The sequence below is a fragment of the Vidua macroura genome, chromosome 21, assembly GCF_024509145.1.
Source record: "Vidua macroura isolate BioBank_ID:100142 chromosome 21, ASM2450914v1, whole genome shotgun sequence".
Classification (NCBI taxonomy): Eukaryota; Metazoa; Chordata; class Aves; order Passeriformes; family Viduidae; genus Vidua; species Vidua macroura.
This window is the reverse complement of record NC_071591.1, coordinates 3,541,049-3,775,050: the sequence shown is the minus strand read 5'-3', so window position 1 is coordinate 3,775,050 and position 234,002 is coordinate 3,541,049. Positions and strand designations below refer to the sequence as shown.

At 50.0% G+C, this 234,002-nt stretch overlaps 6 protein-coding genes, 1 long non-coding RNA gene and 1 other non-coding gene across 14 annotated transcripts in view; 3 read left to right on the top strand and 5 right to left on the bottom strand.

The window, feature by feature from the left end:
* Positions 1-929: 929 nt before the first annotated feature.
* On the bottom strand, positions 930-24,692 carry SARDH (sarcosine dehydrogenase). Its single transcript, XM_053996308.1, has 22 exons — positions 24,423-24,692; positions 24,227-24,351; positions 22,809-23,124; positions 22,114-22,292; positions 21,486-21,665; positions 21,029-21,152; positions 20,759-20,859; positions 19,544-19,648; positions 19,034-19,163; positions 16,868-16,954; positions 16,661-16,751; positions 14,762-14,903; positions 13,190-13,273; positions 11,941-12,054; positions 11,289-11,427; positions 10,642-10,755; positions 8,849-8,996; positions 8,293-8,386; positions 4,054-4,216; positions 3,632-3,800; positions 2,397-2,532; positions 930-1,447 (listed from the first exon to the last, which is right to left on the bottom strand). The coding sequence occupies exons 3-22, from the start codon at positions 23,116-23,118 to the stop codon at positions 1,322-1,324; spliced, it is 2,736 nt and encodes a 911-aa protein (XP_053852283.1). The 5' UTR covers positions 23,119-23,124; positions 24,227-24,351; positions 24,423-24,692; the 3' UTR covers positions 930-1,321.
* Positions 24,693-27,541: 2,849 nt separating this feature from the next.
* On the bottom strand, positions 27,542-154,675 carry VAV2 (vav guanine nucleotide exchange factor 2). Of its 5 annotated transcripts, XM_053996293.1 has the most exons (29): positions 154,099-154,675; positions 125,268-125,384; positions 74,268-74,326; positions 62,522-62,590; positions 53,554-53,656; positions 51,363-51,461; positions 49,918-49,986; positions 49,237-49,337; positions 46,024-46,123; positions 44,716-44,811; positions 44,107-44,175; positions 41,850-41,936; positions 40,903-40,988; positions 40,512-40,644; positions 39,859-39,873; positions 39,345-39,454; positions 38,514-38,615; positions 38,296-38,384; positions 37,512-37,528; positions 37,149-37,170; positions 35,816-35,943; positions 35,555-35,629; positions 34,933-34,985; positions 34,148-34,264; positions 33,942-34,029; positions 33,727-33,850; positions 32,755-32,841; positions 30,628-30,782; positions 27,542-29,991 (listed from the first exon to the last, which is right to left on the bottom strand). In XM_053996293.1, exons 1-29 carry the CDS (start codon positions 154,300-154,302, stop codon positions 29,944-29,946), a joined length of 2,622 nt encoding a protein of 873 aa, XP_053852268.1. In that variant the 5' UTR covers positions 154,303-154,675; the 3' UTR covers positions 27,542-29,943. The 5 variants fall into 5 exon arrangements, with proteins under 5 accessions (XP_053852268.1, XP_053852270.1, XP_053852269.1 ...); XM_053996295.1 differs by lacking the exon at positions 32,755-32,841; XM_053996294.1 differs by lacking the exon at positions 39,859-39,873.
* Positions 154,676-161,214: 6,539 nt separating this feature from the next.
* BRD3OS (BRD3 opposite strand) lies at positions 161,215-164,799 on the top strand. The gene is made up of 2 exons (XM_053996307.1): positions 161,215-161,282; positions 161,516-164,799. The coding sequence occupies exon 2, from the start codon at positions 162,087-162,089 to the stop codon at positions 162,354-162,356; it is 270 nt and encodes an 89-aa protein (XP_053852282.1). The 5' UTR covers positions 161,215-161,282; positions 161,516-162,086; the 3' UTR covers positions 162,357-164,799.
* Positions 164,800-166,349: 1,550 nt separating this feature from the next.
* Positions 166,350-211,348, bottom strand: BRD3 (bromodomain containing 3). Of its 2 annotated transcripts, XM_053996298.1 has the most exons (13): positions 211,270-211,348; positions 208,714-208,863; positions 186,461-186,787; positions 185,718-185,855; positions 184,602-184,749; positions 182,947-183,161; positions 180,610-180,981; positions 176,175-176,303; positions 175,611-175,802; positions 175,036-175,271; positions 174,239-174,531; positions 172,335-172,463; positions 166,350-171,200 (listed from the first exon to the last, which is right to left on the bottom strand). In XM_053996298.1, the coding sequence occupies exons 3-13, from the start codon at positions 186,659-186,661 to the stop codon at positions 171,085-171,087; spliced, it is 2,169 nt and encodes a 722-aa protein (XP_053852273.1). In that variant the 5' UTR covers positions 186,662-186,787; positions 208,714-208,863; positions 211,270-211,348; the 3' UTR covers positions 166,350-171,084. The 2 variants fall into 2 exon arrangements, with proteins under 2 accessions (XP_053852273.1, XP_053852274.1); XM_053996299.1 differs by lacking the exons at positions 208,714-208,863; positions 211,270-211,348 and adding an exon at positions 202,702-202,802.
* WDR5 (WD repeat domain 5) lies at positions 210,715-222,640 on the top strand. Of its 2 annotated transcripts, none has more exons than XM_053996302.1 (14): positions 210,715-210,802; positions 212,819-213,009; positions 213,828-213,936; positions 215,197-215,270; positions 216,195-216,284; positions 216,850-216,939; positions 217,605-217,688; positions 218,487-218,542; positions 218,702-218,748; positions 218,905-218,980; positions 219,325-219,358; positions 220,038-220,112; positions 220,373-220,460; positions 221,513-222,640. In XM_053996302.1, exons 2-14 carry the CDS (start codon positions 212,929-212,931, stop codon positions 221,611-221,613), a joined length of 1,005 nt encoding a protein of 334 aa, XP_053852277.1. In that variant the 5' UTR covers positions 210,715-210,802; positions 212,819-212,928; the 3' UTR covers positions 221,614-222,640. The 2 variants fall into 2 exon arrangements, with proteins under 2 accessions (XP_053852277.1, XP_053852279.1); XM_053996304.1 differs by lacking the exon at positions 210,715-210,802 and adding an exon at positions 211,174-211,260.
* Positions 222,641-223,939: 1,299 nt separating this feature from the next.
* Positions 223,940-224,067, bottom strand: LOC128817897 (U6atac minor spliceosomal RNA). Its single transcript, XR_008440328.1, has one exon. It is a non-coding gene; the product is annotated as a U6atac minor spliceosomal RNA (small nuclear RNA).
* A 3,003-nt stretch (positions 224,068-227,070) lies between these two features.
* LOC128817844 (ly6/PLAUR domain-containing protein 1-like) lies at positions 227,071-228,918 on the top strand. The gene is made up of 3 exons (XM_053996722.1): positions 227,071-227,146; positions 228,309-228,449; positions 228,600-228,918. The coding sequence occupies exons 1-3, from the start codon at positions 227,071-227,073 to the stop codon at positions 228,782-228,784; spliced, it is 402 nt and encodes a 133-aa protein (XP_053852697.1). The 3' UTR covers positions 228,785-228,918.
* A 3,890-nt stretch (positions 228,919-232,808) lies between these two features.
* The window catches only part of LOC128817509 (uncharacterized), a 5,517-nt gene continuing 4,323 nt past the window's right edge, over positions 232,809-234,002 (bottom strand). The window contains exon 3 of the long non-coding RNA XR_008440221.1: positions 232,809-232,909. This is a non-coding gene — a long non-coding RNA (uncharacterized LOC128817509). The remainder of the gene's footprint in view (positions 232,910-234,002) is intronic.

The following is a 234,002-nucleotide window of genomic DNA, read 5'->3' as shown; positions in this document are numbered from 1 at the left end:
GTCCTGTGCCTGCCAGAGGCAGGGCAGCCACCTCCTATTCACGAGAAAAAAATCATCTCAATCTTGTTTTTCAATGTTTTCAGTAAAACAAAAGCATTTCAGAGTTCACACTCTTGCCCGTGGCGCTCGTGGCATAAGGGCAAAGAATTGAAATCAGCTCTGAAGAGGGTATGACCCAAGCAAACCTAGTCAAGGGAGAAAAAGGGAAGAGCAGGGAGTGAGATTATTTCTTCAGGCGGGTGAAAGCTTCAGCAGAGAGCCCGGGAGGGGACCAGAGCAAGGGATGGTGATGGGGAGTTGCTGATCCTTCCCTTCAGTACAGGCTGCCTGCATGTGAGGGCAAACCCTCCCTGCTGCCCTCCCCGCTGCCCCCAAGGCTGGCTCTGAGCTGCCAGAGGCTGCAGGGGTTGGAGCTCACGGCTCAGCCTCTGCCAGCACCCCCCTCTCTCTGCTGGGAGCTAAAAGGAGCCACCTCCAAGGTGACCTTTGGGAAGATGCCACAAGGGACCAGGGAGCTGCCAGCAGATGGGGCTGAGGGCAGCTGTGGGGCCATGCCCCCGCTGGCCACCTTACACCACAGCCAGGAGCAGCCCAGGAAAATGGTGGCTGCCCCTGGATCCCTGGAAGTGTCCAAGGCCAGACTGGATGGGGTTTGGAGCAAATGGGACAGGGGAAGGTGTCCCTGCCCATGGAACCCATGGAATGAGATGGGCTTTGAGGTCCCTTCCAAGCCAAGCTGCTCCATGATTCCGACACACAAAAAGCCCTGGCAGAGGGGAACCCACGGCGTGAGCCTGGGCAATGTCCCTGCACTCCTGCCCCTTCCCTCCACGGCCCCCACCCCAGCAGAGTCCCCAGGACACAGCCAGGATGAGGTGACACCCATGGGAGTGGGGACAGACACAGCAAGGGACCAGAGGGACGGCAGGTTTGGAGGCTCCAGCTGTATTAACAGCAGAGCTAGTTTAAAAAAAAAAATAATAATAATAATTTCCAGGCAGCGTGAAACTACATTTGGGGGGGAAAGAGTTTCCAGCAAAGTCAAAAATTGAAACCACTTCATACGCAGTGAGACCAAACACCGTTTGCAGACCAATTAACCCATGGAAAAGAATTATTGCTGCAGTGGCACCGCTTCACTTGGGAAACAGAGCAGCAGAGTCTTTGCACTTCTTGGAATCTCCTCCTCCCTCGCCTCTAACTCGACCCACATTGACTTGGGGAGTTGCAGGAGGTTGCCCGGCTCTTGCAGCTGAGCCCGGAGCCAGCAGGGGCAGTGGCGCCGGCAGTTCAGCCGGCAGCTCCTCTGTCCTCTCAGCGCTCAGTAAAAGCCCTTCACACGTTTGTTGTCGGGGTCGAACGGGGATTTGGTGTGAGCTCGGGCCGGGAAGGTCACTCCCATCCGCTCCAGCTCGTAGCTGCCACTCTTCACAAAATCCAGGGAAACCTGTGAGGCAGAGCCATGGAAAATCCCCTGTAGGGTGCCAGCATCCCAGCCCCATCCCTGGGCAAGCTCCCAGCCGCCCCACACATCTGCTCTCTGCAGAAAACCCGGCTCTGCCACCCCGAGAGGATGTGGGGAAAGGAGGAAGAGAATTGTTAAAAGCACCCTGCTTAAGAAAAAAAAAAAAAATGCAGTGTTTGAAAATTTTGAGTTTCTTTTTTTTCCCTGTGGAGGTATATGATGGAAAGAAAAAAGGGAAAAGGAGAGGGGAGAAGAACGGAGAGGAAAAAGGGAAAAAGGAGAAGAAAAGGAAAAGGGAGAGGAAAAAGGAAAAGGGAGAGGGAAAGGAAAAGGGAGAGGGAAATGAAGAGGAAGAGGGAGAGGAAGAGGGAGAGGGAGAGGAAGAAAAGGATAGGAAAAGGAGGAACATTTATCACTGGGAGAAAAGGGTGTTCCCAGGGGCAACTGGCCCCCAGAGCCACTTGCCCTGGGACTCTTGCAGGATTGCAGGATGAAAAGCCAAGGCAAGCAAGAGCAGGAATCACAGCACACACACAGCTCTTGGTTGGCACAGAAAAGGTCCCTGGGGATGTCACCCCAACCTCTGTCCCCACAGCACACTGCTTAATGAGGGCACCTGACTGATCATCCAGGAGTCTCCCAGGGTTAATTAAAATCTTGCCCTGCTCCTATTGGCCACTGCTCCCTACAACATAAGTGAATTTGCTACTGCAATTAAATATTTGGTTGCAATTACCACCCGAGGCAGCACTCGAGCCCTGCGTGCTCCTCACACAGTGACAGTGACAGTGACACCACCTTTGGCACCAATCCCTCACCCTCCAGCCTGCACAGGGAAGCACGAGGGAGCTGCTGTCCCATCTCCCAGCCCAGGTGACAGCAGTGGGTTTGTGCCACTGCAGGGAAGGAGGCACAGGCACCCTGCACTCACCGGGCCCCCTGCAGGGTCTCGGATGTAGCCGTAGGCGATGGTTTTGTCGATGGCAAATCCAAAATCTGCCCGGCGGATGTGGCCGACCACCTTCCCGTCCCTCCAGACCGCCTCCAGGCCGAACATGGGCACCTTCCTGCAAGGCAAGGGCAGAGCTGCCACAGCACAGCCCCTCCACGGGGCAGAGGGCTCTGGCTTTGCCCCAGGCCAGCCCACCTGCCAGGGCTCCCACTGCCCACGGGCTCATTCACCTCTCCGTGCTGAACCTAAAGTCATTCCAGCCCAATTTGCAAAACCTCCGGGTGAAACAACATCAACCCTCACACCACCTGCAGCTCCCACTGAACATCCAACAGGGAATTTGAGGAGGGACTTAAATTAGAGATGGAATTAGAGCACGGAAAACAGCTGAGCTGGTTGAGCCTTGCACACATCCAGGTGTGGCACCTGTGCAAAGGGCTGGGTGGGTGTGAGAAATTGATTTCTAAAGAATTGTAAGGATAACATTGCTGAGAGAGACACTGAACTGGAAACAAGGTTCAACAAGTTTCAAAATGCAGCCTTGCAAAAAGACCAGATATTTTAGAGAACTGTGAAAGATGCATGGTAGCAGGACCACGTGGGGTAAAAATATAGGTGTTTGGTGTTAGGAGTAATAACAGCGTTGTTAGGCTGAAAAACATTTATAAAGTACTGTAACCAAGAAACAGGTTAGCTTCTGATGAAATGGCACTGAGTTTTACATCTTTTATATCTCACCCATCATTGAAACTGATAATAGAATAAAATCCTTTAAAACACCTCTCAGTCACCCCATTTCTGTAATAGCCAGGAAAACCAACAGGTGGGCTCGGTGGAGGTGCTGCTCCAGGGGTGCAGCTCCTGGGCTGGGAGCTGCAGCAGGGAGCAGAGCCAGCAGTGGTACTCACTCCTCTGTGCTACTCACTCACTCCTCTGTGCTACTCACTCACTCCTGTGTGGTACTCACTCCTGTGTGGTACTCACTCCTCTGTGCTACTCACTCACTCCTCTGTGGTACTCACTCACTCCTCTGAGGTACTCACTCACTCCTGTGGTATTCACTCACTCCTCTGTGCTACTCACTCCTGTGTGGTACTCACTCACTCCTGTTTGGTACTCACTCCTCTGTGGTACTCACTCCTGTTTGGTACTCACTCCTCTGTGGTACTCACTCACTCCTGTTTGGTACTCACTCACTCTTCTGAGGTACTCACTCCTCTGTGGTAAAGCACACGAGGCGGCGGAAGATGCCCTTGGCTTTCTGAGCCTCCACAGCCTCCCGGCCCAGGAAGGGGATGCTGGACTTGAGCTTGCAGGTGAAGGCCAACCCTGCTTCTAGCGGGGTGTCATCGGGGCGCAGGTCTGCGTGCCAGTGCCTGTACCCTGCAGGGAGCAAGCACGGGTCACCCACTGACCCCATCACAGCAGCAGGACAAAACACCACCCCTGCCCCTGGACACCCGCTGGCTCGTTCACTTGGATAAAACACCCTGCAGAGGAGCCCACACAGGGGAATTCTCAGCACTCTGAGACACCTCCGGTCACACTGACCCACCCTGAAGCTGAGGAAAAGCTCCTTGCCCTGGTTCCCCCCCGGAGGAAAAGCAGGGAGTGCAGCTGAGAGGAGAACGAGGACCTTTCTCGATGCTGAGGCTGTCGATGGCTCTGTAGCCGGCGTTGGCGATGCCGTGCCGGGCTCCTGCCTGCATCACCGCCCGATAAACCTTCACACAGTCAGCCCTGGGCACGTGCAGCTCCCAGCCCATCTCGCCCACGAACGACAACCTCATGGCCCGCACCTGCAAAGGCAAGAGGGCAAACATCCCCGTGGTGGAGCTGGGCTGTGCGGGCTGGGAGAGGCCACACGCTCCCACGTCAGGGGAAAAGCCAGCTTTGCCTGGGAGCCTTGTGGTGGAAGGCAGTTCTGTGCTCTCCTTTCTTGCACAAAGACAGGCTCAGAGTGAATTTCTAAGCCTGGCACCTCAAACCTGGCTACCATCAGTGCCAGTGGGCAGAGGTGGCTGCTGCAGCATCCTCTGGCTATGGACTCCAGGGCTGGGGTGAGATGTGATGCTCCAGCCGAGCTTTTGTCTCCCTCTGCTGATCCACTGAGACAGGGAAGCTGGTCCCCAGCAGGACTGTCCTGCTTTTGGGGCACTTCATCACTGCTGACCCTTCTCCAGGGATGTTTCCTTCTTGGAGCCCAAGGCTCCTGGGCAGGGGCTGAGCCCGGTGCCCTGACCCATGTCCCAGTCCCACCAGGAAATGCTCAGGGTTCCCCATGGAGGTTGTGTCCCAAAGCTGTGCTGTCACATTAGCTCCACACCAAATGCAAGAAGCTCCGAGGAGGAATGAGCAGATCAGCACAGGGGACTGGGTGCTTCTCCAGAGAAGCCTCATTCCCGGGGATGGAGCCTGGCTGCAGTCCCAGGGAACAGCCTGCCCTGCCTGTGTTCCACCAGCTTCTCACCCAGGCACCCTCCTGCTGTCCCTCTGGAACAGTCTCCATTCCCAGAGCTTTCCAGGCCAGCTGGGACTGGCCCAACTCAGGCACCTTCCCTGGAGACAGCCCTTGAGTCTGAGCTGCCTTTCCCTCTGATTCATCCCATTGCGTTTCTCCACTTCCTCCCCCACAAAACCCCTCTGGTTCATCCCTCTGGGTACACATCCACTGCAGACACAGAGCTGGCTTTGGGAGAGAGATTAACTCCAGAGTTCTGCTCTGGGTTGTGATCTGTCCTGTTAACAAAGCTGTTCCCACTCAGAACACACTTCCAGGCTGGTTCTGGTGGCCTCGGGCTGGCCTGGCCATGCTGGCTCTGGCTGTGCTTGGGGCAGAAGCTGCATTTTGCCATTTGCTGGGCTCTTGCTCCAAGCAGAGCGGTGCCAGCTGTGCTCTCTAATCCCGGGGACAAATGCAAACAGACACCAGCAGCTGCTGCCCAAAGCAGGCAGAAGTGCCCAAGGGCTGCCTGGGCTCTGTGCTGCCAGCATGGCCAGAGGGCACAGCTGAGAGCCCAAATCCATTCCTGCTTCCCCTAGCACCAAAATCACATCCTCGAGCAGAGTTTAAAGCAGCTTGTAAGAAGCCTTAACCTCTGCCACAGGAGTGGGGAGGAGGAAGGAACAGTGTGGATGGGGAATTTATTTTGAGGCTCCCCCTGAGGAGCCGTGCCAGGAGCCAGCCCTGCCCTGGTCCCTGGCCAGGCACAAAGGCTGGCACTCCCTTCCCCAGGAGCACGGGCACCAGGGGCTCAGAGAGGCCTTTTCCTCTACACAAAGGTGTCATCTAATTAGGAAACAGCCTGAGAAGAGCCTGCTGCAAGCCAGCTTTCATCTTCATTGCAGCAGGAGATGCTCCGGGGATTGACAGGCAACTTCCCGGCTCATTAACCCCGTCTGTGACTGCAGTTAAAGTGCTTTTTACAATCAAGAGCAAGTTACTCCTGGGAGAAACTTCCTCTCAAAGCACCAGTGCTCCAGGGGAATGAGCATCCCAGCGAGAGCAGTGCCCCACAGAAAACAGGTAACCCTGGAAAACTGGGGTGCCAGTGATCAGCTCAGCACAGGGAGGGACTGGGGTCGCCCCCATGTGTGTGAACCCCAGGCAGGAGTCACATCCCACCACGGAAGGGAATGCTAAGGGCTGGACTCAGCAGCTCTGCTGGATTCCTATAGGAACAGCTCTTCCAGCTGGAGCTGTGAAATAACATCCATTCCTGGGTTTTTGTGCAGCAATTCAAAAGCATTCTAGGTACCGTAGAAAATGAAAACCTGAATTTTCCCCTGTCTCCAGCAGTGAGATTCAAAGGAGGACCTTTCTCTGCTGTTCCATACAATGAGAGACTCTATATATAAACTCACAAACCAATCCATAATTTCCAGAGTCATTAACTCTGCTGGAACTCTCCTTTGACTCCAGCTAATTTTGTTCAACTGCTGAGTTAATGCAGGAAAATCTCGGTGATAACTTTTTTAAGATGCTGGGTTCAGTTTAATCCCCCTGCAAGGTGATAATATCAGCAAAGGCTTCAGCCTGCTGCCCTGAGAAATCTTCCCACTCTAATTCCAGCGTGGGATGGGGTCCCTGGTGTTCATTGTCCAGTGGGACAATGGAGACCTCCTGAAGGGTGGCCCTGGCAGCAGGGCCCACACCCCTCAGGCAGGAGAGCTTTCCTCTGTCCATCAGGGAATTTACACTCCAAAGAATCCACAAAACTCCTGCCAGCTCAATCTTCCTTGAAGGACCAGATTATTTATAACAAACTTGAAGTGAAATGCAAATAAACTCATCACACCCGTGGAGACAGGAACATTTCTACACCTTTCTTAGGGCATAAGCAGATTATTACAAGATGATATCAGTCTGCTACAGGCTGACAAGGGAGGGTGTGGGGAGGATTAATGGAGACTAAAATCCAGCACTTTGGACAACCTGCACCAGTGGATTGGCTTTGAAATCCCCCAGGCCTTCCAAGGGACACTGAACTCGCTGTGGGTTGAGCTGTTGGGCACCCAAAGCCCAGGGTGCATTGGTGGCAATGGTTTGGAGATTAATCTGACTTGGGCAAGATCTGTACCTTGGTTAAACCACTTTGAGGCCTGGCCAGGCTGTTGCTCACAAATCAAGAGGCTCTAATTTGATTTAGCAGCAATCTCTTCAGCAGGCAGCTGCAGTCGAATTAAAGCCATTTTAATTCTGAATGAAAAGTGGCCGCACGTGGCTTAACCCAATTTCCTTAACATCCAGCCTGCTGCAGCTCCTGGCTCTCCTGCTGCCTTTTATGAGATTTACTGCTTCACCTTCACCTCCTTCATCCCCCACCAGGCTCCAGCCCGAGAGCCAGAGCGAGTCCTGGGCACGGTCCCTCCTCCCAGCAGCTCATCCAGCAGGAGAGGGGTGCTCTGGGATCATGGCCTGCCCAGCCTTCCCATGGAAAGGAGCAGGTACAAATTCCACCCTCTCTTCAAAGTGTTTTTGCAACCACAGGAATATTTCACACGGGATAGACATCACTGAGAAACCAGAGTTTCTCCAAGAATCCTTGCTAAAGCTTTTCCCTGGTACCCAAAGCTGCCAGCAGCAGGTTTTCTCCTTTGAGAAAAATGACACTCCATGGTCACCAAGCCTTCTATTTGGGGTGTTAAAGCTCAGTCAACAGCTTCAGGGCATGAGCCCTGAAGCCTGGGCAGAAGCAGGATGATCTGTGCCTGCACAGGAAGCTTAGGGCTGCCAGGCTTCTGCTGTGATCAAACAGCAGCTCCCAGGCTGCCCAGTCCCTACTGCCAGCACTTGACAAGCTTTGCATTAAGTTGTCCCCGTTTTTTTTATGAGGAGGGGAAATGGAAAGTGTCTGGAGTGTCAGGTAGATCTCATCACCGGCGCTCGCCCTAATCCATGGAGATGTCTCTTGTTCCTCTGGCATCACTGCAAAGCCATGAGTCACCCTGTCCCTTCCCCAGGCTCAGTGGTGTGACACCACTGGGAGGGCTGGGAGAGCAGGATGGCACCTGCCAGGCAGTCAGGGAGGATAACACCCTTTTCTCACTCTGGGTTTTGGCCTTTTCCTACGAAAACCACAACAAAACCTCTCTGCAACAAAGAGGCAGACACATTCCTAACAGAGAGAGAGGGAATAGGGTGGCCAGAGCAGCTGTGGCTGCCCCTGGATCCCTGGAAGTGCTCCAGGCCAGGCTGGATGAGGCTTGGAGCAACCTGGGACAGTGGAAGGTGTCCCTGCCCATGGCAGAGGGGTGGAACAAGATGATCTTTCAGGTCCCTTCCAACCCAAACCAGTCTGGGATTCTGTGCTTGGCTGGTGGGTGCACAGAGCCCAGAGCTCCCTGGGCAGCTCGAGGAGTGGCCCCTTCCTACCTGGCATCCTGCAGCCGTGGTGATTTTGTGTGTGGAGAAGGGGAAGGCCTCGTTGCTGAGGTCGGTGTCGAGCACTTCCTGGAGGACAGCACGGCTGTGGGGAAACAGCAAAGTGGGCACAGTGAGGGCACTCGGCTGCCAGCCTGCCCTGAGGGTTATCCCCAAAACTTGCTCCCCCATCTTGCTGGCAAGACAGACTGCTCACTCCAAAGAGGAGCTGAGGTGGCTGATGTGCAATGCTGTGAGAGCCTCAAAAGAAATTTCAGTTCCATGGGAAGTGGAGTGATACCTCAGCCACATCAGCACTCGGTGTCGTGGGGCTCACACCTACCCCTGCCCAGCATGGAGACCTGCACCTGAGAAAAACCTCCCTGCATCCCCCCCTTCCACTCCTGCATCCCTCCCTCCATCCCTGCATTTCTCCATCCCTCCTTCCAACCCTGCATCCCTCCCTCCATCCCTGCATTTCTCCATCCCTCCCTCCATCCCTGCATTTCTCCATCCCTCCCTCCACCCCTCCGTGGTCAGGTTGCAGGGAGGGCCCCACACCGCTCACCTCAGAGGGCCCTGGATGCTCATCATGCCCAGCTCCTCGGAGCAGTCGAGGAGTTTGCACTGGAATTTCATGTCCTGCAGCACGGTGGTGATGTGGGACCAGTTGTGCTGAGCCACAGCCCCGCCGATAGCCAGGTAGTAGCCATCCCCTGGAACACAGCCCCGGGCAGCCTTTCAGGGCTCAGAGGGCTGGGTTGGGCTGGTTCTGCTCTGCAGAGCCTGAAGTGCAGCCCTGAGCCTCTCCAGCTTGCACAGCCCTGGCTGGGGACTGCCAATAAAAAGGGGGGTTAAAGAGTTGTGGGATTAGGGAAGGCTTTGGGGCTCTGCTTTTTGAAAGTGTGTGTGAGCATCACAGGAAAAAGAACTCCTTGAGAACAACGGCAAAAGCATCTGCACTTTTGTCCCAGTACAGAACAGACCCTCAAGTGTGGAGGGAGCTGTGAGCTACAGGTGGGAGCAGGGAATGCTACAGTGACCAGCCCATAACCACTACAGCACCATTCCTACACGGAATTGTACCGTATGCAAGGAAGAATTTCACCTCCTCAGTAATCCTGGGTGGAAAAATCCCTAGGGATGGTGTTTGAGAGCTGATTAATATGTAATCAATCTTCCCTCTGTCTTTCCTGCCACTACGAAATTGCTCTCTGGTATTCTGTCATAATGATAATAAGTGCAGCCACCTACTGTAATTGGAAAAATAGACTTTGCTGTGATTAAACACCTCCAGTGCCCGACAAAGCCTGCAGCTCTGCCAGCCACTTCCCACCCTGCTTCCTGTGCCAGTGTCCCAGACAGGAGGGAAAAAGGATTCTCCCACACAGAGGGAAAAATCACAGGCACCTCATGCTGCTGGGACAAACACAGTGAGACTGCCCCGTGGCACACCTGACAGTGACACAGCCTGGTGAGATTGCCCTGTGGCACACCTGAGAGTGACACAGTGTGGTGAGATTGCCCCGTGGCACACCTGAGGGTGACACAGCCTGGTGAGATTGCCCCATGGCACACCTGGAGGTGACACAGAGTGGTGAGATTGCCCCGTGGCACACCTGGAGGTGACACAGCCTGGTGAGATTGCCCCGTGGCACACCTGGAGGTGACACAGCCTGGTGAGATTGCCCCATGGCACACCTGGAGGTGACACAGCCTGGTGAGATTGCCCTGTGGCACACCTGGAGGTGACACAGCATGGTGAGATTGCCCCGTGGCACACCTGAGGGTGACACAGCCTGGTGAGATTGCCCCGTGGCACACCTGAGGGTGACACAGCCTGGTGAGATTGCCCCGTGGCACACCTGAGGGTGACACAGCGTGGGGACAGGGCTCTGTGACCACTCAGAGCACACCCTGTGCCCGGCCGGAGCCGAGCTCAGCATCCTCCTCACCGCTCCTAATGCCATTTCTGCCCCCAGGGCTGCTCTGCCGCCTTTCAGTCCCCCTTAATTGCAGCTGATAAGGGCTCGGACAGAGGTCAGAGCCGCCAGCCAGGCTGGACAAACCCAATAACAGCGATGAGCCCGGGGACAGGGGCCATAATCGGGTTACAGGCACCGAAGGATAGAGGTGGAAAAAGCCAGGTGGTGCCATTAGGAAAATGCAATCAGCCCTGTGCCTGCAGCCCCTCCAGCGTGGCAGGGAGGGAGGAGGTGCTGGAACAAACCTGCCCAGGACTGGAAAAGTCTCTGTGTGCATTGACACGGCTGAAAAGACAGCGGGAAAACCTGGGAATTTAACTATGGGGGGGGGGTGAACACAGTCAGAGCTCCCCCCTGCAGCATCCCCGGGTTTTACCTTCAAAAGCGGGGGCCAGGGGGGAGCCCGGGGCCCCGGGGCTGATCCTGCTGACCGTCAGGTCGCTCTCCACGCCGCCCTGCTGGTTCAGCATGCACGTGTACACGGTGGAGCCTGCGGGGGGACACGGGCACCGCTGCCCATCAGCCAGCCTGGCACGGAGCCGCGGGGCACGGGGAGCTGGCCAGCAGGAAAAGGCCTCCTCATCATTAAATCACCGATCCTGGCTTTGCCCTGACCGACCCGGGGTGTCCCAGCACCAGCAGGGGGAAAGGAATGATGCATTTTTCCTTTTCCTCTGTGAGGAGCTGAGGTTGCATCCTTGAAAATGCCCAAAGCTGCTTCCCAGCCTCGGAAAAGGGGACAACAAACCACAGCTGGCGAGGGCTGTGCTTGATTTACTCCAGAACCCATCGCACCTCCAGATGTGAGCCACAGCTGGAGCCAGAGGGAAACCTCCCTTCTTTATCCTGAGCTCAGAGCAGTGTGAACGAGGCAGAACCCAGACTGTGGTGAGGACAGGGAGAGCAGCCTCTTCCCAAACCCTCTGCAAAGGCAGCACCGAGAGGAAAAGCCAATCTGGGCTCCTATGGGTTGTTTTGGGGCGAGATTTCCCCAGCAAAACAAGCAGCTGAGGCTTTGCTCACCTGGAGCTTTGCTCACATCAGCACTGAACAGCCAGTCGGCTGCTTTCGTAGCTTCAGGTCCAACCAGGTAGAATTTCCCAAAATAAGACATGTCAAAGAGAGCCAGGGCATTCCTGCACGTTAAACATTCCTTCTTGATCTGCAATTAAAGCAAACACGGCGCTGAGGCTGAGCCGTGCTCTCAGCCCACAAAGGGAAACACAAATTAAACCATTTATGCAACGGGAAATGATATCAGACACTTGCCTGGTGCCTTTAAGGGCTTCAAAATGCTCCTGAGAGAATCAGGTATTTGCTGGAGCCAGCCTGACAGGCCATCCCCAGTGCTTGATCCCATTCCTCACCTCGCTAACTCAGTGACAGTTATCATTAATAACACCCAAATTTGATCAAATTGGATTTTTTTTCCCCAAGCTGCTCCCAACACTTTCGGAAAGCAGCAGTATAATTCTCCCCTGAGGTTTCTGAGCACGAGCTACACATTTCTCCTCATATTTTTTTGGGACACTTTTCGCTGTTTCAGAGCTTCCCCTCCCTCCGAGCATCACCAACTCGCCCCAAAGCAGCGTTGGGGCGCAGGTTCTGCCGCCTCCAAGTCCCCCAGGTCCCCGGGAGTTTTGGCAGGGCAGGAGGGGCTGTCAGCCCCACTCACGATGTCGTGGTGAGGGGGGAAGTCGAAGGTGTACTCGTCACCCAGCAGGCGGTTGTAGGTGTAGTCCCTGTGGCGCTCGCGGCCGTAGGCACCGTAGTAATCGTAATCCAGGACCTGGGGGAGAGGTGGCACAGGGAGGAAGAGGATGTGAGGCCGAAGCTAAAAGACTCCTTGGCATATTCACCCCGCTCCTGGAGAGATGGCTTTGGTGGTGGGTCCCCACCCTGGCATCCCTGATCACCACAGGGATGGGCTCTCACCCCAAAATCCCTGTCCATGGGGATGGAGCCTCCCTCCAACATCCCAGCCCATGGGTTGGGTCCTACCAGAGTATCCTTTGTCACAGTGATGGATCCCCATCCCAACATCCCAGCCCATGGGTTGGGTCCTATCAGAGTATCCCTGCCCATGGGGATGAGTCCATAGCATCCCTGCCCTCAGTGATGGATCCGCATCCCAAAATCCCTACCCATGGTGATGGATCCCCATCCCAACATCCCTTGTCACAGTGATGGATCCCCATCTCAACATCCCCACCCTCAGTGATGGATCCCCATCCCAGCATCCCTGACCACAATGATGGATCCCCACCCCAACATCCCTGCCCCCAGTGATGGATCCCCACCCCAACATCCCTGCCCCCAGTGATGGATCCCCATCCCAACATCGCTGACCACAATGATGGATCCCCATCCCAGTATCCCTGACCACAATGATGGATCCCCACCCCAACATCCCTGACCACAGTGATGGATCCCCACCCCAACATCCCTGCCCTCAGTGATGGATCCCCATCCCAACACCCCTTGTCACAATGATGGATCCCCATCCCAACATCCCTGACCACAGTGATGGATCCCCACCCCAACATCCCTGCCCTCAGTGATGGATCCCCACCCCAACATCCCTGCCCCCAGTGATGGATCCCCATCCCAACATCCCTGACCACAGTGATGGATCCCCATCCCAACATCCCTTGTCACAATGATGGATCCCCATCCCAACATCCCTGACCACAGTGATGGATCCCCATCCCAACATCCCTGCCCTCAGTGATGGATCCCCATCCCAACACCCCTGCCCATGGTGATGGATTCGCCCCTCAGCATCCCCGTCATGGTGAGGGGTCTCCATCCCAAAATCCCTGCCCTCAGTGATGGATCCCCACCCATCCCTGCTCACGGTGATGGGTCCTACCACAGCTGGTCTCTCCAGGCTGAAGACCCCCCAAAACCCCAGGTGTTCTTACCGGGGCTGCTCCCCCAGGGCTGAACCAGCCGGGTCTCTCCCAGCCGTGCCTCTCCTGGAAAACACAGCCCTGCCGCAGCAGCTCCTACACAGAAGAAATTGGAACAGCTTTTTTTTTAAAAAAAGCCCTTTCACAGCTTTTTGAGCAGCACTCAGGCTTGCCATCCTCGGGTGCACACATGGGCTCAAGACCAGACTTGTGACCCCTTGGTTTGGCTATCAAAAGCCAAAATCAGCCCTGAAGTTTGTCTTGTAAAACAGTGTCAAACCTAAGAATTGCCTGATTTTTGTCCCCCTCAGGCAGGATATTTTCCTCAAGGGTGGTCAAGGGGCAGAGAGCCACAGCCCAGCTGTGCACCCCACCAAAGCCTGCCCTAGGGTGCCCGAATTACTGACCAAAAGATGCTACATGCAGAGAGCAAGATTCCCCACCATGTTTATGAAGTAATTATGTAACAACATCTAATATTTATACAGCAACCTTCTCATTCCTCCTCTGTGCTCTCAGGAAAACCTCTCTGCACGCAATTAATTAGGGATCCATTAAGACATTTTTGTTTGGAGCCTCAGTTTGGAAAAGAATAGACTTTGTTGAACATCTCAGAAATCATTCAGTGCCTATTTATAAAACACAGCACATGTTCTGGAGCTGCATGGATAAATAGCAGGCTGTCAGTCAAGTGGGCATCGCTTATTAGACGTGCTATTAAAAAATAAATTGCATCCTCAGTGACAGAAAACAACTGAGCTGTCAACCAAACACCGGGGGCCGGCAGGCAGGGGTGTCTGTTTTACTGCTTGAGCCTCTGCCCTCCAGTTGGAAGAGGAATGGTGTGATGTCAATCAGAGAGAAGCAGGAACGGGCTTGGAAATGTGGCTTTGCCAGGGCTGGGGCTGGGCTGGCAGCGGGATGAGGCTCTGGTGCTGAGTCCAGCTGAGTGTCTCAAGGGATCTGGGGGGTTCTGAGCTGCTGGCACAGCAAAATGCTGGGAATTGGGTTTTTCTCTCAAGTGCTGCATCTTGAGAGCGTTCACCTATGGATGTTTGTGTGAAGAAGGGGCTGGAGCAGGAGGGAGCCCTGGCTGGTGGCTCCAGGGAGCAAAACCACTTAGGGAGTGCTGGCAAAACCACCTCCACAGAGGCACATCCCTCTTCCCACACCCTCCTTGTGCCCCACTCCACATTGAGAAATCTTGTTTTGGGGAGAAACTCCTGCTAAATTGTGAGCAGGGGAAGGAGATTCCTGTGAGCATTCAGCACCCTCAGCCCTCTCAGCTGCCCCTGGGATAGACTCAGCCTCGGAGCTCTCCTCTCCCCTTTTCCCTTGCCCAGTGATCATCACCAGGTCCTCAATCCACATCTGCTGAGTTAAATATCATGGGAATGCTCAGGCTCTCTACCATTAAACCCCCCATGGCCCCAGAAATCCACGCAGTGAGCTTTGGGATCGGGCAGGGATCTCCCCAGGATGGACGGATGGCAGCTCAGAGGCTTTGGGGAACGACCCAGCTGCAGGCACTCCTTGTGAGCTCCTGTTTGCTGCTGTGGGGGCCAGCCCAGGCCGTGTCCCCACCTCGTGCAGGGGGTCCTTCCTCACGTTGCGCCCTGCCAGGGGCTCGTCGTGGGGGAAGACGACGGAATAGTTCTTGGCGTAGGACTCGTGGCTGCGCTCCCGGATCCAGCGGTTGTTGTCGGTCAGGGAGTGGTGGAACCTCCTGGAAGGCAAGGAGATGGCAACAGCTGGATGAGCCCAACAGCTCATGGCCTTCTTGACCAGACGCAGGTGTGGATGCAGCTGCTGGTGTAAAATTGCAATTCCTGCTCCAGTTTCGTGGGTAGGAGCGGAGGAGCCAAGCAGGGCTCGGTGCTGGCCATGCCACGGTGCTGACCATGGGAGCTGCAGCCTCCACTGAGCTCCCAGCCCCACCCCAGAGCAGAAGACAGCCTTGCTGAGGAAGGGAAATAGGAAAAAAATGAAACTTGAGGTTAATCCTGCCCCACTTCAACATGGGACCAGCCTCAGGGCACACCAGGGTTTAAACACAGCCCTGATGAGGGAATGAGCCCTGGACATTCCTTATATTTCTCACCCAATTCTCCCCAGGCTGTAATATAAATAAACCCCAAAATATCTTCAATTCATTTGAATTATTTTCATCTTCCAAACAGAAAATCTCCTTGAAGGAATGTGCCAGCTCAGCCCACGGTCAGGTTGTTAATCCCAGAGATCTGTAACTCACGGGGAGCAGCCTTGGGTACAAGTGGCACCTTTCCCAGGGCTGCAGAAAGGGAGCCAGGCAGGGGATGAAAGACAAAATGCCATTTCTAGGGACTTTTAAAATGATACTTTCAGCTCCCCTCCTGGCTGACTGGGTGCAGAGGAGAGGCAGGGCATGGGGCTGAGCCCTGCAGGGAATACAAGTGATGCTCCCCAAGAGCTGTGAGAGCAGCTGCCTCTTCTGCTGGCAGAAGGTGACACATGGCATGTCACCAGCACCCCTGGTTGCCCCATCAGCCTCAGCCCCTTCACCAACGAGCTGAATTTTTGACAGCAGCAAGCGGGCAACAGCTGCCAGATGAAATATTTACAAGCAAATGTTCTGAGAGGATAAATATTGAAATGTGTGGAAAAGGGAGTTATTTAAAGAGGAGCTTGGTAATTGTCACCAAAAGGAAGGAATGGGACTGACAGCTTGATGACAGGGCACATGGGACATGGGAGATGTTTGGGTGGAAAGCCCCTGGCTGCTCTGAGCAGGGCTGGGGTCCCTGGGGGTCAGGGGGGCTGTGCTGGTGCCAACCCAGAGCCCAGCCTGGGATGTCTCCATCTCTCCATCCCCATCCCGAGCCCAGCTGGTGGAAGGGGGCAGCTGGAGGCATCTCCCCCATCTCTGCAGGCCCCTCACTCCCACAGCCCAAGCCAACGTGGCATTTACCAGCTTGGCCACTAAAGCAACGTGAGATTTTCAAAGCTTTGTCCCTGACAAGGTGGTTGCTGTCACTGCAGCCCTGTAAGAAAGCCCAAACCCAATCAAAGACAATCAAGCAAGTCAAAAGCAATTACTGAGCCAACATCTGCACGGTCACAACTCCCAGCCCGGGTGGTGCTGCAGAGGGGGGCCGAGCTAATCTTTGTGCTGTTGAAATCATCCCCCTGATTATTAACTTAGAGGATTAGGCACGGTACTAATTGAACAACAGAACCCAAACATAATTACCCCGTCCTTCCCCACCACCACGATCTCCTTGTGCCTGATGGAAGCTGTTTGTGTGGGAGTGGAATGAGGCAAATGAGAGAAACCCCACGTGTGCATTCAGTTTAATGCTTGTAATTGATTCCAGCTCCTTGGAGGGACACACACGCTGCCTGGACACCCACTCCTGATGCCAGCCCTGCCTTGGAAGCATCCCCAAGGACCAGCAGGGATGAGGGATGCCCGTGGAGGCAGCTGGGGCAGTCGGGGTGACTTGCCTGATGTCGTAGCCGTACATGTCCTTCTCCGGCCGGCCGTGGATGATCCAGTGAGCCAATTCCCTGCCGCAGCCACCTCCCAGCATCATCCCTGGGGAACAGGGCAGGATGCAGACGGGGCCAGGAGGCCAAGCAGGGCTGTGGAATGCCAGGATCCCCCCTGGGATCCCATGCCAGCAGGGTATGACCCTCTCAGGTCTCTCTTACCGGCGCTGTTGAAGCCACAGCCGAGGAAGAACCCTCGGACTTCGGGAGCTTCTCCCATGAGTGGTTTGTGGTCAGCTGTGAATGACTCTGGAAAACAGAGAGGGGATGTGCCAGCGAGGCCAGGACAGGGGGGATCACACACTTTGGGGACACGTCACACACTTTACAAACGGGTTTCCTGCAGCCTCCCGTGCTGACCTCGTCCTGCTCCCACAGAGGTCAGTGGGGCCAGACCTGGACCAACACCAGGCACTGCCCAGCACAGGTTTATGGACTTAGACTGAAAATTTGGGAGGCAAAATGAATTCCCCAAGAGAAAGTGCATGAGGCACTGTCAGGGCTCTTTTTTCCTTCCCAAACCCCCAGTCAAGGAGGCTGCACTGATCTGTTTGTTGCCATTTTAACATCTGGGCCCTATTTCCTTACGGTGTATTCCACCTTCGTCAATTCCTGCTGGGAAATTCCATGACTTTGAGCCACTTGGCTCAGCTGAGGGAGGGCTGGGGATGTCTCTCCTGTGCTCATGATGTCTCCAGCTGCCAGTGCTATTCCACTGGGCCATCAGCCATGGAAATCCCTCTACAAATCCTCACCAGGGAGGACAGCAAAGCCCCTGACAGAGGTGTGCAATCCTCCTCCCTGTTTGATGGTGCTCCATCCATCCATCCATGTAAAAGGAGAGAGGGAAAACCGAGTTCAGTGGGGTCTTTCCCCACTTAGCAACGTCCAGTTTGTTTCCCCTGATCCCACTGCTCCAGAGAAGGCAGGAGCAGAGCCAGAATAATTCCACTGTCACCAGAGCAGCTCCTCATGTGCCAATATCCCTGTACAGATATTCCAGGCTACAAACTCAGGGATTTAATGGAGCAACAGCCAAAGCACCTCCCCTGCCAGCACTTTGCCCTGGGATGGGTGGTGGGGGCTCCAGGGACCTTGGCACAGCGACCACAGCAGAGGGGACAAAGCCTTTGCCATTTGCTTCAGCCCGGCATGACTCAGCTGCCACAGGCTGCTGGTTTCAATCAAGAAGGAGAAAAGGAGGAGAGCTGAGCCTTGGAAAATGACATTGTTGTACGAGAAAGAGGAGACATCCATCTGCCAGCAGCCAGTTCTGCTCTGCTCACAGCGCAGTGCAATCAAACCGCTGGACCCAGGGCCAAGGTCTCACCTTGTACAAGTCATGTTTGATCTGCTGCAGGGCACGAGACCTGCCCTACTTTCCCCTCATACAACCCCAAAGAGTTTCCCTTTAAGTGCCTCAGCAAAAAGGGCTTTTATTATAGTTGATTTCTTAGTGTATAGTGGATTTTAAGGCCAAACCAAGTGTGCAAGGCTTGGGCTCAATGCCTGGCACCTCCTCCAGCTGCCACTGCAGGGATGGCTTTAACTCCACACCAGGGATGTAAATATGGGTAAATCTAATGTCACTAGACCAGGAGAAAGTCGTAAAATTAATTCTAGAAGATAACACTTGGTAAAATAATAGCCATTGCTTAAAAACATCTGCCTCTTAATTTTCCAGTCCAGTGGCCACAACATCAGCTGGAGATCCATTCACTACCAGACTAAACCAAGGCAGTCAGGTCCCCAGGGAAATGGCTTTAAACTGAAAGAGGGACAATTGAGATGATGAGAAATCAATAAGAATTCTAAGATAGAAGTTATTTACAACAAGGGTGGGGAGGCCCTGGCACAGGCTGCCCAGAGAAGCTGTGGCTGCCCCATGCCTGGAGGTGTTCAAGGCAAGGTTGGACAGGGCTTGGAGCACCTGGTGAAAGGTGCCCCTGCCCACGGCAGTGGAGCTGGAATGAGATAATATCCGAAGATCCCTTCCAAGCCAAACCATTCTGTGAGTCTCTGAATGTGTCATTCTATTCCTCTACCCAGGCTAGGCCTGGAATGCCACCCCTTGGAAGATGCCACCACTGCAGCCAGACCAGCAGCACTTTCTGTGCATTCAGAGAGTTTTTCTTCTCCCCAGGTTATAAAGCTTCCCTTTTCCTCCAGCAAGATCTTCAGAAAAACCCAGCCACCACGGTGCCACCACAGTGGTCACCACAGCCACCACGGTGCCACCACAGTGGTCACCACAGCCACCACGGTGCCACCACAGTGGTCACCACAGCCACCACGGTGCCACCACAGTGGTCACCACAGCCACGTTACCTGGCCCACAGACAGTGGATTTAATTCCTGTTTTCTCCAGAACTGGCACTCTGTTGACAGCACCTTCAATGTGTTGCATGAAAACATCCCAGTCCAGGTCAAAGAGGCCAAAAGCAAATTTTTCAGATACCTAAAGAGGAGAAACAAGAATGAGGACACGGAACAGAGGATGGCTGATTGTGTGAGACCACCTCATCTCTGGCAGCCTCGGAGAAGAAAAATCGAGGCTGCATTGAATCTCTGGGATTTTGGGGTTTTCTTGAACAACCCAGACAAACCTGAAGTCTGAATTAAAGATAGAGGGATGGGCACAGCAGCCTCTGGCTCTCCTGTTGCCTCTGCACTGCATATCTGTGCCACAGACTGCCCCAAAGGGGAGATGCTCCCCCTGCTTTCCCCACCTGCCACCAGAGGTTGGTGCCTGCAGAATGCGGGGGCTGTGCACTCCTCCGAGGTGGCTTCCCTGGAAACCTGCCTCGTTCCCCCGGAAAACCTCCCGGCTCCACTCACCTCCTCCCAGAAGATGGGGTTTGACTCATATCCACCCACGGAAAGGGCATCGCCTTGGAGACGGAGATAGACCGAGGCGTCGTGATCACGAACGTTTGGCATGTTCTGAAACACGGGGAGGGGGAGTGCAGGGGTCAGAGGAGGCCATGGGGACACCCCTATGGCACCCAGCAAGGTACCAGGGCACAAGGTGGGCACCTGCAGCAGTGACCTGTCAAGGATGGGACACAGAGTGGCTCCATGGGTGCTCCCTCAGCACCGAAATTTGGGCACCCCAAGAAGAAAGCGCCCAGCTCAGCTCCAGCTAACCTTGCCAAGCAGTGGGCAGAGCAGCGTACACAGACACCTGAGCAGCACCCAGGGGTGCCCTGGGGATGGGGAGCAGCCCCTGTGGTTGATCCTAGCTCAGGAATCATCACTCCTCTGCCACCCGCCTCTGCAGGAGGATGCAGCAGCTCGACGCGCAGGCAGCGGTGCACGAAGAATGAGGGATTTGTTCTTGTGAATAATGGATGGGGAAACATTTAGATAACACTGAAGAACCGGTGTAGGGCCTGCTGCAACCCGTGTTGACAAGTGGAATGAAGTGGATGGGACGGGAGGCACCGAGGTCTGCGAGCTGCAGCCTCTCCTCTGGAGTCTTTCTTGCTGCGTACGGCACGGTGGAGTCGCTGAGACAGAAATGTAATCATGGACCATGGTACAACGAGGCACCTCGTGCTGAAAGGTCAGGCACAGACTGTGTCAGCAGGATGGAAACTAATTAATGTGTCACCCTCAGTGCACTGGGGCCTGAGAGGATGAAGGCTCCTTCAACTCCCAAGCAATTCTCCGCAGCCAGATGGCAGGAACAGACTTATAGGGGCAGTCTAGGAATGCTTGGAGAGCTACACCTCTGCCTGCCAGGTCTGGGGCTTGCTCAGAAAGATCTGGGATCTTTATGAATGCTGCTATCACACACCAAACACAGAGATCTTGAGGAAAAAAAACAATATCTTGCCAGTTGTAACCTCGTTAAATATTAAATTTGACACTGTTCAAGGTGGTCTGACAGCCCTGCTGAGGGTGTGCACTCCCCTGAGAGCAGAGCCTGACCTGGCAGGAATGAGGAGGCCCCACAGGTCTGGGGGTCCCTGGAAGGGGCAGGGGTCTTTTCTGCCTCTCCAGCCCTGTCCCCCAGAGCAGAGGAGCCGAGCTGCAGCGTGCAGGACTGACCTGGATGCCCTCGATGCGCTCGGTCACCACGTAGGCGTGGTGCATCGCCACCAGCGGCACGTGCACGCCCGCCAGCCGGCCCAGGGCCCGTGCCCACACTCCTGCAGGGACAACAACCCTGTGCTGAGCTCCTCTCCATCCCCCACAGCCCCAGACAGCTGCAGGGGACAAGGGCTGATGCAGACTTTCCTCCTCACAGGAGCGAAGCCACCCGTGAGTTGTGGCCGCTGCTCCTGTCCCACCCCTTCCCCTGTGCCCTGCCCCCCGTACCTGCACAGTTCACCACGCAGGGAGTCTGGATGGTCCCGTGGACTGTCTCCACTGCGTGCACCCTCTTCACCCCAAAGTCATCAGTTCTCACCTGGATGCCCGTGACCGGGCAGTTCTCGATGATCTGGTGGCACAGGAAGAGGGGCAGAGTCACAGCAGGGTCACCAGGGCAGGGGACAACCTGTCTCACCCGACATGCAGCCCCCAAATCTGCAAAAAGTGAACCTAAGCAGCGTCCTGAGTGCCTTGTGTTGCTCCTAAAGGTCTTTTTTCCACCCTCTATTTTCCCTGGTTCCTGCCAGCTTTGTCACTGTCACCCAACCAAGAGGACAATGCCTTTCCTGGGAACAACCCAAATCTGCAGGAGCAGCTCTGCCCTGGTGGGAAAGCAGAAGGTGAGGAAGGCAGAGGATGAAACCAAGAGGCATTAGTGAGTAAATTCCTAATTAAGAACTACCGTAGCGCCTCTGGCAGTTGCTGCTCTGGCCAGAGTTGAGCAGGTGCCAGCGGGGTCCATGGTGCCATCCTTGGGGACGTACAGGGTGCCATACAGGTCATCAGTGTTCATCAGAGGGTACAGGTCCTTGGTCTGGGACGGGCTCAGCACGTGGGACTCCACACCGTACACCTTCCCCAGCTGCCAAGGGACAGCAAAACCCGGAGCTCAGCTAAGGAACAAAAGCTTTGTTCACCACTTGCTGCTGAAGGAGGAGGAGGAGGAGAATCCCAGGACATGTTTATCTCCCAAACCCTAAATCCAGCATGGGGTGATGCTCAGATTTCAGGGACTATGACCCTGGTTTTGAATTCAAGCTGCCCGTGCAGCTGGAAAAATGATGCTGCACAATGGGGGAAACGATGCTCCCACTATTTAAACGGTCAAAAATCCGAGGCTGGATTTAATTTTGCCAACTTTGGAGGAGCTTGACGGATTTTGGCTGCCTTATGCAAGTCAGGAGGCTGCCCTGGAAGGGACCTGCTGTCCAGGTGGGAAGGCAGTGAGGGATGGGACATTCAGAGACCTGGGGGCTCCACAAAAAAAAAAAACCCTCCTGCAGCCCACCCTGCCAGGAGTGCATCCCTACCGACATGAGCCTTTTGTACTCATCCAGGCGCTGCTTGTTGGAGGCGATGAAGAGCCCCCCGTTCTCCACCCAGCCCGTGTGCAGCCCCGTCTCGGCCGGCAGATCCCGGCTGACCACATCCCTCGTGTGCGCCAGCAGCTCCACTTCCACATCGCTGGGACGCAGCTGCCACAGGAGACCTGCGGGGGACACGCACAGGGCGCGACAGATGCGCTGTCACCTCCCCATCACCCCGAGCGGGATTCAGGGGGGGGACCCTCGTGTGTCCCCCTGCGGAGCTCGTGCTCCATCTCGTGGATTTGTGGGAATGCTACAAAACCATCGGGTTTTGTTCTCTCTGGGCGTTAAATGAATGGGGGAAAGGGGTTGTGGAGTGGATGGACCCCAAAAGTGTGGAAAAAAACCCCCCAACTTATACAGCTCTGCCGCCCTGCCATAGAAAAGTGGCTTTAAAAAGGGGGTGGAAATTGTGCAAATAAAGTAGTTTTTTTCCTGCCTCCACATAAATCTTGGGGCGGGGAAAAAAAGGAAATTTAGGGGACGTTTAAAAAATATCCTGGCGGAAGTAAAAGCAGAAACTCTCAGCATTTACAACCAAAACTCTCCAGCACACGCGGACACAGCACATCCCAAACCGCGAGCATCCCCGCGCCCACCTCGGGCAGCAGCCGAGCCGAGCCGTGCCCGCCACTCACCCGCCGTGTGCCAGGTGGTGCCCGAGGTCAGGCGGTCCCTCTCGAGCAGCAGCACGCCGCTGAGCCCCATTTTGACCAGGTGATAGGTGGTCTGGCAGCCCAGGCTGCCCCCGCCCACCACCACCACCTGTGCCGAGGCCGGCGGGGGCCGGCTGGGCTCGCCGCTCCCGGGACCCTCCTCCCGCAGCGTCTTCTGGTACGGGACGCTCTTCTTGGCCGTGGGGCCCGAGGCGCTGCTGAAGGGCCGGGGGCTTCTCCAGGGGGCTGGCAGGCGGCGGGGGACCCGCCAGGCGCGGCTCATGCAGGACATCGCCACCTGCACATCCCAAAACACCTCGCTGGGTCCCTGGCCGCCCCTCTGCTCACCTCACCGCGACAGGTACTAAAATCAGTTATTGCCAAATGAGAACGTGAAAGCTTGAAATTGTGCCTCTGTCTTTTTTAAAAATGTCCATCTGAAGTGGTATTATGAAACACCACACACCAACGGTGGTCCCTAAGTGAAAATTAGCAGAATTAACAAAGTCAAACATCCCAGTGAGCTGTACCCAGGTGTTGGTGTTCTGTCTTTCAGCTTTTCTGTGTATAGAAACACAAGGGACAAAAACACTCATTCTGACCCAACAGTGCTTTCAGTGTTGTATCGTACACACCCCCCCCCCCCCGGCTGCCCAAAACACGTGGTTTTAACCAGAAATTAGGGGTCTCTGGGTGTTGTGCAGAGGTTGGGCAAGCCCTGGGTCACATCCTGGGATCCCTTTCCAGCAGCTGGGGTTCCTTTCCAGCAGGGCAATGGGATCCCAGTTGCACGTGTGTGTGCAGCTCCCAAACACCCTCCCTTAAAAAGGGGGCTTGGGAATTCCCAGGGCACGGCACCCTGTGCTCACTCATGCTCCAAAAACCACTTTTTTTTTTTCCCCCAACTGGAACTCAGGAGCTGTTTGGCCACAGAGAAGGTGCCAGGTTTGCTCTGGATCAGAGGGTGGGGCAATGGCTGCTGGGGGAGAAACGGGGTCAGGTCCTGGCTGTGGACACTGTGCCCCTGTGCAGGTCCTGGCTGTGGACACTGTGCCCCTGTGCAGGTCCTGGCTGAGGACACTGAGCCCCTGTGCAGGTCCTGGCTGAGGACACTGAGCTCCTGTGCAGGTCCTGGCTGAGGACACAGCTCAGGATTTGCTCCTGGAACAAGATTTAGGGTGCACGTGAGGGGTGTAGTGGGGCCAACACAGACCCCCCTACACAAGGCACAGGCCATGACCAGGGGATCATGCCCTGGGGATCAGCCCCCTGAGACCCCCTGCTTGCTGCCACGCGGCCACCAGAGCACCCACTGTCCCCCCATTGTCCCCCCAAGCTTCAGACTCCCCCTTGGAATCCCTGTGACAGCCCACAGCACATTCCCACCAGGCACCACTCACCAGCAAGGCTCTCTCCGGGCTGCCTCTCCCTGCCGGGATGTGGTGGGGCCCCTGCCTTCCTCTGATGCTCTCCTCCTCCTCCTCCTCCTCCTCCTCCTCCTCCTCTTCCGTCCCCTTGGCCCCTGCTGCAAAAAATATTAACCAGCACTTGGAGGCGAGCGGAGCCAGCCTGAGCGAACAGAAGAGAGAGACTTACCTCCTTGTCCCCCTTCTCGTGGCTCTGCTGCTTCCCAGGCACGACAAAAAGTCTGGCAGAGCGGAGAAATTCAAAACAAGGAGGAAAACGCTGCTTTTTTCCCCGGCTCGGTGCCCAGCAGAGAACAAACAGCCCAGCTGGGGCCAGAGGGACTCGCAGCCTCCCGGGCTGGCTGGAGCTGTCAGCTGGATGCCAGAGAGCAAACACGGCGAGGAAAGGCACCATCTGACCCCCCTGCTGCAGTTCCCAGTGGCTCCAGTCAGAGAACAGAGATAAAATTAATTTACACCTCTCCTAAGCCAGAGCCAAGAGCTCAAAGTGAAGGTGGCAACACCAAAAAAAAAAAAAAAAAAAAAAAAAAAAAAAAATTTAAATTGGAGTTGGGTAGAAAAAATGAGGGTTTGATTTCGATCTCTAAGCATGAAGATTTTGTTGTTCCTTCAGCTCAGGGCTCAGCCCTGGAATTAGGGCCTGTTGGGGCAGGATACGGAAGTTCTGCTGAAGGGCCTCATGCTGGTATCTCAGAGAAGCAGAAGTCAGGGTGGAGTCAGGGTTTGGCTGGTGGTTGGGAGGGATTGGGGTCCCAGCAGCATCGTGGTCCCCCAGGCAGCATCCCCCACCCCTGTAGAGCTCTGAGCAGCCATGGGATGGTTTTTTGGGGGGGTTTAAGCATCCAGCTTAAGTGGAAGAGCCCCTTTTCTGCTCCTCAGTACCCAATCTGTCTGCTCTTGCCTGCTGGACACCCTGTGGTACCCAGCATCCAAACTGCCCCAGTTTGGGAAGGGTTTGAGCCGAGGGGTTCCCTTATTCCAGCTTTATCCCCTGTCTCCAGCAGCATTTCCCCTCCTTCTCCCAAAGACAAAACTGGTTTCTCAGTTTTACAGAGAGCCCCAGCTCCTGCAGGCTTCTCCACGGACTAAATTGCTCAGAACAACCACAGAGCTGCAAACAAGTCTAAACTCCTGTTTGCAGTGGGGTGTTTCTGTTTGACAGGCCAGAACCATTTCATCAGCGTGTCCAAATTATAAATATGACCTTTGGGTTAGACCAGACGTAGAACAATACAAGCCCAAGTCCACTTCAGCAGCCTGAGCCCTTCACCAAGCTCAGGCTGGACCGTGGGGAACGTGGCAGCTCCTCCAGCCCCTCTGAGCCTTGATGTGACTCCAGAGCAGGAATGAGGGGGGTTATTTTTTGGGGTGATCAGTGCAGCGCAGAGGGAGCCTACACAGTTCAATCTCCCCCTTATAATTTTTAGGTTAATTCTAAAATAAAGCAGCGCAGTGGCTCAGGCGCCAGCTGGAGTTTTCTAGGTCACAGAAAACGTGGTTAATGCAGGGCTGAGCCAGCCAGGCGTGCTGCAGACTGTCAACATTGCTTCTGCCACCCCAATCCTCATCCTCATCCGAGCTGTGGGCTCAGCTCTGCCCCACAACCTCAGTCAGGGCTTGGGAAGCACCACCAGCACCTGACCCTGAACCAAAAGCACCCAGATCACACAGAGTCCTGCTGGGCAGAGCTGTTCTGAGCTCTCCTCTTGGCCCTGCCTCAGTTTCCCCACCCTGGTGGCACAGCAGCTTGGACCCTGGTTTTGGGATGCCCCAGGCTGGGTGAGCTCAGCCCCAGAGTGGCAGAGGGAGGTGGCCACGCTCTGGCTGGTGGCCACGGGGCTCGAGGGGCAGTCCCAGGGCCAGGGCAGGTGGCTGTCACACTGTGACAGGAGCAGGAGCTGCTGCTGGCACAGGGCAGCCAGCAAACACAGCCACCCCCACGCCGTGTTTGCTCAGAGCCCAGCTCACGGGGGCGTTTCGTCAGCAGCTGCTCTTGCTGGGGGAAAAACCAGAATAATAAAGAAATCCCTGTGCCTGGTGTGTCCCCCCCTCCTGGGACAGGCAGGGGCTGTGCAGGGCTGGAACCAGCTGTGCTGGCTGGAATTGATCCTGCTGTTAATGCCCCTGGAACGCTGCTCCTGCTCTGGTTACTGCACCTGGCCCTGGCTGGGCACGCTGGATCAATGCCCCATTTATTCCTGAGCTGCCAGACCCTGCTCTGGAGCACCCCCAGGAGAAGATTTTGGCACGAAGCTGAGCAAAGCCGCTGTGGAGGCACCCACCTGCCAGCTCCAGCCACTCCCCAAGGGCTCGGTGTCCCCAGGGATGTCCCCGGAGGCAGGACAGAATGGGAACAGGTTTTTGCACTGCCCAGCTCTTGGTTGCAGGCTCCAGTGCTGCATTTGGCAGCCCAGCTGTGCCATTCCACCCTCCCAGGGCCAGGCTGAGGCTCAGCACCAGCAGGGGAGAGCCCAGGCACCTAAACCTGGTATTTCATCCGTGGTGAAAGTTGGAGTGGTGCCTTTAAGACCAAACAGCCACGAGGAAAGAGCTTATCCCAGGCAGGCTCAGCACCTGGACCAAGGCTTAATACCTGGCTGGGCAGCACCTTCCCAAGCCTGCATCCAAAATGTAGTGCCCAGCTCACGTCCTGATTCTCTGAGTAAAACCCCTCTGCTCACTGCTACAACCCCTTCCAGCTGACCCTGGGGAAAGTGAAGCACTGGGGACTCCAAGGGTGGAAAAAATTAATGTTCTTAATTAAATGACATGGCAGCTCACATGGGTATCACATCCCTGCTCAAGGTGAGGCCTCTTGAACACCTCAGGTTTTTATAAACAACTGTGCAGCTTATTTATTGCTCTGGAGCATGCTGCTGCCTGCAGGGCCAGGTGGGATTCTGGAATATGATATCCAGGAGTGACTAAAAGCCATGGAAAATCAGCCTCTTTCCTTCACCCTGCAGGGGTTCAGCTCAGCAAAAGAGAGGAGTCACAGGAAAGCTCCTGCATGGGACAACTGCACGAGTGGCAGCTGCTCCAGGAATGAGGAGGAGCCTGACAGGCACCACAGGAGGGATCTACTCCAAATTCTGGAAGGGGTAAAAGCACTTAGTGTTCATGCCAGGAATCGGGAAGGATCCATCCCTGGGAGCACCCATCCTCCCTGGATGGGCCAAGCCAACCCTGAGCCCCAGTGCAGCCAAGGGGGTTTTAGTGACAACAACCCTGACATGATCCTGACACCCCTGGCACATTAAAAACCATGGCTGAAAAAAAAAAAAAAACTATCAGCAAAATTACACTTTATTTTGGGGTTTTTTTTTTTTTTTTTCCGTTGGGGAATTTACTTTGATGAATTGTAACTTAAAAAGGCCTGGAAAAACCACATGCAAAAGGGTTTCTAAGTAGCAGCTAAAGTTTCTATTCCAGCATTACAAGCTATTCCAAATGATTTCCAAATTCCCAGCTATAAACTATTCCAATAAACAAACAGTTTGATCTTTAAACCCCCTCCACCCTAGCCCAGTTAGTGCAGTGCAAAGGAAAAACCCAAGGAATTTACATATTATTTTCCAACGTATCCCATTGCAATTCCAAATGATCTGCGACGACCTAAAATAATACATACAATTTTCTCGCCATCATAAAAAAAACATTTCCCTTTCTTATTCACAGATATATTTGTGGCAAGTGGCTGAATAATTACTTACAAACAGAACAATCTCTTTTTAACAAGTTTCTTACACCAGTAAACACAAGAGGGAGAGCTCTCTGGGGGAGGGGGTTTGGCAGGGCAGGCAGAGGGTGGGGGTCCCTTTGGGGTGTAAGGGACAGCAGCTGTGCTCTCCCAAGGTGATGCCCTTGCCACCTTACAAAATTGGCCACGTTAAACAGGAGGGGCTGTAAGGCTTTAGGATGCCAGGCAGAGCAGGAGCCATCAGGAGTTTGTGTGTCCCATCCGCCCAAAACGCCCCCCCAGCTCCAGCACAGCCTCTGCAATGGGAATGGCACCCTCTGCTCTGCACGGGAGCAGGGAATTGTCAGCTCCCTGCTGGCTGCTCCCCTCAAACTGAGCACGGAGGGGCTGGCTGGGAGGGGTTAGCACCAAACAGTACCTTGGGAATGCCCTGAGCCCCCCACGTCCCTGTCACCTCCTGTCTGCCCTGGCCAGACCCTGCTGCACCCACCTCACAGCCCCACGAGCGGGGGCACTCCCAGAGCTCCAGGAGGAGCCGGGAGCAAAGCAGGCTGGCTCTGGGCTTGTCACTGAGCAGCAGCGTGTGATTCCCAAGTCAGCATCATTTCCTCATCCTTGGGAGATCCAAACTCTTCCGTTCTTATCCCAAGCACGGTTCTGCTGCTCTGTTTGCAGACCCCCATGCCAGGGACTGAGGGCAGCAGCACTGCTCACCCAACACTGCCAACACTGGCAGCTCCCAGACTTGCAGCAGGATCCCACACCAGAACACAGCAGGACCACCCCAAATCCCAGGGGAACAACATCAGGGCATGGAAGCACCAGCTCAGAGTGCCACTTATTCAGAGAGGCAGCTCCTGGGGCTCAGATGCAGGGAAGCTGTTCCCTGTCACGCTCCCACACGTGTATTTTGTTTGTATTTGCACTTTGGGAAGGACAGAGGGTGCTCAGGACACAGGGGGAATGTCACAACACACGGACCTTTACTTGACAGCAGCAGCAGGAACAGCCTGTGGGAGGAAGAGAGGGGGGCAACGCTGCCAGCCCCCAAAAGTGCACACAGCTGGCAAGAGGAGATGCTTTCACAGCTCAGGGACAGCATTCAGGACTTGATACCATAGCCCTTATTCAGGTGGGTTCACCCTGAGCTCATGAGGTGGGATTTGTCACAGCTGCAAGGAAAATCAGCCTGGCCTGGGGAGGACAGATCCAGGGACGCATCCTCTGCATGTACCTGGTGCCTTGGTGGCCCCTGAAACCCTTGTGTGGAGCACATCTCCAGTCCTGCAATGCACTGAGACCTCCTGCTCACCAGTGGGACCAGTCTGCTCCCTGGGCACCCCCCTGCCCGCAGCAAGGCTGGTGGGACTGAGGTGACTGTAAAGAAAATGGGCTTGGGGGGTGCCAAAATGGCTCTTTCCCCCTCCTGCCTTGCCCAAAGGTCCACTTCCAGCCTACACCTGAGGGTCAAAATGGTCACAGCCCTCTCCTCCTCCCGGGCCAGGCGTCCCCACCCTGCCCCTCACGCTGGCCACAGCACAGTGCTGCCCATGGCTGCCAGGGCCAGTGCCAAAATCCTGACCCGAGCGCTGTGGCAGGGGCTCTGCATTGTCTCCTTGGGACTCCCTCCCCTGGAAGCCCCCGAATTCTCACCCAGGCACAAAACCTTCAGCCTCACCCTCTTCTCCACCATCCCCACGGTGGCTTTGAAAACCCCCTGACACAAGAGGGGTGCAGTGCCCACGCCCTGCTGGGCACCCCAGAGTCTCTGAGCTCTGTCCATCAGGGAGAGCCGCTCCAGCAGCGCCATCCCACAGCCCATCAATCTTCTGTACACGGAACGGGGGCGAGGCCGGGGCAGCCTGCACGGGGCGGGGGTCGTGAGGGGCTGCAGGGGCAGTCCTGGGAGGTGTCCAGCACGGGGACAGTGTGCTCGGGCTGCAGCTGCTGGCTCCGGGCGCTCGACGACTTCCACCGGCCACGGCCGCGGTCACTGCACCCCCTCCTCCTCCACGTACGTCGAGGGAAACCAGCCCACCTGTGGGGGGACAGGACAGGTGAGCTGGGGGCTGGGAAGCTCAAGGGGAACAGCTCAAAGCCTGCTGGAGTTCAAGGATTTGGAGCACTCAGGGACAGGGTGGGGTTGTTGGGGTGTCCTGTGCAGGGCTGGGACACCACAATCCTTGCGGGGCCCTTCCAACTCTGTGATTTTATGAGGGAGCTTTGTCCTGTCGCTGGGGTTATTGCCCTGCTATTAAGTGCTGTTCCCAGTCCTGGACGTGCCAGATCCTGATGGTGTGAGCCATCACCCTCATTTGGGATGGAGTACATCACCTTGGACACGCTGCCTGCAAGGCATCAGGCAGGAAGAATCCGTCCCCAGTGCTACAAAATCCGTGGGATACCAGGTCAAGCCAGCAGGCTGCCGGTTTTCCCAGGATGCTGAGCCTTCCCCCTGCAGGGCCCGCAGACATCCCCCACGGGCAGGTTTAGGGAAGATCAGACCCTCCCAGCACATGCTCCCATCCACCTGTGTGCCCTGGGTATCACCGCCACTGTCACAAAGCACACAGAGGTGACAGCCCACCCAAAACCCAGGAACAAGCGGGAGGACATGGGACACACCCTCTTCCCTTTGCCATCCCGCTGCAGGAATTCCTCTGGAGGCACTCACCCTTCCGTTGGTCTCCCCCTTCCACCATCCCTGGTCCCCTCCAATCCTGCTGTAGATCTTCACCACGTCCCCCTCCCGCAGCGACAGCTCCCGCATGTCCCGCGCCGCAAAGTTGTACCGTGCCACGGCCGTGCCTATGACCCGGGGGGTGAACACTGCCAGGGGACAAAGCACAGCAGCTCAGGAGCAGCCCCACGCTGGCTGAAGCCTGGGGAAAGCTTGGAGAGGTTCAACCTGGGTTCTCCACCATGGCACCGAGAGCTGGAGCCGCTCGGATGGAGGGGTGGCATCACCTGAGCTGCTCAGCCCCGCATGGGTGGGGTGGTTGGGGTTAAACTGGGTTCCTGCTGGCTTTGAAGGGCCCTGTGGGCTTGGGAAGACCATCTCTGCTGGTCAGAGGCTTGGTGAGGGTCGCTGGGGTGAAGGGCACTTTTGTGAGGTGGTAAAAGGAAGGATTTCATAGGAACACACAACCATTAACAAAGAAATCATGGGAAAATCCTGTTCAGCTCTCAGTGTCAGGTCTGGGAGATTGCCTTGTGGAGCTGCCACCCAGCACCTGATGGAACCACTTTGTAAATCAACTTGGATTTAAGCTACTTCAAAACCAGAGTTACTGGGAATGGGTTCTCCTAGAGGTGTTGAGTGAATCCCGTGTGCTTTGCCACGAGGAGGAACCGGATCCTGACCTGGAACCTCCCTGCTCCTGTCCCTGCCAGGGGGAAACCTTGGGAACTTGGTCCCATTAGAGACCAAATGGTGCCAAACCCTAACACTGACCAGCAGCTTGGGATGAGGAGATGACCCCAGGAGCCATCGTGGGAGCTGACCTCCACCAGCACAGCCCCAGCCCCAGGGATCTCCATCACTTCAGGCAGGGGATGCTCAGGGGAAGCACAAGGAGGGGGAAGGCAGGGGCAGCACTCAGCATTCCTGCCCCAAGGTCTGGGCACGGGGAAAAAGGCTGGAGAACCACAGTGGAGGGATGGGATGGGCAGAGGAGGAGAAAAATGCATGTCCTCTGAAGCTCACAAAAAAGAAATGAACACCCTGAGGGGATGCTGTGTTTCAGTCCCCTCTTTCTCCCAGGATTTCCAAGGGCTAATTTCAACTATAAAAGTGTGCAAACCAAGGTTGAACAAAGTTTGAGGGAAAGCTTTGCCCAGGTTTTCAGCTCTTGGGGTGGATGGAGATGAGGATGGCGATGGTGTTGGACACACAATGTGCAATCACTGGAGGGTTTGTCCATCCTGGCCAGGCAGCCAGGCTGGAGGATGGACAGAAATCACAGCAGCTTTGAGCTCTTGCATCAGGAGCTTGCTCAGAGCCCCTTGCTACACAGATCCCTTCCTGCAATACTTTCTGTGCAGTTACAGAATCTCAAAATCCCAGATTTGTGCTTGAAAAGTTCAGTGTTCTTCCCAACCACAGCACCAAGGAAGGCACGTGTGGCTTTGCTGGTGATTTCCTCCCTCCAGCCTAAAGGAGAGACTGAAAGATAAAAGCTTCAATGGGAAGAAAATCTGGCAGGACTTTGCTCTGATCCCATCAAGAGGGAGGGTGACACCAGCCTGGAAAGGCTGGGGCACCACTGCACTCTCTGCAGGGACACTGAGCCCCAAAACACACCTGACAGCACAGGTGTGTCCCTGTCCCCTCAGCAAGGGGCTCCTGAGCAGCCTCAGATACCAGAGCTCAAACCCTGCAGGACACTGGGATGTCCTCCTGGAGGACAAGGAGGGTCACACTGGGACAGGGTGGGATGCTGATGCTCGTTGGGTGAGACACATGGGATAAGCAGGTCGAGCTTGAAGTACATCATGAGATCCCAAAGTGCTACATCCACTTTTTTTTTTTTTTTTTTGTTAATTTTAGCCCCTTTTCTCAAACAGCAACAAGTCCATCTCCTCCCTGCCTTGATTTTGGGGAGAGGGGGGGGAGTGCATTTTGCTGCCAACCAAGCCACGGTTAATTAACCTAATTAACTGATTTCCCAGGGCAGCACTGGGGACCCCCTGAACTGCCTGTGGGGATGGAGGGACAGGGGGGACCGCACAGGTCCCACTGGTGATGGCTTTCAAGCTGGGGATGGTGGCAGGTCTCTCCAGCAGGGAGAGGCACTGGTACCTGACCAGAAGGGACTGGAGGAGCTCTGAGAAGAAAAGTTGAGGCCCTGAGGACTGAGAAAAGAAAAGTTGTAGGAAGCGCAGGAGGCTGCAAAGAGGTTAGAGAGAAACAGAAAGAGGCAGAACACGCATTAAAAAGGAAATTAAAATAAAATATTATAAGGCACAATGCTTTAAAAGCTGATGGAGGGATACAGGGCAAAGCATGCAAAGGGTCTTGTGCAAGGGCTCCGAGCTGGGACAGCTGAAAAAAGGTGTGGCCACAGCCCCACAGCCACCAGGGGCTCAAAATTCATCCTAAAGTTGTATTTAATGCAAAAAGGTATTTAACCAACTTTTAAAACCTATCTTCCTTTGGTATTCTTTTCTAAATAGACCATGGAGAAAAATATTTAAAAGTTATTTTTCCCCATAAAGCAGTTAGCTGTGCATTCAGGGTTTTGGACAAAACAACATCCTGCATTATTACACTTTTTTCTTCCCATTTATTTTGATGTTTCCTTTCTTTTTCTTTTAGACACAGACTTACCCTTTCACCCATCACCTCCATTAAAGGAGTCCCACTGGGATTCAAACCACCACAAATCACACTGGAACCGGATCCATCAAAACACAAAAATCTCACGTGGGTGGGAAAGGCAGGATAAATCCCACAAAGTGACCATCACATCCCTGCTCCCAGCCAGAGGGTGGGCAGACCACAGGGTGAAAAACCACAGGAGGGGAACCAGCCTGTCCCAGCAAAAATTGTCCCTTCAGAGAGCAGCAGTGCAGAGAGCCCCAGCTTGGCCAGACCCTCTCTGATCCCACCACCTCCAGCGAGACCCATCCTGAAAATGCCACCAGCCCAGAAGGACTCATCTGCAAGCTGAGCAACTCAAACCCTACAGTGAAGCTGTAAATTCCTTCATCCACTGCTCCTACAGCTGGCTGGAAGGGGCAGGTTTTCCACGAGACCCAAGCTGGGTTTTACCTGGGGAGCGGGTGAAGGTCCTGGAGGTAGAGCGCTCCCGGGATTTGTAGGGATATTTCAGAGTTGTGTCCAGCTGCTTGAAGCTCTCCTTCAGCGAGTGGCTCTGGTAGTACTCAACCAGCTCCTGGGAAGGAAGGAAGGAGAGGCACCTGGCTGTCTCTGCCACCCCTGCATGACTTGCAGAGACAGTGCTACAAGGGGGAACAAAAACCCACCAGCAAGCTTTCGAACTTCTTGGCTTCTGTGATGTGAATCCAGTTGTCCTTCTCCACCACCTTAATGTGCTTCACCTCCTCATTGAACCTGCCAAGGACAGCAAAGGCACTCAAAAAAAAAGCACAGCCACGTGCTCCAGCCCTGGCTCGTCCTCTGTGAGTGAGAAATACTGAATTATTCAGTTCCTAAATGGGGAATTACTCACTTAATACTGATGGCAAAGCGCTCGGCCTCAGCCGGCCGCTCCCGGATCAGGTAGGTGCCGCTGACGTGAGACTTGAGCAGGTTGTCTGTCTGATGCCTCTCCATGTTCCCTGCAAACCTGAGCCCAGAGGTTAATTAGTTGATTCAATTCATTAAAATGAACTCATATCTTTGAACAGGCACATTCTGGATAAAAAGAGACATCTTTTTTAAAGGCATGAAGGATGGAAGGCAGGTGGAGAAACATCTGAAATATCCTGAGCAGGAAGGGAAGTGCCCTGAGATACACAAGAAGCTGCTGAGCCACTGAAGCACACAGAGAGTGGCCTCTTCCCTTTGAAGCACCTGGCACCTGGAAAAACCCACTAATTGGGAATCAGTCTCCAGGTTAATGAGGCCTCAGCAAGAGCTGGAGAGCAGGGATAATTTATATCCATGAATTCATAAACCTGGCTGGAGCTGGAGAGAAGGAGCAGCAGGCAAGCCAAGCACAGCCTCTCCTGCCAAGGCAGGAGTTCCCTCCTTCCTCCCACAATCATTTCCTGGGCACAGAAAATGGGAAGAGAAACCAGCATCTCTCTTTTTGCCTCTGACCCTCTCTATCAGTGAAGAAATCCCCACAGCTGCTGCCAGGGCTTTCAACACCACTGTGGCAGCTGCTCCATGGCCACAGAGAAAGCAGGATGCAGAGCACTGCTGGTCTGCATTTGGAATTCCTTCCTGGAGTGGATTCCTGAGCAAGCAGCACCCAAAAGGCAAGGCTGGTTTGTGTTTCTGCCCACTCACCACGGGTACGCTGTGTAGTCGATCTCCCGCGAGGGTGGCCGGCTGTTGGGGGGCTGCAAATTGAGAATTGCTCATTAGTGAAGAGCCAGCAGCTCCTCAGGCTGTGGATCACGTGTGGGATGCTCCTCTCCACGGGAGGATTCCCTCTGCCAAGCCATCCCCGGATTCTGGGCTTGGGCAGAGGAGGGCAGTGTTGTAGCTGAGCATTTCCCTCTCAGCTCCCAGCTGGGATGAGCAGGCTGTGTTTGTTCATTTACCTGAGTGGTTTTTAATTGGGAAGCAGCTGACAACATTACAGCAAGCAGCTAAAAGCAATTAAAATAAACCAAATGCAGTTTTCCTGTGCTGGGCCCGATCTCCAGCACTCTGCTCCCGAGTCAGAGAAGGAGCAGAGCTGGATCTGATGATGCCAACCCCAGCCCTGGGAACGGGGCTGGGACTGCCCTGCCCTGCCACCTGCACCATGGCATGAGGGATCCACCTCCCCTGTGAGGCAGAGGCCTCGCTGGAGGTCCAGGGAAGGACTGAGGTCTCCAGGAGAAGGCTGAGAAGAGTGACAGGGACAGCCCCAGCAGCTGCACCCCCCTGGCAGTCCCAGCTCCATCTCCTCTCTGGCACTTACCCTGGCATCCACGGGGCAGGGTTTCACTGAGGAGCTGGGGAAATAACCCGACTTCTTCGTCTGCAGCAGCCTCCCCTGCAAAGCCAAGCTGGGCATCAGACTGGGGTGAGCACTGGTGGCACTGTGCAGGGCTGGGGACAGGCCCCAAACTGCCCCCCAGCACACCCCTGCACAAGGAAATCCCACAAATCAAAGGGATAATGCAGAAGTCTGCACTGGTTTAGGAGTTTCCAGGAGTTTCCCAAGAGGAATCTCCCTCACCTCCCACCATGGTGAGTCGGGGTCCCCCCTCAGCAGCTCCATCACATCCCCAATTTGAAAGGTCAGCACTGGCTTCCCAGGAGGGGCTGGGTTTCCATGGTAATTCTGAACAGCCACCATTTTAGGACCTGGCAGAGAAGCAAAACAGTTTCACAACCTTGTCCCAGCTGAAAAAAAACCCCAAACAAAACCACCCCTCCTGAAGCCTGTTCTCCTCATCCCCTGACAGGGCACAGCAGGCAGGATTTAGGGGCAGGAAACATGAAAGCACAAAGGAATGGTGTCCACAGTGAATGTTCCTGGCTCCTGCAGTTACATGCATGATTGAGTTCCCTGAGCAAAAATAAACCCAGGAAGGACCCAGCCAAGCTGAAGCTCCAGCTCCCAGCCCTGCACCTGGATCTGAGCCTCACCAAGGAGCTCAAATCCAGGAGAGGAGAGGGAAATCAAGGAGAGCAGCTCTGGCCAGGCAATGCCTGGCCAGCAGCAAGCCCTGCCAGGCTCAGCAGTGACCCCAGAATTGCAAAAGGGACCAGTGAACACTCAGCTACCACTGAGTATCAGCTGGACCTGGGACTCAAAACGCCCCTGAAGCTCCCAGTCAAAGTCCACTTGTCTCACCAACAACTGCACATTAAATAAACTTCCCCCACTGCACCAAAGCCACAGTGTTTATCCTCAAAATGCCTCCCCACCTCTGCCTCTCCCCTCCCAGCAAGAGCACTCTGTGCTTGTTTTGTTGTTTCTTTTTTTTTTTTTTTCTAACCACAAATTTGATTCAGGTTTCTTTTTGCCAGGCTTGGCTTTCCTTCCATCAGAAATAGCACAAAAACAAATTGTTCTTCTCCTTTGAGCCACAGCAGGGGCAGGTCAGGCCCAGAGCTCTGTCCAGGCAAGTTTTAAACACAGGAAGATAAAAGTTATTGCAGTAAGCTTTGTGACTGATGGCCCATCAGAGCCCTGAGCACACTGGACATGCCAGCAGGAAGATGCTGCTCCCCACCAGCAACACATTTGCCTGCCAGAACAAGCCTGCTCTGCCCTGAAGATTGATTTGGCACGAGGATGTCGTGCCAGGCTCTCCTGGGTCACTGGTGTGGTGGGCAGAAGCTTTACTGGCCCAGCAGGGCTGGCCAGGGGCACGAGGGCACCCAAAGAAATGATGGGGCAGTAGGACAGGAGAGACCCCAGTGCCCCATGAGGGTGCACAGGACCCTTCTGCAGGCACTAAAGCTCTTTCCTGGCTTTGGGAGGAGCCTCCCCCTCCCACACACCCAGTGCTGGGGATTCCTGCAGCCTGTCCCTGCCCTCTGTCCCACAGCAATGCCCTTACCAGGTCCTGCACCCAGTGAATCCTGCAAAGGAAGAGGAAAAAAGGCTCAGTGAGGACACATCAGCCTCAGTTCTCCCCACGAGCACCCACCTGATGCCACTGGGATGAGAAAACCTCTCCCCACATCTCCCTGGTACCCCCCAGCCCACGGTGCTCACCCCAGCTGGGTGCTGGCACCTCCTGAGGGCTCTGGTGCTGCTTAAACTGGGCCAGTTCTAGGCTGGAGAGGAGGCCACTGGTCCCCAGTCCTGTCCCACAGGTTGCTGGGACCCCTCTGAGGCCAGTGCTGGCTCTTGCCATGAGCTGCCCACACCCAGACTGGACAAGGGCACAGGGGGGTGAGGAAAAGGCCAAACCACATACCTGCTCTGCTGAAGAACCTGCAAGAGAAATGGTGGGGTAAGGGGTTAATTTAACAGGCAACAAAACCCCATTTTCCTGGTTCTCTTGATGCTCTGAGTGTCACCAGACCAGCATCAGGGTGTGAAGTTGAAGCAGGAAGCCCAGAGCAGAGGTGGGGTCACTGAGTCACTGCTCTGCTCTGGGAGGGCAAGAACTGGGCAGGGACTGCAGCCACACAGGGCCATTCCCTCACTGCCACAAAGCTCTGCCATTTCATTCCTCCCTCCCTCCTCTCCTCACCCAAAATCTTTCCAAAGCCACCCTGTGACCCCTCCCTGGAGCATCACCAGGGTTGTGCCTTGGGTGAGCACAGGTGAGTCCCAGCTTTGCCCAGTTTGGACCAAGGACACAAATTTTTTGCTGTACTTTGGGATATTTGGGGTCCAGAGAGGAGCTCTCTCCTCATCAGAAGTGTTCTCCCTGCTGCAGACCCTCCTGCTTTCACTGTTCAGTGAAGAAGAATTGATCATCTCTCTTCACTGCCCACCCACAAGAGCTGGAGATCCCACCCCCTGCACAGAGCTGCTGTGATTCCCTGCCATCCAGGGGATGCAGCTCTTTGTTTTGGAGAATTTTGGCTGCTTTCTTTGTGTTTTAAACCACCAGCCAATGTGAATTGCAGCCCTGGCAGGCGGGGTGGGAGCATACTTGTATTTTTTTATGCATTAATGGACATCAGTGCTTTATAAAGTGAATTTCTCAGATCATCCACGTGCAGCAATGAGCTGCTCATGAAATTACTCACCCATCTTGCAGGGAGGAATAATCTCCAAGCACTCCTTGTGAGCACCTGCTCCACATTTGGGGCAAAGATAGCCCTGGTAAAAAGTTCCTCTGTGCCACAAAAAAAGAAAAAATAAGGAAAAAAAAAAGAAGAAAAGTCAGAAAACCCAACCTCAGCTTTGAGATTTTTCTTTCTGTGTTTTACTGCAGAACAGCAGGAAGGTTGAGGTTGCTGCTCACCTCAGGAACATCCTGCAGGCTTTGCAGTTGGTTGTCTTTTCAAATGTGTACATCTGGAAGTTGTGGTGATTTGCATTGGCCTTCTCTGGCTTGATGTTGGACCTGAGGGAAAGCACCTGGGGGTTACCAGCCTGTCCCCACGGGGCTGCTGGCATTTCAGTCAGAGCTTGGACACCTCACAGACACCAAATCCACTGTGAGAGGAGGTCAGGGCTTGGTTGTGGAGAGAGGATTTTGCCCATTACCTTCCCCTGGGACAAGAGTCATGGATTTGGCCTGAGTCAATCATCAGCTCAAGCCCTGCTCAGGGCCAGGTCCTGCAGCACCACCCTCCTCACCAGCCTGCTGCTTCCCCATGGCCCAGCACCAGGGTGAGGTGTCCTTCCAGAGAATCACAGAAAGCTTTGGGCCAGACATTTAAAATCATCCCATCCCACCCCCTGCCATGGCAGGGACACCTTCCACTGTCCCAGGGTGCTCAGACCCTGTCCAGCCTGGCCTTGGGCACTGCCAGGGATCCAGGGGCAGCCACAGCTGCTCTGGGCACCCTGTGCCAGGGCCTGCCCGCCCTCCCAGGGAACAACTCCTAATTCCCAATATCCCAATTATCTCAGTTTCAGAGATAAAATCCAGTTTCAGAGGTGCTTTGGTGGGGATGCTCAGAGAACAGTTCCAAGCTCCCTCTGCACAGGACTCGTCCAGCATCCACGTGAGCTTCCCCACTGGAGGTTTTGCTATCAGAGCTGCTCTGCAGTGACCTGATGGCCCAAGACACTTCCCCCCCCACGCCTGGCAACTGCAGCCAGGGCTAGAGCAGCCACTCATGCTCACATGGCCATTTCAAACTGCTCCATCCACTTCCTCTTCATCTCCTCTGTCTTGCAGAAGAACTGGAAGCCCTGTTTTCCCTGGAGGTGGATCAGGTAGAAGCCGTAGGACCACTGCAAGAGCAAAGAGAGCTGATCTCCCAGCAGAACACTCCACACTTCCACTCACACGCCTCAGGCACTGCTCTGAGTGCCTGTCCCTGCCCCCTCTGCTGAGCCATGGCCAGGGACAGCAGGGGAGGAGGAAGGAGAGCTCCCTGTTTCTCTAACACATCCCGGTTAACGATGCCTGAACCGCCTCGGCGCTGTGCACTTGGGCCAGACAGGATTTCGTGGTGGCAGATGAGAGAACCCAGATTCTTCTGCTCCACTGGATCCTGCCCAGCCATTCTGTCTGTGGCTGACAGCAAGTGACAGCCCAGGAGGAACATCTGACCTGCCCACTGCACATATGCTCAGCCTGTCTCGTCAGCACACCGCACACAAACACACGACAGCCAAAGGCGTGCTCTGCTTACCATTTTTCCATGGGACTAGAAAGCATAGGAGAGCAAAGTGGAAAGAGATTTTATTAAAACACAAAGCCAGCAGCATTCCCTCAGCAGTTCTTGGCTGCTCTCACCCCAGTGTCCCTTATCCCATCTGCACCACAGCTCTTCCCATGGCATGGAAGTGGATTAAGCTAAAGCAAGAGCTGGGGGGGTTTTTCCTCCGTGGCTGCAGAGTGAGCATCAAACCACAGGAAAATGATGTTGCTTCAGTGCTTTGAGTGCCAATTTTGGCAGCCTGGTGTGCAAAGCTGCCTTTCCAGGCTCCTCCACCCTGCAGCTTGTGGGAGAAAAGAACATCCTGCACCTTCCCTCCCTCCTCCCTGCCCTCCTCTCCTGCCCATCTGATGTTTGCTCCCTGACACTGGGCCAGAAAGCAGAGAGCAGCTTCCTCCCTCCTAACTCTAACCATCCCAGCCTCCTCAGGGCTGTTCTGCCAGGACACAGGTCAAGGACCCAGCCCAGCCCCACATTAATAAACATTTCCCAATGCTATTTAAGGCTGTCTTGAAAGTTGAGCGTTTATTTTCCAGCTTTTTTTCCTATTTTAAAAGGCTAATGGGAACATACTACCCTGAAACAGCTCCAAAGTGCTCTCCAGAGCTAATCCTTGGTTCACCTACCTTTTTAATGTCCTTGTTATTCATGGGGTCATCAGTCATCTTGTGGAAGAGCAGCTCAATAATTTCCTTCAGCTCATAATTGTATCCTTTCCTCTTGCAGACGATCACCACTTTATCAAATAAAAATAAATACCTGCCCAAAGCAAGCAAATAAACAAGCAACCCAGTCAAACACATCATTAAAAAAATCCAATGGGAAAGATTTGGAAAGCTCTGAGGAGCTCCCCAGCTCCATGTTCAGTGCTCGTGCCCTGCTGTGATTTCACACTGATGCTGGGTTACGGCAGTGAAATTCCAGGCAGCAATTAAAGAAATTAAAGTAATTAAAGAGCTCAATGGGAATAGTTAGATGAGGGCACGTTGAGTTTGGGGACACTGTGCTGCCACTCACCTGTCCTGCTTGGTGTGGTTCACTATGGAGCGCACCTTGAGCTCCCCGTCGATCTTCGGCCGCCCAAACTCCTCCAGCTTCACTTGCTGCAGGAAGCAAAGCAGAGCTCAGACCCACAGCCAGGCCTGGAACGGTGCTTTGGGCAGGTGGAAACCCAGAGCTGTCTGGATTTCACCCCCCAGCCCTGCCTGAGGCTGCCAAAGCTCCCGAGAGCAGCACCACCCTCAGCAAGGGGAGGGAGGATGCTCCAAGGGCAGCCTGGCCATGAACACAGGTACAGGACCCCAGGAAACCCCCAGAGCTCCAGCCCTGGCACCCCAGGGCAAGGCCCAGCAGTCAAAGCATTTTTGCAAACCCCTCCCCAGCTGCAATAAGCTATTTCTCAGAGGTTTTCACAGTAATTGAGGGTTTTGTCTCTGTTAAATAGCCATCCATTAGAAGTTCATCGTTTCCAAATGAAGCCAAGGCTTAAAGCCCTGCACCTCTCCAGGTCTGCTGATGCACAGTGTTTGACACCTCTGGGGTTTGAAGGATGAGTTCTCCTTAAAACACCTGGTTGAAATTTTGGGGATTTGGTGCCTTTTTACATGAGCCCTTCTCCCCCTTTCAGTTAACCTCTGTCCTTTTAAAATCAAAAGAAAACCTCTTTTTAAGTAGAAGCCAGATAGGCACCTTGAGGAACTTCTGTGTCCTCCCTACACTAATAATGTGAGAAAAAGCTGAAGAAACATTTTTAGTCTAACACCAGCAAGAGAAGCCACCCTCCATCCCAGCCAAAGCAGTTTTGTGATGGAGCATCCACCTCTGGACCATCAGCAAATCATGAGAGACTCTGGACACATGGGGATCTTTCAGCACATCAGAATAAGTAGTAATTGCCCCAAAAAACCCAAATACATCAATAATAATCAAATTAAACTCGGTTCAAGAGGATTTTTCCAACTTACCAGGTTTTCTATAGAGCTCTGAAATTCACTTATTTTCTTCAAAGTCTCTTTGTCCCTCTTGACTTCATTGATGTACATGGCCAAGTCCTTAAAAAAAAAAGAAGGTGAATTGTGATTTTTACTTCACCAGTACCTTACCCAGGAGAACAAACATGAGCCTGGCTCCCTCAGGAGCTCCTTCAGAAGTCCAAGCAGGACTCCACTGCAGCCTGGGACAGGTGAGGCTGCTGGTGCTCCCAGAGCCAGGCAGGTGCTGCAATGTTTTCCATCTCCCAGAAGATGGCAATGCACGAATCCATGGCAGCACAGCGATCCCAAACCCCAAATTTTCATCCACCAAAGAGAAGGAGCCATCCCTTCCACTGGAACAACTTCCTGCACCTTTCAGAGCGGATTTGCTGTGCCTGTTTGCTTCTTATCTGCTCCCTCCTTGACCTCAACAACAGCTCTTGTCAACTTGGATTAAATCTGAACAGGGGATTTTTTAAAACATCCCCCCCGGGTCAGACCTTGCTCAGCTCCCCAACACAAGGAGGGTTAATCACATCCCATAATCACAGATCTACGTGACAATACTTGTAACATCACCAAGCCAGGGGTGGCAGGGATGGTGATGAGAAATGACATAAGCAAAAGCCTTCTGAAGCAGGGAAACACAATCCCAGGGAAACACACTCCCAGGGAAACACAGTCCCAGGGAAACACAGTCCCAGGATCAACCAGGACTCAAAAGAACAACGTGCAAATGTTGGCTGTGGAATTTCACTGGGATCTGCCTTCCCCCCACCACCACTGGGAACTCAAATCTGCCTTCTCAGGCAGAGGGTTGGTACCTGCACCAAAGAAACCCCACCACAAATGATTTTTTTTTTGGTGCAAATCCTGCCCTTGCCTTGTGAAACCAACTATTCAAGCAAAAGAAAAGGGAGCTGAATCCCTTTGGGAATGTCACTCCATCCACCCCCTGCACAGCTCCCGCCCCAGACAGCAGCAATGTCTGCTGCCTGCCAGCACAGCAGACAGAAAGGCTGGACTTGTGATGAAAGACATCACTTGGAAGTTAAGCCTTGGTTTACAGATCAATTAAAACCACACTGAATGGCTCCCAAAGCCCCCCGAGAGCCCAGCGTGGTCGGAACTGCTCCCACACTCTCCTGGTGATGGGGAGGAGAAGAGAGAAACCTCCCTGATGGTTATCAACATCTTCCTGCAACAAATGCTGAGTCTGCAGCAGAGCCAGAGCAAACACACATTTATTTTTCAGCAGTGGTGCTGGGTGATGAGGCCAGGAGTGGGGTTGGCTGCTGTCACCAGGCCCAGCGTTCATCTGAGGCCACAGCAGCAGGCTGGGAATGCAACGTCCTTCAAACCACCTCCACTCCACAGAGAGCCACAGAGCAGCTCTGGATCCCTGGGCTGGCAGGGTGATGGCTGGAAAGGTCACCCAGCTTATGTAAGGGCCAGGAAATGCAGCCACGTTACAAAAGCTGCAGCCCAGAGGTGGAAAACAAAGTGACCACGAGCACGGGGATGAATCCTGAGGTGCTCTCCAGAGGAAAAACCTGGAGTTAATGAGCATCCTCCAGTCAGCTTCTGCTGACAATTGATCTGGTGTGAATGTGTGTGTGGGGAGACATAACCGAGTCAGAGAACATTTGGATGATTCCACAATTTGATTTTTTGTTGCTGATGGTTTTTTCCGAGATTTTGGGGGCTCCAGCTAAAAGCTGAAAAAAAGAGACTTTAAGCAAAGCAAACAGCTGATGCCAAAAGTCATCAATTACTGAAAACACATCTTCCCTTTAACAAAATAAAATTTAAAAAAAAAGGTGGATTCAAGGATTCCCACCCAGCACCTGGCTAACAGCACACAGGGAACGCTCCACACACGCAGGCTCCCGTGGCTGCCATACTCCCTGGCTTGCTGATACCTCTGGAGCTCCTCCAAATCCCTCCCAGCAGAAACAAAAGCCGGATCTGGCACAGCCTCTGCACACACAACAGCAATCAGGGAAAAGTCCTAACTTGTCAACAAATCCCCTCTGCCTCAGAGGGGGGCAGCGGTGACGTGAGGCCACCACACCAAGTGACAATCAATACACACAGGTGTGGCCAGAAGGAGCAGACCTTGCCTTCCCTCGAGCTGTTCCTGGATGGATTTTGCATCCAAATTTTCGTTCCACAGAGCAGAGGGGTCCTGAGCTCTGCTGCACCCCAAAGCCAGCCCAGCCCTCTCCCCACTCTCCCCCTCCTGTACCTGCATTGCCTCCAGAGCCTCCTTCAGCTGCTGCTTCTCTGGCCGGTCTGAGGAATGGCTGAGCAGCTCCTGAGAAAGTAGGAATGAATAAAAACAAAGAGTTTAGATGTGCTAGGAAAGATGCCCAGACCCTGCTTGCACCAGACATGGTCTGCCTGAGTGTGTGGCAGGGTGGTGACAGGGATGCCAGGGTGGCTGCAGGCATTCCAAGGGTGACTGGAGGGATGCCAGGGAGATGGCAGGGACGCAGGGATGCCCAAGCAGGCAGCTGTGGCTGCAGGACAGGGAACACACCAAGGGCTGGTGCTTGAGAGATCTGTTACCCAGAGCTGACTGGAGGAATTTCACACATAATCAGATTATATGCAAGCTTATTTTATATTCATTAAGTGCCTCTCGTGGCTACCAAGTGCAGAATTACCCCGGGTCACCACACTTTAGGAGACAGCACAAATATTATGTCATGCTAAGTAGTCTAGTAATTATTTTATTTGAAGGGGAACAAAAATCCCAACCCTTGCTCTGCATTTGGCAATGATTCACCCTCCACTGACAGAGGTGAAAGATGCTACAGAGCAGACAGAGAAGTGCCAGTGCTGAAAAACTCACTTTTAACAGGAGATGATACTTCAAAACTCTTTGCATTGGAACCACCAGCAGATCTTGCAATTTGAATTTCCCATCCTGGACCTTTAGCGTGCATTCCTAGGAAGATCAATAAATCAGCAGTGAGAAAACAACAGCTCCCCACCTAAAAGAAGTCTCTGAAGTCTCGAGAATGTTTGTTTGGCTCCTGTAAACTCAGTTTGGATGCCCACAGACCTGTGGTCCTTGCAGCCACAGCCGGGCTCCCACCACAGAGGTTATCAAGGGATTAATCCCAGGGGCTGGACCCTAAATTCCAGCCACTGCCATGCAAATGAGCCACTCCAGCCTAATGAGATGCTGCTCATTAGGGCACTCAGACCTGGGGAAATGTCAGATGAAACCCATTTGCCTCAGCCACCTCCTCGCTGGGCCAAGCTAATGCAGCTGATTTGTGAGGGGCTGGCACTGAGCAAGCAGCCTGTGGCTCTGGAGTCGCTGATGAGCATTAAGTTATTAAGATGAGCTAATTGTGGCTGCAGGAAGTTTTGGCACCTTTACCTTTGCCCAGACCCATTTTCAGCCCCTCTGTGTGACCTGACAGAGCTGTCACAGAGGGAGGGAGGGACAGCAAAAGCAGGGAGCAGCTGCATGCTCCAGCCTTGATGTGAGACACAGAGAGCACATTTTGAACAATTCCTAACTGCAGTTTTAGCCCTGAACAGGGAATCAAAGTGCATTTGTGGAAGGTGAGGTAACGTGTACGGACAGCCCGGCAAATTCCGATTAGCATCAAGAGCAAAGCAGGAATTAGAGCTGGGTAAAAACAGCAGCTCAAACAATGCATCCCTTCTGGGGCTCCTTTGATTCCCTTAATATCTGGATCAGCCCCTGCTCACACTAAGGAGGCCAGGGCAGGAATTCTGGCGTTTCCCTGGGGATTTGGGTTTGCCTCTGATGGTCCCCAACGCTGCTGGTGGCTTTGGAAAACCACGTGGCTCCTGGTTTGGGGATGCTCAGAGCCTGGACAACTCAAAGACCTTGTCCCACAGCCAGTCCCACTCAAATAAAGTGACTGGTTTGTTTTAACTTGGATAAACTCGGGGAGGAAGGACAGAGCGTGGGGCTGGTGAGCAGATAAGGCAAAAACGGGGGATCAGGACAGGGTAAGCCCCAGCTTTGCTCCCTCTGTGGCAGCACAGACACACTCTGACACCCTTCTTTTCTTCTGGTAAATCAGACTTTCCCCAGACACCACCCTGAGCTCCAGCAAGTCCTTCCCAAAGCTGGGACAAGGGGTGGGGGGCAGCACTCAGCCCCCTGCCCGCTCACCTCCACCTTCTGCCGGACGTCCTCCCGGTTGGCAAGGAGGTGGTTCAGGGTGTTCTGGGCATATTCCATGTGGCTGCAGTACTTGCCATAAATCAGCAGCCTGGAGAGAGGAAAATCACAGGTTTAACTGGAAATGCTGGCAGCTATAAGCTGTTATAGAAGATACATAAATGTGTGTGCAGTGAAAGGACGAGGCAGACAGCTGTTCCCCCATTTCACTGCTTTGCAAAGTATAAACACTCTTCTATTGTCTGGCTTTTTGACATTTAGATTTTCAACATTTGGACATTTAGAAGCTTCCAGAGGCCATGGAGGTGATTCAGCTCATGATGAACAGAAGGGGCTAGGTGGTCAGAGCAGAGGAGCCTGGTTTTAGATGAGATAGTGGGATGAAATTCTTCCTTGTGAGGGTGGTGAGGAACTGCCAGAAGTTGCCCAGAGAATTTGTGGCTGACCCTGGAATTATCCAAGGCCAGGTTCAATGGGGCTGGGAGCAACCTGGGATGGTGGAAGGTGTCCCTGCCCGTGGCAGGGGGTGAAATGGGATGAATTTTAAGGTCCTTTCCAACCCAAACCATTCAGTGATTCTACGATGGCTCTGTGTCACATTTTAGAATCACATCTTCTTGAAAGAGCCACAGGGACCTAGGGATCAAGAGCCTGGGTAATTGGGAAAAGAATGTTGTCACAGCCTTTGGAAACACAGTGAAGCTCTGCACGGACACCCTGGGCTATAAATTTAACCACTGAGAAAAAAAGAGCAGTTTTGTCATGGATTCCCCCTTTTCCCTCATTAATCCTGCCTGACAGGTTTGGGTTTTCTCCCCATTCCTGGCTGTTAACTGTTCTGCTGCAGCTAAGACACATCTTCCATCACAAACTGCAACTCATCCATTACTTGGGGGCCTCATCTCTCGATGGAGATGACCTGGGAACCACTGACCCAGTTGCTCCATAAACATGGGACATTCACACCCAGCAGGGAAGTGAATAAAGAGATTTATGGAGCCACAGCCCCGGCAGAGCCACAGCCAGCAAAGATTATTCTTCTACCTTTCTCCCTGACAACTTCTGCACAATAATATCCACCTTGCCAGCATGGGGAGAGCTTCAAAAAGGCTTCAGGAGCATAAATTCAAACCTCTGGCTTCCAGAGGAAGAGATTTACAAACCATTTCCTTAAAAAAGGCCCCTGCAAAGCCAAGGAGCAATGCATCATTTTGCCAGAATGCCTCCAAGGATGTGGAGGGAAGCAGGAGTTATTTGTCATGGATAGATTTGATGGAGGAAGGTCCCATATTCAGGGACCCAGTGAGGATTCTGGAGGTTCATGTTCCTTTCTTGGTGGGGCAACACTGTCTCCCTGGAGAGTTCACCTTCTGCTCCTCCTGCACTGAAATTCCCTCACTGTAAAATGTGGCATTCCTGACTTTCCTGATGTAGGAAAGGACTCTGCCTATTTACATCAGCTTGCTCCAAACTCTTCATCCCCAACAATCTGCTTTTAGGGACTTCTACAAGGCACAACCCCCCTCGAGCAGCAGTTTCCCACAGCACTGATGTCCCCAAAATGCCTGTGGACTGAAGAGAGCTTCAGAACCACCATCACCACCTCACAGCTGCTTTGGCTCCTTCCCTCACATCTCTCCAAGGCTTTCAGGTCCTTCAGGAAGTTCTTTGCAAGCTCCCTTAGGAAGGGGCTCAGTTGGTTCACCCATCTGCATGGAACTCACCAGCTCCAAGCATTCTGCCAGCTCCCACCAGCACGTTAACAGAAGAAAACATTGATTTAATGGCTCAAAACCCAGCCTCGTGCTCCTGCACAGCCACAGCACCTCCCTGGGCAGCAGTGTCACCTCCACAACTCCTCCTGTGTCCCCTGCCTGCTCCCTGTGTCCCCAGGGATGGCACTGGCATGCACGGGGCTGAGCCAGGAATGAGGAGATCAAAGTCACCTAAGTGAGTCTTATGAGTATTTTGAAATTATTTGCATTCTTCTTTGGAATATTTTTGTAATTTAACCCTGAAAAAAAAATGCCCTTTATAAGCAAAGGCCCCATGGATGCTGGAAGATGTGACCTCACGGTGTGTTATTAATGCAGATGGTATTTCTGGAGTTATTGACTTCTGAATGGCATTTCTGTGTCTAGACACTGGTTTAATCACAGTGAAATAACAGCCTGGCACCATTCCACAATGAATCACCCTTTGATTAGTATTAAGGATATTAAAGGCTTTTATCAACCTTATCCCTGTGTGCTGGGGTGCTCCTGCTTGCAGCTGCCAAAACTCAGGATTGATTCTGTTTGTGAAAGAAACTTTTACATTTATTCTTGGTGCAGGAGGTGCAGGACGAGCTCTGTGCCAAATATGAGATTCTTGGAGAGTGAGGAATCACTTTGATCAAAGCAGGGCCGAGTCTCCCCTGCACAGGAGTCACCCCACCACATCACAGCCCTCTGCTGCTTGCAGAGACCACACAAAACCCCTGAAGGCCACTGAGGTTTTACTCCATTCCAGCTCATCTCTATCCCCCTCAGATGTGTCCCCACAAACACATTGGATATTCATTCTCCTACAGGATGCTGAACTCAAGAAAAATCCAGCTGCAACCAGGGGCTTGCAGGAACAGGGATCCAAGGGAGCCTGGTGGGTCACAGGGGACACGTCCCAGCCTCTGCCCTGGCTGACCTGACAGCTGTGGCTGGATTTGGCTGCTTAATGTCAGCACTCAGTGATGTTTCAGCTGCCTCAGAGCATTTTGCTGTGGAGGATGCAAACCTGGGCTGTTGTGAAAGGCATCTCTGGAATCACAGAATTATTAAGGTGGAAAAAGACCTCTGAGTCCAACCATTAACCCAGCACTGCCGCTAAACCATGGCCCTAAGCACCACAGCCACACAATTTTTGGACACTTCCAGGGATTGTGACCCCACCACTTCCCTGGGCAGCCTGTTCCAGTGCTTCATGACCTTTCTAGTGAAGAAATTTTCACTAATATCTATTCAAAACCTCCCCTGGTGGAACCTGAGGCCATTTCCTCTTGTCCTGTTGTTACCTGAGAAAAAAGACAATTCCCCACCAGGCTCCAACCTGCTTTCAGGCAGTAGTAGAGAGTGAGAAGGCAGAGAGTAACAAGAACTCTGTTTAAATCTCCAAAAATAACCCATATCTGTTAAAACTGGAGCTGCCTGAAGCCCAGAATTCCTTTACCTCTCTTTGAACTCCAGGAACACTTTTGCCAGGCTGCTTCCTCCAGACATCATCGAGACATCGATGGCTCTCAGGAAACTGAAGTGCACTTTAATTAGGTCCTGAAACCAAGCAACAGTGAACACTTTAAACACAGCCAGAGCAGGTGGGCAAGGAGAGCCTAAAGAAATGCACATTCACTCCTTCACCAGGCAGGGTTTTCCCTCTTTTAGGTGTTTGTAAAGGAAGTTGTTCTAGTGGGATGCAGCCCTGCCTGGCCTGGAGCACAGGGGTGTAATTCCAGCAGTGAGAAATGCCCCAGGGTGGGGAGGGAGGAGGAGATGGGATGGAAGGAGTGGAGGAGAAGCCAGGTTTTGACCTAGACCCTGTGCAAACCAGAGGAGAAATAAAACCCTTCATCACCCTCTACACAAATCAGCTAAAATCCAGACCCCCAGCCCTGAAACACCCACCAGACAGAATTGTTTTCTTTCCTAGAGTTCATATATTCCCCACCTCTAAAACTGAGTGTTAAAGAATGTCTCCTAAACCACTTTAAGCTCCACAGCACACTAAAGGCTGGAGCTCTCCAAGTGAATGCACAAATCTATCAGGAAATCAGAAAACCTCCTCCTAAGCAGGGAGAGGGCTGAGCTGCTGTGAAAAGAACAAAGATTTAAGGCACAATGCCCACAGTGTTACCTCCAAATTGATAAAAATAGCTTCCATGTCTTGGGGAGTCAGCACCAGCCTCAGGGGGTTCATATAGTTCTGCAAGAGGGAAATGGAAAAGGGATTGAGGTACTGCAGAGGAGGGAACGAGGTTGTGCAAGGGGTTTTTAATTTCTGCTTCACCAGCCAAGTTCACCTGGGCAGGTTTTAATGAGCTTAAGCACTTGCAGAGGCAGAGGATGGCAGGGATGGAAGTGGGAGGCAGGAATTCCCACGAGTGCATCATCCCTGAGCTCCCATGGCACTTCCAGGGGTGGGAAGGTGCCAGACCCCCACCCATGGGTGCCCACAGCCCCCTCCCCTGCTAAAGCTGCAGCAGAGGGGGGAAATGCACTCAGCTCCTGCAGTCCTTGGCTGCACTGAAGCACCTTCCCAGCTCTTTTATCTCCCTGGAATTCTGCCCTTGAGAAGGCAGCGATGATGTGATTACATGGGCAATGCCTTTCTGAACAAATACATATTAATAGGAACATCTCCGTGACTTGGGACTGCAAAAAACCCCAAATACAACACACCCCAAAGGGGACCTTCCACCCTTAACACCACCAGGACCTGCAAAGCCCTTGCAAGCTTTAATTGATATGAAAGCAATAATTTAACTCTTCCTTTCTCCTGAACCAGAGGGCTGTGGCTGTTTCCAAGGAACAAGGGTTCCTTGGAAACATAAATGACAAATCTGTTGGGACATTTTCCTGGAAAATGGGAAACATTCTTCCATTTTTCCAGTTCTGCTCACAGCTTCTTCGGGGGAACTTTCAGCAGACAGAGGGAAAGAATGGCAAAAGGGGAGGAAACAAAAGCATCAGGGTGATTAGAAATGGCAGCTTGATTTTCATTCTTGTTCTTCCTTCCTGCTGCTTTCCTGGGAGCAGGAACCTCCTCCAGGCTCCATCCACGACTCCGCTGCCTCGCTGAGGTCCTCCCTTTTATTTGTTTTTAAAAGAAAGGAGCCACAATAATTCATCAAAACCAATTAAAACCCCCGCGAATTTCGGCAGCAGAACGTTCCTTTTAATCCAATTAGCTTCAATGGCAAGTCAGCACAGCTTCAGCACTCGGAATAAAGGAATTACTCCGTGGCAATCAGAGTGATAAGAGATATCTGCAAACAGGGCTCTTATCAGCAAACCCGGCCTGGCTGAGCCAGGAGTGGGAGATTCTCACCCCAGGAGAGGGGGGACACAGCAGGAGGATTTTCAGCCTGGTTCACAAAACAAGATGCTGGTTTTGGCTCCTGCAGGCTGCACACTGGTGCTTGTCAGGGTTTTTGTGGATTCCCCTCCTCTCCCATTTTTCCTCCATCCTGCCCCTCTCATCTTCCAGCTCTGGGAGCAAGAACCAACCCAGCACAATTCATGTGGGATCCAGGGCTGCTGGGGAAGGGGATGCTGTGGAAAACAGGGCTCAGTTCTCACCTTTTCTATATCTTCAAGTGTCTTGTAGTATTTGGCCTCAGTTTCTTGGATTTCTAGCAAACAGCAATTCCTTTTGTCATCTTCTGTCATTCCCATTTTCTAGGGAAAGGAAAAATTAGGCATGGTCAGATGGTCCTAAGGGAGGTCCAGAAACCTGGTGGGGCTCCAGTTACAGCAACCAAGAACAAGTTTGGAAAGTCAGGAGAGAACCACTACTGGTTTATGCTAAAGGGAACTATTTTTATCCAAAAAATATATGGAGGAACCTTGGCTGTGTTATTAAATATGTTTCAACATGAAAAACACTGCATTTTTTGCATTTATTACAGCCACACCACCAAAGACTATCAGCTAAAGAAGAATAATAAGAGATAAAGGCTGATTTTTTTTCCCTTTTTAAATTTTATTTTTATTGCTTAAGATGAAACTCACAACAGATACTAAGTGGGTCACAAATAATACATCAGACTTATACAAATCCCTGGCCAGGGTTGCCAATTCTCCTGATTTTAGGTCAAATCTGATAAAATGTGCTTTTCCCAAAGCCCCAACTCCTGGAGTCGCTTCTGCTCTGTAAAGCTGGGACCACGTGTTGGGAGCTGCTGCACTTGGCAGGGATGAATCTGAATTTGGGAAGGAGCTCAGTGATGGGGTTTTATGGATCATGCACAGGAACAGAGCCCCTCTATCCACCCCTCAGAACTCACAGCTGGGACCTTTCAGCTGGATAAAACCCCAGATTTTAATCAGTTCATCTTACCTGCATGTATCTAATCTGAAGCATGCAGAAATACAAGAAGCCATTAGCATCACACACTTGCTGTTGCAACATATGTTACCCAAAAAGTTCAGTTTTGGGGCAGATATATTAAAAATAGACTCTTTTCCTCAGGGAAGGGAAAGGGAGTCACAGCTCTCAACTCCAACACTGCTCAGCAGAAAATATAAAATAATGTGGAGGGGACAGTGAAAAATTGCCAGTCCCACTGACCTTAATCCTTATTACCTGGCTGCTGGAGCTTTCTCCCATTTTTCCCATTTATGCAAGAAATTCCTACCAAAACCTTCCCTGGGGCAGCTCTTGGGCCAAGTGGCTTTTGCAACTGGTGGAGGCCAACGAGCTGTGCTGCCTTCAGATCCAAACACTTTGGTAGGATCAGTGGGAATATTTTGGGCACAACTCCTTGATCCAGAGGGGGTTTTGGTGTGCAGGGATCTCCTCCAGCTGCAGCCAAGGGGTGAAGGGATGGAATGAGGGGTTTATCTTTGAGGAAGCAGAGCACAGGCATCCATGGATGCACATTCCCAGGCTCCAGCCCCTCGTGTCCGGCTCAGCCACGTCCTGCTCCAGGGATTGAATTGATCACTGAATTGTCCATTGATCCTGCTTCGTTCCAGGGAGGTGGGTACTGTGTGAACTAGGGGAGAGTAATTAGTGGCTGAACAAAGCCTGGGGGAGGCACATACTGGAGGGGGGGGAGAAAATTTGGAAGGTCACACTCTGGAGAAGGTCCCTTCCAGCCCTGCTGGGGACACAGGTAGGGAGGTGACTTTGGGCACCAACACCTCCTTGGCTCATCCACGGAGTGTGATATTTGCTCCAGAGCCCTTGGAGGTATCACAAGTCCCTCCATGATGCTGTCCATGCCTCACACTCAGGCCTCTCCATCCATCAGCAAAAGCTTGTTAGAGGTGACAAACGGGGACAGCCACTTGTCCCTAATGCCACACGGGTCCCTGCTGCCCCAGAAAGCTCCACTGCAAACATCTTCCTGCACTGAGCCATCCAGGTAGGAGCAGCAAGCACAGCCAGCTGCTGGATCCCTGGCACACAGATCTGTCACCCTGAACTAAAAATACCAGTGGCACCTCTGGCTGATGGAGCAGGAGGAGCCTCCCCAGAAAGGCTGGAGTGACACAGCCTCAGCAGCAAAATCCTATTTTTAGCTTATTGTTTAGGGCTTATTAGGTCTCCCTTCCCCTTCCTCCTCCCCAGACTCGTGCAGATGACAGGCTGGGCTGGGAAACTCCTCGGAGAATCCCTGTGGGCTGGTGCCACCCCAGCTGCTGCTCAGAGCAATTCCCTTCCCTGCAGCATCACCTGCCAGTGGCACGGAGTTATCTCCTTCCTGAACCCCCTCCCTGCCCCTCCCACCGAGGTGTAGCTGTGAAAACACAGCTGAGTTGTTACCATGGGCTGCTGAACTTCCACTCTGATGATATCCTCGTAGATATCATCGCCCTCATCCTCGCAGGGGACGCAGTCGTAGATGTCCTCCCCCAGGTCGTGCTCGCTGCAAGGAGAAGGAGAAGGAGTCAGGGGTAATAACCAGGGGATGTTCACTGTCACTTCATCGGGCACCGAGGGGGGAGGAGAATCCCAATAAGAAAATCCTGTGAAAATTCAGCCCATGCTCTCTGTTTTTCCCGGATCAGTGCCTGCTGCACATTTCTTTCAGCTGGCTGGAGGCTGGAAAAGGCAGAACGCAGCTTGACACAGGCAGGGATCTCAGCCAAGAACTGCTCTGTGCCCTGTGCCAGGCATGCCCACGATGCCCACGCCACCACGGGCTGCCAGCTCTGCCCCTGCAGAGCTTTTGCTCGGCACTAATGGGCCCAGCTGAGATGGATCTGCCAGCCAAGCGCCCAGCGGGACCATCTGAGCCACCAGAGCCACCAGCTCCAGCTCCACCTGCTCCACAGGTGGCCACAACCTCCCCTTCAGCTCCTCTTCAGGACCAGGAGCAGCTCTTGCATCAGTGACTTTGTATCATGCCCAGAGAATTCACTCTGAGGGTTGGATTTGGTCTGCTTAAGGCTCTGTGTTCACTCTTGATCTGATTTTGCCTTTCCTCATTGAAAGGTTTCCTTTGTGCCACAAAACCATCCCCTTCCCCCAGCCAGGGGAGCAAACTGCTGTAGGAGCCCAGATCCACTCCAAGCAGGAGCAGATACTGAACACTCATCCAATGTCTCTGAGCAGTAGGAGAAGCATCCCAGTCCTGAGGAACCAAGCCTGGGCTGTGCAGGACCCACAGCAATGCCTGGACCCAGCCCTGGGCATCTCATCCAGGTTTAAATGCTCTGCATCCATTTATCTGAGTGATGCACCAACTCTCACAAAGGCCAATCCCTGCCCTGAGGGGCAGCTGGGTGGTTTTTGATGCAGCATTTCCCAGAGGAGTAGGAGGTGATCACCATAAGGTGATCTCATCAGACAGCTCGGTGGGCAGAGGCCAATAACAACATTTACAGCAGGGAGAAATTAAACAGCAAAATGTCACATTTTGAGGACCAGCCCCATCACTTTGGAGCTGCCCCTACACTCCCAGGCTTCAAAGGCATCCCAGAGCTGTAGAGCCCAGTTTGTGCTAAAGGTGATGGTGTTCAGTAATTAATTCTCCACACCCCTCCCAGGGGCTCCTCAGCCTTGGAATACTTTTGAAAATTCAGCCCATATTAAATACCAATTAACAATAATAATTCCAGTGCTTAGATCTACAGGTGCTGGCTGCTAACAGCTCCCACTGAAGTCAATCCCACAGGACCAGGACAGTGTGAAATGCTGGAATATCAAACAGCGTTCGCATATTTTACGAGCTGAGTCTCTCAACAGGGGTATTAATTACACACAAATAAATTTAGGTGTAAAGCCGTGCTCCAAGTGTGACACTCAACATCTCTCCATTATATATCACGGAGCAGCAGAGCACATCTGCCTGCAAAACCAGGCTTTACTCCTCTGCTTAAATACAGCCCTTTCTATTTATACAAACAGATTTATTCAATAAAAGTTTGGGGATTTTAAATAAATACACTGGCACGATGTATCCATCCCATTTTTCCCGGGTGATGCATTGCAGCTGCTGCAATAATGCCCACTAATAGCTGGTGATCCATCTTCCCCCTCCCAGGCGTCGCCATTATTATCTGCACCAATATTTATATTCTCAGCTCTGCTCCTCATCCAGAGCCAGTCACTCCCAGCTCCTGATGAATCTCCCTGCCCACACCTCTCGGGTTGCTGGCTGTCTCTCCATACATCATTTCCCTGGCTGGAGGGTTTTTGGGAATGTGTGGTTGGGTTAATGTCACGGGCAGGAGCCCAGCTGGGTGTGGAACTGATGCCTTGGGAAGGCTGAGCTAGAACAGAGGCTAGATGGAGTTAAAGAATAAAGGGGATTTATTAAAAGGCCTCAATGGATCCACCTTGGGCAGCACAAGAGCTCAGTCAGGGCTGGGCTCATTTTGGGTTCATCACCCAAGATGAACCAAAATGGTCACAAAATGCATGACCGGTCACGGGGTCTCTCACTTTTAGAAGTTCTGCTCCATTTGCATATTGGAGTTAATTGTTCAATTACAGCTTTAGGTTATCAAGTCCCATCCTGCTTGTTTTTCTCTCTCCAGCCCACGCTGTTTGTGCTCCTGGGCCTGAGATTTGGATCATTTGTCCTTGGTGCCCAGCTGGAGCAGGAATTGTTTTGTCTCCCTGCTCTGTGCAGAGAGCTCACCATCCCCTAACATGAAGCTCAGAACTGCACACTAAAGCAGCACAGAATGTGAAAAACAGAAAAGCCAAACCCTGAGGCATCATTTCCTCCTAAGGCATGAACACAACCAGGAGAGGGCTGGGGCGATGCTGCTGCTGGAGCAGAGCCTGCTTGGAGTGAGGGATGAACATCCCCATCCCTGGAGAGCTTGGGAACTGCTCTGGGACACGTGGAGAGGAGAAGATGGCATCCTGAGGATCACCTGGAACTCCTCTCCCACACAAGGAGGTGCCACCTCCAAGCCTCAGAGCCTGGCTCTGCCCGTCCCCAGCCTGGTGCTGCTGCTCCCAGCCTGGACAAACTCTCCTCTTCTCCCTCTCCAAGAAGCCATGAGCTCTAGAGCATGGTGGGCACACTCTGGGAGAAACCCAGCCAGCAGCACGTGATGCTGAAGGGGCTTTCACAGAATCAGGGTTGGGAGAACCCTTCAAGAACATCTAGTTCAACCAGAACCCAGCACCACCACCCCTAAGCCATGTCCCCAAGTGCCAGGTGGGTTTTGCTCAATCACAGGCTGAGAGTGGAGAAGGGTGGATGCCCCAAGACCTTTCCCACCAGGAAAAAAACGCCTCCCAAGGGACAGTCCAGCAGATTTGCCCACAGAAGTGCCAACAGCCCTTGGACACAAACCCTGCACCCACCACGTGGGGCCACATCCTGACAGCACCTCACAGCTCCATTCCTCTAATGAAGGGGCTGAGCCTTGCTGCTCCAGCCCTTCCCGGTGCTCCACAGCAGAACAAACCCTTCTCTACTCCAATTTCTGGTTTTGGGGAAAAAATAGGAACTATTCCCACATCCTGGGGACACCTAGAAAGACACCTCCACTCCAGAGCTCTGGGGAGATGCAGCAGAGTTCCTCAAAGCCGACGGCCGTGGCAGTATTACAACATCACCATGGTCCAGCAGTCTGTTATTTATTAAAACACATTCTCAGTGCATCTCTGAGAAACACCAGAGGCTGGCAGTTTTTATGGAGAGCAGTAAAGCACGAGGATCAGCCTCTCCTGGAACAGCCCAGGAGAAGCCAAGCTCCTGCAGGACTGTATGGATGCTGACATCTCTGCTTTGCACATATTGATCCTCACCTGTCCCCACACTGTGCCTGTCAGAGCTGAAAATACACACCCTCCCTGTCCTTAAAATAGGGATTGGGATGATTTTAGCCAGTGGAAACCTCAGGACACACTGAATTCGGGCAATAAATTCAGCATCCCAAGCGTGTCACGGGCAGACGGAACAACTTGAGCAAGGAAAGCCAGATCACCTCATTCCTCACAAAGAAAAGCAATTTACTCCTTCAATAAAAGCAGCAGAGTCTGCGAGTTACCCATGGGTATCAGAGCCTATGATCTACTGCCTGGATTAGGAGATTCATTGACAGCTCTGGGGTTAGGAAAGGGATTTTAGCCACCCTTCAGAGGGAACGCCAGCATTTGCAATTCCTGTTATTAGGATGGATGCAACCAGCTTTGGGCTGGCAGCGTCTTGTCGAGCCAGAAAAGCTGATAATGAATAAAGCTTTTCATATCTAAGGCAATTTCAGGCAAAAACAATGCTTTTGGCTGAGCACTGGCAGTGCACTAACACCCACCCGGCCAGGCAGCAGCTCCCAGAACAGAGGGACTGGTGCCAGGATGCTGCCTTGGAGAGAGGGAAAGGGAAGGACAAATCCATAGGATCACAGAATGGTTGGGGCTGGAAGGGACCATGGGTGCAGACAGAGCATGATGCCCTGATAAATGACCCTGCACTCATCTCTGCAGTGACACTGGGGGGAACTGGGGAAGCTCTGAGGGATTTCAGGGCTGCTGAAGAGCCTCTCCACCCATAAAAGCTGCTGTGGGAAGTTGATGAGTTTGTACCAGCCTCAGGAATTCAAGGACAAACCCACCACACCAAAACTCCGTCCAAACCATGCTGAAGAAAGAGCCAGAACCACCAGGAACAGCAAAAAAAAAAAAAAAAAAAAAAAAAAAAAAAAAAAAAAAAAAAGGAGCAGGAGGGAACAGACAGAACTAAAATAAGACAACCCCAAATTTCCAGCCTTATGACCAGGGTTAAGAGCCAGAAGACCTCAGAGCCACCACAGGTCCAGGCTGGGAGATTTGCAGGGTCTCTGAGGCAGCTGCCCAGCAGCTGTGAGGCTCCAGTCTGTCCCAGTAATCCCCAGCTTCTCATCCTCACTCTGCACTCACAGCTATAAATACACAGTTCCTCCAACCAACCCCCTCATTCAGGGGTTCCTCCAGCCAACCCCCTCGTTCTGTCAGAGAGGTCAAGCAGAACCCGAAATTTGCAGCACATCTGGCAGGTTTAGGTTCCAGGGTGAGGGAGTGCAGGATGTGCAGCTGGAGGACTCAAGATCTTGCAGGGTTTTAATTACTCAGATTGGACTTGGATGGAAACACTCACGTGGAAATAGCAGAAGCCTTTTCCCCTCTATTCTGCTTGGGTCTTACATTCCCCATTTCTAGTGGAACGTTCTGATCCTAAGAGAAGTGACCAATATGATCCCAGAAATGGCACAAGCAGGACATGTAAAAATCATTAAAAATCAATACAAGTGACACAGAAGGGACAGACACGTTCACAGACACTCTGGCTCAAGTGCCCTGCACCACAGAGCCATTTATTTGAGGGGCTGTTGTGCCTGGTTTGTCCAACATGAAAATAATGAGAAAAGTGGCAGCTCACTCATCATCTCACCTTGGCTCCTGAGCTCGTTACTTTTTTTAAATGCATTTGAGAAATTCTGCTGATCACAGCACTATTTTGGAAGATGTGAGGGGGGCAATGCTGGTGACAGTAGTGAGAGAAGCAGGAGAAACTTCAGCAAGAAGCTGAGCCCAGAAGTGGCATGACTTGAGAAACTGTGGCCTAGCAGATGTCCTACCCCCCTTCTCTAGGATGGAAAGCTTGGGAATACACAATTATCCCAATAAACTTGTTGGGGATAAATTCCCAGTGAGCTGCAGCTCAAAACAAGAGCAGGGGACATTGATCTGTGGGACAAAGTTCTCCAGGGGCAGGGTTTGGTGGGGACCTGCTTTGCCTAAAACACTTACTTGGTCCTTTATTCAACACTACAACGCCTCTCCTCAAAACAAATTATCTTCAGAAGAGAAAACAAAGGTAAAAGTTATGCAAATTAAATGTTTCACATCAAACCATTCACAGAACTTCTGCCTGACTCTGAATTCTTCAAGCAGCCAAAAAATAACCCAAATTCTGCCCTGTGTATTCTACCTAATTGTGCCGCTGCAGAGGGACAGTGCCATGAAGTGGAGAAGGCTCATCATAAAGAAGGCTCTGGGGCTGTAAAGAGGGCCAGGATTAATCACTGTCATAAATTTAATGAGACAAAATAACTGGAGAGAGCTCAAGTGGCAGCGGAAAAAAAAATTAGGTGAAATGTTAAGTATAACTGTGAGGTACCAGGATGGCTTGGAGCAGCTGAAAGAGCCATAAAGGGGGAGGGAAAAGCAGTTGGCAGGGCAGCAAGGTGGATAATTGCCTCCTGAGATCAGCTCCCAGCAGCCACAGCCATGTGGGAAGCAGCAGCTCCCCTCCCTAGGGACCTGCAGGAGCATCCTCGGGACAAGGGTCACTGATAATCCCTGACACGGGGGCTCCAGAGGATGAACCCACACACTGCTGCTGCTGCTGCAAAACCCAGCTCATTTCAGGGACAAACTCCCCCCAAATGGCTGCTCCAGGGTCTGGCATGGGGCGGGCTGGAATAAATCAGGCAGCAGAGGCCAATTGTCCCTTTACAGCTCCTCACAGCATCCATCAGGCAGCACTTGCAATGCAAGCAGCCCTTGCCATCTGCCCACGCTGGCTGCAAGCTGCCATCTGGCCCAGGGCACAGCAAACCAAGGGGCCAGAGGGCTGGAAACAGGGAATTTGAGAAGTTCACAGCTCCCATGATAGCCTTTTAGCTTCCCTTCCCCTTTCCATCACCAATTGTTCCTTTTTTTTTTTTTTTTTTTTTAACTAAATAGCTGTTTCCAGGCAATTATGTGCCTTGATCTGCTGGCTGGGGATGTGTCTGGAGCTGGGATTAATCCCTGCAACACCCCAAAGGTGAAAGCACAATGGGGTCATCAAGGTTTAAAAATCCTTTAAACACAGCAGAACCCCGTGGCTGGCCCAGGACTGCACACACAGCTTGTTCCTGCAGCCCCTGTCCAGCCCTGGTTTTTATCCCACAGCTCCTCCGTGCTGGGAGAGTTCTCAGGATAAAGGTTCTCACTCTTTAGAGCATCATGGGGACAACAGGGACAAAGGCTGCTTCCTCCTGCTCCCCAAATCTCAAATATGTTCCTCTTTTAAAGGCTCTGCAGCACAGGAATTCAAAATCTCAACCTGGGGACACCAAACTGCTCCACTCAAGTTGAAATGAAGCATTCTGACATTCTCCAAAAAAAAAAAAAAACTCATTTACCAGCCCCCAAAATGCCTTGTTAGAACCAACTCAGTGTTTATCCTGAGCTTTTATCCACAGCTTTTTCTCCCCTTTGGGGGATTCCTCTCTCCCAGGGTGAGCTGGTGGCACAGAGCCCACCAGGGTTGTCCCTCCTCACCTGCCCTTGTCCCTCTGAGGCCTGTGGGGACAGCAGAGTGGCACCTCGAGGTGACAAATCCCTGCTGGTTTTACAGGCAGGGCTGCAGCAGCTCCCTCCACACCTTGGGTCATTTCCCCGCCTGCTGTGGAAATCACTTCCTCGCCTCCAAAAAAAGCATTTTGGCTGCAGCCACATCTTCCCAAGGCTGCTGGATCATCAGCAGCATTCAGGGCAGGGATGCTGGAGGGACTGAATCATTGCCAGCAGTGAATGCTGCCCTTGTGGAGCTCTTTGGAGAGGGCAGGAGCTGAGAAAGGGATTTCTCATCGGTGCCACGGGCCCTGGGCACACCACTGGCACATTTCCAGTCGGAGTTCCCCGCTCCAGGGGAGAAAGGGCACTCTGCTGCAGGCAGCAGGAGGAGCAGGATCCTGCTGAGGGGTTCTCCAGGGAGTTTTTGGGCTTTTTCCAGCTGTGGGTGAATTCTGACACCGTTTCGTAGGCCGTGTTTCTGTGCGCTTGGAGGGCAGGCCTGGGTGAAGGGATTTGTGCAATCCCTGCTGATTTCAACATGCCTTTCCCCCACGAGTCCTAAATAAGATGTAAAAAAAGAGGATTTTGCAGAGAATGGGAAGACAAGGAAAGTTACAAGTTGGAGATCTGGGACAGAACAGGGAAATCAGTTGAAATAAACCTCCAAGTTATCTGCTGGGCTTCACAGCCCCTCTGTCCAAGGGACAAGGAACAATTTGGGAAGCTCCCACCTGGACACCTTGTCCCCAGCAGACTTGAAGCTGGGGACCCATTCCCAGCACCAAATAACCAAGTGCAGCACCCCAAACCCACCCTTTCTAGGCCAGCACTGCCATCCCCAGCAGCACTCGTGTCAGAGTCCCCACACAAATCTCTCTCCAATTAAAAGCACATCTGTGTGTGGGAAACAGGAATTTTAAACCCCAATATTAAAGGGATTTTGAGAACTTTTGGAGAGAGGGCACAAAAAATGCTATTCTTGAAAGAATCCCTTTCTTAGTTAAAATTTTATTAAACTGCAGCTGCTGGGAGCCAACAGCAAGCAGGGAATTCCAGGGTACTCCATTCCTTCTGCTGGTAATTTATGATTTACTTCTGTAATAACTGAAGCCATAAGGAACTCATTGGATTAAGGAGTCTTATTATTTATGTTGTGGAACAATAATATTTAACTGCATAAAGCCACATATCCACCCATGCAGTCCATCCCTCCATATGCAGCAGCCTGCATGTCATGAGCAAAACCCTGGCTTGATGGGAATGCTGCCATTGAATTCCAATAGTGCCTGCACTTCACTGTGTGTGCTGCAGTTCAAGGTTGATTTTAAAAGCCTGTTACATCACCACCACAGGCAGAAAAAAACAGATAAACACAGACAAGAGACAGCAGCAGCATCACCCCACATCCCACCAAGGGCAAGCAGGACAGGATGTGGCTGCCACAGCCCTGGAAGTGTCCAAAGCCAGCTTGGATGGGGCTTGGAGCCACCTGGGATAGTGAGAAGTGTCCCTGCCCATTGCAAAGGGGTGGAATGAAATGGTCTTCAAAGTCCTTTTCAACCCAAAGTATTCTCTGATTGCCCCCAGGGCCAGCTGGTGTGGTCCAAAATCACACATGGGGGATGCAGCTCCATGTGCCAGCACCCAAAAAATGCCATGGGGGAGGGAAATGAGTACCTCGCTCCCAGAGCGGGCTTGGATCACCTCAGAGGATGAATTATGTCCCAGGGTTTTGGGATTTAGGAGGAGTTGGGGATCCCCTGGGCTCGGCCCCTTTCACCCCCCAACAAGCCACTCATCAACTCAACCTGATGAAAAGTGACATCTCCCAGGGCTTTACACCAGAAAAAGATGGACTTTTGTCAGAGCACAAAAATCTCCTGGCCAAAGGATCAAAGCAGCCGTCCTGGCTCTCCCAGCCCTGCTGTCAAACTTTATCTGCCTTTGCTGGAAACCCACAGCAACCTTTCCCTCCCTCCCAGGAGAAGGTGAGGCCACTCACTCTGCCAGCTCCTCCAGGCTCCGGTACACGTCATCGTCATTTTCCGTGGTCTCCTCCGAAGGGAAGGGCCTGGGAAGGGAAGGAATGACAGGGTTATATTGGTGCCTCACCCCTCACAGCAGAGCCCCTGAACACAGCCCAGCCCTGAGCATCCTGCTGAGCAGCACAGAATATTCACTGCAAAGCCATTTTTGTCCCAGAGTGACACCAGCTCTGCTGCTCCCCGAGGGCAGAGCTGGCAGGGCAGGGCGAGAACGCAGGTGGGGAGGCTGGCTGAGCACACAGGGCAGCACCAAAATGAGCAGCAGACAGCACAGCACCTCAGAGCCCCTGTGGCTGAGCCCTTCCTGCTGAGCTGGTGCTGCCCAAACAACTCAGGAATCTTAATTCCAGCCTGGTGTTGGATTTGCTGGGATGGAGAAACACCTTCTCCTCCAGCCTTTCTACCTGTGAGCTCCTTCCCTGCTCGGCCAGGCAGGGCTGGGCACTCTGTGCTGCTTCCCACTGGCACCTCCCAGCAATCCCAGGGGCATGAATGAGTCCTTATGAACCCCAGGCTTCCTCATCTTAACAAATTTGTGACAGATGAAGAAAGTTAAACCCCTGGAGATGAGGGAAAGGACACCAAAGGGCAGAAAGAAAGGAGGGGAGAAAGCAGATTAAAGGAGCGAGGGAGGGAGTGGGGGGAATACAAGAATTCCTTGGCTCATTCTGAAGCAATAACCAAATAATGCATGAGGGAGATGAAAAATACTGTTTTAATTAAACCCCACATATTATTGCTGGCACAGAGCCAGGCTGGGCTGTGGCTCTGCTGGGGCTGGAGCATCCCCATGGGCACAGCCAGCCTTGCACAGGGACAGCACAGGGACACGGAGGGGTGGCAGCAGGGCAGCTCTGCCCATCCCTCCTGGGCATCCTGGAAAGGCAGGTGGGGCTCCCCAGGCTGTGAACCACAGGGATGGGACACTGATGCTGTGGAGGAGCAAAGCTGGCCACATGTGAACCTCTAACTGCCCTCAAGAGCAATTTCCTCCTCTTCCCTCCCTGCCCATGATATATTGCCTCTCCTGAAAGATTTAATACATGGCCTGGTTAGCCCCCGAATTTGCTATTTTTGGATCCTTTCACTGGCATTAATTTGCTTTCTCCCCCCTGCTCCACCCCAGCCTTCCTTAGGTGAGCAGCTCCAGACCAAGCAGTTTGAAATAGTGCTGAGACCTGCAGCACATTCAATTAAAACTCTGACCAGGTGGCAAGTCCAGGAGGGGAAAGAGCTGTGCTGACCCCAGCCACAGAGCAGAACAATCCCAGCCATCACAGCTGCCCTGCTCTGCAACCAGGAGCACCCAAGGTGTGTCCAACCATGGCAGCATGGGAGGGAGGAAGGCAAGGGATGCAAAGCTCTGGCAAGGAGGCAGAACTCAGAGGTAACTTCTGTTTAAATATCATTTGTTACAACAACAATAAGAAGAAATCCACCACAAGGCATGACCTCTTTTCTTTTAGGTGCATCTTCTGGTCTTAATCTCTGAGTATTTCCTTCCCCAGTGCTTGCCATGCCAAAGAGAAAGGAGTAAAAGAGCCATAAAGAATATTAAAATCACATGGTCACATCCCCAGCCATAAATCTGGGCTTGAGGTGTAATTGGCTCCTGTGATACAACCCCCCCATGTAAGACAAGGAGGCAGAAAAGGGAGAAAAGTATTTTCTAATCAGAGTTTCATGGGGATGCAGCTCCCCTGGCCCTCCCAGCTTCACCTTGACCACTGGTGAACACCCAGAGTGAAAGTCAGGGCAGGGGAGGAATTAATAACCTGTGTCCCTGCAGTGGCAGCTAATGGCTAAGTAAGGACTCCCAGAACGCAATTAGAGGGAGAAGTCACACCAGGGTGAGGATTACTAAATGGACCATCCAAAATCTGGAGCTGAAGGGCAGCTTTTTGGACAAAGCCTTGGGTTTTTCCTTTGTTCATCCCTTGTTCTTCCCCAGGAGTTCTAAATGCAGCAACACAATTTAATTTAGCTCTACCAACAGCCACTATTTGAAATATCTCCCTAATTTTGACTTAAGCTTCCTTATACATCCATTTAGGTTCTTTTTTTTTGTCACTTAACACACCTGAGCTGGCTGAAAAAACAGGTTTGATGTGGTAGGGACAGACTGGGGGAGGAGAGCTCTGCTCTCACTCCCACCCCACCAGATCCCCATCAAGGCAACACAAAGAAAAGCCAACTAGGAGAACTTTAAAGGCTGTATTTCTCACCAGCACAGGGTTTTCACTGAGAACCTTCCCACATATTCTGCCCTTGGCCCCAGCCATGCAGGGAGCAGCATCTCCAACCAGGTGGGTGAAGGTGCTGCACCTTCCCCAGCCATGAGCTCTCCAACAGCAAACACCTGCTTTGGGACCAATCTCTGTGTCGTCTTTTTTGGTAAAATGAGTAAAAATGTTGTCAGTCAAAAGATCTAAAAGCTCTGGATTCCCTGGGAAATTGTCAAAGACCTCCAGGCACATTGCAACTTCTTATGTAGGAGCACAGTAGAGCTGGGAATGCTTTGAGTCCACTGAAACCCAGCAGGTCTGCAGAGATCCCAGTTTATTAAAATTAATTTGAAAACGTCTCTTATTTCATATCTTGAGCTAAGCACCAGCTTTTTTCACTCCACCACCATGCAAAACCACCTGCTGAGCCATTCATCCTCCCAGCCTGTGCCAGGGCTGCTGTGAGCCTCACCCCACTCAGATGAAAAGCAAAAGCCCCCAGTGCCATCAAACGGTGCTGGAACAGGCTCTTAAGAGATAATAAAGCTCCCAAAGTAGACTCCTGCACAGACAAACCCCAGAGCACTGCACAGCATCACTTCCAGACATCAAAGGAGGGAAGGGAAGTGGGATCGATCTGATGTGTTTGTTTAGAGCTGAAAAGGGAAGAAAAGACCAAGCAATTTGTTCTGGAGTTTGCAGTGAGCTGCTCCTCTGGAGGGCAGGACTTGCAGCAGATGTTGATGCAAAGCACCCCCTTGATCTTACAAAACATTTTGGTCACTTTGTGGCTCTCACAGAGCTCCCTACAGATGGGACACAGGCAGAGCCAGCCACAGCCACAGCACATCACCCACGGGGACAATCAATTAATATTTCACGAGGCACCTCATGCAAGAAAAGCCTCCCTTGCTCTCAGGTTGCCCCATGATCCCTCCCACACCACATTCTCACCATCCATCCCTGCACAGGGAATCTCTCAGCACTGCCTGGCTGCTCTTTCCTCTGAATTATTTAACGGGAAGAGCCAGGTAGGCTGCAATTCTAACAGCAATAAACAGGAGGGGTTATTTATTTATGAGCATATTTCAGCATCTGGCTGCCTTGTCCTAGCAATTGAAGGCAGCTCTTCACCTCTGCAGAGAGCAGAGGGTCAGGGATGAGGCAGCTTCAGTCTGCTCATTTTGTACAGCAGCACCTTGGCCTCAAATCCGTGTGGGACGCAGCAAGGAGGACCCAGCATGGTTTATTTACCATTTTTCCACACTCCACTCTGATTTCTTGGGGTCAAACACCAGCCCTGGGAACAGCAAGCTTGGTAAGAAGAAGAGAGGGAGGAAATCTCCCACTCAGGGCACTCCATCCCAAGGAGCTGTTCCCACTTGAGGTTTGTCACACAGATCTGCAAGGAAGTTTTCCTGACTGTGCAAACACCCCGAGGAGTGTAAAGGAGGTGATTTATCCTTTCTGGAGGGGGTTTCCACCCTCCCAGCCCCAGCAGGATAATCTCCCCCTGTTTTCCTAAGTCCAGGGATAACACTTGAGTGTTTTAAAGAGCAGGTGGAGTGTGTGGCACCCGGGAAACCTGAGCTGCTCCCATCTGCTGTCCCTTCTGCGAGGGATTTCTTCCCTAATGGGAAGGACCAGAGCCCCAAGCTGGTGCAAAGGAGCTTCTGCAGCTCTGCTGGGATGGATGGGGCTGTGCTGAATCCACCTGGCAGAAAAATATTTCCATGGTGTGGAGCCTACAGTCTGAAATTACACCCTGCAGGATTTCCAGCTCCTCTGGTGGGGTGTACAGCCCCCCTGACACCCCTGTTTTGAAGGAAGCAATCATGGCAATGCACAGAAATCCCACAGGACACTGATTTCAGCAACATTTTAGGCTTCGGGCTGTGTTTCCATGGGAGTTTGGGAGTGGGGTTCTCAGTCCCACAAGCTCCCATGCTTCCAGGAAAGTCCTTCTGTCCCACTGCTGAGGTTTAATCCCAAAATTTCAGACTTTGGTTGTTCCCAGCACATCATTTTGGCAGCTCCAACCTTCCCCTTTTCTTTTTTTCCTCCTCTTTTTCTCCAGGAGGACGAGTCACTGGGGATCACCCCATTCCTGTCAGCTCTGGAACCCTGGGCCCGCCACCCTGAGCACTCCTGGAGCTGCCCAAAGAAAAGCAGGTATTTTTCCAAGACTTTTACACACCACTGAAAATGCTTCCCTGATTGGCTTCCTGGAATTAGGCAGATTAAAGCAGCATTAATTCACCAAGAGGTGGCTGTGAGCTGACCAGGCACCAGCCAAGGGTGACCTGGAGCTGCCTCTGCAGCCCTGCCCTCCACCCAGGCAGCACCTCCAAGATTCCCATCTGTGAGACAGCATCAGGCAATGATCTTGGTCAAGTGCTGCGAGGTAAAACCACCCTATTAATGCCCCCAAAATCCATTTATATCAAGCAGAATAGAATCAATTCTCCCAGTGCAGAACAAGACCCATCAGAGCATACCGAAAGCTGCTGAATTTAATTAAAATCACACTTTTCTGTTACATTACTCATCTCTGGAAAGAAGCACCTCACGGGGCGCCAAATTTTTGACACGTCCTCTGAAAAATTACAGTTTGCTTTTATTTGTGATCTGGAACTCGCAGAAATTCTTGAAAGATTAATTCTGATGGAAATTCAGCAGGGAAAGGGCGAGTTGCATCACCAGCTAACACAAAGATGATGATGAAGATGATTTTGCAGGAGAGCACTCGGCGCAGTGTCAGCACCCAAGGGTGAGCTGCAGGCCCTGCTTTATCCTCAGCTCCAGTCTGAACTGAGCATTGCTGGAGATGAGAAGACAAGAAAATAACAGCTCGTATCATTTTATGTTTCAACACATTATCGCATTTTTAAAAACCCCTCGTGTACCAATGCCTCGCTCAAGAGAGATGATTTTTCTCCTCACTTCAGCTCCACACGATGAGAACAGATGGATAAAATCAAAAGGGGAATCTAGAAATGTCTTTCTTGAAAAGAAATGGAAAAAAGCAAAAGACCCAAACCCTGTAGGGTAACAGCACAACCAACCACTCAGGAATGACTGACCCAGTAAAGACCTGGGATGCATCCCATCCAACAACATCCACTGCCTCACACTGGAAAACACCTGGTGAAAACACAAATCCCAAAATCCCCATTTTTCACTTGCAGCAAAGCAGTACAAGGAGATCTTTCAGCACTCTGGGTTTTTCTGCTGTACCTGAGCAGCTGCCATCCTATGAAACGTGTGCCAATAAAAATAAATAATTACCAAAATGGACCTTTCTGCCTGATTCCAGCACCAGCACATCCCAGCCAAGAGGGGCCCAACTGTGCAGCAAAACCAGCTCCAAACAGCCCATCCTGAGGGCCACCAGGAATCCCTTCCCCAGTGAGGTGCAGAGAGACCTGGGCTGTCCCAGAGCATCCACGTGCCCCTCTCCAGGCACAGCCCATGGCAGTGTCCCCATCCCCCAGTGCTGGGAACCTCCCAGGTCCCCTATTTTAGACCAGCTCAGCCTGGAGCCCTTCTCCATCCTTGGAGCATCCTTGGAGCACCAGCTGCATTTTGGGAAGACAATCAGAGGTGCTGGAAAGGTCCCACAGGGTGGGCAGTGACACAGGAGGAGCCTGAGGGAAGCACCAGTGACACAGCAGGTGACCCCAAAGCCCAGCAAGCCCCAGCTGAGCCCAGGCAGCAGAGCTGAGCTCATCAGAGCTGTGTTCATTCAGCAAAGCTGCTGCTGGGGAGGGGGGCAGAGAAGCTGCCTTTGCTTTGTGAGCAGATGCTTGTGGGGTGACCTCAGCATCCCCCCAGCCTACAAAGCAGCCGTGCAGGAAAACATGTCAAGGATATTTTTTTTCAGGCCCTCTGTGAGGATACAAACTTGCAAAAAAAAAAAAAAATCTGTTAAGAATGTTTTTTTTTAATAGTGGGAAAGGAGCTGCTTTTCAGCCAAGGATTCTGCTTATCAACAAATGGAGGAGCTTTATGGTGACTCCTAAAAGTTTGGTGAAACAAGAAACAATCTCCACCTGAGCTCCTGCTTGTGGGGTTTGTGCTGAGCTTCTCTGAGTTTGTGCTGGTGACCAGTTCCAAGACTGGTCCCAGTTCCAGGAGAGCTCTGCAAAAACAGCAGCTGCACCTATTTCCAGACACAGATCCTCCCACAGCCTTCTCCATCCATTTTACAGCAACACTTAAAGTGTGTACAAGGAAAACACAACGGCAGTAAAGGAATAATGGGCAGAGTGCAATTCCAGAGAGCCGTTGGCAGGGAATAAAACACGCCTTGTAAAACCAACCTCCAGGAGAAGAGGTGCCCTAACAACCTCCTCATCAGAAGACACTCGAGGACTTAATTGCTAGTGGCTTTAATTGCTTGCCATTTTCACACCCAGCTGGATCTGCCTCCCATCCCCAGGGGCAGGGGGAGCAGAGACCAAATCTGATCTGCAGGAAGCCTCCAGCAGCTGGAGAATCCTTGCAAATGCCATGAAAGATCTTCCCCTATCTCCCTTCTCTCCTTCAGGACAGCGAGGGGAACATCCTGATCAGCTCCAGCTTGTGCCACCACATCTGCAAGAAGTGGGGCTTGCTGGTGGGATTGATGCCATAAGTTTTTGCTTTTCTATTTTTCAGATTCTGTGTTGCTTTAGTGTTTAATTCTGAGCTTCATATGAGGGGACGGTGAGCTCTCTGCCCAGAGCAGGGAGACAAAACAATTCCTCCTCCAGCTGGGCACCAAGGACAAATGATCCAAATCTCAGGCCCAAGAGCACAAACAACATGGAATGAAGAGAGAAGACAAGAAGGATGGGACTTCATGGGCTAAAACTGTAATTGGATAATTAACTCCAGTATGCAAATGGAGCAGAACTTATCAAAGTGAGAGCCCCCGTGAGCGGTTGAGCATTTTGTGACCATTTTGGTTCATCTGGGGTGTAGCCCTGGCTGGGCTCTTGTGCTGCCCAAGGTGGATCCATTGAGGCCTCCTAATAAATCCCTACTTTATTCTTTAGCTCTGCTCAGCCTCTGTTCTAGCTCAGCCTTCTCAAGACATCAGGGTCACAAAGCCCTTTTTACAGGGTCAGCCCCACTGCAAGCAGCAGGGTCACCCCACACCACAGTGGAGCTCAGTCAGATGGGGAAAGGGATTCAAGTCATGAAACCTGGACAAAACTCCAGGTTTCATTTCAAACTGGAGGCTGAATCACCGAGGAAGTTCCTGATCACCCAGTGGCACACGCTGGGATCACAGACAGCCAAGCTGTGCAGGGCAGGGGCTGCAGGTCCAGCTCCCTGTGCCCCCTGCTCCTCCCCTGCCTGGGCACCTCCTGCCAGGAATGCTGCTCTGCCTCTCCCTTCCCATCCCTCCTCCCTTTCCCCCCACACACATCCTGATATTATTGGCAAGCTGTTAAGTGCAGAAACTCCAGGGCTGACAATGCTGAATCCTCATTTCAGCCCGTTTGATGCTTTACCTGGGCAAGGGGGGGCAGGGATGAGGCTGGCAGCAGGCAGGGGACCCTCCTCTGGGTCAATCCTCACTGCAGGCAGGATGCTGGTACTCACCTGGCTGCCTGGAGGTGGCTCTGGCCTGGGCTAATCCCAGTGCTGAGCTTTTCTCCTCTCCCCTCTCTGTCTGCACTGTGGAGATGGGAAAAGTCAAACACTCCTGGAATGGTTTGGAAGGGACCATAAGGATCTTCTCATTCCAATCTCCCTAATCCAGCTTCCACTCTCCCAGGTTGCTCAGAGCCCCATCCAGCCTGGCCTGGAACACTTCCAGGGATGGAGCATTCACTTCTGGGCAACCTGTTCCAAAAAACCAGAGACAGGATGGCCAAGATGGCCACTCCACAGGGTGCCCATGGGCAACCCAGCCCTGACAGCCCCTCCCACTGGATCTGGACTGGTCACTGTCTTCCAACTCACACAAAGGGGTCCTGCCTTGGCCCCAAGAGGGGGAAAATTCATCCCTGTGTCCTTCCCTCCACGGCCCAGCCAAAGCATCACCACTGCTCCTGTGAGAGAAAACCTCCTCTGACAACCAGGATTCACCCTCCTGCCCATCTGCAAATGTTTCTAACTGTCTTTTATTAAGTGTGGTGCCTTCTGAGGACAGTCACTGAGAGGTTCAGCTCATACAGAAAGGATTCACTCAGATTTAGGGCCTCCATAAAGGCCTCTGAAGATGCAAACCCCTTCCCGTTCTCGGCTGGGCTTTGCTGTGCACACATTAAAAATGCATGCAGGCAGCACGAGCCAATATTCCTGAACCTCCTGCTTTGCTTGCAGAACTCTGCTTCCAGGAAAAACACAGATCTCAGGGAGATGAATAAACACATGCCCCCTCCTCTGCTCAGAGCTCACTTTCAGCCCCCAGAGCACGAGGTGGATGACGGAGCCCAAGGACGCCAGGATATGCCACAGGCAGCAGGGAACAGTCATGGCTCTGGCAGGAAAGTCTTAAGGGAAAACAGGGAAAAAAAAGCTTTAAGAAAATAATTATAATCCTGCTTTATTGGGACCTGCAACAAGAAGCCTTGTTGTCCTCCAGAGAGCTGAGTTTGCTCAAGAAAACTTGGAATGAAAACTCGGGAAGGGAATGAAAACTCGGGAAGGGAATGAAAAGTCTTGCTCCAAAGCCCAGGAGAAGCTTTGCATGACATCCCTGTGCAAAAAGCACACTGCTACAGAATCCTCCAGGCTGGCTGGGAAGTGCCAGTCAGCGTGGGAATGGGGTAATGGAATTAGGGCTGCAGTGGAAAATCCTAGCTGGATAATAAAGGCTCCTTGTTCAGGGATGGAGCACAGTGGAACTTCTCCCTGGAAGTGCTGACAGTCCTCCAGAGATGGAGGGAAGGATGAGAACCAATAACAAATAAATCTCCTCTCCTGAGCCAGGAGGGTCTGCTCTTTATCCCTGTGTACAACCCTTTGGGACAACAGAGGGATCAAAACCTCAGCAAAAAGTTCCCATCCCATCAGCACAGAGCCTGCTTCCTGCAGGATTTGTGGAAGCAGCCCTGGGATGGGGACAAGGCAGGCAGAGGATGGTCACAGCAGGGCTGTAGCTACAGCTGCTGCACATTAGGCACATTGCAAATAAAACACTGCATTCAGGATCGAGTTTTTGCCCTGTTTTTGCTGCTTGTTTCTTGGAAGAAACACTCTGTCATCTCCACAGAGCTGCCCTGATAGCTATCTGCAGTACTCTGGGAAACAGGGTTCCTCTGCCAAGGCTCCTCTAGCCAGAAATTATTAAGACAGAAAGAGTGATTTCTTTTTTTTCACTGAACAGCACACAAGATTGATTTTTATTTTTCTCCACGCCATGAAACTTATTCAAGGACAAGTAACAGGCTTTGGGATTTATTTCACTCTTAATTTGCGTGATCCTGGTTCTCAGACCCTAAAATAGGGATTGGAGCAGAGCCACGTTCATGCTGTGGGGCTGAAGACCATTCAATCCACCCAGCATCCTAATTTCACTGTATTTACCATGGTTTTAAGCACTGTGCCTAAGCCAACAAGATTTTTCTCACTGCCAAGGGAAGCATCTTCACTGGGAGAGGGAGGAGGATGGACCCAACGAGCTGAGGGGCAGTGGTGGCTGATGTGAGCAGTCCCTTCAGGGAGCCAGAGCTGCTGCTGGTTCCCACAGGATTAGATTAATTCAGATTCATTCATTTGAGATTAGTTTCTGTCATTGAGGGGTTTGTGATGGTGCAGCAAGAAATCACCTAATTTAAAGGGAAGAAGATGCAGCAGTGGACAAAGCCATGGCTCTGTGGCTGCAGGGGACAGTGAGATGGGAGGGAACACTCCCAGGAGGGTATTTTCCTGGAATTATAGAATTCATTTCTAGTCTGTTCTGTTTTCCAGCTAAAGGAGTGACAGCATTTTCCATTCCTGCAGAGCTGGAGGAGAAACAGGGTTAATACACAGGAAAACAGGGTTAGAAGCAAAGCTCACTAAGCTCTGTGCTATTCTTGTGTAATTATGGTGCCAAAGGCTTCCAAGATAAAGGATTTTAGTGGGAACTGTAAATGCCAGTTGTAAAATGAACGAGAAAAAGCCACATACCCACCAGAATAGCAAAGCCTCCCTTGTCTCTGCATCCCAGCTATGCCCAGCCCTCAGCACAACCATCAGGGGCTCAGCCACAGCCTTCCCAGGGGATGGCAGCTCCTTCATCCTCTGAGCTGCATCCAGCACCTCCCTCCCTGCCTTGGGAAGGGCTTTGCCAGGGGTGACACCTGGAACCCTCCCAGTGATGCCCCAAGACCCAAACCCAGCCCTTGCCAAGGCACTGCAGTTTGTGAATCCCCCACTGCTCCCGGCCTCCAAAGCCCTTGGATGTTCTTTTCCCTCCAAACAAAAATCACTGCAGGCTCCTCCCGGACTCAGGGCTATCATCACAACAAACAGTCCTGAACTCACAGCACTTCTTTCTCCCTCAAACCCTCGGTCCTGCCTCTCCCCCCAGCCCTGCTGGGATCTGTGTTTAACAGATGGGGAGGCTCTGAGCTGGTTTTACACGTGAAAAGCTGTTCCCCTCCAGCAATCTCAGCGCAGACAAGGCAGGGAAAATATGTTCCAACAGTGGGAATCGTGGCAGGGGGTGCTGGGGGTGGGTGGCAGGGCTGGGAGTGGGGCAGGGATCCCGTCCATCCCTTCATCCTGGCTGTGTATCCTTGGGATGCACAACAGATCCCCACCCAGAAGAGCAGCAGGACACAAGCTGTGGAGAAAATCAAATGTGTTCTGTAGCTGGGGGGTGAAAACACACACACTCCCTCCCCCCCAAAAAAAAAAAAAACGAGGAAAGGTAATTTAGGCTGCAAACTCATCCCTGTTATAGCCATGGTCCTAATGAGATGTTCCCAGATTAATAATACAAATGCACTCTAACAAGGAAAGCAATTGCAGAGCAATTTTGCAGGGAGCTGAACAAAGAGCAGGATAACAGCTCTGCTTAATAGGGGCTGTCTGCTGCTTTTAATTCCTTCTCCACTGCTCCCTCAGAGGAGGAGCAGGCAGCACAGCCCGGGTGCCAGGGCACTCCTGCAGCCTCACCAGGGGGACATTTCCCAGTCGTTAAGGGCAGAAAGGTCCCTGGGCTGTCCTGCACAAGGACAGGGGACAGTGGGGACAGTGGGGTGATGACAGCTCCTGGGCTTTGCTGGCTTTCCTGGGATCCCTCGTGGAGTTGAGCAGAACCTCCAGCTAGAGACACCAAAGCTCACCCTGCTGCGCTCCCCAGCACAAAGAGTGCACGCAATTCCTCATATTTTCACTTATTTCATCTGAAACTATTCCTACCTACCCACCCTTGGTGTCTGTTTAACCCCATTATGTGCAGCTTCTAAAGGGTCTCATGATTAAATACAAGGAATATGGAGAGGGAGAGAGAGAGACGTTATTTTAAAGCATCATATGGAAAGGATCTTACCTAATTCCTTTGGTTTGAGCAATACTGTGGAAGGAGAGCCTGGATACTGCAGAGATCACCTGGAAATGAGAGAAAAAGAGGCTGGTGTGCTTACTGAGGACACAGGAAGGTTTGGTGGGAGCCCAGGGACCCCCAGCCTGGTGCTTGGAGCTGGACCCCACTGGAATGGATGAGCTCCAGTCCCCCCCTCAGTGTCACAGTGTCACCATCAGGGCTGGGAGGACACTGCCAGTGCAAACCCTGCCTTAGGTTGCACCACTGAGCACAAAAGACATTTAACCCTCAAGATATTCTTGAACAGCTTCATCCGAGGAAATTCCATCCCCACACTCATTTAATGAGCCCAGACCTGCCCTGACAGGTTTTATGCAACACTAAGAAGCATTGAGAAAACCCTCGTGATTTGTGTTTTATTACAAAAGGATTACAACTCCTTTCGTGTCTCTCCTCACACAAAATGATCTTATTGAGGCGAACCTGCCAAGACTGAACAGCTCTGACTTCTTGCAATTCAATAAAGATGCATCATCAGTTTGTCAGAGGTGAGTGCAGACCATCGCCCTTTTCTGGCAGAAAACAGCCAGGAGTGATTCAACACCAAAATATTCTCATCAGCATTGCAATCAGAAGCAATAAAACCACCATTTTTTTCAGAAGAACTCCCATTTTTGATGGAAGTTTTAATTGCTATGGGGAATTTTCAATGAAGAGGAACAAAGCATGGGTTTGAGGTAGATTTAAGCTGTGTTTTACCCTTGCTCACATTCACCGTTTCAAAGCTGGAGTGATAAAAACAAATCTGTTATTGTTGGACTGGTTTCCCATCCCTCCTGGGATGGGACATGGATAAAGGGCTTCTTGAGTGGGCTCCAGGTGTACAAACCCAACCCCTGGGGGCTGCTGCTGCCTGGAGCTGCCCTGCACCCAACCCAGCCACAGGGACCCCTCAGGCCCCTTTATTCAGGAATTTTACTTTGGGATGCTCCCCTGGGACTACATCCCTGGATTTCCTCCTGGGATGAGCCTCTGTGCCTTCCACATTTTTATCCCAGGACACCAATGAGAGCCTCAGCTCAGACCATCCTTTTCCTCCACACTTTTGCAACCCTCATCCCTCCCATTTTTCACGTGCCATGAATTCCAGCCTGGCTGTCAGCTGCTGGTGACCCACATGTGGAGCCAAAGCCAGGGCAGCAACCAAAAAAACTGCCACAGTTTGGTGTTTAGTGGGTGATTTCCACGTGGAAAACAGGGAACAGCACACCCCTGAAAGGCTCCAGGGCTCATCAGGGCACAAAACACCACGAGTGGTACCTGGAACACCCAGCCCAGACAGAGCACTGAGACTGGAAATTCCACTGGCACCCCCAGCCCTGCTCCAGGGAGCTTAAAATAGTACCAGGGAAGTCCCAGACTGACTGAATGAGTCTTCCATGCTCTATTTTTAGCCTTCTGAAGTAAAAATCCAGTTTATGAATCAGACAGTGCCACCGCGGGGTTTGACTTCCAGGGAAATTTAAGAGAAAAACTCCCTGTTCTCCTCACCAAGGTTCCCTTTGTTCTTTGCTGAACAGCCCCAAGCTCTGCTCATCCTGACACATCAAAGCCTGGGCACGGGTTCCAGTGAGAAGCCAGCACAGCCCAGTGAGGATCCCAAATCCACTGATCCCAAATCCACACTCAGGTGAGAAAGTGAGGAGCCAGCACAGCCGAGTGAGGATCCCAAATCCACTGATCCCAAATCCACACTCAGGTGAGAAAGTGAGGAGCCAGCACAGCCAAATGAGGATCCCAAATCCACAGATCCCAAATCCACACTCAGGTGAGAAAGCCAAGCCACCCAGTGTGAGGGTTCAGACACAAAAAACCTCCTTGAAGCATCTCTGGAGGGACTGTCCCAATATCAGGAAGATTTTTCCCAACTACATCTCCTAAGAGCAAGACAAGCCAAGTGCAAGGCCAGCTCCTCACAGATCCCATCCCCCAGCCAGGGAAGAGTTTAAGGATAAGGAATCCTCTCAATTTCAACAGGATTAAACAACATTCTTAAAAGTAACTCAGCCCTTCAGTGCTTGCTAAACCGTGTGTTATTTTCCCCTGTAAAACAGCTTCTTATTTGCAGGCAAAGCCAGGCCTGACTTCTGCCTCTGCTGTTAGGTCAGGATCTGTTCCACACCCACACGGCAGCAGGAGGGTCCCTGATCCCAGCTGAGGCTTTTCCCTGCTTCTGGAATACCAGGACAGACCAAAACACCTAAAACAGATATTCCAACCTGCCCCTGAACACTTCAGGGATGGGGCAGCCACAGCTTCTCTAAGCAACTTTGCCAAGGCCTCACCACCCTCACAGCCAAGAATTCCTTCCCAATATCCATCTAACCCAAATCTCTGTCAGTTTAAAGCCATCTCCCCTTGTCCTGCCACTCCAGCCCTTGCCAAAAGTCACCCTCCAAGTCATTTGAAGATGATGTTTGGAAAACTGTTCTCTTATCTGTGCATTTTTCTTCCAGGAGATGTAGGGCTGTGGGTTTTAACAACAGGGGCTTATGCAGATTATTGCTATTATTATTACTTCTTCACCCATTTCTCAATGCAATTTCCTCCCTGGAAACTGCATTCAGCACACAAAATTACCATAAAAGCTATATATAACATCCCAGTGACAATAAGATGGCAGGAATATAAATAGGAATATAAAGGTACCAAACACAGGTGATGCACAGACACTTTTCTCTACCAGTGACCTGCAAAGGGGAAATTTCTGGTGGTTTTGCCATGACAAGTGAGGGATGCCCTTCACATTCCTGAAAAATTCCAGTGTGCCTTGTATTTATGGGCATGAGTTCAATCCTACCACCCAGCTGAGCATTTGCTGACCAGAGAGATCATTGCTGCAAAACAACTGCACCACAAAGTGAGGCATGAGGGCCCTGCATGTGACTTCAGGCTTAAAAAGGCACCGAGTTCTGCACTTTGTGGGATCAGTCATTTGTGTTCTTGCCTGGGCCATAAACCTGCAAGACCTGATGCCTTGGGAAGGCTGACCCAGAATAGAGGCAAGGTGGAGTTCAAGAATAAAGCAGGGATTTATTAAAAGGCCTCAATGGATCCACCTTGGGCAGCACAAGAGCCCAGCCAGGGCTACACCCAAGATGAACCAAAATGGTCACAAAATGCACAACTGCTCACGGGGCTCTCACTGTGATCAGTTCTGCTCCATTTGCATATTGGAGTTCATTGTCCAGTTCCAGCTTTAGCCCATGAAGTTTTTCTTGGGCTTTTTTTCTTGTTTTTCTCTCTTCATTCCACGTTGTTTGTGCTCTTGGGCCTGAGATTTGGATCATTTGTCCTTGGTCCCCAGCTGGAGCAGGAATTGTTTTGTCTCCCTGCTCTGTGCAGAGAGCTCACCATCTCCTCATATGAAGCTCAGAATTACACACTAAAGCAACACAGAATCTGAAAATATAAAAGCTAAACCTGAGGCATTAACCCCAAGCCAGCCCTTTTCCCTGGACACAGAGCAGCCAGGACTGCTGCTGCTGCATCCCAGGAATTTACTGGGGAATTCCTTAATTCACCATCTCCTGATGCAAGCTGAGAAGAGCATCAGCCCTGAGGAAATCAGCCACGGTGTGATGTTTTCCTGGGATGCCAAGGGTGGGCACAGCCCCATGAAAGGATCCAGTCAGATGGATTTTCCTACACCCATCCCCTCAAAGCAGACCACATCCACCCAGCTGCCTGCTGAGGATGAGGCTGCTCAGTAATAACTGATTTGGACAATGGGTTTGAGCCTTTCCAGTGCCTGCCTGGGTGATTTCCCCAGTGGCTCCACTTCGCCTGCCCAGGGGTGCCACAGCTTCTCCTCCCATTCCCACTCATGCCAGGCGTGGTGTTTGCTGGCATCCAGCTTCTGGAGAGGAGCCAGCTGAGCGGATTTGGGCTGATACATGCTCGATAAGGATTTCAAATCAAAGCCAGGGAAGTTTTCCTGTGATGGTACGTCCAGGCTTCTGTCCCTGTATTCACTGCAAGGACCACGCAAGAGATGGGGAAGTCTGGGCATGGCAAAGCCACTTCCCTCCTCCAACAAACACCAAGTATCCTTCACTGCCACTTCCATTTGCTTTATTGCTGGTCCCAGAGCTCTGGCAGCTCCTCCTTTTCCCCAGCCCCACAGGGTGGTGAAGCCCATTAGCTGGAAAGTGCTGCTTTAAACCACACCATGTGTTTGAATGGGTTTTTAGAAACAACGTTATTAAACCATCCCTATTTTGCATTAAACCCGTGATTTGGCCACATTATGTGCTGGGGATGCAAATATTAAATCACTGGGCAAAGCCACTGCTGCTTTCCAGTGGGAACAGGACTCATGTAGGATTTTAACAGGATTATTTTGGGCTCTTTGGGGCTGGCATCATGTCTAAAATCATGAAGCCTTTCAAGAGTGAGCAGTCACTGCGAAACCATCACTGTTCCCTTACAAGGAGGAGAAAAGAACAATTCGGGTGGATTTATGGCTACTGCTAGAAAATCTCTGCACTCTGTCACACCATCATAAGTTACCCAGATGCACACTCCCCATCTCCCATATTTAAGACACCAATTTGTCTTTTGCTGTCACAGACCAGCTGAGGAAGGAAGGGAACACTGTCACACATCTTTGGCTTTGTCCCTAAACCCCGATTCCGCGTGTCAGAGGTGTCTGTGCTCCTCTGTCCCCTCCCCACAGCAAACACCCCTGGCAGGGCAGGTCCCTCACTCTCCCAGGACACAGAGAAGATCCAAAGGCAAGAAGAGAAGAGGCAAAGGAGAAAGAGCCACAAACCACTCCCCACACAGCTCCAAACGCAGGAATTAATGCCCTGAAACTCCAGTGCCTGCTTTGTGCTGCCGAGTTCCTCTAACAACAGCAATAAAGAGTTATTCTGCTCCTTAATGGGCTCTCTCCTCCACCACGGCTGCTGAGCCACTGCCTCGTTCAGGACTTTTATTATCTCTATGTGATAGCAGCGACTGGAGCGAGGAGCTGCCTTTGATGGGACTTTAAAAGCCTCAGGGGGGGAAACCCAGCGGTTTCTAAAGAGAGCCAACACCAAAGCCAAGAGAGATGAGCTGGGAAAGAGCCTCCAGCTGAACAGAGCACAGAGATTGATTTGATGGCTCTGGAATAGTGGGAGCTCAGCCCTTGGGGAGAGCTCAGCAGCACCCACGGGTGCTGGGTGTGCTCCCTCCGGATTAAAGATATTACAAAATTGCCCCTTAAGAAAAAAAATCCGGCGTGTGACTGGAGAGGGCTCGTTTGCATGGCTTTGTGATGGTTACAAAAGGAGCTTGTCCTTTGGGAAAGGAAGGTAATGAGGCAGGGGAACTGGGCTTTTCCCTGCAAAATAGAAGAGGGAAATCCACAAACAAACTGGCTTGGCTTGCAGCTTGGCTCAGGTGCCTGGAGCAGACGCTCAGGTGAGCGCCAGGCAGAGCTTCTCACTCCACACCCCAACACAGCCCCTCTGCTCTGTCCAGCTCCTTCCTCTGCCCCTAATTAGCGGTTCCCTAATGAACCTGGAAGGATGCCTAGTGCTGAGCAGCAGAGGAGGGAGCTGGAGCGTGGGAAGGTGTGAAACACGTGGCAGGACGTGGGCGCTGACAGCTCCGACCTCGCCGAGTCCCTGCTGAAAGCCACCAAGCTGTGCTGGGCACTTGGCCCGGAAAGAGGGGCAGGAAGGGGGGAAAAAGGCAAAAAAAAAAAAAAAATCCTTAAAACCACCAAACAGCTTCAAATGCTGGTAAATGGGTTTACACAGGCGGTGTGCAAACCCTGAGCTGCCACAAGGACACCTCGTGCCCAGGTGTGGGAGCACGGGGGAGGGAACACCAGCAGCATCATTCCAGCTACTCAGAGCAGAATTCATCGTGCCTCCGTGCTTCCAGGTGGTCCAAACCCTGGCCATGATGCTCTGGATGGATCTCTGCAGGCTTTGGAGAGCCTAGAAAAGGCTCAGAGCTCACCCCATGCTAAGCAGGGTGGTTATAATGATCATATCCATAATTATCCTATCTGTGCTTTCCATGGATGTAACAACCAGGAATATTGAGGGGAAAGGGTCCTGCAGACAACTCCTGACCCCACAGCACTGATGCAAAAGGATAGGATGAACAGACAACCCCAAAAATGGCCCCAAGATTTGTGTTATGCCACAGGGCTAAGGCTAAACCTTGTCCAGAAATCAGCTGCTCCTGCTAAACGTTTGAATTAAGCCAGATTTAATTCAGTTTCCTCCCCAAATTGTGGGTCAGCTGCTCCACAACTACAACCTCATCCCCTCCTCGTGCTAAAGGGCTCCAGGACCTTCTCTGACCCCAGCCCAGAACTCAGGGTGCCCAAAGTCAGGCACTCAAGCAAAACCCTTATCCTGTGACTCAAAAAGAGCCATTCTAACAAACTTCTCCAGGGAAAAGCCCCTGTCAAGAGGCACCCAAAGTAAAAAACTGCTGAGGCAGAGCACAAAAAGGAGCAGCTCACATCAATTCCTGGTGGTAGAAGGTGAGGCAGGAGCGTGGCTCTGCTCACAGCTGTCACCTGGGCTGTCCTCACTCCTGAAATTGTGCCCTGGACTGGCACAGGTCACCCAGAAAAGCTGTGGCTGCCCCATCCCTGGAATTGCTGAAGGAGGCTTGGGGCAACCTGGACTAGTGGAAGGTGACCCTGCTCATGGCAGGGGGTGGGACAAGATGGGCTTTCATGTCCAAATTTTGTGGGTTTATCACTCCATGACCAGACTCTAAATTGAAAGTTGCCAGCCCAGCCCTTTCATCAGCTCCACCTTGAGGTATTCCAAGTGAATTCCAGACCAGGGGACTTCCAAGGGCTCCCAGCACGCTGCAAGGAAAGGCTCTCCTGAAAAAACATCTCCCCCCCCTTTCCCCCAGTATTGATTGGATTTGTTGAAACAGATGGAAAAAAACAGCTAGTCAGATGCAAAACACGGATATCCAAACCTGCTTCCAAGAAGCTGGCTTTAATCTGCATTAAATTTAATCCCTTTTGATCAAGGCCTGGGATGTAAGCAGAAAATATTACAGATTTTCACATACCTTTGGGCTCCCATTTCCTCTTGGCTCCAAAAGGGAGCTGGGAGGTCAGAGCAAAACATGTGGAGCACCAAAAAAGAAAAAGAGGTTTAGGAACATTTTGCATGTGCAGGAGAAATTGGAAGCATCCATATGAAACCAATCTACTTGCACAAAGAGTAATTTACCTATTGGAGAGAGAGAGAGCTCAAAATTCTCCTTGCCTGATTTGCTTCATCATTATCCCAGGTGCTAAAGGAAAAAATACAGCCATGTATAAAAACAACACGAAGGAAAGTATTTTAAAGCCTTTTTTTTTCCCTGCATTTTGCAGAACCCCCAATTCCTGGAAGGGCCACAGCCTCCAGCACAGGTTTCTCCAGAGAAGTTTAAATCCTTTCCAGTCCCAGAGCAGCAGAGCTGTGGGAGATGCCCAGCCCATCTGCATTTGGACAGACCAAGGACAGGTTTGTCCCTCCCTGCCACACCCAGGGGTTTGGTTTTGGAGTCACCATCCCCCACTGGATGGAAAAATCCCACTTCAAGGGAGGCACCTGCAGCTTAACACCTCAGAGCTGCTGTGGGCCAAGCCCTGAAGCTTTTCCATTGATCCCTCAGGCTCTGAGCCCTTGGATTCATCCTGCAGCTCTACTTAACTGCCCCCATCCTACCTGCAAAGCATCAGCTCTGCCCCAGAGAGCCTCAGGGAAGCCAAGTCCCTCCTAAAGCCCTCCTGCAGCAGCAGCTTAACCATCACAAGCCGTTGGAGACCAGCTGTGTTTTACAAATCAGGAGAAAAACTCGTTTAAGCTCAAAGAAATTCCTGTAATTCCAACGTACACGAAAGAGGCAGGAAGCAAACAGGAGGTTTCTAAGTGCACTGTAAAAGGCAGCTTTTAGAATTTGCCTGGGATTTGCTGCTTTGATTTGCTCAAAACCTGGACCTGCTGTGTTTGCAGGGATGGGAGACCTTTCCCACTGAAGTTTCCTTCCCTGCAGCTACGCGGAGTCAGGGCTCGTAGCAGGAATTCCTCTTGGCTCCACAGATGGAGGGGCTGCTCCAACTTCCTGCACAAGCACAGACCTACCTGGATGAAACATCTTCACTTTCACAGCTTTAAGTTAAAAAAAAAAAAAAGGAGGGAAAAAGGCCCAGAAGAGAAGGAAGGTGCAAAAGAACTCGACGTGCCCACGAGCTGTGGGAACACACAACCAGGAGAGGGCTGGAGCTCCCCTCTGCCTGCACCCCCTTCCCAAGCACCTCAAAACACAGAGGGCCGTTGAGCAGAAACACTCAGGAAGGAGGACAGTAGGAGGAGAAGCACAGGAAAGCAGGATGAAGCTCATTTCCTCAGCCCTCATCCTCTCCCAGACTCCAGGGAGGAGAAGCACCTTGTAAACTTGTGGGGTTTATTATCATTACAAACAGAATTCCCCCAAAGCCAGCCAGGTCTGAGCTGCCTCCTTGCCCATTTTCCATGCACTGGGGACACTTGAACACAGCACCAAGGCCCATCACATCACCAGGGGCTGCTCCAGGACCCTCAGAGCTGCTCCTCAAGCTGAGACATCTCTTGGTGCTACTGAGCTCCAGCTTCACCCCGGATTGTTTGCAAGTGCAAGGTCCTGGCGTCATGAGTAACTAAAAACCCTTGATAAGATCACCTCAAGGAAGGCAGAGACACCATTTCTGAGCTGGATAACGGCATCCCACAATCCAAACACTGATGGGAACAGTCCCAGGGACAGGAGTGCTCAAAGAAAAGCAGTCCTCAGAGCAAGGAGGATTTGATCCAGCTGCCTCCTGCCTGAGGTGCTGCAGAATCCTGGATTTGCTCCCACTGGAGCACCTGGAGCTCCTGTTTGCTCTTCTCCCTGCACACCTGGGCACTTCCCAGCACCTTCCAGCCACCTGCACACCCCCCCTGGGCTGGCACCACCTGGGATTTGCACACCAAGGTCTCACCAGCAGCTTCCAGCCTCCCATCTCTCTGCTGGCAGATCCCTGTCCCATGGTTTGGACCTTGGCTGGACCAGCCCTGGAAATCCAGAACAGCCCAGAGTGTGAGGGGAACACAGAGCAGAACCTGCTCGCTCTGGATCAGTCACTCCTGTTCTTGCCATAAACCCACAAGACCTGATGCCTTGGGAAGGCTGACCCAGAACAGAGGCTAGATGGAGACCCACAACAGTCCAAGTGTGGGGCACAAGGAAGCAAATTTCTCCTTTCTAAACCCAAGAAACTTCAGTTCAGATGATGACTTAAGCTCTCACTCCTTCCTCCCGAGCTGGAAGAGGCTCCCAAACCCCACAAAGCCACGTTCAGACATGTAATCAATCAGGGAATCATTTACCCATCTCCTGCACCACTCTGAGAATGTCTGCAAGCATCCAGCAAGTCTGGAAAATAACTGACATGAGCTTCAGCCCTCCAATATTGCCAATTTAGCTGCTGTTATTGTCCCTTCCAAAGTTTCTCTAAGGAAAGAAGGAGTGATGCAGGCTGCTACTCATGGAGGCAGGCAGGAGAATATTCCCCCTGCTCCCTCCTCCTGTCCACAGGGTCTGGAAGATTTCACATCAGAAAAAATGCCCAATTTATCCAGGTTATTGAAAGCCATCACAGAGATTCACTGCTCTTGACACAGAAAAAAAAAAAAAAAAAAACAAAAAAACCATCCAAAGCTGTAGAATGCTCTGGTTGAACCTTTAGCTGTAGTAAGGAGAAATTCCTCATCTATTTTCACCAGACTGCTTCTATCCAATAATTTTCTGTCCTGAGCACCTAAAGGAGAGGGATGTGCCAAGATTCTGCTGCTGGCCTGACCCTTCCATCAGCGTTACCCAGCTGGACACCTCAGTCCCTTCCTGTCAGTCTCAAAAGTGTCACCTCTGGGTTTCCTGGAAAACAACTCTGTTAAATTCCCAATTCCTAGAAAAACAGGCAGCCAGCAGGGGCTAAACCAGGCTGTTCAGAAGACTGAGGGTAGGGAGGAGCAGCTCAGAGCAGAGAGGAGAAATTCCCAACTCCTGAGGCAAGGTCAGATCACCTTTTTCTGTGAGTTTGCATCATTTTTTTGGGAAAAAAAAAAAACCTACAAATGTTTAAATTCTTATTCTCTAAGAAGAGCCATAATCAGAGGCCAGTGTTGAATATCAGAGCTCCTGATTTGTGTGTTTTATTCTTCCTCACTGCACAATTCCTGCTCACTGTTTCAAAAGGAAGAGAACCTGGGAAAGGACAGCTCTACCAGGCAAAAAAACCACTACCACGAGCTTTTCTCTTTACAATTATTCCATGTTTGACACAAATGAAGCCTCTAAAACTGAGCAGTGCAGCAGCAGAGCCAAGACATCCGTGTGCTCTGGATGCTGCTCCTCCTCTTCCCTGCCCTCCCCGAAGGAGATAAAAGGATTGGGTTTTATTTTATTACAGATTCTGCTTCGCTGGTGAAGTACCTTCCAGAAATAAATGTTATTTCAGAAATAAAAAAAGGGTTTTCCATCAATCATATCCCGAGCACAAAACAACCCTCACTTCCTCTCTGATTCAGTTCTCAAAATAGCAAGCCCTGAATTTCCCAAATCCATGATTAACTGGAAGCATCAAGGGGTTTCCAGACAAAACTCTCTGTCTGGAGCAGTCTCCTACCCCTGGGCAGGCAAATTCCTGGTCTGGGCTTTCCAAAGAGAATGGCACATCAGACAGAGACCTCTGACACTGCCACATTTATTCCCTTTATTAATCCCATGGCATCAATTAATGCATTTCCACCTGCAGGAAGGCAGGAGGGAGCAGCAACCCACGAGGCATTTTCCAGAGATGCCCAGAAACCACCTCCCTCCCTCTCATCCTGTAACAGAGGATAAATACACCCACAAAGTGCTTCAATTTGACTGAGGATTTTAAATTTAGTTGCTGCTCTGCCTCTGCAGACAGCACATTTACTGCTCTGGGGGTGACTGAAACATGCATCTCCCAGCAAAAAAGGGGCCCAGAAAAGAACTGCCCTGAAAAAACATCCAAAACTTTGGCTCCCCTGGCAGGGTGTCACAGCTCACAAATGACAGGGTGGTGTCACAGCTCACAGGGTGGAAGGGGAAGCTGGATGGATTTCCATGGTCACTACTGCACAGAGGGTGAGAGCAGATGATCTAAGGGTCCCTTCAGGCCTAACAAATCCACACAGCTGTAAAAAAAAAAAAAAAAAAAGAAAAAAACATCATGTATTAGATCTTGTCTGTCTCCAAGAAAAGGAGGAGTCAGGCATGATGTTTTCAGCCAGTGATGTAAGGAATGCAAATAGCTTTGTCAAGGATGCTCAGGCAGATTCCTCAGCTGGATCCTCCAGTGAGAGCTCGGCTCTGCTCAGGACCTGCAGCGAGCCAGGATGGTTGGAGACAGCAGGGAGAGCAAAGTGGCAGCTGGGGAGCCCCATCCTCACCGGGGAGGAGAGGGGAGCAGCACACAGAGGGTGCTGGCATCCCAAGGGAACACCATGCCTATTGTAAATGCAGGTGAACCTGGTGGGAAGGAATGCTGATGTCTGACTCCAGCTCAGAAAGCTGAATGATTTCTTTATTATAACTATGCTATAATACATTAATTTACTATTTAAAGGAGATACTAAAGCTACAAACCTACTTTTGTAACTCCCAAATCTAACTAACCCACAACTCGTGACCCTGAGAGTCCAGCCACAGGTGGGTTGGATTGGCCACCAGGCTCAAACAATCCTCACCAGAATCCAACCAAGCAATCACCCCAGGTAAACAATTCTCCAAACACGTTCCACATGGGAAAAGCAAGGAGCAGAAATAGAAATTGTTTTCTCCTTCTTTCTCTCTGTGCACCTCTATGAAAAATCCTGAGAGAGAGAGAGAAATGTGCTGCCACACCATCCCCGTGCCCCGGCGCTGTGCCCGCATCCCCCAGCTCTCTGTGCAGCCTCACAGCAGCTCCCAGAGTGTCACCAGCTGTTTATCAGCTGCTAAAAACGCCTTTAAAAATTCATAGGAACAGATTGAGCGAGTGTGGAACACACAGGGAGCTGAAGCTTTGAGGGATTTCAACACGCGACGTTCAAACCGAATGGGCTGGGAAGAGCCAGACTTGGTACAGGAGAGCAAATGCCAAAAATACACCCTCACATCATCACACAGAGAAAGGGAAATGTGGCTTGAACCGCCTTCTCCCAGCCCTTTAATCAGACTTTAGAGACAAAGAGCAGCTGGGCCGTGCACTGTGGTCAGCCTGGGGTTGTAGGGGAGGGAAAAAAATGGGATTTATCCATGTGTTGGTACAGACTCCCATCACCACGGCCTCCTGATGGTTCCAAGGGCTCAGGTTTGAACACACAACGTTGATAAAGGTCATCAAGATGGATGAGAGTCCTTGACAACACCCTGTGCAGGAGGGAATGAGGGTCCCAGCAGCCACCAAGGGAAAAAGAGTAAAAAAAGGAACAGGAATTGCTGGTGGCAGCAGGGCAGAGTTATCAATTAATGTCAAAACCCAAAACTGCACCCCAAAGGCCCCTGATGCAAATGTGAGGATGAGATCAGAGAGGTGACTGCTGTCACCTCAGGTCTGAGCAGGTCAGCCCCAGAAGGTCAGGGAAAACTCCTCCCTGGAGCTCCTGTCCAGAACAAAGAGATTTTCGTCATCAAACAGGTAAAACTGGTTTCTGTCCTATGGAGCTCCTGGAAATGCCTGACAAGTACTTACTTGTGGGAAGGGAACAGGAAGCTGGGATTTGTTCTTAGCTGGCTCTCTTGGCATTTTCTAACTGCCAGGAAGAGCACATTAAAATCTTACTGACTTCACAACCAGCACCACTGAGTTACCACTGCACAGGGCATTTTACAAAGCACAAAATCTCAAAAAAATCCCAGTTCAGGTGAGCCCCTGCTTGGGTGCCTCATGTGGGGCATGCAAATCCACACTGCAAATAACTGCATCTGCTTAAAATGGCAGCAATGTCTGGAATTCCCAGAGGAAAAGCTCAGCCTGGTGTAAAACTCAAAACTGAGGAGTGGGACAGAGAAAAGTGATCTGATCTGTTCTGTTCTGACCAATACTGAGCAGCATTTTGGTTTTGTCCACTGAAAAAAGGCAATGTTTCCTATATGTCCACAAACAAACAAAATATTTTCCAATTTTAGATTAAAAAAAAGCCAAAAAAATCCCTGAAAATTGAGTCTTAATGACTTTTCCCCCATCTGCTATTAAGGCTGTTTTTTTTGTTCAAAACATCTTTTTTTTCATGCCATATTTTGGCCAGATGTAGACGATGTGCTTGGACTGCAGAAAAGAGCATTTGATAGCATTACCAAGAGATAACCAGCTCAGCCCGAGCCTTGCAAAGAGAAAAAACCTTTTATTTCACATCAGGCCCTCAGCTCCTCACCAGTATCACCTCATCAGCCCGCGGAGCAAACCAGTCCGCAGGGAGGGATCTGAAAGGTTTGAATAATTCCCCATCAAAATCAACTCTACTCCGTTGATGAGACTTCCACCAAAGCATCAAGACAGTACGAGACAGGCTGTGAAAAGAGGGAAAATACATTCTTGTCAAAATGACATCCCCCTCAGGAGTACAATCCCCACAAAAGCGTTTGCCCGCGCGCATTGTGTCGGGTTTCAGGTCCCGCGCTTCTGAGGCGCATCACGGCGGGTACTTGAATAATTATGTTTGGCTTATTTAGCAATTTAACGTTCGCACGCCCGGCTTTACAGCTGGAGAAATAAAAATCACATGTTTGAGGGGCTAAAAGAGGGGGAAAAAATAAAAAGAAAAAAGAGATGGTTTGACGATGTATGGATATTTATGCGGGAATCACACCCGCGAAGAGAACGTTCAGCTGAGCAAACTCCCTCCCCCCCCTTGCTGGCTGGAAATGGGATTTGGAGTGCTGGGACTGGTCAGTGAGGAGCTGCAGTCGTGGGTTTGGGGAATTGGGTGGAAAGAGGAGGAGCAGCTGCTCCAGCTCGGAATTCCGTGTTGCCACCACTCACCCAAAGGAAAAAACACCCCAGGAGTGATGTGTGCTGACCTATAAAGTGAACAGGGACCTGGGCTCTCCTTGGGGTGCTCACAGGCACCCTGAAATCACACCAGAGCCAAGTTTCCTCTCCCAGCAGCAGCATCCTGGTGGTGCCTCTGGACAGGGGAACAAATGGTCTCCATTGGGGAAAAAAAATACCCTCCAAAATGTCCAGTCAGCACAGCAGCTGTGAATTTGCCCCCCCAGAACTTGCTAGGACCCTCTCCCACGTTTTGCTCCTTTCCCACCATATACCCAGTGCACGGAGCCTTTTCCTGCCCAGTCTGTGCCCCCAGATCCCACTGGGATCCAGCAGCAGCCCAGGGAGCCCAGGCTATGAGAGGGGTCAGGAGAGAGACAGCCAGAACTGTCACCACTGCAGCATCCAGGGAAAACCCAGGGGAATGTCCCTGCTGGTTATCACAGCAGGAACACGAGGCAGCCCTCTGCTAACAAAGGTCCCACTGATGTATTTTTCATAAAGTGCTTTATTCTGCTGCAGACGTGGACTTTTATCAGCAATAAATGCTTGCAGGGTAGGAGGTGGTGGTGCTGGTATCTTTAAAGCTCTGGGGAAGAGCTGACGAGCCCCATCCCAAAATAATTCAGTGTTTATTAAGACCTCCATTAATCCAAGCTATTTATATTGGAATGCCTCCACTAAAAAACACAATCAGCTTGCTGCCTCTCACCCTCGTTCTTCACACCTAAACACCAGTGGGAGTGGGTTTGAGCCAGAGTTATCCCAGTCTGCCCCCAGGATGGGCAGCTTCTCATCCAGCCCTGGCAGCAGCACGTGCTGTGCACTGCATTCTGTAAAATACAGGATATCCTCTCTCCTCCTCATCCCAGCCCCAGCCAGGGGTCACAGCTCCCACAGAAAATGCTTCCAGGGTGGGTGAGCGGAGCATGGAACACGTCTGGGGCAATCAGACACACACAGAGCTGGAGATGTTCCTGTGATCTGCTGAGTGCACTCCCTCCTGGCCCTGCACATCCCTGGGAATGCTCTGATGGGAATTTCCCTCAGGGACTGTGTGCTGCCTGCTGGGGGAGATGGCACTGTCACCTCCCCTCCAGTGACTCCAGTAGAGCCACTGGGAGCAATCTCCCTGCTCCTTTGTCAGGCCAATCACTTCATGATATAAATGATGTAAATTAATTAAACATCCAGCCCCTCTCTTGCTCCTGACAGCGCCTCCAGCAGCTTTTGCACTGCTAAAGGCTCCCAGGTGGGCTCCAGGGCATGGGCAAGTCCCAGCTCTCCTCTGGACCCTTGTGAAAAGGGCTCTCAAGTGCCCTTGGCCCCTTCCCTGCCTTTGGTTTGCCCCATTCCACACAAGAACCTTCTCCTGCCCTTCCTAAGAAACCAGAGCACCTTTTCTGGGGGAGAGGTGAAGGTGCCAAAGCACAAACCCAGGAGCTCTCACATCACCCCACACCCTGGCAAAGGGTCCCAGCTCTGTCACCTGAAGCAGCACAAGCTCTGCTGGGTTTCACCCTGAACACAAATGCACATCCCACAGCTCAGGAGAGAATTTTAAATGGAATTTTACGAGAGGAAGCCCAGCCAGGCCCATCCACGAATCCCACAGAGCAAGCTGACATCCTATTGTGTCTTCCCAACAGCATGTCCCAAATGATCCTGGAGAGCCCAGCACTGTTCCCAGCTCTGATGCAGGATTCAGACCTGTGGAAATGCCCATCCCTCCTCTCTGGCTGCTGGCCCTACCAGCACATCTGTGTTCCTGCCTTTGTTTGCCTGGGGCCACATCTGTCCCTGGAGCTGCTCCTGCGCTGCACGGTGCCATTAGGCTGTAACTGATCCCTCCCTGCAGGAAAAAACTTCAAATAAATACAATTACAAATGAAGAAATATCGCAGTGCAACCTGTTAAGAGAACAGCTGGGCTGCTCCATGCCTGTTGTCACCAGGATTTTAACTTCAGAGCATCTCCCCACCCGGACACAGATGAGTCACTGGTGAATCTGCATTTTGGGATGTAAAATATGGAGCTCTCCACTGCTCCATGTGCCATTCCCCTTCCCAAACCCCCTCTAAAGCTGCGTGACAGTCAGACAACAGAGTGGAAACGATAAGCTTTGATGGGGGAAAAAACTATGCAGAAAAAGGGCCAGAACTGTATTAAACTATATTAAAAAGCCAGCACGGAGAGCAGTTCAAACAGCTCCCTGTAAAGCAGCTCAGCTCTCTGGGGCTCTGTTTAACAGACATCCTTTTATTAGAAAAAGTCACTGAAGATGGTTGTTTAGCACTTCCAATAAAGGATAGGTGGATGGGGATGGAGGGTTGTTTTTTTCATTAAGATTACAGAAGGATTTGAGGCTGGAAGAAAGGGAAAACCTCCAGATCCAGGATTTTGTTTCTGCCCCGTTCATGAATGCAGCAAAATCTGAAGTGGTCACAGGTTGGGGGGGTTCTCTGACTTGGAGGGTCCACCAATCATCCAGGTGGTTTTAGCTGAGGAATAGGCACTTGGATGATGGAAATAAAAACGAAAATGCCAAAAAAAAAAAAAAAGAAAAAAAAAGAAAAAAAAAAAAAAAAAAAGGGTGGTGAAAAGAGAGGCTCTGCAGCCAGCCCAGCATCTCCCCTGCCCCACACACCCCTCTGGCACAGCTGGACACAGCTGGCTGGCACATGGCGTGAAGAACACAACATCTTTCATCCCAAAAACCCTCAAATTGGAATCCATGAGTTTGGCAGAAGCCTCCAGCTACACCATCTTGCAGAAAAGTCTATTTTGTGAGCTCCACAGCCATTGCAGCAAACAAGGAAGGAACATCTTCCCTGGCAGAGCCAGGCAGAGCAAGGGGGGGTTCCTGAGCTCTCACACCACGTGGTGCCTGATGCTCCTCATCACACAAGAGCTGCCACTAAAAATCCTCCCCTGCCCCTTCCTGCTAAACCTTGGGTCTGCTCCCATTTTCTCACCGTGGCACGTTATTAATGCTCATTATCATCAAGATTTCAGAGCGCAAGCGAGGTTGGGTTTTCTCTTCCACCCAGTTGTGCTTCCCTCACACCTCAAATCCCAGCACAGCAAAGAGAGGGGGCAAACGCCAGGAAAGCAGTGAGAAAAATATCTAAAGGGTTATGGGAGAATCTGGGAAAGACCACGGGATTGTCCAGGCCCTGAGTAAGGCAACACCAACATCCAGCCCAGTTTTTCATCAGAACATTAAAAAATGATGCAAAATTGCCTTTGATATCAGAGAGAGATGACCAGGGAGGCCATCTGGCTTTAACCAGCTGATGTTTTCTCCACACACCCCTGTCTCCAGGGCAAACCTCAGATTTGTTGCATTGTCTAAGCTCAGGCTGGAGGTTTTAACACCAACCCCACTGCCTGGCTTTTCCCTCTTTGAGTATGAAGAGAATGGGAATTGAGACACTTGTAAAAAATAGCACTGTTAAAAATAACATTAAAAATGCTCCTATTTGGGCCCTCAGGCCTGCAGAGGAAGATGCTTCATTATCCAAGTCTAAGAAATTAATTGTGCTTAAATCACTAAAAAAGGCAAGTCTTTTTGGCTTGCTTTGCTCTTGAAGGGGAGCCCTGAGCCAAGCTCCATTCCTCCTTGTTCACCTCATCCAGGATCCAGCCCAGGGCTCACTGGAGCTTCTGGGATCATCCCCTGGACCAGCCCCCCAAGCTCTGCTCCCCTCCATGTCCCACACATGATGCCAATTAATAAATAACCCCACTGATAAACACAGCATCAGGACTCCCTGTGTGCAGACAGCAGCTCAAAGCATCTCCTCTCCCCCTCCAAAACAGGTGAGATCCTCGTTCCAGGCACAAAAAAAATCAACTTATTGTCACTTCTAAGGGGATCAGGCAAGTTTGGCATCACATGAACGAGTTCAGCAGCACAGCAAGAAGCTGCACCCCCTTCCTTTGGCTTCTCCAGGTGTCAGTGGGAGCCCCCAGGCCCTGGGGTGGATTTTCAGAGCCGCCCTCGCTCCGGCCGGTGCCGGATCCGCTCCCTGGCATTCCAATCTGGTTTCCATAGAAACACGTGGATAGCACACAGGAGCTAAATCTTATTTACTGAGTTAAAGAAAAGGGCTGCACAAGCTGTAATTTAGTCCTGGGGTAAATATGACATTAGGAGAAATACAAAGATTTCCACCATGGCAAGGAACGTGGCTTTTCACTGCTGGTTTTTCCTTTAACATCAATTCTTATAATGAGATTAAGATAAATCAATGCAGACCTCCTTAAAAAAGTTCCACTACCCGAATTTCCTTATAGATACTTACATATATATTTTTTTAAATTAAATGCTAAGATTATTTCCTCTTCCCCAACCAGAAATAATCCCACTAACAAATGAGGAAACCTACATTTAGTAACAGGCTCTACCTTGGCCATAACCATCATTTAAAGCAAGCATCATGACCTCAAGTCCAACAGGATGCTCCCAAACTTCAATCTCTCACTTTTTTCCCAACAGAAACATTTAGACCAGACCAAAATTTCTGTAACAAACCACTTATGGACACCTGAGGGAAACGCTGCTTGTAAACATTTAATTTTGGGTGCATCCCCTGCTCTTTGCTAAGAAGGAGGATTCTTTGTGTGCCCCCCAAAAACACCCACACGAAATCTGTCAGTGCTTTGAATATTAAGATTTATAGGTTGGAGATATCCCTCAAATCACTCTGCCTTGCCGTGCACATTGACAGGGTTGGAATATGTATTATTTGGGATGAATAATACATGATGGGACTGTAAATCCAGTCCCAGCTGAGCACGTGCCCCAGCAAGGAGCCAGGGAGGTTTCTGGGACCACACTGAGCTGGCTGCAGGGAGCATTTATCTCTTTGCTAATGAAGGGAGTTGCTGCTCCAGCCTGGAAAAGGGGCTGGAAAGCCCTAATTAATGAATGGTATTCAAACCCCACGCACGTCACTCTCTGTGACAGCCCCAGTCTCATCCCATCAGAGACCCTGGGGCTCACCCCAGCCCTGGCTGCTGGCAACAGGCTCAGTTTAAAATAAATGAAGCACTGGCAAACATTTCCTTACTGGGGGGGGAGAGAAGGGTGAAGTGCATGACGTAAGGAGAGGACATGGAATAAAGGGGACCTGCAAAATTTGGGGAAAGGGTTGTGTTTAATCCCCTTTAGCTGAGCTCAGCCATCCTGCAAAAAGCACCAGTTCTGCAGGACAGTGGAGGCTGCCCCCAGCCCAGCCCTGTCCCAGGGATCTGCCACATTTTCCACGTCACATCATCCATCTCATCAGGACCAGGCCAGGCATCAGAGCAGCCCCTGCCCAGCCCAACATTTCCCTGTGCTGGACCAACCTCCCAGCCCAGGCTGGACATTCCCAATTGTCCTTTTTAAAATGGCCATGGAGGTGGCTTTTCAAGGCAGCCTGACAGCAGCATCTGATGTTTTCTCATTAGCTGAGCTGGGATGACATTGCTCATGGCTCTGCCAGGGTAATAAAGGAACCAGCCAGCAAACAAAGCAAAAATCAATATGGATGAGTGTAATATTTTTCATAATGTCTTTATTGTGCACAGCCTTCCTCATGCAGCTATTCATAGACACAATTTCTCCTCTTTCTTTCCCAGGGAATGAAGTGATGGGAAATGTTCTTATTCCACACCAGAAAACCCAACACTGCTTCATCACCCCCGAAGAGTTTATAAATTAAACCCAAATATGAGCAGATTAAATCCAATACCCAGCCTAAGTGGTGGAGCTGATTTTTCAGCCACATCCTGAAGCCCCAGGCCCTGCTGGTGACACTGGTGACACCCACGTGGCACCGTGTCCCCCCCGGGGCAGGGAGCAGGAAACTGAGCCCCTGGCTGCTGGTGGGACCAGCAGAGGAAGAGAAACCACACTCAAACAGGAAACCTTGCAAGCAAACACAGCAGAACCACATCCTTCCCAAAGGCATCCTCTCCATGGCAGCCCTGACCCCAAACGACCTGTGCTGAAGGGATTTGGGAGCTCTGGGGGTGAAACACAGGCTGGGGGATTTGGGAGCTCTGGGGGTAAAAGGCTGGGGGGATTTGGGAGCTCTGAGGGTGAAAGGCTGGGGGATTTGGGAGCTCTGGGGGTGAAAGGCTGGGGGATTTGGGAGTGCTGGGGGAAAAACACAGGCTGGGGGGATTTGGGAGCTCTGGGAGTGAAACACAGGCTGGGGGATTTGGGAGCTCTGGGGGTGAAACACAGGCTGGGGGATTTGGGAGCTCTGGGGGTGAAACACAGGCTGGGGGATTTGGGAGCTCTGGGGGTGAAAGGCTGGGGGATTTGGGAGCTCTGGGGGTGAAACACAGGCTGGGGGATTTGGGAGCTCTGGGAGTGAAAGGCTGGGGGATTTGGGAGTGCTGGGGGTGAAAGGCTGGGGGATTTGGGAGTGCTGGGGGAAAAACACAGGCTGGGGGGATTTGGGAGCTCTGGGAGTGAAACACAGGCTGGGGGATTTGGGAGCTCTGGGGGTGAAACACAGGCTGGGGGATTTGGGAGCTCTGGGGGTGAAACACAGGCTGGGGGATTTGGGAGCTCTGGGGGTGAAAGGCTGGGGGGATTTGGGAGCTCTGCGGATAAAACTGGAGCATCTGGGATCATCCCCTGGACCAGCCCCCCAAGCTCTGCTCCCCTCCATGTCCCACACATGGTGCCAATTAATAAATAACCCCACTGATAAACACAGCATCAGGACTCCCTGTGTGCAGACAGCAGCTCAAAGCATCTCCTCTCCCCCTCCAAAACAGGCGAGATCCTCGTTCCAGGCACAAAAAAAATCAACTTATTGTCACTTCTAAGGGGATCAGGCAAGTTTGGCATTACATGAACGAGTTCAGCAGCACAGCAAGAAGCTGCACCCCCTTCCTTTGGCTTCTCCAGGTGTCAGTGGGAGCCCCCAGGCCCTGGGGTGGATTTTCAGCTTTGTTTCAATTTTTTTTTTTTTTTTTTATTTGGCTTTTCAACCAAACACAGGCTGGAAACACGAGGGAACTGCAGCACAAACTGGCACCTCCAACAAGGATCAGCCTACCCCAAAAGAGCTGATCCCACACAGGGAAAAACTTCCAGCTCCCACCAGAGGCTCTGATGCATCAGCCAGCACCTCCTGGTAGCCTGGCTTTGCTGCCTGTGATGGGTTTGCATTAATTTTTGGTGAAATTAACGATTTAAAAAATTAACTAATTTTTGGTGAAAGTGATTTTTTGATTTGATAAAATCAGCAGCGTTTCCCTCAGGTGTCCATAAGTGGTTTGTTACAGAAATTCTGGTCTGGTCTAAATGTTTCTGTTGGGAAAAAAGTGAGAGCTTGAAGTTTGAGAGCATCCTGTTGGACTTGAGGTCATGATGCTTGCTTTAAATGATGGTTATGGCCCAGGTAGATTTTTTGATTTGATAAAATTGATTTTTGGTGAGGGTTGACTGAGGTTTTGTCTCTTTTCACTCTTTTGTCAGTGAAAAAAAAAAACAGAGGGTGTGGGGGGAGGAGAAGTGTTCTGAAGGTTTATTCTGATTTCTTTTTCTTTTAATTCTGTTAATAAAGTTTGCTTTATACCCTTTAAAGTTGGAGCCTACTTTACTCTCCTCCTGCTCCTGGTCCATAACTCACAACAGGAGATGAGTAAATAATTTCTAATAAGTGCAAAGACATTTAGCCAGCATTAGACTGCCCCAGAGGGAGCCCTGGATTTGGGGCTGTGCACCTTCCCTGCAGCTCTGCCCTGCCCTGCTTGCCACCAGCAGTGAGACCACTCCAATTTTCATTTATTTATTGACAAGCAGGTGTTGCAGGATAAGCAAAAAAACACCAAAAAAACCACCAAATTTCCCTCCCCAAAAAAAGCACTGGGCAGTGAATCCACTGCCAGAGCAATGTGCCCATTCCTGCCAGGGACTGCCACCACGCCAAGCAGGATCAAAGTCTCCTGACATCAATTAGCAACAGCAAAAATGACCTTAATTACCCACCCTGAGCAAACACCTCTGGAGCCAGCTGTGCTTCCAGCCTTGGTGTGTGGAAAAGCTCCTGGACACAAAGGTGAGGCCACAGTCAGACAGCAAAAGCTTTGATGCAAAGCTTTTTTTCTGATGCCAAGTTACCTGCCAGGCTCAGAAAGTCACTGCCACCCTCTTCTGTCCCCTGTGTCACCTCCTGACAGCCCCACTCCAGCTGCTTTGATATCAAAGAGCCAATCTTCCCCAAAGTCCTTCAACCCACGAGCCAAATCCCACCATCAAAAGGCACCTGGGCACTTCAGAGCACCTGGCTGGATGCAGGAAAGGCTCCTTTTATTTTAAAACATCCACTTCTGCTGCTGCAAGGCTGAGCTTGCCTGCACAGTAACCCAGAGGCTGCAGTCCCCAGCCCTGCTCACAGCCAGGGACACACTTGGCTGCTGAAATTTGATTTGAATTGGTCCCAATCATGGCACAGCTGATTGTCTCCAAAGCATCCATGCAGGAAAATCATGGCTTTTTTTCCAAGCAACTGGATGGTTTTTGGTACCTCCACCAAGGGTTTTGAGTTTAATAAAGGAGAAAAGGAAAAGAAATGATTCCTCTGGGGCTTTGCTGGTGGTGAGTAAGCAAAAACCATTGATTAAAAATGAGCAATGAGAAGAGGAAGCACCTCTGTGCTCCATAAACACTCGGGACACAATGGTTTATACTGCACATAAGTGTAACTCAGGGAAATAAATGAGCTCTTCTTGGACACTGGCCTGAGCCAAGGGATGGCAGGATGGAAGCTGCACTGCAGGAAGGGACCCTCTGACCTAAACAGGAACGATGGAGAACAACGAGAAGGATGGAAAAGAAGATTTTACCTGGCTCAGAACGAGTCAGGCTCTGCTGGAGGTTCCCAGCCTGGCTCCCAGAGCTGCTGCCTCTGCTCTGGCTCCAGCTGGGACACCCCAGCCAGGCACCAGGCAGCTGTGAGAAATTCCAGCCTGGCACAGGTTCCCAAAGAAGCTGTGGCTGCCCCTGGAGCCCTGGAAACGTCCAAGGCCAGGCTGGACAGGGCTTGGAGCCACCTGGGACAGCGGAAGGCGTGCAGGAGGGGTTGGGACTGGGTGAGCTTTAAGATCCCCTCCAACCCAAACTGTTCTGTGACCCTGTTCCCCACACACCTCCAGCACTGATATTCCCACCAATCCTTGCAGCCATTAACCAAACCCCACAAAAGCCCTGCCAACAACACCATCTTCCAAATGGAAAACCCAAAATCCAGCAACACCTGAGCGACGTGACCAAGACAAAAAGCAGCAGCAGTGGCCGCTCCAGTTTTTAATTTTATTTATTGCCAAGCAGGTGCTGCAGGATAAGCATGGAAACACCACAATTCCCCCTCCTCAAAAAAAGCACTGGGCAATGAATCCACTGCCAGAGCAATGTCCCCATTCCTGCCAGGACTGCCACCATGCCAAGCAGCCCCTGGTGCCTGGGCTGAGCTCTGCACGTGCTGCAAGCCCCAGAGCAGGGAGGGAGCCAAGAAAAACTGAGCTGTATTTACACCCAAAGCACTGAGCAGCAGGTAGAAAAGCAGAGATCCAATACAGCTCTGTGCAAAGTGGAAATGGGGGTTATCCATATTTTTAAGGAATATTTGGTATATTCAGTGCTGTGGGCTTTGCAGTGAGTGATGCATGGCTTGAGAGCAGGCAGCTCTGTGCAGCCATGCTGGAAATAAGGGAAAAGGGTGAATAAAAAGGGAAATAAATGCTGAAAATCACACACAGCCTGTTAAAGACATTTTCTCCTGCTGCCTCATCCAGATTCCCTCTGGGAAAACAGGAGTGTGTTCATTTATTGCATCATCAGGTCTCTGGGGGAAGGAAGTCACCGAGGTTGGGGAGAATTTGCTTTGGGCAACTGAACCTTCACCATCACCCCGAGCCCAGCAGCACAGCCAGGATTGTTATTGGTATTGCTGGGGAAGGCAGGATAAATCTCCAGGGGAAAGGGGGGATGGAAAGAGTTTTAATTCCTTGGAGAGGGAAGAAGAAATGTAAGAAAGAAAGAAAAAGAAATGGAGTTTTAACCCCTTGGAGAGGGAAAAAGAAATGTAAGAAAGAAAGAAAAAGAAATGGAGTTTTATCTCCTTGGAGGGGGAGAAAGAAATGTAAGAAAGAAAAAGAAATGGAGTTCTAGATGCTAAAAACTTTAGATTTTCTATACTAACAAACTCTAACTCCCAAAAAACCGCTACATTTAACCTAAAGCAAAAAAAAAAAAAAAACAACCCTTCCAAAATTTATTAATATACTAAAATCACAAGTATACAATTAAAAGTGTATAATATCACAGGGTGGAAGACTTAACATTTAAAGTTTTAAAATATAGTCATATATATAAAACAAAATAGAAGTTTTAAAACAAAAGTAATTCTTCTTCACCTTCTTCTTCACAAGTTTAAGTAGTATTTTGTAATTAAACAAAAAAGTATGCATTGTAGATTTCAAGTGATTAGATATTAAATTAAAAATAATTTAAGTATGATTTCTTAATTAAATAGTTTAACCTTAAAAGACCTTATAACAAAAGACTGTTAACCATTTTGTACCTTATTAGTAAAGAACTACAAACCTCACCAGCTGTGAGACTACGACCATAAATAAGAAACAATAAACCAAAAACCACCAGAAATGCAGGGGGAAAAAAAAAAAAAAACAGAGTTGAGGATGCAGAGCACAGCCCAGCTCCCTGCCCTGGCCCTCCCCAGCACGAACATCCTGTGGCCAGGGATTTCATCTGGTGCCAGGGAGATGGAGGGAATTGCTGCCAGCTGGGGCAGGAGCAGCGCCTGGTGCAGGCAGCGCTGGTGAAGCGACACGGGAATAAATAAATAAACTCACAGCCTGGGGGAGTTATGAAGTGGGTGTGTGTGTCAGCACCCGGCACAAGTGAGAGATAGCTCTCCAAAAACTTGTGCCCCGAGCCTAAGTCTGACCCACCCCTTTATTCCCAAAGTTAATTATATGATAATTAAAAAATGATATGCAGTGCATCGCACAACTTCTCCGTGCGTATTCAACCCCTGGCCCCGCCTGTCCTCGCCTCTCATGCTAAATCAGTCCACGCCCTTCTGGGCACGCCTGGTTTGCTGTGGTGGTCACACGGGGGTCTCTCGGGGGTCTTCTGAGGCTGAAGATTTTGGTCTTCCTCATGGCTGAACTTCTGAACTTTTCCTCTCTGCGCTTTTGGTCCTTTGGTGCTTATCTGAGTATGTCTGTCAGTCCTGATAGGCTTGGAGACAGAGGAACTTCTTTATCTGGGTTCTTTGCATCCCTGGGTATTGTTCTTTTATGCAAGAAGCTTCAGAAATTTGCATTTTCCTATGCCCTTTGAACCATGGCAGAGGTTTCTTAAGCAAAAGGTTAAAATTCAACACATAACCCTACAAGCTAAAATATAAATGCTTAATTCATTCTGTTAATTTAAGTGAACTCCAAAAATCTCTTATTTCACTGGCAGCAGGACAGCAGGAACAGGAGCCACTCTGCTGCCACCAGCCCTGGGGACACGGCTCTGGGGACAACCTCAAACCTCCTTGAGATGGGAAAAAGCCACGGAGATCTGAGCCCTGCCTGGATTCCTGTGTGAGTGATGGAAGGAAAATACAGAGCAGAGGCAGGGCTGGAGGCAGGGGCTCCACGCCAGGGACACAGCAGGGACAGCAAGGACAGCACGAGCTGTTGGCTCCTTGGTGTGGATGCTCCAGCTTTTCTGGCGTGGATCCGTGGCCAAACCCCCGTGTGAAACACAGAAATCACCAAACTGCCCATGCATGGAGGGTGGGGGAGGTTTGGCAAGGCCTCGTCGAGATCTGCTGGCTCAGAACTGCTCGAGCACCAATGTTCTCCAAAAAAACTCATTGCCTTAAATCACAAACAGCCCCAGGCCCTTAGCTTCCTAAAAATTTAGACCTGTACAATGTTTAAATTGATTTATTATGGAATACACCTGTATTTCAGCAGCTGGCAGCGCTCAGGCTCTGCTCCTGCACCAGCACCAACCCCTGGGGGCTCATCCCAGGGGAAGCAGCACCCCACAGAGCTCCCTGCACAAGGAACAGCTGGAAGATTATGGGATTTGTGTCTGCAAACAGCATCTGATGGAGGCAGGCCTGGTGGGGGGTGAAGGGGGCACAGAGAGAGGACAAAGCAGACAGACAGGGATGGGAAAAGGCTGGAGAGGCTGGGGGTGTTTAAGCCTAGGAAGGTTCTCTCCAGGATTTACCCCAAAGTAGCCAATCTGCACTAAGAGGAGTAAAACAAAGAGTGATGTCACCAGCTCCATCTGCTTCAAATTTGCTCTGAGCTTTCAATCTCCCTAATTAAAATACAAAAAAAAAAAAAGAAAAAAAAAAAAAAAAGGAGATAAAAAAAACCCACCAGCATTTGCTAAATGAACCCAAAGCGAAGCAAACATCCCCACACATGCCCAAAATGCTCAAAACATTGGCACTGGGAAGCTGAAAGGAGTTGTAAAAGGTTATAAAACCCAGCAGGGTGGGATGGCACAGGAAGGGGCACGGTGACAACCTGCTGGTTTGGGAGGTGACCACCCAGCAGAGATCAGGCTCAGCACAGCCCCAGCTGCACTGGGGGCTGATGCTCTCTGCTGCTGGTGGCCTTTTTATGGCTGTGCCAATGGAAAATCCGATGGGGCTGACATCACATCACGTTGTCACCTCCTGTGAGGGTCAGAAATATTTTTTCCCAGTGACAGGGTCCTGCTGTCGGGTCAGAAATGTTTTTTTCCCAGTGAACTCCTGAGCAGAAAGGAGACTCGCTGGCAGTCACAGCACTGCAGCCAGGGCTGGCAGCTCATCCAGGAAAAGCTTTGGGGAACTTGGGATTCTCCCAGGAACAGCCCTGGAAGGAGAATCAGCCCAGCAGAGGCCCAGGGAGCCCCTGGTGAGGAGCCACCACGGCGTTTGCTCCAATTTCACAGCAGGTCAAACCAAGCCTGGCAAACAGCAGCTCCAAGGTGGATTTCCCAATCTCCACACCTCCCTGCAGCCCCTCACCTGCAGCCCGAGAGTGCTCCCCTGCATTACCTGCTCACACACTGTGAACCCTCCCAGTGCTGAGGCTGCAAATCCAAACAAGCCCAAATTTGCCAAACCATCAGTGTTTTCACAGCCTGAGGCACCTCGAGATCTGCTGGCTCAGAACTGCTCAAGCATCAATATTCTCCAAAAAACTCAGCGTGGGGCTTGTTTCCTTAAATCACAAACAACTCCAGGCCCTTAGCTTCCTAAAAATTGAGACCTATACAATTTTTAAATTGATTTATTATGGATACACTTGTATTTCAGCAGCTGGTTCTTCTCCCCTTTCCCAAGTTTATCCCACAAAACCTCTGGGCATCAGCAATATTGGGATACAGGGCTGCTGCTTCACTGCTTTAATATCCCAGCTCACACAGCTCCTTGGGATCTGATTTATAACTATAGCAGAAAACCTTAGTGGAATCAAAACTAATTTATAGACTCAGGAGGGAGGGAAAAAAAAAAAAAATTGACGTCTTCTAGATCACACACCGTCGCTGTAAATCAATTTCCATTTTGTGCCCCTGGTGCAAGCTGCTTGCAGCCTGGGTGAATAAATGCCAGGAGTAATGAGTTTGGAAACAACCAGTAACAAAGAAATGACAGTCACTGAAAAATCCTTCTGCCAGGAAACCCCAAGTGCAGATTAAAGCAATTACCAAAACCCAAGTGATGAGGCAGAGGAGATGGGGAATTCGAGCAAGGAACTGATTTTCTGTCTTTTTTTTTTTTTATCTATTTTACCTTCCTCCCCCAAACAAAGCCACGGCAGATGCTCAGTCCTCTCCTCCTCAGCAAATGCTCCACAGGAGCTCATCATTGTTGGAGGGGGATGAGCTGAGCAGCAATTTTGGATGTGGGTAATGAGTGTCCCAGAGATTTGAGGCAGGGAAAGCTCCTGGAAGGCAGGAGGGGGTTGAGCAGGGAAGGGTTGGACACAGAAAGGAAGAGCAGCTGCAAAGAGCCACCCCTAAGGCAGCCAGCACTCCCAAACACATCATGGGGTCAGGCAGCAAACTGCAATTCCCTGCAGGATATCTCTTCCCTCTGGTTGTTTCTGCCCTGTGTTGCTGCAGTTTGAGGATCCTCCTCACCAAGGGCGCCTCATCCCCCTGAAGGTTTGGGCTTTGGGGGGGGCAAATGTCATTTCACAGCCAAATCCAGCTGGAGGAACACCACAGCAGGGCACTGAAAGCACCACAGCCATCTCCTCACACGGCAGCACTGGAAATGTCACCAAAAAAAAAATCTCATTTTTCAATACAGAAAACGTGGACAAACAGTGGACAAGAAGTTTTGTGGTGCTCTGTACCAACAGGAGCACGGCCAGCTGAGAAACACAACTTGCAAACCTTGCCCAAAAACCTGAAAATCACCCAAGTGTGACCTGCTGGGTGCAAGCAGCCCTGCAGAAGGCCTGGCTGTCACCAAGAAGATGCTTTCAATGCCATCTGCTCTTCTTTGGAAGCCTCAGCTCCATGGGCATGAGACAAAAGCCTTTGTGTATCAAACCTGTGTTCCTCACGGCGTCTCCCGGTGCTTGGGCTGCTCCTGGTTGTGCCAAGCCCTGGCACTGCCTCCTTCACAGAGATTTCCACTCACAAAGAGGTTTGGGATACTCGAGGGTGAGGAAGAGAGAGGGATGTAAAATCATCCACTTTTACGATTTCCACAGATTAAAAAGCAAACACAAAGTCTGGCTGGCAGCACTCAGCTCAGGAACAGCCAGCCATTGCTCCACTCCAAGATAATAACTGAATAAACTCACAAGAAGGTGCAACCATGGATGAAAGCAGTGCCCAGGTGAGACTTCACACACGTGGGGATCAAAGCCCTCTGTGGCTGAGGACACAGCCACTTCCAGAGGCACACATCCCACGTGGGGATTATTTGGGGGGATTTCTGTCAAGTTTCCAAAGAATTTGGCAGCTGCAGCCAAGGATCCCAACAGCCCCTGATAAGGAGTGATGCTCTGACCACTGGAATCGCTTGATGTATGGGACTAATTTGAATTTCTGTATCAGAAATGCAAATTCAGCCCTGGGGCCATTCTCCTGGATGTGGCTGCTGGCACAGAGGTGAGTTAGATTGAAAATAACAGCAAAACTAATTACTGGTCCCAGCAGCACCGAAGCTTTTGTTGCAGTTCAGAAGGGAAAGAAACAAAAGACTGGTATGAAAAACCACCAGGGTGACTGGTATTTGTCTTCCATTAAGAAAAGCCTGGCTAAGACAGATCTCCTGCATTCAGGGGAGTGAAAGGCAGTGCCAGGTCCCATCTGTCCTTGTCTGGCACGGGCACGTGTGTCCAGGGAGGGGGGGGTTCTGGGTGGGAGGAGGTGGGTGCCAGGGCAGGACTCTCCAAACCACCCAGTGACTCCTCACACTGCAGCTCTCTCCAGGGCTGGGTGCCCTGGGGTTCATGGAACACTGATGTGTAAAGAATTTGGGGGATTTCTGGGAATGAGCCAGGTTTTTTAAACAGAGGTGGTAAGTCATCAGCAGCACTGGTCCCTGCTCTCTGCTCCAGCACACCCAGGAGCCACCCCTGATTACTCCATGCTCTGAAAATCAACACTTTTAGCAACAGAAGGAGGGAAAAACACTCAGAGCTGATGTAAGATCCCAGAGAGGCTCCCAGCAGAGAAACCCAGTGGAGCAGAGCGTCGGCGTGACCCCGGGCTGCAGAGCATGCTGTGTTTTCCCAGAGGATGAACTGCATCCCTGGCTCTGGATCCATCAGCTCCATCACCTCCCACTGCCAGCGATGGGGATGGAGCACCCTGAGCTCTCCCCACTGAGCCACTCCTGGAAAAGCACCACCAGCAGCTCCAGCAGCCGAAGTCGGAGCTGTGGGAACCAAGCTGAGCTGCAAAAAGAAGCAAGTTTGCAGGCAAAAGCTCAAGAGGGGTGGTTCAGCTCCCCTGCTACAGAGAGGTGGCCCAATTTACCAAGAATTTCAGCTTGGCTTCTGAAGGAGCATCTCCAAAGGCTCCACAGCCACGTCACCTCCCCATCAGAGCCCTGGCACGGCCTGACAGCAATTCTGGGTGTCCTGCTCACAGAGGGGAGCACGAGAATGGAAACCCCACGTGGCTGCTCTACAAACCCAGCACTTCACACCTCCAGCTGGCTGCAAGGGGAAGCTGGAGAACAATGCCACCAGCTCCTGACACCAAAGCCTTTGGCAGCCCAGGAGGAAGGGAGCAGGTGGCACCCACACAGCCCCAGCTTTGGCACAGCCCCACTGGGCTTTAGTGCTTTAGAGCTCCTGAAACCTCGACACGAGTGGGGAGACCTATTGTGAATGCAGGTGAACTTGGTGGGAAGAAATGCTGATGTCTGACTCCAGCTCAGGAGGCTGAATGATTTCTTTATTATAACTATGCTATAATACATTAATATACTATTTAAAGGAGATATTAAAACTATGTACTTACTTGTTCTAACTACTACATCTAACTCTCACAACTCGTGCCCCTCTCTGAGAGTCCAGCCACAGGTGGGTTGGATTGGATTGGGTTGGGTTGGGTTGGGTTGGATTGGATTGGATTGGATTGGATTGGATTGGATTGGGTTGGATTGGATTGGATTGGGTTGGATTGGCCACCAGGCTCAAACAATCCTCACCAGGTAAACAATTCTCCAAACACATCCCACATGGGAAAAACAAGGAGCAGAAATAGAAATTGTTTTCTCTTTCTCCTCTCCGTGTTCTTCTATGAAAAAATCTTGAGAGAGAGAGAAATGTGCTGCCACAGAGACCTTCAGCACAGCCCCAGGGCAGGCAGGAATCAGGGATCCTGCGCTGCTCCAGAGCTTTCCCATCCTGGGTGACTCTGAGAGTGCCTGGGAGCTCCAGCACGATGTGACCTGACCTCCTGGAGCTCAGCTGGGTCTCCAGCTTGAGCAGGAACACTCCTGAGGCAGGAGAAGAGGCAGCAGCATGGCAGCATCTCTGTGAACCCCAAAACAGGGATGAGAGGTGGTTGGTACCCGGCTCCCATGGTGCTGTGCAATGATGGATGGACAGACAGGCTCCTGGAAGTGCATTTATTCCCAGGAAAACCCATCCAGGGGCTCCTGGAAGTGCATTTATTCCCAGAAAAACCCACCCATTTTTATGTAATTTTTATATTTTAATGTAATTTTTATATATTTTAATGTAGTTTTTAATATATTTTAATGTATTTTTATATATTTTAATGTCATTATATCTTTTTAATGTCATTTTTATATCTTTTTAATGTAATTTTTATATATTTTAATGCAATTGTTATATATTTTTAATGTCATTTTTATATATTTTTTTTTTTAATTAAAAGCTACTGTGCCCAACACTGCCTTGTGTGACTGAAGGAGAAACCCACTCTGTGCAAAGCCTGGCAGAAGTGCAAGGGAAGCATTTTCCCCGTGATTGACAAGATAAAGCCTCCCCGTGATTGACAGGACAAAAGACTTTTGTTTTCAGTTGATAGGCAATGCAGTCATTTTCTTTAAACGGCATCTTTTCCCCCCCAAGTCCTTCTGGAAAAAGCACAAACCACAGGCTGAACCCCAGATTGAGCTGTATTGATCCCCTGCCCTAGGGAGGAGGCTGAAGGCAATGACTACCACTTTTTTCCATGGTCCAGAGCCTGAAGAACCCAAGAAAATTGATTATTTGAGAGCCAGCCCCGCTCCTGTAACACACACACCCAATCCCTGTGCAAACAGGAACATCTCACCCCATCACCCTCGGCGTGAGGAGAGCCTTCCCTGAAAGCAAATCCCACCCATCCCTGCCCCTTCTCCTCTTTTTCCTACCCTCACCAGCAAAAAAAAAAACCACCAAAAAACCAAAAATCAATTAAAAAAAAAAATCCAAAATCAAAGCGTGGGCGTTGCGGTGACAAATTCGTGTTGGTGGCTGAGCTGCACATCCCAAACTCCACCAACTCCAGAAGCCCCGACCCTGCAAACGCTTGCATGGAGAAGAAATTCCATGCAAGAAATTCGGTTGAATTCTTCCCCCCTCAGGAATAACCTTTACAGCTGTGGCTGCAAAGGATTGTTAAAAGTCACCCCCTCCATGTGACCTTCAGGGCTGATAAAAAGTGGGTGTCACCTCATTTATGTGACCTTCTCAGACATCCCAGTGGCTGAATTATTCATTTTGGGGGATGCTACGGCAGCCCAGTGGGAAGGAAGGAGAGTGGGACACGAGCAAGGTTTGCTCCTGCTGTGTCTCTGTACAGCTCCCAGCTCTCAGAATAAAACACTCACCAGATTAAATATCATTTGAATGATATTTAAATTTAATTATTTATAAAATATATATTATTTTTATATAATATTATATATAATATATATTATTTATAAAATACAATTTTCAATTCAATTTTCAATATAACGACCTTGAAATATAATTTTCAATCAATATAATTTTCAATCAATATAATTTTCAATCAATATAATTTTCAATGAAATAGTCAATTTTTCAATAATCTTCAACAAAGCACACTGTGTAAAAATAAAAAAAAAATAATCTCAAATAATCTGCTTTTTAAACAAAACTATTTCAGCCAAAATTAGGAGGTTTTTTTTTTTTAATTAAGAGTTTGTCTGGGGAATTAAATAAGGTGGGAAATCCCCTCGCCCTGCTGTAACCATTGCTGTGTTGTGAGTGCATGAGGAACAGATCCTGGCTATCCACAGATCCATGGGTTATATCAGTATTTAGGAATAACACAGAGAAATCCCACCACGTTCACCTGGAGGGATAAATCTCAGTGAGAACGTGGGACAGACAAACCCAACTCTCAGAAAGCCAACCCGCCCAGCACAACAAATAAAAACCTGCAGGTTTATTTATCACCAAAATCACAGGATTAAAACTCATTTTCCTGAGTCCCCACCCAGCAGAAAACAGCCAGAGGTGGGAACTGCACCAGCAGCTCTCTGTGAGCTGCAGCCTCCTCCTGAAAAATAGCAATAATCCATAACCAAAGGAACAGAAACATTATGGTTTGCCTGTGAATAATGACTCGGGACAGGGGGAAAAGAGACACCCACGCCTGGTTAATGGCACAGCTCACATCTGCCTCCAGCACTCTGCATTTCCCCGAGAAGTTCATACATATTTAAATAGGCCAGGAGCTCCATTACTCCTCACTTCTTGTAATATCCCAGGATTAGAGTCCAGCAGGGAGAGAGAGGCAAAGAGAGCGTCACGGGGGTGGGGAAATGTCACTCTGGTTTAATCCTGCCCCTCTGAAGGGGTTTTGGGGTGGGGTGAGGTGGGATGGGATGGGATGGGATGGGATGGGATGGGATGGGATGGGATGGGGTGGGATGGGATGGGATGGGATGAAGACTGGATGATGTGAGATGGGATGGGATGCAATGGGACACAGTGGGATGGGATGGGGACAGATGGGAAGAAAGGGGATGGAAGAGGATGGAATGTGACAGAATGGAAAGGGATGGGATGACACAGGATGGGACAGGATGGGATGAGATGGGATGGGATAAGATTGGGATGGGACAGGATGGGATGAGATGAGGAGGTTTGGGATGAGATGAGGAAGTCTGGATGAGATGGGATGAGAAGGTTGGGATGGGATGGGATGGGATGGGATGGGATGGGATGGGATGGGATGGGATGGGGAGGTTTGGATGGGACGGGGAGGTCTGGGATGGGATGAGGAGGTTTGGATGGAAATGGGACAAGAAGGTTTGGCTGAGATGGGATGGGACAGGATGGGATGAGATGAGGAGGTTTGGGATGATATGAGGAAATTGGGATGGGATGGGATGGGATGGGATGGGATGGGATGGGATGGGATGGGATGGGATGGGATGTGTGAGGAGAAGGGATTGGGAGCAGGCACGGGGCTCAGGCTCTCTGGGAGGCCAGCGGGGATCTGCTCTCAATGTCCTCATTGTTGTCCCTGCAGAATCAGCCTGGAAAACTATTAATTATGAACCAGAGCTCCCTCCAACAGTGAGGAAAAGCCACCCCAGCTCGTTCTGCCCTGGCAGTAGAGATGGTGGGTGGCACTTTGGGGCTTTTTTTCCTTTTTGATTTTGCTGACAACCAAATTCTTTGAGCAGTTTTGCTCTTTTTTTTTTTTTTTAAAGAGCAAAAGGGAAAAAAAAATGGAATTTTCAGTTAATTTGTGACTCAGAAGGACAGGCACTGAGCTTCAGTAAGTTCCCCCATGAGGGCAGAGCTGTAATGGCTTTGTGCTCACAGTTACCCTCCAGGAGGGCTCAACCTCCCCCTGTAACCCTGAGCCCAGAGCCAGCCAAGGCCAGCACAAATCCCACACTCAGGCTTTGATCCCACCAGGAGCATTTTTATCACTGTCCCAAAGCTCTCCACGTCAGCTCCTGGGGCATGGAGCAGCCTCCTGGAGGTGTCACAGAGCAGGCTGGGCCTCGAGGACTCCTCTGGAGTGGAGTCCAGCCCTTGGAAGTGGCTGTGGGGCAGGAGGGACCCGCTGGGCACTGGGAATGCAAAAGCAGCAGTGCCAAAAATCCTTCCTGAGCAGCAGCAGAGACTCTGCCCACCTCAGCTCCTGACACTATTTCATGCAGAATTCATTTTATCACTTCCTTCCTGCTCACACTCTCACCATCCACTCGTGTAAAAATCTAGGTGTTCATTCATGTTTGCACAATTAAAAATATCGGGGGGAGGGAGATATGAAATTACACAAAATCCTTCCTGAGCAGCAGCAGCACAGACTCCACCTCAGCTCCTGGCACTATTTTATAAAGAATTCATTTTATTACTTTCTTCCTGCCCACACTGTCACCATCCACTCGTGTAAAAATCTAGGTGTTCATTTATGTTTGCACAATTAAAAATATCAGGGGGGAGATATGAAATTACACAAAATCCTTCCTGAGCAGCAGCAGCAGCAGCAGAGACTCTGCCCACCTCAGCTCCTGGCACTATTTCATGCAGAATTCATTTTATCACTTTCTTCCTGCTCACACTGTCACCATCCACTCATGTAAAAATCTAGGTGTTCATTTATGTTTGCACAATTAAAAATATCGGGGGGGGGGAAATATGAAATGACCCAAAATCCTTCCTCAGCAGCAGCAGCACAGACTGCCCACCTCAGCTCTATTTTACAGAGAATTCACTGTATTACTTTCTCCCTGCCCACACTGCCACCATCCACTCGTGTAAAAACCTGATGTTTATTCTGTTTGAACAATTAAAAATACTGGGGGGGGGGAAGGGAAATATGGAATTACTGAAATGCCCCAGAGGTTACCAAGGTGGGAGCACAGAACCCCAAAGCCTCCTGATTTGCATCTAATGAGAAATTTGTGAAGGAAAAGCTCTGATCCTGCTGCCCTGGCTCCAGCCTCCCCTCTGCAAACCACCAGCTCTTCCCAAAGTTCTCACCCCTCATCTCTCCCCACCCCTCAGCTCCATATCCTTGATTACCAAATCATTTATGCAGGAACCAAAAAAAACTTCCCAGCACCGAGACTAAAACACTAAAGCAATAAATATCTGGGTGTTTATATAAATCATCACATAAATATTTTGGCCACAAATTGAATTGATTTTTTCCCCCCTGCTTAGGCAATATTGATGGGGTGATGTTTTTGTGCATTACAGGAATATTTTTTTTTCCCCTCTCACAAGGAAATGGATGAAGAAAGTCAGCCCCAGCCACACCATGAATACAGAGTTCTTCCAAGGGTTGAAAGAGGGCAATATCACCATAGACTCATGGAATGGTTTGGGCTGGAAGGGATCCTAAAGCCCAACTTTTGGGCAGGGACAGTTTCTGGTACTCCAGGTTGCCCCAAGGCCACTTCTCAGGGCTCAGGTGATGCAAAGGACTCCCAGATAACCAGTACCAAAGTCCTCAGCTGCAGTTTGTGCTGGAAATCTCGTGTATAAGCCTTGTTTTGGGGGATTTCTGCTAGAGGGGTGGACAAAAAAGGGCAAGGCTTGAGGACACTTTGAGGCTTGTGATGCTGAGCACCAGGAAAATGAATGGCACTGTCCTGCAGGCTGGGGAGAGCCTCCATGGAGCTTCATCCTTCCAGGTGGACAAAGGCAGCACTGCCAAGGAGTTCACCACACCCCAATTCTGACCAAAAAATCTGAATCAAGGCAAAGCATAACCCCAGCTCCAGAGGGACAAGCCCAGCCCCTGTGCTTCCACCCCCACAGGGAGGCCCAGACATTGAATTTCTCAGTGTCAGCTCTTTTTTAACCAGGGAAAAGCCAGCTGGGGCAGGAGGGGACAAAAAAATAAAAAAAACCCCACTGGTTCTCCATTAATTTTAAAGCTGTTCAAAAACTTATTGCTCCACACTGGTGCATCCACACGCAGCATGTGCAGCTCTTTTCTCTCTGCCACGCTCCAGCAGCTCCTGTGTCTTTAGGGGCTGGGTCCCACCGCTGCTAACAGGGATTTAATTCACCCTCACTAATATTTTATCCATGCTATTAGGTCATGTTTCCCTTTCCACTTGAAAGGCATCTCCAGCTTATTGGCAGCAGTGAAATTAATAGAGAAATCATTAGAAAAGCGTAAGGCTGAGGCCGTGCAAATCGCACGGCGCACGAGATTATTTCCAAACAATAAAATTAATTGGTGTCATCAGCCACGAGCAGCGACGCCCAGAGAGCTGGCATTAAAAAACATGGAAGATTATTGACAGCCCCGTGCCTCCTCATACATAAAACATTCGATGGCATCGTTTTATTTGATTATTTCCCATGCATGAAGGCTCTGCCCTGCACGGGGGGTCGGAGCAGACACAGCTGGGATGGGGATCCCGCAGCCAGGGATGGTCTGGAGTATCAGGAATTGGTCCTGAGGCTTGAGGCAGAATTAAGCAGGCTGATTCTCAGTGAAAGTGGCTTCTTTTGGGCACCTGGGATGCAGGGATTTGCGTGTTGCAGGCATTCCTAGGGAGCAAATCCTACTCAGGACTGGCACAACTCATGCTCAGCTGAACCCTGAACCAAAAACCCTCCCAATCCTCCAAATTTCAGGTTTCCATCTCCCTGGCCTCTCCCATCCCACCTTGGTGACCCATGGAAACCACACAAACAGGAGCAGAGGATTTTGAGCCTAAAAGTGGAAGATTTTGGCCCTGGCTACACTATTTTCCCCTCAACATTCAAAAGTTGCTGAAATTTTTGTAAACCCCGCTCACCTGAGAGAGGCAGATGAGGTGGGATCATCTGAGCAAAGCAGAGTGAATAGACAGTGGTTTAAAAAAAAATAAAAAAAAATTAATCCCAAGTCTTGAGAAGGCATGTGTGAATGTGTTTTGTTTTGGAAGAAAAAGAATAAATAGTAGCCTCAAGTCAGGATAATATTTATCCACATGCTTCTCTTTGAAGTTGAGCCCTTGTTGACTTCACGTGGTGTGTGCACACACTGAGTCTCCTCCAGAAGAGGCTCTTCTGAAAGCGCAGCCTTGAGCAAGGGGAAGAAAAGAAACTCTTCAAAACCAGGTACTAATGGAGAAAAATAAACCTCATCACCAGGGGAATTACCACTGTCCCTCCCAAATCCAAAAGGGGATTTGAACAGCTTTATCACTTCGCCTTCTGCAGATCTGTGGAGCAGCCTCTGAGCTCACAGGACTGAATTCCGTGGCAGGAAAAGCAAACTGAGACGAGCAGCCCAGTTAATCTCCAAGATAAACCCCCATTCTCTTGGTTGCTGCCATAAAGAGGAATTTCTCTGTCCTGCCTGTCCTTTTCTCCCTGCCATCACCTGGCAGGAACACCTGGGCAGCTCCAGGCAGGAGCAGGGACAGGCAGCAAAGCCCTGGAAAACACCACCACATCCAAGAGCCCTGCAAAAACTTCTCAGCCCCACAGAGCAGGGAGTTTGTCTCTTGTCTCCAGCTTATTTCTGTTTCCTGAAGCTGCTCCGTGCATTTCCCTTCAGTGTTCCTCAAGCAGAAGCCACCAGTGATGGGTGGCAGTTTCTGCCCCAACCTTGGCACCCCAAATCCAAATTTCAGGATCCAAACTGCACCTTCATGCACTTTTCACATACCAAGGGGCAGAAAATCAAACTTCCCCCAAACAGAAGCACCACGAGGGCCAGAGCCATCGTTCAGCTCCTTCCTTCCCCCCCTCAAATGTGATATTTTTCCCCCCAAAATTCCAAGACAATCACACATCACAGAAAATCATCGGTCTCAAAAACCCTCTTTCACTTCACCCTCTGCAAGCAACTGGAAGGAAAATGTTTCCCTCTCCATTTCTTGCAGCTCTTAACTGTCTCCATGAGTCCCCCAACTAATTTCTTAAATCCTAAAGCAGGATTCTAAATTCCAGCCTGGCACCCTTAATGAACACAACTGGGTAATGTCTCTTACCTGACCTTCCTTTCAGCTGGGTCACTCGGATTTATGGTCATGCTTCATTCTTCCCTAAGTGTGCCCTTGTTACCTCATTTACTCATTTATGTTTCAGAGGAGAACAGGGTAAAAAATGGATTTAATGGACCTAGAAATAGAAGGGAGGGAAACCACAAAAGAGACACAAAAGAATCTAAAGATCTGCTTGTTCTTCAGACAGTTCCCACCACCAGGAAATTCATTTTCATTGATTCTTCCCTCTTTACAAGCCTTTCTGTGGCAAGGCAGAGCTGGAAAAGCATCTGGGAAGAGTGAAGTGCCTGAAGTCAAAGGGGTTTTGGGCCATTTTACACACTTTTAGACCTGTTAGAAGTGTCTGCTGCAGCTCATGCTGAGACTTCACAGAATGAACAGAACTCTGCTTCCAAAGAGCTTTCTCCAGCATCACCTGCCAGCCCAAGTGGCTCCATCCCGTTTCGGCTTCTTCCAGGTTTTCCAGCACTGCCCCTTTCCCTGCATTTTGAAGGTCCCTGGCACTGTGAAAACACAAATCCCTACGTGGCAGGAGAGAGAGGCACAAATCCTCTCTCTCAGGATTTTTTCATAGAGGAGCACAGAGGGAAGAAAGAGAAAACAATTTCTATTTCTGCTCCTTGTTTGTCCCATGTGGGATGTGTTTGGAGAATTGTTTACCTGGGGTGATTGCTTGGTTGGATTCTGGTGAGGATTGTTTGAGCCTGGTGGCCAATCCAACCCAACCCAATCCAATCCAACCCACCTGTGGCTGCACTCTCAGAGAGGGTCACGAGCTGTGAGTTAGTTAGATTTGGGAGTTAGAACAAGTAGGTTTGTAGTTTTAGCATCTCTTTTAAATAGTATATTAATGTATTATAGCATAGTTCTAATAAAGAAATCATTCAGCCTCCTGAGCTGGAGTCAGACATCAGCATTTCTTCCCACTGGGTTCACCTGCATTTACAATATCCCAAAGCTGAGCATCCCTGGCCACATCCCTGCCCTTCCCTTGCTTTTTAAACTCTCCCCCTCAGCAAGGTGCAAAGGGATGAGCTGCCAGAGCAGGGGGGTGAGCTGGGGAAGGGTCAGGCTCTGCTGCTCCTCTGAAGGATAACTGCTCTTCTGTGAGCCATTGAGCAAGGAGAGGAACATTAAAATCACAGACCCGTGGAATCCCCAAGCTTGGAAAAGACCTCCAAGATCATCCACTCCAAGCTTTCACTCAGCACTGCCAAGAATAAGTCAGGGGGTGTGCCCAGCACTCCTCCAAGGGACACTGAGACCCCTTGATGCCCCCAAACCTGCTGGGGAGGTGGGAGAGGTGCCCCCAGCACACCCCCAGTGGGAGATGGAGGCTGGGGCACCCCTCTGCCCGCCCCCCCAGTGAGGGGCACAGAGGATGTGGATGTCACCACACCACAGCTGTCCCCTCCCCTGGCCACCAGCCCCTGTGCCACACACAGCAGAGTCATGGGGATGGGTTTGGGCTCCCTGTCAGAGCAACTGATCCAGCCAAATCAGCTGGGATCCAGCCAAATGCCTCTGCAGCCCACAGCCCACCCTCCCAGGAGGATTCCTGCAGGGGCTCACCCTAAAGGAGGAGATTTCAGGGCAGCCAAAGCCACTCTGCTTCCCCTTGTGCTCACAGAGGGAAAACCCCTTCTCCATCCCACCCCTGCTCCCCTCTGCAGCTCCCAGGCTGCAAACTCAGGGCTGAGGGGAGCCCAGGCAGGAGCAATCTGTCATTTTCCTGCACAAATCTGCTTAGTGGATCCACCACAAGTGCCCTGGAATCAGGACCCGGTCCAAAGCTGCCCAGTCTCCAACATTATGAACAAAACCTCCTCCCTGGCATTTTTCTTGAAGCCTCAGCCCTGCAAACCTTGCAATTACTCATTAACTTAGTTTTCAGCTTCGCTTTTCAAGTTTTTATGCCCTTGGAAATGCAGAAAAAGCCTGAAGCACTGCACAAGTGCTCCTTTCTCACTTGAAAAAAAAAAAAAAACCCTCCAGGAACAGCTTTGCAGTAGTGCTGGTTTTAAAATAATTCACTTTGAAAGTACCTAAACCACAGCCCCTGAATCCTCTGCAAGTCCATGCTCCAGCCAGGGAGCAGAAGGTCCAGAAGAGCCAGGAAGTCTCTTCCTTAAGGGATAGCCATGGTGAGAAGGCAAAGGCCGTGGCCACAAAGAACCACCACAGAAATCCCTGCTCCCTGCAGGGTTCAGGGCTGGACATCCCCAAAATCCTCGGCCCCACAACTTTCCTGCAAACCTCTTTCCTGAGCTTCTCCCCAGAGCTCTGACCCACAGCTGTCCCAGCCTGTCCCTGTTTAGCCCCCCCAAAAAAATCACATCTGGCAGCTCCCCAGGAGAAACAGCCCTGTGAAAACACAGCCCAGCAGCATGCCAGCAAACAAGTGTTAACCCTTTTCCCTCCCCCAGATCCCTCCTTTTCTTTTCCCTTTTCCATCTCCTGTTGGCTTTTAGGACCAGAGGAACAACCCCCATGTGCTAGTTTGGCCAGGATGGGGAAGTCTGGTCCCAGGACGGGCTCGACATTCCATCAGTGCACAAATGGAATTTGCCAAGAGGCATTTTAAGAGTCAATTCTTCACACTCCAGTAATTAGAACAATATTATGGGGGAAAAAAAAAAAAAAAAGGGTGAGGGGGAGGGCAGGCAGCAGAGCTCCCACGGGGACTTGGCTGGATGAGGAAAAGGGCTGAGCAAACACCCAGAGTCAAGTGAGGCCCCAGGGCAAGAGTCCTCCACAGGATCCCTGCAGGTTGGACTTCAACCAAAACCATCTCCACTTCCCAGCTCTCCGTTTTTCTATGCAGGAGTGTTTTTAAATGAAACTTCTAATTTGGAGATCAAATATGGGGCTGATGAGTCAGACCCGGCTCCTTCAGTCCCTCATCAAGGTCAGTGGGGTTTTTCTGTTTCCAGGCAAAGCACATTCAGTTCAAGACACTGCTTCAGACACTCCCAGTGAGTAATAAATCACTGTTCTATTATGAAGAATAAATCTCTATTCTTTTAATGAAGAAACAGACATTGAAGCCTAATCCCATTGGGCACTCAGTCCCAAAAAATCAGATTCTCATGGAAGAGCTGTCATCCACACCTACAAAAATCAGAACACCCCAAACTGTTGCATCATCTGAATACACATAAAATCACCTCTGTTATAACAGGATGGAACGTCCCAGCTGAAAAAGGAAACAAAACCAGACAAACCGAGATGCTGGTGGATCCATCTCTAACACCCCCCTGGCCACTGGAGCATCCTCTCCAGGGAACTCCAGCACTCCACACTGGAGCTCCCAGTGCAGAGCCCACACAGCCAGCTTCACTGGGGCATTTCCAGGGCCCAGAAAATTCATTTTTTTAAATAAAAACTCATTTGCTGAGCAAATCTGGCTTGTGTGAGGCCAGCCCGGGAGCAGGGCTGGTGTGGGGGGTTCGGGACACTGCACAATGGTTACTCAGAGCTGCTGAAAGTGGGACTCAGTCAGCTCAACTCACATCTGCAGCGAGCTGTGATCTCAGCCCTGCTGCTGGAGCACAGAGGTCCCTTTGATAAATCTCTCTGTACAGGGACTGCAGCACTATTTCCGCATGAAAGAAATAGATTCAATTTTTTTCAATAATCTTTGCAGTCCACTGGCTCGGAAGAGCGAGTTTCTCTCTGCTGTGCTCCATCAGGCTCAGGTACAGGCAGGGGAGCTCTCTGGCTCTCCAAGCATTTATTTCTACAAGTTCCCCAGCACAATCTCCAGTTGTTTTGTCTTTGATGTGTGCCCTGAGCAGAGTTTGTCACAGGAGATCACACCCAGAGCCTGCACTCAAAATCCTCCCACTTTGACTCTCAGTGCACTCTGGAAGGTCTGTGTAAAGTCAGTATAAGGGGAACAATCTTTCCTTTTTATTTTATTTTTTTTTTCCTCCTTGAGAAAACTCCACAAAGCTCCGCTTCTGCGTCCCTCCTCTGCAGAGATGTGCATGTTTGAAATCAGATGCACAAAACCGAGGGAGTTCACCTGCAGGGGAAGCTCTGTGGGGTGACATCCACCACGTCTCCAAGGCCTGCACAGCGCCAGCAGCTCTGGAGCTGTGTCCCTGCTCCCACGAGATGTGGGACAGCACAGCACTGCCAGGCCTGGCACTGCTTCTCACCACTGCCTGGCACCAAAACCATGCCCAAAAAATGAATTCTTGCCCCAGGATTAGGATGGGAAACTCCACGTGGCACCACATTACTTCCAGCCTGTTTGCGCATCGCTGCTTCCCGAGGTATTTTTAACCACTTTTCCCCCCCCCAAAATTGTAATTCCAGGCTGTGAAATCCCCACCATCTGTCAGGCAGGGAGGTGAAATCCCCAGCACAGCTCCCTCAGCCTCTCCCACACAAGCCTCACTCATTCCAAGGAGTGACTGCAAACATCAGTCAAGCCCACGCTGGCTCAGAAATTCCTAAAAATCACAACCAAGAGAGGCCTGGAAGAAGAAAATAAGAATCCCTGACAAACACCACAAAGTGCAGTGCCCATCATTAGCTTCACCTATGGCTGCTGTCCTGCTACCATGATTAGGCTCTAACCCCTAATTAGCAGGAAAAGAATGATGTGGAAGAAGGGGACCCTGCCTCACATTAACACTGAGGGTGCAAATGAATTTTTTGCAGCACCACCATCTCATTAACTCATCTCATCTCCAACCACCACCTCCCTGGTTTGGAACCAGGCAAGGAAAAGCTGGAAAACAAGGGGAAATTGATATTTAAGATCCCCTTGCAGGTGTCTTGCTCATTCCAGCTTCCCTTGGGATGTTTAGAGAGAAGCTTTTCAAAACCTGCTCCCAGCAAATTGTTCCTGAGGTGCTGTGTTATCACCTGGGTGTGCTGCACCCAGCACAGAAAGACCACCCCGACACCCTGCAGCTCCAGGATATTCCTGGAATTTTCCACCCTTTCTACTCTCCCCATCCTCCCCACCCCTCCTGTGAGTGCACCCCAATGCCCACACCCACCCTGCAGTGGGCAGGTGGGAGGAATCCCAAAACCTACAGGGAGTTCTTGAAGAAAGATTTCATTTCTGAAGGCAAAAGAGGGAGAAAAAAAAAAAATAACCCAATAATCCCATATCTGGAAGCCCTCCAAGAACAAACAAGCAGCCCATTCTGACAGCCAGTGGAACAAAACAGTCCAAGATGGTTTTTTCTTTCCCCCATGAAGAAGTGTGGGAGGGAGCTGAGGAGCCTCCCCACCATCCCTGGTTTCTAAAGCTGTCCCTGCCTGGCACAATCTCAACACCCTCGAGTCTCTCCAAGCACAGGAGACTCAGAGGAGAACTCAACAACAACAACAAACCGCACCAAACCCCCACTCTGCTGACACAGGTTTCAACGCATTTGTGTCTGCACCGCTTGTTTACTGCAAAACGTGGATGTTTCCCTTCCAGGGAGTGACTTTCCAATGTAAGACATGGATCTGGCAGGAGCACCAAGCACAGCACGTCTCCCCCAGAGCCCCCAAAGCCTGGGACATGCTGGGGACAGGGCATGGGACAGCCAGGCTCCTCCTGGCATCAGGGTGTTCGTGTTCAGGTGTGATATTGCAATGTATTAACTTGTACCCACTCATCTCTGCCCCAGGAACATTCAGAGTTTCCTGCAGAAGCTTCTTCCAGTTCTTTTTTTTTTTTTTTTGTTTGTGTTTGTTTTTGTTTTGTTTCTTTGTGGTTTTTTTTTTTTTTTGTGGGTTTTTTGGGTTTTTTTTTGTTTTTTTGGAGGGGAGGGGTTGTGGTTTTTGTTTTTTTCATAGGGAAGATGCTGTGCTCTGAGCACAGGGGATTGTGCAGTTCAGCCATGCCAGAACTGTTCAGCCTGGAAGTTTCACTTTTTACTAAACCCCATTTACACCCACGTGTTAATCTGTTGCTAGAAATGTTAATTCTTATTTGTATTATTTGGCCTTGGGACAGTCTCATCATCAGATGCTGAGGGTTTTAATGAAGAAACAGAAGAGCTCGTTACAGAATAAAAAATTCCTTTTATTCCAAGAGTCCCTGAAGTGATATTAGCCAGGATGGATTTCCTTCCTTTCCCAGAGCACATGATGCTGAACAGTGAAGCTCAAGTGATGAGAGAGACACTCACAGCACCAAGGCACACAAAGCCTGGCTTTGCCTGTTGGCATCTTGCAGCCACAATGATGTTCACTGCATCAAGCCTCAAAAATCCCATGACATCACCAAGGAGGCTCAAATGAAACCACACAATGGCCAGAAATTGTTGGATCACCCCAAAAAAAAAAAAAAAAAAAAAAAAGCCTGGCATCTCCTCTCCCCACTTTTTGGAGACACACTTGTAGGTGTTTTAACACTCACAGTTTGTTTTTTTTTTTCCAAAGTATAAAAAGATCATTCTCTCGTTGATCTTGTCTCAAATTAACAAAAGGAGAACTCAGACAAATCGAGAAGGCACAAGGAAATCAATTTCATGCACATTAAGGATATGCATTTACCCACGTCCTGATCAATACGTTGGATTCCAAAGCACTTCCATCACTGCTCGAGGCCTGACTGCAGAATTCTCCCATCAGGACTGTGAGAATTACAAAAGATCCTGCCCACACTTGTCTGATCTGAAACACAACACCCCTTAGTGTGACCCCTTGGAAAAATACTGGGGAAAGCAGCCAAGAAAGGGGAAAAAAAAAAAAAAGGCAAAACTTCCCAGAATGAACATTTCTGATTCTTTCAGTTGCACTGAGAAGCTGCACATCTATGAACAGTCTGGAGTTTTGAGTAGGGGACAAAGGAAGGGGGAAAGCAGAGAATTTGCCACAACTAAAAGCTGCCCCTGCAGGGAATACCAGAGGGCCACCAGCTGCTGGATTGTGGCATTTCCTTGGGCCCTGGAGGTGACAGCAGGGCCACAGACTGGTGGCATGTCCCAGAGGTTCTGTCCTCAGGGTGCAGTGAAAGATTAACTGGTTTTTTATCAGCAATTTGTTGCCTAAGCTCCATTTGAGGCTGTGGTGCTGTTTCTGAAGCCCTGAATACCCCAAAATATCCCAGAACAGCCTTTCAGCACCAACTGCCCCAAGCAACTGGGAAGATCCAGGCTACCAGGGCAACACCCAGAGCAGGGAGAAATGATCAGGATTTGGAGCCTAAAAATGTCCATTACTGGAGGAGTGGCTGCACCACCACAGCCCTCAGGGGAAACACCACCCCGGAATGGTCCTGGCACAGCCAAAGGCACTGTCTGGTTCAGGCCTGACTGGCCCAAAAACTCTGTAATGCTTGTGTTTTGGGGAAAACTCGAAGCCTCAGGGTCTCTGGACACACTGCACCTGCCAGCACAGTCCCACCAATGTCCTCAGGGTGACCAGGAGTGTCCCTGCTGCACCCCAATTCCAAACCACTCCCAAGCCCAAATGAACCCTCAAGCTGGCAAAGGGAGGGAAGAACAAACCCAACCCGTGCTGCTCCAGTCTGCTTTTGCCACTTGGAGCATTCATCCCAATGCCCAAATCTCCAGAACAACTCCAGCGAGGTCATTGAAACAGCACAGCCGGTGCCCAAACATCACCCACAGCTCCTGCAGTGGGAGTTAATCATCAACTGTGTGCAGTCACAGCCCTGCACAGGCATCCAGGGCTGCCTTCCCCATGCTCTCTGACACTTCCCAGAGCTGGGCATTCTCCCTCAGGCAGGAACTGCAGTCCCAAAGGCTCTGGGGAAAACCCTGGTGTGGGCACAGGGTGAACACGTGGCTCCTTCTTCAGTGGGGATGAAGTCACAAGCCACTGGGCAGGCAAGGGGTTAAGTGGGTTTCTTCCATGCAATGACACAAAAATCTCGTGGCAGGCCAGTTACTCTACTGCTCCCTTGGGAATTTAAAATAAAAATAAAAAATACATAAAACATACACACCCTTCTTTTGGAGAATTCTTACTTCCCACCCGCTGTGGTGACACAGGATGCTCCCAGCTGCCAGAGGATCCCCCTGGGCACACAGCCAATGCCACAGAGCCATCTGAGGAGCTGGCACAGCCACCACAACATGGGAAGCCCCATCCAGGCTGCCTGGGCCTCTGGGGATTTGTAAAAATAAGGAGCAGGGCTGGGATGGGACACCCAGCCTGGCTGGCAAGCGCTGCTCTGCTCCCAGACACTATTGCTTCATGCACTCCATGGTGCAGAGAGAAAACACACTGCTTTTAATATGTTCTTGGCTGCAGGAGGTCAGGAAAAGTCAAAATGAGAGAAGAGGAGCTGCTCCCAGCAGCAGCAGGTCACAGCTGGCACGGGGTTTACAGCAGCCGTACATCCAGAACCTCTGCACTTTCTGCCTTTCTTTATTAATTCATATAAATCCCTCTCTTTCTCTGCCCAAACTGTGTTAAAAAGGCACCCTTAAAAATACTGCTGTGCAGGGCTAGAGTGGTGTTAGAGATGCTGGAGGGAGGGGAATTCCCAGCAGAGAAACAGAAAGGCCAACCACCAACTCTCGGTTATGAGTCCCTTAAATAATTCTGACAACACTCCCCACCCTCCTGTCTGAAAGCGAGCAGAAAACGGAGTTTTCTGACTCTCTGGCAGCAGGGTGGGCTGTGGCAGAAAGGGGCTGTGGCAGCTGAGCCCCTCAGAGCTGTCCCAACCCATCCAAGGGTTGCAAGGGGGAACCCCTCACTTGGGAGGTTCTCCAGCCACGGTGCTGGGGACAAACAGCGTCCACTGAGGACAGCCTGGATCCCCCCAGGGTTTTCCAGGAGGGATCCACACCAGCCCATCAGCAGGAGGAAGGAGACACCTTCACACTAAAAAATACCCTGAATATCTGGAGCAATTACTCCACATTCCTTTCTGCTTTAACTCTGATTTCACTCCCCCTCCAAGGCAGCTCTTGGCACGGCCACTGGAGCGTGCCAGGCTCGGGGCCACCTCCCCAGCAGCCACATCCTCTCCCTGGCACTTCAGGGCCTCCTTTGAGCCCTGCCCCAGCCACACACCAGCAAAAATCTCGGTGGGTTCAGCTGAGAGGAAGAATCGATGCAGAGCCTGCTCCACACCCTGCTCCAGCTGTGAGGTGGGTGCAGCTCTCTCTCCCCAGCCTCTGGACCAGAACCTGAGTGGAAAACACGACTTTAATCTCAGTCCCAGCATCTCCTCCTCTTTCAGCTGACCTGTGAATCGCTTCCCTTTTTCATTTTTAGAACAACAGCGTTTCATATCTGTGGGGCAGGGGAGGGAAGACCCTTATCTTGCCAAAAAAAGCCGTTTTCAAAGAGAGCAAGAACTTCAAAAGGAATTCAGGACGATTAAATCCACGTCAGGAGGGCAGAGAGGAGCGGGAGGCTAATAAATGGCACGCTCCACAGGTTTATGAATATTTGAACTATATTTCTTTTTAAAAAAATTGTACATTACTGCAAGTTATTTAAAATGAGTAACTCCTTTTAATGAACCTGGCTACCATCACGCTGACTAATAGAGTAATAAAGAGTTTAATCCATATTTATGTACATTTTATGTCATTGCAGTTGGTGCCAGTAAATTAGGCAGTCCAATAAGAGTTTGATTTTATACCATCACTGCTATTAAATGTGTAACAACACACACTACATGAGCACCAGCTTTTTATTTTATTTCTTTTTCAAGAGCCAGGCTGTACTAACAGGGACTGGGCACAGCAAGGCTGCAGAATCAGACCCTAGTTAAGGATGAGGCAATATTAACTGGGGTTTTACTCCTGCATCCTGCAGCCACGGAGAAAACACTTTCTGCAGATGCCACTGGTGATTTATGGAGAGCTCTGAACCAATTGAAAGGGATCAAATATTCAAAAGCAATTAATATAACTACACCTTTTGAAGGGGCATGGGTAGAAATACAGGCACCAGCATCTCAGGTCACTTCTGCAAACCCCTGCCATGAAACACAGCACAGCCCCCACCACAGTTATTATTGCTCAATAACTGGGCATGGGGGAAAAGAGCTGGCTGTCAGCAATTTCAGCTGGCCATGAGCAATTGGAAGTGGCCTTTGGGCTCCCCTGGGGAGCTGGGAGACACTGCAGATCACAGGGAGTGGGATGCATCCATCTGGCAGGAGCCTGAGCGCGCCCATTCCCCGACATCCCACAGAGCCAAGACGGAGTTTCCAGCTCCACTGGGAATTTGGCTGGAGGATCCCACACAGTTCACGATCCCACTTCACCAGCTGTCACCCTGCTGACAGCAAGAAGTACCTCCCCAAGCTTAAAAGTCAAGGAAGAAGCAAAACCAGGAGCAGACCTGGACGTGAGGAGCCCCCAGGCAGAGCTGGAAGGGGCTGCACTGCTCCCATGGCAGCTCCTCCTTGCAGAAGCCCCGGCTCAGGAGCCAAAAGGAGTGATGGAAACATGGAAACCTCTCTCAGAACAACAGCTGGGCAAGGCAGGACTGAGGGATCTGGTTTTTCATCCTCTCCCGAAGCACCAGTGGTTTTCTAACGCTAAAAAACGACGAAGATTCAAAGCCCTTTAGGCAGAGGTTGGCACCAAGTCCCTGCCTTTCTCCTCAGTAATTACACTCCAGCAATCCCAAAAACTGCTGGTAATTGCTGTCCCAGTGGCCTTTTTGGTTTGGAGGAGAGGAATAACTCTCCCAGTGGCATCCAGAAAGGAAACACCCAACGCCACTGCACCAAAGCCCCTCTGCAATTAAACTCTCTGTTACTGTGTTCCATCAGAAACGCCTCCTACGTGGTGTAAGCACCCTGTAACCAAAAAAATACCATTGACCTGAGGAGTGAGCAGCTCCAGGAAGAATTTTTTGTGTGTGAAGTCTGTGTTTGGCCAGTGGGGACGTGGATTAGAGACTCCTTTTGCTCTCGCTGTGACTCAAAACGGAAAGGGAGCTCTGGTCAACAGCAGATTTTTCCCTGTTTATTTGCTTTGCCACTGTTGAACACAGATCTGAGGATAATGTGGGAATGAAAGGTGGTGAAGACAATGGGAATGTTTTGACAGGCTTCCAGAGGGATTTAGGGTGGTGCAGAGCTTGGACAGCTGATACCTCCACCAAGCTGATAAAAAAGAAAAAAAATTAGGTTTTTGTATAGAGAGTCTGTGCTTCCCACATTTTCTACGGTTGGTTGAGGATGACGACAACGTGAAAACAAGCACGATGCAGGCAATAAAGCACATTTGGATCTCTTGGAAGTTTATGATACATTTCTTTCCCAAGTCTCCTAAAAAACCAGATTGCCCTGAGGAAAGAGGGAGTGGCAAATCACCTCCCCAAGTCACAAAGCCGAATGCACCCCCAAAAAGTGACCAGGGGGAGGGAAGACCAGAAAAAGGAAAGCAAACTGTGCTCATCAGCTGATGTGTTCCAGCAGGGTTTAACACCAGGCATCAGAGGCAATTTGAAACTGCACAAAGCAAGAGACAATGTGACGATAAAGCAGCATTTTAATTAGCAGCAGTTCCTTCCCCAGCCCAAAAGGTTCCTTCTGTGCATTCATATTCCCAGAACAACAACTGCCTTCTTGTATTCCATAAATCAAAAAAAAAAAAAAAAAAAAAAAAAAAACCTCATAAAACAAGGCGCTGCAATTGCACATTCCACATAATGGTCCAGAAATAAATTAGGCAATAAATATCAAATAATATATCCCCATCAGCAGTGAAAATCTACTTCTTGGATAATCAGAAGGGAAGATGCCTTCCAGCAGCTTATGTCTGGCAGCTCGAAACAGGTAAAACAATACAGAGCTTTAATAAATCTTTTATCACCTTTTCTGCTGAAGAATATAGCAATTGTCCCGGGTAATGGCTTCCCTGAGCCCTGTATCCATCAGCCCTGATGCAGTTGGTGTCAAAGGCAGGGGATCAGAACAAGAGCCACTTGTCAAAACCAGGCAGAGTTTTCCTTGTTTGATATTTGGTGCCAACCATCACTTACAGCAACACATTTCTGAGAAGCTCGGGGCGCTCATTTCACCCTGCCATGAAACTCCCTGACCCCACAGACACTCACTGGCCCCGTGACAAAAATCAGCGGTGATTGTAGTGAAGTTATTTTGCTCTGCACAGGTGGCAGCGGATGGGGAAGGGCTGAGTGAGGTGTGGATCCTTTGCAAGGTTTGGTTCTTCTCAAAAACACATGGGTCACACCCTTCAAAGACTGATCCCTGAGAGTTTTTCATCTAAAGCAGAGAACTCGAAGGCTTGGTCACCCTTCACTGAGGACACAGCAGAATCGACCTAAAACAATCCCTAAATACACTGAGGACACAGCAGAATCCTAAATGCAGCACAAGCACAGGGGAACTGGTGCCCAATCCCAGAGGCTGCTCAGAAAAGCACAAAACCTTTGTATTTTCATCCCAAACCTGGAGTACAAGCCCAGGGTGCCAGACTCATCCCTTCCCAGGAGCTCAGCAGCAACTCTTACCTTCCCAAAATCCCGCACATCGAAGAGGTCAAAGGGATCAAAGAGGTCGCTGTTCCTTAACCCAAATTTGTCGTGACACACTTTTAGGAAGGTCCGGATGTTCTTCAAGCACAGAAACTGGGGGAGAAAAAGGAGAAAAGGAGGGGAGAAGTGAGCAAGACAGGCACAAATTATAACCGAGATTTCCTGAGTTAAACACAAGCCAAGCGAGCAGGGACTGAGAGGCTCGCCCTGCGAGGGCAGGCAGGAGTTTCTTTGCTGTTTCTTTGCTGTTTCTTTGCTGTTTCTTTGCTGTTTCTTTGCTGTTTCTTTGCTGTTTCTGAGGATGTCAGACTCCCCGTGCCCTGCGAGGGCTCCTGTGCTCTCAGCTGCACACCAGGAACACAACGCCCCTTTGGAAAACAACTTTCTCCCAAGGTAACGCTGCAAAACTCAAGCCAGGATGTTTCCCTTTCAAGGTCGAAGGGAAATATAAATTACAGCTGATGTTGCACAGAAGCCCAGTGTTGAACATTTAACTATTTCCAGCACGATCCCATTTGACTCCCTACAGAAGGGAAACAGCAACAGGACAAGGGGAAATGGCTTTAAAGTGGCAGAGGGCAGGATTAGATGGGATACTGGGAAGGAATTCTTCCCTGTGAGGGCGGGGAGGCTCTGGCACAGAGAAGCTGTGGCTGGTCCATCCCTGGAAGTGTCCAAGGCCAGGTTGGATGGGGCTTGGAACAACCTGAGATAGGGGAAGGTGTCCCTGCCCAGGGGTCAGACTGGATGATTTACAGTATCCCTTCCAACCCAAACCTTTGGTGATCCAGCAAGGTTGACTGGCAGAGCAACATCAAGTTTCTCTTTTAAAAAATTCCTGTCTTTGGCTCTAGCAATAAAAGATTTCTTTATCCAAAATCACCAGGGATTCTGAAGCCTGAGGACTCCAGAGGGTCTTGCTCCTGGCAGCACAGGGGCTAAAGAAGAGAAAACCAAAAATCTGCTTCATTTTTTGCAGCTGCATTGCCTACATCCTTCATCTGCTGAGCGAGCCAGTTAAAACTTCCCTTCTTTTTGCATCCTCACTGCAAAATACCTTCCATTTATTGCTGTATCTTCAGGCAACTCTTCACTTTTTCAGCAAACTCCTTACAAATTCCTAACAAACACGTTAGAATCCTAAGGAAATCAATCCATTAAGGGGGTGAATCACCCCCATGTGATCCACAGGCAGAGGAGCCAAGCTGCCTTTGGGTGGATTCCCTCAGCCTGCTTTTGCCACACGGCACAACTCGGCTCCCCGAGCTGTCATCAAACACACACCACTTGCAAACTTCACCCAGGGTTCAAAGCAAAAGAAAATAGCTTAATTTTCTTTTAATTAAAAGAATCAAAGCACGGTCTTTGGGGCCGTGGTATCTCCACAGCGGCAGCCGCGGCGCAGCTCGTTAGCGCTGCTTTGGGGATTAGACACGAGGGTTTCCAGCCATGGATTAGCAAAACCACCTCATTAACAGCAGGCTGGCTCACCTGCACAAAGCAAGAAATAACCTTTTACCCTTCTGCCCCACGCCACGGGGCCAGCAGAGCTCCCCCAGCACGGGAGGTGGCACAGGACAGTCCCATCACATCAGAGCCTTCTCATTAGACACGCACGTGCCAGAGGCAGAAATTGAAAACAAATCTGGTTTTCTAGGGCATTCCTCTATCTCACATAAACACTGCAGTAAATAGAAGTGTCTAGACTGGGAGGTTTTTGGTTGTTTTTTCTTTTTTTTTTTTTTTTTTTGGAATTGTTTTGCAGGCTCTCTTGCTGACACCGGTTATTTCACAACTTTATCTCCTGGGTCTCTGCAAGAATTTGCACCCCAGGCTGCGTGTGCTGCTGCACTGCAGTCCCATTGAGTCCAAAGTTCCAGCGTGTGCTTATTTTAAATCCTTTTAAGCCTCCAATTTTGAAAGTTAATGGCACAGGGTACAGCCACAATTACACACAGCAAGATGCAAACTTCCTCTGCAGAGCCGCCCTGCCCTTGTGCAGCATTCCCTCCCCTGCTCCTGCTTGTCCCAGGCTGGGCAGCACCAAATCAGAATTACAGAATGGTTTGGGATATTCAGGATTATCCATTTCCAGCCCCCTGCCACAGGCAGGGACACCTTCCACTATCCCAGGTTGCTCCAAGCCCTGTCCAGCCTGGCCTTGGGCACTGCCATGGATGGGAAACCTGTGCCAGTGAAGGAACCAAAGGCCAAAAGTGATGTTCCTCATCCCAATTCAGACGTGGAAACCCCCTCACCACAGCTGGTAAATGAGGAGGAGGCACCTGCCACAGTGCCAGTGCCCTCCTGCAGCTCCAGGTGACATCAGCAAAGAGCCACCACTGCCACCAGCCAGGCCCTGAGTGCCAGCAGGTGACAAACATCGAGGAAAAAGCCCATCATCTATTTAAAGAGCTGCTGAGAAAGGCCTGGTGTAAACCACAACAAACTCAATTAACCAGGGCCCTGCTCCACCAGCGAGGAGCTGGCAGCACAGCGAGGCCACCACGCTGCCCACAGGAACAGCCACCACTCGGGATGACAACTGCAGCTGGGTTTCACCCTCGCTCTTCCAGCACCAGAAGTCCAGGTGGGGACACCCAGCGTGGGTGTTGGTGGCACAATTCACTCCTGGCCCTTTTTCCGTGGCCAATCTGCAAAGTGTCATCTTGTGCTTTTTATTCTTCTGGCATTTCGAGGTCGCTGCTGATGGAAGATGATGAATTTTTGGCTCAAGACTGTTACTCAACAGCCACATGTTAAAATCAGCTCCAATTTAACATGGGCTGTGCTGAGGCCATTTTATTCACCAGTCAATCACACCTTTGGACAGGCAAACATTTAGTAGGAGAAAAAAGAGAGAGAGAGAAATCAATGTTCTCCATGGGGCTCATTCAGCACCTGTCAGGCCCAAAATCAGTGGTGTCATTTATTTGCTTCGAGCAAGGCCAGAGCTGAGCAGGGTCCTGAGATCTCCCCTGCTGCAAGGGAGCACCAACCACACAAATTCCCAGTCCTGCCACCACCCTCCTGTGCATCCAAAACAACCTTGGGAGCCACCAGCCGTGGCTCCTGGGCACAGACACCACGCTCAGCTCTGGAAACAGACCTGAGAGCACACAGAATTCCATGGCTGCCAGCATTTCCACGGCTCTGGAACACCCACAGAACAAATCCTTGGGTGGGGAGAACACCCTGGGCACTGCAAAGCCCATCAGAGAGGGAAGTTAAAGACAGGGGGACTGGAGCAGGGATGGGATTGTGACAAACAGAGCAAGAAACTCGTCTGGTAAAACAAAACACCTTGAAGCTTGATAATAGATGAGAAAAGTGTGGTCAGCTCTGCCCCAGGCCTTGAGGGCTGTAAGAACCAGCACTAGAGAGAGGCAGCAGAAAGGCCCCATCACCTGCACTCGCCCAGTTTCAGAAGAGCTCTGCTTATTTTTAACCCCTCTGCAGAGTCATAAAGTGAATAAACTGCCCTGAACTCCCACTGGGAGCCCTCCTGCACACGGGGTGGCCAACAGCCCCAACGCCTGGGACACACTGGGAGCTCCTCAGCAGCTTCTGGGATGCTCTGTTTAAAAGAAGGGTTTCATGATTTTTACTGGATTCAGTGAGTTTAGAGGTGCCTCAGATGATCACAGGGCATACAAAGGGTTGTACTGCCGAGTTTTTGTGCCACTCAAACTCAGAAATGCACTGGAGGTGCCTTCAGGGGAGGTCAAAAATGGGGTAATTTGGCACTTGGGATAACTCCACTTTGCACTGGGATTTCAGCAGGGGCATGCCCAGCCACCCCAGGGCAGGACAGATGTTTCTGCAGCTGGAAACTCCAGCCCTGGGGGTGGGAGAGGACTCTTTGGGAGGGTGTGGGTGACTCCTCCTCACACCCCACTTCAGGCCCTTCCCTGCAGTCCCCAAATGACTGGGCACCCGTGGCACCTGGGCTGACAAGACAGGAGCCATTTCCAATTCAAATTCACCAGAAAAAAGCCAACGGGGTGGGCTGGAAACACATCCCAGCCCTAAAGGCTTGAAGGCCACACATGCTTCTGGCACCCACCAAAACTGCTTTGTTAATGGAAAAACACAACCATTTTTTGTTAGAAAAGACCTCTAAGATCGAGTCCAACCATCAACTCAGCACTGCCAAGCCCTCCACTAAGGGGATGGCTTGTCCTAAATGCCACGTCCCCAAATGCCACATCCCCAAATGCCACGTCCATACCCCGTTAAATCCCACCAGGGATGGGGACTCTGTTGCTTTCTCGAGCAGCCTGGTGATGGCAGAGACAGACAAAGCTGGGGAATGCAGCAGCAGCTGCTCAACAACCAAAGAGGGATCCCAGGTGGGGTCTGGAGGGGCACCAAAGCAGCCCCTGCTCCTTACACTGGGGATGGACACGCAAAGCTTGGGAATCGCCAAGAGACTTGTGAAAAATGCCATAAAACGCAAGGAAAGGAAAGAAATGAGGAGGATGGTTTTGCCTGGAAGGGCAGGAACATCCAGCAGCTCACAGCACTTTGGAAAGGGCCTTCAGGAGAGGGGCTGGGGCTGTGGGGGGAGCACACAATGGCACACAGGGTGTCCGGGCACGCGGCCACGTGCCGAGCGTGGCCAAAGCCGTGGGCTTGAAATGTGTCCTGCAGCATGCAAGGAATGCTGGAGCTCTGCTGGGGGAGATAACCCCTCTGATGAATGATGCAAGGGACTTTCTTTAGCACTTCCTGGCCCTGATGTCAGATTTCCTCTTATCTCACTGCCGGCACCGCTGGAAAGCGCCGGGTGAGAAGTGAGTCCTCAACAGGGAGCTGGGAGCATCTGCTCACCACAGGCTCTGCAAACGGGCAAGGGAGGCTGTCTCCTTGAGAAAACACATCATTTAGGAGGGGAAAGCAGGTGTCCCGTGGCACAAACCTCAGCAGAGAGCCAAAGCATGCATCCCTGAGCCACGGCAAGTCGCCCCGTGCTACTCTGATACTGCAAAGGGGCATCAAAACTCCCTTGGCTTCCTCCAGCATCAGGAATGGAGAGAAAGTCCAAGGGCATCCCGTGGGAGCTGCAGGGCTGCAGCCATCACGTGGCAGGGGTTGGGATTAGGTGTTCTTTAAGGTCTCTTCAGACCCAAACCATTCTCTAAAACTGAAAATCACGACCTGTATCTGACCTCTCCAAATGGCTCTGCCCCATCCAGCTCCCCTCCACATCAAGGCCTCCCCAGGACAGTTTTGGGACCAGCAATGACTCAAAAGCACCAGTGGAGCTCGGATTCCCCCCTGCCAGCAGCACCAAATCTCCCATGGCTTTGTTCCCCCTGGCTTTGTTCCTCCCCAGCTTCGCCCCATTGTCTCTGGTGCAGAGGCAGCACAAAACCTCTCTGCAGAGAATTCCCCTCCGCATTTGGATTCAAGTCGCAGCTCATCAATTACTCCAGATGGACAGATTAAATTTCAGGTTGTTGGACAGCAGATTTATCTATTGAGAAGTGGAGAATGAAATTATTTCTCAAACAGTTTAGCACTATTATTTCCACCCCCCCTGCTTTTCAAAGCCATTGCTGAGTGCTCCAGGGCTGGGCAAATTCCACTTAGGGAGGCTGATTAATGAGCCTGAAACACTGATGAGGGCTGACCTCTCCACAGCTTCTCCTTCTCACATCCCCTCAGAAGCACCATTTATCCCTAGGAAAGCACCTGAAGGAAAGCAACCGTAGATTTTAGCAGACACCCATAGCAGGGCACTGGGAGGACTGGGGGGAAAGCAAACCTACAGCAAGAAAAGGGAGGAAAATCAGCCAGAGCTCAGGGGGGATGGAAAATTCCTGCACAAACCCACCAGGAGCTTCCACCTTGCCCAAGAGAAGCACAGCAAGGGTCCAGCAGCAGGGCAGGACAGGCTGCCAGGCCCTGCTCTGGTCCTGCTGATCCTCAAACCTTCACTCATCATCACCCTGGCATGGCTCGAAGGGACCAAGATCCCCCAGTTACCCCACAGGAACTTCCCATCATGGTGTCTCAAAGGGAAGAGGTCTCAGTTAACAATATAAAACCCATGAACTGTAAACCAGAGTACAGATGGAATTGTGAAAAAATAATTAAAAACTACAAAATAAAAGTAAAACAACAACAAACAGAGAATCTGGAATATCCTGTTAGATACCCAGAGGTCCCAAACCCCAGCCCCAGAGGCAGAGGACACTCAGAGGGGGCTGCTGTCACCCTGCCAAGCCCAGGGCTCCAAGAGCTCATCCCATTTTATCCAAGGGAAGTTTTCCTGAACTCCCCATGAAGACTGCCAGGTTCATTTCCCCCATTACACATGGGAAAAAAAAAATGGAAAAACAAAAAGAAGGCTGTAAGTGTGGCTAAAACCCCCCATCCATCCATCCATCCATCCATCCATCCATCCATCCATCCATCCATCATCCATCCATCAGGCAGCTCAGAGTCCAGGATAACTCAGGGCTGGAGGAGGGGACAAGGATCTGGTGACATCCCTGAGCCCAGAGGGAAGAGACGTCAGTTTGTGTGCTGAGAGGTGAACTCCCACCAGCAGTGATGGCCTCCCCAAAGCCCCAAAACCTCTCCCCGCTGACAGGGGAGGCTCTGAGAGCCCGTGCCAGGAGCCAGCACATCCCACACTCCCGAGGGAACGCCGGGCTCTGTCCGTCTGTCCATCCGAGGGTCACCCCACGGCTCTCAGGGGCTCTAAATGAGAGGAAGGAAGCTGCAACTTCCCGAAGAAAACGCTGGACCTGCCACTGCTGACAGTATTTCCCTCCTTTGTGGAGCCCTCCCGGGCCTGCAGACGCTGGGAAAGGCAGAATAATTAAGGTTTTAAGGCTTTAATTGCAATGCCCGGGAGGGTTTCATCCACGGTGCTTACAAGGGCTGAAATTCCCCCAACCACCCCAAATCCAGCGGGTCCAACAGGTTCAGCACTGCTGCAGCCCCACCAGCCCCAGGCATGAGGTTTGTGTAACCCAAACCCTTCCCACTGAGGCTCTGGAAAACCCCAATCAAATCACAGAATCACAGAATCACAGAATCACAGAATCACAGAATCACAAAATCACAGAATCACGGAATCACAGAATCACGGAATCACAGAATCACGGAATCACAGAATCACAGAATCACAGAATCACAGAATCACAGAATCATAGAATCACAGAATCACAGAATCACGGAATCACAGAATCATAGAATCACAGTATCACAGAATCACAGAATAATGAGGTTGGAAGAGACCTCCAAGATCATCAAGTCCAACCCATGCCCTGACACCTCAACTCGACTACAGCACCAAGTGCCATGTCCAGTCTTTTTTTAAACACATCCAGAGATGATGACTCCACCAGCTCCCTGGGAAGACAATTCCAGTGTTTTATTATTCTTTTGGTGAATTTTTTTTTCCTAATATCCAACCTCTACCTTCCCTGACGTAGCTTGAGACTGTGTCCTCTCAAGTCCCTCTGTTGCTGATTGTACCCTAGAAATTGATCTTGTGGGATATCTCTAAGAGACCTGAAGAGCCAATCCCAGGAGTAACAAGAGTTTCTGGCAAAACCAGGTGGGTACAGCCCCTCTCTGACAGCCCTGGTGTCCAGCAGCTCCTGGGGGATGGATGGCAAGGCAGGGAGCAGAGGCTTTGACCCCTGAGTGTGGACAGGCCACCAAAGATAATCACCCTGCTCCAGAGGAGAAACCCAGAAACTTCCAAGGTTCATCAGTGCCACAGCAAATCCATCCAAGGTGGTTCTTTTGGGCTTTCTCCCAGAATCCAGAAATCTCAGGCTCCTGCATGCCAGATCTGGGTGTCTCCACAGCAGACTGATAAATCCAGGCTGGGATTTATCTTCCTGAGCAATTAAATCTGAGGCTGCAGAAAGCCTGGGAGCAGGAGAGCTGGGAGGCATTGCTCAACCTGCCCACGTTTGGCACCCTGAATGAAGAGTTCCCTTCCACACTCCTCAAACCCAGCCTTCTTCTCTTCTTGCTGCAAGAAACACAGCTCCATCAGGGGAACTCAGTTAAAAAAAGGAGGGAAAAAAGGAAAAAAGAATAAAGAAAAGAATAAAAAGAGATGTCTTTGGTCATAGTAGTGCTGTGATTCCTAAGCTCGTGTTTGCCTCACCCAGGATCACACTTCACCACAGATAAGAGATGGGACATGTGAAAAATAAACCCTGATGGGAGCTGATGAAGAAATGAGATAAACTCCATGCGTGGGAAGGCTCCTGCAGAGAAAACTCAAAACATTTGGGCCAACCCAAAGCTTTGAGAAAGGACTTGACCTGAAGCACGACAATCAAATTACAACAGACCGCTCAGCTGCTCTTGAGGAAACGGAGGAATTGCGTAAGCCCGGCTAGAGTTACACGGCAATGCTGCTCTTCCAGGGAACCTTCCAGGCAGGAATTCTCCTCCTGCTCCTCAGGCTGGCCCAGGGAATGGAACCCTGATGAACCTTTGACAGGACAGCGATGAGGAAAGCTCTGGTGCAGCTCTCAGATGAGTCAATAGCAGCCAAGTCAGCAAACGGAGCCTCCTCACGTCCAGCCTGTGAGCCTGGGCTCATCCAAGACATTCCCACAACTCATTTTTGTCTCTTTAAAACCAAGCTGCCCTGAAAAACTGGTGAAGAGCCAAGCTCTGAAACTTTTGTGAACCACAGGGTGGGACTGGAGGGTTTCTGCAGCAGGGGACTGCAGTGTCATTCATGCAAAATTGTCAAAACAGACAAATAATGATCAAACATGCAAGCTGAATTAAAAATCTTTATATATCAGTTATAGAGGAGTCCCATATGAGTAGATTTTAAATATTTATTGATATCTGGAAGGTCCCTACCCATGGCTCCAATGAGCTTTATGGTTCCTTCCATAAAATCTGTGACTTTTATGATCCCCAAACATCCCTGAGCTGACGTTAGCCAGAGGAACATCCTCATTTCAGGGCACACAGCAGCCTCTGCTTTCTTAAAGCATCTCAAGAAATCTGATTTTAGAAATTCTGCCATCAGACCAGCAGCAAGCAACCTTCCAACATCCAAAAGACTTTTCTGGGAACTGCTTGTATGGCTGCCATGGCATTATTCATCCATGGTGGCTAAAATGCAATTTTTCTGCACGCAGTCACGCTGTGGGGTGACTCCTTTCCAATTAGCCTCACTTCACTCTCACAAAGCCTCCAAAATTACAGCTAAATGTGGTGTTTTCCTCGGTGCAAGAAGTGCCAGGGTACCTGCCAGGAGGCAGAACAAACAAACTCCTGCCACATTCATCCCACAGAGCCCAAGCAGAGCATCAGCCCACAGGGAAATCACCACTGCAAAGCAAACTCTCAGCCAAGGAAAACATTTATAACTCGCAGCTTTTACCTTTGAAATGGGTGACGGAGGAAATAAAAGCCTGGAAAAAAAACTGCAAATGCCTGCTGTGGTGAGATTTGCAAAGCCTTGCCCACCAGGTCAGACCTGGAGGGGAGGAGTTCAGCTCCCAGATCAGCAGAGGAGTCCTGCACGCCAGGAGATGGGAACAGCCCACCCCTGGTGACAGGCACGGTGACACCAGGGCTGGGTGACACCTCCTGGGCTGCTGCCAGGCACCCCCAGAGCCCTGCTGAAAACCAGGCCAGTGGGTCTGGAGAGAAACAGCCCCGAAATGTCACCCCAGGGGCCGGGATGGCATTTTTAGAAGCAGACAACAAATTCTCAGAACATTTCACTTAATGGCACCAGGTAATGATGCTGAAAGACACCCCCCCCAGCTCCTGCCTAGAGAAGGAATTAAAACCACACCACTTCTCACACTCTGGAGAACTGATGCAGACCTGCACACGAAATCAAGCTGCATTTTCACACGATTGAGCCCCAAATGTGCTTTTTAACAGGTCCCTGGGTGCTCGTGGCAGCACATCAGGGCTCTGCACTGCCATCAGCTCCTCAGGGCAGAGCTGAGGCTGGCTGGAGCAGCCCAGCACCTTCTTCACCCCCAAAAAGCAGCAGAAATGGGGTCGTGGGGTGCCCCTGGGCCAACCAAGCTGTGCATTGCTCCTCCAACATGAACAACCCTCCTGTAGCACAGGACCTGGCTTGGGGAGGGAGCAGCCACTGAATCTGCAGCTCTGGGCAGCAGCAGGAGCTGCAGCAGAGGCTGGCAGAGCTGGGGAAAGCAGCCTGGGGTGGCTGTGCCAGCGTCTGGAGGCTGCCTGTGCCTGGGGACCGAGGATGGACAGGCAGCCCCGAGGCCCTCGGGGTCACTCAGGGCTTCTTGCTCTCCTCAGCTTTAAATAATGAATGTTTTTGCTGCATTTCAGTGTTGGGAAGAAGCAGTGCTGGGAGCAGGAAGGGCTTTTGGTAATGCCCACATTTAAACCCAGGCTGGGATGAGCCCCCTGCACTGCACCTTCCCCCCAGGAATAGGAAATTGTCAGAGTTTTAAATGCTAAAGCCACAGCTGGGCACTCAGAACTCCCCTGGCAGCAGGAGAAGCCCCCCACGAGTCTCTACCAGTCTCCAGAAAGCTCCAAAGCACGTCCCAAAATCCTACTTGCCCAAATATATCAACCCCAAATCCATCCCTGCATCCCAGGAAAGGAAAACCCACCCAGCAGCACAGGCACAAACACCCATTTTTCTTTCCACCCAAAGCACTTGTGCTGCCCTGGGCAATTTGCATTCAGGGTATCAGTTCCTCTCCTTGCAGCACTGCAAAGAAATTAATTAACTGAAGAGTGACTGCAAGTATCACAAAGCTTGGGAGGCCAAGACAGGAAATCTGAAGGTTAACCACCATATTTAATGTAGGCACGAGATAAAAATCAGAATGAACTTTGATCAAGGGGAGGATGAAGAGGCCACTGGCATTACTGTGATGCTGTTTGGTTGGGTGGTTTTTTTTGGTTTTTTTTCCCCAAAGAAGCTGTATTTTTTTCCCCAAAGAAGCTGTATTTTTATCTGTAAGATTTCAATTAAGCATTTTCAGCCCTCGTGGAGGAAAGGGAGAGGTTTAATTCCTTACTAGAGAGCATCAAGCATCATTGCAATCACTCTGACACATCAGTGAAAGCCAGGTGAAAAGCACAAGAGCCATCACTCCTTGATCCTGGAAAGGAAATTTGAGAGGTATTTGAAAGGAAACCCTAATTGTGGGAAGGATGCTCTGAGCCCCAGCAGGGCCAGGCTGTCCTGAGCCAGCCCCAGCAGTGGCTCTGCACTGCTGCACGTGCCCTGCACAGCTCAGTTATCCCAACCCACAGCACAGGGAGAAAACAGGCAACAAAAAAGGAAATCACTTCCCATTCCGAGTTATTTTTTGCAAGGGTGGAATTGAGTGAGAGACTCCAGGCAGAATTGAGCCTGGTTCTGGGAGGTTTGCTAAAGCACCAAGAGACTTGTTAGCACCATGAATTAAAGATCTTTCTGCTTAAATTTTGGCCACAGAATCCAGACCTCCCTGCATTTGGGCACAACCCTGTCCCTGACCTCCCCTGAATTAGAACAAGGGGAGCTTCATTTCTGCCCAATTTATTCCAATCTGTCCTTGAGGATGTGACTATTTTACCTTATCTGGGATATTTTTTTTTCCCCCTCCCTTCCCAAGCTCCAGAGGTAAAATTTACTGCCCCAGCATTGCAGAGCAGTTCCTGCTCCCCATGATGAAAACAGGCTACAGAAAAATTAATCTACTGGCTACTTAATTTGTAAAGCTGCTTAAAAAGGTCAGGTCCCCAGCTCATAAAAACCAGCACTGAGAACAGATCCCAGCGATTACGGGAAACAAGGCTCTGGATATTGATATAAATTAATGCTTGGGGAGGATAACAAGCTAGCAGGATCCTCTCATTTAACACCCACATCCCATTCCTGGCAGCTCCTCACACTCATTTATTACAGTAACACACCAGGGGTGCCCCCAAAGCTGGCACCTGAGGCTAGAGGGGGTTGGTAATCCTCCCAAAATCTCCTGGATGCTTTGACTGAACAGTTTCCGGATCTGGCCTCATATTTTCTGTAAGGCAAGTCCTCCTTTCTGAGCCAGGCTAAAAGGGGTTAAACACACACAAGGTGTGTGAAGTATTTTTTTATATTTTTTATCCTTTTTTTTTTTTTTTCTCTGCTAAAAACAAGGAAGAGCATTATTTTGTGGTTTTGTGAGGGGGGCTATATTTTTTTTCAAACTAGGCTTTGGTAAATTATTTCATGGGAAGCTGCATGTTGGGGATTAATCACAAGCACAACACTTGTGTAATTCTGCACTGATTTACACTCTGTTAAGCAGGAAAACTCCTCTGGAAAATGTCCCTGTGAGACAATGGGAAAATCCAGGTTGGCTCTCTGGGAGCTTCCCTCCATTCCTGCATGGAGCTGGGTCCTGTCAAACCCAGCTATTTCCCCAGGACATCATTTCCTCTGGAACAACCTGCTCCAGTGCAAGGGGGGGATGAGCATCCAGGCCCCTTCCAACCCAAACCAGTCTGGGATTCCATGGAACAGGATTTAATGAGGTATTTACCAGCCAGACAGGAGCAGCTCCACCAGACAGTGCACAAGCAAAGCTGACTGTTAATTGGAATATCTCAAATAAAACTCTGGTAGCAGGGTAATTGCATTTGCAGAGCGTTGGGGAAGGTTGGGTTGCTTTTGCTGTGCCAGGCTAATTAATTTGGTACAATTTGAGGATGCAGATAAGGCCCCGGGGACATGTTGGGCTGGACCATTAATGCTGTGCTTCAGCCAGAGGGGTGAAGAGGGGAACTGGCAGCAGCATCTGATTCCTTCTCAGCAGCTCCATCTCCTTCCAAAGCCACCCACTCTGCTGGACTGGGCTGAGAACTGTCTGCACAGGAAAGGACAATATTTGGAGCTTATTGAGACAGGATCAATAAGTCTAAACAGGCAGCAGCCCTAAAAAAGCTCACTGACCCATGAATTAAAGTGACTTTATTGACACAGTTAAGACACTATCAACACCCAGTCAAAGGCAGACTCTTCATTTCCCCTTTTTTTTTTCTTTTTTGGCAGCATCCCTGCGTTAGTTTCCTAAGTACCACCCAACTGAAGTCAATTTTTAGTACAACTGCATGTATGACTTCCTTCTGCTTTAAATTATCCCTTCTCTTAGCAACTGCCTCCACCAACACACACACACAGTGTGGAACTCGGGGAGGGATTTTTTTTAAGCACAGAATTAAGGTGTGAGAAGAAGCACGAAGGTTTTTGTCAGACTTACATACACTCAGCTCCGAGCAGGAGTTATTAAAAAGCCTGGCTTAGGAGCCAGCACGATGCATTTAAAAAGCCATCCAGCAAACATTAAGGCAGGTCTGGCTCCTGTGGAAATGGCTGTGGCACACATTAGGCTGAGCTGTTGAGAATAAATTGTTCCTCTGCATAATGCAATGGAGACCATGCAAAGAGGGAAAATGAAGGCTCCACAGTATTTCACAGGGCTATAAACAGCCAGGGAAATAAAACATCTCTCCTAAGGTGTAGCTTCCAATGCAAAAAGCTGTTATTCAAAGCAGTGTTCCTCCAGCTCCGTGGGGGAAAGGCTCTCCAGCTGCTGAGTGCCTCGGGGAGGGGAGCAGAAATAACATGTCATGTAAAGTCATCGTGACCCGTCACTTCTGCTTACACTCACGGAGCAGATGGAGGCTTTTCCTGGAGCACACTCCACCAGGAACAGCACTGCCCGGCCAGGGCTCGGGCAGTGACCAACATCTGCCTGCTGGAGCTCTGGCAAGGGGCTCCCAGAGGGGAGAGGCTGAGGGAGCCAAGCACTGCACAGCCTCCCTCGCTGTGTGACTGTCCCTGGCTGCTCACCCTCTGCTGTTTTCCTGGGAGCCTGGGCTCGGTGGGAGCGGTGCTGCTGGCAGGCTGTGGGACCTGGGGAGGTGGGGAAGGAGGATTCCATCCTGCTGATTGTGTAACCGTGGAGTTCCTCCAGAGCCCTTCCACCTCTGGGTTTGGAACAGCACAGGGAGAGCACCTCAAGGCAGCCCTTCCCAAACCCCAAATCCCTGAGCGTGTGCTGAGGGGCACAGGCAGAGCCCAGGGACAGCTGAGCCCTCTGTGAGCCCAGCCCTGCATGCCCCAGGACGTGCTCACACTTCTGAGCCATCATTCCCCAGCCTGGCAGGAGGGACCAAAGGGATTTAATGGAGGTTTTAATCCTCCTCCACTCCCAAATACCTCCTTCCACCCCAGGAAACTTTCTTCACGTTGCACTGAATAATCCAAGGAACATCCTGTAGAAGTGATGCAAGGACCCGAAACACAACTGCAGCTCTGGTTTTGGTTCCCAGCCATGTCAGCTCTGCCCTGGTACCGAGCTGCTGGTCTCACTCACACACTCAACTTTTGAACTTTTGTCCCTCCTCCAGCACAAGGAAGGAGCTCCCAGCTGCTCCGTGCCCAGCCAGAGTCTGCTCCACCACAGCTCTGAGTCCTCGGGGAGGAACTCCACGGTTACACAGTCACCAGGATGGAATCCTCCTTCCCCACCTCCCCAGATCCCACAGCCTGACAGCAGCACCGCTCCCACCGAGCCCAGGCTCCCAGGAAAACAGCAGAGGTGCCCTGGGTGAGCACCCAGGCAGGAGGGACAGTCACACAGCACCTGCAGACTTCTGGCTGTACCTCGCACCGCTCCGTTCCTTCCCCCAGCCCATTTCCTCCACGAGGAGCTCCAAGGTCTCACACCAGGTCAGTGTGACCCCCAAACCCTCTGGAGGGCTGGGAAGTCCAGCTCAGCTCCCACCCAGCAGCCAGAACCTCCTCCCCAGCCTCTCTGCAGGCTGGGAGGTTTGGGAGTGCCCACTGGGAAGCCTGGAGAAGGGACAGCATGCAGGGAATGCTGTGGAGGACACGGCAGTGGGGCTGTCCCACAGCTCTCCCAAGCTTCCTGGAGCTGCAAAAGGATCCATGTCCTGAGCCTGGGACTCAGAGCCATCCCAGGAGGAGGGTGAGGAGGAGGGGAGGAAGAACTCACACTTCTGTCCCCTTCCCTTCACAGAGCCACACACCAACAGGGACAGCTATAACCCAGCTATGACCCAGCAGCTGAGCCCTTTCTGACAAAAACAAGTTCTTGATTACAAAATCCAGCCCAGCTGTCTCTCCCCAAGCCCCAGGAAGGCAGAGGGACAACAAATCCCTCTGGCCAATGGTTCTCCTCAGGGACAGTGAGATCTAGGTGCTCTGCATTCCCAGGTTATCTGGATAACCTCTGCCCAGGATCGGGGCCTCTGTTTGCAAAGGGCCTGGTACCAAGTGGAGCTTGGACCTGGGAATCCGTGAGTAACACCAAAACAATCCAAAAAGTAATGCAAAAAAGCCAAAGTAATGCAAACAGTAACAGGTAAGTGGCTTTTTTGGGCACTCACATCCACTGCTAAGGGAGATTCCTCAAGAACCAGGGTGTGGAAGCAGCCCACAGCTGGCTTTTCACAGCTGCCTTAGACCCACAGAACTGTAAAAATCCAACCCTTTTTTTGGGTTCCCCCCCTGCCCCCCCCAGAAAAATCCTGCAGAGGTTTTTCAGGAATAACAATGCCAAAACACCCAGGGGCAGCACGTGGAGCCCTGGGCTGGGCATGACCCCACCAGCCCCTGGGATTATTGGTTACCCTGGGATTCCAGGGAGCACAACACGAGCACGCCAGAGCTGAGGAGAGCAGGGTGGGAGGCTGAAGATCCATTCCAGTTCCTCAGACACTGGAAATGTCAAACCCCAAAGCCCTGAGCCAGCCCTGGGTGGGATGAGCAGGCAGCGCCAGGAGGATTTTTTGTCCAATTTTTGAGTAAAAACCCTCAGTGGGTGGAGGGAGGAGAAGCTCCACATTGATCCTTCAGCACTCCCAGCCTGGCTGCTGACGTGCCAGAGACAAAGCCAAGCAGTTATTAAGGCACCTCGAGCACAGACAAGTTAAATATCTCTTTTTGTGAGCGGGTCCCTCCCGTGCTGTGTGGGAGCAGCTCCTCCTGCCTCAGCAGCACCAGAGGCAGGTAATGACAGCCCTGCTCAGCTGAATAACGGGTTTCTGTAGAGCCAGAACCCTCCTGACACCGTGGCTGTGTCACACAGGATCCTCACACCCTGACACTGCTATTAGAAGGGCTGTCTCTCAAAAAATAAACCTCTAAATCAGCAGGGGCAAAAAAAAAAAAAAAAAAAAACAACAAAACAAAACAAGATTTGAGCAGTTCTACATCTGCTCAGAGAAACACAGATTTTCCTGACTCTGGAAAACCTGGTGGCTACAGGGGGTTATTCCTTCCCTCTGCCCCAGCTCAGGGGGTTCAACATCCCTGCACACACACAGCCACATCTTTGGCAATTCCTCTCTGGATTTATGAGGCTGCTTTCCACCCCTTGAAGTTTTACTCTCACTCCTTTCATTCCCATCCAGTTAAATCAGCTGTTTAAGATGGTTTTTGTCCCCACATAAAACAGGTCATTCTGTTCACTCAGTTCTTGCTGGTGGAGCCCAAAGCTGAACGTGGGTTGGCTTCAGTTTAATTTTTTTATTATTCTACAAGGAGGGGAGTCCAGAACCTCACCAATCATCATTCTGGGTTTATAAATTTTAAAACCTGGGCATTTTGAATTTGCTTTCAAGTCTGCAAGGCTTCAGAGAACACTTCAATCACGTTCTTCTGCATTTCCCCAAAGCAACAAAAGCAACGTTTGTCTGCCTTCCCTCCAGGAAAAATTAAACTGTCACATCACAGGATGCCAGGAAAAACACCAGGGGAGGAAGAGTCACAGAAGTATTTAACCTCAGTGCTGGGTGCAGAGCTGTGGGTCAGACACCTGCTCAGGGTGAGCAGGATCCTGATCCCTGGGGGTGATGAAGGATGGAGAGGGACCAGCACAGGGAACACATTTTGGAAGTGCCAACGCAAACCTGCAGCTCCTGGTGACCACAGCGAGAGGCAAAGTGCAAGAAGAAGAGACTTTGATGTGCACAAGGTGCAGGGATGCCACCCACTGCATCAGGTCACTGAGACAGCTGAGTTATTCCCAGAGATGTTAAATATTCCCCCCACACAGCCAGCCCAACCCAGGCAAGAGGGCTCATCTGGCAGATTGAGCCTTCAAAAGGAACCTAAAGCCAGCAGAAAGTACTCCTGGCTTTGGGTGAAATGACAAAACAAAGGACACTGGAGCCTCAAATCACATCAGAGTCCCACATCCCAGCCCCATCCTTTCCCACTGCGCGGGAACAGATTTTGCCCACGCTGCCAAAATTACCAGGAACTATGAAAACTCAATGAGGCTTCATCTTCCATCAATAAATTCATTTCTTTTTCTATAGAGGCTCTCCCCCACCCTGGCAGCTGTATGCTAATTCCCCCTCAGCACTGCATTATTATCACTTGGAACAGATGTTGCAGCCACTCCAAAAATCTGGAGGTTACAAAAACTATTAACCTAAGCTGGGCTGAGGAGGAGGAGGAACAGCTCAGCCCTGTCCTTCTGCCACTGCCCCCAGCCAGGCTTTGCCCTGCCTGCTCCAGCTCAGCACCCACAGCAACGATGGGACCCCAAACTGCTCGACAAAAACGCCCCCAACCCTTACAAAACAAATTTAAAGGTTGTGATTTACAGGCTTGCTCCCGAAAAACTCAGGGAAATCAGCTACAAGGTCCCAGTGGGTTTTCAGCTGGGCACAAATGTGGATGCACTCAGCTCTTTGGGGGTTTTTTGGAGGTGTCTTTGATGGGGGGGTGTGTGCAAACAAAGTCATTTCAAGCCCAGATAAATCCAAGTGTGAAAGGTTTAGCATTCCCCACAGAGTTGCTTTCTCCAGAGCAGCCCAGTGTGGCTCCTGGAGTAATTAATGCCAGAATCTATTTATGACCTTCGAATAAATTGTTCTTTTCTGAAGGGAAAGCTGTTAAACACGTTAGCAAATATAATTAAGGGGGAAAGGGGGGGGTGACAAAAATCTGGAATTAAATCTCTCCTAATTAGAAATGCTTCTTGCAACAACCTGGCTAAAACCCCACTCTCAGGCAGATACTGTAGCTTCATTAAAGCCTCCTCATTACCCTTCCCAAGATAACCCAGCTGTCAATACCAGGAAAATTCACTTCTAACCTTTGTCACCTCTAAGGAAAAAATAAAAATATTTAGGTGTTCTCCACGTGGGGAGAGCTTGGTGACGTGCACCTGAACACGCTGAGGGTGGAAAATGCAGCAAGGGAGCAGCAAAAGGTTTGTCTGGCCTCTGACCCTCCCACCAAAGGAACAGGTTTGGCTGCTCAGGGTATCTGACCACGTTTTCTGCATCCCAGGTGAAGTTCTCACCAGTGAGACACTGATTGCATCAGCTCCAAGCGGCCAAAGCTGCAGGGAGTGGCAGAAGTTAAAGGTGGGGAGTCCCTTGAAGTGTCCTCCCTCCATCAGTGTGAACATCCCAACCCCTGGAGAGCCCGAAAGCGATGGATGAGGAAGGGTTAAAGTGAGGTAACAAATCTGTGATGCCAGCCAGGAGCCTGCCCTGTGACCTGCAAACCCACTCAGGGAAGATTCATGGCAAGATCCCAGATGAAACCTTTAATTCTTTCAGAAAGCCCTTCCAAAAATCCACTCTGCTGCAGAATTATTTGTGCTCAAGCAATACCCACTCCTAAATCCCCAGTGGGTTCCACAACCAAAAGCTGGGAGATGCTCAGTGAATCAGCAGCCATGGGGAGGGATGCACAGGAGGGGCAGGGACACCTCCCTGGGAATATCCACTCCCAGCACAGACCAGTCTGGACAGGTCAGCAAACCTCACATTTCATCCCCTGCAACTTCACCCTGAAAAATTCACCTCTTTAGAGGCAGCCCCACACCTCCTGGGATGGTTCCTGCTGGCCTGGCTCCATGCCTCCAGCCCCTTGACAACATAAAGTTTTTAGGTCTGTTTTGCAGCTTGAAAACTTAAATTTTTTTTCTACAAGACAGCCCGATCTCCCCAGGAGCAGCTGGTCCTGAAAGCATCACCCCAGAGCTGGAAGCTGCCACAGCACCACAATAATGCCCTGTCCCCAAAATCCAGAGCTGTGCCATCACCTGGGCTCTGGGCAGCCAGCAGAACAAAGCCATTTACACCCTGCAGATGAGCATCTGCTGCCAGAGGGCCACTAAAGGGAGCCCCGGGGCCAGTTCAGCCACCCCCAGGGCCAGTGGCTGAGCCCAGAGCCAGGCAGAGCTGAGCAGCTGCTGCTCCAGCAGCAATTCCCAGCAAACAGCCCCAAACCCTGCAGCAGCAGCAGGAAAATAAAGATATAGAAGCTGATCTATAAAGGAAAAAAAAATCATAAACTCTTCTTTTGGGTATACTAGGAAATTTTCTGGTTTATTTTCTGTTTAAAGCCACAGTTCTCCCACAGCTACGGGAGGAAAAGTCTTGTCTCTTTTTTTTTTTTTTGTTTTGTTTTGTTTTGTCTCCTCCCCTCTCCAAGGCTCACCAGTGATTTTCTTGGAAGATCACTCACATGAGAAAGTGCTTCCCATAAACACAAAGGGTCTCCATGTGCACACAGAGCCTGTCCCAGTGCTGTGCACATTTCCTGTCCTGGGGCCATGCCACTCAGCCTGGGATTTCCAGGGTTGAAACACTCCAGCTGTTAAAGAAATACAATCTTATTTACGGATAAATATATTTATATCCTTTACACATCTACCTCCAGCCCATATTTCATATATAAAACATATTTATACCATCACAGATTCTCATTGCTTCTGCCACAAAGCCCAACCTCTCTGGAGCAAGGCTCTGCTTTAGGAAAAACCTTTCTCCTGCAGGAATCTGAGTGCTCTGAGAGCATTCCAAGCTCTGACAAACCCAAAGAAAGCAAAACCAGCAAGAACACCTCCCTGTGGGGCAGGTGCTGGGCAAGGCCACGCTGCCAGACCCTGCCATGGGGTTTTCCTGCAGGGATCAGGAGCTGCCACAGCTGGCACAGGCAGTGCCCTGCTGCCAGGCTGGCTGTACATTTGTTTTCCAGGCGCTGGGTGCCCCCGAGTTCCGTGGATTTCACAGATAATTCTGTGTTTGTGGTGCTGAACACAAATCACTCCTCCCCTTCCCCAGCCACAAGCCTCCTCTGTTCCCTCCTCAGCCCCCTTCAGACACCAGATGTTCCATTTAGCTGTAAACCACTATAAAACACACCAAAATATATGAATGCTACAAAAGGGCCAATTTGCTCCCCCCCCCCTCCATCAGTGCTAAGGCAAATGCTGGGAGAGAAAGAGCAAATTTCCTCCATGGGAACCTTTTAACCTTCCCCTTCTCCTCCTTTACCAAATCCTGGTGGTTTGGGGGCCAAAGCAAGGCCCCTGTGGGGGCAGGCACGGGCTCATGGTCCCTGCTGGAGCACCAGGGGAGAGCCCAGAGAGGCACAGAGCCCTCCCAACCTCCCACTCCCAGCACATGCAAAGGCAGCTGGCAGCATCTCCCTGTGCCAAAGCAGCCCCATCACCCGGAGCACGGTCTGGGAGGGGGCACTGTGCGAGATGGGAGATGCTCCCCAGGCCCAGCAAGCTGGAAAATCCAATCCTGAGAAGCCCAGAGGCATCAGAGTGAATAAAATCTGATTTTAAAATGGGATTTACTGGTGGGTCTGTACCACAGAGTCCATTGACTGCAGAGTTCACTGGATCCACGAGGAGCAAGGCAGGATATGAGTCAGGCTGGTGGCTTTCCAAGGAGGCAGAGGAGGCTCCTGCAGCTGAATCCTGGCTGTCCAGACAGGGTTACAAAACAGGAATAGATTCCACATTACCTCCTCAGAGCAAAGGGCGCTGGGCAGAGGAGGGACAAGGGGCAGGCACATCCTTTGTGCTGGGGCAGGAAGGGCTGGCAGCTCTGACATCAGGGTGAAACAACTGCTTGGGGACTCCAGAAAAGTGTCCAAAAAGATCCAAAGAGGTGCCCAAAGATTTATTCTGCAGGACCTGTTAGACAAGGCTGGGAAATCTGATGGCCAAACACTGCTCTGCAGTGACCTTCCTGAGTAAAACTGTTTTTTTTCACAGCCTCCACAGACCAGCAAGCTGACCCATCTGTTATTTTCACAATTCCTTCTACCCTTGGAGCCCCTGTGGCTTTAGGCAGAGCACAAACACCCCCTGAGACAGGAGGAGGGGACTCACACAGTCCAAACACCCATCACAGATATAAACCCCAAAAAAGCATTTCAGGTTAGGGCATCTGAGCTAAAAACCTTACTGTTAACTCAGACGAGGCTCCAGGGCTGAACTAGCCCAGGATGTCAAACACTCCCAGAAGCACAGAATGTGCAGGAAAAAAGCAAATCCCAGCCACAGGGCTCAGCAGCTGCACAGCCACCAAGCCCAGGGATGAGACACCTGGGGAGCAGCAGAGATTTGCTACAGACAAAGTTCTGCACTCTGTTTGCAAGCTGCACCGAAGAGCAGCCAGGAGGGAGAGCCCAGCCCTGCCTGTCCATCCCCTGGGCTCCTGGGAGGCTCCAGAGGGTGGAGGGCAGGGAATGCTTGCACCAGAGTTGTACCGTGGGGCGAAGCACAGCCCTGAGCTGCAACCAAAGCAAACACAAAGCAGGGAGGAAAAGGCACTTTTATTAGAAGCACACCTTTCTCCAGGCCTTTTTTTTTTTTTTTTTTTGAAGGGGAAATCCAAAAGCAATTTCATCAGCTCTGAGCTTAAAGCTGTCAAAGGCAGACTGTGATTAAGGTACCCTTTTCACAGCAAACCAGCACCTACATCACCAATAAACAGGGTTTTGATGGCAAAAAAAAAAAAAAAAAAAAGGTTCTTCTTCCCCCTCCTGTAAAAGGAGCACCGAGGTTTAGAACCAGCAGGACACACAGCAGGTGAATCTGGGGGTCACCCAAATCCCATCCCTGGGGCTCATCCTGGCAGGAGGGCTGGGGGTGACACTGGCAGCAGGGACAGCACCAGCAGGAGCCCCAGGGGTGTGAGGATGCTGCAGGGACAGCTGGGCAGACAGATGGACTCAGCATGAACAGGACAGGGTCACCCCGACGGGCACTGAGCAAGCCTTGGGCTGGGAGCAGAGCCACGAGACTGTTTGAAGATCTCTGGAAGTCCAAAGGAGCAAACTGATGCTGAGAGTGGCGTGAGGAAATAAAAATTGATAAAAATAAAAACTATGCACAGCTCAAAGAAGGGGGATCCAGGCTTTAAAAATCAAAGCAGAGAGAGTCTTCAGTTCCCAGAAGTGTGGCCAAGCTCACTGCAATCCCCCCAAGCTCACTGCAATTCCCCCAAACTCATTGCAATTCCCAAGCTCACTGCAATTCCCCCAACTCACTGCAATTCCCAAACTCACTGCAATTCCCCAACTCACTGCAATTCCCAAAGTCACTGCAATTCCCAAACTCACTGAATTCCCCAAACTCACTGCAATTCCCCCAACTCACTGCAATTCCCAAACTCACTGCAATTCCCAAACTCACTGAATTCCCCAAACTCTCTGCAATCCCCAAACTCACTGCAATTCCCAAACTCACTGCAATTCCCAAACTCACTGCAATTCCCAAACTCACTGAATTCCCCAAACTCTCTGCAATCCCCAAACTCACTGCAATTCCCAAACTCACTGCAATTCCCCCAAAATCACTGCAATTCCCAAACTCACTGAATTCCCCAAACTCTCTGCAATCCCCAAACTCACTGCAATTCCCAAACTCACTGCAATTCCCCCAACTCACTGCAATTCCCAAAATCACTGCAATTCCCAAACTCACTGCAATTCCCAAACTCACTGCAATTTCCCCAGCCTCCACCACCTCTCCATCAATCCTCTCCAACCCAACACAGGCACCTCACAGCCCTGCAGCCACTCGTTCCCACTGCACCCTAAATCAATGGGATCCTGATCCTCCCAGCCCAGCTCTGTCCCACAAAGCCCCAGCCCAGGCTGCTGGGATTTTTGGGATGAGCACATTTGAGCCATTTCTCTACACAGCTTGAAGGGAGTCAAGTGGAGAAGGGGAAGAGCTCCAGCACTGGGAAAAGGCTTTGTCTCTTTAAGAAACGACAAAGAAACGGATCAAAAATTTGCCCTCGGGTCAGTCTGAAGCAACATTTCTGTCCCTGCCAAAAATCAGGTCCCTTCTGGCTCCAGATGAGCTGAAGGAAAAGGGTCTGGGGCTCCCACACCCACAAAAGTTGGGGATGCTCAGGCCTCCCACCCCAAATTCCCTCATTTCCCTAATTCCTCACTCAGCTGCCGTGCTCAGACCCAGCAGCTGGGCAGTGCCACTGCCAAAAATCCTCCTGCTCCTCTCTGGAGGGACCCAGCCCCCAGGCAGCCCCTGCTCCTGGCACAGCACCCCGGGTCAGCACCGGGCAGGATGGACCAGCCAAGCATTTTTTATTTTTTACAACTCATCCACTGGAACAGTGGCAGCTTCCAAACCCGGTCCCAGCTCGAAAAAAAAAAAACAACCAAATCGCCTTTTTTTTTTTTTTTTTGGCTTTGTGTTTTTAAAGGCATCTATTCATTCAAGAGCCTGTTGCTGCTCGGTGTTTAATGCAGGTATTTAGCTCTCATCAATCATTCAAGAGCGTGGAAAAAGAGAAAAAAAAATAAAAGTTTTCGCTGCTTTTCAGGCTGCTTGGCACAGCTCACAGCATCCATCCAACACTCTCCACCTCCTCCTGCCCCACCAGAATATTTATGAGCCTTCAGCTGCAGGTTCAGCTGGATCCCTCAGCCTCTGAGGGTCACAAAGAGGGTGCCACCTCTGCTGGCAGAAGGTTTGAGGGCTCTGCCTGGCATGCAGAGCGGGGCTGGGCAGGAAGAGCGGCAGCAGCTCCTGTTTTGCAAGGAGCTCACGAGCCTGGCTGGACACACAGAGCACCTTTTTTCCCCTCTGTGAGGCTCAGCACATCCCCACGGGAAGTCAGTGAGACACAGTAAACAGGGATATGCAACGAGGCCATTTTTCACAGCCCCTGTTTTTTTTTTTTTTTTTGGAACAGAACTCAGTTTCAAAAAAGCAGAGAGTAAATAAAAAGCCAGAGGAGCTGAGCAAGGCAAATCTAGAGTGGCTACAAAAGCCCTGCTCAAAGAACCCACCCAGCCAGCCCTGATAACACTGAATTATATTTAACTGCTATCATGACATATGGAAGCAATTACAAGCATTGTAGCTATAAAGCCTTCAAGGGGCACGTTAAAAACCCCAAAACCTTGGGAATAATCACCTGCCCCAAATCCTCCAGCGTGCCTCCACCCCCCCTGTACCTGGGGGAGGCTCCAAGCCACCTGCTCCCAAGCTGTCCCAGCAAACCAGCACCTCCATCACCAACAAGTAGGATTTTGGTGGCAAATGGAGAAAAAACCAACAGGTACAGAGGCATGTGACAGCTCAGGCAGGTGTGGGGGCTGCAGCCATCAGTCCTGTCTGCCAGTAAGAGCAAAGCAGAGCAGTGGGCAGCCCAGCCATCACTCCAATTAGCTTTGCTGCCTCTCATCAGCCTCCAGGGAGGGCTGGATTCCCTCTGGAGAGATGTCAATATGCTTCAAAATAAGAATCCTTAATGAGCTGGCCATTACTGCTAACTTCAACTCTTGTGCACCCGCTGACACATTCACTCCGTGGCTGCTTCACTTCCAGATTCCAGGAGGTTCTGGAGCAGGAAAATGAAGATATTTAGCAGTGTCCAGAGCAGCCTCTGAGGAGGGGTGAGTGCAGTGTGGTATCTGTGGGACTCCTGATGTTAAATCACATCACCACAGCTTTGTGGAGGCACCAATTTCCACCTCTCTTAACCCACAGAGACTGCAGCAGGTGCTCAGACAGCCAGGACAGGAGCTGGGGGTTATTGCTTCTGTCTCAGCTGTTCTCCCTTGAATTAAACCCATTTTCCTTCAGCTGCAGAGATTGGGAGCAGAAATGCCCTTCACAGCATCCCCACGAGGGGGGAGACTGAACCAGAGGAGGGACAGTGATCTGGAACTCTGCAGGAAACTCCCAGATCCCCCAGTTTTCCTGGGTAACTCCTGATCAAATCCCACACTTGCAAAGGTGTCTGGCACAGCTGATGCAGCCTCCACGAGGTCTCTGCTCCTGAGAGGGAGCAGCCTGCAGCAAATTTCCCTACCAACTTCCAAACACATCCAAGGCCATGTCAGGAAGGATTAATTTTATCTAAGGCAAATGCCAAATAAAAAAGGAAAAAAAAAAAAAAAAAAAAAAAAAGGAGAACTTCACAAAACTCACAGCACCAAATATTAACCTTACCCAAACATGCAGGGTTTTACTGCACATCTTTTTTTTTATGCTGAAACATGAGTGGAGAGTCATTTAATTTGTATTTGACCAGAGATTTAACAAAATTAAGATTCAAGCCTAATTATTGATGAAAATGCAAAGATTAAAGATCTCTGTCTCACTCACAAGAGCACACAGTGACAGAGGACTGGAATTAGGACGGAGAATGGGGACAGGAGTGGGGTTCTGGGGATGGCTCTGGGGCAGGGGGGACAGAGGGCTCCTACCTCTGCTCCCACCTGCAAATTCAAATGTCCTTTGCATCACACTCTCCCAGCTGGCTGGAAAATCACCCTGAATGACACCCCCAGAAATCCAATCACAGTAACAGACATCATGATCAATAAGCACCGAGGGCAATCACCCTCATGCCACTTCCCAGCTCTCCAGAAACAGCCTCAGCAGCAGCAGCAACGAGCAGAAATGAAGTTTTTACTCCAGGCTCATCAAAACCAGCGACTCTCAGAAGAGAGCTGGGACTCGAGATCATTTTTCCTGTTTATTTTGTTGGCCACTCTGGAAGTTCTCTGGGGGTCATCCCATCCTCCCAGGCACCACCAAACAGCAGATTTGGGTCTCTGGAAATGAACATGAAAATGAAGCAAACTTCAGACTGCAGCCTAACGGGGTGATTTGCCTCATTTATTTAATTAAGTATCATGTATTCAACTACTGCTGCCTGGCCAGCCTGGCCTCTCTGCTGCACAAGCACAGGGAGGTTTTATGAGGCTGGGGAGATTTTAGGAGGGCAGGGACACCAGTCCACCTCTCCCCAGCAGGAGCACCAGTCCCTGCAGCCTCCCTGCGCTGCCAACACTCCAACAGCTGCAAGGAAAAACAAATCAGCACAGAAAAGGATTAAAAAAGTAACACACGAGTGCCTGGATCTTAAAGCATTTCTCCGCAGAGATGTGATTTCACCTCTGGCCTTTGAAACACTGCTCACCTCGGGCAAAACTCTGTTTCTCACTGCACACCTCACTTAATTCAGCGGGAAAGGTGGATGACAGAGTATTTCTGGGTGTTTCAAGTCTCGTACAAGTGTCTTGTCCCCTGGCATTTCACCTGATTAATAACAAAATGAGCTCTCTAGTGAGGCAGACAGCTGGTTAGCCAGTCCAGCCAGCCAGGCAAAATGTGCATTTATCATCAAAAACAACCTCTGAAGCTCCTCGGCGCGCTCTGCCTTGCGCATCCCTACCCCGTGTCTGAGCACACCACAGCTGGGTGACACAGATGGATTCCCACATTATTCCTCTGAAATTTGGCCTAGAGACACTGAACTGCTCCCCCAGAGCCACAGCAGGGCTGGGGCATCCCAGGGGTGTTTGTCCCCTCTGTGGTTGGGCACAGCCCCTTCCTCCCCATCACCTCAGGGCAGCAGAAGGTGCCTTTAGCCACTCTGGGAAGAAGCCAAATTCCCAAACCCAGGAATTACCAAAAGAGCACCAAACACATCAAATATAAAGGCTGACTCCAGAGTGGTTTGGGACCCATCCTGGCTGAGGCATCAGCTGAGCCTCACCAGAGCATCCACTCCCACACCAGGTGATGCTCTGCAGGTCCCGTGGGCTCAGCTCTGTGCTGGTCCCCTCTAATGACCTGATTTTCAGACACAGGGCCACCAAACCCATCCCAGCCAGTCCCCTCACACGTCCCCTAAAGCTGTGAAAGCAGCCAGGTGGGATAAGCAGAAAGCAGTTGTATTAAAGACAGCAGGGCTGCAAACTCTCCCCTCCAAGCAGCAAACACCTGCCTCGGCAGGGACAGCAAGAGCCTCCTCTCCAAACCACCCCAGATCCTCCCTGCAGCACAGCTCCCACAGAGCCAGAGTTTAGGCTGGAGAAGCCCTCTAAGATCGAGTCCAACCCATAACCCAGCACTGCCAAATCTGCCACTAAACCACGTCCCCAAGTGCCACATCTTTAAACCCATCCTGAACTCCCCACAGGGCAGCTACAGCACCAAAATTACCTTTGTGGGGTTACGGTATTTCCTTAAAAAAACAAAAACAAAACCCAAAACACAGTGTGCCCTTCTTAGCATGTTCTAGGAAAGCTCCAGCCCTCCACATCCACAGCTCCTGCATGGCAGTTTATATTTGGAAACATCAGCCTGAGCGGAAAACAGTTTGATCAGTTCATAGGCTGGAAAGCCAAGAGGAAATCTCCCAGCATTGTTCCACCCTGGGAAGAGGCATCAGGACGTGTTGTTATTTACTCGGGGCGGGTTTCACCACAGGGCTGGGGATTCCCATTCTGGTGCTTTGCAGGATCAAGGACATCCTCACAGCAAAGTGCCCTTTGCTCCCCAAAGAGGGGCTCCAAATTTGGGAGCTCCTGGCTGTCCTGAGCCACAGCAGCCACACGTGGTTGTGTCCTGCTGGGTGAAGGGGACAAACAGCTGGGAAAAAACATTGCCCTGGAAGGAAACTCCAGCGGAAAAAGGGAGAGGGATTCACTCTCACAGCACAGGAACACAGCTCGTGTGGGCATTGGAGGTTATTTATCCTTGAAGGCTTCGGCGAAGTTAAAGACAGAAAGTTTCCCTTCAAATTTCACCGCTAGAACCTGTTGTTCAAAAACAAAAGCCGACACTCTAAAAGGAGCTTGTCAACACAGGGGCTGCTGGCGGGCAGGGCACAAACCCCCATTTCGTTTGTTCTAATCGATTTCACTTCCCGATTCCCATGCAAATACCTACAGCTCAGCTTGCAAAAACACCAGCGGAACATTTAGACACAAAACAACCTGAGCTGATTTTACTTATTTTTTTTTTTCCGTTTGTTTAAGCCTCCTTCCACCAAACCAACCAGGAACTGGAAACACTCCCAAGGATGGAGCCCTTTTAAAGGACCCAAAATGGGAGAGCCTCGATGAGAGCGGGGCAGGGGACAGGGCAAGGGTGAAATTGGGGTCCCTGACCTGAGCCCCCCATCATCTCCCGCTGCGGGGATGCAGCACCGGGGCTCGGGCACTGCACTGGCCTCGCTCCCTGCCCGGCCGGGCTTGGGGAAGGCTCGCAGAGCATCAGAGGTTTTCGTAAATTTATTCATTTATTTTGCTTCGAGTCTTCCCAGGCAAAGTTTCGTCCCGGCGCCCGCTCCTCCCGCACATCCCAGACGAAGCAGCGCCTCCATGAAAACCCCCAATAATCCCATCTCCTCCTCCTCTTAGCCCTGTTATTTGCTTTTGTTTCGCCATGACTGTAAACACGAGGGGGATGTTTCCCTCCTGCCCGGGGCGTTCTCTCCCCGCTCCGGAGCCTTTCCCGTCCTGCCGCAGCTCCCCCGGCGCTGGACCGGCGAGAAACCGGAGGGATAAAGCCTTGGAGGGGCTGCCGGGCATCCGGGGGGCTGAAACAGCCGCTCTCCCACCCATCCCATCCCATCCCATCCCATCCCATCCCCGCATCCCACCAAGTTGTGGGGAGCAGCAGCCGCATCCAGGGATCCGGGTGCTCCTGGGGGTTCCCCACGCAGCCACCCCTCCAAGCACCGCTCCCCCTCCTACCTGGGACATCTGCGGCCTGAAGTTGATGTCCTTGAGGTCGATGGAGCCGGGGGAGAGGTTGTGCAGCAGCTGGCACAGCAGCACCCCGTCCCGCAGCGCCTGCGCCAGGTCGAAGACCACCGCCGAGGGCCAGACCACCCGGTGGTTCGGGGGCAAAACTTTGCAGTCGATGAGCCAGCGGCCGCACTGCCGCCACTCCTCCATGGCCGCGCTCTGCTCGCTCCCCCCGGCCTTCCTCTTCCTCCTCCTCCTCCTCCTGCCGGCGCTCAGGGGCCGCGGGCAGCTGCCCGAGGGGCCGCTGTGCTCGGCGGCTCCGCGCTACCGCCCCGCTCCATCGCCGCCCGCCGGCCCCGAGAGCATCGCTCCGCGCCGGGGCTGCGAGCGGGAGGAGGAGGAGGAGGAGGAGGAGGAGGAAGAGGAGGAGGAGGAGGAAGGAGGGCGGCGCGGAGTTTTCCGGCGGAGGGCTGCCCCTGCCCCCGCTGCGGCCCCACCGCCTCGGCCGGGGTTAGGCGCGCCGCATCCTCCGGGAACAAAGCGGCGGACGGACGGACGGACGGACGGACAGGCGGGCACGGCGGGGCCGCCCCGCGCAACTCCGTGGCGGTGCCCCTGTGGAAACTTGCGCCGCTGAGGGACCCCACCTGCGCGGCCGAGCCGGGCAGCCGCCGCGGGAGCGAGCGGAGCGCTCTGCCCGCCCCGGGCAGCGGAGCAGCCCCCGGCCCGCCCCCGGCCCGCCCCGCCGCCCCTTTGTCTGCGGGAGCGGGGGCGGAGGGGCTTTGGCGGCGCTTTGACTCTTTTTCCCCCAATATTTTTTTTTTTCCTTTTCCCCTCTCCCCTTTTTTATTTTTCCTGTATTTTGTTGTGTGTGTGGTTTTTTTTTTTTTCCTCCCTCTCCCCTCCCTTGTATCCCTCGCTCCCTCCCGCCGCTGCCGCTCCTCTCCCTGTTCCGGGAAAGCCGCCCAGAGCCCCGGCGCTGCTTCGCTGTCGCCGCCACCGCATTTTGTGGGGTCCCCCCTCGCCAGGGCTCCCCCTGGTCCCCCCCAGCCCTGCGGGCAGGGGCAGGAGCGGTCCCGGGGCTCCGCCGCCTCCCCGGGGCCGCACACGCACACACAGAGCCCGCTTTGTCTGACCGCTCGCTCCCACTCGTCATCCCGTGTTTGGGTTGCAAATACTGCAGGGGAGGTGTTTAACCCAAACAATCCATCGCGTTCTTTGACTTTCAAACGGGAGGACAACTCCTATAATTAATTACCAGAGTACTTATTAAAAACCTCGACTCTCAGGCATTAACTCCTTGGCAGCAAACTCTTGAAAAATCTCTCATTTTCACCGGTGGCTTCCTTCCAAATCAGCGCGGCTTAGAACAGCCTCTTTTCATATCTGTTCTGAGTTTTCTTCCGAGGTTCTCTCCCCTGAGTTTGCCGATTAATTTCCAGCCCGGCTTTCCAGATAGCCAAAACCGGAAGCCGGGACTGGGACGAAGGGAAGCTATTAACCTGGATGTCAAACAAATGCAACACTAATCTCTTCCAAATGCAGCCAGGCGGAGATAAAGGAGAAAGAGCAACTCTACAGCCACGATCCTTCATTTTCAGCCTAGGAAGGAGGATCTCTCCGACGAACAGAAGACAATTGTTTAATATTCCAGGGAAAGTTTGAGGGTTTGGTGTTTTTTTTGTAAGATGAAGTTCTTCCGTGCCGAGGTGCTGGCTGTCCAGAGCTCAGCCCGGCTGTGCCCCTGGGCCAGGGCAGGGTGTGAGGAGCGCCATGCAAGAGGGAGCAGCATCCACACGCTCCAGTGTCACCATCAGAGCTGCGCCCTGCCCTGGGAGTGCCCAGATCTCAGCCCACACTCCCCATGCCCTGAGGAGGTGCTTTCTCGGAATGATTTTCTTGATCTTTTAGCTCCTCACGAAGCGTTTCTGCCCTCCAACAGCGCCCATGGGCAGGGATCACGAGGCTACTGAAGGCAGTGGAGTCGTGCCAGGGATAATTTTGGTTTTAGAGCCAGCCTGCCGTGTGAGGTCAGGTCTGTAGGTAGATGACAACAGAGGAGTTTATTGTATGTGCATAATTAAAGCTGCGAGCCACAGCCTAGCTTTTTTACGGAGTAATAAAAAGCGTTCTTGGCCCCTGGACACTTGGGAGCAATCCCTGCAGCTGCAGAGCCAGGCTCTGCGTGGGAGGTGTCGGAGCAAGCACGCTCCTCGCCCACCTCTGCAGCAACCCAAAGGGCTGATGGCAGAGGTATTTCTGAGAGCAGGAAAAATAAAAACAACCAAAACCTGTGCAGCCAGGCTCGGGAGGAGCTTGAATCCAGCACACGCTGGTGAGCTGTGAGCTCCAGATTGTACAAACTGTCCTGCCAAGAGGATGGGGGGTGTGGAGAGCACCCAGGTGCTGTTTTCAAGGTGCACCTAAAGCTCAAAGGGAGCGTGGATGAATTCAAGAGGTTGGATTTTGTGCTGGGGCTGGTGCTCCCCTCTCCTGCCTCCTGGCACTGCTGGGAATGACAGACAGCCGGGGAATGACAGACAGCCAGGGAATGACAGGGAATGACAGCCGGGAAGGGCGGGGGCTGACGCCACCCTCTGCTGGGGACCCAGCTTGGATTTTCTCTCCGCTCAGACTTTGCTCCACGTGCTTTTGTTTCAGCTCCTCGCACGAGAGGTGGCTGGGTGCACCGGGAAGATGCTGTCAGAGAGAACACTGTGATTTTTCACCCCCAAATATCTCCGTGTGTACAGACGAGGAGCCTGGCAGGCAGCCCCCATAGCTCGGGTCACAGGGAACGTGAGGGGGACCTGGCTGGTGAAGTGGTGGCACTTTGGGAACGTCACAGAGCTCGCTGGGGACATCCCAGTCCTGCATGGAATAGGCAGAACTAAAGGAAGGAAGGGAGGAGGGAAAGAGAGGAGGGAAAGAGAGGAGGGAAAGAGAGGAAGGAAGGAGAGGAAGGAGAGGAAGGAAGGAGAGGAAGGAAGGAGAGGAAGGAGAGGAAGGAGAGGAAGGAGAGGAAGGAGAGGAAGGAGAGGAAGGAGAGGAAGGAGAGGAAGGAGAGGAAGGAGAGGAAGGAGAGGAAGGAGAGGAAGGAGAGGAAGGAAGGAAGGAAGGAAGGAAGGAAGGAAGGAAGGAAGGAAGGAAGGAAGGAAGGAAGGAAGGAAGGAAGGAAGGAAGGAAGGAAGGAAGGAAGGAAGGAAGGAAGGAAGGAAGGAAGGAAGGAAGGAAGGAAGGAAGGAAGGAAGGAAATTAAATGCACTAACATGTATGAGGACAGCATACCTTACAAATCAACCCCAAAATCCCCGGGACATGGCCACATTTCCAAGAAAGGTGTGTTTCCTGCAATGTTTGGTGTCACTCCAGAGTTCTCGACGTGCAGAGAAGCAGCCACAGTGCAGCCCCCTCTGAAAATATCCCTTAAACACCAGATCCACAGCGCCAGGAAATCCTCTTTTCGCAGCCAGGCAGTGTCTGTGGATTGCCATTGCCACCTTCCGGATTAGTCCAGGCGTGCAGCCGCCTGTCCCGGAGCCGTGCTGGCTGCCAGGGGACGTGTCTCCAGCCAGGGTCCCCAGAGCAGGAGCCGGCCCGGCTGCTGGCACGGCAGCTGTCACACAGCCTACGTGCCATTTGCAACATGCCCTCAGATTTTGTGATCTCCTTTCACCGACTATTTTAGGAAAGCTGTGCAAGCCCCAGCTCGGCAAACCCACTGCTCGATTATCAGCCAGGGGGAAACCACAGGGCCACCAAAGCGTTCAGCTGCTGGCTACAGACAATAATCCTCTGTCTGGCTCATCACACGCCTGATCTACCTGCCCAGACAAGGTGCACCCTGCCACAGTCACTGCAATTATCTGCAATTATCCTGCTGCTAAGGGCTCTGCAGCGCTGCCAGCAGAGCCTTTCGTGCAGGAGCCACCTCCTGGAGCTGCCCGTGGAGGTGACTGCCTGTCACCACGGAAAGGAGCAGGAAAATCAACCTGGCACAGCTCCATGCAAGGCAGAAGGGATGAACTGGATTCTCCTCTTGTGCTGGAGCGCTCAGCCACAGGTGCTCTTTGTGTAGCCTGAGAGTGCAACTCCACCGGTGAAGGATTCTGACCCCGGGCACCAAGCAGGTGGAGCTGGCACTTCCCTGGCCTTTCTCTGTGGAAAAGCCTCATTTTGGGATGCCCCAGCTGGGCTGAATACCAGCAAGCACCAGTTAACAGCTCCCAGTGCCATCACCGTGCTGCTGGGACACCCTCACTAATTAAGAATCCTCCACAGGGCTCCATCCCAACAGGTTTCCCATCAAAATCAGCCAGACTGTAAGAGCCCATCTGAAGCCCCTCATTTTCCATTCTGCCTTCTGATTGCCAGGAGAAAGAATCCCTTCCCCCACTGCAGTTCTGGCTTAGAACAGGACACAGCACAGGTGGAACCACTGAACCGTCATGCTGGCTGTTCCCAACAAGGCCTGGTAAGAACTTGGCAAGGAGTTGGCAAGGACTTGGCAAAGACCTGACATGGACCCAGCACGGGACAGCCTGATGCGCAGCCTGCTTCTAATCTCCGTTCTTAAGCCAAATGAACTTTTGGGGTGACTCCCGTGGTCCTTCATTGAAGACCCTTCATCTGCCTCGTTACCACTGTGACAAACAAAGAATGAGAACCCTCCTCCCAAGGACTGAGACTGAGACCCCTGCTATAGGGAGGAGGGGAAATTGGTGGTCTGACCACTAATGACATGACCTGTTTCCCTTCAGTGATTCAAATGGACTTATTCTTCATTGGATTCGTCTTGCTTTGGTGGTTTCTGTGGACTCACCTGTTCCCACGTGGCGATTACAATGGACTTTCATTGTTACACTTGTTCCCCCCTCTTTCCTCTGTGGACTATAACTGGAGCCCCGAGTCGACCAGAACTTCGAAGACTCCCCCGACACGACAGACGGATCCCCATCGTCCGGAGCACTGAGGATCTCGCCTGTGTTGGTAGCTATTCCCATTCCCCTCTTCTCTCTCTCTCTCTCTATCCTTTTATCTCCTTTCTGATCCCCCACTATCGCATTTACTGTTTTGGCCCCTAATAAAGGTGCATTTGTTGTGATTAACTGACAGTCCCTTGTTGTTTGCCTTTTTTTGCACTTTTGGGATCGGTGAAAAGAACCATCACGACACCCCGCAATAAGCGGATCGTGACGCAGACCTGGAGTGTTCACAGCCCTGGGAGCTGGGCAAGAGGGAAAGAGCCCAGCCCAGCCCCTCACTGCAGCCATGGCACAGCAGAGGAACAGCCTGAGGCAGCTCGGGGACAGCAAAGCAGAGATTTCCTCGGAGGAAGGTGCAGAGGAACAAACCATTGAGTAGCACCTGGATTTCACCTCATCCATTCCCCTGCTGCTGCCCCCATGGTTTATTTCGGAAGGGTCCTGACTCAAGGGACTCACAGCAATGGGTCCAGGGGAGGGGTCAGGGCAGTTGGTGGCAGGTTCCAATCCTACTCGGCAGTGCACCCACCCCTCTTACCAACTTCTGTTAGTTTGGTGATAACAGAGCCAGGAATTTTACAGACAACACCAAGAGAGCCTTAAAAAAAACCTAAATCTTGTCCACTAAATGATTTTCCACTTTTTTTTTTCCTGCAGTTTCCACGAGGGCTGGCTTCTCTGCACTAGCAGGAAGCAGATAAAGCAGCAGAGTCAGGATATTTCTGATAATAAACATTTTAATAGTGTGGTCATTATTTTTTTTTTTTTTTTTCTCTTTACTTCCTCCTTCTTTGTGTTTGGCCTAAATCTCCTGGGAACAGGGAATTGCAGCATGCCTTCCCTCTGACGGAAGCAAACCACAGCCTCTTGTTTGTGTCCGTGAAGGCCGAGAGGAACAACCAGGAGTAGCTCTGGAGTAGCTCTGCTCGGGTAAATGCACCGGGTCCTTCGCAGGAGATTAGATGGCGCTGCCTTCACAGGAGATAAGAAGATTGAGAGCTTAAATTTAGCAGCATCAGGAAAAGAATAAGCCCTGCAGCTCTCTTCAAAACATATTTCGTACCGCGCTGGCCGGGGGCAGGCGGGATAAGGAGAGGGCCGGGGCAGACAGCGGTGATGGGAGGAGGTCACGGAGGGGCTGCTCAGCCACGTCCTTCCCCACGCAGCCCGCGGTGACAGTGGCATGAGGCTGGCAGCACACAGGGCTGTCCCTGCCTGTCCTCACCCCATGGCTGGGCGGTCACAGGGGAGCCCAAAGGGGTGCAAAGGGTGCCTGCAGCTTCCCAGCACCCGCCAGAAAGGAGAGAGGGCTGGAAATCCCAGCCTGTGGCAGCCGGGAGAGCTCCTCTCCCACGGACAGCACTTGGGAGGACTCCCCCAGTTCAGCCCCAGTGCTCCCAGTATGGGCTCAGCACACGCTGGACTGGGTGTCCCTTTGCAACACTGCACATCCAGTGCTGGGTGACACCCCTGGGACTCTCACATCCACTGGGGGTGGGTGTGCCATCCCCGGCCCCACAAATCCACCTTGGGGTACCCCACTGCCATCCCCGGACCCACAAATCCACCCTGGGGTACCCCACTGCCATCCCTGGACCCACAAATCCACCCTGGGGTACCCCACTGCCATCCCTGGACCCACAAATCCACCCTGGGGTACCCCACTGCCATCCCTGGACCCACAAATCCACCTTGGGGTACCCCACTGCCATCCCCGGACCCACAAATCCACCCTGGGGTACCCCACTGCCATCCCCGGACCCACAAATCCACCCTGGGGTACCCCACTGCCATCCCCGGACCCACAAATCCACCCTGGGGTACCCCACTGCCATCCCTGGACCCACAAATCCACCTTGGGGTACCCCACTGCCATCCCCGGACCCACACACCCCACTCGGGTACCCCACTGCCATCCCTGGACCTACTCACCCTACTCGGGTACCTCTCTGCCATTCCCGGACCCACAAATCCACCTTGGGGTACCCCACTGCCATCCCCGGACCTACTCACCCCACTCGGGTACCCCTCTGCCATGCCCACGGCCCCACCCGAGCCGTGCCATCCCCTCTCCCCGCCGGGCCCCCGCCGGTGCCCCCGCCCCGGCCGTGGCTCCTCCCGAGCGCATCACGGCGGGCGGAGCTCCGCGGCCGCTCCGCCGAGCCCAGCGGAGCCGGGCCGGGCCGGGCCGGCCAGCGCAGCACGGTGGGGCCGGGGCAGCGGGCGGGGGGCGCGGGGGACCCTCGGGGGGGCGGTGTGAGACCCCCGGCTCGGGGCGGGCAGGGCCGGGGGTGCGGGACAGCCGCGGACGGTGCGCGGTGCCGCTGGAAGGGTCTGGGGGCGGGCGGGAGGTGGTGGAGGGGGGGGCACGGAGAGGGAGGCTGGCAGGGCGGGGACCCCCGGTGGCACCCGTGGGGTGACCCTGCTGTGTCCCGCAGGTGCGGTCCGGAGGTGCCGGGCCCCCCCCCGCCCCGCCCCAGCTCGGGTACCACAAGCGGGGCCGAGCATCTTCTCCTGCATCCCTGAGCACGTGACGTGCCGGGCTCCCGTCCATCCGCGGGGAGAGGCCGTGCGCGGGCCTGGCCACCGCTGACCTCTGGGCTCTGACCTCTCACGGCTTCGGGATCCGTTCTCCAGGGAGTTCAGCTCATCCAGGCCCGCTCGGCCTGTCCTGCCCGGCTGCTCGCACCTATGGAGATGCTTCACGCACTGTCAACAAGCAGCACGTGTGGGCCCTTCCCAGCACGGAGCACGCAGCAGTAGCACCGCTGGATGAGCTCTCAGAAGTCCTGGTGTGGCTTTTTAAAGCGAGGCCAGGCTGCCTGCTGCGATTTTAGGGCCCTGCTCCCTCTCCTGAGCCGTGCCAGCAGCTCGTGGATCCCGAGAGCCGTCCCCTGGGATGTTCTCCCTTGAGCTCCAAGCGGCAGCCACCGACCTGGGCAGACCCAGCGGGGATTATTCCGGAGCTGTTGGGAAGGAGCTCCCGTTGGTGGAGCTCTCCTGGGGCAGATGAGTGAGCCGGTGATGAACGGGAGGGTGCCCCTGCCCGAGAAAGCCTTGTCCGAGGGCTACGCCCGCCTGAGGTACAGGGACACCTCCCTGCTCATCTGGCAGCAGCAGCAGCAGAAACTGGAGTCAGCTCCCCCCAACACCTACCTGAGCCGCAGCAGGAGCATGTGGTACTCGCAGTACGGCAACGAAGCCATCCTGGTGCGGGACAAAAACAAGCTGGATGTCTCCAGGGACACGGGGCAGTCCAAGTTTTGTGCTATTATGTAATTCCCCGCAGGAACCCACACGTGGAGAGGAAGCAGAGCTGGGGGAGGTGGGTGTGCACCACCCTCTCACAGCCCCGCACAGGAAGCGGCGTTCCGGGAAGGCTGAAGTTGGATTGTTTCTGCTGGATTTTGCTGTTTATAGACTCCCATTCTGCATGGCGCTGAGTGTGTACAACAAACCCGGTCTGGCTGGGGAGCTCTCGAGCCTGTTGCTGCCCAGCATCTTGGCAGGGGCCGTGCTGGACCATGTGTTGTACTTAAGAGGCTCGTGTGCCCTGAGAAACACCCGCTGGCACTTGGGCACCGTCCCCAGCCACCCTTACTGGCCAGTCCTGGTGCATTTCCAGAGCTCTGGGAATGCTGGTGGGACAGAGGCGAGCACAGATCTATTCCCATCAAGGCTGTGGTTTTAAGAAGTTGATCTCCAAAACCATCTGGCCATTACTTGTTCTGTTTGCCCTGTCTGTCTTTAATTCCTGCCCTGAAGTGGTCTCTTCCAGCCAGGGAATGGAGTGGTTTATTGTGGGAACAGGGAGAAAATGGGTTGAGAATTTAATCCGAGCCTTCAAAACACCTGGTAGGAAAAGTGTGCTGGAGTTTCATGCAAAGCCAAGGCCCTCTCTGATCCCGTGGTGTGGGATCATGGAAACAACAGGAGCTCTGGAGTCAGGGGAGCTGACTCCTTTCAGGAACAGATCCCCCAGTGAACCACCCGAAAGGGAGGGACAGGCCCAGGAAAGCAACAGCAAGAAACCCCTGCAAATACACAGAGGTCCTAAGGGACACGAGGAAGCTCCTGCACAGCACAGAGCCACTCCTGGGACGGGGAGCAGAAGGAAAGAGGCCACTGGAGTTTGCTTTGCATTCAAGTTTTAACGCATGCAGTAGCTTGGAAGGGTTTAACTTCTAGTTCAGGTTGGATTGTAGGTTTGGTGCATGTACTTTAAAAGTTGTGTCTGGGATTGTTAGGATTAACTGGAGGATTTTAGGAGGGAGAAGCACTGCCCTGCTTGGGCACAGAGGCTGCTGCTTTCAGGTTTAAGTTTGTGCTGAATCCTGACTTGCTCAAGGCAAGATCACGCTGAGAAACTCAGCCCAGCAAACACCTGAATCTTTTGTTAAAAACAAAACTACCACTTCCAGGGGTGTGAATTATGTACCCAGGGTTCAGCATGAAAGTTCTTCTTCAGGGTTCTGCCCTTTCTGTCCTGCCTAGGCTGTGTGTGCCACCCAGCAGTGCCTGGGCACAGGCTTAGCTCCAGGAAAATCAGCATTTGATGTCAGCTTCAGGATGGATTATTTACCTGCCTATTATTAGGCACAGTCATTACTTCTGTTCTATTTATCTAAAACCTCCTTTGCATTTTTTCAAGCACTTTATTTTATTTTTTTTTTTTTTAATACGGTGAAGAATCTCTCCCACCTCTCCCGCGTGGGTGAAATGCTACAACAAACACACAGACACTCAACCTTGCTGAACTCAATGTACTGAGCAGAACACACCTGTTCTAGAGTGAAATCATAGAGGTTTGGTGTACTCAGCCCTGCTCCATAGCACTGCAAACAATAGGCAGCTTGTTGTTTTTTTAAAAGCACTATTTCTGCATGCGTTGGTGTTTGATACCTTGTGTGTGTGCTCGTAGATTTAAACCTGCTGGACCTCGCTGCTTTGCTCTGCACACAAATAACCCTCTTGGTTTTGTCAGGACTAGCTCTGGAGGAGAAACAACTCAGTGAATAAATGTTTTTCAACCGAGTGCAAGCGTTCAATGAGATTCACAAACCCAGCGAGGCTCGGCAAGGTGCCGGGGGAGCAGTGCCAGGGATGTGACCCACCTGGGCCTCCAGCTCCTGGCTCAGTGAACAGGAGATTATTTACTCAAACAGGCAGGAGGCTGGGCCCAGAGCTCCCCTGGGAACTGCAGGTGGATTCACCTGGAGAAGCAGGGAGAGGTGGGTTCCAGGCCAGCCCTGGGGAGCACGTGAACTCTGGGAGTTTAAGGAACAGCACATCCCCCAAACCAGCTGTTCATTTTCTTTTCTTATAGAAAAAGAAATCCAACACTTATTTTCTTTTTAATTTCAGTAAGGAAGATGCTTATTTTGGGTATAATCAGTCTCTTTTTGTTAATGTGGCTGGTAAACCAAAATTCAGTTATTTTGCAGAGTGCTAATTGGACTGTACAAGACTAAACCCGTAAGAATGTGCATAAATTCTTCCAGGATGGAGGCTGGATGTGACAGTGCAGGAAGAAGAGGATGAGTTGTCCTTCCATCTCTGTGAATGTGACTGTAGTTTTCCATTTCTGTGTGTCACTGGTCACAGCAGGGTTGTGGAGTGGCTGCTGTGGCTGTTCTGTGAGCCAGTTGTGTGGTGGTGATGCACTTATTTCAAACACTGTTGTAGCCTCTTTGATAAAGTGCATTAAAATGATTTGAATGCAGCTTTGTGCGTGGCTGTTTTTCCCCTGCATGTCCATGGCTCTGGCACAGGTGACAGCTTTTGGCATTCCCCTTTTGGCAGGGAGGAATTCCCTCAGTTACTGCTGGGGCTCCCACAGCACAGCACTGGACTGGGAGCTGCAGGGGAGGCTCCTCCAGCTCCCCAAGGCCAGCAGCACTTTCAGGATAAGGAAAGCTCTGAGTGGGAATTATTAATATGGAAAACACCTCAGAGATTGTCACATCCAGCCTGTGCCCACCTTGTCCCTGCCCAGAGCACCATGTCCACACTTTCCATGGGCACCTCCAGGGATGGGGACTCCAAACCTCCCTGTGCAGACCTGACCACCTTTTCCTCAAAGGAATTGCTCCTGCTGTCCAACCTGAACCTCCCCTGATGCAGCTTGGGGCCGTTCCCTCTTGTCCTGGGAGAGACCAAACCCCACCTCACAAGCTCGGTTTACACAGCTGTAGAGAGCAAGGAGGTCTTCCCTGAGCCTCCTTTTCCTCCAGGCTGAGCCCTCTCAGCTGCCCCTCACAGGACTCACTTTCCAGACCCTTCCCCACCTCTGGTCCCTTCTCTGGACTCATTCCAGCCCCTCAAAGTCCCTCTGGCAGACCCAGCCCCAGGATTCAAGGCATGAGCAGCGAGAGTTGAACCTCAGTCGTGTCCTGTGTGTCCTCAGCCTCCTCCCAACGTGAAGAAACAGCTCTGCCTGCTGCCCCTAGAAATAACTCGCCTGCAAATGCTACAGCAACATCACAGGAGATTGTTTAGGGGACAGGTTGGACAAACAGCCCGTGGGACTGTCACTGGTACCAGAGTGGAACAGGTTTGCTGAAGCCTTGGAGAGGCAGTGAGCAGGAACAGGGTTAGAGAAAGATTAACTCTGGGGCAGCCTGGCTCTGGTAACCCCACCTCACACATAAATAAAACAGCAAAACCAACCCCAGTCCTCTCTGATGACCAAAATAGATCCTGGCCCCCACACAGCAATGCCAGGACTCTGCTGGCACTGGCACCAGCTGCTCCAGGCCCCCCTTTCCAAGCTGTGCCTTCCAGGTCACCCTGAGCTCACAGAGCAGGTGACAAAGTCCCTCTGCTTCCTGCAGGTCCCGGTGGCTTCAGGAAGCCAGCAGCAAACCTGCCTGAAAGCTGATCCCTTTTCAGCCCAACTTACCTCAATCAGGAGCAATTCTCACAGAATTTAAGACCCTGCAGACTGTAGGATGCTGGGGAAGAGCTCAAGCCCTTCCTTGGCTGCCCTGGGACATGAGAGCAGCTGAGTTTCCCTCACCAAAAAAAAAGGGGATTTAAAGCAGTTTTATTCCAGGTACTCAGCTGTGATTCAGACACCCCAGAGCTGCCCCCACTCGGAGGGCAATCAGCCCTCTGAGTGTGACATTCCCCAAAACAACTTCCAAATTAGTCCAGGACTCGTGGCACCAGGATTCAATCTCCTGATGTTTGGCTCCTGGCACTGCTCAGTCCACGTTTGAGTGCCACACCTGGAAAAGATGAGGAGAGGGGAAAATATGGGAACAAACTGCACACACCAAACAATTTTTCTTTTTATTATGAAAACAAAACGAATGCCCCAGGACCAGGGTCTGTGATTACCAGTAACATCAAAGATTACTTTCTAACTCTTTTTTTTTTTTAAATTCTGTTTTGTTTGAGGCCAGCAATTTGCAATAAACAAGCTAAACTACTTACAATGACTCGTTTCTTTTCAATAACTGACATTTACAGGAATATACTAGAAATGGCACTAAAAAGTTTTAAGAAAAAGAGTTACGGTAAATTTGCATGCACATCATACAGAAAAGTAACAATTTCTTTTATTTTTTAAATATTAAAAAAACCCCAAAATAACAAAACAAAAAATACAACAACAAATCTTTCTGGATTGGTTATGCCAGTATCAGGGCTGTGTTCTAAGTGGCCTGTGTCAAATCCTAGCTGGTGGTTTAATTTATTTTTTAAAAATGACATTTTAAAAAGATATGCAAATACCATTTTCTTTACAAAATGCAGCTCAAGCAAGATAATGCTGCTGTGTAAGGAATCCTAAATTTCTCTTTACTGATGCAGAGCCTGCCCACAGTTAGCCCTAGTGGCAACTGCTCAAGGTTAAGAAGAGACTGAGAATTTAAAATCCACTACTAAAAAGGTTGTGGTTTGTCTTTGTCATGCCCCAATCCCTTCCCCTCAGCTCCAACCCCAGCTTTAAAAAAAAAAATCATTCCTTTCAAAACAAGGAAAAAAAACCCCAAAATTAAAAACTGCTCTAAGAGTCCCCAAAGCAGAGAAAGAACCAGGTTAGGTAACTGCAGTCTGCTTCTGCCACACAGAGAAGAGGGAAGAGAGCTCAGGGGGAACTCAGCTGTGGATTCCCACACACAGAAATGATGTTTGTGTGTGTTTGGGGGTCACCACCCCCCCAGCAGTGACACAGCCCTGAAACATCACTCCCACACTTCCAAACCCTGGGGGTAGGCAAGGTTCAAACCACATCAGTACCAAAACTGAAATGATTTTGTTGTGTAGATGACACATTTGGTGTGCAGAGAGCTGAGAGATTCCTTCGGTCGCTGGGCTGGGGATCTCCCTCTGGTCCCACTGAGCCACGAGACAGGCTGAGTTTACAATCAGAGAAAAGGTTCACAAAGTTTTTAAAAGGTGCAGTAATGCTGGTTGATTGAGAAAGGTCTGGTCAGATATTTTGTCAAAACAGGAATTCGTCCGAAAAAAGCAGTTTCAATAAAACTCTGTGTGTATGCATACATATGAAATCATACTGATTTCAGTGAAGTTTCCCCTGGAAAACAAAGTTAAACTTTGTTCATTCAAGAAAAATTCTACCATAAAAATTTTAATTTTTTTTTTCCTTTTTTTTCTTTTTTTTTTTTTTATTCTTAAGTTTAAAAATGTTCTTCAAACGTTGTGTGTTTGATGGTTTCCAAGTTATTTTGTGATATCTGGACTGACGTGTCATGCAATAAAACCCAGTTAAATAAATGCTCTGTTGCTTCAGTTCCCAACTCTTTTAGGACTGCTGCTACTCACTCTGGACTGGAAACATCTTTTCTTTCCTGGAGAAACTCAGGATGTACAGGAGGCACCCCCATGGACATGGTGGGGATAAAGAGCACTACAAATAAGCTGGGAATGGAAAAGTTTAAGGACAGCATTTGGAAGTGAGGAGTCACCAAATTCTTCCCTCAGTCATGCCAAAATGGATTTCTCCTTGCTCCATTCTGTTGGGAACACTTCACTTTCCACGCCAAGTTTCCCAATAAGTGGAAGCCCAAGTTGCAGCTGGTGGATCAAAGACGTGCAGCAGATTCTCCCCATCCCGTGGTGGCCTTGGCAGGTTGTTTTCCTGGAAAACCCCCAGGCTGGGATGGTTTTCCAGCTCAAACAGGGATCCTCCAGCGCTGAGCCAGCCTCAGGCCATGCCTCTTCCCATCACCTCACACGTGGTTCTCAACCCCCGGCTCCAGCTTTCCCAGCTAATTCTGGTGGGGCAGCCCCGTGGCTCCTTGAGGGATGTCTGTGTGTTCCAGGGGCTGTTCCTGATGGCAGAGGATGATGCCAGAGCTGAAATTCCCAGGTTTTTTTGTGGCAGTGATGCTGTCGCCTCCGGTTCGTCCTCCCCACGGAAGCCACCACCACAGCTCAGGGTCAAGCACGCAGGGAAAGGCCCCAGGAAGGGAAAACTGGGAGTTTGTTTATCCAAAAGCCATGGCAATGAATTGGTTGCAATTATTCCTTAAAATATTCCTTGGTTTTGATCATTCAAGTCGCAGGCAACAGGAGAAACACAGGTGAAACCCAACCCCGTTAAAAAAAAACCCAAGCTCTTAATTAGGTGAATATTACATTTCCTCATAGTAAATTACCAGGGATCTGTCTGGGGGAGGGTTTTGTAAGGGCAGAACTTAAAAAAAAGAAAAAAAAAATCAAAACTGACCTCTATTGTTAATGGAAAAGAAAAATAATGAATTTCAGAAAAAAAGCAGAACATTTTTCTTTGAATTTTGAGAGGCCCAAGTGTCCAGCAAATCACCCTTGGCTGATGGGCAGGGGTGCAGCTGGAAGTGCAGACCTTGGAATGCTACAGCAGGCAGGGATTCCCAGATTGCCAGCACAGGGACATCCCCCAGCTCCTGCCCAGCTCCTGAGGGGCTCCAGGACCACTCACCTGCAGGGAAAATAAAATCTGGAGCAATTTGCACCACTGGGAGAGCACAGAAGGTGAATTTTAGGGCTACCCCTCAGGGGAGAGGCAGTTTTAAGGGCTGGTGCTGGAGATGGAAAGGCAGAACTTTCTGTTGAACTGTGTATTTTTTTTTTCTTTACAATAAAAAGAATTTACAATAAAATTTCTGCCCTTCAGATTACAAATTTGGTATAATTATAGAACTGGTGTTTTCCTAAAATTGTGTTACAAAAGGATAAAGCCCCCATTGTTCTACCAAAACAAAAAAAGAGGGGAGGAAAAAAGACCACTGAGAAAATAAAATTGTATTGAAGTGTATGTCTCCAAAATCTGTACAAAACAGGAAAAAAGGGGGCTGGGGTGAAAAGAGGAGGAAAAAAAATCTAAAAATTAACACACCAAACATGACAGAGCACCAAACACACAAGAGACTGGACTGTAGCACCTGTAGGTAGAAAGTCCAAGGTATATAAATAAAGTTGTGGGGGTTTATTTGCTTTGTTGTTGTTTGTTTTGTTTTTTATCTGATTTAAACCTCATTAAAAGTCTTCCTGTCTGCTGGCCTGCAGAACCCCAGCTTTGCTTTTGTTAGGTTTTATTACATTTTAAACAACCAATGGTGTTTAATAAATAAAGTCATGGTATATACATGAAATTAGGGACACTGAAACCAGGGTGTATTGCAGCAGTGCAGGTCAAAACATTAGGCTGGACTGAAAAAAAACAGCAAGCTTTAAAAAAATCAGCTTTTTTTTTTTTTTTTTCTTCTCCCTCCCCTCTTTCTTCTTTTCATTGAGGTAAAAACATTTCAGTGCCTGGAAGTGGAACCCTGCCTGACACAGGAGGAGCATCCCCTCTCTAGGAGCTCGCTACCAGAACGATGAGGAGAGGGAAGAAAACCAAAGCAAACCCAAAAGCAAAAAGCCCAAACACACACAAAATCCCTCTCCACTTCCCCTGCCAGCTCAGCCTCAGCTGGAGCTCAAGTGCTGCTTTATTTTAAGCCCAGACTGAGGTGTTGGTCATGGAGAAAATGCCCAAGTAATGGGCACATGACCTGTCCTGGTCACTGCAGGGAGCACTCCAGGCTCCAGCTGACAACTTCCAGCCAAAAAAAAAAAACCTCCTGTCAATTCCATGAAAACTTTTCATAGAGAGCGTCCCATTTCCTGGAAATTATCTATTTAATGGTAAAAATAACATTCCCAAGAAACTTGAGTGTGTCCCTTGCTCCCTTCTTCCCAATGAATCCCCAGGAAAAGTGAAGCTTTTGAGTGGAAAACCAAGAAATGCAACCACTTCTATTGCTCGTGTGCTTAAAATTTAAACTCATGCTTCAAGACCTTCCTGAACAGGTGCCTATGCCTCTACCAAGATTTAAAAAAAAGCATGTTAGCAATCCACAGTACATGAGAATTTTTTTGGATTTTTTTTTTGTTGTTTTTATGTAAAAAGATGATAGCATCTGACATTTTCATCACACTGTAGACTTGGAGATTAAGAATACTAGTGCTAATAACAAATACACCAACTAGTTCAAAAGCTAACATCTTTCAGATACAGTACCATTTTACAGAGATTTCTTTAAAAAAAGATGGTTTTTACCTTGTGTGAGCCAGGCAGGCTTATTGAAAGAAAATATTCTGGGGAGAGGGAAGGGCTGGGAGGGAAATGTACTACAAACCTTGCAGAATTTTCTATTTATCTCCTGCTAAGAGCTCAAAGTTCTTCCATTTTCGACCAATTTTCTCCAGATAAATGTAAATTTTAGAGACTTTATGCAAAGGGAACTATTTGTCATAAAGTCTAGTCACACACACACACTCAAAGATCTTTGACCTATTAAAAGAGAGCCCACTCCCCCCTCCCCAAAAAAAAAAAAAAAAAAAAAAAGTAAAATACCTTTTGTAACACTGAGTTAAAAAATAAAATAAAAAAGTCAGAGGAGAGAGAGAGGGGATAAAACCTGACCAGCGTGGCCGAGAGCAGGGGGTTAAGGAGGGGAGGGGACACTGCAGAGCAGGGGGTGTCCGAGTGGGGGCTGTGTCCCAGTGTCCCAGCTCATTCCGAGTCGCTGCTGTCCGAGCTGGAGCCGCTGGAGCTGCTGCTCCCGGACTCGGAGGAGGAGCTGCTGCTGAGCCGGGAGGGGCCTCCGGAGGGAGTGGAGCCGGATTTCTCTGCGGGGAACAGGGCAGGGATGTGGTTACTCAAACACACGAGGCTTGCCCGCAGCCGTCGTGCCCAGCACGGGGTGGCAGCGCTCCCGCCCTGGGCTGGCTGGAGGGTGCTGGTATCTCCCCAGCTGCTCTGTTGATGTTGGATAATAAATTTTGCACCTTTAAGGCTGGTTCTGAGGGTGAAGGAGGAGCGTGGAGTTTTTCAGAAACTGCACGCACTCCTCCACATTCCTGATCCTGGGCTGTGTTGTCTGCACACAGACAGACAGAGCTCTCCTTTGCTTTTAGTTAGTTTTTAGCTAGCTGAAGCAGAGAAGTTCCCTCAACTCTAGTTTTTTTTCTTTAGACCTGTTTAAACCTACCCTGAACACCCAAAAGAGCAGCTACAGCTTGGTAGCCCACCAAGCCAAGCCTGAGCTGCAGCATTTCCAACACCAAAAGAGACTGATAAGAGACTGAGTAAGTCAAGTTACAGCCCACAAAAGAGTCTTTCTGAATTTATCATCTCTTTTAAAGCAGCAAAAAAAGCTTTATTGTTTAATAATGTTAATTATTTGTACTAGTAAATGCTTTGTCTATTAAATAAACAGTTTTTTTCCACTTTTCTCCAAAGAAATATTTTCCTGAACCAGTTACAAAATAAGCTGCTTAAATCTACTTTCTAGAAGAACCCCTTCAAAGGTTTTCTACCAAATTTGCCCTAAACCATGATGTGGAAGTTTGGGATGCACAGAGGAGCTCTGCTGTGGGGCAGTGTCACCTCTGAGCACAGGAAACCCCCCTGGTGAAAGCTTTGTTTGCACTGGGGGAACCTTTTGGAGCGTCTAGAGCTACGTGGGGGTTTGGGATTTTTTTTTAGAAATGTGTTAGAAGCTCTGTGGTGTGGGCTGCACACCAGGTTAACCCAGGGAAGATCCTCCTCCCTCTCAAGGAGGAATTGCCTCCCAGACAAGCTCCTATTTACCACCCAGCAGTTTCCACCTGGCCAGGGACCAAAGCAGCCCCACACAGCAGCTCAGTGGGAACTCCCTGAGGGTTCCTGTCACAGGGACAAACCCAAGGCTGAGGTTTTGACCCTGTCAAAAGTCTGTTCACTTTTGGGGGGCTGTTTTCCCATAAACCCAAAGCCATTACCTTTCTTTGCAGGTTTCTTGTTGTTGTTTAGCTGCCCACTGACGTCCTGTAACCGTTTTTCTAGTTCTTTCTTCTTTTCCTGAGCTAACTCTTCTTTTGACTTTGCTGCTTGCTTTTTGCCACTGGCAGCTGTGGGGGAGGAACACAGAGTTTCTGAAAGTGCAGGGATGCAGGGGGAAAGAGTGGACATCACTATTTTACAGGGCATGTACATCTGTGTGCACACTCTGCAGTGACACTGCCAACATCCAGTGCTCACACAGCAACTACACATCCCAGAGAGAAGACAACACCTGAAGTTGCCTTGCTCATCAAATCACCACCATCCTGTAACATGCAATTTTTTTTTAAGAGAGATCTTCTGGAAAGTATTTTAGAAGATAGAAATATCCATGTAATAACCTTGTCATTACAGGTTACTTACCAGCCAGTTATATGGTCAATAATTACAGATTTGTAATTACAGAATTGTTACATGGGTTTTCTGCCCTGTAAAATAAAGTGTCCCATTAAAGGTTGTCAGGAGTAAAGCATCTGCCATTAAAACTTCCGATCCCCTCACGCAAGAATCTACTGGTGTTTATGTTGCTCTAAATAGAAAACAAAACAAACAAAGGCAAATTAAAAACCAACTGAGGCAAAGGCTGGCAGACAACAGGAATGTAACTGCATCAGGATGGAAAGGGTGAGAAGGAGCAGCAACACTCACACTGCCAAGGAAAGGAAATATTCCTCCAAAGGAGGAGTAATTGAACACAGGTGTTGGCCAGGATTGGAAGCACAAGACAGGAGCCAGATATTTTGCCTGATCCAGCAAGGAAATACCTACATTTCTGTGAGCTGTTTTAAAGCAATGGTTTAAAAAAAACAACAAAAAAAAAAAAAAAAGAAAACTGGAAAGCACAGTCCTAAGAGGGAACACTCAGCACAGGAGTCCAGCCAGGCTCACAGGGTGGATATCTGAGGTTATCTCTGTTACTCTATGCTCTGGTTCCAAAATTGAAGGATGCTTCCTGTTCCTAAGAACTCTGGAAAATCCTTTCCCAAGCTAGGCCAACAGTGAAGGATTCAGGAAAAAAAAAAAAAATAAAGCAAAAAGAAAGGTCAAAGCCTGCACTTTGCTTAGGCCTTCCTGAAAATCCTGAGGAAGGACTGGAGATGCTCTGCAAGAACAAGGAGTAGCTTTTGTGTCATAATCCTAAAAGCAGAACTCCCTTAACCAAGAGGGCCAGGAGCACTTCAGAGAAGTGATCCTACTGCTGTCCAGCTGGAGCTAAACTCTCCAGGGGCTGCAGGAATTTGCTTTGTGGATGAGACACAAAGTCTGTCCCACACTGAACCACACACTCAGCAGCAGATTGACACTCACCCTCTGAACTGACAGAGGGTGAGGCCAATGTGGTGATCAGGACACACAGGAAGAGCAGTTTTGGGGTGAATACACAACTTGGACACGCCCTGAATCCACAGGTAACCAGGTAACCTTGTGCAAATCATTTATTGCCTTGGTGGTTTGGATCCCAACCACGTTTCTTGTTTCCTTCCTAATTAGATGCTAAACTATTCAGGATAAGAAACTGATCCTTCCAGATGTGTGCATGTAACACCTGACACAATGAGACTGAAACCTTTACAGGGCCTTCCAGAGCCTGGGTAAGCAATAAAGGCATCCCACAGGTCTTGTAGAGGAACACATTGGCTCTCCAGGTCTCTGCACCATGGGAAGAAAGAACAGAGAAAACCAGGAAGTTTCTGTACATTTCCTTGGGAGAAAATAATCTCTAAAAACTCCTGCCACCACATACTCGACGGGTGGATAAGAGAATCTCAGTACACATGCCCTGACTCCAAAGTTGAGCCCAAGAGCTGCTGGGGGGAACACGTGCCCCGGGAGGTTAACTTACAAAATGGTTTCCTTTGTTTTTTCTGTAAACAAGATTTCACGTATCTCTCCAGTTCTCGTAACGTTGTGGGCTTCAAGGTTTCAAAATCTATTTCAATCTCATCGGGATTGGAGTCTCTGAGGGAAGGTTCCCGGGACTGGATGATGTGAACCACCCTGCCCAGCTTCTCCCCGGGCAGGCGGTTGATGTCCAGGCTGAGCTGTCTTTTCTCGTCATAGGTCATGGGCAGCCCTTCCTCCTCCTCATCCGAGTCGTAGGTTGCAGATGCCTGTTTGCCTCCTTTCTTGGGCTGCCTGGGGAGGTTGTCAAGCATGAAAACATTCATGGGGACACAGCAATGAATTCTTTCCCCCCCCCCCCCCCCGACTCCCTTGTAACAAACATCCCCATGCTCTTGGCTTTGAAGCTCTCGTCAGATGGCTGGAGCAGCACCACAAGTGCTGAAAAAGTTCAGCAGCCTGAGATCAGCTGTTGTGTTCCTATTATATTTTAGCCCTGTGAAGTGTGACAAGGAGCCCAAGTAGCAGCAGGGGGGCAGCCATGAAATGGCACGTTCTTGGTGGCTGCACAAAAGGCAACCCCCAGAACCTTATCTGAGAGCAATCAGGCAGGGATTCAAAGAGTTGGGCAGTGAAAACACGGTGGTTCCACTGCCAGCTCCAAGTTAAAGGCTCCCTGGAGTTGTCTGGGAATGGGAACAGTATTCAGCAGCAAATTAACAACTACTGAGCTTCCCCAGGAATTAAGGGCAGAGCTGGAAGCTCTTGGCTCTCCCCTCAAGGCACCTTGGCTCTCACCTGTTAGCTGTGGTTGTGCTGTTTGCTTTCTTAGCTGGGGCTTTCTTCTGTTGGGTTTGTTTTGGTGGTTGAGCCACCTTGGGTTTCTTCTCCTCCTCAGCTTTGACTTTGTGCTTTTCTTTTTCCTTCTCTTTATCTTTCTTTTTCTTCTCTTTCTCCTTCTTCTCTTTTTTTTTCTTTGGTTTGTTCACTGGCGCTTGGGACAGTGCAGCCAGCTGCTCATGGACGGCTTTCAGCTGGGGGGAAACAGGAGAAAAACCATCAAGGCAAGGTAACTGCTGCCTCCACAAACCCTTCCCTCTACATCCCAAGGTGTAAGTACACCCTAAAGTCAAAAATCAAGCAGCTCATACTCTGGGATCCCAGAAGGAAGGAGAGAGCATCAACACTGAGAGAAACCATCTTGAAGAAAATTACCGTTACATCCAACATGCACTGACTGCACAGCTGAATGCTTTTCCCCTAAGGCTGGGGATGTTTCCCTGCATGCCAGCCTAGGTGGGATTTTTCAGGACACAATTCCTGCTGCTGTGCTCTGTCTAATGCACAGACACAGAGCTGGGATGGTGCAGTACCTGCTCCTGGAGCTCGGCCAGCCGAGTCGCCCGCTCCTCCTCGGAGTCGGAGCTGTCGGAGTCTGAGGAGCTCTCCTCGCTGCTGTGGCTGCTCTCTGTGCTTTTGCTCACCACTGGGGCTGTTGGGGGAGGTGGAGGGGGGGCCTCTGCAGGCTCATCGGGCATTTTTGCAAACCTCATCTCAAAGACATCCTGCAAAAAGGAAGAAAAGTGGTGACCAAAGGAGCCTCGGCCACAAACAGCTCACTCTGGTCTCTTAAATACATCAGGAGCAGGGTTCTTTGTGCACTACAAGTAAATAATATACAGAATATGGCTGCCCATCTGGAAAGCCCAAGAAAATCCCCCAATTACTTTAAAACCAAGGAGTATTATATTTTAGGAGCTGAACGTGGCATTGGGTCCATGCCATGTGAAGAGCACAACAGCCCTGCAGAGAGCACGAGGCTCTTTCCAAGGCTGGAGGAATCTCCCTCGTTAGTTCCAACAGCAGATCCACACCTGGATCTCACCTTGTACCTGAACTAAAAACACTCTGGAAGATGCATTTGCCAACACCTTTACCTGGAGCTTCCTGGCCATGGCCACCACCTCGTGGTCTGGAGGATTGTACTTGTAACAATTCGAGAACATTAACCGAATATCTGCTGCAAAACCTTGTGCATCCTGGTATTCCCGACTGTCCATTTTTTTCTGCAAATAAATAAGCCAAAGGGAAAGGGGAAAGGGAAAAAAAAAAAAAAAGAAAGAAAATCCATAAGTAAAAAGCATTTGTAGCAACTGCATAGAGGACACATGAACCTCAGAAGAGCCTCAAAAATCCCATCTAAGAGAACAGAAGTTTGATTTGGGTTGTTGGTTCCTAAATAACATTCAGAGTTTCTGCTTTATAAAAGAAGCAAACAAACACCAGGCAACCAAAGAAGTTGATATCTCATAGAAGTTCAAACACTAAGATTCTAAATTGGCCTTGTTTTCTAAGTAGTAGAATATAAACCTGTCAGGGTCCACATTGTACCAGAAAACATTTAGAAATTATTAGAAAAATGGATCAGGAACTAATAGAAACAAGGATCATGGATGGAAAGGGCAAGAGTCAACAAGCAAGTTACAATTCCAGGAGTACCTGAACTATGTATTTCTACATATGCTTGGATATATTTGCCTTGTAAATCTGAAAGGGCAGAAAAGATCACAAAAATTTAACTCTGACTTCGTGCTAACAGAGGGCAGGAGGCTTCCTCTGCAATTCCTACAGCAAAATAGGCATTTACAGTTAAACTACAACTCCCACTCTTCATTTAAAAGCCCAACTGATAGAAATGGATACAGGCTTCACCCTTTATGAACCTACTCATAATGTTATTTCCTAGAGCAGTGAGGATAAATGTCAAATACTTGAACCTTGTTCCTTTCTCTTATTTTTCAGCTCTCACTTCCAGCCATTTCTCTTGCTGTTTGGGACTCAATGATTTGGGTTTAGAGAGCAGTTTATAGCATTCCTAGCACTTAATTGATTTTATGCATATATTACTACTATGTATAAAACCTTAGCTCCAATTACTCCTGCTGAAAGGAACCAGAAGCTAACACTAGGTTTCATTTGCATTTAAAAGACCTGGTTTTAAAGAAATTCTCCATTTGCCAAGTGCTTACAAGGCTTCCCTTTTGTATGTCTTGGGCACCTGTGTGCCCAGAGAAGGGAAGGGTTCAGTGGCAGACAGGCTGGGGATGTGATGGGGACAGACATCCCTCATCCCAACAGCAATCAGGGATGCTCAGGGTCTGTCACCCACCCCAAACACAAGCAAAATTCCCATTTTTCACAGAACTACAGAAATTTCACAGCTGTGATAGACCTTCTAACTGTCTTGAAACACTGCAATGACTCCTGGAGCTGTTTTTGTTGTGAAAAGGGCAGAATTTCACCTCCAGGGATTCAGCTTCTGAGGGACCTGATGCAGGGTGGTGACATCCCTGCAGCCTTGCTCCCTGCTGTGCTGCAGCCAGACATCTGTCAAACTTTTGTCAGGAGACCTCATTTTCCTGGTGAATAAACCAGGAGACAGCCTGGAAGGCACAGCACAAAAGCAGAAAGGGAAATGGGTTTGTGGTGCTCCTGTCTGAAAAGCCTCTCAGGCCAATTCCAAAGCAAAACATATGTTCAAACCAAAGGGCCCATTTATTTTAAAATACATCTTACTGCATGAAAGGCCTTTTTATATTTGTTTGGCATACTCAGGGCCTGATTATTGCCTATGAAATACATTCCAGTGTCTGAGGCTTTGCTTTTCATCCAAACTCAACAGTTTTCTAGCCCTACAGTTTTTAATCTGTGGATTTTTGTTTTGTTTTCTTATAAAGAATAATTAGCTTAACAAAAGAAAGAAAAGCACTTTAAATCGGTGGGCTGGAATACCTTGTTAAAAATACACTTGGAGATATCCAGCTGCTTATCAAAAAAAAAAAAAAGTGATTACATTTACAACTGGAAATCAGGAGTCAGGGCAGCTCACCCATCCTCTGTCCCACAGACAGCATCTGCCACAGCAATCACAATTTTCCCCCTCAATCAATCGTTTAAATCATCTTTACTGTTCATAAATTTGCTGCCTCATGTCTAATGTGTCCCTTGCTCTAAAGTAAGTCTTGTCCTGTGCACAGAGGACACAAAGAATGTCTCCTCACTTTTAAGACCCTGAACTCAGCTGCTCTGAAACTAGAGCAGTTCACTGCAGGAAAATTAAGGGGTGAGCAGAGTTACACCCCTGGAGGAAGTGCTTTATTCCAAAAGTAAACACCTTGTGGAAATCCTCTTGCACAGCAAGGCTTGTTGCTTGTTCACCACTGAGTAAAGCAAAGGCAGAGGCATCCATGTCACTGCTGGCACCTGGCAGCCAGAGGATGGAGCAGAAGAGGTGCTCCAGGTCCCCCAGCCCCACAGAGGGGACAGGGATGTTCTGCAAGTGGTCCCTGCCTGCCTGGGGACAGGGCAGCAGCAGCTCCAGCCTCGGTGCATCCCACTCCTCACAGGGAATTGCAGCTGCTGCCTCTCTCTCCTCACACTTCCATCCTTTCCTACTCCAAGCAGTTCTGCCCCTTCCTTCTCTGATAAAGAGAATTGAGATGGAAATGAGTTCACAGATCCTGTCCCTTCAGCTGCTCCCATTCTCAGTCTGAGCTCCAGTACAAAATTCCAGCACATCCCTCTGCTCCTGGCTGCAACAAGCTCAGCTACAGCCCCTCCATCTCACCTGCCCCTGGCACAGTCACAACAACTAAACTGCCTCCTCCACCACACACAGAGAAAACACAACCTCCAAATCCTCCTGGAGACACCTCTGCCAGGGAAAAAAATGCTCCTGGACATGAAGGATATTCTCTGGGGAAAATCAAACCTAACACAGCCACAGAAGCCAAGAGACAAGATGTGTTACAGCTGCAGCAATGCTTGTGTTTTACTTTCTCACATAATTCCTCCCAGGTTAGTTTGGAAGCCCTTAGTTGTGCTGCTTTATCACGGCCATTGTCACTTGGGCAGAATTAAATCTAAAAACCTTTCAGAGGCACAGTGGAAGTCCCTGACACTGGAAAATGACACTGCCTTCAAATGGCAGCTTTCTGTTCCAGGCAGTGAACACATTATGAGCTGCATCTCTGAGAAGTCACACCATGATCTGCAGGCCAAGAGCAATGACAATAAAACACTCCATAAAAAACCAATACCAGACAGCACTTCAAACAACTTAATTAAGAAAAATACTACCATGTGGAATGAGAAACCCAGAGTCTTTAGGTGTAAAAGACTCCACTGGGTTTGCCATCAGCCTGTCTCCAATTTTCTACCCTACACTAGTCAGGTGCAGAGGGAGGATATCACCTGCACTTGCCAGAAAGGGGCAGAGGTGTACGATTTTAAAAGAATGAAGTCAGGACCTTAAAGAGATTTAAGCACGAAGAAATCACCAACCCAAGAAATCACAACTTTGCACCTAGATTTTTTTCAGAACACAGCACAATGATCTCTTGCAATAAGAAATCACCTAAGCACACATGGAAATACCAGTTTGAAAGGGTCAGGATTTCACTCTGTCCATCTCTAATCTTCCTGAAATCACCTGGGGCATCAACTAGCAGGCTGCAGGTATGTCTGGAGACCCAGAGCATCCCTAGGATGGATGCATGGCACATCAGAGTGTGACATGCTGCTCTGGGGTACCACAGAGGATCTGCCAAGGAATATGACAGGAATCACAGCCACAGCTGCCCTTCTGTCACCTGGGCATTCAGACAATCCCAGGCTTTGGCTCAGCTGCCAGCAAAACCCTTCTGGCAATGCCAGTGAAAGTCAGCAACAACATCTTCAGCTCCTGCACATGGAAGTCTCCCCTCCATCAACACAGAATCCAGTGCCTGGCTCACAAGAAGGTGGGAACTACAAAGACAGGGCTTTGCTTCATGGAGGGATTCAGCAAACCTCCAAACCTGCTGGGAAAAACAATACTAGACCATGCTAAGCTAAACTCTTGAGGAGCCAAGCATGAACCACAAAAGCAGCACATATCTCCCTGAGCACCATCACATTGCAATTGGAATTGCTCAGTGTAAGCCTATCTGCCACCACCAAGTAGGTAAACAGCAGCTTCTGGAAATGGGATACCATCAATTGAATCCTATTAAATAAAGTGCCTCCTCTCCTCAGAGTGCAACACAATCCTAAGAACACCAGTTAAATACCTGGACTATCCACAAATAGGAGAGGATGCCATTGTATTTTGCTTTGTGAACATTATCTGCTTTGCAGGGCAGAAAAAAAAAAAATCTGTCCCAGGTTATGGTGAAAAAAGGGAGAGGGGGAAGGAAACAAAATATAAAAATATCCAGCTGGTATCCAAACAGGTTCAGTTTCCACCCTTTCCCCTTCCCCCTCCCACATAGGAGCCAGTCCTCTGCAACCAGAGGGACCCCCTGCAAAAAGAGGTGGTAAATGAGGACGTACTTTCACAGTACTGAGATCCATGGGGTGTTTGATAATATCGTGATAGTCATGTAATTCCAAGGCCTCTGCATCCACGGGCTTGTAAAAGGGCCACGCGTAGGCTGCGTGCTTCTTGGAGAGCATCTCCTTGAGGATGCTGTCACAGTACTTGAGGTGCTCCGAGAGTTTGCCCTTCTTCCCTGCGTGCTGCGGGACCTCTCCATCCTCCAGGTCCTTCTTTGGTGGTTTGATGGGGCGGCCGCCGCTCTCCCTGCGCGCGATGATTTTGGCCTGTTTGGGGTCCGAGAGCGGCGTGGGGGACTCGCTCCTGCTGGCAGTGATGGCAGACGTGGTGGGGGTGGTGGTGTCTGCTTTCCGCTTCACTCCCTTTTTCTGAAAGAGCACAGGGACAGGCTCCATGAGTGCATGCCCAGCAGAAACCCTAGCACAGCTCATCCTTAAGTTTTGCCTGTCCTCTGACAGGAAAAAAAAAAAAAAAATAAAAATAAAGTTATTTCGCTGGGATAAATGGGATTTGTGACTAGAGGCTCCAACACTGCACGTCACCTGAGCCACAGTAACCAACCACCTGCATGGCTCCAACCCAAGCCCAAGCACGCTGCAAAATGTGTTATTCCCCTGAGATGGAAGCCAGGGCTCTTACCTGGTGTTTGCCCAGTCGATTACTGCAGCTCAGCTGATGCATCAGGACTGAGCAAGTGTCAGTAACTTAACCACATGTGTGAGTCCCCCGTGGCAGGATCAGGCTATAAGCTCTGAACCAAAGCATATTAATCACCAAAGACCCATGAGCCCTCACTCCCCTGTATTTAGTGGGTGTGCTAAGGTAGATTTTGCCTTAAGCAAATAAACCCTCTCACATAAATTCCAGCTGGGACTGTCCAGTCAGCTCTCTCGTGCTCCTATCAAGGATTTATTTCTCTGGAGAGGGAGATAGGGAGGGAAAAAGTTCCTCGGAGAAATCTAAGGGAAATCTTAAGTAAATCCCAAGCAGAATTAATTTTGCAGTGTGTATTTGGCAAACTCACTTCTGGGTTCATCCTTGAGTTTTAAAATTAAATTGATTCTCAGAAGCAAGTTATTTGAACAGAAACTGAAATGTGAGACAGGTTTCTGAGCAGGACAGCTTAGCTGCAAGATTTGACTTACAATTTCTCTAGTAATTCCCAAACTATTGGGTTAAAAAGCAAAACAATTCTGTGCCTCTGCTGGTCCAAGCAACCTTAAAACCAAAACTGTTGCAGTTAATTCCACAGTTTAGAAAAAGAGACTCCCATCTTTCCCTGAGCTATGCTTTCATCATTTTTAAAGCAATTCACAGCTTGCTAAGAAATTTTCAATTATTTAGGTAATGTCTTCATTTACCCATAAATTAACATAATAAATAGCAAAACACCAGTGACAACTCCCAAAAGATTACTCAGTAAGGAAGACAGAGCTAATGCACCCAAAACCTGCAGGCAACATCAGTCTCCTCCAACTGGAGTGACAGGCTTGTCTTGAACTGGCTGAAAGCAGAGAGGAACATTCCTAATGCTGGAGCCTGCAAACCTTAAAGGAACAGCCCCTGTAAAGTCAGGAGCTCAGTCAGAGAGGGAAGAGATGCTTTGGGCTACAAACCTTAAAGGAACAGCCCCAGTAAAATCAGGAGCTCAGTCAGAGAGGGAAGAGATGCTTTGGGCTACAAACCTTAAAGGAACAGCCCCAGTAAAATCAGGAGCTCAGTCAGAGAGGGAAGAGATGCTTTGGGCTACAAACCTTAAAGGAACAGCCCAGTAAAATCAGGAGCTCAGTCAGAGAGGGAAGAGATGCTTTGGGCTACAAACCTTAAAGGAACAGCCCAGTAAAATCAGGAACTCAGTCAGAGAGGGAAGAGATCTTTTGAGCTGCAACCCTTAAAGGAACAGCTCCTGTAAAGTCAGGAGCTCAGTCAGAGAGGGAAGAGATGCTTTGGGCTACAAACCTTAAAGGAACAGCCCAGTAAAATCAGGAACTCAGTCAGAGAGGGAAGAGATCTTTTGAGCTGCAACCCTTAAAGGAACAGCCCCTGTAAAGTCAGGAGCTCAGTTACAGAGGGAAGAGATGCTTTGAGCTATCTGGTGTACAATGGGGAGAATTCCAAGAGCCCAGGAGCAGCAGCACAGGGGAAGGCTGTGACAGGAGAGGCTGGAGCTGGTGTTCCAGTGACATCACCTCGGCTGGACCGCGTTTAAACTGGCAGAACGGCTCTCAACCCTCTCCAACTCGACACGCGGCGACGAAAGCAGGACCGCGGGGATGCAGCAGTGCGGGCCGGCAGTGCAGCCCCTCTCCTGCAGAGGAGCTGCCCGCATTTACCTTGACGACCGGGGGCGTGGGAGGCACCACGGGCATGATCGGAGCGGCGGGCGGGGGCGGGGCGGCGGCGGCAGGGGCGGCGACAGGCGGGACATTGGCGGTGATGGTTGGCACGGGGGTGGCAGCGATGACGGGCGTCTGAGACACGGCTGGAGGGACGTTCTGGAACGGGGCCGGCGGGGACACGGAGGACACGGCCACGGCTTGCTGCGCTCCTTTCAAACGAGAAGGGAAAGGCGCTGGTGTGGTTACAGCTGGGAGAGTACTGGGAGCAAACTGGGCTTGGCAAAGGGATGCCGGGGAGAGCACAAAGGACACAGTGTGATTTGCTCGGTGCTGGGTATAAGAAAAGTGAGGGATCTCTGAGCTAAGTCCTTGTACTACGGGTTTAGGTCAGCCACATGCAAAATAATTGCAGCTTTTCATATGGAGCGTGTGCTGCTGCTCTGGGACAGCCTTCACCCCTCGGGTGCTCCCGGAGCTGCACTGAGCTCAGCAGAAGAGCAGGAGATGGAACAGTGGGAGGTGTTCACACCATGCAAATGGCAACAACCCCTGCCCTAAGCACCCAGGAGTCTAAAGCACTTCAGATTTGCCACAGATTTGGGGTTCTCGGGGTTGTCCTGTGCAGGGACAGGAGTTGGGCTCAGTGATTCCCTTGCAACTCTGTATTTTATGATTCTCAGTAGAGCTTAAGCCTCCTGATGGCCTCCATGTCTCTGATGTTACACCTGCACTGCTGAAAACCTGCCTCCTGGTGTAAATTGAAGGGGACAAACCTACTACCTAATAACCAAAGCAGCAATCCTGCTATGTTTTATCAAAGGATGTTGAAAAGATACATCATCATTAATTTCTCTGAGCTTGGATAGATTTATAGCTCCATTTAGCACCTGAAATGTGGGAAAATAGAGGAACAATTGACTTTCCCAGAGCAACAATTAGACATTGTTTAGAGGAAAAAAAAAAAAAAAAAACAAACCTGCCATCATTTAACTCAGCCCACACAAGGTCCTTTATGAACTGTTTTACCATGCTTGGACATTTTAGTCCTAAATCCATTTAAAATCAATTCTAGGTAAGCTGAATTAAACTTAGCTTCCACTGATATTCAATGGTGTATACGTAGCCTTTTGCAATGGCTTAATAAAGCCTTTAATTTTATGATGATGTAACCATGTGTGCAAAAGAAAAATATTCAGGGTTTAGTAAATCAGCAACATTTGAGTCCAAGTCTCTGCTGTGCCAGATTTCTGCCAAGACCCAGGGTGAGCTCTGTAAACCCAAATCTGTAAAGACTTTCCATGCCATGCTCTGGCACTGGCAGCAGACTGGCATTTCTGACTACCTTCGTTTTTCTTGCCTTGGTTTCTTCTTTGCATAGAGAAGCTACAGCACTGGCCTCCCTCACTGAAGTGCTGCCTGGACAAATCACAGATGGCAAGAGTGGCGTGACAAATGCAGGGTGGCCTTGAGACAGACGAGCCCTGAAACCCTGAGTGAGCATCTCCCAGACATCTCACACCTTCCTCTAACTGTGAGACCACGCTCTCCCTTCCCAGCCTCTTCACCATCTGCAAAGCCCAGCAGTTTGGAAAGTGGGACAGGCCTCGGGAACAGTTCCCAACACTCCCTGTGCCTGCGTGGATCCGTACCTGCGCTCTGTGTGCCCGCTGAGGGCTTGCGGCCTTTGCCTTTAGGAACTGGGGGCAGCAATTCCACCTCCTCCTGAGGCATCTGGGCAACCTTCTGCAGGAATATCTTCTCCAGGGCTTGGGCCATGAGGACAATGTCATCTGTGGGCTGCACAAAGAAGAATATGAGCCTTTGTTGTGTAGTCACAGATCTGAAGCAGTGAGCTTGAAGACCAGGCTTAGAAAACACTGAGGCCCTTCAAATAAATTATGGTGTTCAACTGACAACTGGCTGACAAGAACCAGATTAGCTCTTCTCCCTCCTTGCTTGCCACTCTCCTGCTCTTCTATTCTGCTCTAGCATGCAATAATTACAGTACCTAAGTGTGCTGTATTCAGAATTATCAGGAGTTCAGAAGGAGCCTGATAAACCAGTATCCAGTGCAGCAGTGTGGAAGCAGCAAACTGGAAGGGATGAGCTGTCCTTCCCTGCTTGCCAGCAGGTCCAAGGGAAGAGGCTAAACACACATTCTGTGGCTCAAACTAATTAATTTGTTTAGTTCAGCTGTTCTCCAGTCTGGGTCTATGATGACAAATGACTGGAGAAAACAGAACACAAAGAATTTTAACAACTTAACAAAACAGCAAACAAACCAAACCCAAAATAACAATAATAATAAGCAATCTAAATGTGTGTAAGTATGAACATATTTATGGAGACAGAGTCAAAGAACAGAGTTACGATTCCTGAACTCTTTTCTGCTGCTCACAGATACTAGTTAGTGCCAGACAGTCTAACACACAGCATTAAAGCACCTCAAAACACCTGCAGAGCACTGCATTAAGTGCAGCTCATCCCAGAAAACTCCTAACTGAAAATAAAAGGAGTAAAAACTTGCTGCATAACCCCAAAACAGAAATCTACCTATAATTAAAAGGCATATTTGCCATTGTAACTAGTCTGGGGGAAGAAAGAGGCAGCACAAAGACAGCTTTGTGCATTTCAAGTAACGTGGTTGCAATTAGTGGCATTTCAAATCCTTGCAAGGAGGGCCCAGAGCCGGCCCTTTTCAAAACCTGCACAGTAACAGGGGTAGGTGGGTGTTTTCTAAAGGCTTTTCTGGGTTTTTTTTTTACCTTGTTGTAAATGTAACAGTTTGTAAACATGGTGTTGAAATCCTGCATACATTCACTGGCACTCCAGTAATAGTTGTGTTCCAGGCGCTTCTTGATTGTCCCCATATCCATGGGGTTTTTTATTATTTTGTGATAATCCTGTTGGAAAAAAAGGGAAGATGTTGTATCTTCTGAATCAGTTTTGTTCACATCTCCCTCTAACCCCTACTTTCCCCTCATCCCTCCTCCTAAAAAACACCCCCTCAAGTTTTGTGGAAATTTTAAATGTAAATATGTATTTATTTATTTTCTAATTAGTATCTTTTTAGTCTTACCATTATTATGAATCTGACTCCAAAACACATAACCTCCTGTCTGGGAATCAGCATTTCTGCCTCCTTTTTTAAAAGGCTGCCTTTGGCACTTACAGAAGTTTATCAGGGCTGGCTAAAACTGTGCTCAAAGTTTCAGTCTCTAATTTTAAGAGCATTTTGGCCTTTAAAATGTTTCTACCTGTTAACCCAGTTCCTCCCTGGGCTGGTCTGGAGCACCTGCAGAGGCTGTGATTAGCCTGGGGACGCTGCAGGGTTGTGCAGCGTCATTTTCTTGTTATGGATTAGAGCACCAAAGCCTCTCGTGCTGCACATGAAGCACTGGCTGAGCCCAACACCATCCCAGGCACTGATATTTCCCCTCTAAGCAATCCCAAAACTGACCTGACCAACACAAAGCTTTCTTAGGCTGAGAAGACGACAGAAACGTACCGGCAAATTCAGTTTAATTGCATCAACAGGCTGGTAGAAAGGCCAAGCAAACTGATGCTTCCACAAGGTCTTCACCACAACATTTTGCATATATTGCAGCTGGTTGGTCTTCCGGCCAGGTTTATTGGGATTTGTCACCTCTGGAGGCGGCGGATTCACAGGGCCCTGAGGAGCCTGGATCGCTGAGGCGACTGTCGACATCTTCCTGCTCGGGCTCTCACTCGCTGTCACTGCGGCAGCAACGGGGAGATTTTCTTTCTTCCTTTATGCTCCCTGAATGGGACTGACATCCCATTTCCAGAGTGCAACCATACAACCTAGAGCAAACTAGAGAGAGAGAGAGAGGGGGCGGGGTGTAAATATGGATTTTTGAAGACACTTCTTCTGTGGACAGTATTTAAACTCAGGCTCTTTACCCCATTGACTTTGTTCCTGGAACACAGTTTATCTTGGAGATGGGAGCACTTCAAGACCCAAGAGACAGTGGAACAGCAATTCCCAAATCCAAAGCCTGCAGAGACACAGCAAGCTTCATGGGACTAGCTCTTGCTTTAGCTGGCTCAGAGAGCATCTTCATGTCAAGAAAACACTCGGGGCAACCTAGGAATCCACTCAGGGAATACAGTTAGGATGCAATGCAGACTCCCATGAATGCACTGATGCAAGCTGCTAAGTCCATAGCTTCCAGCTCCATGTAAACTGAACTGCATTGTCTCTAGACCATGCTGCCTGGCCCCGAGTCAGCTCACAGGGCTCTGCTCTGGTGCAAGGAGTAGTCTGAAATCCTGTAATGAAGAGCAGACGACAGCTGCCAGAGGACCTCAGTCCAGGGAAATGAAAGAAGGGGCACAGTGAGATGCTGTGAACTGCTGAGAGTGAAAGGTGTCACCAGAAACTGCCCAACTTGAAGTGATCTGCACTTCCAATCTCATAAATGTCTTATTATGCCTCTTACTGCATGCACCTGACTGGTTTTGACCCCAGTTTTATATTAAAGTTTAGAGATCCAGGCTCAAATAATAACTGGTGTTACACTGATATCCCGTGACCTGGCTCAGACAGTGCTGTCATGTTCTCTCTCAAAGACACATTTGAAATAGAGGAGAATACATAAATTGCATTATTGTATTCTGGTTTTCCCTCTGCAAACTGCAGAGGTAAAAATAGCCCAGTATCACTGTGCCTTGTGTAGCATATGGTAAACAGCTTTGCTATGTCATCTTCCATAAACATTAGATATTTCACCTCACATCAGGACTGCAGCTACTCATCTCATGGCAAACAGACCACAATCACTTTCTTAAGGCAAATTATTTCAAATATGTTTAGAAAGCTATACAAATACTCTGACATACACTTCTTGTTTGAACAGAGAAACATGAGCAGGGACAGAAGCTGCAGCAACACAGGAAGGAAAAAGCAGGGAGACATCCCAGTAAAAACCAAAAACCTCTGCTTTAATACAGCCCTAATCATCTCTACTGAATATCTGGACTAAATATAGAACATCAACTTACCCTGTGAGCTGCTGATTAGATGAAGGCAAAAAGTAAACACATACCTAACTTGGGGAAATTTTGCCAAAATAGCTGCGTACAAACAAACAGATCTGCAGCAGAGAGGGAGGGAACTGCTAAAAACCTAAACCAAACCCCTGTGTGAATACATGTGATTATTTGTGCAGGAAACAGACAAGTCCAGCTCTGATGCTGCCACCATTTGTTCACAACACCCACTATATTCCAAGGATGGAGAAAAATGCCAGTAGGACTCTCTTGTGCCGTGGATTTAAGTATAGCTCCAGAATCAGGCTTCTGGTCCCTGTTTTTTGGTAACTCAGGAGCCCAGCTTCGTTCCAAAAGGACTGGCTTCTCATGTGCTCATGCTGCTGGTGACAGGCAGGGTGATCACCAAGCAGCCAAAAGGGATGCTGGCATCTCCTGGACAAGGAATTTCCTAACTAGAATCTTACTTGGGATTTCAGATTTAGAAGGAACTGGGGAAGGATTTTCTCCCAGTGTTCCATCAAGTCAAAGCAGCAGCAGAAATATTGCAAAATTCAATCTTCAGATCAAGGGGGGTAAATAGACAAAGAATTAAAAACATCAAAAAAAAAAAGATAATTAGGAAGTTTCACTCAGTCTCCTTCTGGGGAGCTCCCTGCATGGATTCAGGTTTCTGAGCAACATCCATCATCCCAGAGAATGCAAGGCTGGCTGCAGGCCCCTGGTGACCACCACTGAAGCATTCTGTTTGCTGTCTTCTTGATTAACAAACTGAATCCAGTGCAGGGATTGAGGGGAAAAAAAACACCCACAGAGAGCAATTCCTACTGCTAGACAGCATTTGGGTCACAAGTTTGAAACGATGCAGTGTAACTTAAGTCTTCCCTTTAAATAACCTGAGGCTAAATATGATTCTCTTTTCATTTCGATTTTCTTATGTCCTACCTCTCAAACGCCAATTTGATAAGGATTTTTAATTAATTTGTATTAAATCCCAAAACTGTAATTCAACAAACCACAGATCCATAGCTCCTACCTCTCTCAGACTTCTTCTCCCTGACCTTAGCCAAGGCTTTCAGTATCTTGACCCCACAGCTCCTCATCTGTGCCACGGAGATAGTGGGAGCTCCTTTCTGTCCCCACCCAGCAGGGAAAACTCTCTGGGACAGGCACTGCCTCTCCACAGGGCCATTTTGATCCTCAAGCTTAAACAAGGCTTGTACAGTCCACATAAAAGGATGGAACAGTCATCAGTGACACAACACAGAAAGGATTTTAATGAAGAACATCACCAAAACAAGGAGGGGCAGAACCATGACAGCCAACTTGGTCAGTTCCCTGCTCCTCTTTAACTTCCATGCTCCAACACAATGGTTTTTACACCCAGAAGTGATTCCAAACCTCCCAGCAGCACTGGCATTGAACTGCTGGGTCCTGCAGAAGACAGAAATAGCTACCTGGACTATCTGGTGGCACTGGAAGTACTGTCCTGCCATAAATAAAGCCTTAATGTGCCTCACTGCACCTTTAACCCTTGGTCCAGCAGCTTCCTCACCATTTGCTGGGGAAGCTGCTTTGATACTGGGTCTCTCTGTAGTTTTTAAAACTAAGAATTTGCTTCTACAGCCATTCCTTTACCTTTAAAAATTCAAAATGGTATCATTTTTAAGAATGTAAAAAGCAGGACTATGAGGAATCTGAAAGATTAGGGTAAAAATGCTTTGAAAATATCCAAAAGGCAGTAACTTTGAATTAAAGACAAATTAATGCCTGAGAAATCTAGTCCATGTGAAACATCATTTATGAAGTGAGGGAACTGAGAGCCCTGACCAGCTGACATCCCAAATTACCACACAAATCACCCAAGAGGACACTTTAGTAGACCCACAGACAAAAATTAAGCAAGCTTCAGCTTCTACAAACAGTCCCATAACTACAGGTAGAATTGAACTACACAGCTCTTGCCTAAGCACCCTCAGAAACTGCACTGGTATCAATAAATACTTGAACTATTAGGGACAGAGACTCAGGACATCATTGTACAAGGTACTGTACATGCCTGGAGCAAAGACTGCCAAAACCAGACACCATGTGCACCTTCCAGTGAGGGGCTAAGGTGAGACTTCTTTTAGCCCTGCAGTAATAACTTCTTAAATTTTAATTTTTAAATCACTACTTATCCTGTTCTTCAGGCCTATAGTGTTCAAGTAGCAGAAGCTGTTCTTGATTTCTCTGTCTGCACAAGTAGTTTTGATTGTGCAAGTTTAAAATACACCCTGAAGTGCTGTCATACACAGAGTGAACACTGCTTGTCCTTCTTATTCAATCTGAGATAGTAATTAAAAACAAAACCCAAAACCTCAAAGAGAGGAGGTTTTAAGTCCTGCAGTTTAAGTCTTTTTTTGCTTAGTTACAACCTCAGTGTGGCAAACCAGTCATCAAAAAACCCAACTAAGTTGGACAGATTTTTTTCTTTAAAAAAAAACCTTTCTTCCATTGAGTCTCTCACACAGGGTCAGTCAGCGGAGAGACAGTTGGCATGGAGAAAACATGTAAATAATTCCCTGCACTAGCAGGATAACATTTTCCTGTCTGCAGTGGTGGGGACTATTTTAAAAGCAGCTCTGAAGCCCCATGAAGTGTGCAGTGTGCCAGCTCTCCTGCTGCTCCAGCCAACGGCTCTGCCACTTCCTTTGGCAGCGCCCAACATTTAACGGATGCTTTGCTCCCGTGCAGGACCCGATGGGGTTTGTTTTGATTGCAAACTTACAGCAAGCTTTATGTCAGCCTGGCAGTCCAACAACTCCTTGGTTGCCCCCCCCCCCATCCCTTGGTATAGTATTTTTGCATGGTTACTTGGCCATTGATCAAAATCTGGCAGAATTCCAGCTCGGCAAAGAAACAGCCACATAAATCTTCCCATCAGGGAAAATTATCGAGTTTGAGAGATGTTCCTTGACCTCGCTGTTATCTGCACATTTTTATTTACATAACAGTAGCACACAGAGGCTGGGCAGAGACCAAGGTCCCTTAGCAGTTCACACTCTGCACACACAAAGACCCTGTTCCTTCCTCAAAGGGCTGCTGCTCACAACTCACACTTTACACCACGGTGAGGAGACTTGCCCGGAGCCCCACGGTCAGCAGTCAGACCCAAAATTTGCCAGCAGGGCAGTCAGAGCAGCATCCTCCAAGCTGCTGCTCCATGCATTGCTTCCCCACATTGGCTCCTTGCAGCCTCCACAGCAGATTCTCAGTCTCCTTTTTCCCCAACAATTGGAAGTTTGGTCAGATTTGCTACCATGTCAGAGAAGCAGCCCAGCCTTGGTCATCTTGCCCAGACTTTCTCTGCAGGAGAGGTTTAGCACTACTGAACCTCAATACAAAGTCAGGTAAGGTTATTCATGAGTGTTGTACCCATTTCATTCTGTGGCTGCAGAAATTAAGGGCTAATCAGTCTCCTCAGAAGGAAACAAAACTTGTGGATGCCTCCTTTTCCTCCTCCTTTGCCTTCCCTTCCCAGCCCCACACAGGAACTGAACTTCGGGCAGCTTTCAGTACCTACTAACATGCCAGCAGGGATGGTGCCTTCAAACACAAGGGATGTGCAATTTGAGAGCAAGACTTGAGGACAGACAAGTTGCTTTATCAGCCAACCCTGCCCTGGCAGACAGACACACTACACACAACATGCCACCCCCTCAAGACACTGGGATTTACACTTGGCTTCACTGCAGGAGCTGGGAATTTGGCTTGTAGTGCCCCTATGGCACACTGCAGCACTCTGAAAGTCCACTGAGCCATCCTTGCTGTCTCCCACATCATTAATTCCACACATCACAGATTTGCTTTTCATGCATATTATTTTGAGCACCGCCCTAATAACATCCTGAGACTGGGAGATGTAACTGTGTCCTGAGCTCACCTCTGCATGAGGGAGGGGAAAAGATCACAGCAGATTAAGTCAGTTCTTTGGCTTTTGACTTGGTTGGTTTAATGCTCATTAGATTATGCAGATGGCTTTCCTACCCTTGGTCTCTCCTTGGCTATTAGAAGAGCAGGTGTTTCCTCAGTAAGGAGCCTGTGGGTTCCTAAGCAGTAGGTAGGAATCAGCCAGGAGTAACTGGTAATTTCAAGGGTCTTCAGTTTTGATGCCTACTCAGTGCTCCCTGCAAATCATGCTGCTCTAAGATCTCTGACGAGATGCCTTCAAACCCAGGGGTAGCCAAAAGTGACTTTAATAAAAGCACTGGAGACTTATAAACACTGTTAGGCACCTCAGATAAAGTGATGGACTTTCTGATAATTTGAGGCCAGAGTATTTCTCTCCCCCAAGTCACTAATGCCACAGGAAGCACCTTCTGATCAAGTCTGAGCAGGAAATTTAGCTGCTTGTCACACACAAATCAGATGGGGCTCAACTGATTTCTAAACACTGCAGTTTCAAATGCAGGGAACAATGCTTAACACTAAACCAAGTTCATTTTCATAGCTTTGAATTCGGTTTTGAGAACAGTTTTAAGAGACCAATGTCAGTAATGAATTAGGCATGGTTGACCTTTCTTTGTGTTGGGAGTACAGAATGACCTCTGAACCTGTCCTCCTGCCCTGCTTTTTGTGGTCCCCTGAAAACACAGAGGCAAATTTCAACTCAGACTATGTTGGTTTTGTGCAAGCTCCCGAGTTACAGGGTTTTGTTAAAAAGGTTACAGGAGGAAGGAAAAGTGAGTGGTTACACAGCTTACTCTGTGTTGGATTCCTGACTGAAGGAGCTCTGCCAGCTTTGAGACCTGACTGCAGTAAGGTCTGGACTCAGATAAGCTGAACTGCACTTGTAAAAAATCAGCCAGGAGGTACTTCAGCAAATTAACTGGGTGGCCTATCATGAAAAAATTAACAAATGCTCAGCTGTAATAAATCAGATCTATGAACAGGTTCCAGAGTACTTGGAGTAGCTGGTGGCTTGCACATCCAAATCAACAGGATGGGAATGGGTAGGTGCTTAACAGGAAAATGCTGGTGGTTGTGCCTCTCACAAGATACACAAATTACACCTTTATGGCAATGGAAAAAAAAAACCAAACTGTGGGGCTTTTACATAAGAGATTTGGCATAGCAAGTGAAGTGTTTGGGATAACCACATGTCTGAGCAGACTCTGCTCGTGCCATTTTGCCCCCAGAGGGGAAAGGAGGAGATGCAATGGAATTACCTTGTGTGACCCACAGGGCTGAACCCACAACACCTAATGGGGGGCAGAGCCAGGGAGAAACCAGACAGCCAAAATTTACAGGGAAAAGACCCTGCTTAGAGCAGATTTTCTCTCCTATCCAGTGCACTGCACAATTATTTGGCAACTCCTGACACTTGTAGGGGTGACTGCAGCCCCCCAAAAGCCCCTGTGCAGCAGCAGCCCTGCAGCCTGGGACATCAGGCAAAAAGGAAGCACAGGGAAGGTGCTGGCACATGGCCACATACCATCCATGCTCTCGACATGTCAGGAGCAGGATGAGGGGCAGGAGAGCTCGGGGAGGCAGGAATGTGGCTGAGGGCACACTGGAAGTGCAGTGCAAACCACAACACAGCCAGCAGCCCAGTCCTCTGGGATTCAGGAACCACTTCAAGCCTGATCCTGCAAAGTGCTCAGCTGCTTTCCCCTCTCACTAAGCTGCAAGGTCTCTGTGGCTCAGCACCTCACCACAGAGGGTTTTGCAGACTTATCACCTGCAAGATACAACTAATTGGTCAATCAAGATAAACCTCTTTCTAAGGAAGATTTAAGCACAGGCAGGAACAAACTTAAGCTCTGCACACTTTGTGGCTTCTCTACCTGAGTCAATTCCTTTTCCAGCTGTTAGAGAGAAGGTAAAATGACAAGATAGATTCAGTGCTGCATATCTGGGGCTGGAGACTCCTGTCAGGCTGATCAGACTGTCTCAGTTACAATAGCTGGGAGAGTTGAGGGAGTCAGTGCCACCCAGCCCTGGAGTAGCAGCCTCTCCCTGCAGCAGAACGGGATCCCAGCAGGAGAAATCCCACTGCACAAGGGCAAGGGATGCAGGAGCATGGAGATCCTGCTCTCTGCAATCACATTTCCTAAAACAGCACAAAAAAATTGCAATCTAATCAAGAAGAGATATCTCCACGTTTACATGAAAGTTGGCCAAGGAGTAGAAAACTTTTGGTGACCACAAATTCAAGGCTTGCTGATGGGCACAGCGAAAAACTCCACAGACTCAGTCACAACTTCTGCAGGCTGGCCAATTCTGCAAATTCAGAACTGGCACAAATGCTGTCTGCTGGATGCCTTCTTAGTAATTCCAGAAACACAGAGAGCTGGAATAACAATCACTTTAAGCTTCACAGAGGGACAGAATCTACTCTTCCACTTCTACTCACCTCTGGTTTTGCATTCAAATCTATATTTCAAGAACAACCAGAACTACAAATCCATTTCCTTGTCTGGGTTTAAACCACAGTCACCCTTTCTGAACATCCTTCACATCAGCATCATCAACTGCTCTGAAAGTGGGAGACAAACTGTGACAAGCTGATGTTCCTTCAGCTTGAACTTGCTTGTAACAGATCTCAGTGGCAGGGAATCTCTGAATTCCTGCTTGCCCAGCCATCAGAAAATGGAGCTGCCACAGCACATGGAGCAAAAGACAAAAATCCCACTTGCTGAGAGCTGTTAAGAAGAAACCACCCAGCTAAAAGTGCAGGAGCAACAGGTCCATCCTGGACACACCAGCCCAGTGACAAGCAGCAGGCTGAGGCTGTTAATCATTTCAGAACTGGATGATAATGCTGAATAGCCTTAACCTGATACTCAGTGGCTTCAGCAGAAGTCAGCCTGGGGCTGCCTCTGCTTGTATTCCTTCAGGAAACAAAATTGGTGGATAGAAACAGATATAAATACTGTTTCTGCAAGAGGAAACAGGCAGCTAACCTACACCCTCTGGGAGAAAGCAAAACATAGAGAAAGTCAGCAAAAGAAAGGAGGGATGAATAGAGTGAGGAGACAGAAGTGAAAGCTCCCTGTTTCATGCAGCTTAAAAATGTGATTGACCACAGGCTGCTGTTAAATGCTGGATCACACCCAGACTACTTTTCTGAACTACAGTCTAAAGCATCATAACCCATCTCCTTCAAGGCTCTGCCTCCTCATTTCCTGTATTTCCCCTATTCCTTTACAGTCTCCCTTCTCCAAAGCACAACTTCTCCAACAGTGACACTGCTGACCATTCATCCTGTGACTCCAGCAAACTGTTTTGCCATTTTCAAGTCAACACACTGTATTTCAGATAAATTATTAAAAACCAACCAAACTAACTGAAATAAGAACCAAAAACCCCACACACACTCTGGCCCTGTCCCAAGTTTCAGCCAATGCACAGCAGCAGCATTTAGGTACAGCCAGTAAAGCAGAACGTGGCAACACCCATACAGGGTCCAGAACTCCCAATGGGATTATTTTACATCTACACCCTCGTTTTCTGCTTTTTAAAGGATGTGATGTGCACAGTTAAACATTTGAGTCCTGAAAAAGTCAGCCCTTCCTCTTTTTAATCAGCATTTGGTGCTCTGTGTACTTTTACAGCATAAGGAAAAGCCTCAAACTCAAGTCTCTTTGATTCAGCATACAGTGAATAAAGGACACAGAGCCTTTCCACAACAGGTTTGTCATGATTGTTTCTCTCTCTGCACTTTGATTTCCAAAAAGAGACATTATTGGACAGAAAGTTTTTTGAAGAAAAGTCAAAAATAAAAGGAAAAGAAAAAGCCACAAGAGCTCAACTACTTCCCTGCTGGGCAGAGCATCTCCAAGCATCTGCTGTACCTGCACAGAATTACAAATCTCCTGCTACAAGCCAGCCTGAGAGTTCTGACACCCCAGGCTGCAGGCTGGTTATCCCCCACTTGGAAAATGGGGATATCAATATTTCCACTGCCATCTGCAATTAAAGTCCTTAGCCTTTTCCCACGCATTTATAGATTAACCCCTTCTCAGTGTTATGGTTGCATCAATTTTAAAGAAAGGGGGGGAAAAAGAATCAAGAGCACAAAGGAATTTGTATTTACACGGTGTTCAAATACCATCACTGGCGTTTCTGAAAACAACTTCTTGACTAAGTACAACACTCCTTGTCATTGGAAGAAAACACAAAGCTAAAACTGCCATCTGCTTTATCCCTTTGCCCACACTTCAGAACTCTTTAAAAACAATTCTAAAAGATAAACCACAACACCCAAAAGTTCTTGAGTGGCACCTCTTAGGGAGGGGGGGTTAGATACAGTCAAATTCCATTTCCAGCTGAGTTGAAGAAGCTACAGAAACAGGAAGATCACCTCCTCTTTATAAAACCAAGTACAGAAAGTACTCTGAGCAAAGTATAAAATACAGAGCCCTTACAAATAGCACTTAATTCCTCTGTATTTCCTATTTAAAGGGTTGTTTCCTGCTCTGTGGAGCTAAGAGCCTACACTGCAATTCTCCCTAACACCACCAGTTCTGCAAGGCCATATATCAGCATTATTAATATGATTTACAAGTGCTACAGATGTTCTCCTTAGGGGCAGCTCCATGCAAACATCGACAGACTTCTAATAAACAGACCCAGATCCATCTGTTAACTTATTTGAAGCATTTCACTGTACAGAACAGAACCAAAGTGATTCATTAGGGAAAGTATCTTCATCAACAACCTACCCTGTACACTTCTTGTGCTCCAACACTTTCTCCTATTTAACTTTTAAATTTGTTTTTATGCATTTAAATGATTAACGTTACTATTCTGAAAAATAATGGATTCATTTCAGGACAAAAAGCATTACAAGTGTAGTAAAAATGGATGAGCTGCCACTGGTTTAAATCATGCTCTGGGTTTACAACTACAGCACTGCACCTTTCCCATACAAAGTCCGCCTAAAATCAATACATGACAATCAAGTCAGTTTAAGGGGATGAAGGATGAAATGAAAAGGATTGAATTACCATGACATAAATATACTGCTTGTTAGCTGAGCCACAGTAACGTTAGACCTGCTAATGGGGCAGGGTAAGAGCCCCCACACACCAAGGGAATTACTGCAGCTCTGCAGGCAGAGCAACCACTTGTTACACCAGTCACCCTCCCATTTAAGACCACCACTCATCCCCTGTGCACACTCCCACCAGCTTGGCTTTATCTGTTTCCAAAGCAATTGAAGTGCCCTGTGTTTGAACAGGCACATTGTCCCGGAATAACTCCCTGTGTTAACTTAAAGCAAACACAGCCACACAAGTACAAAAGGCTCTATGGGGTCTACTACTTCCGATGAAAAGTGATTTTGCTAAGGTTGGGTAGATCCATAAACTTGCTCAGCTATGCAAGGAAGTTTCAGGTCAGCTGAGGTGTGAACAACCTGTGGTAGTTAAGCTGCTGTCGCTCCCTTCGAGAGCATCAAAGCAGTTCCTGAGTTTGAATTAAATCCCCAAATGGTCTGCAAAAAAGGGAAAAATTTGGATCTTAAAGTCTATAACCCCTCCCTATGCAGGGAGTAGAGGCTGCTGATTCAGGAAAAGGGGGGAAGGTGCTCCCTACTGCCTCAGACCCCCAGGGAACAGTGCTGAGGGCAGATGGACAGGAGGACACAGCTTCCCCAGCACAGCTCCTGCCGAGAGCACCCGCGGCTTAGAGCACACAAGCCCTAAGCTGCTCAGAGCTCCTGCATATGGATGAAGCTCAAGTCCAAGGAAATATGACCATGACAATGCGGACACAAGTATCCCAACTGATTCCCATGTGGCTTGCTCCTGCCCAGGAAAGGAATACACTTTCAGCACACTGGCAGATCCATAATACTCCCACTCACTCAGGCAAGCACTTACTCCAGGGGAAACTCAGAGGAACATTTTCTCTTCTCTTCTTTGAAGTGCTGCACTTCAACATTATTTCACAGACCCTGAGCATGACTGTAGCAGCAACAGAAAAGCTGCAAAAAGCAGTGCTTTCCAGGAAAGAACAGCAAAAAGCAATGCTTTCCAGGAAGGAACAGCATTCTTCACTAAACCCAGACACAATTCTTACACACATGTGCTCCATTTACCACTTTCACTACAGCTCACAGCACAACAGAGTTCCTAAACCAGCCTTGGTAAGCAAAAAGGCAGCTACATCCTACAGCCCCTCCCAGCAAAAAGCTCTGGACTGCAAACTCTGCACTTGCTTATAGCCAAACCAATGGACCAGGGTAGTTTTAGAAAACAAATTTATCTCAGCATGGCCATATCCATGGATTTTGAGAAAGGGAGATCCTCAACCAGGCACCCTCTGTGATGTCACACAAGGATGAGCTGAGCAGTTGAAAAGACAAAGTACCAGAAGGAGAAATGTGCATTTTGTTCAATACAAGCAGGGTTTGGTTACTACAGGAGAGTCAGTCACAATGAACATCTCAGCTTGTACATCTGTGCCAGTGCAAGCTCTGCGTGGATGGCAGTGCAGCTGCATCAGGAAAGCTCTCCAAGTGTAAACTTCAACAGTGGAACAGCAATCCTTTCCTGTCCCTGCTGCTCTCTTTTCAAAGGAAAGGCAGGAGCAAAAAGGATCATTCCCAAAGCAGACAGGTATCAATCACACCCGAGTCTAAATCTCAAAGTTTGACAGTAAATGGGATCAGTGCAGACAGGGAAATTTCCTCCAGATAGGTCTCTCAAGCACAGAAATTCCACCTCAGATTGTCTTTGCTACACTTGTTGCAATGTTGGTGGAGAGGAGAAAATCCTGCTCCCAGGAAAGAAAAACAAACTCCTCTGACCAGGTCATCCATGCTGCTGAAACACTTCCAAATATGACATCTGCTGAAAAGAGACCAAGGCCTGGAAAGGTGCAAAAGGAACCCAAGGTAGAGGTGAGTATTTTCTTCAGTCAGTATCTAATCAAGAAGAAGGGAAAAGGACTGCTAGAAAACACAGCACATTACAGAGAATTTCTGCACTGCTCTCCAGAAGAATTTACATCCCTCCAACATTGGCTTTAGCAACAAGTGGGTTAAAGAGTTAGTGTGCCACAGGAAGTTTTTCACCTCCAACAAGCACTAATGACTGACAAAACAACCCTGATGTCGCAGTAAGATCCCACAGAATGAAAAGCTGGAGATGCACAGATCCTTCCAAAATGTCCTGACAGCTCACTGAGCAGCACAGCACACAATGGCTCCCTCCCAACTCCCACAACTCCACTGCTTGCAACAGGGTTCTGGGCTACTACTAAAGAATAATGCGGCAAATTGAAATAAAACAAAATTAAAAAAAAAAAAAAAAAAACCAAAAAAAAAAAACCAAAAACAACACCACGTACAAAACAAAACATATGGCTCATGGTAATGATTGGGAAGCCCACTGAGGATTAATGAATTTTGCAAGTTAACAAAGAAGGAGCAATCAGGATTAAATCAACAACACTGAGATGCAAAACCACTCTCTGTTCATTTATTTAGCAAAGTGTAGTTCTGCCTGTGCTGAAAGCACCTGATAGCTTACCAAAGAAGACAGAGTAATATATTTTGTAAAAGTAATTAATCCTTTGAAATATGAGACCTCAGTACATCACTCAGCTGCTACCAAGGAGAGGGATTTGACTCCCAAGTTGTTTGTGCTGTCAACAAGAGCGATCGGGCTCCCAGATTACTCCTGGGAGGAGGAGTGAGATTCTAGGAGTGCAGCAGGGCTTGGCTGGAAACCCACACCCCACTGCACAAGTGCCTCCCCTCGAAGGGAAGTGGTAAACATTAAACAGCATCATTCAGAACGTGCAGCCTGGGAAATCTCTGGGAAGCCCCAGCCCAGCGTGTGCACTGCCTTCAGCCTCACGGGGAGACACCCTCAGGCAGGCTGGACCCCTGGCCTGCAGGTGAGGTTTGAGGATACCAAAAATCCCCGTTAGACTCGCTCCATCTTAAGAGATGAGTTTTAAACACACAGTTCTTAACTCAAAGAGGCCTTTTGCAGGATTTTTAAGAGCTGTGATTTGTGTCACTGTGCACATCAGGGCAAAGACACAAGTGGCTACGAAGCCCACAGAAACACTTGCATTTGCAGACACTGAGTAATAACAAAATCAGCCTTCTTTGAAGACAGACAGTGCAAGGGCAAGGCTGCCCAGCATGCTTACTGAGCTGGAACTCAGACTTCAACATGCTTTTCCTCTAAATACTTTTTAAATGACAAGAACTAAAGTTTTTGTAAGCACTTTGGTGCTTAAATGACACCAGTTTTATTTCCAGAAGCCTAGTTTTTATTTGTAGATAACAGAACAAACACTCCAGAGTCAGCTTTGAAAACACCCCTCAGACACTTCACATTGCACGTGCATTCTTTCTTAATTTAAACTCTGCATGCATAGGTCACTACAACTAAAAAGCCTTTCACTGCAATAGCTACTGTCTCAGCACTGAAGAGACAATATTGCAATCAAGCTTATGCTGAAGATTGTATAAGAATGTTACCCCCTGCCCAACCCTTTTATTAAACATTGTCTCAAAACACTAAATAAGCATGAGTATTTTTATCCAGTGCAGACTAAAGAGAAAGAAACAATCTTAGCATTTCTTCTTTCCAAAAAGAAAGGCTTTGAGGTCTGGAGTTACTCTTGTTTCAGCAGGAGCCTCCCAGGGTATTATTAAAAACTCCCCAAACTTCTGTGCTAAAAAAAAAGAGACACCCAGCAGTCTGCCAGGGCTGTGATCTGCAGATCAGGAGGCAGGACCTGCATTCACAGAACGCTCAAGCAGTTGGGGAGTTGTAAGCAATACAGATCATGGCTTTTTCTGCTTGTAAAGCAACCAAACTGCTTTGGGGACTTCTTGTTTGTTTTGATCGATGCATATTTATTCTGCACTTGTCACCCAGATCCTGCAGCACATATGGTAGTCCCCAAGTCCCCTCTAATACCTTGGCTTAGCACTGTGTGAATTAAAGACAACAGTTTCAGCTTTAAAACTAAACTTCCAGTTTCATGTAGACACACCCCCAGCACACTCACACTGTATACATTAAAAAAAAAAATAATAAGCATATTAAAAACGTGCTTCCTTATTCCCAGCAAGGAACAGCAGGTGTGCTTTGCTAATTATGTCAGCTCCTAACCTGCTATTATTTACCAGTGTCAGGGAACTTAAGATGTAACAAAGAAGAAAAAAAACAACCCCAAAACCTACATATAAAAGTTTGAAATATTAGCGAAGCCATCACATTTGCTCATCCAAACAAATTTATTTTAGTAACTTTTGGCTCCTGAAAAAAAATCAACAGAAAGGAACATCCACACTCTGGGACTGTCACAGAACATTTATCCCGAACCTGACAGAACGCATTCTCCACGTTGTCAAAAGTCAGTTGTGGAGGAAAACACGTTCTGAATTAACACCCTGCGAGACCCAACCACGTAAAGACGCACACAGACCCGCGACCTGAACACTACAGCTTTGTTTGAAAGTGAAACCAAGCAGGCTACAAATAATGCTCTATCCCCAGCGCCCAGGGAGGTGCCAAACCCAAACAAGAAGTATAAACGGAGGAGAAGGACGGCTGAGTTTTGAAGTTTTACATTTTATTATCGGTAGCATTATTTATAGCGTGACATTTCTATATATAAATCTGCGATCTGCGTTTCTTTTTACACCTAGAAAGCATATCAAGTTTAGGCAGCGAACCCTTGGGTTTCCATTTATTTGCAGAAGTTTGGTAAACACCGGATATTTACACGAGCGGAGCAGCTGGGTACGCACACACACACATACACAAATAAATACATGCGGACACGGACAACACGCGAAACGCGCACTTTCCAGCCCATCATCCGCTGCCTGCTCAGACCTTTTTCCAGCTCCCAAGCCAGCGGCGGGGCCGGGGAAATGGCCGGAGCAGGCGGGCGCTGGCCCAGGGCTGGGGCCGGCCCGGGCTCCGCTCCGCGCCCGAGACAAACGCGGAGCCGGGACCCGCGCACCGCCGGCACCGGGGGCTGGAGGCTGCCTGGTCCCCCCCCTTCCTCCGCGCTATTTTTTTAAATTCTTTTTTTTTTTTTTTTCCTCCTCTTCCCTCCCTCTTTTTTTCCTCTTTCTTTTTTTCCTTGTTTTCAAGAGCGCCTACAGCCCTCCTTTTCTTCGCCCCTAATTTTCCCCTTCAAAAGATGGCGGGCAGAGAGAGCGAGCGAGGGAAAGCGAGCGAGAGAGGGGGGAAGAAGAAGAAAAACATAAAAAAAAAAAAAAAAAAGAAAAAAAAAAAAAGAAGAGAAGAGAAAGAAAGCAAGCCCGTCCTGCGTTGGGGCGCGGGGCTCGGCGGGGCCGCGGCTGCAGCCGGCCGGGGCGTCTTCGGGCGCTCGGCGAGAAGGGGAGGGGGAGCAGAAGATGGAGAAGAAGCGGCAGAAGAAGAAGAAGAAAAGGGTGGGCAGGAGCGGCGGGGCCGGGAGGAAATCAATGGCCAGGCTGCAGCCAGCCCCGCCGCGCTTTGTTACAATTGTGGCGGCGCACAAAGGCTGCGGGGCCGCGGGGAGCGACGCGGGGCTCTCGCAACAAGAAGGAGCAGAAGAGAGGAGGGGGAGAAAAAAAAAAAAATAAATCAGCATTGGCCTTTCCCAAGTGGGTTTTGCTTTCCTCCCCCTTCTTCCCCGGCCCCCCTCCCTCCAGAAACCATGGCCCAGTGCTAGCAATGCACACCCAAGCATCTAACAAATAAAGGGAAAGATTAAATAGATTACTTTGCCCCGGCAGCTCCAGCAACGTTTGCCTTACAGTCCCTCCAGTTGCTCTTCTTTTTATCCTCGGCAAGGCAGTATAATAGATGCGCTACAGCGCCCGAGCGCTCATGCGCCGGGGCGCAAGGCCATGTGGGCACCGTAGTCCCGGGCCGGGCCGGCGGAGAAGCGGCGGCCGCAGCCCGCACTACAAGTCCCAGAAGCCGGCGGGTCCCCCCCGGCCCCCCGCGCCCTCCCCGGAGCGGCGGGCAGGGGACGGGAACGGCAGGGGTGATGCCCCGGTCAGCGGGCGGCGGGGCCGCCCAGCGCGATGTCCCCGGCGGGGGAAGCGGCCGGAGGGGCTCGGGGCGGGGGACCCGCCACACGGAGCCGCGCGGAGGCGGCGGCGGGCGGGTGTCCCCCGGGCAGACATGGCCGGGGAAAATCCCGGCTTCCCCCGTCCGCCCGCGTCGCGCCTCCCGAGGTACAAGCAGAGCCTGAAAAGTGCGCCTGGAAACGCGCGTGGGACCCACGCGTGCTGCGGGAGGCCGAGCTGGAAATCACAACTGCTCTCGCCCCCTTTTTTTTTTTTTTTTTGTTGTGTTGTTTTGTTTGTATTTTTTTTTTTAATCGCGGTTTGCATTGGGTAATGCGCTCTCGCAGTCATTACGCAACAACTAATACGAGCTGCAATAAAAATAGCCCGCCGCCGATGCACGCTGGAGTAGCGAGCAGCCAAAAAAAAAATCCATCAAGAAAAACCACAGCCCGATGTAGCTTGCACTGGTTGGTGCATTTCATAACATTGTCAGCTGCTGAAAACAAAAATTAATCTAACGTATACAATAAAAACAATGTGAATTTCACCAGCACACCACCATAAAAGCATCAACAAACATCAGCGCTGTTAAAAACACTTCCAAGTAACAGACACACACAGCCCATGTCCTAAAGCAAATCCACAACTGCAAACAGAAGTTAAAAAAAATTGTTATAAGCCAAAATATTATTGAGTTGCTGTAGAAAAAATATAATAGAACTCTTGGAAAATAAATGAGGGGAATATTTGAGTGCCAATATGGAATAAGGCAGAGGGAGGGGATTTCTCTGTGGACACATGTGCCAGCAGAGGCTGCCACGCTGCTGGTTCAGACAGCCACATGCTGATGCCAATTAATAAGTCAGTTTATTGTAACCATAAGGTGAAGGCAGTTTTACTAAAAGACCTTATTTCCAGAAGATTAGCTTTAGAAAAACACGACCAATGGGACTGAAATTTCTCCAGAGGTATGATATAATCAGAAAGATTGTACAGGCTTAAGAGAATTCCATTTAGCCATGCTTGCAGCTGCCTCAGGATGGATCCAATATTGTGCACATGCCTTAGCCAAACTTCGCCAAAAAAAGGGCTTTTTGGCACTCAACTTCAAGGCTTGTGCAAATTCAGGAACCAGAAACTTGCTCACAGCTCTACCACTCTTGGGTACATTTGCTAAGGCAGCATTTGATGTATCTGCATCAATACTCAAACCCCACTCTAGGTCAGTGTGAGAGATCTGGGCTTCCTTCCTGCCAGCTGACCCTTTTGATTTGACCATCAGGTACCCCAAAGTCACATCCCCACCCAGAGCACATGGTCCCTGCAGGAGCACAAAGCACAAAAGCAATACGAAAAAATTACATTCCTCGTCTACTTAAGGAGAACCACCACACTTCACCAGCTAGTGCTCACAAACCTGATTGCCAAAAAGAGGGGAAATCCCTTTGAAACACCTGAGCTCTGCCCTGCCCACAAATGTTCTGAAGTCCAGATACCTGGGAGTAGGGGGAAGGACTGGATTTTGAGCACTTTTTACCATTGTTCTGCTCTAAGCCCATTTTCAAGGTAATCTAAAAGATCATAAGTGTATCAAAGCATTGGAGAGCTGAAGGGAGCCAGGCCAGTTCTTCTGACTGCACTGTCCTGCTCCAGGATGTACCTGATCCCACATGGATAACTAAAGTAGGAATTCCTGAATGCCATAACATACACAGACACCAAATCACGAGCATGACCAAAGAGCCCCTAAATGAAAACTGCTGCAGCTCTAGTGATGGGGGCTGGGAAAAGTTGGCAGCTGAAGCTTTCCAAAGGAGGGGGAAGGGAGAAATAGGCTGAGTATTCATTATGAACACTTGGAAAAATGGACTCCATGCACTCTAAAGACTCCTTTTCAGCTAAATCATAATCTGAAAGCTTGGGTTTTAAAAGTATTTATATTTTAGTCTGAGAAACTCCTGCAACTAAAGAAGTGTTGGCTGCAATGTGAGACTTGGCAGAGCCACAAGGAACTGAACAGGGGTCTCCTAATGCAAAGTATTCAGCAACCCCAGCAACAGACACAGAGCACAACAGCCAAGCAGAGAGAAACTGGGGAGTGCAGGCAGAAAGGCAGAGACAAGAGAAGTCAGAGAGCAGAAACTCTGGGAGAGCATAAAACTCTCCAAGCTAGCAGGGCACTCACCTCACAGTGAATGTGCACAAGTTCAGTATTGGAGTTTGATACTCACTGCAAGTCCACTGTCAGGAGCAAAATGATGAAGGGTGCATCAAAACTGCAGCCCAAAAGGAGCCTCCAATTGCACCTTATCCTGCCTTATCTCACCCAGGGTGGGTGTAAGAGAGTTTCATCCCAAATTGTCATGTTCATTATGCAGCAGGCTGAGCAGGCAAAACAATTCACGTGGGAAACTGTCCCCAGAGATTTCACCACTATCAGCTTTCAACCTGGAACACAGCAGTCACTCACACACCTACCTGTAGGTCTGCAGACTTGTGCTTGAAGAACCTCACTGCATCCTCCAAGGGATTAGGAAAGCAAACGTATTTTGGGATCCCTAAAGCCTTCTTTATGCAAGGCAGTGAGTTTAGATAATGGTTTAGCCAAACAGGCACAGGCTGACTCAGTTTGAATAAGCCCCTTAGGAGGTACAGTGAAATCAAATCAGAACAATTTAAGCTCAAGTTACCAAAGCCAAAGTAAAAGCACTTCAACCGAGGAAGAGTCGTAATCTTTAAATTAAATTCTGAACTGATTTTGTCACACAGTTTCACACACAAGATGTAACAGGCTGCCTCTTCAGAGACACCTTTAACATCAGCTTTTCCTTAAAAGAGAAACCTACAGCAGCAGCTCTTTACCTTCTCCTGCTCCCCAAGCTCAGAGGAGCATCCTACATTCACCCAAAGCTTCTCAATTGGCCTCTGTGGTCTTTTATGCTGCACCTCCAGTTACCCAATTAGTGCCTTGCTAATGAACACCTGCCATGTATTTATTCCTGGCTGTGACAGTACTTTTAACCTGTAATGCCCAGTGGTACCTACATCCTTCTCAGAAGCTTTGTGCACAGGCTTCAACAAGAAAAATGTTATTTGTGCAAAACCAGAGTGTTTTTCAGGGCTATTAAACTCTGGCACTTTTTGCCTCTCTGCTCATGGATCATTGAGTGTTTTAAAAGCAAGAGGGGATGGAAGCAGAAAAGGAGATACTTTGTGGGACAGATGAGTTTTGGGAGGATGGGCCACACTCAGTGCCTTGTGTGACTGCACCCAACAGTATTTAATAGGAATCAGGGACTGCTGGGAACACCAACTTTTCTGATCTTTGCAATAGGTATTTCCTGCAAGCTTCTGATTTTCACCTGTGCCTGTTCCACTATCAAAACCACAGATTCCCACTTCAAGGGGGGATTACATGACTCAGATCACTCCAGTGTCAGGCAGAAGGGTGTTGAACACAAGGGGATAAATGCTCTTATTACAACAGAGAGTCATCTTTTCCAATGATCATCTTCAGTGTAGTGGCAGGATTTCCTCGATTGAGTAAGTGTTATTCAGTAAGTTAAGGATGACAGGATTAGGGCAGAGGTTTGAAACAATAATTGCAGTTTGTTCTTCTGTAGTACCTTTCATCTGTGAAATTCACAACAATGCAATAATCCTCCGAACAGCTTTTGTAAGTAAGGAAATATTATGACTCCTGTTTTTCAACTGAGGAAGCTGAGAGGGAATATGATGATGCAGAGAATCATGGGCAGAGGCAGAATTGGGACTCAGCTCTTCTGACTCATTCTTTGTAGTTCTGAGAGCCTGGACACACCAGTTGGTGCGGCCACCCTGGCTCCTCACTCCCAGGAATGTCAGTGCCTGCAGGGCTTTTGGATCTTCAGTGTTCCCTCTTCATCTGGAGAGGGGTGAGCAGAGCCCCCAGACTGGGAAGCCAGGAGCCAGGATGTCTACAAGCCCCAAAAGGCACAGCACTGTGCTGTTTGGAGGGAAGACAGGAAAGAATTGAGCAACCCAAGACCTAAAGGATCTTGTATATGTTCATCTGCAAAGAGGAGTTTTGATTGTGATCTGAATGGTGCTCTGGAGTCAGCCAATATCCAGTGGAGGGTCCAGAGTAGATTTAAATAAAGTTCTTCCAGATTGGATGTTCTCAATCCAGTGAAGCAGAGATGAAGTGCTTCCACTGCAATGGACAGGAAGGGCATGAAGAGCCCACAAAATCTTCTGTCTGACTATGATGTGTCTTACCAGGAGGGAGCAAAAAGCTTTATTTGGAGGAACTGGAGACTGGGATTCAGTGGGCTAAGGTTTATATGTAAGGAAAGAGGCAGAGCAAAGGCCTAAACTGTTGTGAGAGAGGACACGACCACAGAATTTGGGAACGGAAAAGAAACTGCCCAGCCAACACGGCTACATATCTTTGGCCATAGTTAAAAATGTTCCTTTGGAAATTACCTGCATCTGAATGGTTTTGTTGGGCATTCAGTGTGATGTGACGACCCAGCACCTGCTGTGAACACAGTGGTTTGCACAGGTAAGCAAGGCTGTGAATAGTGTGTGTTACTGAGCTGGCAGTTTAAACCAACAGACACTGGAACATGCCAGACTTCAGCTGGCCAAAGCCCTAAAGGATTCCTCTGTTTCCTTACTTTTCCTCCTGCCCCCTCACAAAGACTGGAGAGAATGGCAGAGAGATCCTCTAACCAAACAGTAACACCTTCAAACATCTTGATCTGTAAATGACAATGAGTAATAAATAGATTTCACTAAATCTATTTCAGGGGTGTGAGTGAATTGTATTGAACTGTCCGCTCACCGTGGCTGCAGCCAAAGAACAAAGCTCCTGATTCACACAAGTGCTGAGAACCTGCTGCTCCAGTTGAAGTGGCTGGGAGAGGCAGGCTGTCATCACGTCTGGCAGTCAGAGCGTGTGTGACTCAGGCTGGGCTCTCAAATCAGCAGCCTCTATGCATTAACTAGGCTGGGGCTGGCATTGGGGGGAATTTGTGCTGATTGTCTGCACATGTCCTGCACATTGCAGGACTCCCAACCCTGTGGGAAGTCCGACCTGCTCTTCAAAATCATGTTTCTTACCAGGTCTTTACTAACGAGGGTTTGATACATGCAGTGTCCAATGATCTTACATTGAAATGAGTTCTTCAACTTCTATAGGCCCCTCATGCCTGGATTATGTGCTTGTACACATCCCTCCCAGGGCAGGAAGATTCCAACCCTACCTGCTCTCCACTGGGCTAAGATTTCCTAGCTTTAAATGAACAAACATTGCCAACAAATGTTGGCAATGATGCAAGCAAGGCTTAGAGTGTAGTGGGAGAGGTAGAAATATCATCCTGGAAAAGGTTCAGTGTTTGTTTTTAAATCCCAGAAGAAACATATGAATGTGATGTATCTGGGATTTAGGGAAAAAAAAAAAAACCAAAAAACAGAGCAGCATGTTAGGAACCACCCAGAAACAGCTCTGTGTCAGGGATCAGCTGCTCTTTAGAAGTCTAAAAGATGCAGCAGGTCTCTCTTGAATTCTTCCTCCCTGTTTCTGGAGCAGAGTGTAACACACAGCGAGTCTGTTCTGCACTTCCTCTGTCTGCTGAGGGGCCCAAGCAAATAAAAATGCAAGCTGAGATTGCTAATTGTGCCAAAACATAAACATGGGCTCACACAGCTTGTGAGCTCCGTGTGTGATTACTCACCACTACAAACGTAAGCACGAGCTGGTTTGCAGCAGGCAGGTCTAAAGAACAGGTCCAGGCTGTAGTGAAGTTCCTGGGAGCTTTTCCACAAACAATAATGTCCTTTGGATCAGCTCTGCAGCACTGGGTTAGCTCTGCTCTGGGTGCAACCTGGGACAAAATCACACACATTGTTCACAGCAGGAGCCACGGCCTCAGCTCCTCACACCCTGGAAACCACCCAAAGGGACCCCAGTAACACTGGGAGCAGCCACTTCCTTCCAATCTGAGCCATTTTCCTTTCCCTTTCATCACCATGGGAAGCTGCTCTCCCACAAACACCACAGACAGGTGTCCTTTCCAGTGCACTTGGCACATCCCCAAATTCAGGCTGTTTGGAAGCAAAGGGAATGAAAGATTTGGTGAGGGAGAAGCCTGCCAAGCCCCACGCTTTTCCAGAGTTTGGACAGATGTCACATCCTGCTGATCCCAGCTGTGGAAGCCTGGCCGAGGGAGAAAGAAAGACCTGCACAGATGATTCATAACCATCAAGTGAAATTTAATCCAAATTTTTGTCTGTGCAGAGCCCTGGGGATGTTCTGCAGTCCCAAAGAAATGCCCCTGCTCGTGCTGTTTCTGAAAGCTCCATGCTATCAAAAACCCAGCCTGGCATGGAATCAGCTACTTGGCCAAATGGAGTTTATCCTGCTTTAAACTAGTTTAAAAAAAAACCATCCAGGACACTTAGAGGCTAAGGGGTTGTTTAGGATTACACTTAATTTCTAGTCAAGGCTACATTTTTCAGATTCCAGAGAGATATTATTTAGAGCAGAGATTTTTATACATGCACATATATATGTTTTCTACACACATATAAATATATTTATATGTATTTTCTACATATATAGAAAAATATCAGGCAAAAATTCCCAAAGCAGATACTGAGAGGAAAAATACGAACTTATCTCCAACATGAAAGAAACAAAAAACACCCTGCCACAAGGAAGTTCTATAAATAGCATTATACTGCTGATTTGCATTCTCCCATTTTATTTCATATTGTTTAAAAGACTGAAAACATTACGCTGAAACCATCTGGAAGAATCAGCACCAGGGATTTAACTGGATTTTTTTCCTAATATTGTTTTCCTAATATTGTTTCCTAATATTCCTAATATTTTTTCCTAATATTGTATTGCGCAGCTCTTCTGTGTTTTACCTCCCTGAGTTTAGAGGGCAGGACTAATTCTCCAGATTTCTGGTGCAGGATTCCAGGCTGGAGTAGAAGGGCCTTGGCTTCACCATACCACAGGTTTTTTTCATCTTTTCCTTTCTCAACTGCCACTAGAATTTTTGGAAGCCAAATATCTTCCTGTGTTAAAGGGCCAGTGAATGACACACGTCTCCTTTGCTTCCCTCTTAAGTGAAAGCAGACTGCAACGTGTGAGTTCAGAAATAACCCACGGCTCTCCAGAGAAGTGCTTAAACACATGTTTAACTGTAACCGGGCTCTTTGGCCTCAATGAATTAAACACTTTTGCCAGTCAGGGCTTTTTGAGTGACAATACGCTGAGAAAACCACCTTGCCTCAGATACCCTCTCACCCGGGCGAGGAGAGGATTGTGGTGTTAAAACGGCTCAAACATCAGCATTAGAGAGACACAGAATCACTTGGGTTGGGAAAGACCTCCGGGATCATCGAGTCCAACCTTTGATTGATCATCACTTTGTCAATTAAATCATGGCACTGAGTGCATTGGGCAGCCCTGGGGACGGGGACTGTGCCGCCTCCCTGGGCAGCTCCAGTGTTTAATGTTTCCCCCGATCCAGTGTTTAACACCACTTTCCATGAAGAAATTCCCCGATGACTCCCCGCTCCCAGCCGGGGAGAAGAGCCCGACCCGCACCTCACAGACATCATTATGGATATTACAGCCGTTACACAGCCACTGTTACAGACATTACTGCCGTGTGAACGGGCCTGCCCTTCTCACAGCCGCTTTTATCGGTGTACACCCAAGCGGCCCAGCTGCGGTCGCACCCCAACGACACCTAACCGAGCTCAACGGCCCGCGGGCGACGGGAGCAGCGCCGTGGCCACCCGATCCCGGTGTGTACGAGCCCGCCTCCCACACGGGAATGCCGCACCGGCATGGATGCGGCCCGCACGGGCAGGGCGCTCCCCACAGCGAGCGGGGAACGGCAGCGGGCGCTGGGAGGGAAGGAAAGAAAGCAACGGAAGGAGGGAAAAGAAGGAAAAGAAGGAGGGGAGGGAAAAGAAGGAGGGGAGGGAAGGGGCGGGCACGACGCCGCGGGGATGGGCTCCGCCCGTGCGCGCACTCGCGCCGCTCTTTTGGCTCTCGGGCCGCACCGTAGCGCTCCCGGGAGAGAGCGGCATTGTGCGGCCTCCGGCCCGCTCCGCGCAGGCGCCGGCCCGCATTCCCCGCCTGGCGGACCCGGACCCGCCGCCGCCGCCGCCGCGTCCCCCCCTCCCCTCCCGCGGCCGCGCTCCTCCCTCGCCGCGGAGGAGGCGGCGGCCGCCCCCCTTTCCCCATCCCCATCCCCCCGGTAAGTCACCGAGAGAAGGAGCGAGAGGGCGAGGCGGCGGCTCCTCCTCCTCCTCCTCCTCCTCCTCCTCCTCCTCCTCCTCCTCTCCGGTCTGCTCCTCGTCTCCCGCACCGCCCCGGGGCTCTCCCGCACCGCCGTTGCCCGCGCGCGGCGCCGCCGCCTCCCCTCAGGCGGCGCGCGCGGGGCCCGCCCGCTCCCCTTCCCCCCCCCACAGCCCCCGGCCCGGCCTCACCCCCGCCCCCGACCGCGTGGGGACCCCTCACCTCACCCCCTCCCCACCCTCGGGGGGCTCCCCACAGCCGCCCCCACATTCCAGAGCGAGGGAAGGGCCGTTCGGGGCTTGCGGGGGTTCGGGGGGTGTTGTCGGGACCGCGGGGGGACGCGCCGGGAGCCCCCCCCGGGCATGGAGCGCAGCCGGGCCCGGCAGCGATGCTGCGGTGGTTTGGCAGCGCGCTGCGTGCTCGCCCCAGTGCCTAGATGAGTTGCAGATGAAAAGGAATCAGGATCCGCGTTAGGAAAGTTTAATTTTCTTTCTGTGGCCCCCAGATTGGCCGGGGAGTGTCCCTCACTGGAGGTAGTGAGGATGCAGTCCTGTGCCATGTGCTCTGGGATGACCCTGCGGAGCCGCTGTGCTCCCTTCCAGCCTGGCCCATTCTGGGATTTGCGAGATCTCTGGGATCTCCCCACACCGAGCACAGCCGGCAGGCAACTGGTAGCGCCCTGCTCTGCACCCTCTCGGGAGGGAGATGCTTGGAATGCCAGTGGATCTGGGAGCAAACGCTCTCGTCCCCGAATGTGCTGCCACCGGCAAAAGGAGCTGCGAAGTGGCAAATGCACTTAGCAGGCAAATCCTGACAGTGTGAGCCGGGGGTGATTCTGTTGCTGAGCTGAGATGAGGCTGAGCTGCAGTGGAGATTGGTTCCCTCTGCAGCATCAGCCCCGATTAGGGAATCCTGGCACTGCACTCCATCAGGTCTTGTTACAGAAAGCGAGTCTGGAGAGGCTGATCCAAGGCTGCTGCCAGCCAGGGGGAACTCTCGGGTGGGGAAGGGGATGGTTTGATGCTCAGACCTTTCAGCAGGGAAATAAGACACGAAAATATTCACATTCTGAGGTGAAAGTAATCTGGTCAGGCCTTAAGCTTTGCAAGTGCTCGTTATTTTTTGTGTTTGTTATCATCTCGTATTCTCTAATGAATAGAAAGGCCTTGGACTGTTCCTTCCATCTTCCATGCAAACTACCGTATTTACCCTGTGCTAAGTACTTGTTACAAGTGTTTTGGGGTCTGTGATATGAAAACGCTGCCACACCTCAAAGCTATTGTGCTGTACTTCTGTTGGGAAAAAGCTTTCCAAGGAGTGATCAAAGGCTGTGCCTTGAGTTCTTGGTCTTGCACATAAGTGGGTCTGAAGGCCTAAAATACTGCTGTGTTGCTCCACAGATAATAAACAGGGGTTTTCATACTGCTTTCTGGCAACCTGCACTTTGACCAGTCTCACTCTTGTGCATGCTGAGAATCTTTTTGACAGCTAATGAGAATATTTTGTTTTTCTTCCAGGTTTTCCTTTCAGCGTGGTTCTCCTCTCGGTGGCAAGAGCTGCCTTTTGAAGCAGCACATTCATTCTCCCCTTCAAGCACCCATAAGTCTCATTTGCCAGCTCCAGAACCATGGCAACAGAAGAAAAGAAGCCAGATGCAGAATCCACCAAAACACAATCTACTCCTTCCTCCTCGACCAATCAGAGCAAGGTGTGTGTGAGGCCCCAAAAAATACCCCTGTAAAAACACCTGGAGCTACCTGAACACTCAGCAGCCAGACCAGAATCAGGGATTTGAATTTTCCTGTAAATTAAGATCTTTCCTATGTGGCTGCTTCTGCTGTTGTCTCGTGCTGAGGATTTTATGGGAAAAGTGGCTGGAGTGCAGCTCTGCTCTAGTGCTAAATTTTCTTTTATTGGTTTTGGGGAAGTTCTCATTAGTGAAATACTTCTTGTCATTTTGATCATGACAAAGGCTGTTTGTTTTTATCCCTGGAATGCCTGGAGATGGCTGGAGAATTGGTGAATCTCTAGTTGTGGAGTGGGGAAACAGTTATTCAGGTTCTTTGAAGCCTGGTGATGCTCAAAGGAGGTGTTATTGCTTAACCATGAAGCCTTTTCAGAAGGTAAAAGTGGGATTTTAGGGGCATGGAGGAATTGGCCTGTGGTTTAATTCATGATCAGGGTGAAAATGCAAACACTTGAAAGCACTGCACAGATCAATATCAAGAGTGTTACTTGGAAGTGCCAGGCACTTTGTGGTTGGGCTGTTGGATTATTCTCACCTGTTGCTTACTGGCTTGGATGGAATTTACCTCAGGGGTGACTTGGTGTTGTGCTTGGAACAGTGAGGCCCCAGAGTGAAAGGGTGTTTGGTTGATTTTTGAATTTGGAGGGGAATGGGAATGTAAATGTGATTTAATGCTGGAATCTGTTATGGTGAACATCCACATGGTCCATTCCTCTGTGCTGATTGGAGCTGGCCACTAGGTTTGGAATTGAACTCATTCATGCATATTTTTCTTACAGCCTGCCCCAGTAAAGCCAAACTATGCTCTCAAGTTCACGTTAGCAGGGCACACAAAGGCAGTGTCATCAGTCAAGTTTAGTCCTAATGGAGAGTGGCTTGCCAGCTCCTGTAAGTATTGCTTGTTTTTCTCATTTCAAACACAAATGTGAGCCTTGAAGAAGGGTTTGTCTGCAGTCTCCATTAGGGACAGGAGGGATGCCATGTCATGACATGGTTTTTCTTGAAAGAGTGATACTAAAGCTGTCACTCTTTGAGATAATTTGTTTGAAGTTCTGTTACTTTGAGCACTGGGTCTTTGCATTGCCAGGAGAGCCCTCACCTGTTCAGCTTTCCTGACTGAGCAAATGGGCAAAAACCAGCACAGGATTCTTTTCTGTGCAGAGGAAACCCTTGTGCTTTTCTGTATCACTAGAAGCTTAAGCTTTTAAATTAAACTTAGTGCACAGTAACTGCAGGCAAAACCTTCCTGTGGGAAATAAGGCAGGTGCTGCAGAGTTGGATGCACATGCTCTGTCCTGTGGTGCTTGGCAGTCAGAGGCTTTGATTGCGCCAGTGAAGTGCAGAAGGTTGTTATAAACGGTGTTTCACTGCTCTCTTAAGTGATAGAACAAGTCTCCTTTCTGTCAGCTTTGGTATTTCCTAAGGGTTTCTTCAGTGTTCAGCACTGCTTGACAGCTTTGCCTTGAAAATGTGCGTCTGTGACTGCCAGTGATCCAGAGAGAATCCACGTGTAAGGAAAGGGCAGTTGGAAATGTTGAGTATGACAGTGAGGGTCACTGGAACATCTTCCAGAATGGCTTGGGGCTTTGACTTAACTGCAAACAACCTCAATAAAACCAGTGCACTGTGCCATATAAATCATCCTTACAGTGTCCCCATCAGAGTCCCCCTCCCCTTTCCCCTGAAAATGTTTTCCAAACTCTGTATCTGGCAAATAGCAACTTTTTTCTCTGGCTTGTTTTGCAAGTTACCATGGATAATAAGTTTGGGTTTCTGCAGGCATCCATTCAGTCCAGCTTGTGGTGTAATTATTGTTCTTTTTGGGGCAAAAGCCTTTCAAGCATTCCCATGGACCAGCGCTACTTTTACCACTGGCAATCTAAAACAAAAGTAGAAACCCAAGTTGTCAGGAGAAAAACTAAAGCTGCTGGAGTCTCTCTGCATTCCAGGCAGCTTATGTAACCTCAGCTGGTGCAGAGTGCTGTGTAGGAAGCTGTTCTTCACCAATTCAATATCACCTCCTTCCCTGAGCTCTGCCTGGGGAGGGAGAACTGCCCAGAGACAGAGTTAACTTATTTCCTTTCACCTGGAAGGGACAGCTCTGGTAGTGCTGTTAATTAACCTCTGAACTGGCACATTCTTTTCCAGCTGCTGACAAACTCATTAAAATTTGGGGAGCTTATGATGGCAAGTTTGAAAAAACAGTATCTGGTCATAAGCTGGTAAGTATGAGGTGATCACTGTGGGAATTTACCTGGGAAGAATTTTGCTTTCTTTTCCTCATTCAGAAATTTCCATTCTTGGTTAGTTCTGCCTGCGTAGAAGGCAGAACTAACAGTCTGCTTTCTAGTCTTCAGTCTTGCTTTGTAGCTTTTGTTTATCTAGTCTTGGAATTGCTGGAGTTACATTGGGGCAGGCTGGGAATGTGGGTGGAGTGCAGGCTGCATTCCCAGTGCCCAGCCTGCTTCTCATGGCCCTGAATTTCAGGAGAACCCACCTCAGACACAGGGCAGAGCATTCCTGGGTGAAAATCCCTGTGAATTCTAACACTGTGTCCTGTTCCATCCTTCCTTTGTATAAGGAACAAAACACTTGCCTTTTAAGGAGATTGAATTTTTTTTGTGGGTTTGCCTACATAAACACAACACTTACTCATTCTGCAAAGTTCTTAAGAAAACACAAAACTTCCAAAACTTTCAAGCCCTTTGGTTTTCCTTTTTTTTTTTTTTTTTTTTAAGTTTTTACATGCTGAAATTTCATTAGCAAAAATGAAGATTTATCAAAATAAGAAACCACTGGAATCTTCTCCAGCCTCTGGGGACTTGGACTGTAAAGAGCAGCCATTTGTCATGAAGAAAAGCCATTTACTCAGATTAATTTATGAGCATTCTGTTTAGGAGTTCCAGCAAAGGGTTTTGGTGGCCACAGTAAGAACTGTGTGAACAAGCTACTGATGTTCTCAGAGTATGTGGCTCAGCTTGTGCCAGAGGAGCTCTTAACCCAGCAAAATCACTGAATTCCTGACTCTCAGTGCTGAATTTTCATTCAGGCTTCAGCTGGGAATGTAATCTGCAGTCTGTGATTTTCACTTTTCTGTGTGGCTGAACAAACAGAGCTGAGAAGAGAATTGTTTTCCTTTGTTTTAGGGGATCTCTGATGTTGCTTGGTCATCAGATTCCAACCTCCTTGTCTCTGCCTCCGATGACAAAACTCTCAAAATATGGGATGTAAGCTCGGTAAGGGCAGGAATTATTATTTATTTGCCTTCAATTTTCTCCAACATTGGCTTCTTCATTTGTTTTCCTGCTTGTAACAAGCTGGTGGATGGGCTGTGAGGATGAATGAATTGTGCTGTCTGCTCTTGGAAAGAGTGGGATGCTTGTGGGTACCACGAGGAGCCTGTTATGCTCTGAGAGAGCACTAAAGCCTGATGATGGAGATAGAACCACAGCAAAAAGCCTCTCAGATGAAACCTTTTTTAATTTCTTATCTCTGCTTTTTTCCCCCCATTCTCTTGTGACAGAGAGAACAGGATAATTTGGTTGAGTTTTGATTAGGACTATTAAATGGTTTGGATCCTCCTGAGCTGCATAAAGAGTTTGCACCTCATCTGCAATCATGATGATTGTTTTATATTGTTTTTGTTTTTTTTGTTGCAGCTGGCCCTCTGCCCATCTAAATATGGGGTTAGAGATGGTTTCTTTCTGTGCTGCACAGTGATTAACCTTAATGTGGTCTCTCTGGATGCTTTTATGGGGCTGGGTGATGCTGTGTATTTAACTCTGCTGAATTTTATTTCAGGGTAAGTGCTTAAAGACGTTGAAAGGGCACAGTAACTACGTTTTCTGCTGCAATTTCAACCCTCAGTCAAACCTCATCGTTTCTGGCTCAGTGAGTGGTTTTTAATTTTTTTTTCCTTTGTGGGAAGCAAGTACTGCACACTCTGTCACTTGTCACTAAAGGGACAGACAGGTTCTTTAGGGATCTTTGGCAGAATGATGATGGTATTAAATCATAGTTACAATTACAGCTTTATTTTCTTAACAGATTATTATGATTAGTGCAGCACACTAATTTATGATTAGGGTGGCACAGGATTTCTGCAGGCAGGATTGCTGTAGTACAATTTATAAGTAGTGAATACAGAATTTATAGGACAACTTATGGTTTCTAATCACCTGGATTCTGACTTACCTAAAGGATGACTTCTAATCACCTCTCCCTCTGCAGACTGGGTCAGATCATGATTTGAAAACAATATTAAATGAAAGAATAAGAACCACACAGCCCATTTCAGTTGTGCTTTCCCTCACAAACACAACTTGTAGTCAGGTGAGCTGTGCATTGTCCCTGCTGTGTTTGCTTGGGGAAAAGCCCCTAATCCATCCTCAGTGTCCTACATGGAGACAAGGAATTCAGGGAGGTGTTCCCAGACTGTTGGTTGTGTCCTGGGCTTTCTGACCCAGCTGGGATAAGATTGATGCTGTAGCCAAGCTGTGCCTGAGTGCCTCAATTGGGTGCTTGACTAAACCCCCTCGTGCCTCTTCCCTCTCCAGTTTGACGAAAGCGTGAGGATATGGGATGTGAAAACAGGGAAGTGCCTCAAGACGTTGCCTGCTCACTCTGACCCAGTTTCAGCTGTAAGTCCCTCCTGATCAGTGAACACAAAAATGTTTGTTTTGTTAGCAGAGCTCCTCTCCTGCCCCTGTGGAGGGGTTACCAAGCCTTTACACAGCATCCAGGCTGGGCTGTGGTTGCTGCCAGTGGCCATTGCTCAGTGGGAATGAAATGAGTGCTGTTTTCTCTAAGATCAGTGTGGATTTTGGTCCTGGCTGTAAATGTGAACAGTGCAGAGGTGTGCCAGGCATGCCTGAGTGTCATTCTGGGACTCAGATTGGTGAGTCCCAGAATTGCTCAGGGAACAATCTGTACTTCTCTTGCTTTCGTGTTGCTCCAAGTCATTACTGAAGGTGTTCCATAGAACACTCTTCCTTTAAATCTCAGTCATTTCATAGGAGAAATGAGCTTGGGATACAGCAATATCCACTGGAATTAAGGAAAACCAGAAGGTGCTCAACTCTTAATGTCTTTGAAATGAAAAACACTGAAAAAAAACTGAGCCTCAGGTATGTTCAACTGTGGCTGCTCTATCATGGTTGTTCTGCCATGTGTAAAAGATATTTCACAGTTATGAATGTCTTTTAATAGTAATAATTCTAAAGAATTTTTCTTTAGATATAAAAAGCAGAAAATTCACCTTAAAACACATGAGTGGCTATATAAGAGGTTCTACTCCCATGCCCTTAAAATAATCAGGTTCTATCTGCATGTTTTATTCTGCTGATGTCAGAAATGGGAAATAAGGAGCTTAAACATTTGATCTTGATGAACATCAGTAAAGTTATTAGTTTTAATAATTAGTATTAATAATATTACAGGTGCATTTTAATCGTGATGGATCCCTGATAGTGTCAAGTAGCTATGATGGACTCTGGTAAGTGGTTCTTTCTTGTCTGCATCACTCTTTGCACCTTTTGCATTTTAAAAATACCTTTTTTAAAACTAAACACGCTTGTATATATAATGTTAAAATTGTAATAAAAGACTTCAAGCCCAATAATAATAATAATTTTTTTGTATTTTTTTTAAACAGTCGTATCTGGGATACAGCATCAGGCCAGTGCTTGAAAACACTGATTGGTAAGTAGAAATATTTCTTGTCTGGGCTGTATTTTCCACACAGATTTTCTGTGTTTCAGTGAAACTATTAAAAACAAATGAATGTCAAAAGAAACCCTCTGTCAGTGAGACAACACAGCTGTGCACTTTGTAACACTGCTTTTAATTTTGCTGTAGATGATGATAACCCTCCTGTGTCTTTTGTGAAATTCTCACCAAATGGCAAATACATATTAGCTGCAACTTTGGACAAGTAAGTATTAAAAAATAAAAAAAGGAGAATAACACACAGATTTGAAATTTGCAGCATCAGATGATGCTTTAATTTGCTTTTTGGCTGCTATGGTAATGATAATACATGGTAATGATGAATTCACATATAGTTTTTTTCTGTGGGGGAGAATATGAATGGCATGGCAGTAAAACAGATATTTTGGGGTTAACTAACCCTGCATTCCAAAGTCAGGCTGAAATGATCCATTGTAGATTTTTGGAACTCTGGTATGGAGAAACATTTTTCAGCTGCTAGGAACTTTTCAGATAAAAAAAAAAAAAAAACAACATCCAAGAACTAAAATCTTTGGGTTTGTTTTCCAGCACTCTCAAACTTTGGGACTACAGCAAAGGAAAGGTAATTCTTTCTGTTCATGTAGATTTAACTAAGCTTTTAGGAAAATTGGATTTTACATGTGATTTTTAAACTGAACATACGAGTACTACAGAAAAAAGTGTCAGTACCTCTTTAGTGGAGAGGATAAACTTTTAGCAGAGCCTGTTGCAACAGGACAAGGGGTAATGGTTTTAAACTAAAAGAGGGTGGATTCAGGTTAGAAAGTTTCCTGTGAGGGTGGGGAGGCCCTGGCACAGGTTGTCCAGAGCATCTGGATCCCTGGAAATGTCCAAGGCCAGTTTGGGGCTTGGAGCAGCCTGGGATAGTGGAAGGTGTCCCTGCTCATGTCAGACTTTTAAAGGTCCCTTCAAACTCACTCTATTCTGTGATTCTGACTAAAGATGTCTTTGAAAAGAAAAAAAAAATGAAAATACTTGGCTTCTGCATAGCCCTGAGACATTAAGTACAGCAATATTTCTGCATTTTTCTCTTCATGAACAATAAATTGCTTTTGATCTCTTTCACTACAAATTTAGGGCTTTGTTTTGGGTTTTAGAGCAGAGCTGCACTCTGCATCCTCTAGATCAGTTGGCCCAGTGGGAAACACAGGCTGATGTGTTTAGTCTTTTTTCCCAGAGTTTGTCCTTGACTGACAAAACTCTCCCAGCTGCATTAATGTCCTGTGGCTCTTCTCTTCCAGTGCCTGAAGACATACACAGGACACAAAAATGAGAAGTACTGCATATTTGCCAATTTTTCTGTCACTGGTGGAAAGGTTGGTGTTGATCTGACTATTTTTGTGTTACCTCTGTGCAGTTCTTACTGCTCCTCTCTGTAGATAAAGAGGATTTTGGGGCTGAAAACCTCCTTTGGTGGGTGCTGGTTTCTGTGTCTCTAGGTGGGCTCACTGTCAGCTTTCCTGACTTTTCCTCCTTCTCCCTTCCACATGACAACAATGAAATGTTTACTGAGGAGTAGCACTTGGGTATGGATCAGAAAGATTCAGATAACTTTGTTTTCTCTCTGCCCCTCCAGTGGATTGTGTCTGGTTCAGAAGACAACCTGGTTTATATCTGGAACCTTCAGACAAAAGAGATTGTACAGAAACTACAAGGACACACAGGTGAGGGAGAGGATTCTGGTTTTATTGATGAAATATTCCTCATATCATCAATGCTTAGCCTGAGCACTTTCTCTCTGATACCAATTTTTACTCTCAGACTCATAAATTCTTCTGGCTGAAGCTTAATTGAACCCTGGGAGTTTTACTCCTTTTTATGAAGGGTTTTTATGGGCATTGAAATAGTTTTATTCTTCACCTGTTAAAACTTTGACATCAACTTGCAAAGGAGATTTGCTTGAGCACAGAACTGGTCAAGATATTTAAATATCTCATAACATTAGTGACTGTGAATGGTCTGTTAACACCTTCCAGGGCTGCAGCTCCCGGGGATAAGGATTGATGTGGGCTGGAAATGTCTGTGCATGTGCCTGGTCTTGAACCACGAGATGTCTGAGTCCTGTAAAAGAGCAGAGCTTGAACTGAAATCTCAGTGTGCTCAGTCCTGTGCTTTGGGCAGGATCCCAGTGATTTTTGGGCAGGATCCCAGTGATTTTTGGGCAGGATCCCAGTGATTTTTGGGCAGGATCCCAGTGATTTTGGGCTGGTTCACAATGATTTTGGGCAGGATCCCAGTGATTTTTGGGCAGGATCCCAGTGATTTTTGGGCAGGATCCCAGTGATTTTGGGCTGGATCCCATTGATTTGGAGTGTGAGGAAGGCAGTGGCAGCAGATTTTCATTTTCAGGCTCTGAAGATGAAGTGTTACCCAAGAACTGCCTGGGATGTTGGAAATACCTTCCATGACAAAAAACCTGACCTGGGTTTTGATTCAGCTGTGTCTGACATGATCTGATAGAAGTAAGAACTCAAATCTAGAGAGTTCTCACCTTTTGAAACCTGTCAAACCCTTTCCTACTGCCCTCAATTCTTTCCTGCTTGTATTTCCTTCCACAGAGGAGCAACAGTTGTAAGATATTTACAAATAACACATTTAATTCTGCTACAAGGAAATAATAACTTGGCTTAATAAAACACAGTTGCTAATTTTCAGAGATGCCTGCTATGAACCAGATTGAAATAATTGCATTTTTCTATCTTTTCTTTTTGCTCAGATGTTGTCATCTCCACAGCTTGTCACCCAACAGAAAACATCATCGCGTCAGCGGCGCTAGAAAACGACAAAACAATTAAACTGTGGAAGAGTGACTGTTAAATATTCCAGGATTGCTTTAGAGACTGTCAGGAAAAAAAAAGAAAAAAAATGTTTTTAAAAAAATTATTAAAAAATAAAAACACCCATAAATCCAGTTTGGGAGGAAACCTGAAGAATATTTGATAAAGTGGTTTCTGTTAGTCTTGGCCCAAAGAAAACATCTTAGCTCTGCTAGAGCTGGGCAACGTGGTGGAAAAAAAAAAAAAAAAAAGATGCAGTGTCTCCTTTTCTTGCCTAATGTTTTGGCAGACAAATGGATGATTCTGATGTCGGGTCAGAAGTCTTGGACACCCCAAAGATACTGTATTTTCTGATGGCATTGCTTCTGGGCACTGTTGCTGCTTAAGGAAGAGCTGCCAGTCTACTTTGTACCAGTAAGTTAAGTCACAGGCCTAGAGATGTGTGGATTTTTTTTTTTTTTTTAATATGTCTAATTGTTTTTTTAATTTTTTAAATTTTTTTTCCAAACTGTAGGTTCTAGTCTCTTGGGAAATTTCTGTATTGTTTTAAATAGGAGTACTGCATCTTTAAGGGTGCTTCATTTTAAAACACTCAGCTCAAACTTTGTGACCAAATAAAACCATGCAGTTCCAGATTTCCCTCTTCCTGCCCCTGACTTGACTCCTGTGGTGGAATCTCTTACCTTCTGTATAGTTGCTTACCTCTTGTTACCTCTTGTGTGTTTAATAGATGCTGTTCTAGAGCAAAGTTACAGTTCTTCTGTTAACCATTAAAATGAATCCTGCTTGTAGTTGTTCTCAACATATTTTAATTTTTTTTTTAATTTTGCCTCTTCTGGTTCTAAAGCCAACTCACAGAACACTGTAAAGTTATTTCAATGTAAAAAGAAACAAACCCAGACTTTTTGTATCTTGGCAATCCATGGTATGAAGCTGTATTGCAAATGGCATGACTCTGTATCTATCTCAGCATTGGTATTTCTTTCCCTTTTTGTCATATCCATGTGGTATTTACACGTCCAGAAAAATACCATGTGCCATAATAAAAAGGTGGGATTTTATGTGTATGTTTGTGGTTAAGAGTGTGCTCATGTGAAGTGTCCGTGCTCGTGGAAGCTTCTCTTAAAAACATTTTTAAGGGGAGATGTTTTCTGTAGAAACTCCAGTGAGGGAGGATGAGGAGCAGCAGGGTGGAGAGAAAAGAGGAACAAACACAAGTCCAAATGTATTTAATGAGGGGAAAAGGATTGTCCTTAGCAGAGACAACGCTGCCACACCCCCTGACAGAGAGCTTGAGCAGAGGGAAAGGATTCCTGCTGCCCTCTCCAGGATCCAGGATTTGCCTTGTGCTGGATAAGAAATGCATGGATGCACGGGTTTTACTGCACCCAAAGGGTTCTGCTGCAAAGGGATGTTTTGCTCCTGGTGAAGCAAAACCTCGTTTTTTTTGTATTTACCTCATGTGCTTGGGAACAACAAAATCAATTACAGTCCAGACCTTTGGAGTGAGGCTGCCTTGCTTTGAAACCCTTGGAGAGAAAGAGCTGCAAGACATGAGGCATAGGTTTTCTTTTTAAAATATAAAAATAGAGTTCATGTTGGGCTGCTAAAATGGCTATTAATAATATCACTGCCTTTGGAGGTTTTTCATTACCCCCAGGAAGGGACACTGTGTCTAGACTTGGTGTCACTGCTAAAATGATCAACTCGTGGTTTTTTTCAGCCTTATTCTTGAAGGCCGGTGAAACTCTTCAATGCAAGATGTGGCTGTGCTGCTTTATAGCATGGAGGAGGTGGAATTTTACTCCAGCAAAGCATTTTAATGTTGATTCAGAAATATTTCCTGGCATAGTGCTTCTCATGTCCCTGTGTGTGAGTGGCTTTGCTTGCCCAGCTGTGCTGTCACACAGAGCTGGGGAGGAGGGAGATGAATTTTCTGCTGTCACGAGGAAATACCTTGAACAGGGATAGAAAAGCCCCTAATGTAAAGGATCTGCTGTAAAGCTGCTCTTCATAAAGGTTGTGTTTAAATCCTTAATATCCCACCTGGGATTAATGCCTGTTGGCATGAGCTCTACTTACCTCTAATTCTGTGCAGCCTGGCATGGCTGTGATGGTTGTAGGGCCAGGATTAGCTCAAGTGCAGCCCTGGAAACGAGGATTGTGTGCTGGCTGGAGCAGAGGAGGTGTAACTTTATTTTAGGTACGGGCTGAGAGTGCCTAGAGTGAGTTACTGCTGCGGGCCTCGGGTGCACCGGCGACTTTTAAGCTGAGGGAAAAGGCGAGCTGGGGGACGAAAAAAGACGCTGCTGCGCTTTCTTTAGGGTCTCCCGGAAAGAAAACAAGAGGGGAAAAAATGGAAAAAAAAAAAAACATGGTTAGATGCCACGAAGTAGGTGGCAGTGCCTTAACCGTATGTGTGTTGTACAGGCCACTAGGACCTCTTCCATCCTTATCAAGGGGAGTGCTAACCTTCTCTCCTTTCATACAACACAACCGCCAGCTTCCACGTAACGCTATTTAAACCTCCACTATACTCCATCTATTTCCGATAGGGTGAGCTAACTTTTCTGCCTTTTTCCCCTCAATTTGTCACTTCTTTCTACATCCCATGAAAAAACATTCAATATAGCCCAAATTTTGCCCTAAAAATCTCGGTAAAATGGCTAAAACGAGCGCTTTCCGCTCCGTTTTTAATATATTCATCAAGTTCAGCCAATCAGCGTGCAGAAGGCGGAGCCTCTTCTCCCGCCCCGGGACGCGCGGGGGGTGTGGCTTTGCTTTGGCCGCGCCGATGGAGGCGGGCGCGCCCGGGGTTCGCCGGTTCGAGTCCCGCCCCCGGCGGGGCGGTGCCGCTGGGATGAGCCCACCGCGGGATGGGCGGCGGAGCCGCGTAACCTGCGCAGGGTTTGCGCCTTTCCCCCGGGTATCCCGCGGGTTTGCGCCTTCCCCCCGGGTATCCCGCGGGTCTGAGCTTTCCCCCCGGTATCCCGCGGGTTTGCGCCTTCCCGCCGGGTATCCCGCGGGTTTGCGCCTTCCCCCCGGGTATCCCGCGGGTTTGCGCTTTCCCCTCGGGTATCCCTCGGGTTTGCGCTTTCCCGCCGGGTATCCCGCGGGTTTGCGCTTTCCCGTCGGTATCCCGCGGGTTTGCGCTTTCCCCTCGGGTATCCCTCGGGTTTGCGCTTTCCCGCCGGGTATCCCGCGGGTTTGCGCTTTCCCGTCGGTATCCCGCGGCTCTAGCGGCACCGCGGGATGTGCTGGTGGCATCTCCCGCAGCCGGAGCAGCGGTGCAAGGAGGGAGCCCATTCCCGAAGTGTTCCCGCTGCTCCGGAGCTCGTACATCGCTCCGAGTTATGTCAGCGCTAATAACGAGTTACAAGCTCCACATGTGGGAGCGGTGGAAAAGGTTGGGTGGGTTTTTTCCCGTTTTCTTAAGGTCTTTCTCTTCGGTATCCCAAGGGAATCAAACCAGACAAACATTTCTCTAAATGAGCAGCCCGGGAGCTGCTCTTCCCAGCGGATGACTCCCCCAGCATCCCGCTGCAGGTGCCACCGCTGCCGCCTTGAGGCTTTGCTCCATCCCCCGACCCCTGCGACTGTCCCAGACCTTCCCGCGGGGTTCCCGGCGGGAAGGAGCAGCGGAGGAGCCGGATGAGGCTGCGGATCCAGCTGCAGCGCCCAGAGGTTTGCGCAGCCCCGGCCCCGCCAGCTGTGCACAGCTGCTGCATCGCGGACTCGCAGAACGGCCTGGGGTGGAAGGGACCTTGCAGCTCACCACATTCCAACCCCCTGACGAGGGCAGGAACACCTTCCACTGTCCCAGGTTGCTCCAAGCCCTGTCCAGCCTGGCCTTAGACACTTCCAGGGATGCTTCGTTGCTGCCACAGAGCCCAGACTGTTCCCGGCTGCCCCTTCCAGATAACTGACGACTTTATTAGGGGATTAAAAGTTAGTTTCCCCTCCTTATTGAATGCTCTGATTTATGCATGCGTTTAAATCAATCCCATTTCCTGCCTTTTATCCCTTCTCCCGCAGGCTTTCAGGCTTTACTGTGTCAGACATTTGTTACAATCACATTGTTTTGAGGCAAGCGAGACACCGTGGGTGGTTTAAGGGATTTAAATCCATGAGCTGCATTTCTTGGGCGCTTCTCCCAGGTGCCAACTGCCCCTCCTGAGTAGATGCCCCTCCTTGGACCACTTTGTGCTGCCTCCCAGTGGAACACGAACCAGCATCTCTGCTAATGAAGATGCTGCTGGAGATTAGGTCCGAGCCTGCCTGGCTGGGAGCTGTGTCTGGCACAGGAGGTGCCCGCTGGGCTGGGGTGCCCAGCGTGGGGGATTTCAGGTGCTGCTAGCAGGCAGTTGCTGGATGAGCTACATAAGCAGCTTATTTTGTCATTTTAATTTTTTAATCCCGTGCATTCGGTCGCGCTCTCTCATTAGTAAGCATTAGCTCTCCAAGTCCCATTAGCTCCGCTGAGAGCTCGGGCTTTGCTTGTGGGGACAGCGCTGGAGGAGCCAACAGGGGGCTGGGGGCCTGCTCCTGCAGCTGGTGACATCCGTGGTGTCCCCATGTGGGTGTGACCCTGGCCCTGCAGAGCCATCACTGCTCAGTCCTTCCCTCTGCTGTCCCTTGTCCGCTCCCCAAGCCCCTGGCAGTCCCAGCTCCCTCCTGAGCTGATCCAAGCCCGGGGCTGGCTTTAACCTCTCCCTGCTTTATTAAGGCAACTATTTTCTTGTGTGTAAATACACACATTCCATTCAAAGCCTCTTCCCTCTCCTTCAGGTTTTCCCCTTAACCCCAGGGCCATCCCCAGAGCTGTACTTTGTTAGAGGATCTCAAGTCTCGGATTTAAAATTAGTTGACTGCTTCTCTTTAATAAAATTATTCCTTTCCTCTTTAAATAGCACAATATGTCACAGAAAGCCGGTGGGTCCGTTCATGAAGATGAGACAGCTCAGAGAGGAAAGAGATGGGCAAAAAAAAAAAAAAAAAAAAAAAAGTAAAACCATACATCTCCCCAAACCCCTTCTGTCTAATCCAACTGAATTAGAGGATTTCGAAGTGGATTTAAAACTAAATCTTGATTAGGGAGAATTTCTCTCCAAGAGCTGCTGCACGGTGGTATTAATGGGAAGTGATCGTGGACAGAGGAAATAGGACAGAAATAACTGAGGGTAGCACATCATACGCACTCAGGTCTGTGCATGAGCTGAGAGAATCGGGGAATTTCTCCAGAGGAAGAGGGAGAAATTAAACACCGACACAAGGAGCCTGGGTGCCGGGGGCTGGCCGGGCAAGCGGGGAGCAGCCAGATCCCTGCTGCACCCACGGCACCTCCCTGAACCCCGCGGGAAGGGCTCGCAGGTGAGAAGGCAGCGCCGAGGACGAGGACGGCCGGGGTGAAGAGCCGGGAGGAGAGGGGGTCTCAGCCCGCTCCCCCAGAGCCCGTGCTCACCCTGTGAGCTCTGGGTGACCCCCGGAGATGCCCCCCATGCTCTGCGGACACATGGCCGGAGGTGCCCATGGGATCCTGTCTCTGCTGACCGTGGTGTTCGTCCTGCCAGAGGGTGAGTGCTGCTCTCCCCGCGCTGCCGTGCCTTTTACTCGCAGTTTGCACCCTCCCTGAACCCCGCTTGCCCAGGTGTGATTTATCCTCGGGGTGAATTTAGGGGCACTCCCGCCCCGAGCCATGCGTGCTGGTGCTTTTAGGATGGAGGTAATGTCACCGTGGTTTGTACAAAAGGGCAGTGTGCCAGGATTTGGGATCCCCTGGGCTCCTCTTCCCTGGTTTGGCCGGAGCAGGGACTCCCCTCGCTGTGCCTGGCTGTGGTGAGGGTGCTCAACACCCCCAAAAACCCTGTGAGAGCCCAGGGGGCTCGGGAAGGGCTCTGGGATGGTGTTCAGAGGTGAGGAAAAGTAATGGCAGCAACCTGATTAATCAACAGAGGTTGCCTTAACCTCCACAATAGAGGAGGACGGTGTAAATTAATATCCTTTAAAGGCTTTTTGGTTTGTTTGGGTTTTTTTTTTTTTTTTACTTTCTTTTTAGAAACCTGAGAAATGGTTTAATTCCCATTGTGGCAATTTTCAGACACAGTGGCTGCAGGGAAGGGCTGAGCTGCTGCCAGTGCAAGTGTGCAAAGCCCTAGGGACACACTGAGGCCATTGGCCCGGGGTCACAGCACGGTGGCTCTCGGTGCTCTCAAGGAGGATTTCCCTTCTGCTTCCGAGCAGGTTTGCCTTCCTGATAGACCCTGTGATAATATCAGGACTGTGTCCAAGGGGAAAACCAAACCATGCTGATAAACCCGTCCGTCTGGAGCAAATACCTCCAAAGCAGGCACAGCTAAGCTGGAGAAATTTGGTGAAAAATGGAAAAGCTGTTTCTGAGCGTGACCAAGCCCTGAGTCGATGGTGTCTGTGGTTGTGAGGTTTCACCTACTCTTTACACCCCCTGTTCCAAAGCTCCCTTGTTCCCACAGTTTGATCCCAGCGCAAATCTCCAGCTAATCTCTGATTTAGCACTGACCTCTAGTGGGAGATGAGTCTGTATTTTCGGGCCCACTGGGTAAACAAGTGACGGGCAGCTCCGGGCTCTGGCTTAATGCGACTTGGCAAGGCAGGGAGCGCTGCGAAGCCGTCGGTAGAGAGCAGCTCAGAACGAGTTGAAGCCTCTTCCCCCCTGGAAAAAAAAAAAATCCAGCCGTGTTTCTTCTGCTTCTTGTTTAGTGTCTGGACTCCAGTGTTATGGCTGCAACATCGTGGTTGGCACCAAAAACGTGGACATGGGGTGCTCCAACCCCGAGGTGATCACCTGCTCCCAGTCCCACCAGGGCTTCAAGCACCGCTTCTGCATTAAAACAGAGAGCGGTGAGTCCGGCCCCGGGGGCTGCGGGGGCTGCTCGAGCCGCTGGTCACCCCCAAACCCAACCTCGCAGCCCCCACGCAGGGCCTGTCCCCTGTGCCAGGCTGTCACAGCACCCCGTGCCCGTGATGTCCCTCCCTGTGCTTGCTTTGCAGTGGTCCTGGGCATCCTGCTGACCAGCGGCTGCGCCACCTCTCGCCACTGCCAGCAGCAGGAGCTGCCGGGGGTCCGCATCCACTGCTGTGACACCGACCTGTGCAACGGCTCCCCCAGAGCCCCCCGGCCGCCCCCCGGCCACCTCCTGCTGCCCTGCATCCTCGCTGCCCTGCTCCTCTCCTGAGCCCCCCCCCCCGCGCCCGGGGGATGCGGGGTGCTCGCGGGCTGGGTGCTGGCAGCTGGGGTGCCCCCCTCGCTGCTCCCGCGGGTGGGCAGCACGCCCTCCTCTCCCCTCTCTCAATAAAAGGTGCGAACGCCCTGGGAAGGTGTCGGTGATGCCCCCGCGGGGAGGACGGGGATGCTCCCCGAGCTCGGGGGTGGGAGGGTGGGGGGTACCCGCAGCATCCCGGGGAAGGCGGAGCGCAGGGCCGGGGGTCTCCCCACGCCCTCGCGGGGATCGGGAGCGCGGCCCGAGCCCCGCTCTTCCCACGAGAGGGCATCCGCGACCCTCGCTCCGCAGCCCGGGCGCTGCGCGGTTCGGGGATGGAGCGGCCGCGCAGGGCGGCATCCCCAGCACGAAGGGTGGGCGCTGGGCTGGGGGACGGGGGCCCGCGCGGTGAAAAGAACGGGCAGAATTCTCAGGCGTTTTTTCCCAGCCGAAGAGGCCAAACGGGAGCTTTAGCAGAAAAATCCCGTCCCGTGCGGATCGGAGCCCGAGTGGCTGCTCCAAGGTCATCGCGGGGGTTTGCGGCGGAGCTGGGAATTAAACGCATCTGTCTCAAGAGCCAGCCCCTGTGTCTTTATCACCAGGGAAACAGCATAAACCTCGCTGTGAGAAAGGGAGGAAATATTTTTATTCTATTTTTTTTTTTTTTTTTGCTTCAGATGAAAAAAAAAAAATAATGCAAAAGACCTTTTCCATGCAAAACATCAGCTTTTGATGACATTTCTCAGATGTGTGTCAGAAAACAAGCCAAAACTCTACTAAAAATATTATCTGAGGCACCTTCCCAAGAGAAACACCTTGGGACTGATATACAAAACACGTTCAGATTCTGAAGATTCAAAATAAAAGGAAATCAGAAAACAAATCCTAGAAGAAAAACTACAAGAGCAGCAACAGTACCCAATTCCCCCTCTTTCCCCTTAAAACGTTCCTTATGATTTTCTGGGGGAGCAGGAAACATTTCCTTGGCAGCTGGAGTTATTCTGGCTACTGGGTATTTATCTGCCTGTGCTGAGCTCTTGGCAAAAGCCCTCTCCAGTATAAAATCCCAATGATCCAGGATGGGGCAGACTTTATGGCCTGAGGATGGGGATGGGGCAGAGCTGATGGCTGAAGGATCGGGATGGGGCAGATTTTATGGCTCCAGGATGGGGATGGGGCAGAGCTGATGGCTGAAGGATCAGGATGGGGCAGATTTTATCACCCCAGGATCGGGATGGGGCAGATTTTATCACCCCAGGCTGGGGATGGGGCAGAGCTGATGGCCCGAGGATCGGGATGGGGCAGATTTTATCACCCCAGGATCGGGATGGGGCGGATTTTATGGCTCCAGGATGGGGATGGGGCAGAGCTGATGGCCCGAGGATCGGGATGGGGCAGATTTTATCACCCCAGGATCGGGATGGGGCAGAGCTGACGGCTGGAGGGTGCTGCTGCGGCAGCTTTGCCACCCAGCAGCGTTTTGGGGAGAGGCGGAGCAGTGGCCGCGGTGCCTCCATCGCTCCATCCCGGTCCTCTCCCCGCCGTGCCGACGGTCCCCGGGGCGGGTGATGCTGCTGGCCCCGCTCTGCCCCCCTCGCCCGGCTCGAGCCATCCATCTTACACCGTGTAAGAGGCCTGTTGCAATTAAGTAGGCTGAAGTGCTCCTGAACTCTTTAACCTTTGCCCTGGGATTGCTCCTTTTGCCCCGGGGCTGTGGATCAGCTCCATTGCACTCTCCAAACAGCGCCTGCTACTTAGCTGACATTTCTTTCTCCTGCTGGATCCTATTAGCACCCTGAGGTTGAAAATGCTACTTTGGAGTGTTGTAAGGAATGTGATTTATACTGGAAAGTAGCGACAATCTATCTTTCCCTATACACACAGTGCACATGAGGCTGGAGAGCTAAATCCACACGGCCTGAACAAACAGCAGCCGGGATAATTGGGGAGGAGGCTTCAGGCAGGGACAGGAGCCTGGGAGGGATGGCACTGGGGCCAGGGGATTCAGAGCTTGGGGCTGGGCAGGAAACCTGCTGCCCAGTGGGATCCCATCCCCACGCCAGTGCAAACTGGTGCTGGGAGCTGCTGGTTTCCAAGCAAGAACTGGGAGCTGCCTGGGCTGTTTTCAAGGGTCCTGGCTGGGGGATCCATCGTGTCCTTCCTCACTGTTGATCCTCTGATTCCTGAGCAGGACTCGCAGTGGTTTGCCTGCGTGTGAGTCCGTATCATGGATAACACAATCTGCATGGGAAGCAGATGGAAATAAGAATTGAATGGTGCCTGAAGGAGGGCTGATTAGCCTTTATCAGATATGACACGGAGGCTCCTCGCTGGAACACCGGGTTAAAATCTCTGCAGTGTCAAATTTCATCCTCCCTGAGCAAAGAGACACTTTCCATAGTGTTTGTGTGAATCTTCTGGATAAGCCCTGGAGACTGAAACCATCTCAGCTTCATCTGGGCATCAAAAGTCCCACCCACGTGTTTAAAAAAAGCCCCAAACCCAGAAACGCAAAAGCTGACATTTACTCTAAAATGTCTTTTTCTTCCTGCATCGCTGCGTGGATCCCGTGTGAGCTGCTGCCTCCTCCTCGCTGGAGCAGGGCTGGAGGCATCTCCTGGGCATTCCCACCTTTGGCCTCGCTGGAAGCACAGGGATTATTTTGCACACTCAAAAGTGTGTGCACGAGCACGCACACGGACACTAGCACAGTATTTTCTGGGAGAAAAACCAACTAAAAAAAAAAAGAAAAAAAAAAAGAAAAAAAAAAACCAACCCTAAGCAGCCTCTGTGTCAAAAGCCCTTTTATAAAAGCCTCAGTAGCTGAAGAATTGCCATTGTTTCAGTCTCCAGTGAGTGCTAGTCTTAAAATATTTCCAGCTCAGAGCAGGCTTTGACATTCTGCCCAGACCCAGGAGAGGGAACAAACACGAGTTTAGAAATGTTTCTACAAGGCACAGATCCTTCTTCTTTTGGGAGAGTCACACTCAGCATCTCCCATCCTGTGGCTATGTCCCCCCAAAGTGGGGGAAACACCACAAAACCCCCCTGGAAGCAGGGAGGGGGGAGAAGGCAGGGGGAGCTGGGCTGGTTTTCACACCACTTTTACTCAGCCTTTCCCTCCTGAGCAGCAAAACCCTTTTTTTTTTTTTTTTTTTTTTTAATTTTCCCAGAAATGCTGCACTCCAGGCTGCTCTTCCTGCTTGGAGGCCGATGGCTGTGCAGACCTAACTCCCCATCCCACTGGATGCCAGCAGATGGTCCAAAAGCACGAGGCTGCGTAGACTCTGGAAATCAAAGCAGACAGAAAGGCTGCAGAGATATTCATCCCCCTTTAGCCCTTTTTTTTTTTGTGTGTGTGATGCTGGGAGTGATGGAGGGAGGGTTGGGATGGAGGAAGCTCTCAAACTTCACTATTCCCATCTCTGTGGAAGGGCAGGAAGAGGATGGAGAGTGGCAAATGGAAGCATGGAACGGTTTAGGTTGGAAGGGACCTTAAGGATCACCTCATTCCAACCCCCCTGCTCCGTGTGGTGGTGGCAGTGGGGACAGGGACTTGTTGGGGAGTCACAGCACAGCTCCTGGGACAGTCTATCACCAGTTTTTCATGGTTTGTCCCCCTTTCTCTTTCCAAAATAAGGAGAGGAGCTGAGATAAAAGTTGCTACACTTCTCTCAAAAAAAACTTTTTGGCATAGAAATGCAGAAAGCTGCCAGAGGTTTGGAGGCTGTTGGGAATTATGTGGATGTCCTGGGGTCTGTGGGAAGCTGGTTCCAAGAGGCTGAGTGCTCCAGAGAGCACAGCCAACCTGAGCTTATCTCAGCTCTGAGCACTCCTGGCGTTGGATAAAGGGCATTGTTTACCCAAGAACAATGTGGGGTTAAAATTTAGTAAGTCCTTGTGCAACTCTTTATGGAGGGGCAGCAAGGACAAATAAACATCTCTCAAACACAGTCAGCACTCAGGCTCAGTGTTTAATTCATTCTCTGGAAATGCATCTTGTTTACAGCCATTCATTGCAGGGGCTTGGAGCAGCAGGGGTCCGATCCACTCCAAATTTCAGGCAAAATAATATCATCCTCGTTTTGCTCTTGTTTGCTCCTAGGAGAGAACACAAGGTCAAACCTTCAACTAGTACAAAGTTGCTCTGAACTACTGAGTGGGTTTTTTTTTTTTGTTTGTTTGTGTTTTGGGGTTTTTTTGGCCTTTTTTGCTATTTTTTTTTTGTTTGTTTGGTTGGTTGGTTGGCTTTTTTTGTTTGTTTGACAAGGTTTTTCCTCTGCTCTCTCTCCCTTTCCATGCCTCCCTCTCCTTCCAGCTCGCCAGCCCAGGAGGAGCCCAGGGTACCAGAGGATTTGGGTTTCCTCCTTGGGTGATGAAGGCTTCTAGAAGGAGTTAAGGCTGGGTGGCCAAAACCAGCAGCTCCCAAGGCTGAAGGTTGGGATGTCTCCTATCTACTCCACCCCCATGGAGACGAGCAGGGGAGCAACCCCGTGTGGGAGATCCAGCTCCCTCCTCCCAGGGGATGCTGCACTGAGAAATCCCCTTCTCTGGGAGCTGCTCCAGGCCCATCCATTTCACAAAGCTGAGAGGGAGCAGTGCCAGCTCTATTGACAGAAACCCACGAATTGGGTCATGTTGCCCATTCCCCCTCCCAGCTCTGAGCTCTCCTGGTGCTCCGGGGGATATTCGGGTGCAGGAGCTGGACACACACTGGCTGTGCTCAAATGAGCCCTGAGCCCCAGGGCAATGCTCTTCTCCTCTAGGATGAGAGCCAAGGCTGCCCCGTGCCCAGGGCTGGCCATGGAGAGGGTTGGATGGAGGGAGAAGGGGGGATCCTCGTTCCCTTTAGCAGCTCCATGGCACTGTGGGAGCCAGCGACGTGCCTGACCTACATAGAGCCCCGGGCCCTCGCGGCACAATCGATCCATTGGCAGCACAGAGATCACAGTGTGGGGGAGGAGCCGCCTCCCTGCCTCTCCTGCATCCAGCCAGGATCTCCCCTGGCAGCGACAGGAGCTGGCAGCACCAGGGTGAAGCTTCTCCTCCGTGCTGGGCACCACGTGCGTCTCACAGCATCCCTCTCTTGGATCCTCCGCACTCAACAGCCCTGGCACGGAGTAACCTGCCCCTTGGACACCTATTTTGGGATGTTCTCCTCTTTTTGTGCATCTGGGAGGGAGAGGTGTAATGT

Bases quoted from the DNA above. Each gene is read 5' to 3' on its own strand.
- BRD3 (XM_053996298.1), bottom strand. From the start codon at position 186,661: ATGTCGACAGTCGCCTCAGCGATCCAGGCTCCTCAGGGCCCTGTGAAT. The intron at 180,982-182,946 runs GTAAATGCGGGC...GTGCTCTTTCAG, and splicing joins CCACGCCCCCGGTCGTCAAG to AAAAAGGGAGTGAAGCGGAA. The intron at 171,201-172,334 runs GTAATGGCTTTG...TGTTCCCCGCAG, and splicing joins CAAGAAACCTGCAAAGAAAG to AGAAATCCGGCTCCACTCCC.
- VAV2 (XM_053996293.1), bottom strand. From the start codon at position 154,302: ATGGAGGAGTGGCGGCAGTGCGGCCGCTGGCTCATCGACTGCAAAGTT. The intron at 49,987-51,362 runs GTGAGAACTGAG...TCCCTCTTGCAG, and splicing joins CACTTGAAGATATAGAAAAG to AACTATATGAACCCCCTGAG. The intron at 46,124-49,236 runs GTAAAGGAATTC...TCCTCTCTCCAG, and splicing joins TTCCTGGAGTTCAAAGAGAG to GCTGCTGATTTATGGCAAGT.
- LOC128817844 (XM_053996722.1), top strand. From the start codon at position 227,071: ATGCTCTGCGGACACATGGCCGGAGGTGCCCATGGGATCCTGTCTCTG. The intron at 227,147-228,308 runs GTGAGTGCTGCT...CTTCTTGTTTAG, and splicing joins GGTGTTCGTCCTGCCAGAGG to TGTCTGGACTCCAGTGTTAT. The intron at 228,450-228,599 runs GTGAGTCCGGCC...CTTGCTTTGCAG, and splicing joins CTGCATTAAAACAGAGAGCG to TGGTCCTGGGCATCCTGCTG.
- BRD3OS (XM_053996307.1), top strand. From the start codon at position 162,087: ATGAGTGAGCCGGTGATGAACGGGAGGGTGCCCCTGCCCGAGAAAGCC.
- SARDH (XM_053996308.1), bottom strand. From the start codon at position 23,118: ATGTCCTGCATGAGCCGCGCCTGGCGGGTCCCCCGCCGCCTGCCAGCC. The intron at 20,860-21,028 runs GTACGGGGGGCA...TTGTCCCTGCAG, and splicing joins CTGCGTGGTGAACTGTGCAG to GAGTGTGGGCACGGGCCCTG. The intron at 10,756-11,288 runs GTGAGCAAAGCC...GTCCCCCCGCAG, and splicing joins TGATGTGAGCAAAGCTCCAG to GCTCCACCGTGTACACGTGC.
- WDR5 (XM_053996302.1), top strand. From the start codon at position 212,929: ATGGCAACAGAAGAAAAGAAGCCAGATGCAGAATCCACCAAAACACAA. The intron at 213,010-213,827 runs GTGTGTGTGAGG...TTTTTCTTACAG, and splicing joins CCTCGACCAATCAGAGCAAG to CCTGCCCCAGTAAAGCCAAA. The intron at 215,271-216,194 runs GTAAGTATGAGG...CCTTTGTTTTAG, and splicing joins CAGTATCTGGTCATAAGCTG to GGGATCTCTGATGTTGCTTG.